At 41.5% G+C, this 288358-nt stretch overlaps 5 protein-coding genes across 7 annotated transcripts in view; 3 read left to right on the forward strand and 2 right to left on the reverse strand.

Annotated features, from left to right (window-relative positions):
- Nucleotides 1-5716: 5716 nt before the first annotated feature.
- On the reverse strand, nucleotides 5717-54795 carry emc2 (ER membrane protein complex subunit 2). The gene is made up of 11 exons (XM_015949391.3): nucleotides 54671-54795; nucleotides 53876-53989; nucleotides 45397-45461; nucleotides 44309-44394; nucleotides 30886-30943; nucleotides 25128-25213; nucleotides 24849-24908; nucleotides 21614-21695; nucleotides 19578-19688; nucleotides 17852-17956; nucleotides 5717-5926 (listed from the first exon to the last, which is right to left on the reverse strand). Exons 1-11 carry the CDS (start codon nucleotides 54744-54746, stop codon nucleotides 5840-5842), a joined length of 930 nt encoding a protein of 309 aa, XP_015804877.1. The 5' UTR covers nucleotides 54747-54795; the 3' UTR covers nucleotides 5717-5839.
- Nucleotides 54796-62216: 7421 nt separating this feature from the next.
- On the forward strand, nucleotides 62217-120448 carry eif3ea (eukaryotic translation initiation factor 3, subunit E, a). Its single transcript, XM_015949392.3, has 13 exons — nucleotides 62217-62349; nucleotides 63212-63329; nucleotides 63574-63691; nucleotides 67174-67216; nucleotides 68131-68235; nucleotides 80876-81001; nucleotides 81306-81430; nucleotides 90622-90748; nucleotides 103820-103921; nucleotides 112232-112341; nucleotides 118094-118196; nucleotides 118540-118674; nucleotides 120298-120448. Exons 1-13 carry the CDS (start codon nucleotides 62260-62262, stop codon nucleotides 120331-120333), a joined length of 1338 nt encoding a protein of 445 aa, XP_015804878.1. The 5' UTR covers nucleotides 62217-62259; the 3' UTR covers nucleotides 120334-120448.
- A 9527-nt stretch (nucleotides 120449-129975) lies between these two features.
- rspo2 (R-spondin 2) lies at nucleotides 129976-209547 on the forward strand. Of its 2 annotated transcripts, none has more exons than XM_015949394.3 (5): nucleotides 129976-130927; nucleotides 173665-173853; nucleotides 184382-184525; nucleotides 184709-184897; nucleotides 208060-209547. In XM_015949394.3, exons 1-5 carry the CDS (start codon nucleotides 130828-130830, stop codon nucleotides 208173-208175), a joined length of 738 nt encoding a protein of 245 aa, XP_015804880.1. In that variant the 5' UTR covers nucleotides 129976-130827; the 3' UTR covers nucleotides 208176-209547. The 2 variants fall into 2 exon arrangements, with proteins under 2 accessions (XP_015804880.1, XP_054593275.1); XM_054737300.2 differs by lacking the exon at nucleotides 208060-209547 and adding an exon at nucleotides 185600-186635 and having other exon boundaries at nucleotides 184709-184905.
- A 30359-nt stretch (nucleotides 209548-239906) lies between these two features.
- LOC107378919 (uncharacterized) lies at nucleotides 239907-244676 on the reverse strand. Its single transcript, XM_015949396.3, has 11 exons — nucleotides 244496-244676; nucleotides 244335-244406; nucleotides 244085-244180; nucleotides 243629-243711; nucleotides 242636-242892; nucleotides 242258-242298; nucleotides 241788-241838; nucleotides 241730-241735; nucleotides 240356-240478; nucleotides 240190-240267; nucleotides 239907-240051 (listed from the first exon to the last, which is right to left on the reverse strand). Exons 1-11 carry the CDS (start codon nucleotides 244580-244582, stop codon nucleotides 239935-239937), a joined length of 1011 nt encoding a protein of 336 aa, XP_015804882.2. The 5' UTR covers nucleotides 244583-244676; the 3' UTR covers nucleotides 239907-239934.
- A 32640-nt stretch (nucleotides 244677-277316) lies between these two features.
- The window catches only part of LOC107378920 (plectin), a 150948-nt gene continuing 139906 nt past the window's right edge, over nucleotides 277317-288358 (forward strand). For both annotated transcript variants that reach the window (XM_054740606.2, XM_054740626.2), the window contains exons 1-2: nucleotides 277317-277455; nucleotides 286961-287156. In XM_054740606.2, the coding sequence (XP_054596581.2) occupies nucleotides 286967-287156 (190 nt within the window). In that variant the 5' untranslated portion in view covers nucleotides 277317-277455; nucleotides 286961-286966. The remainder of the gene's footprint in view (nucleotides 277456-286960; nucleotides 287157-288358) is intronic.

Consider the following 288358-nt stretch of genomic DNA (forward strand, 5'->3'; position numbering starts at 1 on the left):
ATTCTTCTTAAGGATTTTCCACTATAGAGTAGAATTCATGGTTCCATCCAATGACAGCAAGTGGTCCCATGCCCTGAAGCAGCTTCAGACCATCACGCTACCACCACCATGTCTGACTGTTGTATGAAGTTGTTTTTCTGAATTTGGGTGTACGCTTTACACTAGCTGGAATGAGACTTTCAAGAAAGTATCAACTTTTGTCTCATCAGTGGTTGAAGATGTTTTTTGCACCACATGTGCAACCTTTTATGTTCGAAAGCAATCTTTTTTCCAACCAAAGTTTATGAAACCTACAGGCCCTACAAGAATTTGACTGTGAAATAATCACAAAATGGTCTAATGACTCAATCAAGTTGGAAGGAAGGTAACATTGAAACAGATTTCATTCTCAGCTGGCTGGGGAGTTGTCAAGTTTTCTCCTTTCAATAAAAAAAAAAAGAAAGACGGACATAATTACGGTTTACAATCTGTGAGTTAGTAAGGTTGCTGAATCTGCAGTGTTTTTGTAATTTGAAACCAGCAGGCAAAAAGCTCCAGAGCTGTTTAAAGAACCAAAGCCAGTAAACCAGAGTGACCCAGAAATTACTTTTTCATTTCTAAGAAGCCACAGCAACTCAATATCACAGTGTAATATACGTGTGAAGTGAACGAGTCAATTTTGGCAATTTACTTCCTTTAATCAGACGTTCAGAACTATAACAGCAAGCTATCAGCAAGATGGCAAACAACCACTTTTTCTGCAATGCCAGAGATAAACTAAGTGTAATAAGTGCCCCTACCGTAAAACACACAAGAGTGCTAGCTAACACCAGATATGAGAATGTATTAACTTAATGACTTCATGTGTATGACTCGTCTTTGCTTGTCATCTAGATCCTTCTGGTGCTGATCCGTAACAGCCCTGAAACCCACAAAATGAAAGTGAGAGTGATATTTTGGATTAAAAAACCACAGGATGCCATTCTTACAAAATGCACCTTTAAAGAAGGCACACAACTGTTGTTTGAACAATTTGCTGTAGTCATGTCTTGTGAGTTGTTTTCTGTGGGTAGAAGTTTGTCAGAGGAATGGGGGGAATTGGAAAACTACGGGATGGCAGTCTTGCTCATTAATATTCAGGATATGCAAGAATCTCGCCTCTGATTGGCCAACAGCAACACAACTGTTCTGATGCTCTGGTTTCTGCTTCTGTCTTGAGAAAAAAAATGCAACAGATGTTTTATCTTCACAAATAACACAAGCCTGAATGTGTTCCGCCATTTTTGGGGGTTGCTAATGCTCAGCGTTGTACCTGAACCAGTTAATTGAACGATCGTTTGTGAACTGAACTTGTTCGTATTTTTTCCTGATGAACGTTAAATTGAGCATGTTCATTTTGATGTTACTAAAGGGGTTTATGAATGGCGCTCTCTCGCCATTTGAGAGCTTGAGATTTCCACGGAGCTAAAGCTGTAGTCAAAAATATCTCGTTAGCTAATAGTATTATAAAGAGTAGACCCTACAAAAAAGACCGCCTTAGGCAGTAATGGTTGATGTACACGCTTCAATGTCTATGTTGTTGAGAACTGACCGTAGTTGTTACGAGGAGCTGCTATATTGAACTTCAGATTCAGATTGAAGAACATTCTCTTTCTTTCGGGGGTGTTCCAGCTGAGTTTTCTTACTAGAAAGTTGGGATTTCCGAGTACAAATGGAATGCACCATTAATATGGGAGAACACGAAATCTGGAAACACTAGTTACATATTTGCACTGGTGATTTATTTGTTTGCTTTGTTTTTATGTTCATTTGGGGCTGATTGTAGTACTTTATGAACCAAGTTCTATAACTTTCATTTTTATTTTTGCAAACAAGTCAGAAAATTAATTCCCGTAATTTGAAAAGTGTTCAAAGATAATTCATGTTTAAATGTTTGAACTTAGATTATTGCACGTTGAAGTGCCTCCTTCGTTTCCTGCCTCAGCCTGGTTCTTCCCTCAGATCAGCTCCTCGTTTACAATTCAAGCAGCAAGTTTTTGCTCCTGTTCTTGAGAATATATTGTAGCTGGGTATGAGTGTGGACTGAATGAGTAACAACATTTGGAAAATGCCAGAATTCTGAGGGAAACAGCTCGTCGCAACATAGTGAAAAAAGAACTATGAACACATTAAAAGAATTTAATTATGAACTATGAGCTGAATTATTTCATTTTAAAATGTACCAACTAAACTTTGAACTAGTTGACTTCTAAGACAAACTTAAGACCAACACTGCTTATGCTAATGTTAGCTTCTTCTAGCCGAGACGTGCTCTGCTCTCTCCTGGCAGCTCAGCCTTCTGTGGGCGCAAGCCACGGTGGGTGAGTACATGAATGTAAATTTCAGTGTGACATAGAGGAAGACTGGCGTTTTAGGACCTGAGTGTTTGACTGTCTGTTTTCTTTCTGTATCTAATGTAGAAATGGAGGTTGAAGAACATTTTCACAGTCAGCATCCATATGCAACTCAGAGTGGCCGATCGTATTTTATAAATACCAAACATTACTCGTTTTCTCAGTGAACGTCAACTTTAATGTTGTCATCACAGCAGCATCAGAACTTTCATAACCCATAAAACAATGAATGCACTTCACACCGACTGCAGGTGAAGTGCAAGTGATCCTTCGTGTAACTATTTACCATTCTATCATTTGACAGTAGAATATATCTCTGGTTTGCAGCAACAGGGATTGCTCTCTGATTTGTGGTGTGAAAGCTGAATTGACCACGGGATGAGACAGCATCTATGATGACTCATTTGCTTCTTTCTGCTCAGTAGCAGAATGCTGGAGTTGATCCCTGTTGGGTAGCTTCAGGGGAGTTTATGTCTCATGTTGTACTAAATCAACTGGAAAATGGAGGGAATATTACTTTACATTTAGAGTCAATGCTTTTGAAGGAAAATAGCTGTCACTGCAGAATGTTGTTCCACACAGCTCAGGGTTGCTACTGAAAAATGAAAGCTGTTTTAAGCTCAGCTCACATGTATCATTACAATTTGTGAAGCTTTATCTGCGTGGAGGTGTCTTACGAGGCATGATGTTCCAAACTGTATAGATTATACCTTATTCCTCATGATTAACGGACAGAAAATTACAAGATTTATATCTTTTCAATATCAGGAACTTAAGTTGCTACATGAGGGGAAATATAAGGAACAATGTGATAAATTTCATAATCATTCCAGCAGTTTTTATGAACATCCAAAGAAGTAAAACTTTTTTTAGTTTTTTTTTTAAGTTGGCACAGACAGTTTGCAACTGGCTCCATCTGTACTACCCAGCAGCACTGAGGTTGTTCAATGAGTCGATAAGTGATGGAAAGATTTTGTTTCATAAAATTTTCACTGATTAAAACTTCAAAAGATTTAAACTGTCATCATAAATATTGGCCAACTTTGAACTTTGAATCACATTACAATCAGTAGCCTGTTCGATTATTAAGATGAATTAATCTAAAGTAGCTCGGGGGTTTGTTCACAAGTGAGGAACAGATGGAAAGCGAGATTGACAGATGGATTGGTGCTGCGTTTGCAGTGATACTTGTGTTGTACCGATCTGTCGTGATGAAGAGAGAGCTGAGCCAGAAGGCTAAGTTTTCAATCTACGTTCCTACCCTTGCCTATGATCACCAGCTTTGGGTAGTGACTGAAAGAACGAGATCTCAGCCACTTGAGTTTTCACCCGCAGGGTGGCTGGGCTCTCATTTAGAGATAGGGTGAGGACCTCAGTCACCCGGGAGGGGTCGGAGTAGACCCGCTGCTGCTCCACATCGAGAGGAGCCAGTTGAGGTGGCTCGGGCATCTACATAGGATGCCTCCATGGTGAGGTTTTCGGGGCACGCCCAACTGGGAAGAGACCTAAAGGAAGACCCAGGACATGTGGGTTCTCTTGGCTGGCCAGAGAACACCTTAGAATTTCCCTGGAGGAGCTGGTCCAAGTGGCTGGGGAGAGGGAAGTCTGGGCCTCCCTGCTTAGGCTGCTGCCCCCGTGACCCGACTCCGGACAAGCGGCCGAAAATAGATGGGATGACTCTAAATAGTTTTGCTTTCAGTTTACCTACGTATAAATGGTAAACAGAAGAGACCAAAGATCAAATGCCTTGTTTTTAATTTGCTGACCATGTGGGCTAATTAAACGTGTTAAAGCTGGATTGTATTATTCACTTTTTAAAAAATAAATCACCATCCCCTCCTACTTTTGGATGATCAAATGCAGCTCTGCTCCAAAGTAAGATCATAATCACCTCAGAGGTAATCCCGTACTAACCTAGCCAAGGACAAGTAAACCCCCTCCAGGAGTTAATCTTCCTGGGAATCCAGGATTATAGGCAGCACTAAGAGTGAATCCTCTACATGATAAGATGAGCCATCAGCTTAGAGGATTCTTCTCCTGCTTTACTCCTCGTTTTGTGCTGGCATGTCTGTTAAGTTTCAGACTAAGAACATCCTCCTCTTTACTAATGAGACAAAGGTTTAGGGGATTGTCAGGAGTGAGAGGTCACGTTATAGAACACTTTAAAATCCCGTGGAAAGCCAAGATAGTTTATAATTAACTTAAAAGGATGTTTTAATTCTCAGCTAATTGAAAGAATAAACTGTCTGGAAAATAAGAGCATGGGTTACAATATGATGTCTGCAGCCCACTTCCAGCTGCAGGTTTCACTCTGCTGAATAAAAGCAAACGGTTTCCTGTCCTTAGAGTTCTTCTGCCAAACTACAGATGGCACTGTTGCTTCAGTATGACTGGCACATGGCGGCCATCAGGACCCCATCAGCCTGACTGACAAGCTTCATTCCTCTTTCACAAGTTCAAACACTGTAACAAGTGCAGCGATGTAAGCAGGCAGAACATCTAAGAATTTGAAATCAAACACTAACTAGCTTTTATTACAACCTGCAGATTTCAGAAAGCATTTACATACTCTGGAAAACTGTTTTGTAATTAGTGAAGCACAGACCTGAACCTGCCAATCTAAAAGTTGTTTAATTATTTTTGTATTAAAAATACTTTCTTTTTCTCTTTAACTTACACGATTCAATGCAACTATAAAAAACTATTGCCATAACTTCATAAACAATGGACAGGTGATGCTGCATGAGTGAGGAACATCAGAGAACCAGCTGTTTGGAAGAATTAGGTTTCCTCTTTTCCTTCATCTGTCATCAATTTTTTTTCCTGTTTATAAATAGAAAAGTTGCCGGTTTTAATTAAAATCAGTATTCTAATGACAACCTGAAAGACCAAGCCTGTTAGGATATAAACTGACTGCAGCACAGCTAACTGTGGTAAACAAACATAGAATTGTTCATTTATAACTAAAGGAAAGTTGCATTTAAAGATTAGTTTTATTAGTGTTGGTTTATAGATCTATTTGAGCTCTTATGTCAAAAATAACAAGTTGGTGATTTTCCAAAAATGTTTATTAGATGAATTTACAGATGCCATGAAAACAAAAACCGTCAGTGCAGACAGACAGCAGCTCCATAATGTCTTAATAAATATAGCATGTACTGTACATCTTGTTCCATTTCCTGGTCACATGGTCTCAGCGTTAATGTGGAACCTGGGATGGAGTGGATAGCATCACTTAGTCAGTGACTGGATCACAGCTAGTTGGAACTAAGAGCTTATTTGGGTCTCTGTTCTGTCTAAAGGTTAACAAATGTCTCAGATTTTATATGTTAAGATCAAATAATTAGTTACAACAAGGGGATAAATGATTTGCCAAGTTCTGGTCAAACTGAATGGGTGTTTGAGGTGCTAGTTTGCTCCGATGTAACGGGGGGGGGGGGGGGGGGGGGGGGACAGTAAAAGGACATCTAAGACATGGTGATCTGCATGGAGTCCAGCATCTCCTCCACCGCCTTCATGGAACATTTATTCTCCTTTGTCCCCCGACCAGCCAGCTGTCAGAGGAGGAAGGTGAAAAAGAGAACGGAGAGGAAAAAAAGACATCTCATTAGATCTTTTAGGCAGCCAAAGTTAAAGAACCCAACACACACAGAGGCAGAAATCGCCTCTTTCACGCAGAGCTATGATTCACTGACTGAGGAAAAACATCCTCATCCCCGTTTGAAATCCGGAAGGCTAGAAGCTAAAATATTCAGTGGTCATTAAAGTTGGCAAATGGGTCATAGAAAGTAAAAAAATGCTCTAGTTAAAGACATTTTACTCATGTGTTGTGTAAGGACCCTTTTTTGGAGACAAGATTTCAACATAATCCACTTCCATGGCCTCTAGTCGACACGTATATAGCACCCCACCCTGACGTCTGCACTATTTTCAGACATGTTCACAGGAAGCGCCGTTCATCATGATCCACAGATGTGTGGAAAATAACTCATGCATGAAAATACAGACACAATTTTTCTACCCAATTTGATTCTGCAGCGAGCCGGGCATCCCCTCAAAATCACAAAAAGGAAAAGATGACTTCCTTAACTTTGGGCATGAAGCCACAAATATAACTAATGATTGGTCCAAAATAAACCTTCTCCACACGTCAGATATCTAATTTCCTAAGAAATTCTAAAGCAAGGCTGGAACGTTGTGTTCATTGTAAAAATGCTCCATTGAATCACTTAATGGTGGAGATGAATTTAAAGCTAACTAAAGCTCCCTGTTTGTTTTCATGGTGATTTTAAAATTTTCAGCTTACAGCAACAAACTGACCAGATATTTAGGAATGTCCTTGGGCCTAATCTGTGCTCTTTGATGGACTGAAGATTATAGTTAATCAGTATGGGGGTTTGGCCTCATCTCCTGTATACATACTTCATGTCTCATGATGCTTCAAATCTTTTAAGGTTATGCACTTTTAGATGGTCAAGACACCAAATATTTTGCTAATGAGTTTTGAGGAAGGCTCTTCCTTAATTGTAAATCTGGTTTTGTCAACTTCCAGAGGTCTATTTCACACCAAATAATCTCACTGCGTGTGTTTTATCCCCAAACGACGAATAATTTGTGTCATATCTGACACAGGTACTGGTACAACTTGGCTGTTTGGTTCTGTTATCGCTCATCTCCACTCAGTAATACTGATGGGTTGGTACCCTATTTTTGTCGTTTTTCAGTGTAAAAGTGGCCTACACAACTGAACCGAACAGAGCCATTACTGGTCCTCCTTCAGCTGTAGGTCCATAGGATAATGGAACTGTACAATTAGGGCCAAGTCTCTGGCATTACATGACACTCTCTATTGATTGGGGGACAGAAAAACATCACCGCTTGCCAGAGTGCCGTTGTTGCACCTCACCTCACTGTACACGAACGTGTGAAAGATAAGAAAGAAGATGTCAGCAAGCAAAAACCAAGTACGAGCTGCTGTCGGGACTCCATTGTTGATAAGGTTTACTGCGTTGCATTTGCTGCCTCACAAGTATGATGCCATGATACAACTTTAGGTTTAAATCTGCCTAACCAGTGAATGTTCAATAGGTGTTGGAAACTTGACTACAAAGAACCATGAACTCTTTAAGACCTGCCATTGAACAAGTTCGCCAGAACTTATATTTACATTTTTACATGCTGTGGTGCCATTTTTTGGAGTATTTCAACCTGCTATACATCAATACAACCCTTACATTCTAAATGTTAATAATATAAATGTAAAATCTTCATAGCAGATAAATATTTTACTAAAAAATGCAATTATCCATTGTTACGGAAATGTTATGTCTATTATTTCTTGATCATTGATTCAATCAAGTGAATGTAATATGTATTACTCTATGCCTCTTTGCATGCTCACTTATTCAGACACATCCACACACACACACACACACACACACACACACACACACACACACACACACACACACACACACACACACACACACACACACACACAATCTCTCTCTCTCTCCCTCTCCCATTTCTTTCTTATCTTTCTGTTTGAATAAAGTCTGTGACCAGATGTTCGGGGCATTTTGCCTCGTGCATATGCCACAGTTATAACTGGTTGACTTGCTGCCTCATTGTCTCCTTTTCTCTTCGACTACAGGAAATGGGTTATTGATAAACATATTGATAAAATCCCTAACGTCCATGCAAAAATAAAAAATCTTTTTTGTTTCTACACATTTTTTCATTATAGACAAATGCCACACCTTTATCCCTCAAAATTGTCAATGAAAAAAAGTTGCACACAATCCTTTCAAACAACAACATATTTATTTCAAGTGCTTCCATATATTAGTTTCTGAGCTACACTCATTTATTTAAACTGTAACAAAAACGAAAACATAAATAATAATAATCTACAGGAGTTCAATATAATATTGTTGAATATTTGTATTTAATTTTTTAATAGAATAAAGGTTTCCTTTTCTCTCACTAACAATAATAAAAATAATAAAGAATATTGCATGTAGGGTTGTCACGGTAACCGGTATAGCGGTAAACCCCGGTAAAAAAGTTGACAATAAAAATAACCGTCCAGTTTTTAAAAAACTAAATTATCTCGGTGGGTTTACCGTGGCCGCGGTTTAGGCGCGGTGACCCTTACCAGCCACCGTCGCTTCTGCTGAAGTTCCCACGCACACGCACTTTATAGTTTGCAGCAAAAACTTTGAAGCTGAAATAATGGCCGAAGGAGGAGACGGCAGCGCCCAGGACATCCATCAGCCCTCAAAGAAGACTAAATTGGAAGTATGGGCATACGGTATTTTGGATTTCTGAAAAACGCTGAGGGACAGTTAATAGAAAACTGCTATCCCGTTTGCAGAACGTGCAGGAAACAAGTGTCTGCAAAAGGCCGCAACACTTCGAATCTAATGGCACATCTGCGTGACCATCACCCACGTCTCTACAGCCAGTGCAAGGTAAGTTAACATTAGCATTTTAGCTCAAATGCATGACGTGAGGACTTTTGGTTGAGGGAGAACGCAACGAGTCACTATATACTGCAGCCGCAGCACCCTCTGCCAGCATTTAAACCGTGTCACGGACACCCTGTTGCTGGATGAAGCATCTTATTTGTTGATGATGAAGAGAAATATACAATTAGTTCCTTGTCATTGATTTGTTTACTTATTCAATGCCATTTATACTTGAACATTTGGATTTGATTACATAGTGTAGTAGTTATTTTAGTAATTTGTTTAAAGTGGCCATTTATTTTAAATACATATTTTTTAAGGTTGACTTGTACAGTGCTCAAGTCAAGTGTGGACTGGAGTTTTAGATTTTCATTTTGATAATGAAGAAAACAAGTGGTGTTTCTTTGATTTGTTTACATATTGTTTATGTTTTGAATGTTTGGATTTGTATAATTTAAACCTGCACTGACTACTGTAACATGTTCCAGAAAAATAAGCTATTTGTTCCTTTACTTGTGAAAAGTTGCACTTTTGCTAAGGCTTTGTGTTATTTTAGGTTTAATAAACACTGTTAAACATTTTCAAAACTATTTCAGTTTGTGTAGAACAGGACTATCAATGCTTTCTGAACATATGCAACACCGTTTAAAAAATACCGCGATAATACCGAAAACCATGATAATTTTGGTCACAATAACCGTGAGGTTAAATTTTCATACCGTGACAATTGCACGAATATATTTGTGAGGAAACAGAAACTGAAACCTAAACATCACCCGGCGCTGTAATGGCCTCAACCACTTCGAGGAGGGAGGATGTATCGTTTAGTCATCAAAACGTTCGTAGTGGTGAGTAATGTGTGTAGGATGTGTTTATCTAAACGTATTATTGCGAAAAAGCACATGAAAGACTGGGACTACAAAGAACTACAATTTGTGGGAAAATGGCATCAAAGCATGTGATTGGGTGAGTGATAATCATGTGACAGTTTACGTTGACAATGTGATGACATTTATTCTAGCGTGTGAAGCTGTGTGAGCTGCAGATCAGAACAAAACAGCGTCTGTGTCTGAATGAAAACGCTTTTCTTATTTGCACATTTTGGTTGTTTTTTGCTAACTCAGCGGAAATACCAAGCCCCCACAATGCGGCTCAAAAATTGAAGCAATCCTGGAAGTACCAAAAATTTCAGTTCCACCCTCATCCACTAGGAGCTGGTGTCAGAAGCGAGCAAATCCTCATTGACTCCCATGTTAAAAATACCAATTTCACAGCAGAAATAAACATGTTTACAGCCTGGTACCAAAACATGTTTTTGGTTTAAATTATCTAGTTTATACTCACGACAACTCTGAGGGCGGTGAATTTTTTTTCTCACTCTTCTGTTTAAGTGTATTAAAAGCCTAAAATTCTGTATAATTAATGAGCATCCGACCCACGTGACCACAGAGCTAGCTCCGTGGAAAGGCCTCAGTAGAGCCTCGGTCTGGCTTGGAAACTGCTCTGGGATTTTGAGTCTCTGTGTGTGTGTATTCTTTTTTGGATATTTTTTGTGCAATTGTTGGACAAAATGACTTGCTGTGGCATTAATTGCACTAATAGAGCGTCCAAGGAGTCTCCACTTCATTTTTTCGGTAAGTAAAATTATATTTATGTATTTTAGGTCACTGCCGAGCTGAGCTTAGATTTTAACATGTACTGTTTAACCATGAAATTTAAATGTAATAGGGTAAAACCCAGTGCATTTAACATAATGCTGCACTTTAGAAAACGGGTTGAAATATAACATGATGGTGGAGCTGGGTTCTGACTATCGGCTTGTGGAGCTCTCTGGAGACCGATGTTTTCCACCCTTATCCCCTCCCCGCAGCTCGGCGCATCTCTGTCTGATCGCGGCTTCTGTCTGCTGCGCGGGCTGCCGGCTTGTGGAGCTCTGGGATGGAAACCTTTCCACCCGGTTCTCCCTAGCGGCAGCTCTGCGCATCTCAGATCGCAGCGGCGCTTGTCTGCTGTGCGGCTGCCGGCTTGTGGAGGTCTCGGAGACCTCTGTGTTCCACCTGGTTTTACCCAGTGGTCAGCCCGGCGTATCTCTGACTCAGAAGCTCTAGTGTTGTGCAGTTAACTCCGGTTTTAGCTAGGTTGCTACCTCCGTTAGCTTAGCTCCCACCTCCGCATTAGCTTTGGGTTAGCTTGTAGCTAGTTCGACTGGGTATCGTCAGTTGATCCCAGCCTTACAGCCCGACCCTCAGCTCCACCTCTCTTCCCTTTTGTGGAATTGTCTGGGCTTGACGGAACCTGACACGGTCAAAATGGCGGTGGTGGCCACCTCCCATTTGGCCTCAAAAATGTGTTATTGGAGCCTATGGAAACCCACTGTCCAATATTTATATGTCGATGGGAAATACGCAGCGCTCTGGGACATGTTCAGTGTGTGAGATTTAAGTGCAACTTCTCTGGTTTACTATGCAAAAAAACAAAAAAAATTGTTCTATCTTGTACAGTTTCAGTTCTACAAGCATTTGAACATGGCGCTCCCGCCGGTCTTATAGGGTTAAACAGCAAACAGACATATGCCGTTCTCCTCAGTGGAAATGAGACACCAGAGAGCCAAACAGGTACCATACATCAGCCTGGAAATACTAGAAGACCACTGGCTGGTGAATGGATGTGAACAAGATTAGTCCTTTCCTCCAATGACTTAATCAGTCAAATGTACAGATATTGAACTCAAATTTTGTTTAAATAGCAAAGTTGTTCACAACACATACTGTTGAGTGTTAGCAAATGAGATCTTGGAATATCGCACAAGATCCTTTGTAAAGTTATTAAGATTTCAAATCACTTTTCAACCTGTGTACTTGAAAATATCTGATATCTTACATAGACCCCCATAAAAAGTATCTCATCAGCAGCACTACTTTTTATGATTAAAGTCAATTTGCTTGTTCTGTCAAATAAGCCTTTTAAGTAAAAAGACTCATTTCTGAAAATTATTCCTTTTTACTCAATAATCCACTTAGTTGGTCAAATGACTTGTTTGATAACTCAACATTTAAAGTTCATGACTTGGACTTGACTAGAGACTTACCCTAAGCATTGAGTGGAAAACCCGACAAGGAGAGAACGAAAGCTGTAATCAAGTTCGACGAAGACTCATTGTGAAAACAATGAGTTGGTCGTTTCTCTGATTGAATGGGAAAATAGGGCCTGTGTTTCCATTGAATAAATATTTTTATTGAAGGTTTTGCATGTTAAGACATTATGAAAGCCAGTGGGCACAGAGGACTACCCTTTCGACACTGTTCTTTTCATAAAATCACAGGCAATTTCTCCACATTCTGTTAGTGGAGTAACAGCAAAACAGACTGTACCCATTCCATTCTTCAGTAAAACAGGGGTGCTTTTATTAATCCGACACATTTACTCATTCTACCTTTGGACCCGCTCAGGCGTCTACAAACAGGAACTTACTGCAACCTTAACCTAGCCTAAACTGTCTTTCCATGGCTAAAGTTTTTCCTCTCTTTTTTGCCAAACTCCATCTTAGAGGGCTGTTGGCTATGGTATACAACTGGCAACATAATTTTAAGGGTGACTCATACTTCCACAGATTTATTGTGTGTATGTAAGATGGTTTAGCTGTAATGATCAGGGCATTTAATTGCTTTGCTGCCTAATGCGCCATTAGCCTGGGCCTCGTAGTCAATTATCTGCTCAGCCTGAGGTGAGACCACCACATTAACTCCTGCCCTACTCTACAATGGCAGGAGCAGACCAGACAGCTCCACATCTATTTAAAGCATCTGATAATAGAGTCATGAGGCAGTGGGAGCCTGTGCTCCGTGACAGAGGAACTAATCAGAGAATTTGTTTGGAGGGTTGGGGCACAAGGGCGAGCCATGTAGTGTAGCACTAAAGCCCCCCTGCACCTGTGAACCACACATATCAAAGTCTTTTACACATCAGCTATCCACACCAAGGTAATTATGTTGTTAAAAATGAGCCTCAGTCAGTCATGACCTCTAGCTGAAGTCTGCTGCCACTTATGCTCACCTGGCCAGTTTTTCTAAACACTGAGGTATGACAATCACCAGGTACTGAAGTCTAATAAAACTGGACGAGTGACACAAGCAACACTTTAAAGGGGCCATCAATCAGCCAGCACCAACCCACAGCAGCCTGCAGCTCCCTGTAAAGATCTCTGAAGTCATTTAACCAGAGGTGGGACTGAAGAGATAAAGACGGCAACCTCACACCTAATCACTTACCTCGTCCCACATGGACACAGAAAGAGCCAAATCCAAATTTACAACCCCACCGTCGTGGGGTAACTTAAACAAAACTTGAGATAAAAGAGCAGTAGAGAGACAGAAAGGAGCTCAGTTATCAGGCTCATTAAAACACTACAAAATCTAGTCAACAAAAAATGTGTCAGACTAAATCTGATAGTAAAAACAACTTTTATATAACAATGATCAGATTTGAAAGTAAAAAAAGATAAATGCACGAGTGTACCATGGTATATAAAAAACAATGACATTACTTAGACTATTGTTTTTTCAAAACTATGCTATGATGTTTATCCTTACTGTGGATCAAAAGGTTACAAACTTTACATTTGTGAATGAATCTTGTACTTCTACTGTTCCTGCAGCTATGTTGTTTTCTCAGTTGCACCACCTGCTGTTTAGGAGTGGTACTGCAGAAAGTACAGTGTATTTCAGTATAAAAAGTTCTATATGGATGCTGTATTGAGTGACGCATGATGGCTGCACATGCCTGATATCTGTTTAAAAAATATGATCTGCAAATTCTGACCAACACCTTTTAGAGCGGATCAAACCAGTTGGCTGTTGCTGCTACTGGAGCCCATAGAGACGCTGAACGGAGTGTCGCCCCTCCCTCCCTTCTCTCACACTGCCGGCACGCACCGGCAAAAATGTAAACAAACACGTCTATTGAACTTTTCCCTGTGACAATTGATGTAAAGTTTTCATCCTACAAAGAAAAACACGGCGCAGAGGAAACTCATTATTTAATATGAGTTATAAAGAAGAGACTCTGGGCGTTGTGAAGTGAGTTTGTAAGGCTCGCTGCAGAAATAAAAACACGGAGCATCAACAGTCAAACACAACACTTGTCTGTATGAACGGGACACTCACAGCTGTGCAAATAACCTGTGAAATAATTAAAGACATCGTGTTAGATCAGCAGCCTGTGATGACACCTGCTTCTGCTCACTATAGGAGCTGCTTCAGATATTATTAAATAAATAAATGTAAGAATAATATACTGAAAATTAATTGAACCAAACTCTTTAAAACACTGAACCGAATATGATTTTAGCGTACCGTTACACCCCTAATATTCAGATAAAAATGACCTAAACTTGATCCTTAAGTCGGCCAAATCTATCAGCGTGTCAGGTTTTGTCCTTGTAACTAAAGTGCAGTGGTAGTCACAAGCTGAGGAGGAAGTTGGAACTTGATGAGCTTAAGGTGAAAAGGTTGGGCAGGCTGTAGGTTTTGTGTTGGAGCTGTTTGACACAATATGTAAGAGCAACTGGAACTAGGGCTGCAACTAACGACTATTTTAATAGTCTACTAGTCACAGACTATTGAACCGATTAGTCGACTAATCAGGTAATTATGAATTTTTTCTTAAATTTAGCATGAGATTGCATTAATTATGTGAAAAATGATAATAAACACAAAAAAGATGGGTACTTCAATGGAAAATGCATGTTTTATTGAACTTTGCAGCTGATAGGCCAATTCATACTAAAAGTAAATAAAAGTGCCCTGTCTAACACCAATTAGGCACAGAGCTCAGTCAGTATAGACATAAATGCATATATAAAATAAAAATACTTCAGTCAGGCACAGTCGGGCATAACATCAAATCTCTCTTTTTTTTAAAGCAAAAATACGTTAAAAAAATGTACAGTGTACATCCAAAACTAAACGTATTGGCATTTGTGTTATTTAAATCTTACCGAGGTGAGTCAGACTCTGTTTCATTCAACTGTCCAACGTGCTTTCTCTTTAAGTGTTCATGCATCACTGAGGTGCTGCCGTGATACGCAAGGACCGTTTTGCTAATAATGCTGGTAATCTTTTTATTCGCCGAATCCAGGCTAGAATGCTGCCAAATTTTTGATGTTTTGGTACACTTAGCTGCTGTGTTGGACGCCGCCATTTCTGTTAGTTGGCGCTCAGCAGAGAAGCTATTGCGCATGTGCGACTCTCAGCAGAGATTGTCATGAAGTGAAATGCCTCACTCGAACGGAAAAAAACATGTCTGGCGACAACGTTGATAATGAAATTCATTGTGGACTATTTTTATTGTCGATATTTGTCGACAACGTCGACGAATCGTCGCAGCCCTAATTGGAACCACAGCTAACTGGACCTCACTTTGTTTCATATACATCACTGGCCAAACAGTGTGATGCATCATTAAACTAAAAGGTAATAAATATTTTAGAAACACTTAAAATGTCATTAATTATGTGCAGTAATTGGGCTAAATCACAAGTATTAGTTTGCAGAAGGTAATGTTGTATGAAGTGGTTTAATTTATGTGCTTGGTTTTGCAAAACCAATGGACCAATCTGCAAAACAAGCTAGTTTTAAACATGTTTTCATTACTGTTAACAATGTTCTAACATAGTGCAGCTATAGATATTTTGTGGAGATTAACAAAGCGGTTCTCTTGAATTTGTCTAAAAACACAACGTAGTCTAAAACCAACTATTGGGCCATCCAGTTGTCTCACCAAACCGCCACACTTCCACATTTACCTGGATCCTCCACTCATCACATGCTTGCGCATTTGGCAACAGCGCAAAACTGGTGTGAGAGATTGTCCTCTCAATAAGGAGAAACAGCCGGCTGCTACCACTTTACCTTTAGAACAAACTACCAGAGTCCCAAAAAGAAAAACACTAGGGCTGCAACTATTGAATATTTTAGTATTTGAGTATTCTATCGAATCCTCCATCGATTGATCGAGTATTCTATATGATGACATTTCAAGTGAAACGAGATTATGGTCTGCTGCTAAAAATATGAAAATAAAAAAGCACATTTATAACAGGCTCAATAATATATATATAAAATTGGTGTTGTCTAGTTCTCTTTCCCAGTTGATATTTATAGTTAATAAATATTTTATGGAACAATATTTGACTTACATTTCATTCACAATTTAGGTTTGTATTGACCTCATCCTAGTCAAAATAACATATCTAAATATATTCACATATAATCAGTATAATTTAGTTATTTCATTAACATGTTCAGTTGTAAGCTACTAGAATTTAATTTCTAGTCGTAACAGTGTACTTGTGGTTTATTTATTTGATTATGTACGGGTTGGCAACATAATTTAGTCTAAATTGTATTGAAATATAAAAGCGTTAGTCAATTATATGCTACAACGGCTTGCCACAGTCTTCTGCGGCGGATGGAGAAGACTTGTAGCAACAACCAAATGGTAGCTGCAGCGGCTCTGCCCCACACTGCTTGATCCCAAACTTTGGACCGTTTCTGCCTTTTACAATGGTTTCTGTCTTTGCTGGTTTCTCTGTTTTCCTCCACAGCACCTAGATTACCACATGGTGCTCCAGTAAAACGTTTTCAGACTGTGGAGCGCACATTTAACAAAGCTTTGAATCAGTAAAAAATTTATCAAGGAATTTAATGAATGAAATCATTCAATGATTCGTTTCAGCCCTACAAAACACCTTTTGAAGTAACAGACAACAAGACATTTGGACCTTGAATTAGGGGAAGGATGATATATTGGGCCGATATTTACCGGTTTTATACATCGGCATTGCCCGATATTTGTACTTAATAGAGCCAATTTAAAGTCAGGCACATCCTCGAGCAGCCCTGTGCTTTTGCAGAATTTCATTCAAATGTATTTTTACGTTCACTAATAACATTTGCATAATAAAAACTGGAAATTAACTTTATTTAGGTGTCCGACTTTAACACTGAGCAGTGCACAAAGTTAAGATTTAACTGTTAAATTCAGAATTTCAAAATGGATTCAGTTTCAGAAACTTTGTCCATCAACCGATGTAATTCATTTTATTTTAGCATGAAAATAATATGTAAAATGTCTAGATGTTAGCCATGGAAATCTGCCCATAAAAAATTGCAGTACATATCGGCCATGGGCTGATCATGTCTCCTACATATCTGCATCAGCAATAGAAAAGCCAACATTGGTCGACGGTCGACCTCTACCTAGAATACAGCAATTGGTGTTAGCACTTTCTTTCACTGTGGCAATGTGTGTTCCGGTATCAGAGGGGCGTGGCCTAAGAAACAATAGCAGACGGGAGGGATGAGAATTCTGTGACTGTGTTTGTGTTTAAAAGCTAGCTTGTTTTGCACAGTTGCCAAAAACAGAAAAAGAAACAAGATAAAAGCTCTAACAATTTTACCAGGGACTTCATAAATTCTTTAGAAATCAACCCATAGTTAAAAAAAATACTGAGTAAGAACACAATCAGCTATAATTTAGTGTGGTTACTCCCTGAAAATCAATTTGTGGCTTTTTGAGCAGCTCATCTTTGAATGTAATTTGTATGATAAACTATTTGCAGACACTGCGGCCTTAAGTCAACACATTAACAGCAAATATGTGCACGCACGCACACGCACACACACACACACACACACACACACACAAAGACAGTAAGTTTGTTATTACAACATTACTGGTCAGAGGCCGCCTTCAGGACTGCGGTGCATTCTGGGGTCATTTGGCAGCAAATACTCCACATTTTATGTAAATGAGGTGGTTTTCAGAATGTCTGAATGTTGTTTGCAAATACCTCATGAAAGTTAAAACAACAGTGGTTTCTGAGTGTCTGGGGACTGAAGAGTGATGTGGGAAAAAGTACAAAATATGACTTTCAGCAGAAGATAGAGCCACTAAAAGGAGACAAATGAGAAGCTATCGTGTTTAGGAAGAGATCTACTTGTGACTCACCTTGTAGGCTCGATTTATTTGATTAGCAGCCCAAGCAGCATACTTGATATTGTCCTTCTTCACCTTGGCACTAACTTTAGGACTGGCAGCTATGTGACTTGCAGACTGCAGGAAAAATATAAAACAGAAGGAAGAAGCAAAGGAGAGAACAGGAGAAGTGTTCTTATTTCAAAAGTTTGTGAAACAGCAATAAAAACATAATTGAGATGAATGTGCAACCACTCTAACCAGCTACCACTCCACTAGTCATTGTGGAGAGAAAAAGCTGACCTTGGCCTAATGACACTGGGGAAATCATTTATAGGGAGGAAAAAGTGAGTATTTTAATGCCTCATACGTAAATTGTCACTTAACAGGGCCTAATTTCTCCAACACCATTGATTCGTGGTGATGAAAGGGCCTATGTTAGAAAAAAGCCAGACGAGCAGTGAGAGAAGTTCCTTGTGAATCACGGTCTGTGCCTGCCCTGACAGCTCCCTTCTGAACCACAAATCCCATGTTTTTCCCATGTTCCTGCCATCATCCCCACACAGCAAACCCCAGAGGGCTTACACTGCCTGCACTTCAAAGCTCTCCCAACCAGTGTGTTGAAACTTTAATTATATAACAATCAACCTTTATTTTTGGGGGGGTGACTGTTTGGCTTCTGTATTTTTTTAGTAAGCATTTATTTACATGTATGTTTTACCTCGAGAGAAACCTTGGTTTAGACGATGTCAACTTTGACAGGCTATTCCTGAATAACGGTAAGCTCTGTTATAGAGGGGAATCCCCACGCGTGTGTTGTCGGTAAGGAACCCACAAACCAGCTGTGGTCAGTACTACCAAATCCACCGTCACACTGACTCAGAAGCTTTCAGATGGTGAAAGTTTTCTGCCCTTTCACTGAACTTCCTGCACCTGTCAAGATTTGAAACACAGCAAAAAGGTGCAATCAAGACAGATCTGAGTTTAATCAACATTAAACTCCTGCTTCAGGTATTCATTAAGGACCCTGTCAAAAGGCCTGCTGCTCTGTATCCAGTCCAGCTTGAGGGCTAACAGAGGCAAATGTTTTGGATCTGCCGCTGCCCTGCACTTCCTGCACGTGCTGCTTCCACCTCTGTGAGGTTTCAGAGGATATGGGCTCCTTGATGTTTGGACTACCTGAAACATCCCAGGGCTGAGCAGAAGAAAAACACTAGAGCTCTCTGTGAGAGTTCTGCTTTCCTTCTCCACCTTAAAACCCTGCAAAGGTTTGTTTGTGTTTTCATGTCAGTTTTCCTTTATGTATATTCTTCTGGCACCAGCAGACAACATCCTGTTTAAACAGAGATGCAGATGAAAGGGAATTTTGGCCAAGACCACAATCAAACCAGCTCTTGATTGGATAATTTGGCAATGACAAAATACCTGCTGAGGCTGGAGGGATCCGTCTCGTTTTTTTCTTTGTTTCCATTTTATTCATCTAAGTCAAAACACAAAACTGACCAAAGCAAGACTACTGCTAAAGTCAACCTTTTCCAATGCTGGGGTTCGCTGTCTGAGTCAGCAGTGAGCTGACCTTTCTGACAGCCCTTCTTCTTCCCCCCACCAACACAGAGTCTTACTTAACTCACACTGTGGCCAACCTCAACCTTGACAAACCACAGGTTACAAAAATGGCCCTGCTGTTCTTGTTTTTTTTTTTTTTCCTTTTCTCTCTTTCTCCCTCTCTCCCCTCTTCCTTTAACAAAGTAGTACTCACCATATATAGACCAAACAACGCCCTCATGTTTCGGTTGTTCAGCCTCAGCGCCTGAGAAAAATACTTCCTGGACAGCTCCAGGTTTTCCAGCCCCCCCTGTGTGTACTTCACCTGTGTGAGGAGGCATCAAACAAGGCTTTGGTAAAGGGCAACTCAGGTCACAACATCTGAATGAGCAGTATGTGAGCAGCCAGTGTAAACAGGTCTCCTTTCAAGGGCATAGACAATTTTCCCAGCCATAGGTGTTTTTAGACCATTTTAGTGGTGCTGAATCACCTCTAAAATTTCAGAATTGAAAGGTGTGGTTGACTGAAAAAACATTTTTAAATGATTATTTCTGATTATAATCGGTCACTCAGTTTTTCACGCAGGCTGAACATGAAAAAAGTCCCACACTCTGCTTTAGCTTCTGATAGAAAATAGATGGTGAAATGCTAGGATTAGAAAATCCTCACACTGTGATGTCACACTGTGAATTTGCATGCATGGCCTCGCCCATCTTGGCTCACGCCTGCCCACAGGAAGGCTTTTTTTATTTCTTTGCAGCGAGGAGAGAAAGAAGTGTGTTGGTGACTTTGCAACATAGCCGAACGCATTCTGTTTACAAATCAGAAGCAAGATGTGTGCAAATAATTTATAATAATGAGAAATCCTGCTGTTTTCAGCCCACCTCTACACCAGCAAACTCCTGCATCTCAGAACCAAAACATCATAGCTTTTTTTTTTTACTCAAAAGGCATTGATTTGCACTAGAGAACACTGCAAATATATTGACTAAATGAGTAAACCACGAATGAATTTTTTTTTCACTATGTGCGTTTTTAAAAACACACTAGTAAAATATAAAAAGTAGCTTGGCTGAAATGTAAAATTTTAACAAAAAGAAAAGCAGCAAACTTCCCCCGCCTCAAAAGTGGTTTGATCCTACTGTCATCAGCCAAAGCGCGCACCGTTCTGTGACTCTTAAAAAACAGTAAAAACTCTGAAAAACGCTGGCAGCAAAGGGCTTTTCTGATCAGGAACGGCTGGCAGTGAATGAGTTAAAGTTGTCGATTAGGAAAAAAATTAAAATTAAAAACAAAACACCATTTTGTTATTTTTAAGTTTTAAAAACAACAAGAAAAAAAACTAACTATTACATTAAGAGTTGGACTATTTTTTCAATGGGAAGTTAATGCTGGTGGAAAATTAAAAAAATAAACAAATAAATCTAAAAGTACTACTGGTACTTTTAGTGGCAAATCCAATCACTTTTTCACTCCCTGAGCATCTTTAATCTGCTTCTATTATGAAACTACAACGACCTGGACAAATCAAACCTGGACTAGCTCATTTCCCACTAATGGCAGAGTCCTTAAAACATAGTTTGTGATTTGTGAAATAATTTTAAAAAAAAGGATGTATTTGCCTTTTCTTTGATGGTGCATGGCAAACTCCCTCGTTTACTGATTTCCATAGACATATACGTCCACAATGAGCCACGTGCCCCTGTGAAGTTTGGCAGGGCAGAAGGGTGGTGACAACATTGTTTATTGCACTGATTGGTCCTAGTACTGTCCAACTGTGTGCAGGAAGTTTGAAAAACAGTAGATTAAATCACCTTTCTTTCCCATTCTGACATTCAGTTTGGAGTTCAGGAGATTGTCTTGACCAGGACCACAACCCTAAATGCATTGAAGCAACTGCCATGTGATTGGTTGATTAGATAAATGCAATAAGGAGAAGTTGAAACGGTGTTCCTAAAAATCCTTTAGGTGAGTGTATGGGATGGCCTGCCAGATAAGTGGGCAGGTATAGCGGGTAGTGACCGGCTGAGGCAGGCGGCAGTGACCAAATCCAAAATGTACAACAGGTTGTTGAAAGATTTTACTTGAGAACAGGCTTATCGTCAACCAAATCTACCACCGCTCCCTCTAACTGCCACTGTATGGATAGCTATTGTTCATTTAGCTTTATTGAGGTGAACTGTTCAATATATTGTGATATTATCTGAGACCATATCACCCAGCCCTACTGCTTGACACAGAAGTACCTACCTCAGCGTACTGTTCACAGTACAAATGATTGTGAGGGTTGGTCATCATCAGCTCCTCCAGACAAAATGCAGCTTTTCCATAGCTGCAACAATAAGGCAAACACAAAGTTTATTGATACAGCTCTGGAGGAGACATTCTTTAGCTCACAGGGCTCTTTCAACACAACATCTATGCCTAATACATTTACAGACATTAATCTGAACTGGACCTACAGTTTGTTTATAGGTGACTGACAATAGAGGTAGCAGGAATGTTCAAAGATCCAGCAGATGACATGGTTTATTTACAGGCTAAGTGCCGACAGCTGTGAAAGGTAAAGCCTGTCTACTGTGGTGATTTGCCCTCCTCCGAGGACACAGAGGATCAATCTTGTACGTCTGTATGTTTTTCTTGCCTTTAATGTGTAGTTAACTACCTTCCTGAGGTCAGCACTACGAAAAGAGCTGGCATACTGTACCCATATTCAGATGAGATCACTTCTCAGAAGCACACTGCTGAGCTGCTGACCTCACACTAATCTGCAGTGATTTCCACTTCTAATAGTTTTCCTTTTACCAAAAGCAGCTATGATATAGTATATTATTAAGCAGAAAGCCATAAATGTCTCTACAGCTAACAAAATACAGGCAGCCCCCCCCCCCCCCCCCCCTCTCTCTCTCTCTCTCTCACACACACACAAAATAAGATTTTGCTTTTTGTTTTCCTGGAATTTGAAAAATTCTGGGATGTTATTTTTCTTTGGAGAGAAACATAACCCAAATGCTGAACATGCATGAAGCTGTCCATTGTAACTAGCAGAATAGCACAGCCGACAGAGGAAGATTGGAACACAGAAAGAAATAAACAGTGGGTAAGGAGTTGAGTAGAGGGGGAGATCAGAGAGGGGTTGTGAGGGTTTTGGCGGGGGGGGCTTCTTACAATTACCACTTCCTTTCCATAAAGACTTTCAGATGTGCTCGTGCAGCAGCCTGCTGGCCTGCTACATAGCTTGCTCCATCAGCCATCAAGCAGAATCTTGTGCCACATCCAGAATTGTACCTCCTGTGCTCCTTAACACCCCCAACACCACCAGGCCACTCCCAAGAATGGCTCCAGAGCTAACTCTCCACCAGACCGCTCTAGCAAGGCTGTAGCTAATAGTGTGTGAGCCAGAGGGAATTGCATTTGTTTCTTTTGGATGTTAGTAAAACCATCAGCGGTGGCTTTTTAACATTTCATTACCACACTCTGACAATGCAGAAAACAAAAATTGATTTAGATTTGAAAAATATATTTGAAAATGTTATTACGGTTTAACATTCAATTTTGGACAACTGTTTAAAGAATTTGGATCAAATTCAGAGTAGCAGATTCAAGCTATACTTGCAAACACACATAGGGTTTAAGTGGTGTAAACTCAGAGGATATCAGTTACATTCTTAACGTGTTGATGCTGACACTACAACTCTAACAGCAGCTGATATTAGCTCTCAGGGTGCAACACGGCGAGTTTATTTCTCTAATTCACCAACAACCTGTGTTTTCTCTGACTGGAGAAGGGCAGGAGGAACACCACCTTCTCCTGGGAATTTCACAGCAAGTGTTCCCCATCTCCATCACTCTGGAAACAAGTGTGATAATGCCTAGCTGTCCAGAGGAGGCGGAGGTGGGGAAACAGAGCTTGTAACCCAAAATAAAGGAAAGAATGAAAAGAAATTGACACGCCTGTAGATAAGGGCTGTGGGAGTGAATGGTGTGATATTAGAAGTGTTGGGATTAGCTGCCAGATAATGGTCTCACCCTTGGATTTCCTCTGGCTACTACAGCCTCCCAGACAATGGCGCAAAATATCCAATAAGTAGCCTTCTAACTGTGCAACACATTCCTGATGATGCTGCCTCTCTACCAGAGCAACCACACAGACGGTCGCGTCCATATACACACATTAATCTATACAAAACAGAGTCAAACTTGATCCAGAGCTACATTGATTTCTGAACTGTGGTCATAAAAAGTAAAATAAACAAATGTTTGTTTGTTGTTGCTGCAATGCTACATCTATTTTACCCCGGCTTTCCACGGGAGCCGTCAGCAGCACGTTACTGCAGCAGCACGTCATAGCTGCTGATAGGAACCACTGTGATCAACAGAACCTTTTCCACTCGAGCCGTCGGCAGCGCGAGTCGGCCGTGTCTCAGGAGCAGCATGTCGCAGCCTTTACGCGCCGGTTCTATTTTCTACGCGCGACGCCTCTGAAACGGGTCAAGTTCGACATTTTTGGGGAAGGAAAGACAGGAAATCGGACGGGGAAATGGAGAGAAGCTACCGAGATTTTCAGAATAAAGAACGTACTGCCTTCCGGTTGCTTTACTTTTAAAAAAGGTTAATAACTGTGCGTCCCAGTGAGAAGTTATCACCTAGCTAGCGGTCTCCTTTGTTTTTCAGGTCCGTATTGGCGATTATAAAACGGACAGAACATAAAACACAAACCATGTTGCAATTTTCTCCTGCTTGTTGTTGTGTTTACTGACGAAGTCACTCGTGTGACTTCGTGCTCGGTCGGTGACAGCTGCTCCCCTGCTGCTTCGCGTCTCGTGGGAAGGGCCGAGCAGCAACTTACGCGAGCAAGACGTGCTGCTGCAGTAACGTGCTGCTGACGGCTCCCGTGGAAACCCGGAGTAACTGTCTTTGACAACTAAAACATTAGAACAGTACAATAAAGAGGGGTCTAATCCTGGATTTCCACCACGTGTTAAAAAAATAAACATATATATATACATACATACATATATATATATATATATACATACATATATATATATATATATATATATACATACGTATATATATATATATATATATAAGCATTTTAAACTGATCTCAGCAAGTTCCCTCCTGCCTGCAAATGTATTCCACGCACCTGATCCTGAGGTCATAGAATCACAGGCGAATTGCAAGATCATGTGAGTGCCACAATGCTATGCTCCAGGGTCCGATACGCGCCGGTATTACACACCCGGTGCAAACCAATTCATCGACTATAATAGCCACTATTAGCTGTGTATTATGCTTTGCTCTGCTTACGAATCAAGTGGAAAAACCAGATTAGGCACAAAACGTTATTAAACTACGTGACAAGCATGAACCTTTTATCATTTTTTGCACTTTCCACTATAAGAAATTGAAAATTTGTCCTTGAATACACAAGTTCAAAATGAAAACACACTTCCAACAAAAACAATAAAAATATCTTTACTCATGTTCATTGATGTACAGCTCTGATAACTCATGCCACGCCTCTTGGTCCCCAACAAACCTGAAAGCAGACATGGACATCGTGTTCTTTTTCAAACCATAAAGTTAAAGTATTTGTTACAAAAATATTGAAATCAAGCCAACTTTTTTAACAATGAAAACAATAAAGGCCTGGATTTGTAAGCTCTATTGAAAGAACTCCTTTTTAATTAAATTAAAAGCCAGAGGAAATGAAAAGGAAGGGGTTGCTGATCCTCTCCACCTCTAGTACAACACTTACTGCTCCAGATACTCGTTGAGCTCCCTTATGGCTTCTCCGTTCTTTCCCTGGGCTTTCAGTATTGAAATCTTGCGTTTCCTTGCTGCCTGTAGACAAGAGAATAAACCGGATTAGAACCTCAACTCCTTAAGTGTTTGTGTGAGGGGGAAAAAAGCTTGGGCAAGTTCAAGTTGTGTCTCTTCGGTGCACCACGATCCATCCTTGGCCTTTGCTGTTTGACTAAATAATTACTTAAAAGAGAAGCCAAAACTGTCATGTAACCATGGAAACATATAACACAATAGAAGATACCTTCAATAAGCTTCCAACATAATTAATGTGGTTCTCAAATAAAATAAGTCAGCAATGGCATAATAGAAGGATAATTTAAGGCCATGTGTAGCAGGAGATGGGCACACATCATGGGTCAAAGTTTGGTAGCTGGAATGAGCTCAGTGGCTGAGATAAAAGTGGTGACTCATCCCCCTTACCAAGTGGGGAAAATGGCACACTCCCCCAAACCCCAACGCCTGTCTTCCTGTCGGCATAGCACACATCCAGTGCTGCACAAGCCCGATTTAAATCAGCTGCAAATGACTTTCCTTTCCGTTCCTTCGTTTTGAAGCTGAACTGACCTAAAGGTGGATTAGAATCTCATCAATCTGAATTAGACAGCATTACTTCTGCTGCTCTGACTTTTCCAAATATTTGACTCCCCTTTACCCGACTCCTCCTCCGTCTTCTTTTGAAAGTAAGTGAAAAGCTTAACAGGAGGCTGCTGCTCCATTAGGGGTGCACTGCCCCGCCACACGATTTTATTTATGAACTGCCACTTGATTGAGTGGGACTTCCTCTCCAATAGTCATAACCAAAGCAATTAAGAACTGTGTTTGAGTCATGTCCAGGGGACTGTAAATTAGGGCCTTCTCTGACAATGCCATCACAAGGAATCCACTTAACCATCGAGATGGAATCTAGTCCTGCTGAGAGGCTACATCCTCAACTGACAAGCACTATGTAGCCTCAAGGAGATAAAAAGCCCACAGATAGCAAAACAAAGTCTTCATAAAACAAAAAATAGACACTGAAATGACCAGGCTTTTACCTACACCACATTTTGATTCCAAACACTTTGTGCTCAACTGCTGCTGAATATCCTTCAAAGGCTTTTAGCGTAAATGGAGTCAAAAGGGAAATCAAATGAGAACTTGTCCTGACTAAGAATTACAAATATGCCTAATATCATTTTTACCAGACGTTCACTTCTGTTGACTGACAGTTTTCACCTTGCATGCTCAGATATGAATTTGTCTGGCCATCATTATCATTGATATATTCTGTACATCGGGGGTGTCCAAAGGTGGCTCACAGGCTATTTGCAGGCCTCCCCTGCAGCTCAAAGATAAGAAAAGGTTTGGCCTGTCAACATTGCATAGGAATTTATGCAGATAGCCTTCTAAAAAAAAATGTGAAGAATATTATTGATGCGAGTTTACCAAATAATGAAGATAAATTCAAATATTTTTCTAATGGAAAAGGTTGAGTACAACATTAAGTATTTGTTTATACTAATCATGTCTTTCTCATTCATCTAATCTTATTGTAAACAGCCCCCTTATTAAAAAGCAGACTTGTGTTTAACGCCCATGAAACCTGACTAAACACATCGAGCACTACCAGAAACGGAGGGACCCGTATTTTATTCTTGTTGCTGATGATTTACTAACATTTCTCTTCAAGATCAAAAGTCTAGAAAACAACTAACCAATCAAATCCAGATCATTTGAAGCTTTTCTTTTATTTCAACAAACAATTTTTTTTTATCTTTTGTATAAACAAAAATGAACAGACCCACTTCCACAAATTAACAATTTGCTCTTTTCAGTAAGGTACTTCATGTTTAATGAGACCTGAAATGCTTCATTTAGGTTTGACCAAGTTATCAGTGGATCTACTAAGTTTTAAAAGTTTGTTGCATTCTTGTATTGAAATATTGTGGGTGCAGAGCAGTCTAAAACAAAAAGTAAAAGATAAAAAATAAATAAATTTAAACACAGACAAGACTTTTGCCAGCACATTGATGTGGGTATTGGAACACAGCAAGCAATGGAAGGGCTAAGAGACTGAACCATTTTTTTGAAAAGCACCATGGCAAAAAAACAGAAAGACTTGAGCAATTTTTGTTGATTCAACGATTTTGGTTAATGTGTACCACATCTATTCCACAGTCTGTAATTACAACAGCTCACTTTCCAATCTCTGCTTCACATGCTGAGATGCCTTGCAAGTCCTGCTCCTAGTTGCCAATTTTCCGCCATTTCTCAGGCCCATCTCCAGCCCAATCTCCTGCTATGTGGAGAGCATGTAGGATAGAAACCATCCTTACCCCAAGACAGGTGGCCTAAATGATGTCATCATATCTTTGCACCACACTCCACTAATACCCTTTTTAAGGAGAATAATTGTGGGAAAAAGTCACAAAGTTACATCCCAGGTACGGGAAACATTTGTGTGTTTTGTTCCCTTCCACATCCTAGGTTTGATTGACAGTTCAAGCTAAAAAAGAAAAGAAAAAAAAAAGGTTGCAGTCATCAATATGCAGAGACCAGGAAATGGGTCGTTCCCTTTCCAAGGTGTTCCCTGCGGATCTGTGCCATGTCCGGGAGGTGCCATGGGATTCACACCATTTACTACTCCCTTTGTCAAAACAGTGGATAAAACTTGCCATGTATTGTAAAGCAAAGATATTAAACAAAAAGTGATTACTTTTTTTTTATTATTATGAATTAGCTATGCATAAAATAAGTTAAAAAATTATGTCATTTCAATCAGCACAAATTAAAGCCAAGAAGAGCTGAAGGCTGGCTGCAGTTATCCCATTCTTAACTAATTAAATATTCTATAGAGCAACCCACTGATAGAGTACTTGGGATAAATATGTAATATGGTTGTTGTTCCATACCTTTAAGTATGGGAGCTCCCAACTTGTACTTAAGATAACTATGAATAAACATTTCCACATTTGACATGTTTCCATTTTGTAGCGCTTTCAGCAGGATGATTCAGGACCCTGATTCTAGTTGAAGGTTCATCGTGGTGCCAGACAGTAGTAACTTTCCCAGTGAAACAAGGTGATTGCTGAGAACTCGTGTTTAAAGTGACAGTACATATTTTTTCTGGCGAGTAGATACCTAAATTGTTGCATGCACAAAATAAGCGGAATTAGAAAATAGCGTTTTTAGCCCCATTGACTTGCATTCATTTTTTCATTCTTCCGGGGACCCATGGTGTGGAAGTAGATGAGCGTGACTTACGTTCCCTATATGAACATCCATGCCCTCACATGACATGGTAATTTCAGTAATTCCATTCAAAAAGTGAAAATTGTGTATTAGATTAATTCATTACACACAGAATGATATATTTCAAATGTTTTTTTTCTTTTAATTTTGATAATTATAACTGACAACTGATGAAAATCCAAAATTCTCAGAACATTAAAATAGTTCTGCAGGCTACACTGTCATGGGAAGACTGCTGACTTGACAGTGGTCCAAAAGACAACCACTGACACCTTGTACAAAGAGGGCAAGGCACAAAAGGTCACTGCTAAAGAGCCTGTCTGTTCACAGAGCTCTGTGTCCAAGCACATTAAGAGAGGCAAAGGGAAGGACAAAATGTGGTAGAAAAAAAGTGTACAAACAATAGGGATAATTGCACCCTGGAGGGGATTGTGAAAAAAAAAACATTCAAAAATGTGGAGAAGATTCACAAAGAGTGGACTGCAGCTGAAGTCAGTGCTTCAAGAACCACCACACACAGATGTATGCAAGACATGAGTTTCAGATGTTGCATTCTTGTGTCAAGCCACTCTTGAACAACAGACATCATCATAAGCATCTCACCTGGGCTAAAGACAAAAAGGACTGGACTACTGTCGAGTGGTCCATAGTGATGTTCTCTGATGAAAGTAAATTTAGCATTTCCTTTGGAAATCAAGGTCCCAGAGTCTGGAGGAAGAGAGGAGAGGCACAGAATCTACATTGCTTGAGGTCCAGGGAAAATTTTAGTGATGGTTTGGGGTCTCATGCCATCTGCTGGTGTTGGTCCATTGTAGTGGTGTGATGGATGAACAATGTCATGGTTTGGATCATACCAGGGTTTTTTAGTCATGCATTGGGTCGTTTTCAGATCAGCAGAAAGAAAAAGAAAAAGAAAAAAAAAAAACAAATAGCTTTGCTCTATCTTTTTATTTTGTAGAACACTCAATTTGCAACTTGCTATAAAAGCAGGAGTTACCGAGAGGCCCTATTGCTGATTAAATCTTAAAATGGCTTGCTTATTTGGACACACTCTCTTCATGTTCAGCTTTTACTCGTCTCCTGCTTAAATTAATGATGCGCTGTTTATTTTTCTTTTGTCCTCTTTTACAGCTTTGCCCCCAACAATATTTACAGGTCCCACCACGTTGATGTTATGTCCAAGGCATGTTTCACACACTACATCCTCCCTCCTTTCACAGTGATTGGAGGTATGTGTGCAGCGCCGCGCCGCACTGTCAGACTGGAGGCGCGTGTTAATTTTTGCCGTTTGTATCATTATTGTATTTTACACGAACACCGTTGTTCGCGTGTGTGCCGAACCGTAAAGAGAGATTCATACGGATCACGGATCTATGATCCGTTGCACTCCTAGTTCATTGTGTTTTCTGAGGTCCAACGACAATGCAGCCATTTACCAGGAAATTTTAGGGCACTTCATGCTTCCTGCTGCTGACCAACTTTATAGATGCAGATTTCCTTTTCCAACAGGACTTGGCACCTGCACACAGTGCCAAAGCTACCAGGACCTGGTTTAAGGACCATAGTATGGTATTGTTCTTGATTAGCCAGCAAACTCACCTGATCATTACCCCATGGAAAATCTATGTAGTATTGTAAAGAAGAAGATGCAACACGCAGACCCAACAATTCAGAAAAGCTGAAGGCCATGATCAGAGCAACGTGGGCTCTCATAACACTTGAGCAGTGCCAGAGACAGATCCAGACTCCATGCTACGCCGCTTTTAATTGATATTCTAAAATTCTGAGATACAAAATTTGGGATTTTTATTAGTTGTAAGTTACATTCATTAAAATAAAATAAATAAATTGAAACATATCAGTCTGTGTAATGAATTAATCTAATATACAAATTTTACTTTTTAAATGGAATTACTGAAATAATAACCTTTTGACCTTCGCCTGTGTTAGTTTCTCAGCGAATGAAAACTTTATAAGTCAGTGATATGGGATTGTAACATCAAGTCTCTTCACAGTGATTAACAGTGGGATTAGAGAAGATGACAGCAAAAAGTACAGAGACACCAAAATTATTTCACAACTGTTTGTGTTACCGAGTTTCACTACAAAACAAATGCACCTGCACTCAATGAAAGACAAAAGAGGAGGTGGAATGGGAGCGAGTCTGAAAGGTCTGATAAATCATCATCTTCAAAGACTAGACCCTTACAAACGTCTTACTACCCCCCAAACATATCGAACACTAACTAAGTTCATGAATCACCCCAACCACCCAGCTCTCAAGCTTCAACAGTTTTATGCTGTGTGGCTGATCAGTGTTGCAGCAGAGGGCAGAAAGGCCAAGGGACTTTAACTTCAATAACTCAGACTGCTAACACCAAAGTGCCCTGTCAGATTTAGAGCTGGTCAAAAACCTGAGATCACTAAGTGAGGTAGCATGTGATGCTAAGCAGGACTTTTCCCTTTCTTGTTCTTACCGTATTGGTGGGATCATCTTCAAGAATAGCATCGTAGTGCTTGTTAGCCTCGTCGTACCTTCGCGGAGACAAAGGGAAACAAACTGAAATTAGCTTTTCATCCATTCACAGTACAAGCATGACTAAAATGAGCTAGTGGGAAAATCAAAGAGAATTTAAACTAATTAAGATAGTGTACACATGGTGTCAGGTTTCTGATTAAAGTGAGACTCCACAGAAACCAACAGTCATTCAAAGGAAGAAATAAACACTCTTGAGTTTGTTTTACTTGTCACACAACTGACATTGTAAATGACTTAAATCACCTCACAAATGTATCATGAAGCCAATATAAACTAAACTGTTTTCAATATTCTTTTTATTTCATTATATCTGATTTAACTTCAAACAAATAAAACAGCTAGTTTACGTCCGTCAGGATTTGCAAATAAGTTATTTACTTTGGTTGGTTCTGACTTTTAGACAGCCCACATGACTAAAGGAGACAAATTATGAGCTGCTTATATCATATAATACAGTAAAGCAATCTGGAACCATGCCCCTCACTTGTCAGGTCAAATCAGGCGCAGAAGTATAATTTGTGAACCTCTTTTTTATTTTATTTTTTTCTGGCAAGCCTACTGAAATGCTGAAGTATAAGCAGTTATGGACACAACTTTGTGATCAGAAACAATCCCGCCCACAGCCTGCAACTGACAGAAGCAACTCTGGTTCCCATTAGCAACGAGGAGCCAAATTTCCAGCACTGATGCTTCTCTCACATACACTTTATTACTCAGCCACACTTTGGGAGATTTTAAATGGCACCAGGCAACCACTTTCAAACCACTTTGATTAGCTTTATTTATTTAAGTGTGCATGTGTGTTTGATGTTTGATCATTCAGGATTTCAAGTTCAGGGAGGCTAAGTCTCCTCCCCTTCCGGTCGGCTCATTCGTCCCCAGAACTATTAAAGAATGAATGCAAGTCAGTGACGTTTTTGACGGGCATCTTAGTTATAGTCTGCGTCTCAATGACACAAAAGCATTTTAGTCTTAATCAGTTTTAGTTGACTCAGTCTCAAAAGTGTTTAGACAAAAAAGGTTTTTTTAGTTTTACAAAAAAAGAAAGAAAAATGTACCAGTCTTAAACTAATGAATTTATAGGGTAAACACATTCTCTGAGCTACTGGAGTGAGTTTCATTCCAACATAATTAATTTTGGGGCTAAAGGAGCTGCCCCAGATTTTGTTCAGTAAACCAATAATCCACAAAGTGGTATAATTTTTTTTTATTTATAATCACTTTACTAACATGTATTGATGCAGATCAATGGCATCATTCAGTAGATTTTCTTTCATTAACAGAATGGACTAGTAGGGAGCATCCTGAGAATTCTACACAATATTTAAATAGAAATAAAAAAAGGACTTGTTTAATTTATTATTTGAGTTATCCAACCTCCAACTCTGTGTATACTATGTGTATTTGGGAAAGTCCACTTATTCAGTTCAATTCAATCCTCTCTGCCTGTTTTTAGATCTCGTTTAAAAACCTACTTTTATGACTTGGCTTTTAGACAGTGATTCATGTTATCATATTATGGTTTTATAATTTTTATTGTTGTGTTTTATCTTTTTATTGTTTTTATTTTTGTTTTAATTGATCCTGCCTGTTCAGCACTTTGGTCAGCTCTCACGCTGTGTCTTAAATTGTGCTATAGAAATAAGGTTGGTATGGTATTTATATAGCACCAAATCACGGCAAGAGTCGTCTCAGGGCCCTTCACAAAGTTAACATTCCAATACAGGTCAGTTCATTAAGCCAATCAGTAAAAAGTTTCCTATGTAAGGAACCCAGCAAATTTCATCAAGTCACTGACTAGTGTCAGTGACTTTACAGCAATCCTCATACTGAGCATTTAGCGACAGTGGAGTGGAAAACTCCCTTTTAACAGCAAGAAACCTCAAGAGGATCCTGGCTCAGTATAAGCAGCCATCCACCATGACTCACTGGTGATCGAGAAGACACACACACACACACACACACACACACACACACACACACACACACACACACACACACACACACACACCAAGTAGTATTCTATGGCTACATTGTTATTTCTTAGTAAATATTCAATTTAGTAAGAGATCAACTTTATTGTCTTTATCTTAGTTAATCTAATTAATTCAACAGATGAACTAGTAGTAGCACATTCCATGTCAAAGAAAGTAAAATATTATCAGGAGAGAGAGAATATTAAGTTATGTTATGTGTGTACTTACTTAAATGCAGTAATGTTTTTCCATAAACCTGCAGTGTTGTGAGTTTTCATTCAATTCAAATACTTTATTAATCTCAGAGGGAAATTAAGAGTTTCAGTACACACGATTCTGAGATCAGACATACATACACAGACACATGACAAGAATTGGTGACTGTGGTCATTCACAACCCGAGTCGCGCTACCTTAATAGATCAAGAGGGTTTATATGAGGATAGAGTCAGGGGGAGGGAAAAAAATGCACTTCAGAGTTACCCTCCACAGAGAGGGTAGCTTTGCTATGCAAAAAACACCTCAGACAGATATGCACAGAGACTTCAGGCATTACACAACATAAGTGTCCACTAGGTGGGGAGGTAGGGTTGGGACTCACTTCAATGCGTGAAGCCACATGGAGCAGCTCTCATCACCTCCATTTGGACAGGGGAGGGAGATAATGGGTTAGAGGGCACAGTGACTCCTAGATTTAGTTCCACGGCCTTCACCGGTCACAGTCCCGCCAAGGCTGGGATAGAGAGAAAGAGTTTCCATAGCAACGACAGCATTTCACATTTCTTCTGAGGGGGGAGTCTTCACTTCAGCCTCACAGGTTCCAAGGGCACCAGATAAAATCGGATAAAAGTTGTTTTGGGGACAGACACAGATAATTTCCTCTCTGCCGTAGGGTTCTGTTGGTCTACAACCCCTCTAGATCCAATGATGGAGTAAATAATCTATCTCAATCTGTGCTGATCTGTCCACTCGCTCCTTGATGGTATCCACCTTCTGTGCCAGAGCCTGAATCTCAGCCAAAGTTCCAAGCTTACAACTCATCTCGACAATTATGAGTTTGTGCGTTCACAGCCAGTGTTGGGCAAGTTACTTCAAAACTATAATGCATTATTTATTACTTGTTACCCTCATTTTAAAGTAATTCATTACATTACAATATTACTGATTTTAAAATGTAAGGCATTACACTACTTTTGCATTACGTTAAGTTACTTTCACTAAAACAACTTCAATATGAATCTGGTCATGTGACGCTCAGTGAGCTCATGACATATATGTGGAAAGTGATGTGGTGTCTGAGCTAGGATTGCTGTTAAAAACAGTCAGATATAATAACAGTGCTGTAAAATGATTGTTTATTAAATAAAAGCAACAACAATCTGTACTCTCAGCACGCTGCCATCTTATATTAACTGAGCAGAGTGAGGTGGTGGGAGCTCCAAGCCTATATTTGCCTTGGTCCCCAAACGCCTTGATACGGCCCTGGATGTGGAACTGACTTCTGTGGTGATCTGATTCTATCACATGTATAAATATTAAATGCTTATATATTATTGCTTTTCACTGGTAAAAATGTGTATTGGGGATAAATCTACCTACTTTTTTCTTGATTTTATTTGAACAATTTGCTGCCCTTTCTCTCTCTAACCTTCCTGCATGCTGCATGTTTTCTCCGTCTTCAAGAAAAAAACTGTTTCCTAGACTTCCTACTTTCTAACGATCAGCCAAAGGGATCTTCACATGCGCGGCGCTCCAGCAGTAATGAGTTGAAATCACCGGGGCACAGATTATGAACTCAGCTGAGGCAAAGCACGTCAGAAAAGCACAAAATACCAGAGAATATGCGCTGACATGAACTATCGCAAGTGAATTATTTTGTTTTAGTGGAGCGATTTTGTGAATGTTGCAGCGGCCGCGTGCAGGACGCAGCTGGAGTAGTTGAGCCGTTACCGCTGCGTCCTCTCTGCCCGCAAAGCTGAGTCCATAAATGACGTAATATATGCAGATACTGGATCTTTCTTCGGGTTTACCGCAATTTGAATTTTTAAGGAACACCTTGATTCTGGGTTTAAAAATGCATTGTAATTACCGCGTTACTGACAATGGTACTGAGTAAATATTACCATTTTCTTTCCCTGTAATGCCTTACATTACCACATTACAGCAAAAAGCAATGCATTACAGTAATTAATTACTTTTGTACCGCATTACTCCCAACACTGTTCACAGCACGATGCATTACATCCCTGAGCTCCGGGATTGAGCCAATATTTCTTGAAAGCTCGTTAATTTTCCGGTAAGCCAGGTAACCGCTCAGGCCAAACAGCAGGGATCCCAACACCAAAACGAAGAATATCCAAATATCTTCAGAATTCTCTACAGACAGTTGAGAGAGGCATATCAGGTTCCACTTTTTCCCAGGAATCCATGATATACCCAGCTGGCTCTGTCCCTCTCATTATTGAAAAAATGTTGTCACTCGCGTTGAGAGACCAACTGACCAGATCCATTTTTAATAATTTCCAGTTTCCAGAAAAAATGCAGAAAGCGTTGTGCACAGACACGACAAAGAGCCTTGGGATGAGGAGGGAGGGAGACGAGAAAAAAGCGTCTGTACTCTCCAAGAGCCGTAAGAAGAAGAAACACATGAGCCCACATAATTAATACACCTTACAAGGAGAGTCCCTTTATTAACGTTTCTTAGTGCATTATTAAAGGGGCATTATGGAAGTTTGACAGCCAAAACATGTATAGAAATAATAAATTTCTTCTTCATACATTCTCCTGCAATGCCCTGGTCCTGTAAAATGAGCCCTGGCATTTTTACTGTGATTGCCTATTTTTCTGTAAAATCACAGAAAAAGAGAGCTGCTCGGGTCGAGCAATCAATCAATCAATCAATCAAAGCTTTATTTATAAAGCGCCTTCCGCAACCCTGTCAGGAAGCCCAAAGCGCTGAACATGGTACAGTTGTAAGTAATTATACTGAATAAATCAACAATAAAAGAAATTCAAATTACAAAATACAAATTACAAAATACAAAATGGAAATAACGAGATAGATGAAACATTCCGGTAAAATACAAATGTGTGAAACACAATTGGATTGAGTGGATGGATTGAGTGTACCAATGAAAACTGTGGAATGGATTCAACATAATAGAGGGCCATAATCAAACATGTTCTGGAAACGCCAAGCGGAGGAGGTGTGTTTTTAGGTGATTCTTAAAGACTGGCAGAGAAGGGGACAGCCTAACTGAGGGTGGCAACTGGTTCCAGAGTAACGGTGCTAGGACTGAGAAAGCCCGGTCCCCACGGGTACGACACCTAGACCGAGGGACAGCGAGCAGGCCTTGGTCAGAGGAGCGCAGAGCGCGTGATGGGGAATGTCTGTTCAGGAGTGTGGCCAGTAGGGCTGCAACAAACGATTATTTGGATAATCGATTAACCGGATGGGGTCTCGACACGATTAATCGATTAATCGGATTACATGGGGAAATTTTTAAAAACTGCTAGGGAAACGTTATTTCTCTCCTTCCTTCACTTTATTTAACACAACATTATTAGAAAACAGTTCAATAGCAGAAAAACAACATGCCATCACCTAAATTGTCTTATAAAGTGTATAGACAGAGACCCTAAGCTACATCTATCTGTGACCTAAAATGCTTGGTCCAAGTTAAACAGCTTAAGGGCAATTCTCATCTGTTTTGTTTGATCTCATCTGTTAATATTTATTTTAAATGTAATTAAACATAGGCTGTGAATTAATCAAAATTGATCAATATTTCCAAAACTGACTGAAAAAATACCAAATAAAACAAAAGTAAATGAATGCCATCCTCCTTGCGATGATGCCCTGGGCAACTGCCATAAAGTCACATCAAGAAATGCTGCTGATCATTCCAATGATCCCAAATAGACTCACATTAGGCCACATGAAAGCAACTGAACCCAAAAATATATTAACCAGTATATAACTGCACTCTCACACAACACGCCTGCAGCAACAGTTAGGACTCCTCCCTCCCTTTTAAAAGTGTTTTTGCTTCTGAGGACATTGTGGTTGTAAAACCACATGCTAGTAGTCTGGCCCCGGTGTGATCAACCAGTTTCTGCGGGAATGTGACGGCGGAACCAGGGCCAGATTAACACTTTGTTGTACCCTGGGCAACAATATTCAAGGGCTCCATCATCACGACCCAAGGATCACCATAATGTGGTCACATACAGAATATTTTACTGTAATATGCAGTAAATATACTCAATACTTGAATGCCTGACAACACGTAACCCGCCCAGAGTAACCTTTGACCCACCTCGTGTGGACTGACCAATGAGGAGAGGGTCTTAACTTGAGGCCCTCTCTTCATTGGTCAGTCTGCATGAGACTGACTCTCAACTGACATTCAGTCGTAGGCAGCGAAGCTTCTCTGTGCAGTGCAAAAGTCCGGGTGGACAGTTTGTTTAATGTAGGGTGACCATATTTCCATTTCCAAACAAGAGGACAGGGGATCTGTGCCTATGACGTCACACTATGGCAATGCCACACAAACCATGTTGGGACCCATTTTTTGTAAGAACTAAATTAATATCAGATTCTGCCAATTAAAGGGCTCTAAAACAATTCATATGTAAATATTTTGCATATTTAATGCAAAATCTAATTTTTCTGCTTTAGTGCTGCAACAAGGTTTTATTAATAATAAATTATTATACCTTTTGTTTTACTACAGCATCGGTAAGCTTCCTGTGCACAGATGATTAAGGATGCTTGTTTCAGCTGTGAGATTAGACGATAGGATCAATGAAAAAATAAGTTGTCACACACTCCATGGAAACTTTCAGAGAATCCACAAATAGTGGCTTTCAAATGGTTTTGTTACTTTTTGCAAGTTTTTAAAAGAAGCAGATGAGACAGCATGTCTGATAATTTAGTTTTTCATCTGATAATATTAGAACATGTCAGTAATGTCTGAGGGGCTTTTATAAACACCGTATAACTAACACTCCTGGAGAGGGTATGAATTACACAGAGGCTTCTGGGGAGCCCAGTTATGGGGGGGGGCGGGGGGGGGGGGGGGGGGGGGCATTTTGCCTTGGCCCCCAAAATGTCTTGAAACGGCCCTGGGTGTGTGACTGAGTTTTGAAGGTGATCTGAATTGTATCAGATGTATAAATATGACATGTGTATAACTTATTGTTTTTTACTGGTAAAAACGTGTCGTGGAGATAAATCTACCTACATTTTACTTTTCAACACTTTGTTTTGTTTTCTTGTTTTTATTGAACTATTTTCCTGTCCTGTCTGTCTCTCATCTTCCTGCATCTCCTCATAATTCTCCAGAAAATCTGTTGCCTGGATTCTTACCTTTTCACCTCATCAGTTACTTTTGAGCAGATCAAAGGGATCTCCTGACCGAAAAGCGCAGAGCGCGTTTTCGATGCTGCGTGAGGTGACATCACCACAGCACAGGTGATGAGCTCCGCAGTAGCGAGCTTCAGGCACAAATAAGACAGAAAATAGAGAACATGTGCGGACATGAACGATCGTGTGCTAATTATAGTTTTTTGGTTGCGCCACTTTGAGAATGGACCGTGCGCTGGAAGCAGCTGCCTGGATCGCTGCGCGACAATGCGGAACCGGTTCGCAGCAGCGCAAGTCTGCCGTCTCTCCCTCACGCTGATCTGCGGCTCTCCCTCGCGCTGATCTGACTTGCTCTGGTCTGCGCGCAACGGCGGGCGGGAAGGGGGGGGGCGCTTTTGGAAGAGTTGTGCGACACAACGAATCGATGACGCAATTCGTTGCCAACGCTTTTAGTAATCGATTTTCATCGAATTTATCGATTCGTTGTTGCAGCCCTAGTGGCCAGATAGGGGGGAGCACCACCCTGGAAGAAATGATAAACAAAGACGAGTATTTTGAATTGTGAGCGATAGGAAATCGGAAGCCAGTGCAGGGAGGCCAGAACTGGACTGATGTGGTCCCGTTTCCTGGTCCCAGTCAGGAACCTGGCAGCACTGTTCTGCACAACCTGTAGGCGACGCAGTGTTGACTGACACAACCCTGCATAGAGAGAGTTGCAGTAGTCAAGCCGAGAAATTACAAAGGCATGCAGTACCCGCTCCAGGTGGGCTCTCGACAGCATATGCTTGATTTTAGCAAGGCGTCTCAGGTGAAAGAAACTGGACCGGATCACAGAATTGATGTGAGCATCAAATTTAAGTCCTACATCAAGTTTCACCCCCAAACTGGTAACAACTGGTTTTGAGTATGGAGAAAGAGGGCCAAGATCAGCATAACGATCCACATTCCTGCTGTTGGGGTGAAAAACAATGAGCTCTGTCTTTCCCTCATTCAGATGTAGATAGTTTGACATTAGCCAAGACTTCACCTCATTAACACAGGAGACAAAGGACTGAATAGAGTGACCTTTCTCCTGACACAATGGAGAGTAAATCTGGCAATCGTCAGCATACAGATGGAATGATAGGCCATGTTTACGAAAGATTGACCCCAGAGGTAGCAGATAAATGGCAAACAAAAGTGGACCAAGGATCGACCCCTGCGGGACCCCCCACCGGAGCCCCTTCCAAGAAGAAAAAACATCACCCAGTTTAACACAGAATGTCCTGTTTTGGAGATACGATCTAAACCAGTCCAGAGCTGACCCTTTGATCCCAACCCATCGTTCCAAGCGATCAAGTAGAATCGCGTGGTCAACTGTGTCGAAGGCTGCTGTCAGGTCCAATAACAGAAGCAGCACAGATGTTCCGTGATCTAGTGATAGATAGATGTCATTTAGGACCCTCAGTAGAGCAGACTCTGTGCTATGGCCAGACCTGAACCCTGATTGGAAAACCTCAAACAGATCAGAATCAGCTAAATGTGAGACCAGCTGCTGATAAACGACTTTTTCGAGCAGGCTGCTTCGTGCACGTTCACGCTCAGGCATAGCCCTCCGAACCGTTCTTAAGTGGTACAGATACAAGTGACGTCATTGGCATGTTAGCTCGCCTAGTAAGACGTCGGACTTTCATGCAGGAGACCCGGGTTCGATTCTGGATGTGAACAAAGTTTAATTAAGATTTTCTTTATTACATTAATGGTATATTTTTTTACAGTAAGATGCCCACATTTTTATTTGAGACTCGCTGAACGGCACTGAATTCACAGATAAAAAAGATGTGGGTTCAACTTTCATTTTGGAACAATTTTTCAAGCAAGGGAAGGGAATGATCTGAGCATGCAGGAGGACTGACCCATCTTAAACCTTTGTCAGCTGTGCTGAAGAGAAATGTACAGAACCAAATTATTTAATTAATTAGCTGCGCGTTCTCCTGTCCTCTGTCCTCCGGGCCACACACACACACGGAGCTGACCGTCTCAGCTGTTATTTTCGTTAAGGAGTGTGCACGTACAGCATGTGCGCCTCGTGCACGAGCCTACTATTGAAGCTGCCGTTACGCTTTTGGCCTGAGGGGGCAATCGCGAGCATAACAATTCAAAACTCCGTAAAGTCCCTTTAAGCATTAACAAAACCATTAAACAGTGTTAACAACTGCTTTTATGCATTATATAACCTTACTAAACATATTGCTTAATGCATTATTGAGCAGTTTAGATAAAGTGGAACATTAGCTACATGCTCACCCAAAGCTAACATAGTTTTTCCAGGCGGTTTTAGCAAGAAAAACACGGTGGAGCAATGACTTTGGAGTCGTTTTACTATGTTAGCATGTAGCTAATGTCCCCCTGACTTACGCCCATGGAGAATGAGCTGATCTAGAAGGCCAGGACTCCCGGTCGCAGCAGTCTGGCTCTGCTTGTAATTTAACGGTCCCAGTCCATATTAGATCTCCACAGGCGACCAGCATGACTACAGTCTCATACGGTAGCTGGGCGGCCATACGAGCGGGCTACCCCGTGGTCCCTGGAGCCCTTCTTAGCTTCTTGGGTTAGCCATGTTAGCTAGTAGCTATATTGGTTACAGTTGTTCCAACCATGTTCCAAATGTAACAGCCCCAACCTGAGCTCCACCTCTTTTCCCATTTTGGATTGTCTGGGTGTGACACAGTCAAAAAATCTGTGGTGGGAACCTCCCATTTTTGGCTTCAACTTGTCCCCCAGCAGAGCAATGGGCAGGTTATGTCCATATTTTTAAATGTCGATGGGTGAAACGCATTTGTAGCCCAACATGTCTTTTCAAACAAAACTTAAAATAACTTTTGCAGCCTTTTGAAAATGAGCACTTTCATGGCATCAAAATATGTCTTTAAAATTAACGGACATCATATGTGAAATCCATGGCACATAACAAACGGGATTAGGAAATACCTTTCATAGCCCCATTGACTTGCCTTCATTTTTTCTTATTTTCGGGGACCCATGATCCGGAAGTAGATGGGTGTGACTTAGGGTCGCTATTACTCATTAATATTCATGATATGTGAACATTTTACTGCTGATTGGCTACTAGCAACATGACTTCCGCTGCCTCTGTTCACTCTTCTTTCTTGAGTAAAAACCAAACCTTGATTTATTTTTATCTTCACAAATGATAGAGGCCTGAACATGTTCCACCTAGTAGCGCAATTGCTAATTGCAATGGTTAGCTTCTACTTAAAGAGCAAGTCACCCCCTACCAGAGTCTAACTCCACTCCCACTTCATGTTTGAAAAATGCAACAAATGCTGTTGCCTGGCAGACCGAGAAGGCGGAGCTGCTAACAAATACACACACACACAGGCTCACGACAGCATTGTGACATCATAATGTACCAGTTTACATCATAGCATACCTCTTAACCAATAGCGGTGGCAGATTTAAATTAAAATACAGTGCAGAGTTTTTACCTGACAACGGCACAACACTGCCAGTTTTAGGCAGAATATTTAAAATTTAACTAAGATGCCCTGAAGTGCCAAATTATTGACTACATGTGTCTGCAGCACAATTAGACACTCGTTTATTTAGTTTATCAGCAAAAAAAAGTTAATTTGGGGGTGACTTGCTCTTTAAGAGACATGCTCAGCACTCTTCTCGCTGAAAATTCAATACAGCCTTCTCCAGTTGATATGAGTAAGCCCATGAATGCAAATTTTACTGTGAGACGGAGTGTGTTTGGGAAAATGTTTGAGCTATGCCTGCCAAACTGGCCGATGTGGAAGTGTCTCAGGCAGAATGTCCTCAAGTGCCGCATATTTGTATCTATTAACTCATTCACTGCCAATGACGACTAAAGTCGTCATTTGCATTTTTTTACTGTTTGAGCATCGGAACGAGCCCCCGCGCTGAGAGAACAAACATCTCAGCCCTGAAGCCGATCTTCATCCGCATACGTCACAGATCACATGATCAGGAAGCAACACATCCATGTGTTTGGAGATCCTTTTGGGCCGTTCCTGTAAAAAAAGTGAGGCGCGAACCGGAAAAGCGTCTGTCGATCACAATTCGACAACGGATTATGAAAGAACGGATAACGCTCGAAACACGCGGCTTCTTCCTGATGTAAGAGGTGGGTCTCCTCTTTGTTTTGGTTGTTTTGGCATCAACATCATGCTAGCGCGCAACGTTCTGTGACTCTTAAAAAAACAGTAAAAATGGTGAGAAACGCTGGCAGCGAAGGCCGTTAGTGATCAGGAAACGGCTGGCAGTGAATGAGTTAAACAGTGGGGATTGTAGTGACCTCTTAAATTTACATAGTTTACATATTTTTATTGCAACAAAAATTTGTTGTTGCAATGGTTTAAAAAAATGCAAAACATTTTCTGTGGTTGAGGTTTAGACAGTCATTCTGCTCAGAAATAATTCATAAAACAACAGAATTAATCAGAAAATCATTAGGGATCATTATATAATAATGAATTATTATGTAACGCTAGAAAACATTCAAATATATTTTAAAATATTGTAATGATCCATAAGGGATTATTCTGAGTGCTGTTACTGTTCTTTTTAGAGACGTGTTGGTTGTGTGATTACATGGTTAGATTGTAAAAGTTGACATAGCTGTAGGGTGTGAGATGCTTTATTATACCAGTGGTTGGACTACTTGCTAAATCACTGCTGACCAGAGCGTCCTGTATGGTGATTTAGCTGTGCACAAACATTACAATAATCAGAAATGATCTTACTTCGTGTTTGTACTACAACGTCCAGCTTCGGGGGCTCAGATAAATAAGAATGTGCTGCAGAGAGCCACAGAGATTGGAGACGATCTCTTATGGATCATTCAAAAAATGTCTTTTTCACAGACTCCATGCAAATTGTCATCTGCCAGTCTGCAGTTTGTGGTTTCAGGGATTTTTATTTTTGCAAGTTATTATGTCTGACCATTTTATCTAATTATTTTAAACATGTTAACCACACAGTCATGTAAAAAATTCCATATGAATCTATCCCTAACGTCAAGGCTTAAAGGTCCAAGAGCAGAGACTTAAGGTTGGTTTATGCTTGACGCGTCCGCGAGGTCCACACGGAAAAGTTGCGTCATTTTAACAACCACGCCCCTCCACCGCGTCTCCGCACGGCTCAAGATTTCCGCAACGCGCACCTCGGAAAACTTCTAACCACGCAGACGGACGGACGCGGAAAAACATGGCGGACCGGCAAGAACTAGTACGGCAGAGGTTCGTAAATACAGACATTTGTATGATTCAGCTCTCAAAGATCGCCGTGATCAATGTGTTGTTAATAATTCTTGGAGAGAAATAGCTCGCACTGTCGGAAAAGATGAGAACGCTGTTAAAAATGCTGAAATGCCGTGTTGTAAACAGTCATTTCTACTTCTACCATGGTGTAGGGTTGGATTCTTGCCGTAGATCTCCATGCTGCCATGTTCAGTTTGGGAGAATATTGGCTCACCGCAGAGACGAGCCGCACAAACCATAAACGCTGCGAGTTGTGAAGCGCGTTCCATCCGCGAGCCGCATCACCGCGCGGAAAGTGAATGCGTCAAGCATAAACCAAGCTTTAAACCAGGACAGCAAACCATGAAAACAAGGAACAAAGAGACAGTAGAACAAATGTGGTGAAGAGCAACAGAATAAGGGAAGAACCAAGAAGGAGAAACCAAGAAAGACAGAATAACGTTGGCATCTAACCCCTTCCTCCTCGGGAAATCCTGACACAAGCTAAAGAGCTGCAGGACTTCTCTGCACCAAACCTTTACGTTCTCATTTCCTTTTTTTCTCCAAAACAAATGATGGACGATCCAATATAAACACACCACACGCCACACACACATTACATTTTAACACACCCAGGTCATTGAGATACTCAGAATGTATTAACACTTTCTCTTTCCCTAACCCTAAACACCACACAGACCTGTCTCGGTGCTTTTTTTAACCTTCCTTTTACTTTGGAGCATTCAGTGCTTACCTTTCCAAAGCTTCCAGCCTCATGCCCGTTAATCGCTTCACTCTGTGGCTATCTGGAAACTGCTTCCTCAGTTCCTGTAGACAGGTCTGTTAGGATGTGGGAAGAGGAGGAACACCAGTTATAGACTGACTTATGATTTTAGGAAAACATTCAGACTTTATGTTGAACTCAAGTTACAGTACAGATATCTGAGATGTTACAATACAAAAAAGACAACTTGTTCATTGTTTACTAAGAGAAAAACAAAAACATCGATACAAAAAGTTAAGAGGCCTGCTCTACCATCTTACAGAAATCTGTGGTTCTTCTGTTACCCGTTTAGAAAATAGTGCTTGCTACTTTGACCTTGAAATTTTAATTGCAAACAACTGGACTTGTCTCGTTCTTGTCATCATGTCCTGGACGATCAAGAATCTACACCAATGTATTGCTGCTATATAAGAGGATTAAAGAGTTTCACATTTGTCTTGCTCTTCTACATACACAAATCAGAAATGTCTAAAATCATTTACCATGCAGAAAAAAGGTTAAAAACTGTTAAAATCATTCAGCTTTATTTTCATATTACATGGAAAAGTCATCAGTGTGACTTGCATCATTTTTGCAACTGATTATTTCTTAAGTGAGGCAACAGGAGGGACAGAGCTGCCAACAGACAAGTAGTTCTAATGACTTTTGCCTCATCTGTACTGGTGAGTAATTTATTCTGCCAAAAGAATTGCACTCATTCTGATGGGTGACAAACCACTCATTTTAACATGATCTTTATCTTTTGTCAGTGCAGACTATTCGGGTCTTTAGGGTAAGAGGTATTTCTAAAGTCAAAAACACCCCATAAACATTTTATGAAGGAAAGGGAGAAAATGCTTAACTAGCCTAATGATGGCCAAGCTTAGCAAATAGTTGAGGCACGCTTCTCGACTCATTAACATCCAACTCTGTGAAAATTATTTTTCCAAACTACAGACAGAGCAATAATACTTGACCAAATAAAAATCACATTTTTAAACGTGGCAGCGCTGGTGCTGCAGAGCAAAGGATTAACTTTTGGAAGATTTTGGGTGTGAGAAAGTGTGGCTAAAACGTACCAGAGCCAAGTCATCCCGACTGCAGTCCAGTGCAGCGATCATCACCTGCTCATAAATAATCCAGACTGGGCAGAGGAGACACACACAAAGAAGACACTGTTAAACGCCCTTTTCCTTCTGATGTAAGATCAGAAGTAGAAATATAATAAATGTAACACCTGACAGACACGACAGTGGCCTTTGCTAATGTTTCCATTTAACAAACAATGCTACATTAACTACAGTCAAAAGCTGAAGGTAATGTTAACAACATATATTTGTATAAAAGGTACTACAAAGTTTCACACTAGTCAAAGGCCACTGTGATGTGAATTAGCTCAGTGTAACATTTTATACTAGTTTAAGTTACATAATATATAAGATATATGCACATCATTATATTTAGATTTTATCTAAAAAAATAAAGATGATATCTTATAGTGTCAAAGAGAACAAAGTAGGTTTATAGGCCTATTTTACATCAAAACTAAATGTTATTAATGTAGATATAGGACAGCAGTAGCTAAAGTGGTATAGTGGGTTGTCTAGTAATCTGAAGGTTGTAAGTTCAATCCTGGCTCCCACCAGAGAATGCTGCTACTGTGTCCTTGGGCAAGACACTTAACGCCCCTTGCCTACTGGTGGACATAGGGACCGGTGGTGCCAGTGTTCGGCAGGCCTTGCCTCTGTCAGTGCACTCCAGGGCAGCTGTGGCTACATTGTAGCTCGTCGCCACCAGCGTGTGATTATGTGAATGAGTGGGTGAATGACTGATGGTGTTGTGAAGCGCCTTGAGGAGTTGTAGAACCCTAAGAAGGTGCTATATAAATACAGGACATTTACCATATGTCAAACTGGTACAAATTTACTGTAATCCATAAGAATGAGAAAGTTGTTTGAATCTGAAAATAAACATTTATTTGAGTGACTGTTAAGAATTGTATAGTTCAATATTAAAAATGTAACACTTTTCGCAAATAGTATTCAGTTCAGTTTATTTATAGTAGAGTTTGCAGAAATTAATAATATAAATTCCTCTATACATAATATTAGTTGTGGAGTACCACAAGGATCGGTCTTTGGACCAATACTCTTTATTTTATACGTTAATGATATTGCTTTGGTTTCAAAATTATTCAAGTGCATACTATTTGCAGATGACACTACCTTATTTTATTCAGGAGAAACTATAAAAAAATGTTTTAAATGTAGTTGAAAATGAATTTACAAAAAATAAAATATGGTTTGATATCAATAGGCTTTCTTTAAATATCGATAAAATAAAGTTTATAGTTTTTTGTAGAAGTAAAATAAGTGCTGATGCATCAATAAATGTTGAAGGAATTGAGATAGAAAGAGTAAAAGAAGTTAAGTTTTTAGGTGTTATTATTGACAAAAACTTATCGTGGAAGTCTCACATAAATTATATTAAAATTAAAATATCTTGAGCTATTTCATTACTAAATAAAACGAAGGAATTGTTGAACATAAAAGCTTAGCATATTCTGTATAACTCGTTAATTCTTCCATATCTGACATATTGTATCAAAGTATGGGGAAGTACCTGCAAAACATATACGCATTCCATTTTTCTTTTACAGAAAAAAGCAGTGAGAGTTATTAGTGGAAGTGGATACAGGGATCATACTGATCCAATGTTTTCACAACTAGATCTAATGAAATTTGGCAAACTAGTAGAATATAATTTATTAAAACTTATGTACAAAGCACATAAATGAATTCTACTGATAAATATTCAAAAGAAATTTGTAAAAAGAGAAAGTAATTATAATCTAAAAGGAACTGATATTTTTTAAAAACCAAGATTCCGAACAGCGATAATGGAAAGATGTATCTCAGTTGAAGGTGTCCATTTATGGAATAGACTCAACAGTTAAAAAAAAAAACAATCTAAATCATTTTCTGTATTTTAAAAAAATGTGAAACGTATCATGATGAAGTAAAAAGACCTTAAGTAGGCTGATTGACTTGTTTTGTGTTGGGGGTGGGGGTTAGATGAACGAAATTCTTTGAGTTGAACAGCTAATGTCTTGATGTGAAAAGGGGGCAGATATTATAAGTTTTTGCTTCTTTCTGCTCCTTTTCATTTATGATTATTTGTGAATATGAATTGTTTTAATGTAACTTTTATTTGATTGATTGAATGAAATAAACTAAACGAAAAGAAACGAGTTCATCTGATATATCGTCCAGCCGATATATCGGGTCGATGTATTCAATTTTTTCAATATCGGCCGAAATTATTTGTTTTTTAATCAGGCACCTGTGTGGCCAACTGCCACCACTACTAGACTGAAGAAAGGACCCGAAGGACCCCCACACACAGGGTTTTTTTATGTTTTGAGTTTGTTTTAGATTTGAAATTAAGATTTATCGACTTATTTAAATGCACACACAAGAGATTTATTGACTTATTTAAATGCACACAGTGAGTGTTCAGTTGTCTTACACAATCAATGTGCTTCTAAAACATATATATATATATATATATATATTGGCCTTAATAATCAGCTTTAGATATCGGCTATCGGCAACAAAATTCTTTAAAAATTGGTATCGGCATCAGCCTTAATAAAATCCTCACAGGTCGGCCTCTAATTTATACAGTGTAGCACCAAATCACAACAAGAATAATTTCAAGGCACTTCAAAAATTAAACATTCCAATTGAACCTATTTATCAGTCCACTGAGTTCTGTTCATTATGTCAATTAGTTAAACGTTTCCTATATAAAAAAACCAGCAGAATGCATCGAGTCTCTGACTTGTTGTGTCAGAGACTTTACAGTAACCTCCATACCAAGCAAGCATGTAGCAACAGTGAATAGGAAAACTGCCCTTTACTGAAGACCCAGGTACCAAACACACCACTCGTCACTGATATATTGACATTCTGATATAAGAAATATCAATGTTTCCCCCAGCGCTTAACAAGCCAGGCGTGCCACCAGTCCTTGCTTGGCCGCCTGCCAGGCCAAGCGTTCAACCCCCCACCTCCCTCCCCGCGAAAGTCACGAAACGAAACTTGCGCCCCTCATCCACTGTCACAGACGAGGTACAGTAGGAAAGCGAACACTCCCAACAACATTATTATTTAAATGTATTTAATTTAATTAAGTCTGACAATTTCAGCAATGTTAGATCCTTTCATGGCAAAACATGCAGAGTACCGCTGACAGACAAGCATAACACCCCCTCCAGCATAATTAACCCTGCAGCTGGCAATAAACAATGAAATGTTTACTCTTTCAGTCAGTTGTAACATTATAATGCACTGATTAATAGCCTGACTACAGAAGCCAGTTAATGCAATCAGAATGACATATTAGACTTTTGATAAGCACAATAAACATGTTCACTCAAAAGAACAAGTCGTGTTAATGAAACAGAACTGTAAAATCCAGCTCCACCCAAAAACTGTCAAACTTGTGCCAAAGCAAACTATTTCAGAGTTTTTCTTGACTTTAATAATTCCAACTCTTGTTCTGACAATTACCATCTCATTTCACAGCCAATTTAACAGCTTGTTTCAGTAAAAGCATGGCGTGTTGACTGTTTACGCACCTCTTCAAGCATGCATAATGAAGTCATGCTTGCACAGGCATGCATGTGTACAGTCACTGAATCTCAGTAACTTCTAAACAAAAGGAAGTTGTTCACTGTACAAAATAACTGTAGAACAGTTTTCTCATCAATAAATGCAGCCTGTTGATATTCTGCAAGCTGCACACTCAGGCAAAAAAAAAACATTCTTATCAGGCTAATACATTATATTCTCATTCACTTGAATCTGCAGTCCCAACTAACGCTTAACTTTAAACACAGTAGTCTGTGTGACATGAAGAATGAAAGACATTTGGTTAAATAAATAACAACAATAGCATTGGTGATACTTCCAGTAAGAAAAGGTCGAGAAGGAGAAAAGTATTACTGGTCACCAGTGGCGGCTCGTCCACAGTGGGCGCTACGGCACCGCCCCTCCAGTCTCACAGGAAGAGGTGATACACAAAATATTTACAAATAAATTAATACAAAATTTTGAAAATTCAACTAAACAATCTATACATCGGCTGCGCAGTGGTTAGAGCTGTTGCCTTGCAGCAAGGAGGTCCTGGGTTCGCTCCCCAGCCTGGGATCTTTCTGCATGGAGTTTGCATGTTCTCCCTGTGCATGCGTGGGTTCTCTCCGGGTCCTCCGGCTTCCTCCCACAGTCCAAAAACATGACTGTTAGGTTAATTGGTCTGCCTAAATTGTCCTTAGGGTGTGTGTGTGTGTGTGTGTGTGTGTGTGTGTGTGTGTGTGTGTGTGTGTGTGTGTGTGTGTGTGTGTGTGTGTGTGTGTGTGTGTGTGTGTGTGTGTGTGTGTGTCCCTGTGTGTCTCTGTGTTGCCCTGCGATGGACTGGCTCTCTGTCCAGGGTGTACCTTGCCTGATTGCCCATTGACTGCTGGAGATAGGCACCAGCCCCCCCTCCGCGACCCTACGTGGACAAAGCGGGTTCATAAAATGGATGGATCTATACATCATACAGACTATAAGTGATGTGCATAATCTGTATTTAAGTGTAGTTTAAAAATGTTATTTACACTTTTACCATGACCGAATTGTCTTGTGACGTATTTCCCGTTCCTTTTGGGCGCAGGTATCTTTAGCATACACCTATAATAACTGGCACGTTCTATAACAGCTTTATTGTTAGATATCGACATCAGCTGAATTTTCATATTTCATATACATTACTCATGGGCACCTTTGTTTACTAACTTAAGAAAGGCACCAAAGACTTCTTTGCCCTGCCCACATGCTCGGAGGCATCCACTTTCCCGAGAAGGCTATAAGAACTTCCAGATCGGGGTCAGAATGGTTGAGGCTGGCTCACATCGGTCCAGGCTCATACGGGCGGTTTTTGTTCACGTTTCACAATGACTACTCAAAAATGCGGAAAATCCCAGAGCATGTGGGTGGAGCTTAGACGAGCAGAAAGGTCTGTGATGTCTTCCTTAACTCATTCACTGCCATTGACGACTAAAGTCGTCATTTGCATGTTTTTACTGTGTGGGCATCTGAACGAGCCCCCGCACCATGAGAACAAACATCTCAGCTCTAAAGCCGAACTTCATCCGCATACGCCACACGTCACGTGATCAGGAAGCAGAAAATCCATGTGCCAAGAGATCGTTTTGGGTCGCTGCTGTAAAAAAAGTGAGGAAAACCGGAAAAGCTTCTGCCGATCACAATTCAACAATGGATTTTGAAAGAACGGATAAAGCTCGAAACGCGAGGATTCTTCCTGATGTAAGAGGTGAGTCTCTGCTTTGTTTTGGTTGTTTTGGCGTTTACATCATTCTAGCGCACAACGTTCTGTGACTCTTAAAAAAAATGGTAAAAACGGTGAGAAACACTGGTAGAGAAGGGCTTTACCGATAAGGAAACGGCTGGCAGCGAATAAGTTAATAAGAAAAAAAAAGGCGGGAATGAGCCATGTTGTTTTTGGAGACTCTGAACCACATTATTTTATTGATTAGCTCCCTGTCCTCTCACTAATACTGCTGTGTGTGTCCTCATAACACTCTGTCCTCCGTTGCTGCAGCTGTGGTGCTCATGGCCATTCCTTCCTGCTCCCCCCTCTCTTTTCCCACTGAGCAGCAATCTGCTGCCACGCTGGAGCAGGCGCTCCATGCTGCAGACAGAAAGATGTTTACTCCACAGCAACCAAAATTATATTGAATCGTGCATGCGGGAAGCTCACACTGGCTAATTCTAAATGCCAATCGGAGGTGGTAAATGTGAATTTAGGCCCGCCAATCAGTCTGTTGTGTCACCTAAGGTGCTTTTATAAGACACACCTAGCCAGCAAATTGGCGTAATATTACAGCAGTGGTATGTTTATGTTTATTTATTTGGCAGACGCTTTTATCCAAAGTGACTTACAATTTATAACAAATAGGGCATGTTGTGATCTGTGGGGGAAACCGGAGTACCCAGAGGAAACCCACGCATGAATGGGGAGAACACGCAGAAAGGCCGCAGCCGAGTTTTGAACCTGCGACCTTCGTGCTGCGACACAACAGTGCTAACCACTGCGCCACCATGCACTGCCATCAGGCGCATGGTATGTCTATAAACGCGCCATGCCGGCATGGCATAGCGCGAATTTTGCGGCATTTGTTCCGGCTCGCTTGGAAGTAGTATTGCCGCATGAGCCCCTCGCCTGTGACGGCTAAACGCGTCAGCCCCGCTAATCCCTTTGGAGCGACTGGGAACACCCCCCGCAAAAGAGGGTGGTCGCGTTGGTGACATATACTGCGCGCCGAGTGCCGGCCGGAAGGGATAAAAACACAGATAAATATGGTCTCTCACTAGTATCTTTCAACCATCTACAACATGGCAAACTGGACAGATGCGGAGACCATGGAGCACTTGGCCATGCGAGAGGACGAACAGATTAGTCGCGTTTTTATGGGGACGGTGAGAGACAGCCAGCTGTTTGACAGAGTGGTGAAAACACTGGCTAATCGGGGCGTCAAGCGAGACAAAGAGCAGGTAACATCTAAGCTTAAGGTCCTGAAAAACAAATTCCATCAGTCTGACGTGTCTTCCGCTAAGACTGCGCTGAATGCGCGACCCTGTACATCACATACGGGGGGGCCGCCCAGCGACCTCCTTTTATCCCGTCTTGGTTTGAGAGGTGCCTGATGGCAGTATATTCTAGCTTCCGCTTTGCTAATATAAATGCCAAAATCTTCCCCAGGGTGCCGCGGCAAATCCCGTTTTGCAAACGCTACGGTCCTTTAAAAACAACTCGATTCCAGTCGGACCGCCAAGGAAGATGTCTGGCAAAAGTCACCTCAGAACAGAAAATGCACATATTGCCCAGATGTGAAACCAAAAAAGCTATCCAGCCCGTACCGTACCAAACCAGATATGGAAGCCGCATTTGTGAACAAAACCTGGCCACGCAGGAGGGGGAAGACGCTACCGAGATGAGACTGGGCGAGGACAGATGTGAAGGTGCCATAAATAATCCCTAGGTGTGAGTGAGTGTGTGACTGGTTTAGGGCTGAAACGATTCCTCGAATACCTCGAATAATTCGAGTACAAAAAATCCTCGAGTCAAATTCTCTGCCTCGAGGATTCGTTTAATTCATATTAATTCATGGCTTTGCAATCGCCCGGGGTCATGTTTCACCCGGACCGAAATAACACATGCACATGCCCACTGGGCTGAATGCACACGCGAGTAGCGAACGTAACTTAACTTTCTCTTAAGCCATGGCGGACAACGTAGACCCCGGTGGAGTTCTAAAAAGACACAAAATGTCAAAGGTGTGGGACCATTTTTCACGTCGTATGGTGGAAAACGTAGTCCAGTATAAATACTGTAAAATGGATTTAGCCTAGCACAACACCACATCCTCCGTGCTGCAGCACCTGTAAATGTCACTTCTGCAAGCGGACTCAGAGCCTCTACAAGATAATGCTTTTTAGCCTGTATTTCTATATATTCTGCAGATGCTGTGCGACTTTTTCGTTTGTAGCACTCAGTTTTAGCTCACACCATACATCTGGTAGCAACACGTCAAACTTAAAATGTGCTAAAAAATTGTTTTACACAACACGTCGGACTTTTTATTGTGTTATTGATGTCCGTTGTCCCTCGGGGTTTCTGCAGGAGGACACAGGTATTTATGAGTGGCGGAGGAAAACGAAAGAAAGTAAATAAATGTTTTGCGATCAGTATAATTTGACAAAACCACAGCAAACATGCTTTCTCGACAATCCTTGTTATTGTGTGAGAAAAAAAGTGTAGAAATTAAAACGGACGTGTGTTAATAGGGAAACAGCCGGCGAGCTGTTTGCGCATGCGCCGTGAGCGGTTCTGGTTCTGTTTGGGCCGCAGCCGCTCGCAGCGCTACTTCAACAGTTATCCTCTGGCTTGCAGGTTAGCAGATTCTCGCACGAGGGGAAAATCGGCTCAGGTTGTTTACTTATTTTTTGCACAGGCATTTGTTTACTGTGAAGTAAAGTTGAAGTGCTGAAGTTTTGAAAACTAATTTTGAATAAAACTTGAAGAATAACTGGCAATTGCTTGCTCATTTTAAGAGGTCTTTCATAATTATAACATGCTATTTGATATAATGGTTTACAAACACAAAAGGGTAATTTATTAGAGTACTCGATTAATCGAAAAAAAGATTCGATAAGAGTACTCGATTACAAAAATATTCGATAGCTGCAGCCCTAGACTGGTTGTCTCTCTGTAGTCCTGTCATGGACTGGAGATCTGTCCAGGGTGTTCCACTTGGTGACAGCTAGATCTCAGCTTCCCATAACCCTACTGAGGAATAAGTAACTCAGATAATTAGTATGTGTGAATAAGTGAGTTACTAATTAAAAACTGTTTACTTTTCCGAAATTTCTCAGTTTTGAAAAAAAATGAGGCAAAATTATGTCAACCGGCGAATAAAATACAAATGCCTACCATCATCTCCCAGTTTAGATGCATGGTCACTGATGAGCTCTTCTCCAACATCCACTATCTGTTCACTGTTCCTGCTGTTGTCTTCTCTCCATTTACGTAACTTGTCTCTCATCTCTGTGAAAAAAGCATCCAATCATAAGAAAGTTTTGGCAGCATCACAGTTCAGCATTTAAGCCTTTTATTCCTTAGTTCACATACATAATCTACTGTTTTTCTAAACACGCTCAGGTTTATTAGACAGCTAATAAAACTCATGCTAGCTGTAACCTTACTTCCGTGGAAAATAGCGTATCCGAAGTTAGTTTTGTCGGCTTTTGTTTCACAATAAAATAGTTAGATGCTCATTACACGACCTTAGAGCTTAGAAAACAAATAAGACCTGTAGTAAAAACTAATGTTATCCCCGTCCAAAGCTGTTTTTTGTCGCAGCATTATTGGCTAATTTCGTAACCCGTACCCGTTTACAATGTACTAGTAGTTATTACATCCCGTTCTTAATCAATTACTTGATAATTTACACTTTATTAACCGCTGTACTGTAACTCGTTATCAACTGGGTCGAGGAGAAGAATAACGCTGGTATTAACTACTGTCTGTCGCAAAAATGACAGGTTAGCTCACCAAGCTAACTAGCATTGGCTAAGTGCTACAAAGGCAGCCTTCTCATTTGAGCGTACTTCAACGGTGAGACAACGGAGACATTAACCCTAACCCTTACACGAAGAATCACTGAATGTCTGAAAAAAAATATCAAAACGTGCCACAGTCATGCACGAGAAGGATTGACCTTCTTACCTTCCCATCCCACATCGTACAATTCTGATACAGACGCCATGTTTTCCAGAGGACAGTGTGAGCATGCGTACGTCATACCTGTTGGATGAATGAGAGATGACCCGACTACTATTATGATATAAAGAACACAGGATTAAAAAGAAATTTAAATGTAGCAAAACCCTATTATTATTATTATTATTATTATTATTATTATTGTTATTATTATTCGTAATGGATTAAGTAGGTGATGAATTTGCAAAAACAAAAGTAAGAAATCCATCTACATTTGTTCCAACATCTTAGAAAGCAGCAGATGATGACGGTGGTGACGATAATGATGATGATGATGATGATGATGATGATGATGATGATGATGATAAAAAAATCACATGATCAAACATTATTAATAGCAGGTATTGAATGAGCATGAAATGTGTATTGGTAATATTTTCATAGTCATTAAGACTGAATACCCTTGATAATTATTCATTTTCTATTGACAGTACATTTTCTGCAGTATTTGCATTCAGAATTATTATAATTCACATATTTGGCCATATCACATAAATAATAAAAGTAATGTTACACATATTCTTGCCAAAACTCACCACAAATATGATTCCAATATACTGCAAACTTGAATTATGTAATTCAGGAAAAAGCACCAAATGGCCAGCAGAGCACTATTGATCTTGTGCTCCATTTTCATTGTTTTGATTTTTCATCAAAGTACTAAAAAGCACGGTCCGCTGACCCTAGAATTTTTTTTTTTCACAAAATATAAAATGCGCTTATTAAGCATATAGACCAGTTTATCCTGATTTCCCCCAGGACGCTGTGTGACTTGCTTACACATTTCTCCTATACCACATCACACACTTGTTGATGCAGCCACAGCATAAACTTGCTTACTAAGGACATCAGAGATGTAATGTCATACCCACTGCAGCTCATTGCACATAGCATACCACATGTTACATGCTTTGTTGATTTTCTCTTGTGAAAGGGCAACAAGGACAAGGAACAGCAGTATGCTAGAACAGTTTGATTTAATCAGGACTAGACAAGTGCACGCTCACAGGAGAAAGCTAAAATGTCATAATCTCTTTCTGGAATATAAACAGTAACAATGTGTACAGTTTAAGTTATGCTCGCTCTGGCAATGTGGGTCCTTGTAATTTTCAAGTCTGCACATGGCAGTCAGTAGATGTGTGGTTGAGTTTTTGCTGGAACACCAAATACCAAAGAAACCACATTAAAACAATCACACACTGTCCTCTGGGGTATAGGGCTTCCCTTGGCTGCCAAGGTGCCTGTGAGGGACTGGGCCTTAATAGTGACCTGCAATAAACACCATGAGGCGGGTGTGTCTCTTGGGATTTCCGGACATGAGGGTGAAAGCCCTCTGCAAACACAATGTTCATAACTTTGAGATGCAGCTGGATGTTGTGGTGGAGAAAGAAATACCTCCTGACATAGGCGCTTGTTTAACTTGGAGCAGTTCTCTCGCACAGAAACGTCACAATGTGGCAGATCAATTGCAGCCATCTGAAAACCCAAATTGTGCTACTTAACCGGTGCTTACGGAGGTTTCCACTCTGTGGAAACCCCTACATATGGCACACAGAGCGAGCATATACATATTTTCCTTTTCAGTCTCCGTGTGTAAAAAAAGAAATATTCCAGAAGATACACTTCACACACGTTATATTTTGATTTCGAACAAAAGCAGAGTTCAGCCTCTTAAGGGAACATTTATGGACACATGGAGGTGCTCTCTGCGGTTTTACATTGGTTCCTGTTCAAGACTTCTAATTCATTAACGTTCTATAGAAAGGTACAGAAAATAATGACGGAGAAAATTAGTTGTGATGTTTGGACTCAGCCCTCTATGCATTGTGTTTACTTTAAAATCTGATTAAATGTCCAAGCAAGTTGCTTTCCCCTAACCACAAAGAGCTCCGTACTTCAGCATGCTCTGCCTGTGATGGACTCCCTTTATTGCACCTTTGACCCCGCCTGTATCCTGATGGAGAGACCCTGAACTGGAAAATATGGCACATCACAGTTACGCTTCCTAACTCTCTTGTTCTTTATTCTCATGGTTCCAGTGCCAAGAACAATATTCAGCTCCATGTAGAGGTAGCACCCTGCTGGTAACTGGCAGTCCGCTACAAGCTAAAAGCTTGAAATGCTCCCCTGACACCTTCTGTTGTAGGCTGATTGCTAATGTGGACCTGAGTGATACCACATGTACTTTGTTATGTTTTACTGGAGTGACTTTAAGAACAGATTGTTTCTCGTTGTTTGATTTGAACATGTATTTAGCATTGGCAAAAAATTGCTTACAACAAAATAAAGCACATACTGAAAGCTCTGATGCCTCCATTAATGTAATTCACCGAAAGCAGCGAGAGTTCCTTCAGTCAGATTGTATGATAAAAAGAAAAAGAAGTCATATATTTAGATTTGAGCCTAACTTATTTAACCATTATGTGGTCTCATTAAAGAAAAGGGGTCGATTTCTGAGAGAGGATCTGGCAGAGACACCGTAATTTTGATAACTCAGAGTTAACCATCAAACTTTTTTCTTGATTGTATCCAAGAATCACATAATTTCCATCCTGATTTGAGGCAGCTGGTGGAGTTCTTTCATTCCAGCGGCACATTTTTGTTTTAGTGCAACTTAGAGTATACTGTAATTACCCTCAACAAGCTGCTTGGGGGGGGGGGGGGTTGACTTGGGGTTTGACATACATGGAAAGCACTGCTATTGTTAACGGTCTTACTTTTGCTCCATGATTTCGAGAAAGGACTTATTCAGAGGACGCCACTTAGCTATACAGAACCACTGGATAGCAATTATTGGAGATATTCAAAATCAGCAGGAGGAGCATGCCATTCCCCATGAGCCTGCTGCACATTACGGAGTAATCACATTTCTCCGTTTTTTTCATATTTTCAAGAGTTACAGAGTCGGGTTGATGCTGTGCGTGACAAGACGGGCAAGCATAAGAGCAAAGGTTGGTCAGGAAAGGCCAGGTGGGTCAAATATTGATTGACTTCTCTGTGTGCTTCCTGTAATATTGCAAATCTGCGTGAGTTCAAGTCACTTCTTGTTTGTGTGGAAGACATGTGCTGCACACATGTTTCGTCATGGGTGCACAGTAGAAATTTGCATTGCTTTCAGTGCCATAGGCCTGGTCGATAACCTCCAGCCCACTGCCATTGAGTGTGACAGTGTTGGAGTCAGCACTGGGCTCAGAGTCTGGAGTGTGGGCTGATGATTTATAACCTGATATACACTCAGTGTGAGTTGATGCTTATGTAAAAAGTTTACAGAGGAATCATTGAAATTCACATGAGGTGCTAGAATTCAGAGTCAGAGAATGAGATGCTTGGCTTTGTTGCACCCAGTGCCCAGTCGTTTGTCTCAGATCTTACACATTTAATCAGTTGACAGTTATTAGCACGAGGCCAGTGGAGGGTGTCTTTGGTAGTGTCTTCTCCTCATCTCTTTGGATTCATTTGTTGACCAAGAAATATTTCAGGGAACTAGAAAGTTGAGGTTTTTCATGGAATGTTTGGCCCTAATAACCTTTCAGTTCATCCCCATTAAGGCTGAGGAGTAATTTCTGTTCGGCAAACATGAAGAATGATGGACAAATGTTGTGCATGAAGAAATGCACAGCATCCGAGTTCTGAACCTTGCTGTCATGTGTGGTCCGAGTCATCACTGCCTGCAACTGCATCATCTTACCAAATCACACACATGTTTTGATTTAGATAATCTATGATTGTGGATAGCTGTTTATATTTACGTCAGCTTTATTGAATTTGGTTTAAGACTCTACGTGCCTTTAGCCCAAACCTCTTTAACCATCTTAGCTAGTGAGCAAATGATATGTTAGCCTTCTTGACCGAGACACCTTTTCAAGGAAAGAAATTTGAAAGCATTGGCATAACATTGCAATTATCAGACTGATGTTTATCAAAACACAACAGTTAAAAGACATTGATTCCACTCTTGAATCAAATTAGGGGGCGGGGTCCAAAGAAGGGGCAAGAGGTCGAGGCAAGGCACTTGGCAACAATGGACTTCCAAATTAAACTGTAGGGAGCTGCCCATCTACTTCCGGACCATGGGTCCCTGGAAGAACGAAAAAAAAAAAAAAAGAATGGTAGTAAGAGGGGCCAAACATGCTATTTTCTAATCCTGTTTTCTAATCCTGTTTGTTTTGTGCCATGGATTTTACAAATGATGTCCGTGAATTTTAAAGAAGCTTTTTTGATACCAAGAACACGCTTATTTTTGAACTGTGGGGAACAATATTTTAGGTTTTGTGTGAAAATAAGTCCAGGACTACAGATGCCCTTCACAAAAGTGACGTCATTGAACCAGACACAGAGAAAACAGAGGGGTATGGCTGTAAGTTTAGTGAACTTCAAATCCTTCCCACAGGAGGAACGAACCACCATACTGTAAATGTTGCCATTTGGTAAGTAGCAGCTATGCTAGGGGAGAGGAGATTACATAAAACTGAGAAGGTTGGTGTCAAAACATGAACTTGAAATGGTTCTCCATGCCTTTATCTCCTCCTGTCTAGATTACTGTAACACACTTTTCACATGTTTTAACAAAAAAGCCCTTGACCGCCTTCAGTTGGTCCAGAACTCTGCAGCGAGGCTCCTAACTGGAGCAAACAGAAGAGCACACATCACTCCTATTCTAATGTCTCTGCACTGGTTACCCGTTAACTTCAGAGTTCATTTTAGAATCCTGACTGTAACTTTCAGGGCTCTACGTGGTCAATCTCCTCCCTGTATTACTGAACTGTTAAAGCCCTCAGGTCTACACACCAGAACCTTCTAGAAGTTCCAAAGACCAAATATAAAAGTCGAGGTGATCGCTCCATCCGGACTGTTGCACCCCGACTTTGGCATGATCTTCCTTTATCCTTACGCAGCACTGACAGTCTGGACACTTTTAAAAACCAGCTAAATCTTTTATTTTCTTATTTTTAACTCAAAATTGTAATAATCTTTTTATGAAATTTTATAATTTATGACTTTCATTTTTCTGATGTTAATCTATTTCTGTTTTGACATCATTATGATTTTATAGCTTTGATTTATTTTGTTTTGATGTATGTGAAGCACTTTGTGATTCTATGTCCGTGATAAGTGCTATATAAATAAAATGTACTTACTTACTAACAATGCTAACTGTGAATTAGAAGCAAATGTTGGCTCTAAAAAATCTAAAGCTACTTTTTAAATGACCAAACACTGAATATTACAGTCAAATGTGTACTGTGTGACTCGTCTTCACTCGTTAACAATCTTCCGGGGCTGAGTCATTGCTGGAAACAGCCATGAAACTCATGGAGCTGGAGTGAGGAAGTGACTCATATTGTTTGGAAAATGGGCTGCAGTACCCACATTTGACCACAGGATATCATTCTTACATAATGCACCTTTAAGCTTAAGCAAATTTTACTGAAATATGGTAAAGTGCCTGCATTTAACCCTCCATGGTGCTGTACAAAACATCAGTCATTCACCCATTCATATGCTAAATGTGCTAAGTTGCACTGTAGCCACAGCTGCCCTGGGGCACACTGGTGGAGGCGAGGCTGCTGAACACTGGTGCCTTTGGCTGCTATGACTACCACCAGCTGGCAAGTTGGGTGAGGTGTCTTGCCCAAAGACAAAACAACTGCAACTGACTGAGTGAAGTGTGAACCTGCCACTGTCGCCCTTTGACACAAAAGTGAGTGTGGGTGTGTTTGGGGGTGGAGCTTGGGGGAAAAGGCCCAACATAATGTATATTATTTTATACCTAAAAAGTGTAAAGAATATTTTTATATTTCAAGGTGGAAAAATTTCTGTCTTTGTTTATTTAGTGATTATTTACTTTGAAAAGGGACAGATTGCTAAATCTGAATGAAAAATTATTAGATCGTTTTAAACCACATATTTAAAAATATACAATGGCAAAGATAATTCAGAAAACTTAGATGTACCTAAGTAGTGATTCCCTTTCCATCCATCCATCTATCCATTTTCTGAACCCACTTGTCCACGTAGGGTAGCGGGGGGGGCTGGTGCCTATTTCCAGTGGTCAATGGGCAATCAGGCGGGGTACACCCTGGACAGAGAGCCAGTCCATTATAGGGCAACACAGAGACACACAGGACAAACAATTATGCACACACACACACACACACACACACACACACACACACACACACACACACACACACACACACACACACACACACACACACACACACACACACACACACACACACACACACACCTAAGGACAATTTAGACAGACCAATTAACCCAACAGTCATGTTTTTGGACTGTGGGAGGAAGCCGGAGTACCTGGAGAGAACCCACGCATGCACAGGGAGAACATGCAACCTCAGTGCAGAAAGATCCCCCGCCGGGAAGCGAACCCAGGACCTTCTCGCTGCAATTCCCTTTCCATTTTTTTCAAAATTTAACACAGGACTGGAGCTGAACAGATGCTGCTTCTATAAAAAACACCCCGTAAAACAGTAACAGGACACAATGAGTGGTGTCATTTTATGACTAATTTCTACCTGCCATCAGTCAGTGGAGAGTGATGAAGGTTGAAGGGAGAGAAGCCAGAGCCAACAAGGGAAGAATTGTGTGAGGACACAAGACAGTGCAGTGTGGTTGTCAAGAAAACAATGTAGCAGTGAAAAGTGTTGGAGATGAGCCATTTGGTGGTTAAAATTAGCTGTTTTCAGCAGGATATGGTCAACACATAGGCATCTTTGTGTGCCAGTAACTGTTATTAAAGAGGACAAAGAGGGATGGTCATTTTAACCTTTTGCAAAAGTCACATGATTGAAAATGACTGGTTGTTTTCATTATAATACTGCAGGCCTGTGAGCGAGGAGTCGTGATGACGAATAATGTCAATATTTGCCCTTAAAGGGTTTCAGCTTCATGAAAAAGTTTTAGTAGACGTATCGGTGGTGCCTGGAAGAAAGTATGTTTTTCTTTCCAACAAACTTTATATACATCTGGAAAAGGTTAATGTTTTACCACATCAACACTGACCAAATCATGGGAATGCAAGTGTTACAGCCATGCATCATTTGGACAAATCTGTGAAGTAAAAAAAATAAATAAATCAACAAGCATTTTCAATCAGCTACACTGTACAGGAAATGTAACAAATATTACCAAAAGAATAAAAAAGGGGGAGTGAGACGCATATTCAATGTATTAATGTCTAGACTTATTGAAATACTTTGTAATGGACAGCACATGAAACTTGCATGCCCACACGCGTACACAAATCAATGTTATTAGCATTTCACTCTCATTAATTTGTTCACTTTAAATTTTACCAGTGACACATTTTCTAAGCTCATGTTGCATTCTGTAGAAGCAGGCACTGATATGTATATAAACATATTATTATTACTGTATACATTCTATGGAAGCAGCAGGTTCGTCTTTTTCTTCTTTTTTTTTTAAAGGATGCTGAGCTTGTCTCTGATTGGTCAGTATGCTTGTACGTAACTGCATCATTCAGCCACTTCCTCTTTCCCGTAGCAAACATGGCGGAGTACGACCTCACCACTAAGATTGCTCACTTTTTAGACCGTCATCTCGTTTTTCCACTTCTGGAGTTCCTGTCCGTCAAAGGGGTACGAAATATTTCAGCTTAAAACATTTCTTCACAAGCTGTTGGTATTTTTACGAAACAATATTTGCTTTTTAAACAGATTTATACGCTGAAGCACGTCGAGTCTGGCCACATTGTCTGTCCGTGTTCGAATGCTACACATTTTTAACCGGAAATAGAAACAGCTGAGTTAAAAATAAAAGCAGAGAGATGAGCATTTTTACTAACCCCTTGGAGAATATACAGTGCTGTTCAATGTTTCAATGCTTGAAGTAGTTTCTATATACATTGGTATATAAATGTTAACGCTTATTTAAAAAAATCCACGTGCGAATTCTTTAGTTTACTTTATTTTTGTTGTCAATACCGGAAGTTGTAGTTTCTTTTTGTAGCATTATAGCAAGCTAGATTTTACCAAGCTAACAGAAATGCGCGTTTCTCAACATAGACATTTGTTGTAATTGGTTATTTTTCGGTGGTTTTTCAAAACATAAACACAAATAGTCAACGATAAAGCACACCGAGAATAGTAACTTTTATCAACACACGTTTTCTAAATTTAAATATTTAAAGTGATCACATGTCGATAGTTCATTTTAATAGTTTGTTGGGAGTGTAGTTTGGAACATTTTAGCTTTCTGTTAAAAAGGTTCATCAAATTAGATGATTACTTTAATGCTGCTTTCTTCAGTGGTTCAATGTGATGAATTAGTGTCAACTTTAAAGAACGGTGCTCATATGAACATACAAGTTTAAGAAAAGGAGCAACAAAGGCTTTTTAAAAAAAGTATATTTTCTAGGAAATAACTTGCATTTTGTAACAATCGAATATAAGTTTATTTGCTTCATATTAAAGTCCTATTGTGTGATGATGTGTGTTTCAGATCTACAACGAGGATGAACTGCTTCATGGAAAACTGGACCTCCTCAGTGACACAAACATGGTGGACTTTGCCATGGATGTGTACAGAAACCTTTACCCTGAGAAGGAAATCCCTCATAGTAAGTGTTGATGCTTTTTGGACACACACTGCACATCCCCTTTTCTCCAGAGGTAGAGAACCCATCAGTATATTTTGTATATTTTTATTGATGTCATAAAGAGCTACTTGCTGGTCTTTCACTCCATTTGGAATTGATTAAGCAGTCAACTTATTTTACAATGTTTCCGGTATGAGAGGCTAGATCGTGTGCATGCTGGTTTATGATGCTGCTGTAGCTAAAATCTTCCTTCATCCTCTATCAGCGCTGAAGGAGAAGAGGACAGAGGTTGTAGCCCAGCTGAAGCAGCTTCAGTCTGAGACAGAACCGATAGTGAAGATGTTTGAGGATCCTGAGACAACCAGGCAGATGCAGTCCACCAGGTAAAGCCTCCTTTTTTTTTAGCTCATAAGCTACATCGTTTCCCTTTTATTTTAAACCTTTTTTTACATCGGACCTTAATTTTTGTGATTCCTAATTATTTTTCATCATCTTATTTAGCATCATTATTGCCATCATGTTTCTCCCTGTTCCTTAGATAAAACATAATGACAGCACGCTTTAATTATAATATGTAGCTTTTGCTTCATGGAGCTTCATGTATTGATTGAAGCATTCGATATATCTGCTGATGAAATTTGTTGGACTCACAAAAAGACTAAAAAACTCTGTTAAAGTTATGTTTTCTTTGGTTCAGGTAGCTGGATTAGATTCATTATTCATTTTAGTTCTTTCTCCGAGGATTTTCAGTTAATCAATTTTTTTTCCATTTCTGTGTTTCTGTCTGTTTAAAGGGAGAAAAAGTTTAAACCAAGTTGATATTTGGTCAAAATAGCCTTTTTTAGTTATTTCTTGCTGTCAGTCTTCAGTTAAAAAAAATGTACATTGTCTTTGACTAGCTGACAGCGTTGTTTCTTCATAAGGTGGTATTTTAAATACATAAAGAATGTCATCTTTGCTCCGTGAAGAGCTGTCTCCAAAGCCAATGGACATTATTGCAATTTGTTCTGCTATTATTGGCAACATTTTGTGGAACATGATTTTCTGTCGACTGGCACTCTGTCCTGGGTGTACCCCGCCTTTTTGCTCGTTGACTACTGGAGATATAGCCTGGCCTGCCAGACTCCTCCTCTGTTTAATTCTGCACAGAGAAAGGGTCTGGGAACTCTCCTATTCAAATAACCCCACCCCCTGAGAATTCTAACCGAGCCAATCAGCGCTGAGTAGCGTACGTCACACACCATAACGCTGAGTTTGTCATAAACATGGCGACTGAAGCGGAGTTCACTGCGGCTCTTTCCTCTGTTCTAAATGACTTGGACACGTCTTTAAAACCACAACAAGTAGAAGTGCTAAAAGCCTTTTAGGGCTGTTGCGGTAACCGCAAAAATGAAATATCGCAATATGAAGAAGCCCACCGCGCTGCATCATGGGCCACCGCGATTACTGAACTTGGTTCAACTCAATGATGCATGTTGAGAAGGATGGCTGCACTGGTATCAAAACGAAACGTTACTTCGCTCCTTTGGGAGCACTTTTGTTTTCAGTACGTCAGCTGCTGCGCAGCCAGAGTCCTTGGCCGACACAGAGCTGCCACCAGCGGCAAAAAAATAATAATAAACGCTCTTGAGACCTGCTGAAGTCCCGGACAAGCACTGCTTCTGCAACCGTCCCGAAGAGAGTTTGAGCCGAGGAGCTCACTCGCTACCTGCAGGAGGAATGCATCCACCCAAAGAAACCCCCCTGACATGGTGGAGCAACAACCGGGAGAGATTCCCTTTGCTCGCCAGTCGCACGCAAGTACGTGTGCGTTAGTGCAACGAGCGCACCATCCGAGAGGGTTTTCAGTGTTGCTGGAAATGTTGCCACCCCTCTCAGATCCTCTCTCAAACCGTATATGGTTAACATGCTGGTTTTGCTTGTGGGTAACAAGGACGTGGCCGAGCTATAAATCACCGTCATTCGTGTGTGTGAAAGTGAAATGATAGTGCCCCGCGCCCGGTACATGTAATTTTTTATGCTTGATTTTAAACAACTAAACACAATGGGGACTTGTTTTCTCATTTGTTAGATGCTGCAGCCAAATTTGCATTTAAAAGTTTAACCTTCTGAATTTTGTTGTTTTTAAGTTCAGTCGGACTCCGACTGTCGGAGAAACAAACGTTACTGCGATCTGTGTTGTTACTGCCCTTTGATCTGCATTCAGTAAAGTGTTATTAAAGAAGGCACGGCAATTTTTAACCTTTTTTAAATATGTAAACATTATGTTTAGATAGTACTGCAATAAAAAAAAGGGCTGCAATAATATCGCACACCGCAATATTAAGCCACCCTGAATCACCGCAGGGGGAATTCCTCAACCGCGACAGCCCTAAAGCCTTTCTTCTAAAGAAAGATGTTAGCGCTGTCGCCGGATGCCATTTTTGACTACAGCTGAAAAACTACAGCGTCGCGGATGTCACACACGGTGACGCTCCGTTTCTCATAAACGACGAAGACAGCGACGGAGGTCGCTGCGGCTCTTTCCTCTGTTCTAAATGACTTGAATGTCTTTAAAACAACAACAAGTAGAATTGCTAAAAGCCTTTCTTCTAAAAAAATAAAAAAATGTTTGCGCCATTGCCAGACGCCTTTTTTGACTACAGTGTTGCGTGGTATGGTCGGCATTTCTGTCTTTTTTCTGATTGGTTATTTTTGAGCTGCCTAGTCCCGCCCCTCATTTGCCTCTCTGCCTGTGAGTTACCAGACGCTTTCTCTATGCAGAATTAAACAGGAGGACGAGTCTGGCAGGCCAGTCTACTGGCGATAGGCACCAGCCCCCCCACGACCCTGCATGGGTAAACGGGTTTAGATAACGGATGGATGGTTTTGTCACTTTTTTGCTATAATTTAGACCAAAAGGTCGACTAGTTCTTGTGAATTTTTTTTTGTTGCTTGTTTTAAATCTGAAAACTCAGATTTACTGCAAATCTTAATGCATTTTTTACCTGTTTTGATCCTAAGATATTATTGATGTTACCTGGTCATCTTTTTGCGCAACAGGCTTCATAATGACCACTACTTATGGCTTTTTGAGTTAACATGTTTGATGTTTCAGTTACATTTTCATTGTTATCTCCCCTGTAAATCTCCTGTAAATCCAAAGTTAATCTTGTAGATTTGTTGTGTCATTGTTGCTGGGGTCGTGGATTTGTGCTGAGAGATGCATGTGCAGCTGTTGTTTGCTTTGATCAATTTTTAGTATCAGCTGCACAGTACACAGCAGGTCGACATTCCACACTCCAGGGGAAAGCAAGAAGGAGCTTATAGAAACCACCCAGCTTTAGCTTCTAAGCAGAGACCATCTAGCTTGAAGCAGTGAAGAATGCCTGAGCCTTAGTGAAATTCATTTAACACACCACACATACGTGCCAGCGAACGCATACTCACTCATTCCCTTTATAAAACCAAATTTACCCTAGAAAGACGCATAGTTTCAATGTGGTGTCCACATAAATAGAGTTTTGGTCACAGGCTAAGTAGTAAAATGCATTTGGGATACAAAAGTTTCAAAGAGCCAGTGCATTCCTCTATTTTGACAAACCCATAGAGACACAGAGGCTGTGCTGAGAAATCAGTCTTCACTTTATTCACCAGATCTTAGTTTGACATGGATTTATAGCCAAACCAAATCTAATAAACGCCCATCACACTGTTTTTAAAGTGAATCATTTTCATTATTGGAAGGCTTTTGCTGTAGACCATAGGTGGAAAAGTACACCTGAATGAGCTTCTAAATTTTGTACTGTCAGCCAAATGGACACTCAAGTTACATCAAGTTGAACAGCTTCTAACTACAGCAACTGTCTTTCTCTTCTTTTTTCAGAGATGGACGGATGCTTTTTGACTATTTGGCAGAAAAGCACAACGTAAGTTGGCCTGATTTGCTGACATCTCTCTTCTTCGCCGCGTTTCCCATGGCTCTTGTGTGAACCCACAGTTGTTTCAGGGGCAAAGTGGGAGGGGCAGGCCGAGTAGGGAAAAGCAGAGCTACTTCCCAAAACCCTTAACTCATTTTCAGGGTTTGTATGGCTTGCACAAATTCTGTGGACATTTACATTCTGTGGTGAATTGTTAAGAATAAACGGAATAGCTCGGGACTCGTGGATTGGGCCACAAGAATGCCAGAGGTTCTAAATTTAACATGATGCTTGGCTTCCTACTATTCCCTACTTTGGTTCCATCCCACTCCAATATCCTGCTGACCTGCTATCCTCAGCGTACCTCCACCCAGTCCAGACATTGGGGCCCTTGACCTGCTGCAGGAAATAGGTTTATATAAATGGTTTAAACTGTTTGGTATGGATAAAACTGGACATCAACAAGCAACATTAGGAAAAGGATGAGAAGTAGGCCCAAAAAATAAAATTACATTTCCCAAAACATTTAATTTTATCACTGCTTTGCAGCTTTGTTAATAAAGTTATTTTCTTTCTGTTCAGAGAAAAATACCTCAAATAAGTAGCACCCTGGCATTAATACGTTTATATTCCTTGAGCAATACTGTGCTGTCTCAGTAGAACATTGAGTTATTGATCCCAAAAATGCAATAAAAAATTCAACTTGGATCACTTTAAATATTTCCTCAGTGTTTCTGAGATTTTTCTGATTAATAAAACATTCACCCTTCAACACCAGTTTCCTCAGGCCCCACAGCTGCAGACAGTTACAGGGCAAGCACAGTGTTTAAACTGAACATCTGTTTGAGTTGTTGTTTACTTGGTCGAACAACGATTCATATGTACACTGATATTAAAACTGTCGTGTTGTGTTTCTTCTGAAGTTCCGTCAGGAGTACTTGGATACTCTGTACCGATATGCCAAGTTCCAGTATGAGTGTGGGAATTACTCTGGTGCTGCTGAGTACCTCTACTTCTTCCGTGTCCTGGTAAGCTTTTATCTCATGTGACAGACATTTAACATAATCATAATTGAGTAAAATCCACTAGTTCATACTTGCTGCACCCTCCACTTATAATTTCCACCTGCAGTATAATATTTACAGGGACACATTATAAATAAAGGTTTAATTGAAAGAGGCTGTATTTGAATTATACAAGATATGGTAAAAACAAATATTAATGTGGATCCAGAATGTATTGAATCAAAAATGTTAAACTGTAAATGCTGGTCAGAAAAAGCTCAGACTGGTAAGTTAACAATGCCTGGATCACCAGTGTTCAGTTTGATTGACTATAGCTTTAACTAAACTCCATTAGAGTGTATTGGGATGATGTAGTCAGGTTTTACTGGTTTATTCATATGTTTTTGAAAATTGTGTGTGAACTTGTTTCCATGTTTTTGTTTTCCGCCATTGAATGTCTGCCATATCTCTGGGAACATCAAATTATCTTTCATTTTGTTTATTTAATCTTCATTCACCTTCTTCTGAAATGACACAGCGGTTTATGAGGGAAATGGGATGAAATAAGTGGGAGTTCTTGTTTTTCTCGAAGGAAAAATCAATCACTGTCTAAACTTTAAAGCAGGTTGTGTAGTAAAAACTTTACAAATCATCACTATATATTTCTGAATCTGCTCTCCCACGCAGCCTGAAATGTACAGGGAAAGGCTAGTTTTCTGATTCAGCCACAGACTGGGTTTAAAAATGTCTCGACTTAGACTTAGTTAAGAGGTAGTGGTGATGAGCTGCAGCTCTAGACAAAACAAAAAATAAATAGCCAATTTTATGTCAAAGCAGTCAAGAAATTTATGATTTTAACTCTAGGAATAGAAAATTAAGCAATTTAACTCAATGATGTTTTTATAAAGTCACTGATATTCGAAAGTAAAACAAATTTGTAGTAATACATTTTTTATTCTGGACTCTTGTCATGGGTGAAAGGGTTTTTATGCAGCTTATTTAAAATATTTGTGCTTCTCAATTGTTTGTTCCTCAGTATAAATAATTACGGATGTTTTGATTGATTGGATGTCCATCATTATCTTCTGATTTCTGTGAAAATTATTTGATCAGCAAATTCTGATCAATGCTTTTCAGAGCTGATCTTACCAGCTGATCACCTCTCGCTCATACTTTTCAGCCAATAGAGACCCTGTGTGCAGCGTAGTGTTCCCCATCACCCTACCATTGCACTGCGCTGTCCTGCGGCAGCGAAAACTTATACAGAGGTGCCTGCCAAACTTTTGTGTCGTCTGTGAATCCTGCAACGAAAAAAATCAGCGTGACAGAAACTTGTCAAAACACCAGAGATTTAATACAAGTTTTAAAAGACAAACTCTTAGCAGAGTGAGGTGAGATTTTAAGCCCCGTAGCATAAAAAGACACCCGCTGCAGCAACAGTCACTCGCAGCTACACTCAGCAACATGCGTCTCTATGAGCAAAACACACGACCACGAGCAACCTGTCTCAATGGTGGAAGACACCAGAGTCCACTCACTGCTCTCTCACTAGGAGCCTAGCTATGCAAATTCAATAAACAATATTATCAAATCTTACAACACACAACGTTTAGACTTTTATTTGACACTGTGCACTATTTAGCCTGTTGAGGGCTGTAAAGTTTTAAATCTGACAAAGATTGTGTTACAGCTACATTTAAGTGTTTTCATTTGCCCTCTGGATTGAATTTTTGATGCTTTGTGCTGCAGCAGCATGATGTAGATTCTCACCCCGGTTTCACACTGCAAGCATCAGCGGAACGGAACGGCAGCGAAGCAGCACCGCTTCAAATAGAATGCAATTATAGTCTATGGACTGTTTCAAACCAGCCGCGATGCGGCAATTTCCAGGCTTGTCCCAGAAGCAGCATGCCGCGCCGCACCACTAAAGATAGGATCGAGTTCTATTTTTTTCGCGAGCCGCTTCTGGGACGCATCAATTTCCGCAATTCACATAGTGCGAGACAGGAAACCACACGGTTTCATTGTAAAATCCCCGGTTATTTTCAAAATAAAATGCAACGTTGCTATGTTATATATAACTTATGTCAGTACATGTGACCGAACGGCTTTGTTTACCACCAGTTTCTTTCGAGAAGTGCAACGGTGTGATTCCTCGCGGGGGGTTGTGATCTTTCGATGAGGAAGGTGTCAGAAGTCTCGAGGGATTTTAGAATCTCGCGGGTACAGCGAGGCGCAGCGAGGAAGCCGTGCCGCGGCCAAGACTCTCCCGGTGTGAAAAGGACCGCTTTGAAGTTCGCAAATGAGCCGCTCCACTGCTGTTCCGTTCCGCTGATGCCTGCAGTGTGAAACCAGCGTCAGTCATCCTAGACATGATCATCTTGAGAGTTTTGATTGAAAACTGGACTTGTCTGAATATATTGAATACATTTTGCCTTTCATCCAAGAGGCTCCTCGGTCCTAAAACATAGGTGGGGAGTAGGAGGATTAGAAGTTAAAAAGACGGAAAGAAACCCAGTAGATGTGCTGCAAGTGTTTTTGCTGTCTCATTTGAAAATGTAAGTAAAAACATGTTATGTGTAAATAAAGTTAATGAGATCAGGTAACCAGTAGCAATAATCAAAACTACATTAAAATAATGTATTGTCAATCCATGTAATCGCATCGGTTAGGGCTGAACAATAATTCAATAAAGATATATACAGCATGACAGAAACGACAAACGAATAGATAGAACAAAAATAGATAAATATAAACATCAATAAAAGTTTTCTTTCTTTTTTCTGTTTTAGTCTATGGGGTAGTGTTGGCGAGTGTAAACATTGGGTCGCCGAGCAGCTAATTAGGGGATGTGTTGACGCGCCCTCAGAGCATTCCAGTCCAGGTTTCGATAAAAGCGACTTTATTGGTTGTTCGAAAATATTTCCTTCAATCAGCATTCACAAGCATCACACAACCAGAAAAACGAACAGATCCACAAAGTAGAGCTAATAATTCATGCAAAAATTATTTGAGTGGTCAGCAAAGGTTGACTTCCCATATCACCTGTTCATTATAGCAGCCTTCCCACACAGGTGCGCAACAGGTAAATAACAATCGATAGACACCACGTGACCCGAGCCTACTCCTATCCACAACAGGTAGTTTAATACTAGAGCCAATACTTACTCCCAACTAATCAAAAACACAGACGCTCCATCACCAAGGCCTATCCTCTCAAACCAAAACAGACAGCAAGACGTTGAAGCAAGAAGCGGTGGAGGAAATTGTCCCGTACAAAGGTTACAGTAGTTTACCAGCACAGCAGTTTTTTTTTGTTTTTACAAGTCTGACCCAAAAACACTATGGTCAAAAGTTTGCAGAGAATTGATTATAATCAAGTTTGGTAACTCAAGCAACTTGATTTATCATAAAGTAATTACATAAACTCTCCAGGGTTGCATTTAAAATATTTATGTTTACATTTTTTAAATAAATATCTATAATTATTGATATCAATATGGTTATTGATTATTTTTAATCTATGCTTTTTGTACATCATTCAGCCCTAGTATCAGCTGATACTAAAACCTGATGGGAGTATTGCCATCAAAAAGTGTTGATAATATTCTTTAGTATCTTTATCAAGTTGGAATTTAATATACTGTGAAAGATTTGGTAAGGATATGATGGTGGCTGTAGTCAGTGGGTTGCTAGTTCAAACCCAGGCTTCCTTGTCGGCTGGTGGTGATCTGAGGGATTGATGTCAGAGTGCCCCACGGCAGCTGTGGCTACCTAGCAGGTTATCACCATCAGTGTGACCAAGTTGGTGAATGATTGTACTGTAAGCCGTGACTTAGAAAAGCACTATACTAATGCCGTCCTTTTACCAGATACCTTATATCCAATTATTTAAACTCCTACAAAATTATTTGGTTCAACGTTTATTTTCGGACCCATGTTGGTTCTTTGTGAGATTGTTTTAATTTCTTAAAAGCAAATGTTTGAATGGGAGAGTAGAATCAGATTTGAATAAATTGAATGTAAAAAGCTCTTGTTCTTGCTGGTTCTATTCCTGCCACATCCTCTGTTTTAAGAGACTGCTGTTGCAGGACTTGAGTGAGATGTTTTATTGGGCCAAGTGATCAGTGGCAGGCTGCGTAATCTGTCTGTAGTCTTCTCGTGGGGCGGGCTCCACTAGACAGCTTATTGATTTTTGAACTGTGGCCAGAGAGTCCCCAGTCACGACTTCTAAGCCTCTGTGCTTAGTTATGCAAGGCATTTCTTGCTTACCATGAAGCGAGAGCAGAGGTGTGTGTTGGTAATCAAGACACATTGCTACTGAATTTTGTTATTAGTAATCACACTCAAACTTCCCTTTTCCTGAATCTGAAATAATTTAGTTTGATCGAGTGTTTAGGAAGTGTTGTAAAATTAGGGAAATACACAGCTAAGAAAAATAAAGGGAACCCAAAAATAAGACATCCTTAATCTCAATGAATTATATTTTGTTCTTTACATAGCTGAATGTGCTGACAACAAAATCACAAAAAAAAATATCAATGGAGATCAAGTATCAACCCATGGAGGTTCGGATTTGTGATGATGTCCCAGATGTGCCCAACTAGATTCTGGTCTGGGAAACGGGCAGGCCAGTCCATATAATCAATGCCATTGTCTTGCAAGAACTGCTGACACTCACATGAGCTCTAGCATTGCCTTGCATTAGAACCCAATGCCAACCGCACCAGCATATGATCTCACAAGGTGTCTGAAGATCTCATCTCGGTACCTAATGGCAGTGAGGATACCTCTGACGAGCACATGGACTGTATGGCCCTCAATAAATGCCACTCCACACCATTACTGACCCACTGCCAAACCAGTCTTGCTGGAGGATGTTGCAGATAGTAGAACGTTCTTCACGGCATCTCCAGACTCTGTCACGTCTGTCACATGTGCTCAGTGAAAACCTGCTTTCATCTATGAAGAGCACAGGGCTCCAGTGGCGAATTTGCCAATCTTGGTGTTCTCTACCAAATGCCAAATGCCCTGCATGGTGTTGGGATATAAACACAAGCCCCACCCGTGAATGTCAGGCCCTCATCGTTTCTGACCATTTGAGCAGACATACAGGTCCTTCTAAAAACTTAGCATATTGTGATGAAGTTCATTATTGTCTGTAATGTACTAATAAACATTAGACTTTCATATACGGTATATTAGATTCAATACACACAACTGAAGTAAGACCTTGGGGGACCAGCGGAAGCAGTGGACTGAGTCTGGAGTAGAAACATCCAGAGCCACCGTGTACAGGCGTGCGCTGGAAATGGGCTACAGGTGCCGCATTCCCCAGGTCAATCCACTTTTGAACCAGAAACAGCGGCAGAAGTGCCTGACCTGGGCTAGAGAGAAGCAGCACTGGACTGTTGCTCAGTGGTCCAAAATACTTTTTTCGGATGAAAGCAAATTTTGCATGTCATTCGGAAATAAAGGTGCCAGAGTCTGGAGGAAGACTGGGCAGAGGGAAATGCCAAAATGCCTGAAGTCCAGTGTCAAGTACCCACAGTCAGTGATGGTCTGGGATGCCCTTTCAGCTGCTGGTGTTGGTCCACTGTGTTTTATCAAGGGCAGGGTCAAAGCAGCTAGCTATCAGGAGATTTTGGATCACTTCATGCTTCCGTCTGCTGAAAAGCTTTATGGAGATGAAGATTTAATTTTTCACCACGACCTGGCACCCGCTCACAGTGCCAAAACCACTGGTAAATGGTTTACTGACCATGGTATTACTGTGCTCAATTGGCCTGCCAACTCTCCTGACCTGAACCCCATAGAGAATCTGTGGTATATTGTGAAGAAAAAGTTGAGAGACGCAAGACCCAACACTCTGGATGAGCTTAAGGTCGCTGTCGAAGCATCCTGGGCCTCCATAACACCTCAGCAGTGCCACAGGCTGATTGCCTCCATGCCACGTCGCATTGAAGCAGTAATTTCTGCAAAAGGATTCCCAACCAAGTATTGAGTGCATAACTGAACATAATTATTTGAAAGTTGACTCTTTTTGTATTAAAACACTTTTCTTTTATTGGTCGGATGGAATATGCTAAGTTTTTGAGATAGGAATTTTGGGTTTTCATGAGCTGTATGCCAAATTCATCAATATTAGAAACAATAAAAGGCTTGAACTACTTAAGTTATGTGTAATGAATCTAATATAAATGAAAGTCTAATGTTTATCAGTACATTACAGACAATAATGAACTTTATCACAACCTGCTAATTTTTTGAGAAGGACCTGTATACACATTTGTGGTCCGCTGGAGGTCATTTTGCAGGGCTCTGACAATGCTTCTGCTATTCTTTCTTGCACAAAGGCAGAGTAGTGGTCGTGTTGCTGGGTTGATGCCCTCTTATGGCCTCCTCCATGTCACCTGATGTACTGGCCTGTTCTCTGGTAGCGCCTTTATGCTCTGGACACAATGCTGACAGACACAGCAAACCTTTCTACAGCTCACATTGATGTTCCATCCCAGTTGAATGGCAGTACCTGAACCACTTGTGTGGGTTGTAGACTCCCATCTCATGCTATTACAAGAGTGAAAGCACTGCCAGCATTCAAAGTGACCAAAACATCTTCCAGAAATGATAGAAACTGAGAGGTGGTCTGTAGTCACCACCTGCAGAACCACTCCTTTATTGGAGATGATTTGCTATTTGTCTATATAATTTCCACTTGTTGTCTATTCCATTTGCACATCAAAATGATGAATTGATTTTTAATCAGTGTCGCTTCCTAAGTGGATAGTTTGGTTTCACAGACTTAGAGTTACGTTGGCTTGTTTAAGTTGTCCCTTTATCTTTTTGAGCAGTGTATAAAAGTTTAGTGTATTATTATTTTTTTATGATTGTGTACACTCCTCCTTCCTATATGTGAAAAGACGTGTTTCCTGGCTACTTGCATTTGTGGCTCTTCCTCTTTGGACTCTCAGATGAATGATGGATCAGCTAAAGGAACTTGGTGCAGCATGACAGCATTGCAGTCTCTCAATAAGCTGAGGGCTTCTAAGGGAGCCTCTCACTCTTTCAGGAGAACCGGGTTCCCCTTAGCTCCCCCATAATTCGAACCCTGTATCCGAGTCCAGATCAGGACTTGACTTAACGTCAGATTCCGATCAAGTCTGAAACCACATGATCAGGACCGATTTTTGATCATGTGATTGGATCTGGACATCTGTAGAAAAAAATATTTCTGTTATGTCTTAAGACAACAGTTGTTTTTGGCTTTCCATCTTATTTTAAAAAAAAGCTTAAGTTTCTCTAATTGAGTTCAGTTGTTCAAAGTCCAGCATAGACTTTTATTTTACCCCGACAGATCATTAGATCGATAGATATCATTAGATATCAATGAAGTGATTGACTTGTTTAATACATTTGCAGTGGTCTCTAGCAGAATTGTCTGTCGGTCTTGAGAGGTTGCTTCAATATCTCCGACCTAAAAGTTGCCCACGTAACAGATGAGCTTCAGATGACAGGTCTTGGAGTCTTATTGCTTGATATTTGGGCGTCTCACGCCGGATTGGATAACAGCAACATGACTCTATCACTGACTTGCAATGTGGATGTTTTATCTCCACCAGTGTTGGGAACGTTACTTTAAAAAAGTAATTAGTTATAGTTACTGATTACTTTGTCAAAAAAGTAACTCAGTTACTAACTGAGTTACAAGATCATAAAAGTAACTAATTACCAACAAAAGTAACTACTTAGTTACTTTTTTCATTAAAGCATGCAGGAATTACTACAATAGTAAAATATAAATGACTAATGACTGAACATATAAACCTGAATAATTTAAACAAATAAACACTTAACAGGAGGAACTACTTATAGGAACATTACACTAATCTAGACTATTAAAAGGTCACTGTGTGATATTTAACAAGACCCCAATCAGCTAAAATTTAAAATTGCAAATAGAAACACCTGTAAAGGTTCCCGAGCCTTTAAATGGTCTCTCAGTCTAGTTAAATTACAGAAATAAATGTAATTTTGCACAGCATTCTAATTTTTCCAGCTTCACATAATTGTGTGTTTTTAGCAGCATTTCTGTTGCTGGTAATCTAGTAACGGTTAAATAAATAAATAAATATCCTTTAAAATGACACTAGAAGAGGCACAAATCTGATGGAGGACTTACATTTACTAACTTGGGTCAGACCCAATCACAGAAGAGCTGAAGCTGGGTGGTAAACACACACAGGTAGTTCTAATAACACCTGAGCTCCATGACGTTTGAGACTGATGCATCAGTGTTACAGCGGGACTAAAGACATGATCAGGAACAGGTTACAGCTGGATGATCTAGGAAGGCAGAAGATCAGGACGTCTGAGTGGTGAACAGGTGAGCGGACCTTCGGAATGTCCCGCTGTCATGCTAAGGGCACGGCTGCAGATCCACACCTGCAGCAGCGAATCTGCGGGGGGTCTGCAGCCGTAGATATTCATCACGTCTTCCTCATTCTTCACGGGCCGTGATGCTCTTGGATGAAAACATCTACCTCTTTAGCTCCTGATCAGCTGATGACAGCTTCAACACACCGCGCTGCTTAACGCACGCATTTTCTTATCAGTAACAGGAACGACATTTTGATAAAAGAAGACGTAATTAATTAGTTTGCTCGTTACAGAAAGACATATTTTTTATTAACACGGTTATTTTAAACTGAGTTATTCCCGTTGTGTCTACAGAATGCAGTGACTGAGACCGTGAAGGTCTCCGCCCACCCGGCCTATCATCATCGTGTTTGTAAGTGCGTTACCGACACCTCTCTCGCCCTGGCTGCAGCTGAAGTGTGGCGGTCAGAAAGCCTAACGCTGCTGCTCAACGTTCGACAAGCACATAGTAACGCACAACGTTCCGTCCCCAGTAAAGGTAACGGCATTGCAACGGCGGGAAAAGTAATTAGATTATTCCGTTACCTATAAAAGAACGCCGTTAGAAACGCCGTTATACTTAAACGGCGTTACTCCCAACACTGATCTCCACAAATACAAGCCAGGCAGAGCATCTGCCATGTGTTGAAATTGCTAACGCTAACGGTTAGCTAAGGGCCGTGATATACTTGCTGTTTAACCTTGCGTTGGCGCAGGCAGCAGGCTGTATCTCTGTTGACATACTTACTGCTACATGGCACTACATTGCATGTGGCACTGGAGTGTTCCCACACAAGAGAACTCAGACCTGAGAGTCAGGTTTGTGGGAACAACCAAAGCAAACATGGCGTCAATAAAGCAAAACCATAAACCTCTAAACCAGAGACTGAGTCACCATGGTGTGTATGTCTCACTAATTTTGTCAACTCCACCTACTGGTTACTCGTTTATTGCAGCATTCGGACACGTCACCTTAATTGTGTGTGTGTGTGTGTGTGTGTGGGGGGGGGGGGGGGGGGGACATGCAGAGCTTCAAATTGATATGTAAGTAATGCATAGCTTCAAATTGATATGTAAGTAATGCATAGCAGCCATTTTACACACACGTTTGCGTCGTTAAACAGCAAGTATAGGTGGTTGCGTGGTGGCGCAATTGTTAGCACTGTTGCCTTGCAGCCAGAAGGTTGCAGGTTCGAAACTCAGCTGCTGTCTTTCTGCGTGGAGTTGCATGTTCGCCTCATGCATTATTTCCTCCGGGTACTCCGATTTCCCCTACAGATCACAACATGCCCTATAGGTTAAAAATTGCACGTCGCTTTGGATAAAAGTGTCAAATAAATAAACATAAGTATATCACGGCCCTTAAACCAGCCGAAAGGTCAGCTGCTGTTAAAACAACACCCTTCCTCCTCATGAGTCGATCAGTGAGTCTATGAATGCTAATTCAGTGTGATGTAGATATGTGAGGATTTTCAAATCCTAGAGTTTCACTGTCTATTTTCTGTGAGAAGCCAATGCAGGAGTTAGGTGTTGGAGACTATTTTCATGTTCAGGCTGCATGAAAAACTCAGAATATACGATTGCAATAATAAATATTATATTTATAGTGCTCAGTCCACCTCACCTTTAAGTTCAAGCCAGATTGGAGCATGTAACTAGATATTTGTTGCCTACACTTGACAATGCAAGAGGCTTTCTAGAAGAGGAGAAAATGTGGAAATGGATTTCATTAGTTGGAGTCTGTGTACAAATCCCCCCAATCCTACCCCTCTTTTAGGTGCATTTGTGGACCTCCCATTCTCACAAGCCCCTTGTCTCTCTTCCTCCCTCCCTGGGTATGGGAGAGGTGAGGCTCCATAGTCATTTAATGTGGGAAACCCAGTCAATTAAATGAAGGAAGCCAGCCTTGCAAAATCCATGCCCCAGGTCTTGTTACAGTGTGGCCTTACCCGAAAAGAGCAACTTATTCATATCATCACTAAATGCAGGGATTGAATGTTAAGAATAAAGATTGAGTATCCCAGCTGAAGCCCAGCACAGTAAATTTATTGTTGCTGGTCAGTCAGCGAAAATGTGCCTGTGTCACAAACCAGTGGAAACTTAAGGTAACTGCTGGAAAAACCCAGGTATTGAAACTTTTCTAGCGTGGCTGCTGGTGAAAGCATGACTCTGTGTGTGTGTGTGCGTGTGCGTGTGTGTGTGTGTGTGCGCGCGCGCGTGCGTGCGTGTGTAAAGCTGCCGTAAGGACCTGGTGGTCAGCCAAATGTAGCAGGCAGGGACTTCCAAGAGAGAAAAGAAAACGGGAAAAAAAACAAAACACTTTTTACCGATGAGACACTGACCTTTACACCGCAGCGTGACCATTTTCTCCTATTGGAGTTACATACTGTCCTTTTTGTGACTGTTCTTACAGCTCACTTTAAATAAGATGAAAAATATCTATACAATCATGTCATGGAATCTGAGGTCATTCTGTGGCCTGTCCTTGCCATGTAAAAAACAAACAACAAAAATAAACGATATGTCTGAATAATTATACCAATTAGTGTGGCTGAAGCCGAAACCCACTTTTTTTTTTTTTTTTTGAGTTTTCTTCATTCGTACATTTGTCATGGTTCACGGTCTACTTTTCAGCTGCTGTACGATGGTGAACGGGGGTGTGTGGTGGTCAGCTCTAGGTTTCTCTGGACGCTCAGCAGACACCCACCCCGACTTCCTGCTTGACTCATGTCACTGCGTCTGGTGTTTGGTGTTATTGTGAACCACTGTGGTGCAGAGTTTCCTATGAACCCTATGGGTGTAGGCCAGTGTCCACTGCAGAGTGATTGCACTGCTCAGGATCAGAGACATTCTCAACCTGTGTTTCATTACCTGAGTTGTCTTTTGTTTGTTTTAGGCTGTTCCGGAAATCAGAAACAGTAGCCTGCAACATGTTTGGGAGTTTGTTTTGTCCTCTCAAAGACCTGCCCTGTCAGCATCAGTGCATATTTCAGTCTCATTATCTTGTGTTAATGATGGGATTTCTTAGATGTACTGAATGTGGTGATAAAATTCATCTAAATTATTTTGACACCAAAATGTTGAAGCAAATAAAGAAAAAAGCAAATCAGTTGAAGAAACTTGGTTGAAATCTGGGCTGGTGGTTCTTGTTTGACTTTTCTAATCACTATACTGATTGTTTTTTTCCAGATGTGATTATAACTGTTTAGAATAATTGAGAATAGATTGAATCCATAAAACAAATAAAAACCTACGGAGAAATGTTCTAACAAGAGCTAAACTTGAGATTGTTTAATTTGTTATATCGGTTTACCCGTTGCATCAGTCTAAAGCCTGCATTACATCTGGATGTGTCTTTTTGTGATTTACAAGGGAGTTTCTAAAATGTCCCAAAGAGTTGAGTTGCAGAATTCTGCTGTCCCTCTGCTTGAGTTTTGATAATATTAAAAATAGTTAACATATTTTTTTTTCTCTAATTAGTTGTAAAGTTGTTGTGCACATCTTGGAACGTTTCTCTTTTCTATTTCTCAAACTGATTTCTCATGAGTCTGAGAAATCAGACATTGCTTTGCGAGGGGTTGTGACCAAATTCAGTAGAAAGTTGGGGTAAGTCAAAATATGACTAAAGCTGCTTTCATAATGTCTGCAAATCAGCGTAATACTGCCGGCACGGTGGTCATTTAATGTGTCCTCCATTTTTTCCTTTTTCTTTCAGGGTGCTCATTTTTTTTTCTATTTTTCTAGCAATATACGTATACTACCTGTTACCTGAAATAAGAGGCTACTGCTGCACAAACTTTAGCTATTAGTGCTTCTGACTGCTACTGTGCTGTTAGCATGGATTTATCTCAGCCACATAAATTGGTCGGGTTAGGGTTCAGCTCGGATCAACACTTACTATCATTGGCTTTTCACCTGTTTTTTATACGAAAGGTTTTTATCAACCTGTTCTCATATGTCTATAAAGGAAACGTTATTTCAGAATATAAATTGCTATTGTTTTATCTGCCAGCTTTATCTGGGCTATGACGATCTCTACAGTCGACTCATCCAATTCTCTTTTGTTCTGTTTAAAAATGAGAAATCTTGATGCCAAATACCCAAGTTTCACTTATGAATGACAGTTCATTGTATGAATGTCGGCATTTTTGAATAATGTTTTTCAGGATGTTCAGTTTATGGAGATTAACACGTGCATGTTTAGGGGATTCAACAGGCTGTAACGTGCACCATATCATCTGTCCCAAAGGTCCCATCTACAGATAGAAATGCCCTGAACTCCCTGTGGGGCAAACTGGCCTCTGAGATCCTGATGCAGAACTGGGATGCTGCCATGGAGGACCTCACCCGCCTGAGAGAGACTATTGATAACAACGTAAATGCCCTACTTCTCAGAATTTGATACCACATTTAGATTCCCTTACATAGACTCCCATATTGACATTTCACTTGCAGTACAGCTCTGCTGTGGCATTTTATTTCTTACCACATGCACTCATCTGACTATTTAAGAACTTGGATCTAAGTCTGAGGTGTTGTTGATATTTGATTGCCATTTAGAGGACAAGCACACAAGATTTCAGTTTTATTTTGTACATTACTGAAAAAAGCTTTTAATGTGTAACTTTTTCATGTTTTTCCTCTTTTTTTTGTTTGGCTGGATAACTGGTCCTGTGTAGTCTGTGAGCTCCCCTCTCCAGTCTCTCCAGCAGCGGACGTGGCTCATTCACTGGTCTCTCTTTGTCTTCTTCAACCATCCTAAAGGCAGAGACAACATTATTGAGCTTTTTCTGTATCAGCCACAGTAAGTACAATTTTTTTAAAATATAGATTTTCTTACTACCTAAAAACCAAGTGTGAATTTAGATCCTGAAACGAAAAACTACTGTGTATGCCTGGAAGTACCTCTAAAGCTAAAATACGTTTACAGCTTAACAATAACTACTTTTGTTTGTTTGGTGATTCACCATGCGTCAAAAGTGACACATGGTCATTTTGTATAACTTTGGTTTATTCTACTTAAATAATGTAATCAAATATTCAGGTACTTTTATTTGTACATTTTTAGAGGCTGATAGTTCTTTATTTACTTGTGTTTGACTTGGATTTATAAAACTGGGCTGTATCAGAATAATGGTTCCTAAAGTTGATTTAGAGTAAACTTTTTGCGGTCACGAAACGCACCTCCCCTCGGCTATCTTTCCTGATCTGCCGGAACCAGAAGCTTGTGATGCAGAACGAAACAAGACAGGGCTAAACACCAGTTGCCTTTTTCTACATCCAAACATCTTGTTGTCCATGTCTTCAAATGGTGTTTTTCTTTTTGGAACTGATAGTTTGTCCTAAAGTTGAAGTGGTAGCAGCCAGCTGTTTCTCCTTCTCTGATATTTAGAGCGACAAAACTTTCACACCAGTGTTCTGTTGCTAAATAGATCAGTCGGTAATGAATGGAGGACCCAGGGAAGTGCAGTGGTTTGGCAAGATTAGGGTTGGGCGATACTTCCTAAAAATAAAATCTCCATATACAGGGGTGGACATTAACTTCAAAACCAACCGGCCAGCCGGGCCGGTAACTCTGAATATTTACCGGCCCCACCAAGAATCTACCGGCCCCGCTGGTCAGCTGCCAAAACGAGTCAAAATAACAACTGAACTGTTTTAAATGTAATAAACCTTTATTTTGTACACATTCACAAACATAATAACGTATTCAAGTTTGAATTTGTTTGTTCCCTCAACAAAACACGATTTTGTCGTCGCATACTTCCGGCATACAACGCAGTACATCACCAACTCCGCTTTGCTGTACTCGAGCCATCGGCTGTGTTCGAGATGAGCCAGTTCTGCGCAGGTTAGACCAGCGGTGATCGGCGAGCAGTGCATGCGGTTAGATTTGTGTCCGAATTGACGCCGACTTGCTCTGACGTCATGCATACGTAGGCAACGATAACCTCGTGAGATCAAGGCGGCCGCAGATTTTGGAGCAAGGTGCTGCAGTTGCTCTCCCTCGGCTGCAAAACCTAGATGATGACGGGAAACACCTGGCTCTCACCTGATCTAAGATCTGATTGGTTCATATTCTGATCCAAACATCCGGTGGTAGAACATGAAATGTTAGTTGTTCACATGTATTCTGTAAATCATGTTATGTTGATGATGACAACTATATAGGCCATAAAGAGAAATGTGTTTTGTTTTCTTTTGTCACGTTTCCTATGAGCACACTGAAGCTACAGCTGCTCACCTTTACTTATTATTACAGTCATGTCTTCATATACATTATGATATCCACAAGCACGTGAGGATGTGTTTCAGCTGGTAACAGGCACCAGAATTAAAATTGAAAATTGAACAAGTGTGAATGCTAACGTGATATCTTCAGCCACCGTCACCCCCGAGCTACACATGCAGGAAAATCCAAGAGAGTCAACTGGCAGAAACAACTGGTTCACACCATAGTCTCTCTCTCTCTCTCCTCTCCCTCTCTCTCCTCTCTCCCTCTCTCTCCCTCTCTCTCTCCCTCTCTCTCCTCTCCCTCTCTCTCCTCTCTCCCTCTCTCCCTCTCTCTCTCTCTCCTCTCCCTCTCTCTCCCTCTCTCTCCCTCTCTCTCTCTCTCTCTCTCTCTCTCTCCTCTCCCTCTCCCTCTCTCTCCTCTCACTCACTCACTCACTCACTCACTCACACGTAGAGGAAAAGAGCTGAGGAAATTGAGGACACCAGGTAGTTAAAAGAAAATCCACAGCGGAGCCGAGGCGCGCCTCGAATGGGGCGCATCTGATCTGAACTGAGGAGCGGCGAGCAGCGGCCGGACTTCGTGAGCGATTCGCTTCGGGCGCTTCCGCGGCCGGTGTGTCCTCGGCGAAACGCCGTCTTTCAGCCACTCCCCCTGCTGCTTCCGTCTGCTCTCGTCTGTGTTCCAGGCGAGGCGCTACTCAACTCGAACACGGCCATTCTCTGCGCCTCCCGTCTTCTTTAAACTGCCAAGAATCATTCCACCTACGCACACGCTTCTCTGCTTCATACCGTTTCGAACTGTCTCACTTCTCCTCACCAGTTTTAAAGCGTTTTGCCGGAGATTTCATCAAGAAATCCCATCCCTGGTGGCGCGATCTTCCTGCGTGCTTTTGTGTTTCTAGCGTGGTTCCACTTCGTCTTTAATAGTGAACTTATAGTTCACGTGACTATAAATAATCGTGCAGTACGTGCACGAATCGTACAAGTGCAGTAGGTGGCTAGAGGCGCGCAGGTTCACGCGCGCGAAACGAAAACGGCAGCTTCCTACAGGGCGGGGCCATGATGTAGGCGAAAGCCGGTGTGTAAATGACAAATAAAGCTTAGGCGCCACCCGGGCGGTAAGTCGTCAAGTATTTACCGCCCGACGAGAAAATTTAGCGCCATTGGCGCTCGGGCGCTTTAACGGTCCACCCCTGATATATATTTTTTTTTACGATTTTTTTCCAATTCTCTCTCCCCTCAATTATTATGAATAGCAATAAATACAAATGGAAGGCACCTTAAAGCCAATTTTGTTTTTTATTTAATCACAAGCAAGACAAATGTAACCCTCATTTCTGCGTTGAATAATGAATAACTGAACACAGGACGTGTGGCGCTTGTCTGTTAGTGGCAGCTTGTAACATTCTTCTGTATTTTTTAGCTCACTAACGTTGCTCAGTTAGTTTTTACTTGTTTCTCTTTTATCTCTTATCTTAGTGCTTTTACTTGTTTTATGGTTAGTTAACTTTTAATGTAATTATGCCTTGCTTTTAGGTGTGTTATATGTTTTTAGCTTTATATTTTACTCCTATGCTGTCTTTGTTGTTGTGTTTGAGTCTTTTGCTCTCCTGTACAGCACTTTGGTTTGCTGCCATGCTATTTTTAAATGTGCTTTATGAATAAACTGGTATGGTGTGGTAATAAAAGTGCCACACTCCACGTCCGTCGCACTAAACCCAAGCCAGTTCCAAACAACGGATGATTTAATTCCTTTCTTAGGAACAAACTTCCCACTCTCACCGGTGGCCATGGTGTGCGTGCTGTGACACTGTCGCAGTTATGTGAAACTAATGCTGCGGAAGCTCTGAAGGGCCTGTTACATAAAAATTTGATTTATGAAAATAAATACATAAATAAATAAAATGACCCGCACTTGTATAGCACCTCTCAGAGTAAGGACTCCAAAGCGCTTTACACTACAGTGTATCATCATCCATTCACACACTGATGGTGATGAGCTACGATGTAGCGACAGCTGCCCTGGGGCGCACTGACAGAGGCGAGGCTGCCGAGCACAGGCACCACCGGTCCCTCCGACCACCACCAGCAGGCATGGTGGGTTAAGTGTCTTGCCCAAGGACACAACAGCAGAATTCTCTGTCCAGAGCCGGGATCGAACCTGCAACCTTCCGATTACTGGACAACCCGCTCAACCTGTTGAGCTACTGCTGCCCTTTTTACATTTATTTTTTTCATCGCCCACAACAAAAAATTTAAATGAATTCATTCAATTTATCGCCCAGGCCTAGGCAAGACCAACAAGATGGTCCAGTGGTTGCTTTTGGTTGAAACATGTTATAGGAAGCCTAAGTCACTTCCACACCATGGGTCCACGGAAGAATGAAAACATGAATGCAAGTCAACAGGGCTAAAAACGCTATTTTCTAATCGCTTTGCCTTACGCCCTGGATCACACATATGTTGTACTGCAATTTAAAAGTAGTGATGGGTGTTTTAACCATGCCAGTCACTAGGGATGGGTACCGAATTCGGTACTTTTTATGGTACCGACCGAATTCCATAGTACCGACCGAGCACCAATTCACGTCGTTTCAAGCGGTGCCTCGTTTCGGTACCCGTCCTTCATAACGAGAACTTGCCAAGACAGCTGCGCATGCGCAAGAGCGTTATGTCGTCGCTCGCTGCGAGCCAGTTGTAAACAGAGCAGCATGGGTAGAAAGAACGCACGCTAACGCTTGGGTCCACTTCACTAAATGTGATGGGTAACTGGGTGATGATGAAACCAGCGACAGACAACGATCTAAGTGAGACATCCTCGTCTTAATCTGCTCCGGTAGGTAAATAAAATGTTTAAGATAACGTTACCTTGATATGTTAGCTTCCGTTTCGCTAATGGTGCGTTCGCGTTCTCCTCGGAACTCCGAATTTCCGACTAGGACATGAACGCGCTCTAAAGTTTGGCTTCACTTTACTAAATGCGACGGGTGATTGGGTGAAGATGAAACCAGCAACAACGATCTAAGTGTGAGGCATCATCGTTTTAATCTGCTCCAGCAGTTAAATAAACTGTTAAAGATAACGTTAGCTTGATATGTTAGCTTCCATTGCCACCGTTGTTATCAACTAATGGTGCGTTCGCTTTCTCCTCGGAAATTCTAACTTCCCAGTAGGAAAAATCAAATGAAAAAAGACGGCAAAAGGAATGAAGATACACAGTAAATTTAGTTCACAGTAAAGATGCTTGCTTCAGTTTAATTATCAGCTTATAAATCTACAAGGACGATGTTAAAATACAAACAGTTGAATGTTATTTATCGTGATATTTATCAAATATTGTTATATATTGAGAAAAATATATATTTAATTATAAAAGAGAATTAAAATGATAAACACTCAAAAGTATCGAAAATTGGTACCATTAAGTACCGGTATCGATTCGTAGGTACCGGGAATTAGCACCGGATCGATTCAAATGTCAACGGTACCCATCCCTAACTGCTACTTACCAAATGACCAGATTTATGGTGGTTCTTTCCTCCTGTGGGAAGTTTGCTGAACTTACAGCCATTTTCCCTCAGTTTTCTCCGTGTCAAGTTCAATGACGTCACTTTCGTGAAGCACATTTGTAGTCCTGGACTTATTTTCAAACAAAAACTAAAATAACGTTTCCCCCTGACCAAAAATAAGCTCATTTTTGGTATCAAAATGTGTCTTAAAAATTCACGGACTGTTATCATATGTGAAATCCATGGCACATAACAAGCGGAATTAGAAAACTGCGTTTTTAGCCCCATTGGCTGCATTCATTTTTTCGTTCTTCCGGTGACCCATGATGCGGAAGTGACTTAGGCTCCCTATAGGCAGAGGTTTTCGGACCAAAGCGAGATAACCACTTTTTTTAGAATGTTATGAGGTATGAAACAAGTTTTTTAAGCTAATTTGTTTTCAAAATTACCTATTGGAGCTTTAATAACAAAAGTTTTGGGTGGTGGGATATTTCGCGAAACCTGCTGGTATTTTAAAAGTTGTTTTGAGAAGTGTGTGTTCTCGTGAGGACTCTCCAAGTTGAGGAACAGGTCAAGTTGAGGAACAGGTCATGTGTGTTGCAGATCGGAAATTTTATTCACAGTTAAAATTTGCACAGCACCTATTTTGATGTCTTTGCTCCCACCCTCTGTTCTGATTGCAGACTTGTAGGATTGTACAGATGATTGGGCTCTACTAACAGTTTGACGGGTGGAGACCACAACAGAGAGCACTCAAATATCTGTTTCTCCGATTTTTACTTTATTTTAAATTTTATTGTTGATGATTAAGGAAGCCTTCCCAATAATTAGTCAAGAAAGGCTCACCCAGTCATCTGTTTGGAGAAACTGAGGTAGTTTTGTGTGCTTTGCATTTTTGCTGTGTAAAAACCTCATGTTTTTCCCACTGAGACATGGCTTGGTCCTTGTTTCCCATCTTTTGACCAGCACTTTCTTTGGCTGAAGTCAGTGACCAGTGGCTGAGTTCAGCTTCTCATTTGACCTCTTTTACCCCTGCTGTCAGCAGATGTTCTTACAAAGCTTACTTAAAGTCCCATTAGTTGTCACACACACTGATGTGTGTGCGAAATTTGTTCTCCGCATTTGACCCATCCCTTGGGGGAGCGGTGAGCTGCAGACACAGCCGCGCTCGGGAACCATTTGGTGGTTTAACCCCCCAATCCAACCCCTTAATGCTGAGTGTCAAGCAGGGACATTATGTGCTATTGACATATTATTGACTAGGGCTGAATAATTGTTGAAAGTAATCTGATTGATACATTTTTTCTTCAATATTGCAATTGTGATTTAATTCACAATTATTTTCTCAAGAGGCTTTTCTCATATTTTTAACTAACGGAAGCAAAAAAAAAATCTATGTCACTTGTGCAGAATACAAACAAGTTTATGTACCTACATATTTATCTACATATATCAACAAGTTTGTCTACACATACATAAACACTCACAAGTAAAGACAAAACTTTTTATTTGAAGGTGCAATGCTTTGCAGCCAGGAGGACATCCCTTGAAGGAGCATAGGTATTAGCATCAAATGTGAAAATGTATTTGAAGGAAAGAAGTGTGTCCCATTTATTAAAGTCTTTTGTGTTTAGAGTTTTTGACGTCTTGTCCATGCAGAGCTTCTGTAGTTCAGTTACATCCATAGCTGCTTGCCAAAACTCAGAGCATAAGTAGAAGTCGATGTTTTATGTAGCACCTCTCAAGAAAAAAACCACGAGGCGCTTCACAACAACAAAAACAAAAAACTTAAAGTATAAAAAGATTTAAAAAATTATTAAAAATATGTTTAAATGGAGCAGAAAAATGTAAGGAAAGGTAGAGAGGGAAATCAGTGGATCCCGGGAAAAGCGGAATAAGTACAGAATAAGGAGAGGGTGGTGATGAAGGTCACGCAAAAGTCAGCCTGAACAGGTGAGTTTTCTGCTGCTTTTTAAAGGAGACCACCTAGTCCACTGATCTCAGGCTCAAGGGGAGAGAGTTCCAGAGTCTGGGGGCCACAGCAGGAAATAATCTGTCACCTTTGGTCTTTAGAGCGAGCTGCTGGGGGTGTAGGGACTGAAAAGATCACCAATGTATGATGATGCTTGTCCATGTAAGGCCCTAAAGACCAGAACCAGGATCTTTGAAGTGAAATGAACCCTGAAGTGAACCCTGGCAGCCAGTGAAGCTGAAGGAGAAGTGGGGTGATGTGGGTGTGTTTGGAGGAATTTTTCAGAAGCTGAGCACAGGCATTCTGAACCACCTGTAGACGGTTCAGGGAGGTTTTGCTCAGACAAATGAAAAGAGAGTTACAGTAGTCTTAAGCGTGAGGAGATGAAGGTGTGGATAATGATCTCAAGTTCAGAGTAGGACAGAATGGGACTCAGCTTTGCAATGTTCCTGAGATGGAAGAAGGAAGAACGAACAAGAGAACTGACATGTGAATCCACACACCAATATTTTGGACAGAGGGTTTGGTGTAAGAAGAAAGCTGACCATTCCTTTGAATGAGCTCACGATGTGCTGAAGAGGAAGCAATTAGAGGAGGAATAGTAGGGGCCCTAGCACAGAACCTTGTGGGACACCATGGGTGAGGGAGGTGGTGGAGGACCTAAACTTGGAGACGGCGACAGAGAAGGAGCACTCAGAAAGATAAGAGGAGAACCACTCCAGAGCAGATCCTGACCCAGTCTCTCAGCCTCTCCACTAGCAGGTGATGGTCAACAGTGCCAATAAGGCTTTAGTCAGGTCCAGAAGCAGGAGTTAAAGTCTCTTACGGTTTTCTAGCTTTATTAAAATATCTGTCTGTACTTGTTTGATTCACGGCAGTTTTTACTTTTTATTACTCCAAAGGTAATTATTTTGCATGTTCCTAATTCGTAATTTGTAAGAATGTAATCGGCGATATTAGCATTTGCATCCCTATGGGTTTTCCATGTATATTAGTATTGTGCTAACCACTCGGTCGGTGCCTGTCAAGTTGCAGCCTTTGTCACATCACAATTTAATTGCATATGCAATTAATCGTTCCGCCCTTTTATTGACTCCAGGATTAATTATGCTTTATTAAGTAAAATAACACAGGTACAGAGTGACAAAAATCCAAACAGTACTACACTGAGTAACGCTGGTGTTTTAAAGGGTTTGTTTTTCAGAAAAACGTACCTGCCTTTCTGGTTTTCTTCAATTTTAGATCAGTGTTAGACCCCCTGAACAGAGGAAATTCGAACTTCTACTTGATTTGTTGTTTGCATGCTTCAGCTGCAACTTTACTAAAACTTAACGGCACCGTTTGTAACCTCAAAACTAAAAAAATAAAAAAATAAGCACTTGTCCCTGAAGTGAACGCCTGGAGAAATACATAACAGAGTGACTTGTACAAGAATTCATGTTATTGGAGCCCTCAGGCGAGTGAGTAGGTATAAGTTAATCAAGACCCCAGCATGAAGCTTTGCGGTCACTCACAGGAGTCAAACAACTACAAAGAGAAGGAGGGGAGCAGGCTGACGACAGGCTTTACCAAGCAACCCACTGCTGTTTTTAGACTCAACATCACAACTGCCACAGGTTCCCTGTCCCTTTAATTGATTCATCTAATTAAACCGTTGTCAGCACTGTTTCTCTGAGCACCATGTGTTTCTCTGGCCGTTGCTATGGGAGACCTGAAGGGCCCCACTCAACTTCCTCCTTCCTGATTTGATGTGGTCAGTGAAGGATGGAGTTCAAAGATCGATGTTTAGAGACCAGCTTTGGCGGTAAAGGTAATGCCGAGGTATGACTGTCACGAGGAAAGTGGTGGGTTTAAACTGAGTGTTTCATGTTTTTACAAGAGACTTAAGAGTAGGTGTGGGGTTGGAATCAGCGAGGAGCAACATTGTGAACCTTGTGTTGAGCCTTTAGCAAGTTGACCTGTGGTTGGAGCATCAGTCCCTCGTGGATTGGGTTTCAGCTACTGGGCAGATCCCTGCTCACTGATCTATATCTTCTTGCCAGGGTTTCCTCTTCCTCCCCCCTTTTGCAGGACTCTAATGAAAGGAACGGCTTAAAGCTGGAGCCCGTGTACAGAAATGAAGGTCCTGTTAGGACATTCATCTGTTTAGCTGCAAAGGCTTTTTCTTAACTCAAAATGCCAGGGGCCTGAGAGAGATGTTATATTGTGTGTCTTTCTAAAGATCATGTCTTTGCTTACATTGCATCAGTAAGTGATTACTTTTTTCCTCCCTGTTTCCAGATACCTCAATGCTATCCAGACCATGTGCCCCCACATCTTGCGTTACCTAACCACGGCAGTCATCACAAACAAAGATGTCCGTAAGCGTCGGCAGGTTTTAAAGGATCTGGTGAAAGTCATACAGCAGGTAAAAGACTTGTTTTTCTCGCAGCAGAGTTTATAAAGAACATTGGTTTATTAGGCTTTGAAGGATGAGTAAGTGACCAGGACTTCCTATTAAGCACAGCGGGTGTTTATTAGAGTTTTGGCTCGGTTGAAGGAGCCTTGTAACCATTACATCTGATGAATTGCAATGAACTGGCTGACTGTTCTATGCCCATATCATTTTCAGAGCTGACAGTTGCTACTACTTCATAGATCTGAGCCTCGTTTTGGTGGGTTCTAGGTAATTACTAAAAGATGTGCACACTGCTCTCTTCTTGGTGACCTCTGGTCAGGTTGACACCCATCCTATTACTATGATTTAAAAATGTCTAAAGATCTGACCAAGTTTTCACTCAAGCTCCTCTAAATATTTAGCAGGCGTGTGCCCAGCACATCACTCCTACACAACCAAAGCTGTGTGCGTGATGTTTCTGAAGATTTACATGTTTTTTGTTGGCATTGTTAAATTTTCATGCTGAATTTTTCTTCGTTAAACTGTTGACACACTTTGTTCTATTTAAACCTAAACAAATTAAGCTATTGATTTTATTTAAAGGAGTTGAAGCGTTAATACAAAGTAGGGCTGGACGATATGCCCTAAAATCAGTATCACGATATATTAAGGATTTCACATCGATAACGATACATGGACGATGACTACAAGTATGTGCAGAAACAAAAGTTGTCCACTAGATGAGGTTGTCACATGTATTACCTTGAGTCACATTTTTTCGTGACTCAAAGTGGTACAGCTTCTGAATGTTGAATGTTGCCAACCGTCACACATTTTCATTTTTTTTAATCATCAAATTTATTGACATGGGAAAATAATCTAGATAAGAGTCAGAAATTTCAATAACGATGAATTTTCGATTTATTGCCCAGCCCTAATACAAAGACATGCTTAGAATTTGCCTTTGTAAATGCAGGTGAGATGGAAAGACCAAAATATTTTTGTTTTGTAAACCTTATGCATCAAAAATTCTGGAGGTGAGACAGTTTCTTATACCAGAGCAGAGACAGACAATAAGTATGTGCAACTGGGTCTGGGTACCTTTGCTTTTTTTATATCAGTGCTTTAAATTATAATGATAAATGACCCGCACTTGTAAAGCGCCTCTCAGAGTAAGGACTCCAAAGCGATTTACACTACAGTGTATCATTCATCCATTCACACACACATTCATACACAGATGGTGATGGGCTACGATGTAGCCACAGCTGCCCTGGGGCTCACTGACAGAGGCTTTAACGATACCGGTACTTGAACAGTAGTTGTTTTTATAGTTATTTTTAAAGTAATTTTAAAGGAAAATTGTTTAAATGTTTTTGGATTTTTCAACCTAAGCAAAAACTTTTAAATGATGAACTATAATTTACCAAAAGCAAGACACAAACTGAAATATTAAATAATTTATAGAAATTAAAAACTTTATTTACATTTTTTGTGCAAAACAAAAGTAAACCATATAAAGAAAAAGTACAAACTATTATCTATTGTTTCAGTCAAGAAATATGAAGCATCTACATTTACAAAACTGAATTAAAAATGTTTAAATCCCAAATAAAGCGCACTTTTTGATCGGGTTAGCTCATTTTTGGTGTAGAAAGTGTGTGCTTTGGCTCACAAATTGATACCGTTAAACCTTTTGGTTGGCACTAAAGACGTACCAGGTTTGGGTAGATAGTAGGGATTTGTGTATTGATGAAATTTTGACCATACGATACGTATCACGAGGAGACGATACTATGTATCACGATATATTGCAGTGCATTCAGTCAGAGGTTTTTAGTGATTTTTTAGACTGAATTCATTGTAGGAATATTCAATAAACAGTCCAAACTGATACTTAACATTCTTAACATGAGGTATCTGAACCTTCAGTGGTGGAAACAAAACCCATTGCACACTGCTGCGAACTAACGGTCTGCGTTGAAATTGCACCAAATGAAAAGAAAAATGCACACATATTTGTATGTAAATTCTTCCAATAATTAGATGCACTGGTTTTGAATATCAATATAAAATTGCAGGAAAAATATCATGATATATTGTAGGGCTGCACAATATTAAGAAGACCTACAATATGCGATAACAGTGATTAATATTGCGATGACGATATTACTTGCGATAAATAACTTAACTCAGGAACAAAAATAATCAAACACAAAAAATGACAAAAAAATCATAAAAATTAGAAAAGCAAATGATGCGAGGAAAGGGGAAAAAGAAAATGAACAAGAAAAGGCAATCAGTGGATCCCGGGAAAAGCAGAATCAGCGAAAAGAGCAGAACAAAGCTAACTCAGGTGTTTGCTAACCATCATAATTAAGTGCCGTCCGCCTTGGGGTCGGCCATCTAACCTATGAGAACCCACCCAATTGGCCAAATGGGTGAAGACCTCTATTTGATTTGTTAAAAAAAACACCATGCTTCCATTTGATTGACAGAATACATTATGTTTAGCAGACATTTAAGCTGTCCATTCATTGCGATTTTTATCTGTTCTTTGCGATATGCATATTGCGCATGCTGATATTGAGATAACGATATATTTGCTATATATAGGGTTGTCACGGTAACCGGTGTAGCGGTAAACCCCGGTAAAAAAGTTGACAATAATAATAACCATCTTGTTTTTAAAAAAACTATATTGACTGATGAGCATGCGTTGACGACCGATCACCGGATACACGGCAGCGTTCGAAGCTGATGGCAGCTCGTTAGCAAACATCCACAAACAATTAAGACACATTTTTGCCAAATTTATCTACTGATAATGCAAAAAATAATCTGGTAAGTATAACTCACTCAATCTGGAGGTAAGTGAAGAAAATTTAGAAAGTTTACTAAGTTATATTGACGAAGTTTTTGAGTTATTCGTTATGGGTCCGAAGAAATCAGCAGCTGAGCCTGAAACACCTGGGACCAAGAGGAGCCGTCCTCAGGACTCGCCTGAGGCCTCATCTCTTCGTAAGCACATATTAGAATTATTAGATTCTATAGATAAACGGCTTCTGGGATTTGAGGGACGACTTCATCTGCTAGAAGTTCTACACCAGGAGTTTCAGAACCTCCGAAAATCTTTGAGTTCAGCCAAGAGCAGGTTGAGCGGCTCGCTGCTGAGAACGCGTCTCTGCGGGAGTCCGTTTCTTCCCTGGAAGAGGGAATGACGCGGATCACCCAGGACAACAAGACTCTGAAGGAGACTGTTTGGGACCTTCAGGCCCATAGCATGAGGGATAATTTGATGTTCGCAGGCCTGCCGGAGGAGACGGGAGGAGCGAAGTGCGAGCAAACAATCAAGAACTTTCTCCAGACCCAAATGAAGATACCAGAAGAAACGGTAAAAAACATCAACTTTCACTGGGTACATCGCCTTGGAGCTAAAAGAGTGGACGGCAGAAGACCTCGTCCCACTGTGGCTAAATTTGAACATTTTAAGCAGAAGGATCTTGTTAAAAGTCACTGAAGAGAGCTCAAAGGAAAAGACTTCGTCGTAAATGACCAGTTCCCTAAGGAAATCCTGGATCGGCGCCGAGTCCTCTTGCCACTGCGCAAAAAGTTTATCCAGGATGGGAAAAGGGCTGTCATCTTGGTGGATAAGCTTTATGTGGCTTTATGTGTAGAGGTGGGAAAAATGATCGATTCTAAGATGCATCGCGATTCAGCCGTGCATGATTCCGCATCGATGCAGCAACGTGACATCATGAGATTCTCTCCCTATGTCCATGTCAGGGGTCGGCAACCCGCGGCTCTGGAGCTGCATGCGGCTCTTCCATCCATCTGATGCGGCTCTCTGTGCTTGTAAAATAATGAATGGATATTTAAATAAAATGCTTTATATTTTACTGAATTAATTTTACATCTATATGCCAATTCTAAATGTAAAGATTGTCTGCGTAAACCTGAACAGTTCCAACCCAGTCTTACTGTGAGACCAGGTTGACGGGTCACGCTTGTGCATAATCATAGGCGCATTCTGAGCTGACAAGGATGTGAGATTCTGGGATTCTCCTCAGACAGGCTCATGGATGTGTCGCCACATTGGAGACAGGAACAAGCGCTATTCAGCCAAAGTTTCATAATCAGGGAACATTTTCTAAGTTACAAGTCTCGCTTCAGTCCGAGGAATCTTCCTGCATGCGCTCTGGTTCTGCGACGTGCTCCAAGCCCCACTCCACATCTTCAGCTCGCCGTGCGCCGTACGTACGCGCTGACAGCGAGCTGCGCTGAGCTCAGTGTCCAGCTCAGATGTTCAGATGGGAATCACTCCTTGAGTACATCTGTGCGAAACGAATAAAGTGTCAGTTCGTCTGCTTGCATCGGGGTAGTTCTTTCTATTCTTTCTCCATCAAAATAAACGGTCAAATACAGGAACTATCCGGTCAACACAAGCCCTGCTTTTAACTGTTCTGTTTTCTTGTGAAAATAGATATAATTTAATTTGATTAACACCAGAGCCAGGCGCACTGCACCGTTGTCTCCGTCATTGTAAATAAGGGAAAAACAAAATGATGGGATGCTTTTCTGACCTTCCCCACCTACAAAGTTTAATTACAACAATCAAACATGACAGAGCCTGGATTTGTATTCTGAACAGTCTAAACATGTTTTAAAAAGAAACGTATGACAAAAGTGGCATCTGCTCAGTAAAACAACCAACAGGGTGAAAAATATCAAAATATTGTAGGCAGAGACAGGCTACAACTTCTGGATCAACTTTATATAAATCATTTTGTTGATTATCGTCTTATGAAAGATAACTTTGACGTACACGAGCGACCGGTACTGGCTGCTGTCACCTGTTGGGTTGTGAGCAGCGCTCTGCTGTCTGAGGGTAGGCCCCGCCACAACGCCGCGGCTGCTGTGGCTCCCAGTGTTTTCTTTACTGTGGGAAACGGGTAATAATGGCTCTTTGATGGGAACAGGTTGCCGACCCCTGGTCTATGTTTATGCGAGGACAATAAAGTTTTGAGGTTTTACAATTACTTCTGGGGGCAGAGTTGCAATGACATACGCACTGCGTTGCCCTAGCGCCAATTTAAAACAGAAAACGCGGACAGTGATACAGGGCCAACATTACCAGTAATCAAAGATGTACCCGTTACATTTAAATCAGATGTCTGGGCTAATTTCGGTTTTGGGACCCTGGATGTGAAAGAATCACTTAACACAGTATTTGTTTACTATTTTTAAGTTCAGTAATATTGTATCTTAAAGCTGCTCTACCGAAAACATTATTTCTTATATTATTTAAGTAATTATAGGCAGCACACTTTAAAAATTATTGCTCACTATAGTGAATAGATGAATGTTCTGTTTTCCAGGGATTTCGAAATCAAAAAGAAATTGAAAACTATTCTACTGCTTTTATTAAGTAATGAAAATTTTTGTGTGAAGAATCATGATGCATTTCAGACTCAAATTGAATCGTTAGGCAGATAATCGGGATCGAATCGTGAGGCAGGTAGAGATGCACACCACTAGTGGACAATAAGCTTTACAAGGAGCGAGGAGTGACTGACTGGATGTATTAGCCCAACATCAGGTCAGACATTTATTATTCTTATCAGGATTCACTGGGTTTGATCACGTCAGGATTAAACAGCTGCTAAATCCGTATTCTAGATGATGAGATCACCTGTTCATCACCACTTCACACCCCTATCACCTCTTCTTTTTTAGTTCTTTCTTCTTTTTTAACCTGTATCTGTATTTTCCTTTCCTCTTTACCTGCTTCTGTACCTTTACACCTGTATGGCACAACCACACAACTTTCCAACACTGCATCAGACTCAGCACACACGTACACACACACACACACACACACACACACACACACGCACGCACGCACGCACGCACGCACGCACGCACGCACGCACGCACGCACGCACACAAACACACACACACACACAAATATATATATTAAATCCACAGCACAATATCATAATTTATGCATCAAATAATACAACCACAAACACTGTTGGATCTTTATTATTATTATTTACTTTTCTGTTATTTATTAACATACTATTTTATACATTTAGTTACTTATTCCATCTTATTCACATGAAGGCGTCATATTTTAGCTACTCACTCACACATCTATGGGTGCACTAAGGTTTGTCTCATGGAACGTACATGGAGCTGGCTCCATAGAGAAAAGAATAAAGATTTTTGATCAGCTAAAGAGAGTGCAAGCAGACGTAATATTATTACAAGAGACTCATAGATCTGCCACATCCGCAGATGAACTTAAAACACCTGAGTTTCCCAGCATGTTCTCTGCCCGCTATAACTCTAGGCAAAGAGGTGTAGCTATTTTAATACATAAAAACATCAATTTTACAGTATTGGACACAGTCTCTGATCCAGAGGGTAGATTTATAATGTTAAAAATATCTGTACAGAACCAAAGCTTATGTATTGTCAGCATATACTGTCCAAATATTGATGACCCTTCATTCTTTCATAATTTTTTCTCTGTACTCTCCGAACACTTGGACTATCCACTTATACTTGGAGGCGATTTTAATTTTTGGATGAACTCTTTAACAGACAGGCCCAGTACAACTGGGACTCAGTGCAATTGGTAATCCACTAACATAGTTAAACAGTACATGAGTGATTATGGGCTTTGTGATGCATGGCGATCTCTTCATCCTAACCGTAGAGAGTATACTTTTTTCTCACACGTCCATCACTCTCATTCACGTTTGGATTATTTTCTAGTCAGCAGCTCATTGTTGGCTGACATTTCAGACACTGAGATACACCCCATAGCTGTCGGCGACCATGCTCCGGTTTCATTAACTCTGGTAAACAAGAAGACAGTCCCACCAAACAAAAACTGGAGGTTTAATACATCACTGCTTAAAGACGAAGGTTTTATTGATTTTTTTTAAAAGGAGTGGGCTTTATATTTAGAACATAATGACCTGCCTGGAACATCAGCATCTATTCTCTGGGAGGCAGGAAAGGCAGTGATGAGAGGTAAAATAATCTCTTTCACATCACATAAGAAAAAAACAGAAAGCAAACGTATTCAGGAGTTAGAAGAAATCATTAAGTCTTTAGAGGTATCCACAGAAGAAGAGTTACTGAGCAAATTACGTAAAGCTAAATTAGAACTTCTTGGAATTATTGATAAAAAGACACAATTTTTAGCACAAAGACTACGAATACAAACCTTTGAACATAGTAATAAATCAGGTAAATTTTTAGCTAGCCAGTTAAAAATTAATAAAGAGAAAACTAAGATGTCTGCTGTTAAAGACTCAACCGGGAATAAAGTTTATGACCCTGAAAGAATAAACAACATTTTTAGAGACTTTTACCAAACTTTGTACTCACCACAGATAAACCCATCAGATAATGAGATCAATGAGTTCCTTGACAGGATAACATTTCCTAAATTATCAGACAGCCAAGCTACAGTCCTGGACTCGCCACTAACATCAGCGGAGCTCCAGGAAGCCTTTAAATCCATGACTAATAGGAAAGCTCCAGGTCCAGACGGGTTTCCAGCAGAGTTCTACAAAGAATTCTGGATCATTCTGGCTCCAACATTTTTCAGAATGGTGAGGGAAATTGAAGAGAGCAGCAGATTACAGCCAAACATGAATTCAGCCAATATTAGTCTCTTGTTAAAACCAGGCAAAGACCCTACATTTCCTACCAGCTATCGCCCAATTTCTCTTATTAATGTTGATCTCAAAATAATTCGTAAAGCCCTGGCAAAAAGATTAGAGAAGGTAAACCCCTCATAATACACCCTGACCAAACTGGTTTCATTAAGGGTAGACGGTCATCCACAAACTTGTGTAGATTACTTAATTTGATAGATTTCTCTTACAGTAGTAACATAGAAACTAGTATATTATCTCTAGATGCAGAAAAGGCTTTTGATAGAGTTAACTGGAAGTTCTTATTTGCAACTTTACATAAATTTGGTTTTGGGAACTTCTTCATAAACTGGCTACAAACATTATACAGTTCACCAACAGCACGTGTCAGGACAAACGACCAAATATCAGCTAGCTTCTGTCTTCAGAGGGGGACCAGGCAGGGATGCCCACTCTCCCCCTCAATGTTTGCTATTTTTATTGAACCACTAGCGGCAGCAATTAGGCAAACAACAGATATCATAGGGATAGAGTGTAAGAAAATAAAACATAAGATCAGTCTTTATGCAGATGATGTTTTACTCTTACTCCAGAATTCTCAATCCTCTCTCTCCCATTCAATACTGCCTGACATTTTGCAAAATAACCTAATGATGAACCTTCCGGACTGGAAAAATAAAGGAATCCTATACCTGGAACACATATGTGAAGGATTGGACTTCATCCCATTTAATCGAATAGTCTCCCAATTTGAAATGGATAAGAATAGCTTTTTAGAATATCACCAAATTAAATCTGTAGTCAAACAAAAATTTAATCTCAATAAAATAGAATTACAAACACCACCAAGGGTATTTGACTTCTATAATCTCAAATCCCCAAACTACTGTCTAAAGTATATAAGACACTGTCCAAAATAGACGATAAAATTGCAATCCCTATTGAAAAATGGGAGGTGGATCTATCAGTTAGCTTTGACCAGAACTTCTGGTCCCAAACTTGTTTAAAAACTTTTAAAATGATCAGACACCCCAATTTACAATTAATTCAGTACAAAATCCTACACAGAGTACACTATACAGGTCATCGGATGTTCAAGATGGGGTTTGTATCATCTGACACATGTACACACTGCACAAACAACATTCCTGACAATTACATTTATGCACTGTGGCCCTGTCCAGGGATTTTGAGGTAGAGTATGTGAGGATCTGTCAAAATGTCTGAAATGTCATATCCCAACTTCTCCCTCTCTTTGTTTACTGGGAAACCTGGACGATGTCCCGATTGAAACATCTTTGGTTCACGTGGTTCTGACTGCCATATGCATCGCTAAGAAAACTATCCTCTTCAATTGGAAAAACAGAGAAACTCTCTGCATGAACCAGTATAGAAATCTTTTGTTAGATCATATTACACTTGATTTAGCCTCGGCTTCCACTTCAAATAAATCTCTCTGGATTCCTTTGATCGGTTCCATCACATAGCGATGATGGGGACCATTGATATTGTCCTGTGGGATGGTGTGTGTGTGTGTGTGTGTGTGTGTGTGTGGGGGGGGGGGGTCTGAGTTTGGAGTATCCGGATGTTCCCTGGAGGTGGGTTCACTGGGGGGTGTATGGGACTGGGGGGCCGTTGCCCCCCTCTGGAGGTGCTTGGGTTGCCTCGGGGGGTGGACTACTGGTGGTTGTGAGGGGGGCCCCTTGGAGGTCTTGGCAGCGGCTATGGGTCACTGCCTGGCAGCTGCATTGCCCCTGGGCGGGTTTGGGTGGGGGCCTGGGGGCTCGGGGTGGCCGGCCCCGTGTGGGGATCTGGGCGGGGCCTTGGGGGTCGGGTCATGACATGTATGCTGCTGGGAAGAAGGCAGGCACATGCAGCAGTGCCTGGCCCGCGTTCAGGGGCCTCGGGTAGACCATGGCTCCTCTGCTGTCCCATCACAGGGGAGGGTGAGGTCCAGGAGGGGGAGGACCCAACCTTACCTGGATGTCCTATGTCTTATACATTCTGGAAGTTGTGCAAATGCAGGGATGGGCATAGATATTCTGCTGGGGTGGGGCTGGGTTGGTGCCCTCGGGCTCCGTGAGGCTCTGCAATGCTGCTGCTTTAGGCCCTGGCAGGATGGGCTGGGGCCTCCATGCCATGGGTGGCAATTTGACAACAGAGGTGCCTATTGGGGCCAGTGGGGGTGCTGGCTCCCTGGAGGGCTAAGCCCAACCAGCCATTCCTCCCCATCCCCGCATATTTTTCTCCTCCTGCTCCCTCACATCATCACACAAACACGCGCATAGGACCTTGGGGGGGTGGACAAGTCAGGGAGTGCGGGTATGGACCCCATTTCCACATGCCTCTGGCAACCTGCCCCCCAATTTTATTTGCACCTTATACACTTCCACCGAAGACATTCCACGCAAACACACACTTAGGGCCTTGGGAGTGAGCACATTCAACGGCGCTTGGCAGGGGGATTTCTCAGCCTCCTCCCGAGTGCCTGTGCCCACTTCCAATTTTAAACTGCACTTAGACACCGAGGGCTGTGGGTGCAAGTGGGGTGGTGCGGTGGCATCAGCTGGCATAGGCCAGACAATGCCCGCACTGCCCGCTCACCACAGCCATGGAATACACCTCATCAACACACAACACTATATAGGAGCAGGCGGAGGGAGACTAGGGGTCTTAGCACACCTCTGTTGTTGCTTGGCTTCCTGGGGCTGGAGGCTAGGAGGGAGATCTGGCCATCTGGTTAGGGTCTGGGGTGGTGGGTTGCTGTGCCCAGCGTTGGGCGGGGGAACCTGCTCATCAGCACCCCAGCAGAAAGGGTCAAACTCTGGTAACCGGCGATGGTTGTACCCAATGTGCAGCAGTACCGGGACCAGAGTATGTGTATCGGGAGCATGAGTGGGTGTCTGGCATGCATTTTTGTAAGTAGTTGGTTGTATGTGCATGTGTGAGCATGAGGGAGGGAGTGTGTGACTGTGTGACTGTGTTTGTGTATGACTGTATATGTCAGGTGGGGCCTTTGACTCCTCTCTTCTCCTGGGACTTCTTTTTATGATATAGATATTCGTCTCCCCTCCCCCTGCCACACCTGGTGTGGGGTGTGGTGCCTTGGTCTGCCGGAGTGTTCGTGGCTCCCGGGTCAGGGGGTTTAAGATCTTTGGCGTCTGCCTGATCAATCCCGGTGGCTGCTTGGTGGGGTCTGGGTCCCTGGGCTCTGCTGGGTCCCCGGTGGGGGTGGTCGCCCCTGGGTCCCGGGTCGCTGGGTCCCGGGCTCGGCCGGCTAGGGGGTGGGAGGCTGCGGGCGGGCCTGTAGGCGTGCCGCTGATATGTCCCGGGCTTCTGCCGGCTGCTGGTTGTGGCCCCCCGGGGCGATCCTCTGTGCCTCTCGAGGGGGGCGGGGGGCTTTCTGGTTGCAGTCTCCTTGGGGTTCCTGTGTTCTGGGGCAGCTCCTGGATCTCTAGGACTTGGAGCTCCCCCTGTCTCCTACATATCTTTGGGGGGCGGATCTGTGGTCCCTCACACTCTATTGGACGCTCCTATAGAGTAACCTTACATAAACAAGCGCGTGTACACACACAGGTGCTCACATGGTGCTCTCAAAAGTATGGGTTTGGGCACGTTCAACACATGTCTTAAGGCTATGTTGGGCACTTAATGCACTATGATTTATTATCGTGTGAGGTAAACAATGTTGATTTTATATTTCATCATCAGGATGACGCAGTGATAGCTTGCTCCTGATGTATTGTTGTGTGTCCCATTTTTTTTCTATTCTTTCTCTTTCTGCAGGTCTAGAAGCAGACTCTAGTTAATCATTGTTTATTTTTATGAACCCCCCACCCCCTTCTCCCCACCTTTTGTCTTTTCTTTTCTCTTTCACCTCTGACTCCGTGTCTGGTCGGAATTACAAAGCATTCAAAAACAATAACAATAAAGTTTTAAGTATCGGGCGTGACATTAAAAGCAGACGCTTTGATGCTCCACCTGATAGTAAATCTGTAAGGCTTCTTACTAGCATTCAGACATCAATTCTGTTTGCTTCACAGCCAGACAGGACACGATAAAAAAAAAAAAAAAAAAAAAATATTATCTTGGTGGGTTACCGTGGCTGTGGTGTAGGCGCGGTGACCTTTACCAGCCACCGTATCATCTGTGAAGTTGCCGGCGGCACATGCGCGCTTTGTTGTTTACGACCAAAACTTTCTTGAAGCTAAAGCTGAAATAATGGCCAAAGGAGGAGACGGCAGTACTCAGGACATTTTTTCATCCCTCAAAGAAGACAAAGGGGGAAGTACGGGCATCTTTTGGATATTTGAAGAATGCCGAGGGACAGTTGATAGAAGACGGCTATCCTGTTTGCAGCACGTGCAGAAAAAGTGTCTGTGAAAGGCAGCAACGCTTCAAATCTCATGACACATCTGCGTGACCATCACCCACAACTCTACAGTCAATACAAGGCAAGCAAACGTTAGCGTTTTAGCTAAAATGCGTGATCCGAGGATTTGGGTTGAGGGAGAATGCAACGAGTCGATATATAAAGCAGCAGCAGCGCCGCTACCTGCATATAAACCGTGTCGCGGACACCCCCATGTTGAAATGACGCCATGCATTATGGGGCTCCCAGCGGCAGATAGGAGTTGGTCTCTCTCCGAGAATATTTATAAATTTATGACATTTTCCCAAATCTGCAAAGCTCACTGGAAGGACACAACCCGAGGACAATATTTTCCTGATATAGGGTTTATTACTCAAGTAAGGGTAAAAAAGTATCTGATTAGAAGGCTACTTGAGTACTGAGTATCATCTGATCTAAAAAAATTTAAATGACATCAAACAAACAAAAAATAAGAAGTTATGGGCAAATATTGGTATTTTAAAGACTAAAGGGAAAAATGTTAACAAATAAACAACATAATTACAAAATAACACATTTTAGGCAAAATTTAGACACAAACTGAGGACAATATTTCCTGACATACAGGGTTTATTTAATTGTGTGAAAATGTAGCACGTTTAAAAAAAATACCTCGGTAATACCAAAAACCGTGGTAATTTTGGTCACAATAACCGTGAGGTTAAATTTTCACACCGTGACAACCCTAGCGATATATTGTGCAGCCCTAATATATTGCCATATCGATATTTTTGATACACTGCTTTTATCGATATAATATGGCTGGGGGGGATCACGATATATTGCAATATCAGAATTTTTTTACATCCCTAGTACTTAGCTGCTCATCAGCATAGTTTAAAAAAAAAACCACACACTTTCATCCAGAGTTGGACCAGCAAAAAGGACACCTGACCTCTGAATGTGATCAAAAACAGATCCCACATAACAACTGCAGCAAATGCTAACGACACATCTCTAGAATCATATTTTGCACTAGAAGACTGAACAATTGATTTTTTTTTTCTCCCTCAGGAATCTTACACCTACAAAGATCCGATTACAGAGTTTGTGGAGTGCCTGTATGTGAACTTTGACTTTGACAGTGCCCAGAAGAAACTCAGGGAGTGTGAGTCGGTGAGTAACCACTTTGTTAGTTTCACCAGTCTGATTCATTTCATGTTTTTGTGCACACCATGAGAAAACGTTGATCCTTGGTAGATGATAAGTGTGTTCTCTGAGGACATCTGATTTCAGGGTCATGTTCTGAACTTTCACACAAGACACTGAAGTAAACATGGTTTGTAGTCATGTGATCTGTCTGACCCTCGGCCAGCATTAAGGGCATATTCAGTATTAAACATTGAGAGTCAGCATTGTATCACACTGTCAAGTATAGAAAAGTCTTTGGATGCTGGATGACTCAGGCTTCAGTCAGATTTTACTATGCTCTGTAATTGACCCATCAGCCTGGCAGTTAACAGTAAAAGCTTTATAAGCAAAAGGCTCTGCAGAGGCGTGCAGACACTTGTTTCAAGGGGAGAGCCGTCATTACACCTCAGTTTAGAGATTAAATGGTATTAGGATCCCTGAAAATAGATCGTGAGTGGAATAAAAGTTTTTGTTGTTTAACTACTGTGAATAGTTTTATAACTGACTAGAAGTTTTTAGTATTTGATAAAATATATTAGCCATATTACAGCTATTTTAAATGGGGATTCTTCAGAAACCATTAGACCAAATAACAGTATTAGTTGTTTATCATTAAACTACAATTGCCTCCACTAAAATGCTAATTAAGTCTGAAATTGCAAGTTTACCATTAACTTATGGCAATGTGTGTGATAAATATGAGTTATTTCTACATTTTTAATTAATTTTTATCTAGACTTCACTAGCCTGGCAAGCCAGACTAAATAAATATATTATTTAGTATTATTATGTATATTATTGAATAAGGCGAAAACACATTCTTTTTTTCTTAAATACATCTATCTGCTCCTGATTCTAATAAAGGAAGTCCTAAAAGTCCAAAATTGATGTAAAAGTTGTTTCAAAGGAGCTGTCACCATCTTGTTCCGCTTTTTTGCATCATCCCGCCCAGCAGACGAATTGAGGGCCCAGATTAGCTTTCAAAGCAGATAGAGCACTGTGATTGGTTCACAAAGCGGATTGAGTGCTGTGATTGGCCTACAATTGTGGACCACCAGGCTGTTGCTAAGGGCTGCAGAGGTTCCATTAGAGCGTTCACTTTGCAAAGCAAGAGTTTGGTCTAGTTCACTAGACTAGGACTTCACCTCAAACTGTTTTGTTTGCCATTCAGTTTGAAACAATTTGGACGCCAAGTTAACCCAAGTGCTTTTTATATAAACATATTTGTCACTTTTATAAGAGCACATCCAGTTCAGTGTTTTCTTTATAGTTAGAGACAAGTACTTTCAGTTGGGTTAAAGCTAAAGATAACTGATCCTCCAGGCTGTGCAGGTTCTCGTCTGTTCTTTTTTCATTCTACCAGCTTTTAGAATCATTGTCAGATGTCTAAGAATAAAAAGTATACGCCTACCTATAGAGAGGCCCACAGATTGTACATAAAAGGGCTCTTTGTGCCCCTTTCAGGATATGTTCAGGCTTTGTGGTCTAAATCCCAGATGATAATAATTAGGGTACTTAGCTGTTCAAGGTTTATCAAACTTAGATAAGCATTGTTGTAGCTGAAATATTTGTTGCCTGATAGCGCCAAGCAGTTTCTGATTTATTCAACCAGAACTCTGGGCAGATAGCAGCTTTTCAAGCTTATTCAAACAAAGAGCAAGTAGTTTGTTGGATACTTTGAAAACAGAGATCTGGGATGTGAAATGGCTTTAACTGGAGACTTGGAATGCAGTTAAAGCTGAGAAATGCAACCATATTACCTTTGGGACTATAGCTGGGTCACAGACAGTTGTAGTAGATGAAGCCTACTGATGGGTCATTTGCTCAAGTCTCAGCGAGTTCAAGAAGAACTTATTTTTACTGTAAAAGGAAAATTACCTGCATTTATATTGTGCCTTCTGGAGTTCTAGAAGCTCTCAAGGTGCTTTACAACACAACAATCATTTACCTGCTGGCACTTGCAGTGCCTTGAAAAAGTATCCATACTCCTTACAACCACAAACTTAAATATTATTAGTTGAGATTATCTGTGATAGACCAACAGAAAGTGGATGATATTGGTTTTTTTTTTTGCCGATGTTGATATGTGCCAGACTACTACTAGCCTCAGTTTTTTCACCTCACTGCTGATTGGCTGCCAAGACCTTGGGTTGAACCAGTGCACCAATAGGAAGGGGCAGCTACACAGATCAGTTTTACAGCACAGCCAGTGCTACTTTTTTAAATATATACAATCTTTTGAAACCTTTGAAGTGCAAAATATCTCGTGCTGACCATTACTAATATACTCTAACAAAATGTTATTATCCTAAGTATTTTTCCTTACACCAACATTGATCTTGCTAACAGATGTAGCCTAGCAGACAATACCTTCATAGCTGGTGTTGTTTGGTTCAAACCAGCTCAGTGTTAACATGTGCCCAAAAGTGCCAGATGCACATGAAATATACATGTGAAACAGCGTGTGAAACTGAGTTTTTTCACATGTTTACATATCATTTTTGTGTTGTTTACTGGTTCAATTTATGGGAATTTCTCATTTGTGAAGTATGTAAATGGCCTTCTTAGGGTTCTACAACCCCCAAGGTGCTTCACAACACAATCAGTCATCAACCCATTCACACACATGATGGTAATGATGAGCTACAATGTAACCACAAAAGAAGCGAGCATGCCGAACACTGCCACCAGTGGTTCGCTGAAAGTAATTGAGGACCACTGTAAACCAATGTTAGAATTTTTTAAATGAAAATAAAAAATGTGTTGTGGAATTAATGTCTAATTGATTTGGTTCTTGAGGTGGCTCTGTATGCTTTCTTCTTAGTTAGAGCTATTGAAAAAGATGCCCCAGGTACCGGTTCATATGATCATTGTAAGGCAGGGGTGTCAAAGTCAAATTCACACGGGGCCGAAAAGAAAATCTAGGAGGAAGTCGCGGGCCAAACTTTATATTTTTTGAAAAAGAGATGGCAAATTTGCACATTTTCTTTATCAACATATATGCAATTTTTAACCTTTTAATTTGGAAAAAAAAACTTATTTTTGCATTAAAGGAGACATAACATGAAAAACCCACTTTTTTATCCATTAACACAGTGTGTTTCACATTTTAAGTGTCTAAGTGAGCAAAAAGGCTTATATTATTCACTGGAGTTGCTATTTAGATATTTAATAATTAAGTTTTGGGCATATTTGTCCACCCGTTCAGTTTTTACATTATCCATTACGTCAGTAATTAATTTAGTCAGGATAACTACCAAATATGGTAATGGCCCTCGGCTAAACACAGAGCCAATCCGCCATTTTTTCTTCTCGCTAAGATTTTTTGTAGTCCTATTGGAAAAATGCAGAATGTCTGGTTATTTTAGCCACACACAGCTCAAAACTGTTCCTCGTTTTAAGGAAGGGTGGTGTGGCAGGAACTGATGACACTACTGCTAAAAAAACACAGAAGAAAAAGTAGTGTGTTTGTGTTTGTGTGTGTGTGTGTGTGCGCGAGCGCGTGCGCGTGGTTCGTTCGTTCCTGTCTCCAGGCTAGTAAGTACTGAGGGCTTCATCTATCTAAAAGGAGTCATTTGCATCTGAATGTGGCAGCACCGGGACACAGCAGCAGAGCGGTAAGCTTCATATCACTCTAAAATGTCGACAAACTTTACTTTAGATTTACGGGCATTAGCAGCACTAAAGCGTTAGCATCCGGCTTGCTATCGCTAGCACAGTATGCTAGTAAAGTTAGCACCCAGATCAATGTGGATTTGGCTGATTTTCGTGGAATAAAACGTGATTTCTGATCAACGCCTTCTTTTACACCAGATGATAACCTCCCACTGATTGTAGCAGCAGAGAGCCTGTGTGTTATTCTACGTGAGTGTGATGTAATCTTAGCATCCAGTAAATAAAGTCCCATATCAGCTAAAATGCAGCGTGACAAAGTCATTAAAGTGCGTCAACACAGTGGATTTAATAGTTTTAAAGAACAATCTCTGAGTGGAGTGAGGTTAGTTTTTTGTCTCACTGCAGATATAAAAACTAACTTTATCAGTCATACGCAGCAAAGCTCACCGTCTGTATGAGCGTGAGCGTCGGAAAGCTGATAAAATCGGCTGTAAAACAAAAGTAAAAATGCTCCTTTGCTTTTTAGAGTCAACATCCAGAAGACTGGAGCCGTGTTTCACTGACAGGCTGTCAGACTAAAGCCCTGATGAGCTCAGCTGGGACAAACTGGTCTGATGTTTAGGTAAGTGAAGATCTGCTTCTCCGAGATGCTAGTAAAAAATAATTTAGCCAGCTTGCTAATGTTACTTTTCTTCTCTTCTAAGGAACACAGAACGTTCAGATGTTGGCGTTTCACGTCACCTACTGAGGAAGGAGACCCACCAGTAAAGAGATGGTAGCTGGACCAGACCAAAGTGAGTGATGACACACCTCAGCCACCCTCATCATTAAGAACACCTCACCCCCTGAATCACTCCGTCTGATGACAGCAGAGTGATTTATTTGATGTTTTACTTGTTTAGTCTGTTTAGAAATTATTGAATTACATTATTTTCTGTAATCGACCATCTGATCTGGATGTGTGCAGAATAACTTTCCCCAAATTCAGCAGCAGCTGGCCTGTAAAAACAGCTGCAGCATGTAGTAAGTCTGTCTGCACTGCTCTCTAATGAGCTTCCTTTCATAAGGAATCATTTGTATAATTTTAGTGTCACTATTTTATTACATTTGTAGGAAAATATGAAGTCACTGCAGCAAAGTGAACTTGTGAACAAACACAAACGTGACTATAAACATGAAAGCTAAAGAAACAACTTTCCTAAAGCTGCTTGTAAACAAAATATGTCATTAACGTTATCGTCTATCATTGCAGAATATGGCGATGACATCATGGAACTGGTCTTTGGAAAAGTTTTCCCTGAACCAACTCCGTTTCTAGATGAGGTAGAGAAGATCTGCATCTCACCAACACTCTGGTCTCAGAGACAACGGAGGTCTCCCACTGTTGTCCAGGACCAGTTTGAAGCCCACATACTGCCCCTCCCTCATCATCAGGAAACATCAATCCGTATCCTGAGGACAACAGAAGACGGCAGGAGGACAGGAACTCTGAGACCTAGACACCACCAGCACCGAGACACAAAGCACCTGTGTGCACAACGCCTGTTTAACTACTAAAGCCTGTTTATTATATTGTTCTACTTATTTGCTGTGAGGTTAATACTTAGAAAATTTGTATATTAATGTAAACAATTAAAAAAATCACTGATTGTATGTTTTCTTTTAGATGTAATGGTCCAAACTCAGCCTTGTAGACATTTATTGCATCCTGTAGGTAAATACACAGAACAGGCTCAGATCCAGGATGACCCAGCATGCTCTTCTTCCATTCTGGCTGTTAGGGATTGTATCAATAACTCAATGCCTACTGATGTTTTCACCTAACGGTATTTATTTAGAATGCAGGTAAGATTTAACTATATTTGTTAGCAAAGCAGACTGATCTTGGGAATTTCACTGCAGCACTGATGTCCACCTCTCTGTACACATTAGAGAGAATTACCACTTTTCAGCTAAACACATTTAATAAAGATATAGGCTACGCATTGCAGACAATAAAAACAAAGTTGTAAGCATTAGAATTATAATGATCACATTAAAGAACATTTGGAGGAATGTTCTTTATTTTTGACTCGAATCTCAAATCTTTAAATTAAAATGTAACTGCTTTTTATCCATTTTCAGCCATTAAGACACCCAATATAAAATAAGACTACTTATAAAATTATTTATAATCATATGTATGTATATATATATAGATAGAGATCTTAATAAAATGTATTCTTTTAATGGTGTTTTAATGAGCTGTATCATTTTTTAAAACATTTTTTATAGAAATAAATAAGCAAGCAGCATTCCTTGTGTGTGTGTGTGCGCGCGCGCGCACGTGCCTGCTAGCTGATCCCTCCGTCGGCAGTGACGGGTGTGTGTGTGTGTGACTACAGAAAAATGCATGAGAGAGTTAGCAGCCTTGAAACAGCTTGATGAACTACCCTCCCCACATGTTTTAAAAATGCTAATATGCTATGCTAAATCTGCTATGCTAAATAATGATTTCTCTATAGAACTACAAAGTCCGACTGGGGGAGGAGAGTACAGGTCTGCACTATGGAGGGGGGCGGAGTTTACAGCTCCTCCTCCAGTTTAAAGAGACAGTACCCAAAAACGGCTCGTTCTCAAGACTCTCCTCAGAACAGGGGTAGATGAGGGTCTGTAGAGCAACAATAATGAGGAAATCAGACCAAAGAACTGCAGTTCCACTGTATTTAGACCCCAACTGAAGGATTTAGATGTAAAAAGGAATAACTTAAAAGCATGTTATGTCTCCTTTAACACTGAATGTAGAATAACCAAATTACACACGAGCAAGTCAATTTTAAATAAAACTCAGTGGTATTCATTACTTGTGATATATTCAGCATTTTTAAAATCTATTCAGGATTTGTGTTTTCTTGTTGTTTATTCATTTTTATTATTTTTTATTCTCCTTTTTTTTTCTCCTGTAATAAGTGTCATCGCTGCGTCTAGCTTTCCCCACTGAGGAACAATAAAGGGATTTTCTATTCTATTCATCTATCTGCAGCCTTTCCAGTTCCTGTTTTACTGTAGGTTAAATCTTTTCTCACGGGCCAACAACAAAATAATCGGCAAAGCGGGTCAGTTTTAATATATTTTTGATATTTATCTCGTGGGCCACATAAAAATGCTCCGCCTGCTAGGGGTTGTATGAACTAGTCCACTAGTCGACTTCACGGCTCTGTAGTGACTTTTTATGCCTGTCATCAACTAGTCGCTGTCACGTGATAATGACTGACAAGATGCAGTCCTCGGAAGACAGCGGGTGATGAGCCCCTGCGCGTCTGGATCGAGGCGGAGGCGACGCGCTATGCGGTACTGACACCGGCGGTAAAACGGACATTTAACCAAACTGTGACCTTTTCCCTCTTGCAATTTAACCTTCCCCTCACCCCCATCCTAATCTTAACCAGTTTGTGCATGCAAAGCTCTGATCATTGACGTGCGCTCCAGACATTGCGTCCTGAGCACCGCCAAATCAGGTGTCACCACCTCAAAAACAAATTAAACACGCGATCGTTCATGTCGGCTCATTTCCTTTCATGTTTTCTGTCTGTTATTTGTGCCTGATGCATTTCGCTGCTGCGGAGCGATGCGCATCACCTGTTGTCCTCCGGTGACGCGCCCCCAAGATTCCACTATCTCCGCTCCGCTCCGCTCCGGCATGAACTCCGCAGCAAAAACGGTCCCGTTGTAGTCGGCCGGCGAGCAGCGGCACTCCGCTGTTTTTGCGGTCGGTAGATCTTTTAGAACTGCAGTTCAAAGGTAACTCATAAGGTAAATATATATGAACGCAGGTAGCAGTTTTTCTTTAGGATTGAGAGGAGATGCAGGAAGATAATAAACAGGCAGGACAGAAAAATAGTCAAATAAAAACATGTTCGCTTTTGTACCTGGTGGTTGCAACAAACAGACACCACTGAAGGTAATTAGAAGTGAGGAACAGAAAATCATTATTTTAATGTTTAGAGCAGCAGGAACTCCGAGAGGCTGCAGGCGCATCAGTGAGTTTGCGGCTGCTGCGCAGGGGGAGAGGGGAGAGGACTGAAGTAGGATGCAGAAACTACCGTTGTTAAAAGAGATGTGTTAACTTAGAAAATGTGGGCGCAATTTTAATTGTCAAAAACTCCAGCGAACCTACCGACCGACCTCCCGACCCCCCCCCCCCCCCCGCGTCCGGCGTATGACGTCATCAACGACTAGTCGAAGTCGACTCGACTTTCATTACTTGACTGTCGACTTTAGAAAAAATAAAGTCGTGCAGGCCCTACCACCCGCGGGCCTTGTGTCTGATGCGTGGTATAAGGTATTGGCAAGTCAAGATGGGGATTTAGGATTGTTGCTCTTCAAGGAAGTCTTTTAGCCTTACTTTGTGTAACAAAAAGCCATCAATCTGATCTGTCCAACCTCTGTTTCTCTTTATTTAGCCAAAAAAAAAAAATGTTGGAATTTATCATTACTTGTCTTTTTTTCTGTTTAAAGAACATAAACTCACAGAGGTTTAAGAATTAAAGTTGGCTAACAGTTCATCTCATTTCAATTTTAAACCGTTTTCCTAAAGGCTTTTTGCTAATCCCACACACACACAGAAACCAGTGTTTATATCTAGATTGTGCTTTTTTTTCATTGTACTATGTTTTTTTGTTGTTTTTGTGTGTGTTATAGGTTCTTGTAAATGACTTCTTCCTGGTTGCCTGCCTGGAGGACTTCATTGAAAATGCCCGGCTCTTCATCTTTGAGACTTTCTGCAGAATTCATCAGTGCATCAGTATCAGGTTAGCCACTTTAGCTAACCTAAAGGAAACTACTGTTTCAATTTGGCACGTTCATTAAGGATTAATGACTGTATGACATAAATAAATGTTGCTACTCATAGATATTGTAAGTCAGTGTTTCCCAACCCTGATCCTCAAGGCACACTGTCCTGCATGTTTTTCATGTTGCCTTTTTAAACACCAGTGTTTCCCTGCTGCCACACACCTGACTTAAATGAATGAGTGATTAACAGACATCTACAGCACTTGATGTCCTCTTGAGAAGGCAGTGTGCTGAAGCAGAGACATGGAAAACATGCGGGGCAGTGTGCCCTAAGGACCGGCGTTGGCAAACACTGTAGTAAGTGATCAGCAAATTGGTACCCAAGAAATTCAGTTTTGTGATTAGTAGTATTTTCCTCAGTGATAATTGTTTATTTCCCAGTCCGTTCAACGCCCCACACATCTCTGGGATTAAACATTATGTGATTTAACTGCTTCCAGGTCTCCTCAGGTTGCTCTGCTTACATGACTTTAAAGAACACCTGTCCGAGGCCAATTTATTAGACCGTTTTCTTCCAGGAAGGGGTCATGGTTTAGGTAGCTTTAGACGTTCCCAGCTGCGTCAATGAACAGAGACATTCCAGCTCGTATTTGTTAAATAATTGAAGGTCAGAAGGGTTCCTGAGGTCCTAAACGAGTACATGTTTCAAAATTCTGTTTAGTTACAGTAAAATACAGTTGACCTTGGATGCTTCCCCCAAACCAAGAAATGTATTAAATGCTAATTACAGCATTAGTGGAGAGAAAACTAAAAAAGATTCTGTTAATTGTCTGCAATTAAGAGAGATTATAGGATTTGGCTGCTTCTGTACAACAGTTCTACAGAGTATCAGAGAGAAAGACCACAATCACCCATCTGAATCTTGAGTAGTTCTCTAAAAACTCTTATGTCAGTTTCATATTTCTCTTACCTTTCATGATTGTTCAAATCACAGCTGTTTTTGGAATTTGGTACTCTGATCTTCAGGCATGCGGTGAATGTTAAACATTTCAAAGGAAGGTATGCATTTAAAATATTTTCTGCAAACACACGGGAACAAGGGAATTAATCACTTCTGTTGACGCAGATATGTTTGCATTGACTGCTATAAGGAGCTGTGGAGGTCTGTAGTCAAGGTTGAAGCATGGAACATGATCAGGGCCTGTCTAAATCTCCAGTTGCAGATTGTCTGGAATTGATTAGGAGTCCTGGTTCTTTTTGGCAGACTTGCTGCAATTGGATCCATTTTCTTGTTAAAGACCTCAAAGGTTAGTGGTAACACTGAAAGAAGGAAGTTGAACGGTGATTTTGTTTGTGTCCTGAGCTCTGTGTTTGTTGAGGTTTCTGATGCAGGAACACAAATTAGGAGCAGTTTTAGGGATTTCCGTGTTTATTTTGGTGGGTGTTGTGACGATGGACAGAGCATGTCCATTTTTGACAAGACGCCCAAAATTCCAAGTGATTAGTTTTCTTTCCAGAAGCGTGTTGCTGCACCCAAGCTTGGGTTAAAATGAATGTGATGGCTGTTTTTAATGAGGACGTTTTTACAGCTGTTGGCCATGATGGGTTCACAGATACTCAGCTCTCTTTTTGCCCACAGCGGGAAACAAAAATGTGGACCAGAAGTTGGCCTAATTCAGTAGTTTTATGCAATAAAGACTTGTGTAAAACTGTGTGATTCACCCTATTCTTGTTGTCACCTACACACATCTTTGTGTCTAGACTTTCCAGTGTTGGGTGTATGTTTCTAATTTAACTTTGCTGGCTTTATTTCTGTAGTTCATAAATGCTTCAGTGGTAAGGATCTGTTTTGACTTCAAGTGCTTACTTGTCCTTTGAGATTTTGTGTAAATGCTTGAAATGTAGTTATTTGGGCTGTGCTTTCTCTCCTTCGTTAGATCGTATTGGTACACAACAGCTCACTGGTAGTTGGAAAGAGTGTATTTGGATGTATCACTGAAGATCTTTCCACTTCACAATTGAGTCATTAAAAAGACCACACCATCATTTTGGGTTTTCTTAAAGAAAAAAAAAACATAAAGGTTTTGTTCCAAACTGAAAGTGAGGCTGCTCCAAATGGCCTGTAGCCTTCCAAACACCATCATGTGTTGCTGTTTAACAGTGCATTCATTTTAGACCAACTATGTTAGGAAGGAGTGAGGGGTACTTTGTCAAAGAACCCCCCCATTCTTCTCTCTCTCCTAACCGAGTTAGACCCTAATCCTGACCCCTCGCTTCAAGTGTGAGGCTGGGATTGAACCTCACAGGAGTCCCTTAGCCTCAAGTTGAAAGCTCAGGAGCTGAACAGAATAAGGGGTCGAAATGAAAGTGATCCTTGTACCCCAGGGAACAGGATCATGGTTGTGAAAACTAAAACCAGTCATGGAGGCCTTCTGCTTGGCTCAAGGGCCAAAAGATGTCAGTAGTGTAGGTTGTTCAAGTACCACCGAATCCCTGCTTCCTCCTTCATCTTCTGCATTATTTCAAAATGTTTCTCCTCTTTTCTTTGTTTTTCTTTCACTGTCTTAATAATGCTGTTGGTGAGCTCTCACTGAGAAAATGAAGTAAATTCACTATGAGCTAATATGCAAAGGTGCTTCCTGGGAGGAAAACATTGCCAGACTTTGTTTTGTCAATCAGATTAGAGGAATTTGATTGATACAGGCCAAGCCCCTAAGCCTTTTGGGGGCACTTCACCATCCTGTATAATGCTGTGCAAAGCATGTTGACAAGGGTTAGGGGTTTCCTTAAGTCCCCAGCGAGGAAACCAAACCACGTTCTGTTTGATCCCCACATCTGACCTGGACTTGACTGACATGTGCCCCCAAGTTTCTTGAATTATCTAGAAAAACACCCAGAATTCCCCTGTGCAGCAATCACTTGATCACTGGAGCAAAATTGAAACAATAACAACTTTAATCTAAACTTTGCATGATTGCTGGACAAATAAAATAGTAGACTAGATTTCAGTAGTAATACTGGAGTATTATACGTATACTACTGAGACACTTTGGATTTATACTCCTCTTGTGCTATCAGGATTCTGCACTGGTTCTGCAGAATTTAAATCATATTATTCAAATGTATAAATTGCAAAAATTGATGTCATTGTTCATTAGAAATTATTACATCCAATATAGATGGCCTAAAACATTGTGATATCAAAAATATGTAATATTAGTGAAATGGTAAAATTCAAAGCTCTGTTGGCTTGGTACAAGCAGACCTGTCAGAAGGAGCTGCAACGATTCAGAACTGCATTGCTGTCATTATAGCAACCTGCAGACTTGATGGTGTTAAACGTTTTCTTTGGCCATCACTGACACGTGGTATCCATCACAGCCTACACATGCATCATTAGGCAGCCGATGCTTTTGTGAACCTGTCACATCCTCAATGATCCATAGGAGCAATTTTGTTGTCATGCACCATTTTGCTTAGGTTTGATGATCAGAGGTGTAATCAGCTGTCCAGAAGACCTTGAGTCAGTGTTAGGCTTGTTGGTGTGATTGGCAGATTCATCTGTCTCCTTTTCCAACCTCCAGGCTGCTCTGATGGACATGAATCTGTTTACAGATGTTTGTCTAACTCACTATCTACCTTCTCCATCATTTCACTGTTGTGGATAGATGTACACTGGCACTTGGAGACCAAACCTCACTTTCCTCACTATGTTGAGGTAATGCTTCTTGTTTGTTGTTTATGCGTTTGATGTCCTATCCAGATAATGACATAATTTCACTCTCACTTCTCATGTGGTTTTGCTGCCATTGGACCAACATCCATGGGTTAGAAAGTGGCAGTTCTTCTCTTTTTTTTTTCTTTTGAGCCTTGAACTAAGGCAGTCATACTGTAAATCCCAAATAAGATTACTTCCCACAAAAAAAACGTTAGACTGTTAGAGTGACAGTTGCATTCTGTAATAGTGGTGGGATCTCTTTGCAGAGCCTTGGCATGAGAAGTGTTGTGGTCTGGGAAGATTCTAGCTTTCACTGAATGAGTCTCATAAAGTGTGATTAATGGACCAGGAAGTGAGAATTAGAGCAGTAAATTGTTTTTATATTGGCCTTAATAACCCCTATTACTTAGTGAAAAGCCAAACAGATTGTACCTGACAGTTTTTACCTACATTTTGTACACTACAGTTTTTTACAAGCTTATCTTGTAAGATGAAGTTGCTGTAGTAATTCTGAGCTGTGCACAAAGTGGTTGAGGATATTTATTGGGCTGTTTTTATGAAACGTGGAAGGTGTGGAGGGTGATGGGGGTCAGACAAGAGGATGGGGGCAGGAAACGTTGGGGGAAGGGGGTATAGATGGGGTATCAAGGGGGTCTAGTTATTTTGAAAGCCACAAGGGAGGCCAGCCGCAGTGGGGAAAGCTTTGGATTAAAGAGGGCCAGCAGCCCTTTACCTCCGCTCCCTCTGCTGTGACACATCTACGTCTAGCTGTATCAAAGAGGAAGCCAGTGCCCAACCTGGCTTTCATTTGACAGGCAGCCACACGCTGGAACCGTGAGTCATGACAAGCCCTAGCAGCCAGATGGAGTGTTTGACATGAACACAAGATTCAAAAAGTAAGAAGTAACCACTTAGGCTCACAACATGAGGCAGTCCCCTCACCATTAATTGAGTAATTTAAGTAAGTCTGTAAATCAGGGTCCTATTAGTGAAGGACCATTAGACGTATTCTGTGGGGTTGCTTTGTGTTTCATACTTTCTGCCTGAAGCATAACATGTGGGCCATTTCTAAATAGTTCCAAATAAAAATTGTAACTATTAATTGGTTCTCAATATTTAACGTCCATCCTAATGGATGGTTGCATATTTCTTGCATGATTCAGCACAGCTACATTCAACTGAAGTTGATGGTTGCAGAGACTTGATCTTACCCTGGGATTTGTCACAATAACAGATCAAATCTGTGATTTTCCCAAGGACTTGTGCAGCTCACAGACATATTTTTTTAGCAGATAAACAAATACTCTTAGAGTTTTACTTTCAGGCCTTATGACAAGCCTTCTTCTTTGGACTTTACTAGACTGTGTGACTGTACTTTAAGCTAAATGCTTAACTTCCTACATTAGCAGTAACAACCTGCTGTTTTGTAGAGTTTATATTTAACATATCTAAATAATAGTTTAGCTAAATCCTATTCTGAATCAGATCCGAAAATCAACTAATTAAATATTATTAAATATTCATAAAGCTAGGATTTCAAGGAGGGAAATGATGAAACTTCATTTTGAAATGCCAACTAAACACAGCCTAACAAACACATGACTTGTGTAAAGAATGACTTGTGACTGACTAATTGAAAATGTTCAAAGCTACTGATGCCCCACCCTCCACCCCAAAACTGAAATAATCCTTCTTGACTAATCGCCCCTAACACCATTTTATTTTTAAGCCGTATCAAAGAAAATCATACAAATGTTTTGACTTGATGGGATCCACCAGAGCATCCAGCTTGTTTCTCTGCTATGGAATGACTTCTTCATTCCTGAGCTTCACTTTCACACCAGTTTGGTTGTCATACTTTTATAAGCCAACATTTAGAGCTTTGATCATTCATTCACGGATGGGGCAGAACCATCCACTAAATACATTTGTAATCATTCAAGCTTATTTTAAATATTCTTCCTCTGTTAAAAATCTTTATGTCCACAGAAGCTTTGATCAATCACCTTGACAGGTTTGTTGTACCCTTATCTCCTCCGTTTCATCAACAGCATGCTGGCAGACAAGCTGAACATGACACCTGAGGATGCTGAGAGATGGATCGTCAACCTAATCCGCAACGCCAGGCTGGATGCCAAGATAGACTCTAAACTGGTGAGACTTTGGCTTAAAAGCACAGTAGCCCGCCAACCTTACTTTAGTACTTCAGAAATGAAATTTGAAAGACATAATTTCTGAAACGTCTTCACATTCTCTTTATGAGGCTCTACAGTAAACGTGTGTTTTCACCTACACGCTATAAAAGTTGTCTCGAATCAGTGAATCGGAGCCATTCTTCCAAAATGAAATGGAATGATCTAAAAGTGCCTACAAGGGAAATAAATGAGTCATGAAACTTTAGTTCTGGTACTTGTAGAAATGTGTGTCTGCAAAAGCTAATTTGATTGGCTCATTTGAATTTTTCTGAGTGCCTTATTTAATTTGGACCTTATTTCAGGGCCATGTTGTCATGGGGAACAATGCCATATCGCCTTACCAGCAGGTGATTGAGAAAACCAAGAGTCTCTCTTTCCGCAGCCAAATGTTGGCCATGAACATTGAGAAAAAGCAGGTCTCCAGTACCAGAAATGAGGTGAGTAATACATGAAATGTACTTTGAAAGTGCACACGAACTCTCCGTACCACCCTGTTGCTGTAGGGCATCTCTAGCTCCCATCAACTGGCCCGATTGAAGGTCAACATGAACTTAGGGCAGTTCAAAGCATCTCAAATGATCAGCTCAGAGAAACACGGCTAAGGAATGCTGAACAACCATCAACAAAATCTCTCTTTACACAGAATAGGCCAGTAAGAGCCAGTTTAATAGAGCTAATGCTTTCATCCTACCGTTGCTCTTCAAAGGCCTAATGACAAGGTAGATTCCAAACAACCATAAAACAAGGCCTGAGCTCAGTGACTCAGCTCAGCATAATAAATAAGCTGGACGGTCACAACTAACATCACTCAAAGCCTGGAGTTCCCTGCACTTAAGACCTGCTGGATATGTCTGGCCTGGGGTCCAGTCATCCCCTTTAAGTCTGTTTATAGTGTGTTATATGTTGATAACCGTTTCACAGAATGTCAGGATAATGCACAACCCCTCTTGTACTATGGACTTATTGTATATTAAAACCATTTAAGTGATGGGATCATTCACCTGATGGCACCAGAACCACAATTGTTACAACAGAAAGTTGAAGGTTTTCTGTTTAACTGAACAGGGTATCTGCAGGTCCTTAAAAAGTCTTAAATTTGCTTTTCCAAATTTAAGGCCTTAAAATTCCTTAACCCTTACCCAACGTTTAAATTTTCTAACGTTAAAGTCATTAGAGCACAAAAAAATGCTCTAATGTGAGGTAAGGGTTAAAAATGACAAATAATCCTTAAATAGTTTCGAAAGGTCTTAAATTACCAAAGACCCAATACATGATTCTTTTATTTCTATAAAATTTTCGTGAATTTCTAGTTAGTTCAGCATTTTTTGTGTATGATATTGGCGTAAGCGGAACCGTACACATTCGGTTGGTTGTGAAAGGGGGCTATTTTTAGATGAGCACGCTGGTGGGAGTTTGCGCCATGGGGAAGTGCAACATTAATGGTAACTGGATGGCTAATCCCACATTCACGACATGGTTAGCACCGGTTCCAGGCAATAGCTGGAAATTATAGCTTAAATTTAATTTTAAAAATAGCTTAAATTTGGTCAAAGTGGCCTTAAAAAAGGTCTTAAAAAGTCTTAAATTTGGCTCCCTTAAGCCTGCAGATACCCTGCTGAAGCTTTTGAGTATCTGTTGAAGTGCACAATAATCCTTATTGTTTGAGTATCTGCAGGAGAGCTGCCACAACTTTGTCCAGTAAAAAAAAAAAAAAAAACGAAGGACCCTCATTAAAAAGTTTTAGTAATTAGACAAAAGAGACTGCAAACAACTTGCAGAGCACCCCTACCTCCTGCTGTCCTCAAGGCTACAAATCACTTACATATAGAAAACATTTACTGCCTACCATCTGGGCTGGCTGCTTTGGGTCCCTGTCAGCCACCATGCTCTCACCAGCAGAACACACACAGTTCCCGACAAAGAAAACGTCACCATCTAACTGCTTGCACATGTATGTTTCTTTTTCAGATTTCCCACAATCAACAAGAAAATGTTTGTTCTGATCTGTCCTACTTATCGGCAACTAGTCTAATTTTTTTTCTTCTCTCCTGTTTTTGCAGACACCGAGCTGGGCCGGTCAGGATGCTGGATTTTAGCTGCACAATGAAGATGGGTCATTCTTTATTCCATACTTGTCTGTCAAAGAGCTCAGTGCTGTTTTACACATGGTTCAAGTCATCACCAGTTCAATAAAAGTGACCAAGAAAACCATTTTCACCCATGACTGTCTTATTTCTGGACATTACCAACAGCGGTTGAGGTCTGAGTGGTCAGACTTTTTGTATCAGTAATACTTGATGAAGTTTTAATGTGCACATTGAGTCACTGAGTGGGACTGTTAAGACTGCTGCGTGTGATGCGGCTCGTGAGTGCACAGTAATGATGAATGGCTGTTTAGTCTGTTGGTTTTATGGTGTTTTAGTGGTTCGCTTCACCGTGGCAGGCAGCCCTGCTGAGTTGGACGTCAGGTGGAGGGGGCAAACAGAGGTGATGCACAGTTACCCATGGTCACACTCTCTGCCAGTCATCCTGTCCAATCTGAGGACTCCAGGGAGCCATAAAGAACCATTAGCTGGACGGACACAATCTTTTTAATGTTTCGTCCCATCTCTGCACCCCCCCCCCCCCTGCTTTTAACCATCTCATAACTCAGTTCTTTGACTTTACCTCCCTACTTCTCTATTGCACTTGCTCACAAACAGGTTGTTATTCTTTAACGTGCCTATAATCTTTGTTTTTACATGTACTTTATCAACTAAACAAGGATTTTATGTAAACTACACCTGCTCTGTGAAGTTTAGGTCTCAGAGTGTTTGGCATCGCCTGTGTGCTTCACCCACAGTCTCCCCAGAAGCAGTCAAAACTTTGCTCTCTCTGAAGGAAAAGCACGACAGACCAGTAATTGGTGCTTTCCTCCCTTATATTCTTTTCCACTGCGTCACAGACCTGCTGGGTTGATAAACATGAGTGCACTGTGGACAATAAAAAAGTGAAAAATAATACACCTTTTTGGTAACTTTTCCAAGTTAAGAGCACATCTCTATTCAGTAGAATTTTAAAATAGACGTGACACATCACCTGAGGGAAAAAAACAACCTTTTTTAAACTGGAACTAGAAATTACTGAAGGGTTAACTCTGCTGCTTTTTTTTTTTTTTATTATTTTTAAATCAGAATCTAAATGTGTCCATTAGGGTTTCCATAATTAGATAATTCTTAAAACTAATAATCACTCACTCAGACTCAACTTTTGCTTAAAGTGACTATATATTTTCCCTGGCGATAGGGGGCAGTATATACCAGTACTTATATACTGTGCTAGATCAGATAGCCCCTATGAGAACTAGACGCTCAAAAGTTCGGTCGGATCCTTGGATCAATGCAACTACCAGATCTGTCAGGCGAGAGTGCAGAAGAGCCGAGCGTAGATGGAAAAAGGATATGCTCCAGATTTCCTACCAAATAATGATAGATACCTGGGCTCGTTACCAGAAAGTAGTTAGAGATGCCCGTAATAAATTATTTTCAAATATTTTTACTGCATCCTTTGGCAACCAGTGTATCCTGTATCAGACCCTCAATGCTGTTCTTTCAGCCAGTGACCACCTCTCTCTTACTACCTCGGATGCTCAATGCACTCAATTTTTGAAAATTTTTCTTGGAAAAATTGTTAGCATCCGGGCTCAGATTTGTTCTCCCTGTGTCACTAGTTTTCCTGAACCCATTCTGCATCTGTCTCTTGATAACTTTGACTTACTTTCTTTGTCCTCTCTTGAGAACCTCCTGTCTGTCTTGAAGCCGTCAGGTTCTCCGGTTGACCCTGTCCCTCCACACCTCCTTAAAGAGACATATTCTGTCACTGGCCCTCTTATGCTGAGCATTATTAACAACATTAACAACAGCTTATCCACTGGTGTTGTACCCCGTGCTTTTAAACATGCAGTAGTTCAACCCGTTCTGAAGAAGCCTGGCCTTGACACCTCTGTTATGAGTAATTTTCGCCCAATCTCCAAGCTTCCATTTCTATCAAAACTACTAGAGCGTGCTGTTTTTAACCAAATTATTTATTTTCTTGATGATCATGGTTTAATGGATTCCTTTCAGTCAGGCTTCTGATCTCTCCATAGCACTAAGTCAGCTCATCTTCGTGTTTTTAATGACATTTTATTAACCCCTGACTCTGGTTCTAAGGTATTGCTGGTTTTGTTGGATCTATCGGCTGCTTTCGACACGGTTGATCACGCTATTCTGCTGACTCGGCTGAACCAGCTGGCCGGCGCCTTAGATTGGTTTAGGTCCTACTTCTGTGACTGCAGCTTTAATGTTATGACGGGTAGTGCTGCTTCCCCCTCTGTAGCTTTGACTTGTGGTGTTCCTCAGGGCTCTATTCTTGGACCCCTTTTATTTAATTTATATATTTTGCCCCTGGGTGACATTTTTTAAAAACACCACATTGACTACCATTTATATGCAGACAATTGCCAATTAAATGACTCCTTACAGCCCCTTGTTGAATGCTTCAATGATGTGAAGAGCTGGCTGTCAGAAAACTTTCTTTTGCTGAACGACGCCAAGACAGAGGCCATCATTTTCAGCCCTAAGACTTCTCAAAGTCCCCAACTGACCCTTCCTTTTATCACAAGTGGGTTGAAAGCCCGTGTCACAGACTTAGGGATTGTGATGGATGCTAAACTAAAAATGGACATTCATGTCAACCAGGTAGTTAAGACCTGTTTTTACCACCTGAGGCGTCTCTCTAAAGTTAAGCCCATTTTAAAAAGGCGTCATCTCCATTCAGTTGTCCATGCATTTATTACTTCCCGTCTTGACTATTCTAATTCAGTGCTCTTTGGTATCTCCTCCTCCACTCTCGCTCGACTTCAGCTTGTGCAGAACGCAGCAGCTCGTTTCTTGACTGGCAGCAGGCAGCGAGAACTCATCACACCGGTTTTAGCAAATCTCCATTGGCTCCCCATCCATCTCCGGATAGAGTTTAAGATCCTGGTTTTTGTATTTAAATCCCTCAACTAGCACCTGGCTACTTGTCTGAGCTCATTCACCCTTATGTCCCTACAAGATCCCTCCGATCAGCTGACCAGCACCTCCTACATGTCCCTAGCTCTCGCTGTAAATCCCGCGGGGAGCGCGTCTTTTCGGTTTGTGCACCGAAGCTCTGAAACCACTTGCCCCTCCTGATCACTCTCCCTCTCTTTCCCTTTTTAAGTCTCGTTTAAAAACTCACTTTTATTCGTTGGCTTTTAATTCAGTCTAACTTATTCTCTTTCTCCTTTTCTTTTCGAGTTGGATTACTCGATTTTAATGGTTTTAGTTTTTATTTTTGATTGTTTTTATTTTGTGTTTTTGTGCAGCACTTTGGTCGGCTCTCATGCCGTGTTTAAATGTGCTATACAAATAAACTTGGTATGGTATGGTATACCTAATCTTTCCAAATGAGAGATATATTCGTGTTTGAGTAAGAACCTACCAGTCTATGGCCATTATGGTAAAAAACTAGACCCAATCCCAATACCCACACTGTGCCCTACGGTCTTCAGCGAAGTGCACTTGGAGGAAGTGTGCAATAAGACTTGGTCCACTTCGGGAGTGCACACGTGTGCAAATAAAAGCCGAATTGAGTCAGTGAGCATTGCGTCCTCGACAGCAACGCATGCCGGTCACAGTTTGTGCTACTTAAAAAAATCTTTATTAACAACTTTCAAACAATTTGTTGACAAATTTTTACATTCATTGCTGTTCACGTAGTCTTAGTCAAAAACTCATAGCATTAATAAATACCATTAATCATCTTAAAATTAGCTTCTTTAATTTGAATATACATACTTTCATTAAAGGCACTTGAGCCATTGTTCTGCCTTCTCAAAATCTCATGCAGCAATGGATTGTGAGTAACACCCATCGCCAAAGTCCCCATCAATGCGATCTTCGGCAACGTGTGGATCAAGAGTGCAAAGGGGCGTGGTCAACTTCCGCACTTGAGGATTGGGTCACACTTGCACCCCTGGACTGGACTACACATTTGAGGGGCGTAACAGTGGAAGTCGAGTTTTGGGCTCCCACGTATTTTTGACTTTTATGGTTATATGTTACAAAGCCGCTGATATTTTTGAACAACTGGGCATCATTTAATTCATTCTCAACAACATTTTGATTGATATTTCCAGAGATTAACTGCAAAAACTACACATTGTCTCTTTAACCTGTGTCCAACAAACCTGCTGTTGAAAAATACTCAGTTTTCTTCAGTTAATTCGAGTTAATAGAGTTGGACGGCAGTCTGGTGATTTAAAAATAATCAGTAAAATTATAATTTTACCAAAATACACGATATTACACATTTTGTAGCTTCAAAAAACACATTCGAACCTCCAGCAAGCAAATAAAACCATTGAAACAAATCACAACATTGAATGCTGCCATAGCAGTCATTTCAGTCCCATTGATTCACGGCCATGTGAGGAAAAACAAAAGTGGCTGCTGGATTTTTTTTCCATGGCAGAGGAAAAAACTGGGACATTCTCCAGCCAAGAGAGGAAAACAATCCCAACTGGTAGACATGTCATTATCCAAGTCAGCCATGATGATGGGAAGACTTCACAAGAACACAGTCGGCTACCACAAGGTGCAAACCAGACATGGACTTCAAGAACAAAATGGAAAGGTTAGACATTTCAAAAGCAAGGCTGTTCTGGAATTATTTATACAACAGATAAAACCTTTGTTTATGTGATCAGGTTTTCCCTGTGATAACAAATAAAAATGGCAACCAAAAGTGTGCCAATTAAACCAATGGTGGCTCCACATTGGATGAACAAACCAGTGCAATCAGGGCCTGAAAAGTTCTCCCAAGGAAAGAAACCGATTCGTTGGTGATTTTCATACTAGTTTCTGATTTCATCGTCTCCACATGAGTCATGACTGAAAATCTGAAATTTCCCTTTGATTTCTGGTTTAAGGTCATTTGGTAAATAACCTTTGAGTCACTGAAATAATATTCTTCTGTTTTAGAAACTAAAACCTAAAGTCTTCCTCCTGTTGGATGTGAAAACCTTCAAATTAAACTTGAGAATCTGTTCTTTTGGGTCGTGTTATTGATCCAGCTTCAATTTATTTTGGCTAAAACGTAATGCCACAAGTTGTTCCGGCGGCCAAATATTTCTAGACCAAAAGCTGAACTCTGGTTGAGAAAAGATTTTAGGGTTCACTTTGCAACTTTAAATCCTGCAGGCTGAGTGGTGGGATGAAGAACTAAACAATCACTTACAAGCCTTCTGATTAAAGGGACTGAAGTCATCTTTAGTACGAATTATAAATGATTGTCCTACCTGTTAAGTCTTCCTTTGCAACTGATGAGCTAACTGTTGGAACACAGCCTAGACCAAAGTGTATTGCTGCTGCTTTAACACTGCTCTAAGAATTTCACCACAGTGTATGCAATGTTTATTAACTTTTACAAAATCAGTTTTGCATTAAATTCATCTACATGAATGTTATTTTTATCTACCATCAGAAGTTAAAATTAGCACTTCAGAACAGTCCAGGCATCAAGTTTAGAAAGGGTTTCCTAATATGTCTCCGAAAATGACTGTTCATTGTACATTTTGTTCCAATAAAGGTTTATAAAAGGTGAACGAATCATTGTAAAATATTGGAGTTGGGTTTAAAAACGGCAGCAATCCGCTTTGGAAGTGGATTCATTCAACGATGTGTTTCCTTTCAGCTTGTTGATTCAGTCAGAATCGACTCAACTCTTAAGTGTGACCTCTGTTGTCTGCAGCCTCGGTTTGAAGGAAGTTAGTTTCCTCCAGGATTGATGAGCTAATAGCTAGTATTACTGTTGCTCCAGTCCCATGCATTTCACAGCATTTCATGCAAAAATTGTATCATATATTTACATTGCCATCAGTATTTTGTCACGACCTGGTTGTTTCTGCTGAAACATTAAATTCCTGCTCGACTTGACCTAATTATAATAATGGATCAGATTTTAAAACATTATTCATTCACTCACACCTAAAACTACTGTACGATGGCCAACGCCTCCCTGGATCAGTCTGACAGAAGTGAGGCTGCCATTTTGGCCACCACCAGCAATGGCAAGTAGCCCAAGGACACACCAGCAGAATTCCCTGTTGGGATCGACCAGGTAACCCTCCAAATACTGGACTACCTGCTCTTATTCCTGGGCTACTGCTGCTCATGCACTGGTAGTCCTATCCATCCATCCATTTTCATCCGCTTATCCGGAGTCTGGTCGTGGGGGCAGTAGCCTAAGGCGAGAGGCCCAGACTTCCCACTCCCCAGCCACTTGGGCCAGCTCCTCCAGGGGAATCCCAAGGCGTTCCCTGGCCAGGTGAGAGACATAGTCCCTCCACTGTGTCCTGGGTCTACCTTTAGGTCTCCTCCCGGTTGGACGTGCCTGGAAAACCTCACCAGGGGTCCAGGAGGCATCCTGACCAGATGCCCGAGCCACCTCAACTGGCTCCTCTCGATGTGGAGGAGCAGCGGGTCTTCTCCAAGCCCCTCCCGAAAGACCGAGCTTCTCACTCTATCTCCAAGGGAGAGCCCAGCCACTCTTCGGAGAAAACCCATTTTGGCCGCTTGTATCCACAATCTCGTTCTTTCGGTCACTACCCAAAGTTCGTGACCATAGGTGAGGGTAGGAACGTAGACTGACCGGTAAATTGAGAGCTTCATCTTCTGACTCAGCTCTCTCTTCACCACAACAGACCGGTACAATGCCCGCATCACTGCAGATGCAGCACCAATCTGCCTATCGATCTCACGCTCCAGTTATCCCACACTCATGAACAAGACCCTGAGATACTTAAACTCCTCCACTTGGGGCAGGATCTCATCCCTGACCCAGAGAAGGCATTTTACCCTTTTCCAGATCAAAACCATGGTCTCAGATTTAGAGGAGCTGATTCTCATCCCAGCTGCTTCACACTCGGCTGCGAACCGCTCCAGCGAAAGCTGAAGATCATGTTCTGATGAAGCCAACAGGACCACATCATCTGCAAAAAGCAGAGACCTGATCCTCAGGCCACCAAAACGGATGCCCTCTGCACCTTGGCTGTGCCTAGAAATCCTGTCCATAAAGGTTATGAACAGAATCGGTGACAAAGGGCAGCCTTGGCAGAGTCCAACCCTCACTGGGAACGAGCCCGACTTACTGCCGGCAATGCGGACCAAGCTCTGACACCGGTCATACAGGGACCTAACAGCCCGTATCAGAGGGCCTGGTACCCCATACTCCCGGAGTATCCCCCACAGGGCCCACTGAGAGACGCGGTCAATCACCTTCTCCGAATCCACAAAACACATGTAGACTGGTTGGGCAAATTCCCATGCACCCTCCAGGATCCCCCTAAGGGCATAGAGCTGATCCAGTGTTCCACGGCAGGACGAAAACCACATTGCTCCTCCTGCATCTGAGGTTCAACAATCCAACGGACCCTCCTCTCCAGAACCCCTGAATAGACCTTATCAGGAAGGCTCAGGAGTGTGATCCCCCTGTAGTTGGATCACACCCTGCGGCCCCCTTTTTAAATAAGGGGACCACCACCCTGGTCTGCCAGTCCAGTGGGACTGCCCCCGATGTTCACGCAATATTGCAGAGCCGTGTCAGCCAACACAGCCCCACAACATCCAGAGCCTTAAGGAACTCCGGGCAGATCTCATCCACCCCTGGAGTCTTGCCACAGAGGAGCTTTTTAACAACCTCAGTGACCTCAGCACCAGAGATCTGAGAGGCCAACCCAAAGTCGCCATTGGAAGACGTGTCGGTGGGATTGAGGAGAAATTCGAAGTATTCTGCTCACCGATCCACAACGTCCTGAGTAGAGGTCAGCAGCACACCGTCCCCACTATAGATAGCGTTGGTAGCGCATTTTGGAAGTTCTGTCGGAGGTGGGAATTGAAGCTCCTTCTGACAAGAGACTCTGTCAGGCGTTTCTGGTAGTACTACTTTAGCACTAAACAACTGCAGAATTTGAACTAACCTGATTGTAGCTGTAGAGATTCAGACAGAAACATCACATGATCTACTGTGAAGGTGGGACCGCTTACAGGACTCACCTTTAGCTTCCCAGTTCTGTCTGACAGGGACTTGTTAGGGACTGAGGTTGTCAGGAAGCCATGGGGGTAAAACAACAATCACTGATAAATTTGACTCAAACACACTGAATGTTTATTTGGATTGAATCTGAAAATTATGGTTAAATTGATTCCAAAAGAAAAGTCTGATCTTTATCAACAGATGAAAGTCAGTTTCTAACTGTACCTTGTAAGAAGGTTGTTTCGTGTGTTTGTTTCTTTATTGTCATGTTAGGATATCTCTGGATCTTTCACCTTTTTGACATTCTGACTGTAGCGGCTTTCACTCCCTTTAGGCTTGGTTTTATTTATTTATTTCCTCCAGTCAAGAGAACTGTGAGAACTCCCGCCATGAGGACCATCCTGAAGAGCAGACTGCACAGCAGCTCTCCTCATTGCTGTTATGGCACTGAGGGCTCTGAGCCAAACCATCCAAATGCTGACGTCACCTCCACTTCTGTGCTGCAACAAGCAGGGAGAAGTGTGTGTGTGTGTGTGTGTGTGGGGGGGGGGGGGGGGGGGGGAATTGGTTTCCTAGCCCCTTTTTGTCTGTGATACATCATGAAAATAAAGGTGCCAGAGGCCCAAATGAACACATTCACCTTAAACGTGCACTCTCCCATGTTGTTCCAGAGGGGAATCCAAACCGGTCTGCGGCTAACAGCCTTCCTGACCACAGCGTCTGTCACTGCTCTCTGCTGAGATAAATAAACAGAGCCAGGACAAAGGTCACCAAAGGTTTCAGCAGAAAGACTTTTTAAGACTTGGTTACTCTCCTCTGAGTCTAAGTGTTTTATTAGTTTGTTTCTCTGCTGTTGAAACTTAAACCAGCATGAGAATAAAACTTTCATCCCCAGAAATAAAGAAGTGATTTGGACATTCAGGAAGCTGTCGCATCTTTGTACGGTTAGCTTTGTTAAGAAATGTTTTCTCCATCTCACTCACAGAATCTTTGTGATGGCGTTGATTTAAAGTGAAGAAAAAAAGATTTCCTCAAATAAATAACAGATTAAGTGCCACACCTAGTGGCTGAAGAGAGTAGAGCAACCCCCTGCTTGTTTTTCCAGGTGCCGGAAAGACGTTCCTATGACTACCTGGATCCCCTGACTCATTTAATTTTTCATCAGACACACACATTTCATCTCTGATCTGTATTTTTACACACACACTCCTCACCCCTCCCACTGCTTCTATGATAAATGTAAAGGAGTTTTCATTGATTTGCGTTTGTATGTATTTGTGTGTGTGTGTGTGTGTGTGTGTGTGTGTGTGTGTGTGGTGGAGGGTGAATACACGCTGGACTTGGTTTAAAAAGGAGATGGGAAGTTTGGGACGGAGTGTAATTAGATTTATTTATTTGAAACTTGGACTGACACTTGATTTATGACAATCTCCGTTTGAATACGAAAATAACTTGTTGGTATAACCTAAAATCACCACAGGCATGGACTGAAATTCCATATGCTCACACAAAAACGAGGAGGGCAAAAATAAATAAATAACATTAAAAAGCGCGATTTTTCTCCCCTCTTTATGATGATCCAACTGCTTTAGAGCTCACTAGGACCCGGAGGCGATCTCGAACCGGGCTAAGGGCGCTCTGGGTGGGTTTGGGTTGTGGGAGTAGGGAAAAGGGTGGAGGATGAGCGGAGTCACGTCCTCAACATCTTCATGAAGAGCAAACACAAACTTCTACATCCCCGCACGTGACAGCGGCGCGCAGCTATATGAGGGAAAAGGCAGCAAGCATCAGGACCAGTCAGCCTCAGCAGCGCGCATTACGCACGTGCCTTCACCGACTCTCCTCTTTGAAGCAAGCGACACGTGCGGGTTTATTTCTGCTGGACGCACCGGTAAAGTAGCTCCGAGCTTTAAAACAGAGCCAGGACAAAAGGAAAACCCTCCCTCTCTCCCAGCCACCTCTACCACTTCTTTTTTTCTCTCCTCCTTGTCGGACCTCCGCTCTCCTCTCACCACACAAGTTCCTCACACACTGAGAGGGATGCTGCACGCTCCAGAGTCGCACTTGCACTCAGAAGGAACCTAGAAAAGAAACGGATCGGATTTAAATCTCTCTGAAGGTGAAGAGCATCAGGTCGTCTCCCGGAGCGGTTGCCTTTACGCACGGTTTTTCGTTCATGTTTTGGAGGAAATAGGGGGAGTTTGATCGCTGTCCCAACACATTAACACACAGACTTCCATCCTCACGAGCTGTTGATCTCGTTACTCGTTTATCACACCTTTGTTTTTCACTCTAAAAGCGGACCCTTCTTATTGACAGGAGGACCGGCGCGCTCTTTTAAAATGATTCCAGCGGGCGACGTGATGCCATGTCGCATCTCGTCTGTTTGACATCTGAGGATCAGATAAAGCAGCTGGAGGAGGACATTATCACCCAGTAACCCACCCAGAAACCAGCTTTTTGTTCGTTTCTTTTTCTTTTTGTTGGAGTCCAAACATCAGCCCGCCGCCCAGATGCAGTTTCGACTCTTCTCCTTTGCTCTGATCGTTTTGAACTGTTTGGAGTACAGCAACTGTCAGGCGCCGTCCCACCGCTGGAGGAGAAACAAAAGAGGTAACATGAGGTTAAACACTTTCAGCTTTTAGACCAGCGTCCAGAGAGTAACACTCACATGCTGTTTATGTCAGTGAGACGGCACCATCCTCATGCGTCCTACAACCAAAGTCTGAGAGCCGCAGGTGAGAGCCGCAGAGCCAGAAGGCTCTCCAGAAATCCAAACACAATCCAGATCTAAGCCACAACAATTTGTCAGCATGCTGTGCAGTAGTTTAACGTTTTAAAACAAATGTTTGACACATTATTTAACGATTTCGGTGTGCGCAAAACCAAGTAGGTGTCCAAAAATGGCCAACTAACCCCGTCTGTCTCTGTTAAGAACACGTGTTTTAATGAACGCAGCCTTTACGCAAACGTAAATCTAAAAATTATTTTTATGCTGTAAGGATTAGGGATAATTTTGTGCGTAAATATCACCAACCCAGAAGCCTTGCAAATGGCGCATCTCCACTCCAGCTCCCTAAGCTGGTTTTAATTGATCTTCACTCTGAACAGTTGGTCGGAAACTACAATAACAATTGCTCAGCGGAGGCGCAGAAGTCGGGACGGGGGATCAGCCTCTTTGTAAATAGGAATGGACCAGGAGACAGTTGGATTAGAAGCGTGGCCCCCGCGGAGCTCTCCTCACACCTGACTCGTCACGTCAGCTGGACCGAGACAGGAGTTGTTGTGTTATTTATTTTGGGTTTATTTTTATTATTTTATTGAAAATGGAGGAAAAACTGCAGGAGGGTAAAGAAATCACAGGTTTAATCAGATGCGCTGCGTGCCAGGGGGAACCTCCACACTCTTCGAGCCCTCCGCTGCCCATCTGCAAATAATCAGGCGATCACTGCGGGGTACTGGCACACACACGTTCTCCAGCTCCTCTGCGTGGTTCCTTCTCGATGCGCTGTGTGATCCCACATGTCACGGTCTGATCCGTTTTCTCAAAGAGGAGACTTTTAAAACAGAGCATGGTCAAGGAGACGCAACAGATGCGTGTGTGTGTGTGTGTGTGTGTGTGTGTGTGTGTGTGTGTGTGTGTGTGTGTGTGTGTGTGTGTGTGTGTGTGTGTGTGTGACGGCTGGATGAGATCAGGAGGTTAACTTGCAGAGTTGACCTCAACAGCTTTTGACTGAGGCGTCAGGTTCCGCTGAAGACAATCGGCAGTTTTCAGCTTCCCTCCTTTATTTATCATGATTATTTAAAAAGCAAATGTAAGAAACAATGTGTGTGTGTGTGTGTGTGTGTGTGTGTGTGTGTGTGTGTGTGTGTGTGTGTGTGTGTGTGTGTGTGTGTGCGAGTGCGAGAGAGAGAGAGAGAGAGAGAGAGAGAGCCTGTGTGGCATGCTGAGAGAAGCCACTTGGACATGTCTAAAACACATGTAGCGAAACACATCCTGCATAATATAACAAACACCATGTTCCATTGGCATGAACAAGGATGTTTCGTCATTAGATATGCTGCGTTACCATGTGAGGCGTTGAGGATGGCGATATGAGAGTAATTAGAGAGATGCTGGGGGGTGAAGCAGTCAGTCAGCTTTTATGACTTCAGTGGAGATTGGGATCTTTGTGTGGTTTCTGGGCTGATCTTGTCTTGCTAGCACACAGCATGGCATGACCCAACAACCCATTTGGCTGTGGTAACATTGGTGCTTTTAAAATGCAAAACAGATGACGAAATGTATTAAATTTACACCTCCTTACCTCTTTTTCCTGCCCACTAGAAACAGGAAAATGATGCCAATGAGCCCTGCTATGATATCATAGCAAGACACAAGGGTATTACTTTTCATTTTTATTCTCTGGCTAATGATGCCACCTGCTGACTACATAAAATCAGGCTGAGCAGCAGCACTGCCTGGAGGAACGCAGCCACACAGTGGGGCCCTGAGATGTTTAAACAGGTAATGAATAGGTAATACCAGTCAGGAGTGGTGAAAAGCTGCCATGTGACGCTGTTAACCCTTCCTTCATCTGACAAGAAATCACAAATTTGAATTCTCAGCACACCCTGGCATGTTTCAGATCACATTCAGCTGTACAATCTGTTACTCAGCTGCATTTCCAGATGTTTCTGAAGTGATCTGATGGAACCAGAATACCAGGCTGGAGGAAGTGAGCTCAGAAATGTATGGCATCTCATACAAAGAACTAAGTGGTCTCTTTCAGCAGCGTATGACAGAAATCGTACTTATCTTCGACTACTTATGTGTTTATGATTTTAATTCTGTGGCACAAGAAAAGCTGGCTGTGTGCTTTTGAACTGCAATGTTATAGAATTTTCTGCTAAGCTACTCAGACACAGAGGTCTTTTTTTTATTCTAAGCCCTGGAAATTAGGCCTGGGTGTGCTGAAAGCTCACACCAAGTCCCAGGTTTGTGGGTGTAAGTGTTAATGTTGGAACGCAGTCCTTCAGCGCAATATTATACATCGATTAAGTGCCTGAGGGGGACGCGAGGGAGCTCTCCAACAGGCTGCTCCAAAACAGCCTCGCCATTCTTGCCTCTGGAAAAATTGAAACAGCTCGTCTCTTAACAAGGCCTTCTCACATGATGCCACTTTAATCCAGGTGATTCTAACTGAAGCTTCTCCTTTATGCATCCACAAAGCTGGCATAATTTCTTATTTTACATAATCAGATCACCAGTTTGGGACTACATGGCATGAATGTTGAAAGACATCTAATCCTTTTTATTTTCATCACTACTCCGAGGGCTATGATGGTTGAAGTGGAGGGTTTTAGGGGTAAGAAGAAGACATATTTAAGTAGATCAACTGGAAATGCTGAATGTGAACATCATCATCACCTGAGTGGGATTACAGCAAGCCGAGTCTTGACCCGATCCTGGGCTCTGGCATAAAAACAGAACTCTGTATCTTCTTTCCCAGACTCCTTAAGTGTGTGTGTGTGTGTGTGTGTGTGTGTGTGTGTGTGTGTGTGTGTGTGTGTGTGTGTGTGTGTGTGTGTGTGTGTGTGTGTGTGTGTGTTAAAGAGAGGGGGAGAGAGAGAGAGAGAGAGAGAGAGAGAGAGAGAGGAGGGGACAACACAGGGACAGGTGGGTGATGTAGATGATGACGATGTCTAAGCCCGCTTCTCCTTCACCTTGCCCCACCTTCTCAACCAATCAGATAAAGCGTCTGCCACAGGGAGCTTCATTGCCATTAAGGATGATGAATTACTTATGTACTGATAAATCACATTAGTCAATGGAAAGACTTGCTCCATGTCTGAGCTGACCCTGGATTGGAGTCCTGCTCTCAAACACAGCGGTATCAAATGAAGGCAGAGAAACGGTTCTCCAGCTCACCTTCGTCACGCCACACTGATGAAAACTCCTGGACGGGGAAAAAATGGGAACTTTAATCTTCAGAGAGGCAAAAATAAATTTCTTGAAGACAATATTGTGAAAAATTACATACTTGATATATTTCTTCTCATACGTTTTCCCAGAATTAGAAATACAATATGGTGTCATCAACATATATAATAACTATCCAAACATAATCCCAAAGTTAAAGTTGAGATGAAACAGTGGTGATTGCAGTTTTAAGCTCCGCCCCTTTCACGTAAATGAATGGACCATTGTCCAGACATAAAAATAAAACTTCCCCCGATAAACCTTTCCAGGTGCTGACTGTCGAAGTTCCTGTGTTACTTACTTTCATTAGTTTTCTGATGTTTAAATAACACCTATGATTGTGTTCAGGTGGGTAGGCGGGGCTTGCAGCCCCACATCCGTGTAAATGGAAACTTTTGTCTGACTGACAAAACTACAGTCTGAGACAAGTGGTTTAAATCTCACACTTCTCGTTTTCTATCCCACAGTTAAAGGACCTGGTGTTCCCAGACATCCCTTACTGACCTTCAAACAAGAGTAGGATAAAAACTACAACGATTGCCCTAATTTTAACCGTTTTATCAGAATCAGAATCAGAATAGGTTTATTGCCATTGTCAGTGAACAAACAATTCACAAACTAGGAACTTGCTTTGGTACTAATGTGCTACATATAACATGAATAATAAGATTAAAAATAGAATAAAATAGAATAAAATATAATAAAAAAACTAGAATAAAACTTTCAGCGATAAAAAATGGCAGGTAATGGTAACATGGCCGATAACGTGACGTTGTGTTGAGTACAGAAGACGAGCATGGTTGTGTACAGAAGATCACAAGCACTCCTAAATTCAGCCTGCTTTATGGTGTTTCATGTGGGCTACAGCGATTATGTCCTGATGGCTGCTGTTCCTTAATTCGTTTATCAAAGGGACATGGCAAAAAACAAATTGTAAGAAAGTAAAAAAGTCCAAAAAGAAAATGTAATCTTCTCTAGAAAATATTTGATATAAGGTAAAAATGCCTAAATGTGATTTAAATTTTCTTGTTTTGAGTAAAAAAAGTCTGCCAATGGGGTAAGCAAACGTTGCTTGGCTATTATTCTTAAAACTAGCAAACAATTTTCACATTTTATTTATTTGCTAAGTTTACGATATCTAGCCAGTCAACTCTTGCTTACCCCACCCACAGATTATGTATTTTTTTTTTACTCAAAACAGGAGATTTTGGATCATGTTTAAGACTATTTACCTTATCTAATGCCATTTTTCTAGAGAACATTATATATTCGTTCTGGACTAAAAATAAGATAAAATGTGTAACAATTAGTTTTTTTTAACTTTCTTAAAAATCACATTTTGCAGTGATATCCTCTTTTACATAATCAGAGAATCCTTTTTGGAAAACTGAAGATTGAAACAGATGCTTTTTACTTAAATTCATTCATTTCCCACAGTTATGAAATAAAACAAAGTTATTGTATCAAAAATGTACTTTATATTTCTTCACTGTCATCGGAAATTCCCAAACAGGCAGTGTCCCTTAGTTTGTGAATGATTGTTGCAACCCTCACCTTTTCCCACTGCCTCTCTCCATTACACACTCCCCTGCAGCAACAACCCCGTAACACGTTTCCTTATAAAGTTGCTAAATATGACCAGCCAATTTGGTCTGATTCTCTCAAGTTTATTGGGTCATAAAGATTCTAATGTTGGTAATAGGTTTTTTTAAGCGTTACACATAAATCAGGAGCACAAAAGGTGTTTTTTTGTTGTTGTTTTTTTAAGTGAGTCATACAAGGGTTTCACAGGTAGGACAGCTGCCCAGAGCTGGAAATGGAGCCCCTCAGGCGTACAAGGAAATGCACTTCCAGGCTGGTTTCCTCTCATGTTACTAAAACACAGCTCCAAAAGAACCCAGCAAAGAGGTAATGGTGTGAACACAATAGGCATCCATTGTTTTTCCCTTTTTTTCTCTCTCTCAGTTAAACCAGAGATGGGACTTGTTAAAATAAGCCATTTCCACTTTACTGATTACAAAAAGGAGCAACTAAATGGAATTTAAATAGGGAGACATGTAAAAAAAAATGCAACTTTTCTAACTTTTTAGGAGTTAGTTGCAAAAATGATACCACTGGCTGTGCAGGAAGCAGAAGCCGAACCTGGCAGTCAGTTAGCTTGTTTTAACATAAACACAGAAGAAGTAGCACACATCCAAAAGCAACAAATACTGGCTTACAGCTCACCAATTATCTTAAAAAGAGTTATTTGTTGAACATACAAAATGTTCTTTTTTCACTCTCACCGGGGGTGTTTCTGGTTAGTTTTCTTAAATGCTCTTTTGTTTAGGTGGGACTGTGTTATGAGGAGTCACTAGTGAGCTGTGGTAGAGGGTGGCCAGTGCAGTCTCAGTTTGGAGAATCAGGGAGGAATTCCTGTGTGAAACTAGTGAGCTAGCTACAAGGAGGAAAAGAAACATTTCTATCATCTAAAACAACTAAAAGGTTTTTGAGTTGTTCAGTATTTCATCAAACACGCCATGCCTACCTAACTCCGAGTATGTAGCACAGTCACATCGTGTTGTTGAGTCTACTGGGAGCTCATCTCATTTCTATAACCAAGAAAAAAACCTAAAGATGGATCATATATTTCTGTTGTTCTGTGAGGATCCTGCTATCCCGGCACAGTTTTTGTACGGAAGGGGAGGGGCTTAAGACTAGTACTAGAACCAACTATGAGCCTCGGACTCTCTGCGGGATTGAGGACGGGATGACACGGGTCATCATTGGCCAGCGTGGACCGGTATGGGTCTGAAACTTCAGGAGAGCATTTCCATCGCAGTTTGGACACTCATGTTGGCAGGCGGGTTAAACATACCTTCATGCACGATTTCATGAACACGTTGTGAAACTATTCATTATTTTTGTGCTGCAATGAACCGTCTGCAGAGCTAAAGATAAAAAAGAAATGCTACCAGCTGGCTTCACACGTGACTTGTGGTCAGACTCAGATATTATGGTCTGTGACTATAAATAGCATCCAGAGCGTCGTAGCGCCTCCATGCATGTATCCCATTTCCACTCCTGCTGTCTTTGTTCGTAACTATTCTTTATTGGGCTTTAATTCCTTCAGCCTGGCGAAACACCGCTCCGAGATCTGCTTAAATCCTTCGGCTCCCATCCCATTTTCTCACATGTACGACTAATGAAAATATAAACAACAGAACTCTGAGGTTTGTTTTGCTTGTTGCAGTAGTGACGTATTTATGTTTCGCAATCACTGGACTGTGTTGTTGCTCCGCCCTGACCTTACCGCTCCACAAAGATTTGGACCTAAAACAGAACAGGGCCATTGTTGAGGGTCTGACCTCATGAGGAAATTACTATGCAGTGATTTTCTCCAAAATGACTGTGCTTAAATTGCTCTGAAAAGCAAATAATCACATCAGCGCCAAGAAACTTCATTTCCCATGATGCTTTGCACACGGAAGCATTGTGATGACGTCACCGCCTAGTACCAGAAACACGTTCTGCGCATGTGCGGGAAGCCGTGGACTTTTCCCGCGACTTCAAAGACTATAAATCATGAATGAGACAAAGAAACCTCGTTCTTTTGCCCAGGATACCTGGCGGTAAGGACACGCTTATCGACGCTCCGACAACTTGAGCACGCGGAAGCTCTAAGTGCCAAGTTGAGCCACGGAACTGCTGGAAACTAAACTGCAAGCCCATCAGATCTGCTCGTTTCTGCTCCCCTCCAGCTGATGTTTGAGGACACAGAACTGCGGAGGGAAACAACAACTCCATCCAGCTCTCAGAAACGCTGTAAGTTATAACTCAGCACAGAAAGAAACTTTGCTGTCTCTGTCCAGCCCGTGGAGAAACACTCGTGAACGCCAAACAACGGAGAAAGCATCAAACCGACGGATGACGCCGGAAACTGCGGAGAAAAACGGAGAACCGTCAAGTCATAACAGCGGGGGACGCCTTGCTGCTTTGGTGATCAGGAAACTCATTTTTTTTCTCTCCTTTTCTTCTCCCGTTTCCTCTATAGTCTCAAATAAGCAATAAACCGCGTCTATTGCTTAAAAAGTAGCTTCGTGTTTTCCTCTTTCGTCCCAAACACGTCCGTCGGGTCATTTTGAAAGAATAAACTGCTTATTGATCATTGTTTGGTATCTTAAAATGGTTTCTGTCATGGCCAGGCTGAAACTAAAAGATATTAATTTGTGATTAATCTTTTGTGTTGTTTCATGATCTTTTTAAATGTTTTGAGTGATTTAAGGTTAAGTTACTACTGATTCTAAGTGCTTTGGAAGTTAAAGTGCAAGTTGCCACCCACACTTTAGCCAGACAAAGGGGTCAGCCATCTTGTATTCAAGACTCCATTTTGAATCCATACACACGCACACACACACACACATACACACTACTCCTTTGTGAGAACAAAGGACCCCATTCATACATCCTCCATCACATGCAAACACATCCATCTTCAATCATATCACACGGTTATTATTCATCTATTCCACTGTTTATTCATTTGACAAATTGTTAATTAAACGTTATAAAATTCAGATTTTCGTCTCCAGTAGCTTTGTTGTGTCAAAGAGAAGTCTCTGCTCCAAGGATTCTACGAACTTCAAGAAAGACTGATAAGAGTTTTGGATTCAATTTTTCCCCGGAAAAAGGGGAATGGTGCCCCGTATATCTAAGAATATCTTAATTAATTAATAAATCAGTAAATATTTACATATTTACAGAATTTATTGAAGAATCCAAAAGTAAGTTAACGCTTGCGAATTGTTCGCTCCTAATAACCCCAACATTTTATTGGTGCCCCGTGTGAGGCTTGGATACACAGAGATTTCTATCCGGCACAAACAAACAAATAAATCCAAAGAGCTTGAATTAAAAATAATCCGTTGTTCAGCCTTGAACCAGCAACAGAGTGGTGCTGATTTCGCTGAGCAGGAAGCTGCATCGAACTCTCACCAGTAACTCAGTGCTTCTTTAAAGGTGCAACGTGTAAATTAATTCTGGTTGACCTTTTAGGTTAAAAATTCAGTTTTCCTTAAAGGTGCAACGTGTAATTAATTCTGGCTAACCTTTTAGGTTAAAATTCAGTTCCTCATTAAAGGTGCAGCGTGTAAGTAATTCTGACTAACCCTTTTAGGCTAAAATTAACTGCTAATTTAGCGACTTTAACTCACAGTGGCTATTGTAACTAACTGAAACCTTCACTCAAAGACTGATAACACCTTGTTTGCTAATATTCTGAAGGAATAACTAGCATATTTAACACTGCAAGTGTTGTAAGACGTTGCTACGGCAACGCACCAGCTTTTGCTAAAATACTGAAAGGAATAGTATTTTAAGCATCAGTCACGGCATTCCGTGCAATCTTAAAACGCTAAAACCTGTGCGCACAAAGGTTAATTTAGTGTTTTTCTGCTACAAAGCTAGCAGTTGCTGCCCAAAAGGTGCAGCTTGAGCTATCTGCAGAAGCTCTACTAGGCTATTTTTGGTTCGGTTGTTAAAATGGAGGGACAGAGTAGTGAACTGACCAACTCCCAGCAACCAGGTGGCGCTGCGGCCCACGACTATGAACCTGGCCTACTTTCTGGACAAATATTGTCCAAACTGGTCGCGGTTGCTCGAGAACCCGACTACCCTTCTAGGGATTTCACTGAAGAACAGCGTAGCGTCGAGCTAGAAGCTGTAATCGATCAAATAGAAAACCCGGATGGTACAAAACCAATCCAGGTTCACTTAGCTAAGTTAGCCCTGATCCTCTATCAGAGAGGACTCCAACGTGGTCAGAAGATCATGAACCTCCAGAGTATGCTAGCTGAAAAACAGCGAAATGGAAGGCTGATCGAGGAAGACGACACCCGCACCGATTCTGGGGAAGATGGGGAGGAGACCCCGCCCCCCTCTGCTGATGACAACAGACAGTGGGAAGGGGGGAAACACCAGGACTCTCTGGACGGACGCACGCCGCAGGGGAGAGATGAAGCTCATCTGTTCCAACCTTCGGCCCCGTTCCCTACACACACTATAGGGCATTCAGGACCACCTAGGGGCCGAGAGCAGTTCACCCTCGAATCCCAGGTTGGACCCTCATCTTCACGGCCTTCTCAATCAGTGAGAAGTCGACCAGCTGAGCGGCACCTCTATTTAGACCGCTCCCCCAGTCCACGAAGGGTGCAAGGTGCCGATTGGGGTTATGCACCCCAAGCTGCAACTCAACCATCCACCCATCCTAGCTACTCCGGTATTCGGCATGCCGATAACCAGCTGCATGACCAAGCATCATACGCCAGTCCGTACCCGGACAGAGCGTATTACGCAGAAGCCCCAGTTGAAAGACGCAGGCTGCACTACGCAGACGTGCCCCGGGAGGAGGACCTCCCAAGACACCCACGTGACGTGCCAGCAGCCCGCCACAACATGCCGAACCCCGATTTGGGCCCCAGGAGTCAACATTGGGAGCCCAGAGCACACCAGCGATATCCAGCGCCTTCTGAGACAGACCGTGGGTCAGAGTCAGAGGATGACGCGCCGTACCGTGAGTCAGGGCTCCGTGTACGTCAAATTGAATCGCTAGCTAAAGACATAGAACGCTTTGATCCTAACACCAATGAATCCAACGTCGACGATTATCTCAGGGAGATAGAACGTTGTCTGCTTGATCTTCCAGCACCCTCTTCAAGGGAAAAGCTCAAGCTAATTTGGAAAACCACATCTAGAATGGTGCACGGTTTCATGGAAACTCTACCACCTGACATTCGTGATCGGTACTCCTCGCTCTGCCGAGCGTTGAGAGATGAATACGCCACGTATGCAGACTCTGCGTCAGCTACAATGGGGGCCTTCTCCATCAAACACGGGAGGAACGAACCCCCCAGAGAGTATTATCGCAGACTCAAAAGTGCTTATTTCCAAGGTCGAAACGGCCCTGGGCTCGAGGAAGACCCTGCCTTCAGATCCCTGTTCATTCACAACCTGCACGAGTGTGTTCGCTCCGAAGTCTCAATGTATTGTCGGATGAAAAAACTGACAACTCAGGAGATTAGGAGATACGCTCAACAGGCTTGGGAAGCCGGCGGAAAGCCCCAAAAGCCTGACGCACATCACCGCGTTATGCACCTAGCTCCCGACGCCGAGCCGCGTTTGGAGCTCGAAGGCACAGAAGCTCCACCCACTAAGCCAAAATCTGCTAAACCTAGACCTGTTAAACCGCGAGAGCAGTCCCAATCTCCTCAACAGGGGAAGGGGGGTGCTGATTGGCTGCCTAGGTCTGGACAATCAGACAGGAAGTGGCCCAACCAAAACCAACGGCAGGCAGGTCGGAACAGTGGAAGGTTTAAGGAGCGCCGCCCACAGGTAAGTCCCGAACGCAAGTCTGCAGGTGAGTACTTGACCAAAGCCGACCTCCAGGAGATGTTTCAGCAGTTCCTAGCTAAACAGAAGGAACAGCTGAGATCTGCAGATGAGACCCCTGCACCAAAGTCTGCTTCTAAGAAGCCAGACCCAGAGCCAACGTCCGCATGACTAGGCGTGGCTCAACCTCCCAGCGTGGCCAGGACCTACCTGATCAGCTGGGGGAACACTACTGGTAGATCACAGGAGTCTCCTGAAATCTACCCCCCAGAGAAACCTGATACTAAATTTCTGAAGTTCCTTGGTGACTTAACAAACCATGATCATGCTCGCCGTTTGTACTGTAGCACCAACGTAGGTGGATGCATACAGGTTGATGCTCTGCTGGATACCGGCTCAGAAATCACCCTGATGTGCTCCACACTGTTCCATCGCGTGTCTGACACCATGCGGTCGCTCGGGAAACCAGTCCAGGTAGAACCCTGTGACCTGAAAATCACCAGCTACACCCAGACCCGGGAGTGTATCACTCACCGGGCGTGGCTGGATATCACCTTCCAAGACATGACTCTGGTTCACCCGTTTTATGTCTGCCAGCTAGACACTGAACCACTTCTCATTGGTCAGGACCTGCTTGAACGTCTAGCTCCCCTCATCGACTGCCAGAAGGGTCAACTGTGGGCCCAGGTGGACACACCTAAGCCCTGGAACCCAGATAGCAGCCGACCATCCTCCATTCTTGAAGTCAGCATAAGTGAGCCGCAAAACCCTTGTTCCAAGGTCATGCCCCTTCCTACGGCTCCCACAGACGATGTCCGCCTGCAAAGGCACGAAACCGCTCCTGGAACTCCTCTCTGCACACATTCATCTTTTCTCTGCTCGCTGAAGAACGTCAGCCTGCAGCCATATGCACCACACATAGTTGGTGGTCTTACCATCAACTGCACCCACATCTCAGATGCTCGCCTTGCTCTTTGGTCTGAAAAGTCAGCCATCAGCCAGCAGACGTTTGAACACCTGCGTCAGAAGGACCCCCTTCTGGTCAGTGTGACACGTAGCCATCGGCTCTTGTCACCTACTTGGCCGCAGAGGCTCCTGAAAGCGCCAGAGGTCTGCTCTCTGACTATCCAACTTGGAGCAAGACAGGTCACACATACATTCTGCATCATACCACAGCTTGATCCACCTGCACTCATTGGAGCAGATCTGCTGGTTCGACTCGGGGCCCAGCTGGACACTTGCAATCAAGTCCTTTGGGCCCGGGCCACACCATCCTCTGAGCCCCGCTCAGAAGGCCCTGAACACTTGCTGTCCGGTCAGACCATTCCACAGGCCTGCCGTGCAGTGGTTGAAGCCAGCACGGTTCTGCCCCCATTGGTCAAGGGAGTGCCTGTTCGTCTGACTCTGATGAAGCATCAGAAGCTGCCAGGCACACAGGCCTTCTTCCAGCCATCACCGCACTTCTTGGAGCTCAACTTAGCCGTCTGTGGCACGCCACTCTTGGAGCTGAACAATCGTTCTGCCTACTTGTTGGTCGAAAATCCGACCCGGAGTCCTATCCACATGCCGGCAGGAAAGCCCTTGGGCATGCTGATAGATAGCTCATTCCATGACTTCGAACTGTCAGTCCTCGTGATCGGACAACTTCCGTTGTTCTTGAACGACAGACAGGTTGGTGTAGACACATTCAGTACTTTCCCTTCACAAATGATTACCATCAAGCGGCATGAAGCCCTTCCTGAGGAACCCATTTGCAGTGCAACCTTAGATACTGACGGTGGTCAGTGTCTAACGGTTTTTGCAATAAAGACTCAACCCTCTGAGTCACCGGCTGAAAGCCCGGAACACCAGAGACCCTCCTCCTCTGAACCTTATGACGGCTTCGAGGCCGAAGTCAGCCAGCAGCTTGACAAAGCGGATGCGCTGGAGTCAGAGGAGCAGAGAGCAGAGCTTAGAAGCCTGTTCTATGAGTTTCAGTCCGTCTTATCCAGGGACTCCCTGGACTGTGGACTCACAAACCTGCACACGGTTCGCATTCCAACGAACCCGAATGCCCCTCCTACTTTTGTACGTCAGTACAAGATTCCCCTCGCTGCTTATGAGTCGATCCAAGAGATCCTCGATCAGCTGAAGGAGAAAAACATCATCAGAGAGTGTAACTCCACTTACAACTCTCCCATCTGGCCGGTTCTGAAACCGACTGGGAAATGGCGTCTCACCATAGACTATCGTGCACTGAACAAACAAGTACCTCTCTCCAGGTGGCCTATGATCCATTTAGATCAGGAGCTAGCCAGAGTCAGAGATGCTCGTTTCTTCTCTACGGTTGACGTAGCCAACGGCTTCTGGACCATGAAGGTTGAGCCGGCGGACCAGTATAAACTGGCTTTCTCCTTTGGAAATCGCCAATATACTTGGATTCGCTGCCCCTTTGGCTACTCTAACTCACCTGCCGAGTTCAACATCTTCCTCCACAAAGCCATGTCAGATGCTGCTTCCAGAGGGAACCTCATATATGTCGATGACATCTTGATGAGGAGTCGAACCTTCGAGGAGCACCTGGCCGAACTCCGTCACGTGCTGCAACAGCTCGCTGACGCCGGAGCTAAATTGGCGATTCTCAAGGGACAGTGGTGTCGAACCAAAGTGGAGTATGTTGGACTGCTGGTTGGCCCTAATGGAGTCGAGCCCCAAGCGGGACGCATTAGAGCCATTCAGGACATCAAAGCCCCAGCTAATCTGACTGAACTCAGGAGCTTCCTCGGAGTCTGCAACTACTCCAGGCAGTTCATTGAGGAGTACGCTGAAACAGCGAGGCCCCTCACTGAGCTGCTTCGGAACGACACACCTTTCGTGTGGGACAGACCCCAAGAACTCTCCTTCCAGTTCCTAAAACAGAAGTTGGCGTCCGCACCCTGTCTGGCTTACCCAGACAAGGATAAAGAGTTCTACATAGAGGCGACTTTCTCCTCTCACTGCCTGAGCGCTGCTTTGAAGCAGAAACACGACCAGGACATGAGAGTTGTGGCATACGCCAGCAAGCCTCTGAGCAAGGTGGAACTCCAGTTCTCAGACTGCGAGAGAGCTCTCCTCTCTACAGTCTGGGCTGTCGAACACTTTCGTAGTTACATCGGTGGACAGAAAGTGATCATTGAAACGTGTCATCAGCCTGTCACCTTCCTAAACAGCCAGCGTCTGCGCGAAGGAAGAGTGTCAAACAGCCGCATTGCGACGTGGATGATGGTGCTCCAAGGATACAACATTGAGGTCAAGTATGGTCAGAACACCAAGCTAGCGCTAGGACAAGGGCTAGCAGGCTGCCAGCACTGTGACTCTGACTCCGTCATGGGCCCCCTGGACACACCTGCCGCAGTCTACCCAACCGCATCCAATCATCGCTACTTTGATGAGAATGTTTGCCAAGGGCTTCCGAAAGTTTACACTGACGGATGCGCCTACCTTCACGAAGGCCAGCTCCGTGCCGGGGTTGGAGTCGTTTGGGTGGACTGTGACACTAAGCAACCAAATCACTACCGGTTGGGCCAAAAGTCTAGTCAGTACGCCGAAATTGCTGCAGTGTTGATAACCCTCCAGCAGGCGGCAGCCTTGGACATCACTCAAATCGTCCTTTGCTCTGATTCAAACTACGCTAGACACAGCTTCATCTCTCACTTCCCCATGTGGAAGGAGAACCACATGAAAAACGCCAGGAACAGAGACGTGAAACACTCGGAGTTATTCCTAGCGTGTGATCTGCTCACCACTGAGAAAGGCATAATGGTCTACTGGAAAAAGGTCAAAGGTCACTCCAGGACCCTAGGTCCAGAGAAAGATGGTAATGACGAAGCTGACCGCCTTGCTAAGCTCGGTGCTGACCAGGGAACCTGCTGGGAATTCAAAGACGAGTGGCTTCCACCCAAGGCCGTTCACAAGGTCTGCGCGATTACTCGTCGCCATGCTAAACAGGCAGACGAACCTCGGACCGTTGAGGTACCAGTGTTTCTAGGCAGACAACCACAGGATGCAGACCTAGTCACCATGCAGGAACAAGATCCTGACCTGAAGCTCATCCGCGAGCTTCTCCAAAAGGGCCCGATGTCTAAACAACCATCACCACCTATTGGTGCAAGCCAAGATTTGGTAAACCTGCATCGTCAACTCACGCACCTGAAACTACAAAACGATTTGTTAGTTTACATGCGTGACGATCACAGCCCGCCGCGCTGGGTTGTTCCACTCGACCACAGAGGAGTGATGCTTGCCTACGCCCACGACACTCCGGTTGGAGGTCACCGCGGAGCAAAAGCTACCCTCGCGTCACTGACAGAAGTAGCATATTGGCCGTCGATGTCCAAGGACGTACACAGCTATGTCCAAGGCTGCCTCGTCTGTGCCCAGTTTCAACCCTCCCAGCCGCTTGCTAGAGCACCACTGCAACGCAGGGGAATAACCTTCCCTTGGTCCCACCTGCAGATCGACTGGGTTGGACCGGTTCCCAAATCGGCAAGAGGAAACAAATATATGCTAACTGTAACTTGCAGTTTCACAAAGTGGGTTGAGTGCCTTCCAGCGCCAAACGATACAGCCGTCACAACCGCTGTACTGCTGATTAACCACGTTTTCAGTCGATGGGGACTTCCACTCTGCATTGACTCTGACCGGGGAACTCATTTCACATCCAGTGTAATGACGTCCCTGTTTGAACTTCTGGGAGTGGAAGTGAGATTCCACCTCCCCTATCACCCACAGTCATCCGGACAGGTCGAACGGATGAACCGCACGGTCGTCTCTATGCTCAAAAAGTACGTCTGCTCCACTGGGAAGGACTGGGACGTCAAGCTCCCTCTGGTCCTGATGGCCATACGGTCCACTCCACAGCGATCCACGGGGGTTACGCCCTTTGAGATGATGACCGGCAGACTGATGACTCTACCACTGCACCTCCTGTATCACCCAGAGGATGTCAGTGTTGCCACTGCCTATACCGCTCATCAGTATGTGGCAGACTTGAAAACACACCTCAGAGCTACGTTCGCGCACGCTCAGAAGAAACTGGAGACCAACGTAGAAGGCGCTAAAGCCTACTACGACCAAAAGACAACCAGCCGCGAATACGAGGTGGGTGACAAAGTATTCTACTTTCGGTTCGCCCAACCGGCACGCAAAGCTAAGAAGTTCCTGCCCTGCTGGTCAGGACCATTTGAGATCGTGGCAAAACTCTCTCCAGTTGCATACAGGTTACGCATCACCAAAGCGAGACAGGAGCCTGTCTACAAATGGGTGCATGCAAACCAAATCAAACCCTACGTCAAACCGTCCCCGCGGGTACAGAGACCAGACTCCCCGCAGGAGGTAGACGTAGTCTCGACATAGTTCTATGCATGGAAATGGAAACGGGGGGAAAGTGCACGTTTAACCCACTAACATGTACTAACCGACAAAGAACCAAGCCCCCCCGCCGTCATTTTCACTAACCAAGAGAAACTCCTTCCTAGACCGCTAACAGGATGTACCTACTAAAACCTTACAGAGTACTCTGGTACCTACACTAGGCTCTGATTAATGGATCTCTACGTGCAATCAAGACTTTGTCTGAAACCATACATCAGGATATTGTGTACACATGAGTGGTGAGAGATTTGATGCAGGACCTGCTCAGGGAAGTAAGTTCCACGCTGGACAGCTTGGTTGAAAGTCGTATTTCCCCGTACTTGGTACCACTGGACCTGCTCAAAGATAGCTTGACAGCTGCTACCCCTCTACTGTGCACCTTTCACAAATCCACCTAGCGTACAGTCTAGGTAGTGCAATTCCCATTCACGTTGATGCAGAAAATTAGAACTCGGTTTCCTGTTACATGTTCCCATAATTGTGACACCTCACATCTATAGGTTTAAGTCGATGCTGAACATTGGTATTTGAAAGGACGGTAGGCATTTCCACTTTGAACTAGAAACCTGACACTCCATCACCTCAACCTCGAACAGCATGACTCAGAGATTGAGATCATGGACGCTTTCCAGGGTTATAACTTTACCATCGATTTAGAAATTGACCAACAATTACTGATTGAAGGAACCAAACTTGTTAAGTTCACACAAACCCCGCGTGAACTTACTTTGACGCCCATGAATAGATACCCAAGACGCTACATTGACACAGATTATACCACCTTAATCTGCACATTGGTCGCCCTGGGGATGGGATGGCTCATCACGGCCGTGATAGCTTATTCCGCCTACAGGCGTGTTAAGAAACTCCAAGATAAGATGCACTTGCTCACCTACGGTGTGCCTCGTGACCGCGTTCGGGGAGAATCCAAGCGTGAATGTACCACACCTGTCTAAAGGGGGTGAGCAACGTTTTTTTTATTATTTTGTAACCCTAAGAGTAGTTCTCATTTTAGTCTACCTCACATATTTATCTGAGTGTTGCAGTATGTCACATTCTTTATAAGCTACACACTGAATGTATGACCTAAGAATGTATTTTATGAGACCTCAAGGTTGCTATGAATTTTCTTGGATGTTATATGTTTTTTTTTTTTTTTGGGTTTTCTGTATTTTTGTTTCTTACTTGGTCACATATTAACTAGTGGTTATGTGCCGGCCCAGCTCAGTCTGTCAATGACTCTGTCTGACACACCAGCACATTGTAGTACCTCTTAGTTTTATGGTCCTTGTTTTAGCCCAAAGACTGTCCTGATCCGCCCTTTGGACCAAAAAGGGGGGAATCTTGGGACCACATAGGTCAATGCGCGTTTGCGAACTATGGACCTCGTACATCACCGCGTGCTCCATAAACTGAACTGTATGGCCGGCGGTGAGATGCCTTTGTGTCCCCTCGTGGAGTTAACCGCCCACCGACATTCCTCCTTCTACACTACTACCTCTCGCATGGACGACATCATCATTGCGTACCACCTGCGTGAGTGGCTTCTTCTCGTTATGCGCGTTGGGGACTATCCCGTTTCCTATCCTCTTTGTGCCTGACCAGGATCAAAGACCAAAGGCGCCAGGATCCAAGACAAAGACCAAAGACAAAGGCGTCCAAGGAGACCAACGTCCTAAGGGACAAACCCACCTGTGCTTCCGACAATCAAGTCGACCTACGTTCATGAGGAACAAACCCATCTGTGCTTCCGACGATCGAGCTTTGGGCGCGATCCCCGAAACCAAAAGGGGGAATGTTGAGGGTCTGACCTCATGAGGAAATTACTATGCAGTGATTTTCTCCAAAATGACTGTGCTTAAATTGCTCTGAAAAGCAAATAATCACATCAGCGCCAAGAAACTTCATTTCCCATGATGCTTTGCACACGGAAGCATTGTGATGACGTCACCGCCTAGTACCAGAAACACGTTCTGCGCATGTGCGGGAAGCCGTGGACTTTTCCCGCGACTTCAAAGACTATAAATCATGAATGAGACAAAGAAACCTCGTTCTTTTGCCCAGGATACCTGGCGGTAAGGACACGCTTATCGACGCTCCGACAACTTGAGCACGCGGAAGCTCTAAGTGCCAAGTTGAGCCACGGAACTGCTGGAAACTAAACTGCAAGCCCATCAGATCTGCTCGTTTCTGCTCCCCTCCAGCTGATGTTTGAGGACACAGAACTGCGGAGGGAAACAACAACTCCATCCAGCTCTCAGAAACGCTGTAAGTTATAACTCAGCACAGAAAGAAACTTTGCTGTCTCTGTCCAGCCCGTGGAGAAACACTCGTGAACGCCAAACAACGGAGAAAGCATCAAACCGACGGATGACGCCGGAAACTGCGGAGAAAAACGGAGAACCGTCAAGTCATAACAGCGGGGGACGCCTTGCTGCTTTGGTGATCAGGAAACTCATTTTTTTTCTCTCCTTTTCTTCTCCCGTTTCCTCTATAGTCTCAAATAAGCAATAAACCGCGTCTATTGCTTAAAAAGTAGCTTCGTGTTTTCCTCTTTCGTCCCAAACACGTCCGTCGGGTCATTTTGAAAGAATAAACTGCTTATTGATCATTGTTTGGTATCTTAAAATGGTTTCTGTCATGGCCAGGCTGAAACTAAAAGATATTAATTTGTGATTAATCTTTTGTGTTGTTTCATGATCTTTTTAAATGTTTTGAGTGATTTAAGGTTAAGTTACTACTGATTCTAAGTGCTTTGGAAGTTAAAGTGCAAGTTGCCACCCACACTTTAGCCAGACAAAGGGGTCAGCCATCTTGTATTCAAGACTCCATTTTGAATCCATACACACGCACACACACACACACATACACACTACTCCTTTGTGAGAACAAAGGACCCCATTCATACATCCTCCATCACATGCAAACACATCCATCTTCAATCATATCACACGGTTATTATTCATCTATTCCACTGTTTATTCATTTGACAAATTGTTAATTAAACGTTATAAAATTCAGATTTTCGTCTCCAGTAGCTTTGTTGTGTCAAAGAGAAGTCTCTGCTCCAAGGATTCTACGAACTTCAAGAAAGACTGATAAGAGTTTTGGATTCAATTTTTCCCCGGAAAAAGGGGAATGGTGCCCCGTATATCTAAGAATATCTTAATTAATTAATAAATCAGTAAATATTTACATATTTACAGAATTTATTGAAGAATCCAAAAGTAAGTTAACGCTTGCGAATTGTTCGCTCCTAATAACCCCAACACCATGAAAGCGCTGGTAGTGGCTTGGTCCAGTGTGTGGACCGGTTTCACAATCAGGACGGAATAGTTAGCGAGCCAAACGAAGATACAGGTGGACATTGTGGCCTCAAATTCCAGGCGCAGGTCAGAGTTTCCTCTTAGGAATTATCAAAACACATCAGAACCTGGCATGTGCGCATAGTCAGTGACATACAACAACCTGCAGTCTGAAACTTTGTGCTTCTGCAGTCAGGTTCATGTTCTTGATGAAAATTATGGGGAAAGTTACCATGTAAAGCCACTCATTCACTTTACACACCTGTCCAAAGGTTTCATTCACCACATCTCTATTCAAAGCTAATCTTAGTTCAGAGCTAGACTGAAATTGTTTAGTTGTCATAAACTGTTATGTAACACCAGCTGTGGGGAAAAACTCAATAACTCATCAAACATCAGTCTTCATTAGAGCCATGTGTGTGTGTGTGTGTGTGTGTGTGTGTGTGTGTGTGTGTGTGTGTGTGTGTGGTTGTACCGTGCGTATCACTCAGACTGCAGGCAAACTGAAAAAAAGCTGAAGGCAGTGATGAAGCTCCATAGAAATGAAGCTTTGGAAACTTCAGCTTCATAATTACTTTGATGAAGTCTTACTATCGGGGTTTTGTTCTGACTAACTTATCAGCATTAGGTAAAGATGAGAAACTTGTGTCAACATCTTTGTGTTTCTGTCTCTTTCCTTTCCTAGATGACTAAATAACGTTTGATTTGATCGTTTGTCCTTTGTGAAATGCGGTGAGAAACATTCTACACGTTAACTAAAGAGCTATTTGTGGGTTATGATTGGAACAGCTGTAGGTTTTTTCACTATTTAGTGTTACCAAGGCTAGCTTTCTTAGAACTTCATGAGTTGGACCAACCATAACTTCATGAGCGTTCCTGTTGAGATGAAGTTAAAGTGCTGCGGAAAAGATTGTAGGGCATAGTTAAAAAAAATACATTTTTTTCATGGATTACAAATAACCTCTAGTACATATCATCTCCTTTACCCATGCCCCCGTGAACAAGAACCTAATGTCTAATGTTTCCAGAAAAGGCCATGCTCTGCATCTGCTTTTGCCTGCCATGTCAGTGTTCCTGTGTGTGTTGACTTGTACCTACTTTGCATCGATCTGCAAAGCCTTGAAATCTAAAACTCAAAGAGGCCCCTTGAAATAATACAGTAATGCTTGCAGAAACCAACACACCCAAACACACATGCATGCACACACACTCTGGTCTGGTGCTAAAGGTTTTCAACCGTACTGCTTAAAGTGGCTCTAACAACAGAGAGGAAGGGCACTGGAGATCTCCATCTCTGTGCACCCCCTAACACTTGACAGATGGACAAGACTCCTTCTTACCCCCCCCCCCCCCCCCTCAATTTTTATGAGACCTCTAATCATGCTTTCATGCCACATCAAGATGAAGGAAGCTGGTCAGATGCAATAAAGCCTCTTCCTGCAGAGCTCACCTATAATTTCATGGTCCAAGTAAGAACATTGAGATGTAGAGGTGCTGCAGCCTTCACCATCGCCAGAAGAATTGGTGAGGAACTACAACCATTGGAACTGTGAAAACATAAGATGTAAAAAAAAGAAAAGGTGGGCAGCTTTGCATTTCCTGTTTTTTTCTGCTAGTAATAAGTATTTTGACCAAACTGACAGAGAAATTAGCAGACAGTTTGGGACCAGATCACTGAATGGCGCTGCATGTTCGTCACGTTTTTGTTTCCTTCATTTGGACGTAGCGTTGTGCCGAGGCTGGTCTGCGTTTCTGTATAAGACGTCTCTGGCCTCGTGGTATGAAGGCCTCACGGCTTCCTGCGGAGTGCAGAAGCACCCGGTGTGTTTTTAATCAGCAACAAGGCTGGGAGTCATTATTGGGCCTTGATGCTTAGCTCATTGTCTCTCTGACTCCCTCTGTGAGGGGAAGGGATGCTAGAGATTGAGGGAGGGGTGGGGGGGGGGGGGGGGGCACAGCATGGGCAAAATGGCATGTAAATTTCTGTGGTCAAAGTAAAGATGAGTTAAACGAAACGAAGGAAGAATACAGAGTTGTGTTTCTTTGCTTTTTATGAGCAAATCAACTAGGTCGTGGGTAAATCTTGTAACACAAGGGGTATTTTTTTCTTGATGAATAAAACTCACTGACATTTCTTAGAAATAACAGATTACATATGTCTGTTTCTGAACAAAGCCTAACGTATGCCCTACCTTGTTGTTAAGTCCAGAAAACAGCATGTTTGTTTGTAGAAAGTAAAATTCAGATAAAGATGTTTGCATTTTTCTTTCACTTGAGCCAGCATCTCACTGAGCTGCAAACAAAGGTGACAAAATGAGAACGGTATCGTGAGGGAGTTTCCAAAATGTCCCGAAATTTTAATAAAGGCCCCTAATTACATTGTTTGAGTTGCAAGGCCTTGCATTCACGTTCTTTGAAATTTTAACATTTTCTGCAGCAAATTTCCTCTCTAAACAGTCACGTTGCTGCAGACATAATCTCAAACTCTTCTCAATCTGGTTTCTGAGCCAGAACGCTTGAGAAACGCGAGACAGCATTGGGAGGAGGAAGAGACCAAAATACAAGTAAAATGAGGGTAAATTGTTAACAAATGTGGACAAAAGTGCTATACGCACCAATTCAGTGTGATTCCGACTAAAAAAGTTTTCTTTTTTTTAGTTGTGCGTGTCTCCTAACTAGTCCCCAACATTTGTAGTTCACTGAGACTCCAGCTGTACTTCCTGTGCTCCTGATGAAACCTCTGAGCTTTACTTCATCACTTCCTGTTCTGTGTGTTTACTGAAAAACAGGCTTTTTCCACCGGGGGGCATCATGATGAGTTATACTGTAACACCATGTAATGTAATGTTGTAATTAAAAGTGTATATTTATATACTGTAATTAAATAATTTAATTACCTGATCTTGTATATTTATACAATCTAAATAATCAATCAGAAGTGGTCATTTTTATCATCAGGGAGTTTACTTCAACACTTTGTATTGACTGAGAGACAAGAAAGAGAGAAAGTTGGGATCGTTTAAGAATCTTTAATTTCTATAATTATAAATTCTTACAATCTACCAGGACTATCTCAATGATGGATGCATATGGATGTAGATGGTTCGGTTTGGTGTATGTGTGTGTTTTGTTCAGAATCTCTAGGATGAGTAGCGAATCTGGTTGTTTTGACTAGGCTACCACGAGGCTTCAGAAGCTGATGACATGAGCCGCCATTTGCCGTATTTACGTACCCAGGAAGAGCCTCCTGTGTTAGATCAGGAATTGCCAGGTCTCGGACCTTCAGCGATACTGGAGCTGGTTGAAACCGCGGTCACAGCACACAACGCCCGTCTGAAGGGTCGACTCAGGTAGCATCGGCAGGCGTCAACAAGTTTACTCTTATGGACCGTCGTCTCGTTGACTGAGGTGAACGACGGAAATCTCAAGCTTGACAGATTTCAGCTCAAAGTAGGAAGTCCAGCTGGCCAGTCTGAACTTCTTAATGATGACGATGGAAATCCTTAGGAACTCGGATGTCCTGGAGCTGAGTTTAATACGTAACTGCTGAAAGTCGAACGTAATGTGGAACTGACTTAAAATGGCGTTGCCTTCTTTTTATATCAGAAAATCACAAATGCACTTTTTCATGGCAATGTGAGGAAATTTTGCTATGACAGTGCGACACTCTGAGCTCCTATTCTACCTTTGATGAGCTTGCCTCTATTACCTTGATTGCAAATGTCAGGTATGATTGGTTGATGTGACACTCCTTCAAGGTTTTATTTGCAGTGCTCAGCTCTGGTGATATGCAGCTCCAGATCGATGTGCAGCAAAGATTAGCCAAATGCGAAAATATGATGAAGACATGCACTAATTTGTTAAGAAAGAAGTTGGGTTAGCTCATTTCTGCACAAATGGTTGCAATTGCAAAATTGTTCCAATCTTGAAAATCCTTTGAATTAAAGTTTTCAGGTATTAGTTTGACTACTTTAAGTGATGTGTCCGTTGTGCAGTTTAAATGCAGAAAAGAACCTGACCTGCTAAAATGTTTGAAAAGGTAGATGTAGGTTAGGGTTTAGCATGAGGGACAGATGCTTAGCCCTGCTGCCTCGCAGAAATAATCTCTTAGGTTAGTTTCTGCATGTTCTCCCCATCCATATGTGGGTTTTCTATGGGCACTCCAGTTTCCTTCCACAGACCAAAAACAAGCTTGTGGGGCTCATTGGAGACTCTAAATTGGTGGTGGTGGTGTGTGCATGTGTGTGTGTGTGTGTGTGTGTGTGTGTGTGTGTGTGTGTGTGTGAGTGTGACAACATTTATACAATGCTTTAGTAATTTCAGTGACCGCTCAAATCCATATATACTATGTCACATTTACCCGTTCACACACACACACACACACACACATAGACCATTTGACACTTTGCTCAACAGCACTTTAAAGCGGAGTGAAACATGTGAAAATGTGCTATAGAAACAAACATGACCTTGACCACTAGCGTGACCCTGCATAGGAGCTAACGGGTGCAGAATATAAATGGAAGTTTTTCTGAGCTTTTAGTTAATTCCTTAAAATACAGTGATGTTGAATTCTAAATAATCTGTAATATGGTAAAATTATCTGTATTTACATAGAAGACATGGCACCGTCTAGAGTCCTAACCCCCTCCCCCAGTTACTCTACATCACTAGACATTCATCCACTATTGATGGTGAGCTACGATGCAGTGATAGCCGTCCTGAGAGGAGGAGGGGCTGCCGTAAACATGAGGCCCTCTGACCACCACCATCTGGCAGGACGGTAAAGTGTCTTGCCCAAGAACACAACAAACCTGCAACCCTCTGGTTACGGGGCAGATAATCAACTCCTCGCCCCCCATCGCCTCAGCATATTGGAACCAACAGTGAGCATGGATCACTCACTCATTTTCAGAACCGCTTTTCCTCACTAGGGTCACAGGGGGCTGGTGCCTATCTTCAGCAGTCATTGGGCAAGAGGCAGGAGACACCCTGGACATGTCTCCAGTCATCACAGGACTGAATCATGATCGTAGATCTGCTTGGAGCGTCTGCCTGGTCTCAGTGGTCTGACATGCGACTGAAAAAGTCCCTGTGTGAGCACACGTACTAAACACTCACTTGCTCCATTGGTATCGAAAAGAGAATCAAACCTGGGATACATCTAACAGCTATTTTAGACTTTTTTGGTGTCATTTGTCACTGATCTCATTTACAGCACTGAAACAAGACTTTGGCAAAGACAAATGAAAACCATGAAAACATAAAGACACAGAACTCCATTAACATTTCTCAAATTCCTCCACGCTTTCTTTTCTCCTCGGGTTACACACTTGTGTTTCAACTTGGCGGACTTCGCCTTAAGTGGATATTACTTGATTTGAACTGGGGCCAGGGCTCAGGAGCAGCGACCTTAGCTGTGTAAACAGCTGTCACCAGCAGGACTCATAACTAATAGGTATCTGTGGACCCGGGTCATGTGTAGTGTACATGTTTACTAGCTAATGGCCTCAGAGATGGCACTGCTTCGGTGCTGTAGTGAAAACTAGTAAAGACTAATTGACACGATGAGGCTGGTTAGTGTCAGCACAATGCACGAGTGCATGTTTAAGCAGATAGAGATATCAATATCTATAAAGAGACATAGAAACTTCATTTTTCAGTCTAGACAAGAAGAGACTCTTCCTATTGTTACTGCTGCATCTCGAACTTTAGCTCTGATGTAACAGCGTGTAATGGGACCTGACTCATCTGTAGCAGTGAATGATGCAGCATGTCAGCACAAGATAGTTATGAAACCATGCATCTTGCTTTGTTGTGTCCATTTCAGTGTTACTGAGTTTGGTTGCAATTCTCGATGAGCTGATGATCAACATTATCCTGTTGGAATTCTTTTTCATGTTTTTGGAAAGCAAATGAGCTTAAAATGTTTTTTTTCATGCTTCTTAACAACGTTCTAATAATGGTAATTTATAGTATAGCTATAAATATGTTGTGGAGATTAAAGCAAAAATAAATATAGAGCGGTTCTCTCACATTTGCCTCATTTGTTGGGTTTGAATCCTGAGCTGGTTTCTAAAGACAGACCATGGATATCAGGGTAATACTGCCGCCACAGTGTGTCCTTTGAACAAAATTGTGCCACCAAGCTTGATTATAATATTACTGCGACGCCGGACTTTTGAATGAAGATCACGCCTTTGCGCAGCTGAGGGTGATGAGATGAGCATATTCCAAATGTGAGCCTCTAATCTGGATGTCCCAGGGATTAAAAGACCTTAGACAAGCTTTGGTCATTTGTCTTTGGGCCTGGTTTTCAGTTATCACTGAAACACGGTCATATTTAGCAGCTGTAGCTCAGGAGGTGGAGCAGGTTGTCCAGTGATCGGAAGGTTGTAGGTTCAATCACGACTCCCGACAGAGTATGCTGCTGTTGTGTCCTTGGGCAAGACACTTAAGCCTAATTTATACTCTCCGTCGGCTCCACCAGGGAGAGACACGCACGCACAGACGGAGACAATTTGCCTTCATACTTCTCCATCTCCTGGGGGTGTTATAAAGCAATTCCCCGCCAGGACAACATAGGGCGTAGCGCTGTTCTGTGGTATCCTATCATGTATCTGGTCCAAGATAGTGTGTTTATATTGTGTTTTTCTGAGACTTTTTAACACAGACAAAATCGTCCCTCATTCTCCTCCACCTCTTCATGCACTCGCCACCTCTAAACCCACGTTTCCCGTCATTTCCATCCACTAATAAAATGATTGCTGCGTATCTTTTCACTCCTCCAGTCACGGAGGAATAAAACATTAATATTGTTAGAGTTTTTCCACGAGGTATTCTTCAAGCTTCCCTATGTCTGGAACATACACGCACTGGGTAACTCTCTGTCCATTCCTTCACCTCCTCCATCATCAGAGGCCAATAACAACGTTGTCGTAAAGCCGCAAGGGTTCGTTCACTGCCAGGATGTCCCATTTCATTATGGTACTGCCTCCACTCCTCCTGAGCCTCTTCCTTTGGTATAAGCACTTGGAAAAGCATCTGGTTGGGGTCGGTCCCTGTCGGTGACCTTCCGACCATGCCATCTTCAATCTTCAGATCCTCCCACTCCCTTAACAGCTGTTTCATAAATGGTGATGCATCCCGAACTTCCGGTTGGGACAACTGACGTTCCTTCTGCTGGCGTACTTGAGCAAGGTCGGGATCAAGGGCCTGACGTTCCATCCAGCTCTCCCCTGGTCCCTCCTGGCCTGGGCCCCTCGAGCCACTTCCTGGTCCTGCAACCGGGAGAGAGCATCAGTGTTCTTGTTTTGTACTCCTGGGCGATATTTAATGGTATATTTGAAATTCGCCAACTGGGCTGCCCATCGTTGTTCCACGGCTCCAAGCCATGCAGTTTCAAGGAGCACCAAAGGGTTATTATCGGTGAAAACTGTAAATTCAGCACCATACAGATAGTCCTTAAACTTTTCAGTCACAGCCCATGTAAGGACCAATAGTTCAAACTTAAAGGGACTATAATTTTGATTGTTCCTCTCTGCTGGATGAGACTACGACTGGCATAAGCAATCACCCATTCTTTGCCTCCTTGGACTTGGGCCAAGACTGCCCCCAGACTAGATAAACTGGGATCAGTGTACAACCTGAAAGGTTGTGAAAAATCTGCATATGCCAGAACAGGTGCTTTGACTAAGGCCTCTTTCACCTTGTCGAACGCGCATTGACATTCTGGGGACCAGATGACAGGATTAGTTCTCTTATCATGACTGGTACCGTGGGTTAATGCATACAGGGGTGCTGTCAGTTTAGAGAAGGCTGGGATAAAATGCAGGTAGTACCCCGTGAAGCCCAAAAAGGACTTCACCTGTTTTACTGTCTGAGGTATGAGTCAATCTTTCACGGCTGCCATCTTTGCTGGATCTGTGACCACTCCTTCTTCGCTAATCACATGTCCAAGATAGGTAAGCCTTTCGTTGGAAGAAGTGGCACTTGTTGGGCTGCTACTTCAATCCATGTTGGTGATTATGAGCTGCACAGCTGCGCGGAAGTTCATTGTCCCATGCTCAAAAAACAAAAGAAATCCATGCAAGTAAACAAGCAAACATCTAAAAAAAACATGCAATTAGTAACCACAGCAAAAACTGACTTCTGCACAATAAAGGGGCACTGCATAAAATGCCCAGCTTTGACACAAATACAGGCCATTTACCATATTTAGAGACAGATGTCCAACCAAACATTGTGTCGTATTCTCATGAAAAGTTTAATGTCAATCCATTGCAGTTTCTATTTATTTATTTGTGTTTTTTTCAGGTTAGAGCTCTGTTGCAACATACTTGTTTTAAAACTAGATCCATTTCCCACTGCCTCCTGCAGTGAGCTTCACTTTTGACCCCGGAGATCACCTCTGATCTTCCTTTTGGCTCCAGAGGGTTGGCTATTGGAGTGGGTGAGAGGGGGGTGTGGTGTGAAGTTGTACTTAGCAACATCGTCAACGAGGCACCAAACATCCACGTGTTAGAATGGTGGTCTGTGGTGAACAATGTTTTTGTTTTCCAGTACCCTTCAGTTTTTTTCTTTTGCTTGTATTTTCATTTGCTTCTCTTCATTCCACTCAGAGAATTTAAAGTTTGCTTTAGTGGGATCACTTGTTTCCTGCTGGCTGCCAGTACTGATGTTTAATCAGAACAATCCAGCCAGTTTTCGGGAGTCAGAATATTAAAAAAAACACACGAAAAACAGCAGGTTGCAGTGATGACTAGCAGTGTGACATTTAGAACACACAAAAGTACATTTTATTGCATGTTTCAATAATTTATTCATTTTAGTAGTATACTATACGGACAAAACTCTTCTTAAAATTTTCATTTTAAGTCAGTTAATTTGTTTGCCTATTTTAGAAAGCAATATTTTACAATAAAGGTAATCTCATGGCACTTAATCAAAAATAAAACAAATAAAACATTGAAATGTTATTACGCACAGCCAGTTAAATGCAGTTCACATCCACATCCAGCCACATTTACCAGCATGTAAATATTTAAATTCAAGGCAATTGCTTTAAATCCAAACCCTTAATTAGTGCATCTATAATCAATTCACACATAATATAATTTATTGCTGTCTGACTCAAGAAGAGGATTGGGATTGGAGCAGACGGAAATGCAGAGAAATGCAAGCAACTGCCAAAAAATGACATTCAAGGTTGAGAAATACACCAAGATTCAATTTTTTTAATCGCATTACTTATTAATTCTGCCTGTTTTAACCCAAATAAGCAACTTGGGGAAAGTAGCACCGGCTCTTTGTTTGGGCTGACCCAATGCTAACAAACAATTAGCATTATTATGTGCATGACCTTTCATGGAACAGATTACACAACAAACGAAGTGGGAAAAAAACCATAAACTCAATTACCACAAACTTTATTCATAATTTAATTACTTCCTTTGTAATTTACTGAGAAAATAATTAATGAATCTAAACAATTTAGGAAATAATAATGTTCTAAAATGAAATTATGCCGCTGAAATTCAATGAAAAAAAGAAACAACAAATACATGTTATTTTTTCCTATATTCATAGTTGAGTTTAACTGCTAGTTTTAACTTTTAGCAGTGAATCATTTTCTCTATCAAAGCTGATTTTTTTTCACTCATGGCTGTTGTTAATGATAACAAAAGTGTTGTTTACATTTTAATCTCAAACACTTTCTTTGTGTTGAGATGTTTCCCCTACACCAGTGTTTTTCCATCTGGATCTGAAGGTAGGAAAAATCCCCACCCAAGTGTTTAGTTTTTCATAAGGGCGAGCTGGAAGTGGAGATGAGTTTAGTCAAGGTGAGGACAAATGTCGAAACGGAGGTGAGCACGAGTCAGTGTGGAAGCGCCGGAGGAACACTACCTGGGGTGAAAATATTCTGAGCATGACAACCAACCTGACTGTTTCACATCAATGATGCCGAGAAGTCGTTTTCAGGGGCGTGCACGGAGCGCATGAGCAAGTGAATTACTTGAGGCGCTGCACTTTAGGTGTGGAAATTAAGTGTGAGATTTATGTGTGATTAATGACCAACATGTGGCCTAATAGGAACCACTCCACCTTTCCCTGCAACTGGCTTTTCCTTTCTCTCCTCCTTGGAGAGTAGAAACACATTTCTCCCACAGCTTGAGCGAATTTGAGGCATTGAAAATATTAAAATTTCACATTCTTGAAAAAGCATTTCTTGCTTTGCTCAGATTTAACTTAGATTTTCTTAAAGTAAACACCCATCTCCTTTCAGACATGCTCAGACTAAATCATAGGAAGATCATTTGATAGCCTGATGCCAGACTGGAATACTTAGACAGCGTTAACCATCTCCAAACTCCACTGAACTTTGCAAACACCTTCAGGATAGTTGAACTAATCATTACCAAATGTGGCATGCATCACCTCTGGACTCTCAGGAATACCATTTATAGAATGATTTATAACTCTTCATAGAGTTTTGCAGCTAAAAGCTGATAGCTTTTGGCAAAACAATTTGCAAACAGCTATGATTTATCAATGTCTGTCTTTGAAAAATGCCACAAATGTCCTTGTTCCAGTCTTTTTCCATTTTTGTCTTCATTCCATTATTTTATTAGCTTACCCTGTAAGCCCCCTTTTTTTTAACCAATCCACTTTAGCTGGTCCGTTAGCATCAGCATGAAGCATGCTGCTAAAAACTGGTCTGAATTAATGAGATATTTAATAAGAACATTGAGCTTTTTTTTCTCTGAAAGAATAAATGAAGATGAATCAGAAATGTTGGCTAAAAAACCTGAACCACATGTCTTCTTGTGCCTGTAGATTGTAATAAAGTCCATCATTGTGACTCACAGCGTAACTCCTGTGGTGCTTTCCCTCTAAACTGCATTAAAGTACATTTTACACTTGCTCTGAGCCGCGCTAATGCAATGGAATTATTGCACTCAACAGTACAACAATAGACAACAATGCATATTTTCGTTTTACAATTTTCAGAATCTAGAAGCGATAGAAGCAAAACGTTGTTCTGCAAAATAAAACAGAACTGTTAAGTTTAAAATGTTTTATGTGTCATTGTGTCTCCAGATGGTTTTGTTCAATACATTTATTTTCACCATCTGAAACTGTTGTAAGTGATGGTGTAAACACATTTTAACTTCAAAAATAAAATGGGCTCTTACACAGGGTATCCTGATGGAAGATCTTTTACATTGTGAAATCTTTTTGGGATGAATAATTTCCCTTTTTGTCACAGAAACAACAGTTAAACTCAGTAATTGGCTTAAACTGACTCACTGAGTAGAAATTTCCTTTTGTCTTCAAATTTCAGCTGAAGTGTAAAGATTGTGGGGCTGCACAGTGGTGCTGTGGTTAGCGCTGTTGCCTTGCAGCAAGAAGGTCCTGGGTTTAAATCCCGGCCTGGGGGTCTTTCTGCATGGAGTTTGCATGTTCTCCCTGTGCATGTGTGTGTTCTCACCAGGCACTCCAGCATCCTCCCACAGTTCAAAAACATGACTGTCAGGTTGTCTAAATTGTCCTTAGGTGTGAGTGTGTGTTTATGGTTGTTTGTCCTGTGTGTCTCTGTATTGCCCTGCAATGGACTGGCAATCTGTCCAGAGCGTACCCCACCTGCATGCCCGCAGACTGATGGATAGACACCAGCCCACCATGCATGGATGAGCGGGTACGAATAATGGACGGGTGGATATAAAGATCAGAGGGAACCTAGCATCAAAGCAAATAAAGGTGCCTGTGTTTTGCTCATGTTTGGCTATTCCATGGCTTTCATGGATCAATGTCTGGAAAAATCCTTCAGATCTGCAGAAGTAGTGTTTTTATTTATTTATTTATTTTATATAGAATAATCACAAACAATTTACAGATGGTGTGGTCCTGTTGGCTTCATCAGAACGTGATCTCCAGCTCTCACTGGAGCAGTTTGCAGCCGAGTGTGAAGCAGCTGGGATGAGATTCAGCTCCTCTAAACCCGAGAACATGGTTTTGAATCAGTAAAGGGTAGAATGCCTGCTCCAGGTCAGGAATGAGGTCATGCCTCAAGTGGAGGAATATCTCGGGGTCTTGTTTACAAGTAAGAGAAAGATGGAGCATGAGATCGACAGGCGGATTGGTTGTGGTGAAGAGAGAGCTGAGTCGGAAGGTAGAGCTCTTGATTTACCAATTTATCTACATTCCTACCCTCACCTATGGCCATGAGCTTTGGGTAGTGACCAAAAGAATGAAATTGCGGATACAAGCAGCCAAAATGAGTTTTCTCCACAGGGTGTCTGGGCTCTCCCTTCGAGATAGGGTGAGAAGCTCTGTCATCCAAGAGGGGCTCAGAGTAGATCTGCTGCTCCTCCACATTGAGAGGAGCCAGTTAATGTGGCCCGGGCATCTAGTTAGGCTGCAGATTTCTCTCAGAGTCTGAATGGAAGTTAGACTCAGAGAGAAAGAGAGCTGTGCTTTACAAGGTTAGTTATCTTTTTCTCACAGGAAGTCATCTGTAGCTCTGATGAGTATGTTTATATAGTTTTTCTTAAGCCGGGCGTACACTGTGCGACTTTTTCACTCGTAGCACTCAGCTTCAGCTCAAACTGTACGACTTCCTCGCAGGGCAGATCTCACGAGTCATGTGCTCACACTGTACGACCCAGTTCTCGGATGCGACCTGACTGCTCACACTGTACATCTGGTAGCAACACGTCGGACCAAAAAATATGCTAAAAATAGCAGTTTTTACTCAACACGTCAGACTTTTATGTCTTGTTTTGCCTGCTGTCCTTCGGGAGTGCTGCAGGAGGACACACAGGGGGTTATGGGGGTTGGATGAGTAAAACGAAATAAAGAAAGTAAATCTGTGTTTTGTGATCAGTTTAATTTGACATGAACATGACAAACACGCTTTCTTGACAATCTTTGTGAGTAAAAAAAGTGTAGAAATAAAAACGAACAATGTGTGTTATTAGGGAAATAGCGGGGAGCGGCGTTGATGCAGGATTGCGCATGCACCGTGAGCGGTTCTGATACTTTTTGGGTCGCAGCTGCTCGCGGCGCCGCTTCAACAGTGAGATACCCTCACGAGGGATGAGCAAAATATCAAACACGCCAGAAGTTTGTGCGAGCTCACGATTGCTGATCGGTAGCTGGTCACGTGGTGTTAATCGCCTCTCGTAACCCCGTGTATATTACATGACGCTCGGCGCAAAACTCGCCCCGATCTTGTGGATTCTCGCACGAGTGGAAAATCGGCTCAAAAAAGTGAAAAAGTCGCACAGTGTATGCCCGGCTTTGGGGAGAAGTGTGTAAACTACTTTTGAGACTCTTATTTTGATTAATACAGTCGGACAGGATGTGGTGTAGAGTGCTTTCATTGTGACGGCTGGAAGTGTGTGGGTTGGTTTTGGGGAACTTGACTGCTGTAATGTGAAGTGACAGTGGTGTTAATAAAAGAGCGAGTTCAGGGCCATCATCCTGTCGTCATGTGCAGCTTTCATACTGCTAACGTCTTCCTCTCAGGACCCTCGGTTACACTCACTCGCTTTCGGCCCCTTGCGTCACATCGCATTGCAAACAGGAGTCTTGCATACGACTGGAACATTTTCCTTCGAGCTTTGGCGCTGCTAACAACGGGTGTAGTTTGTCCTGACTTGAGTTTCCTGTGATATCATGCACAGCCAATCACCCTGTCCTTATGCATTATGAAGGTAGGACTGAAGGAGATAATGCCATTTAACCCCTTCTGCACCGTAGGGTCATTACCTATCTCATCAGACATTGAATGGCTTGTTGTTTTTTAGCGGAGGTGGTCAAATTATTGGTGGGGACTATTTGGACATCACTGGATATCGGTGGAGACATGTCACCTCTGTCCATGCCAAATCTTCTGCCTTTCCTGTTGATTTCATAAGATCAAATGAGTCTTGATTCTCACCAAATAAAATGGTTTATTCCATTGTGCAACTTTAGTGTCTTAATTTTCCGTTTCATGTGACCGTTATGAACCACAATCATAATGGTGGATGTGTTAAACGTCAGCCCTTTAACGTGTTGGGCCTCCTGTATCACCAGGTAAACACGTTTTAACAGTTCGGCTCACCTGATCCATATGGCAGCAAGTGTTTTAGCTCAGTCTCATGCAGAAAAATCATTAGGACTGTTATAAATTATGAACACGTGCTCAAACTGTGATTTGTTAAAATTAAACGGATTGAAAAAAATGTTGATCCCAAACCTATTTGGGAGTCTGGTCCAACATCAGCTCACAAGTCTTTACATCATCTGCTTTTTCTCTCAGTTTGGAGCTAATTGACATGCCCAGCTCCATAAGGAGCTGAGAAAGTTGGTGATTTAAAGTCATTTTCCAGTTTTAAACGAACAATGCTGGGAGGTTAGACCCACTAGAGAACTCTGGCTGGGAGTGCTTACACAGTTACAGCTACAGAGCGTAAGCCTGGGTAGTTCGGTGGTTTGAGGAGATCCAGAAAGTGGCTGTTTTGCCACAGCACCGCTGTCCTGCATCTGCCCTTTTGCTTTCCCAAGCCTTTTCTTTTTTCTTGTCTACTTTAGTGGAACAGCAGTGAGCTTACACCATAAATTAAGGGGAACAAGTGACGCAGACAATAAACAATATTTGTCCCAGTGCCACGAGGAAAGCGTATAATTCTGTTGGTGAATGTAACGCTTTCCACATGAGAGCCAATCTCATCCTTGCCTGTCGCTGCTCTAGAAAGGCTCCTCCCATCTGCCTATTTACTCTATGGCATGTGTACTAAATGTGCAGCATGAGGAAAAAGGCTGTTTTGTTTTGGCACTATGCCGTCCTACTGGGTGTACTGTAACAGCTCTTTTTCCAACAATGGACAACACTCTTCGTGATAGTTGCATTCAGTCTGTATTATTAAATTTACATTCCAGGAATACTTTGAGAAATTAGAAAAAAACAAAAAACAAACAAACAAACAAAAAGAATAGGAGCAGTTGTGCTATAATATGAACTCCGATTTCTGTTTGCTGCATTTGAAATTAACTGTAATGTTATGATATTTACATAAATCTTCTTCTTTAGTCCATCTTTGGAGCTAAAGAGGACTTCTATTGATTGTGATGCATCTCTTTGATTAATTCATCTAAGTTAGAAATGAGCAGGTTTAAAATGTTTTGTTTTTTTTTCTTCAGTGAATTGCTGTAGTAAAGTTATCAAACACAGGCCTCTCTCCACACAAAACAGGTCAAAGTAAAAAGGGCAGTCATGGCAAACAGACTCACTGTAACACCCAAGTACCCTGAAAAAAGAATTAAAAACCACAAATCTGAGTGAAACGTTTAGGGCAGAATACCCCAGTGATTTTTATCAATGAACAACAGAATCTTTCTGTAAATTCTGTCAACACACGATCAACTAAACGCATACATGTGACCGCTTTCAGGCAGACACATCAGAAACAGAGGACAAGACAAGCTAGCAGGAGCGGCGTCTGCTAACTCTAAAGTGAAGCTTAATTAACACAGATGATGCTAACTCCTGCTAGCTCCTGCAAGCATGATGCTTCTCCATTAGAAGTGAGGCACACATTTATTTATTGCATTTATTTTTATTTTTATTTTTTAGAAGAAACTAAAAAGCTTTGTATGTCTGTGGCTGAGTGATGCATGCAAACAGCAGTTGGAATTGGGAGGGGGGTTAGCGTTATCACAAGTCCACCTGTCAGGTTTCTGTGAACTAACCCTAACCACACAGAAGGTTAGAAAAGGGCTGATGGGTTATGTTTTTAGATCAAATCCAACATTTAAACAGGATGAGGCATGCTGTGAAGAAGGCAGGCAACCAGTACATCTGATTATTACATAATAATTAAACACACAAAACAAGGGAACGCTTTAAAACCATAAATTGTAATTTTTAGGTGAAAGCAGATACGGTCTGGTTTGTTCTTTTTCTCATTCCCAAGATTAAAAAAAAAACAAAATTTAAAACCCTAAAGTGATTTTCATAGGCAACATCCCTGAAGGGCTTTTTCAAGGTTGGCCTACTAAAGACCCACATCAGTAAAAAGCTTCCTTTGCCTAATGTTGATTTCTTGGGTCTAAAAGAAGCTCAGTTATGTGCAGTTTACCTTGTTGGGGTTTTGGGTTGCAGAGAGTTGGAATGGATCATTGTGAATGATCTTGTGGGTAAGAGTAGGTGAGTAGAAGGCAGGAAGTGAGATGTTGGTGGTATGGGTGTGTTAGTAGAGCGCGTTGGCAGTCCAAGTGCAGTCTGTCACACTTGTTTTCCACTCATAAAAACCATACCTGAGACACAGTTCAGGCTTCTGCTTGATCTTACTGCATCTGTAATCGTTCTTGAGATGTGTGTTTAGTGGAAACCACCCAGCAAGCCTTCTGCTGTCAAAAGGAAGCTGCCATGGGATCTAATGTGCCATCATTCTTCATGCACTGACCGCGATACAGGAATAATAATAAAAAAACACCCCCTCACCTCAAGAGTTCGTTAACACATGGCAAAGCCTTGCTTAATTTTTTAAAATGTTTCATTTCAAATGGAAACCCAAAGCTTGAAAGTAAACCCTGAACCAAATATAAATGATCTTGGATTTGAAAACTGGACTGCTTTTCCTAACGAAGCAAACAAATCTTTTTAGGAAGATTTTAGTGAAAGATGAACCAATAATTAAATTGTTTTTAGCATACAGTTTTTGATAAAAGATTATTTCTTTGTGATGAATAAACTAACTATATGGCATGTTATAATTGCACAAAATGTATATTTACCTTTTGTTAGACTGTGCAAACTGGCCTGTGTGTTAGAAAATAAAATGTGCATTTCTCACTCTGGTTGAAATCTTTACAGTCTAGCTTCTAAAGTATCACTGAGAGCTGAAGAAGTCGATGTGAGAGGGCTTTTTCTGTCTGGTCCTTTACATCAGCTGCAGATTTGCACCAACACTCTGCTTTAAGGCTAGGGGTGTGCCGATTCACCATTGAACCAATGCATCGTGATGCGACATGTGACAATTCAAAATCGATGTGTAAATGTTAATTAACATTTATAAATAAATTACGCATGCCCACCTGAATACTTTACAGGCATGGACCAGCAGAAAAAAACAAAACAACAATGGTGGCAGCTTGTTTCTAAGCTTCAGCCACTGATCTTTAAGTCAGGATTAAAGGAAAATGTTGTGTAAAACTACAATAAAATACAACAGCAACACTACCAACATGTGACAGCACCTTACACGTTTCCATCCCGAGTTAGATGAAGAGAAGAAGCTGTGGTTGTTCCTCCTAACCAGCCAACAATCAAGGAAGTAATAATAAAACTTTCCTGTAACTCCAGCCTTTTTCAGAAAACTATGGTGCTTCTTTGCTGCAAAGCTGAGGCAGCATCAGGGAGCCTTTGGTCATTTATAAGTGGTCAGTCTGTGGCGGTAATGTGGCACGATCACGGCCCAGATTATGCATAGGTGGTATAAAGTGGGTGTGGGGGCTTTCTCCATGCCATTGTGTACTTCTCTTTAACTTAAACGTAACTTGTTTTTTATGCAGATTAAAGCCACATTCAAGTTTTTTTACATGAACTACTCTAAAAGATGCCTGTCCTTCACAATCCATGTGAACTGTCCGGTGATCAGTGCTTCAGAGTCCAGAATCTCTGCATCACTCCAGTTCGCCGTCTCAGCTTTTTCTGTTCACAAAAGCAAAACTGACTGACTTTACTTACATTTTTATTATTCACGATTTTCCTGTAGATTTCATTCAAAAGTATGTAGAGAATGCATTCAGTTCTACATGAATAAGATAAGGCAACTTAAATTGTAGTGTGCTGAATTAATTTGAAATAATGAAAAGGCTTTGACATGAGAAAAAAACTAAACAGTGAGAAAAAAAAAGCATCAGAAACTGTGGTTACCGTGGTCGTCGTCGTCGTCTTCCTCCGCTTATCCGGGTCCAGGTTGCAGGAGCAGCATCCCAACTAGGGAGCTCCAGACCGTCCTCTCCCCGGCCTTCTCCACCAGCTCCTCCGGCAGGACCCCAAGGCGTTCCCAGACCAGATTGGAGATGTAACCTCTCCAACGTGTCCTGGGTCGATCCGGGGGCCTCCTGCCAGCAGGACATGCCCGAAACACCTCCCCGGGGAGGCGTCCAGGAGGCATCCTGACCAGATGCCCAAACCACCTCAACTGGCTCTTTTCGATCTGGAGGAGCAGCGGTTCTACTCCGAGTCCCTCCCGAATGTCCGAGCTCCTCACCCTATCTCTAAGGCTGAGCCCGGCCACCCTACGGAGGAAACTCATTTCGGCCGCTTGTGTCCGCGATCTCATTCTTTCGGTCATTACCCAAAGCTCATGACCATAGGTGAGGATTTGGACGTAGATCAACCGGTAAATCGAGAGCCTGGCTTTCTGGCTCAGCTCCCTCTTCACCACGACAAATCGGCTCAGTGTCCGCATCACTGCAGATGCTGAACCAATCCGCCTGTCGATCTCCTGATCCCTCCTACCCTCACTCGTGAACAAGACCCCGAGATACTTAAACTCCTCCACTTGAGGTAGGACCTCTCCCCCGACCCGGAGTTGGCAAGCCACCCTTTTCCGGTCGAGAACCATGGTCTCAGATTTGGAGGTGCTGATCCTCATCCCAGCCGCTTCACACTTGGCCGCAAACCTACCCAGCAAGAGTTGAAGGTCAGAGCTGGATGAAGCTAGGAGTACCACATCATCCGCAAAAAGCAGAGACGAGATTTTCCTGCCACCAAACTCGACACACTCCACACCACGGCTGCGCCTAGAAATTCTGTCAATAAAGGTAATGAACAGAATCGGTGACAAAGGGCAGCCCTGGCGGAGTCCAACCCTCACCAGGAACAGGTCCGACCTACTTCCGGCTATGCGGACCAAACTCACGCTCCTCTGGTAAAGGGACTGAATGGCCCTTAACAGAAAGCCACCCACCCCATACTCCTGGAGCGTCCCCCACAGGGTGCCCCTGGGGACATGGTCATAAGCCTTCTCCAAATCCACAAAACACATGTGGATTGGTTGGGCAAACTCCCATGCCCCCTCCATCACCCTTGCAAGGGTATAGAGCTGGTCCACAGTTCCACGGCCAGGACGAAAACCACATTGTTCCTCCTCAATCTGAGATTCAACTATTGACCGGACCCTCCTCTCCAGTACCTTGGAGTAGACCTTTCCAGGGAGGCTGACGAGTGTGATCCCCCTATAGTTGGAACACACCCTCAGGTCACCCTTCTTAAAGATGGGGACCACCACCCTGGTCTGCCAGTCCACAGGAACTGCCCCCGATGACTACACAATGTTGCAGAGACGTGTCAGCCATGACAGCCCTACAACATCCATAGCCTTGAGATACCCAGGATGAACGTCATCCGCCCCCGGGGCTCCGCCGCTGTGTAGTTGTTTGACTACCTCAGCAACTTCTGCCCCCGAGATTGGACAGTCCATCCCCAGGTCTCCTGGCTCTGGTTCCTCCTCAGAATGCGCATAGGTGGGATTGAGGAGCTCCTCAAAGTATTCCTTCCACCGTCCGACTATAGCCCCAGTTGACGTCAGCAGCTCCCCATCCCCACTGTAAACAGTGTGAGTGAGTTGCTGCCTTCCTCTCCTGAGGCGCCGGACAGTTTGCCAGAACCTCTTTGGAGCCGATCGATAGTCTTTCTCCATGGCCTCACCAAACTCCTCCCACGCCCGAGATTTTGCCTCGGCAACTGCCACTGCTGCACCCCGCTTGGCTATCCGGTACCTGTCTGCTGCCTCCGGAGACCCACAGACCAGCCACGCCCTGTAGGCCTCCTACAGTTACCATGGTTACCGTGCTACTCATGATAATCGTTAAATATTCAAATCAAAGGACCCTGCATTTAAATCAAATTGTGAGACACCTAAGATGGCACACCCCTACTTACGACACCAAAAACTGGCATTTAGTAGGTCTTTATTAAGGATGTCCAATATTATAGGACTAACATTAATATCGGACAATATCGGCATAAACATTTAATATCAGAAAATAATAATATCTGTTTTCAGTCTTATAATAACACAACATTTAAATACCCGACATATATTATATATTAAACTATTCAGATACTTCTCCCCTTCTCAAAATATAACAGATCTGAGTTAAAGTTTTTGAGATATTTTAGTTTATTTGGCACAACTTGTGAAGCAGAAATTTGCCGGTGTGTAGTGAACGTACGCTGTCCTACATGTAGCTAGACAGCTAACAAACACAAGAAGCTTCAAGGCTTGCTTTTCTTAACCAAATATCGATATAATTTTTTTTCACTGTAACTGTAATATAGAGAAAAAAATACATTACTAATAAACATTTGTTAGTGTCACACTGGGGGAGAAAAAGATTCAGCTGCTGTTGGACACCAAAAAATAGTAGTTGTCATTTTGAACAAAACATTTTAAAATGTAGGCATGCATGATAGCAGATATGTGATGTTAGTAACTTAAAATGTTTTTAGGTTTTTATGAGATGGGGACCCTGCTTATGTATCGTTTTTTATCAAAGTCGGAAAATAAGAGTCAGCAATTTTGGTATAATGGATATCGGTTAAAAAAACAATATTGGGCATTCGTAGTCTTTTTATTAAAATATTAGAGTGGGCATCCTCTGGGACATTTGTTAGGACCCTGGCTTTTGCAAATACAAACTTACGACTTAGTTCTTTCAGAAGTGACAACTGTGGATTTGTTTTGTTTCATGTACACACTGTGTGGATGATACTGTAAATGACATCAGTTATCATGTGCAAGCGGCATCATGCTAAATGATGCACAGTGCTCTTCTTGCTTTAAAAGTATGCATTTAAAAGCTGGTACCCTTAATCTCACAATGACCACTTTCTGTGCATCTTTTCTACATGTCTGGTTTGAGAGCGGTTGCCAAAATGCATGACATGATTTGCAAGCAGAAGAAAAACCACCATAGAAGGCTGCTGGGCATGTGTCAAAGTATGGTTTCAATTCATATGCATTGGGTTTGTGTTGACACAATATGCAAAACAAAGACCACATTTACAACTCTGAATGCAATCCACAGCACACTAAACATATACCATTATGCTTTTGTTCAATTGGGTTAAGATGCTGCAGCAAAACAGACTTTGATGGTTCTTTCTTTGGTTCTTCTCTTCTTACACGAAAAAATCTGAGTCATAGAAGTGATTGTTTCTTTTTTAAGGAATGTCTCAAACCTGCTGGCAGTCGACAGATTGATGTAAAGTGCGCTAGACGTTATGCCGGTGGTGTGGGATGTGAGTTGGACAGCGCTGCTCCAGACACCATGAATTGTGGCCTCTTTCCTGACATACCTGTGGCCTGAACCTCCAAACCTTTCCACAGACATACACAAAAGCTAATCTACCAAGATCAGCACTAAGAGTTTCTCTCCACTGTGTACAGCCATTTTTTTCCTCCTCTTTTTTCCCCCTAGCTGTACGGTAATTCCAGGATGTGGGATATGCATAGCTCAGACGGTGTGTGGTTATGTTCTCTGCAATCAGCGAGCTCTGCAGGATTAGCAACCAGCAAAACTAATTTTTGACAACAAAGATTTAGCAGAATCTTCAAACCAAAGTTATGAAGATTATTTTCATAGATTGACTAGCCAGTGATCTTTAGACCACATGTTCCTATTGTATTTTATGTCTTTCTTGTTAGGATAGTTATACTGTTAGCATTTGGAGGAATGAACCGACTGAAAAGGGGCTGGAAAAAGATGTTTTTCAGGCTCACAGTTCTAAGCTTTCACCAGGTTGGCCTCTGTATCAGTGTTGTATCAGAATCTGGCGAGGGCTGCAGTAAAAATGCCCAAGTTAACGTGATTGTCACGTGTTGTAAACATATTTAGACTATCTGTTATATAGAGATGAATGCTTTTGCATTGAGGCAAGTATTGGGGTTTGGTCTGATGGTGCAGTTTGGTTTTACAGCACGGAAAATTTAACAACGAAATATGAGACGTACACATATAACAGTTGTGGTGTTACCTGATGGGAACCTTTATTGCAGCCGCAGCATGGATAAAGCAGCAGCTGTGCACACTTAATCAAACCAGTTGAGTCCAAATACGTTGAATGGAACTGGGAGACAACCTAAATTGTCACAATTTAAAATTAGAAATAATATTTTCTTAGACACTGGACTGACAATTGAATATGAGAACCACATTTCCATTTTGAGAACCATTAGAGCCTAAATGAGTTAGATTTCAAGGGTTCTGTGTGTTCCTGAGGAACGGCGACTGCAGATGAACCATCACTAGTTCGTGATAAATAGAATTGGAGAGCGCATCCCAGCGGTGCTGTGATTTATGGAGTGCTGCTGTAAACCTCATCCCTAAAGACCATCAAAGACACGTTCTGATTAGCACTGATCTTCCTCCCATTCATTGTGGCTTTAGTTGAATGGCTGCAGTTTGGGTGAGCCAGCATACTTAGAAGACTTTCTCTCAGCACTTAAACAAAAGACATAAAAAGATGAGTCTGAGAATGATACTGACTGATTTTCACCTGATTATGAGCTGATGCTTGCAAAGGACTCATGAGTGTTCACTTTAGTCTGGATGCATCGATTCAGAGAAACTTAATATGTGAATCGGCGGCCAGTAACGCAAGCACGCCTCGCTCTGGCTCTCAGGCTTTGTCCAGCTCAGTGTTTTATTAAACGTTGTGGTAGGTCGCTCAGTATGAGCCCTGCTGTTATCCAGTCCCTGCTTGGGATATCTTAAACTTGGCTCAGATCAACCCGAGTGTCTCCCGTTTGGATTTGCCTCAGGACATTTTCCTGTAAATGGGATGCTGAAGAGTTTAGAGTGAGAGTCACTTAATGTGGAATGGACCGTCTTTTACTGGCTGCTTTGTCTTCCTCAGACAAATAAAGCCATGGCCAGAGCCACGGCGGTTTTGAGGGCTTTCATCAGCTGTCTCAACACAATCGCTCAGCAGGCCAGCTCTGACCAGAATTAATGCAATGCTCACATTCATAACCAATCATCATTCATCATATTGAGAGGGGAACCGAAGTTTGCATGAATGACAAATCGTTGACTTGGATGTGTTCACTCCGTGTTAGAGATAATCTTACTGATGTATCTGTTGTGGTTTAGTTTGTAGATTTTGGGCCGCTGATCAGCCCTCCTTGACTCCGCTGGTGACCCTGACTCTTCAAGTGAAGTCAGGATCCACAACAAACCAGTCACTGCTGCCTCCTGGTTTCTAATCATCATGATAATTTGATACCACCTCCTTTAATCATTTTTCTCCCTTTGTCTTGCAGCGAGTTATGGAGCGTACCCCATCTGTAAAGGCTGCTCAGTGTGCTCCAGGGACAACGGCTGCGTAAACTGCCAGCCCAGACTCTTCCTGTTTCTGCGGAGAGAGAGGATGAGGCAGTACGGGGAGTGTCTTCACGACTGTCCAGCCGGATACTTTGGCATTCGCAGCCCAGAAATCAGCATGTGCTCCAGTAAGGTCCTCACTCAACCTCCATCACACGTTCCTCCCTGCCACATACAAAGGGCTCCAACTCCCTGTTTTCCCACAGCTCATGATTTAGTGTCAATTATCCAGAGGAGACACACATTCCTCGCAATTTGAACAGCTTGTCTCTTCACTCAGGTTGATGTTCATAGTGAGGCCTTTTCTTAGCAGCGTCTCTCCTGGGAGTTAACGGTGATCTCCGGCTATAGGTTGAACCTTCTGTTTCTAATTTTTCCTCAACGCTCCCACTTCACCTACATTACAACATATCCTGGAGCTATCAGAGTGTCTCAAGGCGTAAAATCTACATGCAAGAGCAGCCAGTTTCCTATTATGAGCACCATTGTTGATTCTTAAATAGTTTCACTATTTTCTAAACACAAGAGACCAAACACAAAGTGAGTTTTGGTCCTATGTGTGGCCATATTAAAAAGCATGAACTGATTTCACACATAAACATTTCCGGGTCAGACGGGAAGTCTTCCTTGATCAAATGTGATTTTGTCCTTGAAGTCAAACTAAGACAATTCAAGAGGTTTAATAGCTCAAATTTATGATGGGAGTGCACCTTCTTCCTTTTGAACCAACCAGAGCGCTCATAACACACCACACATGGTAGGAACGTCTGATAAAATTATTTTTACAGCAGTTATAATGAATGAATGATAACACACACTTGTATAGCGCCTCTCAGAGTAAGGACTCCAAAGCGCTTTACACTACAGTGTAGCATTCATCCATTCACACACACATTCACACACTGATGGTGATGAGCTACAATGTAGCCACAGCTGCCCTGGGTCACACTGACAGAGGCGAGGTTGCCGAGCACAGACGCCACTGGTCCCTCCGACCACTACCAGCAGGCAAGGTGGGTTAAGTGTCTTGCCCAAGGACACAACAGCAGATTTCTCTGTCCGGAGCCGGGATCGAACCTGCAATCTTCCGATTACTGGACAACCTGCTCAACCTGTTGAGCTACTGCTGCCCCATCGGGCTTGTCCTTAAGACTGTTGGAAGGACAGCATCTTGATTATCTTGCCGTGTTAACCCAGCCTTACATAAGCCACTTTTGAGCCTGTTGAGATCTGAAGTATTCTGCCCAGCTAAAAATGAGGAAACCCACATTCAAACTTGATTCTCTGTGTAATTTTACCTTTAATCTCTGGAAATATCCATCCAAACATTTTTGAAAATGAATAAAATGACATCCAGTTGTTGAAAAATATTTGCAGCTTTGTAACATATAACCATAAAAAGAACATAGGACGTGGGTCTAGTGTCTTTGGCGGATGCCATATTAGACGCCATGTTTTTTTCTGGCCGGCTCAGGGTCCTGTACCTGTTGATGACGTTACACTAGATAATTGGCTGGATGTACGACTTATAGAAATTATATCTTAACACGTTCGAAAACATTTAGGCAGCAAGAACCATGAAGTTAATAACAAAACTGCGAAACTCTTTTTAAAACATGTGCAAAAGAAAAGAATTGAAAAAGAGATGGAATACATTTTGGCCAAGTGGTACAGAGAGCCTAGGCCTATTTTCGCAACACGGGTCCTCGGAAGAACAAAAACATGAATGCAAGTCAACGGGGCTAAAAACGCTATTTTCCAATCCACTTTGCCCTACACCCTGGGTCACACACATGTTGTACTGCATTTTAGATGAAAACTATTGATGGGTGTTTCGACCGCGCCAGTCACATACTTTGAGATTTATTAGCTTGTAAAAGTTTGTAATTAGCATGACTACAAACTAGTAATCGGCACGTCGCACATCGGCACGTCACCACATAATCTCCTCTCCCCAAAGTAGCTGCTACTTACCACCTGACCAGATTTATGGTGGTTCTTTCCTCCAGTGGGAAGTTTGCTGAACTTACAGCCCATTTTCCCCCAGTTTTCTCCGTGTCTGGTTCAATGACGTCACTTTTGTGAAGCGTATGTGTAGTCCTGGACTTATTTTCACACAAAACCTAAAATAGTGTTCCCCTGACTGAAAATAAACGCGTTCTTGGTATCAAAATGTGTCTTTAAAATTCGTGGACATCATATGTGAAATTCATGGCACAAAACAAACAGAATTAGAAAATAGTGTTTTTAGCCCCGTTGACTTGCATTCATTTTTTCGATCTTCCGGGGACCCGTGATGCAGAAGCAGGTGGGCATGACTTAGACTCCCTATTGCCGTAGTATAATGAAGTCATCACCAGGCGCAGGACCCCGAGCAGATCCAGAAACTACAGCGCTAGAAAACTACAATCAGCATTGCATTCTCTCATGGAATTCACTGAAGGACCATCAAAGTCTGGAGTCACAGATGCCTTCTGCTGCGCAGGTCACAACATTTGCCGTAGTGTTTTTTTTAAACTAGCAACAATCATGGTGATATGGTGTACTAACTAAACTACCCTGAAATGTATGTAGTGCCCCCTAGCAGCAGGTACTTTCACTCTAACTAAACATGAATTCAGCAGCCACTTGTAGAATATTTACAGGTAAAACAAAAGTAATTTCATTTGATTCGGCTCAATTTACTTTTCCAGAGCCTAAGACACATTAAAGATTTAACAGTCATCAATAATTAAGATTTTTGTTGCTGTGTATTTTATTAACTGTAGGGTTTTTGTCTCCTTCTTAACAGAAACCACACTGTTGAATTAAATCACTCTGAGATTCTGGTTAAGTTTTAATGAAAAATCCAAACAAATAAGTCAAAATGTTCTCAGTAATTTATGTTAGATACTCAAATCCAATTAATGCAATGGATCTGCCTTCCCCTCGAGTAGCACCGCTATCAATAACCTTGTGTTGACATTAAATGTGCTCTGAGAGATGGCAAAAGCCTTTATAGGTTTACACAAAGCCCGAGGTGTTGGCGGAGCGTTTCGCATGAAAACAGAGAAACTTGAAGCCCTTCGGTTCCTGAGCCAAACTCTTGACTGACGCTTTAAAATGAAACCCCAGTGGACGGTGTCTGGACCTTAAGGCTGAATCATTTGAACAAGGAGAAAATATAGAAGGAGAATAAAACCTAGAATCTGCTCAAACAATCACTGCCAACTAAGATTCAAATACATCCTCTTGTTTAAATGTATTGTGACATCAAAAAGAAAAAGAAAAACCCACCGGCCTGATCTTTAATGCTACCTGATCAGCTTGTGATGTTCCATCAGTCTTGGGGCAGATTATTATTGGGATTCTGTTTCAAGTCTTATTTCTAAACGTGTTCTGATATGAATCCAAAACTTCAGCATTTGAACTTTTATTTTTCAGACAGGCTCAAAGGAAATTATTCTCAGTCACTGACAAACTTCACGGTGTGGAAGACACAAGTCTAGAACGTTGGGAGTCTATCTTGTGTTACGTCACCTTTTCATTTCCTTTAACCTTTCAAACCAGTTGGGAACCGATTATACAAACAGTTTGCACAAGAGAATAAGGTCCAATTTTACTCGAATCAGGATCTGAGCTGCTCAACAGTCCCCAGTCATTGTCTGCTTTTTATTTTCCTGACATGCCACAGATCCCAAATAGGAGACAGATCAGAATAATCAATGACATGCATTCTCATCTATGAAGTCAAGCTGTTTTAAGCTCACAACATACGGTCTGCCTTTCATCCCTGCAGAGGAAAAGGAGAATTAATCTAATATTCACCTTTGAATCTGTGGTTTTCCACATATCTATGAACCTATTCATCAGGTTTAACGGGGACACATGTACCTTTTTAATGGTACTAATGACACGTTATCAACAGGTTTCAGGAACAGGTGACTCTTGTGGGGTATGTGATGCAATTGCAAAAATATTTTAACATTAGGGCAAATATTCTTGTCTCACTTGAGTCAAAAAGTGTCCTAATTAGATCTGAGTCTGTTTCTGGTTTGGACACTAACCACTGTTTAAGCTGTTTGATTTGTTTTCCCTACTCAAGGAAACACTGAATATTGTTGAATATGTTTAATTCCAGGTGACAACACAACGATGCACTAAAACCACAAAGACACTCGGCGCCCTCGTAAACACTTATGTCATTCAGTCTCCTAAATAACCCAAACCCAAAGCAAACTTTTAAATAAATGGAATATGTGTATTATTTGATATCTTTGAATAATACATTTTTCACAAGTGAAATTCTCATTGTTGGTGGTAAACAAAAAAAAAACTAAATCTAATTAGTTAATTTTGTGACTCAGCAGCACCTAAATGATAAAGGTTTTCAACAAAAGTAACAACTGTATCGTTTTGGCTGAAAGCATCACAAGTTGTTTGCAGAATTTTAGCGTTGGTCGGTTTTAAGTAAGTCTCATTTGTCGAACTGCTTTCATCAGCTGATTAACAAAATGTGCTTTCTGTGGTCTCATGCTCACGCACCAATGCAGGTCACCAAATCTCCCCTCATTAGAAGCATGATTCCAGACTTCACTGACATTTTATGCCGTTTTCACAACTGAGCTAATCTGAAGAGAAGGACAACTCATTCCTTGGTAACAATAAATAAAAATGAATTAATAATAATTAAAACAATAATAATAATGTTGAAGACAACACCTTTATGTACACGAAGCATCAGATTTCTTCTTAGACCCACGCTGATGTTATGGCTCTTGCATATGCTGCTCTCTAATCCAGTTTTCCCTTTGGCTCTCATCCTCAACGGCACTCTTTGTATCATTTTTATAAATTTGCTGGTGTGCAATCCTCCAAAAACTGTATTTTTTAATGTAGAAGTTCCATGTTTTGAGCTAGAAAACTGGAGTGTCTAAGAGGCAGTGAACAGATGACAGTGAGGGTTTCTCCACTGCGGTGGGGAGAGCTGCTGTGTGCTTTTGGTTTCCACAGGGGCCTGGAGCTTGGTGTCACGGTTCTGTTGTCATGAGCTTTTTAAACACAGCCTCTGAAATCACTTAAGGAGCAGCTGCTTGTTATTAGGCCAGACTTTGTCCGTATGATCTTATCTCATTCGAGATTTTTTTTCTTTTTGAGGACTGCCCGGATAAAAGAAAACAAGAGCTAGACCAGAAAAAGCCTCTCACACTCACTGACTGAAACCTCAGTTGTTCAGCTGGGACTGCGAAGGGTCCGCAGGCATGTGAATCATAGAGGAACACGTTCACTTTTTACTAAAATAATACAACAGCTTTGATGATGAGAGTCAGCAAAAGTCAATATCAAATATGTTGTTTTTAATTTAAGGCAAAGGTTCAAACTCTAAATTCAATTTCTTTACCAAGATTGTTGGGAATAATCTGAGTTGAACTCTGGTCCCACCTAGCCAGGGTTTACCAAAGACTCCGCAGACCTGCTGGTGAAGGTTCTCAGTCATCCAGGCCATGGTGATCCAAAAGGGTTCAGATGAAGGCAACTTGACTTCTTTGGCTTCTTGAAGACATTTCACTTCTCATCCGAGGAGCTTTGTCAATTCTGACTGGAATATGGGAGCGTCAAGTTTATAAGCTGTAGCTGTTCATTGTTGTTTAACAAGCAGAAACTCCTTCTGAATACCCCTCCTCTCTACCCCCTGATGAGTCGTTAGCCTTTATTGTGAAGGAGTCGTTGTGTTGATTAAATGCAGGAAGGTGTAGCCTAGACTGAAACTGCTTTGGAATGAGATTCAAAGCTGCATTATAGGTACTGGAAAGGTAAACTTTGTCATGTTCAAAAGTCTGTCCCTTGTCCTTCAGGTGTAAGTGGACTGCAAGGTCTTGACCTAAGGAGGTGACTCTGCAGTGTAAAGAGCTTTGGAGTCCTCTGACTCAGAAATGTGCTATACAAGTGCAGCTCATTTATCATGTAGACTCTGGAAATGTGTAAGAGGCTAGTTCAGTGAGTGACAGCGCTGCTTCACATTCACCATTCTGTTCTGGGAGGATAGTTTATTTGCAAAGATGCCAACATTTATTTCAATTCAGAATATTCGTATAGCACCAAATCATGACAAGAGTCGTCTCAAGGCTATTGAGTTCAGTTTATTATGCCAATTGGTTTAAAGTTTCCTGTATAACCCAGCAGGAAGACACCTCCAACAGAACTATTTATATGAATTATCTCATTATGTTCAAATTTGCTGTGAAGTTATTGGATAATCTTGTTTTCTTGAAATAAAAATAACTGAGTATTAGACATGGAAAAAATACAAAAACAAATAGAGCAAAGAACAACATGAGATCAGTTTTTCATGATGTAACATAAATCAGACATGTTTTTCAAAGATGCTTGAGAAGCATTACAGGTTTGAAGGTGGCTCATTAGCCGTGCTATTTATAAATCTTTCTTTGTGAACATATATGTAGGAGTCTGCTCATGTGATAGCTAATGGATGACTTGCTTTAAATCAATTATTCATCAGCAGCACAGATCCATACCTGTGTCCTTTTGGTGCCACCCTAGGACTCTGCAGCAGTACAGTTTTCTCTACAGCCAAACCGTTTATCTACAGCCACATCGTGAGAGTGGAGTGCAGTCTTGCAATTGCCCAGCTATTCATAATAGTTTAGTCCTTGCACACATTCCTAAGCCAAAGCATGTGTTGTCATTCTGTATTCCAGCTAACTCTTTGGCTGAAAGAATTACAAGCTGAAAGGCAGCAATAAGCGCTGGCTTGAACATGAAGACAAACTTGTTGAGAGGGTCAGTGTGAGAGAAAGGTTGCATTTGAAATTTCCTCCCTTGGGCTGGATCCCCCGCTCCACATATGGATTCTTCATTTCTACCCAGGACTTCCTTGTTACTTGCTGCATAATGAAAAGCTTATTCGAGTTTGTTCAGCTACTGTTTTGATTACTAATTATTTCCAGAACGCAGTCCATTCAGTTAACCATGCCTTAAAATACCTTTAGTATTGTAAAAAAAAAAAAAAGTCTATTAACAAATTATTTCACGCAAAGCTAGCCTTTTACGATGGGACTGTATTGGTTTGGATGTGGATGTGAGCTTTGCATCAGGAGCTTAAACCAAAGCGACAGCACGGGTGTGAAAATTAAGTAACACAAAGTAAGTTTAGCAAGATTCAGTTGGCTCTCCTGGCAGCTCTCTCTCCCATTCAAACCCCTACTTCTCTCTGTAAATCTGAACTGGAGGGTATTTCCATTGCACGACTTAACCCACAAAAAGTCCAATTGCTTTTGGCCTTTGAGCTTCACCAAGGGACATCTAATCATCACAGCTTTTCTCACTACAGACAGTACAATGGATCCATCAAGCCAAGTCTTTCTGCCTGGCAGAAACAGGCTCAGAGTTTAACTGAGAAAATACCTACCACTGTGGTGTGGGTGGAAGGACTGTCCATGCTTGACCACCCATGTAAGGGTGAGCTGTGTGGGTATGGAACTGAAGCAGAGCTGAGTATATCAGTAACTGTTTCCTCCAGTAAAGATGAATGACCGCGGACACATCTGTCATCCCTGATCCCTCTTGGGAAGGTGTTGATTGACAGGACCACCACCTCTGTTTCACCTATCTTTATGTTAGTGAGCAGAGGAGCACCCGTGTGGAAAAAACACCATAGACAAGGTTTGGATGAACATGGCAGCTCTAAGCTTTATCGTGAACTTGTTCCGTTCACCGTCCTGTGACATGGCTGGGTGGCAGCGAGCTAGCCCCAGTGTCGGCCAAAGCTGGGGTCTAGAGAGCAGGTCAGGGCTGTTCAGCAGAGGTTGGAGGAGAAAGATGGAAAAACAGGGATGGTTTTCCACTCTTCAATCTGCCAGGTGTTCAACAACAAGGATGCCGCTGCTGTACCGCGTTAAGGATGGTAAGCACTGTCATTAAACTGATGAGGAAGAGCCCGACAGCCCGCCTCCACTTCTCTGTGGAACTTGGGAGGTTCATCGACCTGCACTGAGCAATCTGGAACTTTTTCCTAACAGCGAAGTCAATAAATGTAGTGTTTACACATTGTGCTGTCAGCCATGTGAAAAAAGGCATTTGCCTGAGGCTGACATGAGGCTTTGAGTGTCCGTGATAAAATCAGCGGGTTCCCCATCCAGACCACAGCTGAGGGACCAGCTTCTGCCAAGCATGTGCTATTAGATCACAAGTGACACTTGATGACTCATCTCTTAACTTCACATTTGCTTTACGTTCAAGCCACATTAAAGATAAAAACGTGCAACAGCAGTATGTGGCAGTGGTGAAACCAGTAGAACTGATGGCAGAAGTTCAAACGGAGTACACTCAGCTGTTTTGACAACATATTTTGCAGTTCCCTTCAGAAGACATGAGCTTCTTCTGCTGCGCTCATAATATAATAACTCAGGACCATAGCCAGGCTGAGAGATAATGATGATAATACATTTATGCCTCTGGAACTCCAGACCTTCACTGGGATCCGATGACTTCATTATTCCTCATTAGTCTCCCTGTGGTACCTAAATGAAGACTTTAAAGGTGGTCTTGAGGTTAATCCCACTCGGGTAATGAACCTGCTCCCTCGGATCTGTTTTTGGCTCAACTGATTTCTAGTGTCCCAGATAGCTTTTTGGCTGGACAGGGAGGGGGGGTTCAGTGTCTGTCATGGTGATCCCTACCCACCTCATTCAGATGACCTCTGACCCTGTAGCATTCCCTGCTGCTGTCCATGGAGCCACACTCATGAGTCAGCTACCACTTCCTCAGAGAGGAACACTGATGCATAAGTCAATGCCTGAAACCAAGTGTGATGTTTAAATCAAAAATCTTGCGGCGCGCTACTTCTACAGCTGCACTGGTGATATGTACTGTCCATAACAAAGAATTGCACATTGAGCCCTGAACTAACTAGAGTGCTGCCAGATGTTCCTGGTCTTCTTCTTACTCTTTGTAATTGTTTTGTTTGTGAACTGAAAGCCTGTCAGGTGATGACAGGCCTAGGAAATGCGAGTTTTAAAAGAACACTTTGTGCTTTTCACTCAGCTTTGTGATTTTCTGGCTTGCACCTCGTGTTGCTCTTGTCTACAATCCACTCCGGACAATATTGATTGTGTTTTCTCCAGACAGACAGGAAGTTCAGTCAAGACAGAAATAAAAAAGGGGCACGGCCATTAAATAATCAGTGTGAACACACATCTGGACAATGAAACAAAATTGAATGTACGGAGGGTCAGTTCTGTCAGAAGATCAAAGCAACACTTAGAGGATGTTAGGAGACACGAGGCTGCTGAAGAGATCAGTGATTTATCATTTCTTTAGCTGCATGTTTCGGCTTTACTGCAGATCGCCTCTATCTCTAACCATATCTTGGTGGTATGTGTGTTTGTGCTTACGTGTACAAGTGTGTTCATGGTTTGTTTAGACTGGTCGGGAAAGCGTGAGACCAGAGTGAGTGGGCAGAGGCCATACTTTAGGGTTCAAAGTGAAGCGGGGAGGGACCCCCTCGTTTTGCAGGAATGTCGAGGAGGAGGCCTGATGGTTAGCTGGAGATGGTGTAATTAAGGGGTGTGATTGTGAGAACCTTCCCTTCCCCAGGCCCTGCAAGGGTCACAGATAAAAGAGCAGCCCTCAGCCTTTGTCGCTCTTACATGTGGAAAATCACAGTCACTCGTCATCGTTCTCAGAGGAATACACACGTTAACGCACGGGTGTGTGTCCATGCAAGGTGCTGTTGGGCGAGATGACACCCTACCTGGGCAAGCCCCCCGATAGTGGAGGGAGTCAGTGGCTACAGGTTGAAGCTTTCAGTTTTTGAGCAACAGAGCCACATTGGATTTCTGAAAAGCAACATAAATTATCCCACTTTGGAGGCTCCTTCTAATCATGCGGGTCTGTGTGTCGCCCCGTTGGTGTGGTTGTTGTAATTTGGCTCTGCTCGACATGCTATTTGCAGAGAGCTTGATGACACATTACTGTGCCTTTCTTTGCAAGCACGCCGCTGAGTGACATGCACAGCAGCAGGGTGTGGTGTGAGACGATAAGTGCGATGTTGTGTTTGCTGAGTAAACTATTCTGTATTTATTTGGCAAGATGTTGGTGTCTCCATCCTGCCCTCCAGTTGCAAACCCACCTTCTGCGTTCAACTGAAGCCAAAGTTTGAAGGGCCACGAGACGTTATTTTCAGTTTAATAAACTCCCTATTTTCCAAAAAACTTTTGGTTGTGGAAAAAGATGCAGTTTGGAGAAGCACAACGTGATAAGATGGCATTCTGTGAAATATTCTTCCTTTTGCGGCAATCCATAGTTAAAAACATGTGAGCTTGTGTGTCTCCACTGCCATTTTTGGACGATCCTGCTGAAATAGGTCAGCATCACTTAATTCTTCATCATCTCTGCTGTCATTTTATTTTATTTTTTTGAATTATCTGTTAAAACAAGAAGAAAAGAAAAAGTATCAGGCAAAACAAGTCCTTTGAAGCAGACCCGGAAGAATGATTTGCTGGTAATCGTCTGATTTATTTATTTCTTATTTTTTGGAGGGAGGAACACCATAATCCCTTCGACAACCCCCATTCCCAAACTCGTTAGCTCTCGATCAACTCCAGATGAGACTTTCTGAGACCCCAATGCTTTTCTTCTTTCTGCTTCTTCCTCTAGGGTGTAGGATAGAGAACTGCGAGTCCTGTTTTGACAAAGACTTCTGCACCAAGTGCAAGTCAGGTTTCTACCTGCACAAAGGGCGCTGCTTTGATAAGTGTCCTGAGGGCTTTGCCCCACTGGAAGACATCATGGAGTGTGGAGGTAGGTGAAACTAAACACAATGTTTAAAGTGAAGTGGCATTTTATCACTTCTCTGTTGGCCTGCTTATTTTGGACTTGAAACAGGCAGTTCAACTGGGACCACAGGTTATTGCATCCCAGCATGAAAGCTTAAGAGTTTTCCATGGTTTCATTGCACATCGCTGTCCATGTGTCTCCATGCAGAAGGCTGTGAGGTGGGTCAGTGGAGCGAATGGGGAGCCTGCACCAGAAGAAACAAAACCTGTGGCTTTAAGTGGGGTCTGGAGACCCGAACGCGGCACATCGTAAAGAAACCTCCCAAGGACACAATACCCTGTCCCACCATCGCTGAGTCCAGATTTTGCAAAATGGCCATGAGACATTGTAGGAAAGGTAAGGATGTTTCAGAGCTCTATGTTAAGGTGTGTTTTGAAGAATCTGTCAGACTTTTAATATTTCATTTGACATTCACTCCAGAGTGATGCATATTAAAGAAAACTGTGCACTTAACCCAACAGAGTAGAGCTCCACCTGTGCCGCGTGACCCTTTTGCTCCTCGCACAGGCTTTGTTCTTTCACCATCTGTCATTGAGGTTCACGGTGGTGCTGCTTTGCATGAATTATTTTTATTTTCTGAATCAGCCTTGTTCCTGAGATACCTTCTCCACCTGTCCCTTCCTACAAGTACGAACTGCAGGTTTCCTCAATGGCCGTCTCTGCTTTCTCCTGTCAGCCTGAGAGAGTTCTGCAGTGCACAGAGCACTTGTGTCAGGCCCTTAAACGAAAAGTCGATAGAATTTCTCTGCGCACAATTACAGCAAAAAGGATATGTTGTTTTCAAAGCGTAAACCATTTCTCTCACATGGTCCAAAGACACCATTTGGGGCAAGATCCCCAGTTAGCAGTGCTTTTAAAATAAATATAGTTTCCCTTAATGTACTTTAATGTCTCTCCTAAACGTTGGATTAGGATAGGCCAAGTGTAAATATTTAATTCACCAAATAAGGAAGCAATTACAGTGGCAGATATCAGTCAGTCAGTCAAAAAAAGAAGAAGAAGAAGAAGAAGAAGAAGAAGAAGAAGAAGAAGAAGAAGAAGAAGAAGAAGAAGAAGAAGAAGAAGAAGAAGAAGAAGAAGAAGAAGAAGAAGAAGAAGAAGGAAAAAAAGACATTGTGTAACAGAAAGAGGAACCTCAAAAGTTTTTCTCCATTTTTGGCTTGGGGAGCTGAATGGGAGGGTCACTTGGTGAAGTGGTGAGAGAGTAAATAAACTTGAAATAGACCCTGATAGTTTCTCATGTTTCAGCACAACCAGGGCCGTCACTGCTGACTGGGTTGGAAACTGTGATTCCATGGCACATTTAGTACTTAATGCCCCGTCCTGCCTGTCAGGGAATTTCTCTCCAACCAACACGCTTCTGCATGATTTTATCATTGCTGTTTAATCTGCTTCTAGAAACTTCAAGATTCTCTCATGGAAAGAGCAGTCATCATACAAATGCACTGATAAAAAGCGTTACGTTTTACTGGAGCATCAAACTTCTCTGGTGATGTTACCATCATAAATCTCTCAGTACAGTTCCTTACAGTGACTGAGTTACATCTCTGGTGGCTGCAAACTGTGTTTAAAGAATCACGGTATACACACCTTTGGACTCTCTGGGCCTGTGAACTGTGGTGGCCTGTTTCATAAAGGCACATTTCATACTTTGGCATGTGTTGTTAATCCTCCACCACTAGTGATAAATCCCCCGCTTGGCAAAATCAGTGAAACGCAACACTTTACAGTTCAAATAATTATTAGGAAAGATGTGAGCCACTGAAGTCAAAATGGAGGAGAAACCGATAGACGCAGGAGCCTCACGTGTGAATCTGAGGACTTCCTCTGTAAAATATTCACTCACACTGTTAGTGATAATAAAATTTAATAAATGCTCGCTGGGACATAAGACACATGTCCCAGAAAATCAAAAGCACTTAAACAAAGCTTGTTTACTGAGAAAATGTTTTTACTTGCTATTTTTTAAAGTACATCGTCGGAGTTTCACTTGCAGGCTGAACATGTCTTCTACCCCTGTTTTCTGCATTAGCCAATGAAATAGAAGGGAAACACTCTGGTCAGAAAGAGCCACACAGATCCATGTCACACGGTGATTTAGGGGAAGGCTGCAACACATTCTCACACCCAAGGCGTCAAAATATGACGCGTGTGACCAAGCGTCAATATATGACGATTCGGGACGCCCCAGCGCATCAGCAGATGACGATCAGGGACACGTCGGGTCACGTGGCTCCGCTGGCGTCACTGTTTGACGCGCGCGGTCACACGGACATTATTCGACTATTTAATCTTTCCCTCACCCCAATCCTAACCTTAAGGTCCATAAACTGTGACCTTTAGGTGAGGATTGGGGTGAGGGGAAGGTTAAGTAGTTCACAAGTAGTTCTAAGGTTTGTCTCACCACCGGCGTCAGATACCGACGCTCTGGGACGCTGCGTCAGCTGTTTGTCCCTGATCGTTGTATCCTGACGCGCTGGGGTGTCCCGAAACATCATATTTTGACGCCTTGGGTGTGAGAATGTGTTGGGAAGGCTGTGGTTGATTTAGCGTCCAGGAGAGAGGAGAGTGTGTCTCGACTAGTAGAAGCTAACCATTAGCATTAACTACGCCACAACATGGCAGAACTTCTTTGTGAAGATTAAACATCAATATTGCAAAGCAAATGGAGTCAGTTGTGGAGCTGGGTTGTTGTTAGCCAATCAGACGTGAGATGTCAGAATATCAGGAAATGGGTTGGGGTTAGTAATAATGAGTACAACTCTAAATCCTGCTGCTTTCTGCGCCCCACTCCTCTGGCTAACAGGCGCAAACGCTTTGTTCCCACAGAGGTCGACCCACACAGCATCCATTTATACTAGAGACCACTGCAATTGTGTTGAAATTTGATCTTTAAAGTACTTTCAAAATGAATACTGCATCTGTCAGTGTGCCCCAGGCCAGCTGTGGCTACATTGCAGCTCATCACCACCAGGGTGTGAATGTGTGAATGAATGTGTGAATGACTGTGCTGTAAAGTGCCTTGGGGGTTTCTAGAAATCTGGTGTTATATCCAATACAGGCCATTAAATGGAAAAAGTCTAATTTAAAAAAATACTAAATGCAATGCATTAGTTTTATATCCAGAAATAAATAAAAAATCTACTGTAATAATTGTTTGGAATTAATTTATTTAATTGAGTCGTTTTAACTTCTACACCATTTTATTATCTGGGTGCTAATCAGACAATGTTTAGTGTTAAAGCTATTTATTTAGCACTCAGGCTTGCATTACTCTTTAACAGCTGGATGACACACTGGCATATTCCACTTCCAGCTATACAAATAAATTCCAAATAGTATTTAGATGTTTGATAAATTATTAAGTAAAATATTCTATTTAGCTCATTACATTTCTATAAAACATTGTTTGCTAATCACTTCCATTCAGAAGGCTGTTTGTGTACTTAGTATTTAGATTGTGCTCTTGAGAGGGCCACTATGAACATGTTAGAAACAATAAAGAGATGTTATTAATAGCTGCTCCAGCTACGCCAGCATTGATAGGCTGGCTGCATCCTTTTTCTCGTGAGCAAAGGGGAAGAGAGGTGAGGAGAATGAGAGCCTGGTAGCTCACACCTGCTCTTCAAGGAATCCTCTGTGGAGATTTTCCAGAAACCCCTGTCATCAGATTCACTGGCTCGCAAAAAGATTTGTGACAAGTTTGAGTTTTCTTCCTTGTCCACCCACCTGCCGTTCCTTTTTTCCTTGTTTTCACTCACACCTGCAACAATCGTTGTTTTCCTTCTCCCATATCAGTGATCTTAGATGATATGCAGAACCTCTAAGTGTCAAATTCTGTTGTAATTCCTGATTTGGGAATTAGGAAGGTGTATTGTAAAAAGTCCATTTGAAAGACACAATTTCATCTCAGTCAGTTTATACAAGTCAACTTTACCAATCTTGGGCAGCTTTATTCACCACTGGCAGAAGCAACAATATTTGTGGACCTGCATGTGAGGTTTAGAATTAGAAAATATTGCTGTTTGAACGTTAAAGACGACATTAGTTTAAAGATCTTGTTCAAGAAGAAATGTGTGATGCTTGTTCTTTTTGAAATTCGATCAGTCACTTTGAGTTTAACATGCTGAAAGTCAAACGTTTCCTCAAGCCTCATTGTCTGCGTTAGACACAGACAGAAAACAAAATGGGTATTGGCGGACTCCCCCACCTTGCCTTGTGACCTCAAGAAGGAGAGGACAGAGCACATCTCAGCTAGCAGGAGCTATCCAGTAGCAACTCAAAAACATGCCGGAACATGTTCCAGCTTGTGATATTTGTGGACATAAAACATCAATGTTGCATTTTCCATCAAGTAAATGTGTTTTACAGTATTCTGAGTTTTTAACAAAGGCAGCGGAAGAGTCACGCTTCTGTTAGCCAGTCAGAGGTGAGATGTTTACATGTCATAATGATCCTGTGGTTTTCTGCTCCCACTCCTCTGACAAACTTAGATGTGCGCAGTAATTAATTCACCCATCTCCTAATAAAACAGTTAGACTCACATTAATAGTCCTCAAATACACAACAAGCTTCATGAAGCTGCAAATCCATTCCGTTGTTTTCTTTGAGCTACAAACGGTGATAAACTATAGCTTCTATATTAGGGGTGTCAAGTTGCACAGATGGGTACTAATTCACTGATATATACACGACGTGACTATATTGGTAGAGCAGCTTACAGCTTCATACCAATAAAATATGTCCCATTTAACAAGTTGATACAAAGTCTGTAAATTCAGGTATCCAATTTGTTAGCAAAGTGTTACCACATGTGTGGGTGATGAATGCATTTTTGTTTAACTGTCATACTTGTCATAGTAGAGTCTGGTTTATGAATTATTTTCTGAGGTATTGTTTTTTTAAAGGCATGGGACACTTGTTAAATCGATACATTTGCATTGGTCTCTAAAAGTATGGACATCTCACTTCTGACTGGATACCAGAAACACGACTCCACCATTGATTCCATTTGCTATACTACGTTGATGTTTTATCTCCACAAATAACACAATCCTGAAGGTGTTCTGATGTATGGTGGAATTGCTAACGCTAACAATTAGCATTAGTAACTCCATTCTCTGCCGTTTTCTGGAAGCTAAACTAACAACAGAACTTCCCTGTCGCGAGTCAAGATGGGTGACTCCATGAATGTTAAGTGACAGTGAGACGTAGATATGTCAGGCTTTTCTAATCCTAGAGTATCACAGTCTATTTTCTATCAGAAGCTAATGCCGGAGATAGGTGTAGGAGACTATTTTCATGTTCAGCCTGCACAATAAACTCAGAGCAACTTATTATAATCAGAAATAATCATTAAAACATGTTTTTCAGTGTTACACAAAAACTGTCTCAGATTAGCCTCCTAGACTCTTTCCTTTGCTTGGTCCCGTTGTTTTACCTTGAATCTGAACGTGATCACGAACAAGGACTGGATCATGTTGAGCTGTATCTGTTTTAGCTCCTCAGTCACAGATCTAAGAATCATAACCCTGTTGTGTAGGATAATCCTGGATATTTGTGAAATAATGTTAGCTTCCAGTGATGGTTAGCTTCCAGTAATGGTGCATTCAATGACAAAAAAAATGGAGGGAATTTCCATTGTCTGGCTTGGTAAACCTGGAAGAATGAGAATAAGTCAAACTTTGTAAATGGAATGTGAAGATCTGGGAGGGTACCAGCAAAATAATTCGCTCAAATACACGAAGGTGGAAAAACCAAGCAAATGTTGTGTTTTATTTTTATTGCAAACATCCAAATGTGTTACAGAGAATACATGCTTCATGAAACAGTGAAAAAAGTTCCACCTTAGTAAATTTTGGAACTGAAAACCAAAACACTGAAGACTTGGTTTTCCAGAACAGATAAGTTAAATTCCTTTTCAAAATCCTTCTATGACTGTTCTTCTGAACCTGAGCCATTTTGCTGACCTCTCGGGAACAGACGGAGACGAGGAATGAAAAGTAGAAGGATACAAGCGAAGAAACATCTAGTCATTATGCTGGTGATCAGATCGCTTGTGTGCCTGAGCTTCAGAGAACTGTGGAAGTATTGATCCCTCGTGTGTGTAACCAGAGAAACTCCTGCTGCTGTAGGGCTCGGCCGAAGCCAAGACGCTCATCCCATCAGTCATCTGACTGTAAGGATCCAGCCAGTGCTGATTCTCTTTGTCATAATTTCTCTGAACCATTGGTGTTTACACTGTAACAGCGATAACTACTTCTGCTCAAGCTGCCTGTTCCAATCCCACTGCCATCAATTAGAAACTTTAGGAGTTTCGTTACGCTTTCTGCGCCAGGGCTGTAAAATTCAGTAAAACCCATTTAGACTGAGTGAACCTCTTCATCACTCCTCTGTAGTATGACATCTAAAGACCTATGAGGACTGCGTCTGTAGTTAAGGCCATTTGACATGGAGAGGTGGGAGGTTTGCTTACATTACTGCACAAACACCTACAGTCTGGTGCAGGGGGCCATAATCAACACAGATCAGATGCAGGGAGGGTTTGGTTCGCTGGGAGGGATGTATGCCAGGTTCTGTCTGAAGCCAGTCTGGGTCTGTGGTGAATCCAGAGTTCTTTGGACCATCTGCCTCTGTCTGCTCTTGTGAAACGGTGCTCAGAAAACAGCCCTGGCCTCAAAGTAGGTCTGGAGGAAACTGGGCTGTTTTTTTCAACAGCGCCTGTCTTTGGCAGGCCATGCACCGTTGATGCTCACGCATGTGTTTGACCATGTGGTACACAATTCTTCTGTTTACTCTGTCTGTTCCAAGGGGCTTTAAGCTCTGACAAAAGATGCCACTCACCTCTGAGTGATTTAATCACTCACGTAGCATGGATCACTTCTGAGGGTGGCCTGTGCTTGGCTTGGAAATCCGACACCCACATTTCTGCATTTCCTTTCATCGTCAGGCCTTAAAAAAATAAAATAAAAGTGACACTTTCAACATGAGTCTAACTGAACGGACATGTTCTTGTGTCAGCAAAACAGCTGAGACAAAGTACTTTTCCCTGGACATCGCTTCCATCTCTCAAACCAAAACAAATATGGACGCTGTCATTTTGAACTTTCTGTTCTCTTCATTTTACACCTCAACAGTGCTTTACATGAGCTCTGGACTTTTGAGCAGTCGAGCCAGTGCTTCTGTCGCCGTGGAATGGCAGGTGGTGATTAACAGTGATCTCTGGCCTGGCTAATATCACAGGCAATCCGGATCAGTTCTTCCCACCAGCGGGAGTGGAGTGGGAAGTGTTTTCCCAGGACAGAGGGAGAGCACTAATTGGCAGCCAACCTGTCACAGTGATTATTTGCGCCCCTCACTGCAACCTATTGTAATGGATGGAGCCATGGCTTAATCTTCACTTAATAAGGCTGCTCTGTAGGGGCTGACACAGTAGCTGGTAGAAAGGCCTCTGGAGCACACTGCCTCCTTTGGAGAGCACCGATGGCTTCATTTCAGGCACAAGGTCTTGGTTGGTGCCTGACTGGGCAACGTTCACCTGCTAACACCACCCACCATGCCAGCTTGCATCATTCATTAAACCAATGAAGTCCTGCCCAACGTGGTCGTAAAGATAATCACCGCTGCTGCCACACGCGATAATTAATCCTGATACAGAGTTTTAAAATATCCCCTCATCTATGTTTAATAACCATCTAAAGTTGATTTTACAGCCTCGTGTTTTTATGCTAATGATCTTAAACCGAGACTTTTTATGTAGTCTGCAGAAGTCTTAACTTGCAGGAGAAATTTTTTACCCCTATTTTCTGAGATGTCTCTGACCCTTTAACATTCCTTATTTTGGCAAGGAGTGGAAGGGAGTTTATGATGCTGGGAGCCAGGGGAAACAGGGGTGGGGTCTCTGATTAACGTTCTCGCTAAGTGCCCCTGCTCTCTGACCAAAATAAATATGACTGCTGTCATTTTGTCAGCAACTGTCTTTAGAGAGCAATATCTGAAACACCCCCGTGATCCTGTTGGCCTTTATATGAAGAATCCATCGTCATACCACAGGCATGAGCCGTAAACATGTGGAGGCCTTTCAAAGACCAATGGGGGGTGGAGGGAGGTGGAAAGGGAGGGGTTAGCCATGCTCACCAGGGCTCCATACTCCACATTATTGTCATCTGGTGTGTTCCAAGCAGGGAGAATCAGGAGGGGTGAGAGAGACGGGCTTTTTCTCATCGCTCAGTAGTGAAACCACCGTTTGTAGACTTGTGTATACAGTTTAGATATGACCATGTGTTGGCCCTAAAAATGAAAAGCTCTCACATATTACTACGGTCCCTAAATGAGCTGCTGGTTTTCCTAGAAAACATTCAGATATTGAGTCTGTTTGACCACGACAAGATGTTTTTTGAAGTTCACAAATATGTTTATCTAGCTGAAGAATCGTGTCTCTACGTGGGACTTTGCCAACAACATTGAAAACGTTCCTGGTCTTCTTTTATTGTGTGATAACGACTCGTACCAGCTGCTATTAAAAAAAACAAAAACACGCTAAGTGGCAGCAAAATGAAACAGGACAGAATGGAGAGGAGGTGCTGTCCCGGAGAAGAATGTGTCAGTTTTGCTTTGCTCCACAAACAGGAGCTCTTTCCCCAGCTGGGGGCGGGTTTTGGCTCTGACACGGTCTGCATCGTAAAGTAAAAACTTCAATGGAATCTCCGTTTAAATGGAGTTGTTGCACAATGGGATTTTTAGTCTTTATAGTGATAGTGTCACGGTTTGTTGTTAAAATGAGGTGTCGTTAAAACAGCTCGGAGTGCACGTCCATTTACCTCTTTATACAATACTGAATGGATAGGTTTAACCCAAAATAATTGTGTATTTTTTTATTGCAACGAAGGAAGGCTTTCAACAACCAGCTTCAAAATGAAAGTGTAAACTGGTATTAAAGTCTAGGCCATTACTGTGGACGTTGGGAGTGCGTTGACATTCTAAGTTTATTTCTCCCAAAACCTTTTAAGCTGAAAATTAGCAAAAAAAAATTGAGAAACTGATCAAGAAATATCCAAAAATGGCACAAGTATCACGTCTTCTGGTCTCCTGGTGAGTCCTAACTCCTCAAGAGCCCTAGCCTTGTACCGAACATTCCCACCGCACATTCAAATAACCAGAGATAGTTGGGGAGGAGTCACTGCACCTCCTCCTTCTGCCTGCCAGACCTCCAGTCCATAGCTGCTTCCATCTCTCCTGTGGGGCCACAGATTCTTTTATATCCACATCTCCAGCACGCCAGACAGATGAGGATGCACATGCATGCAGACATCCACCAAACCGGGGAGTGAGAAACATGTAATAGACACCGACAAATAGTTAAACAGGCCTCACAAGCAGACAAAGTTACCACATTATCTACTCTCTTTTCTCCCCAGCACTGTTTCCACTCTCTTTTCCTGTCTCGTACTCAAATGAAACACTCTTGCTTGTGTATCACATATCGCCGCACTTGGCTGGGAGAACAATGCGTGTGCCGCGGCGGAGGATGAGTTTGCGAGGCGAGTACACTTCGATGCGGCTTTTTGGGCACCTCAGTCCTCCCTCTTCAGTGGTCTTTCTAGTATGGGATAGAAAAAAAAAGGCGTGGAGTCAAACAGGGCAGGCTGAAAACATCTGGTGAGCAGTTGCTCTGGTGCAGCCATCACAAACTCCTCTTTCCACCTCCTCTTCTTCCTTTTCTCTATCTCTGATGGAAGTCTTTACAGAGATATTGCTGCTTTTAAAGCTGTGGAACACTGAAAAACTATTTTGTAAATATAATTTCTGATTATAATCAGTCACTCAGAGTTATTTTTTGCAGGCTGAACATGAAAATAGTCTCCTACACCAATCTCCTGCTTTAGCTTCTGATAAACGGTGGATCTCTAGAAGTTAAAAAATCTGACAGATCTACGTCACACTCAGTGCGTTTACATGCAGCCAGTAACCCTTTAAAAACCTGAATATTCACAATAACCCGGTTCCGCAGGTCCGTGTAAACACCGCCAAAAACCCAGATATGCTCATAACCGGGTTTTTAAAAACCCGGTTACTACACCTGGGGTAACCCTTTTCTAACCCGAATGTTTGGTCGTGTAAACGCATATCGGGATATCCCCATCAAAGTGTGTGTTCTGCGCATGCTCTGTTTGCAAGTAATCTTGGTCTTTTGAGTAGCGAGACATCTTGTATACGCCAGAACACCGGAAGTAAACAACAAGTTGGGAGCAAAATGGCGAGTCGCGGCACAGCACCACACTTTTGGAGTGATGAAGAAACTAAAGCACAAACAAACGCGGTCGCTATCTCTTCCAAACTGGGAAACATGTTGTTGTTTTCACAGATACCGGAACAAGAAGAACTGGAAATGACGCATATTGCGTCTGGACGTAGTCCATACGTCTTGACGCTACCCCAACGTCCGCATTTAAATCGGGTTATGCAAGTTAGGGGTAACTCTTTCTATTTATGCTTGTAAACGGGTTATTCTGATCAACTCAGAAACCCGAATACCAACCTTAACCCGATCACAACCCGGATATTGGCTGCATGTAAACGTAGTTACTGTCACTTAACATTCATAGACTCATCTAGCTTGACTCGTGGCGGGGGATGCTGTTGTTGGTTTAGCGTCCATAAAACTGCAGAGAAAGTCCCCACCAGCAGAAGCTAACTGTTAGCATTAGCAACTCCACCACACAGCAGAACTCCCCCAGGCTTGTGTTATTTGTGGAAATAAAACATCAGTGATGCAGAGCAAACTGAGTCACTGGTAGAGTTGCGTTTCTGTTATCCAATCAGGAAATAAGTCTCCAAATTCTGCTGCCTGATGCTCTCCTCTGATCTGGCAATCTGCTAGGTCCTGAAACTGGTGCACCAGAGCTTTTTTTCACCAGAGTACAACTTACAAGGCATTCATCCCTACTAGAGACCACTGCTCATGTATTGATTAAATGAGTGTCCCACACCTTTAATTACAGCTGGTCATCAGAGTGAAGCTGATGACCAGCTGCACGACTGTGGACCCAATTAACAGACTTGCAGACATAACAAAGATGCAAGTACAGGCCTGCTGGTCTGGTTGTGCTTCTGAGTGTGCTTTTTTGTTGTGATCTTTTGAATAAAAGCACCCTCTTTACAGAGGTAAGTAAAGGCTGGAAACAGCCTACCTGGCAAGCACTGAAGAGCGCACATTATTATGTCGCATGTCAGCAAATAAACGAGTTACCTTCACACAGTAATAGCATGAAAAATAATATTATGGCAATTTTTAATTCCCATGTTCTGTATATATCATCTAGAATGAGCTCAGAGTGAAGACACCATTAAACTGGTTACTTCATCATTTTAATATGTATTTCCAAATTGTGACTGCTTCGGCATTCCAGAAATTCCTCATAAATTGTCTGTTTAAAACACAGCATGCAAGGCATCTCCAAGGAAAATCTCAGGACATGATTGACTGGTTAGTGTCCTGAAACTCAAGACGTTTCAGATGCCGTATCGTACCCCTTCAAGCATAAATGGGACTTCCCGCTGAGTAGCAAGGCTCAGGAGCATGATCCTGACGGGCCTTGAGATCGTTTTTTTAGATTAGTGGTGGAAAGGTTAAGTGTCCCTTTGATATGATTTCCCTCTCGTATGAGACATGCTCCATCCCTCTGGAGTACACAAAGCTCTCTTCAGAGAGGTGAGACCTTTAAATGGCCATTGAAATTGCACTGTAATCATACACAGCTAAAAACAACAAGAAAATGTCTGCCATATGCCTCAAAGCCCACTGTTTGTGTTCTGGTGATTTGAAGGGGGTATTATTGACAAGAGTATGACTTGTCCCTTGATAGAGGAGCTGTTGACTCTTGCTGCGCCTGTCTGTGATCATGTCCGTCAGATCCGCTCAGCTGTCTGTCTGCCTGATGTTTGACAAGCGTTTGATGCAGCGCAGGCTTTAAAGAGGATCAAGCCCTCCCCGAATCGGCTTTACCTCTGTCCCTTTGCAACAGGATCTCTGCAAACACACCAAATATACCTCCCACCCTCTTCCTTCCACTGTCAGCTAATAAACTATTTTCATCAAAAAATAGGCAGTCGATTGGATCACCACGGGAGTCTAAACAAAGCTACCTTACTGAGTTAATAAAACAATCTAAGAAAACAAACGGGCCAGGCAACCTTGATTCCCTCATGACAGGACATTGCACAGGGATTGCAGTGTGATCCCAATGGCCCCTGTCTCTGTTTTTGCATCTGAGCTCATTGGAATTAGGCTGGCTTCTCACTAGTTAGGACCCATGGTCCTGTTTTGGGACAGTTGGACTCCGTGTCCACAAGAGATTTCCTCCTGAATTTCCCGGGGGGAACTGGGCATGAAAGGACATTTGGAGAAATTAGATGCAAAGAGCGAGTCATGTTGGACAATTTCCTCCTTCATACTCTGTTGTTGCCCTGCAAACTCACAGAGACCAGGTGGATTCAGACTCCAACTCAGACAGGAATTAGACAACAGAAAAGGGCTCAGACCGACGTATGAGATGGCTGAAATAGAGGTGATTTTGTTGAGAACGCATTGTTCTCTTTTCTTTGTGTCTGATAACTTTATTTACTGTTGTTCTGACTATCAAGCTGTCTAATCTTGCCAAGCCCATAAGCAAAAAGTGATTCGTTAACCGGAACTTGGCTGATCGCATTTATCGTCTTGGCCTTTGACGAGCTAGATGTGTCGTTCTTTTGATCAGAAAGTAGAGTTGATGTTTTAACAATTCAGTTTCCAAAAGGGATCTTAAAATATTTCTTCTCGTAATACTAAACTGACAACAGTGTAAAGGTTTTGTTTATATGAATCTCCATGAGAATATTGAGATTAGTTTCTCTATGATGACGTGAACCCATAGGTTGCACTGTGACTAGCTGTGAGTGTATCTGTTTGACAAGTGTCTATCTGTTTCTCTAAACTAAGGTTAATCTAGAGCTTTCTACACGTAAAATAGTAATTAATCATCAGTTTTCTACAGAAACCTTACATCAGAATATTTTAAGTGTCCTCAAAGGGCATCATGTGGGCCATTTACATGTACATAGAGCAACTGATGATAGTGGTGTTACATTGATTCATATAAAATGCTAAGTCCGCAGCAGTAAGCACAGAAGAACTGGGGGCAATAAGGCACTCAATGTTTTGCAAAAAAAATCCCACAGTCTATGAAGGGATTGGATGTCAGCCTGCCATCATTCCGATTAGACCACAACAACTCTATTTATGGATCCTACAAAAGTAGCCATAATGCCGCATTAATGCCGTGAGAAGTGATTCAATAACTTTGTCATGCAACTGCTCATGGTCAAGTAGGAACACGGGAGTTCACTGAGCCAGGTAAATCCCCTATAGAGGGTGAGTGCCCCCCCAAACAAACAATGCACCCAGCAGATCATGACTTGAGACAAATATTTGTTTAATGACATGGTGAAGAACGTACTTCCACGGTAGAATATGCATTTTCTGTCCTGAACCATTGCCATGAAGGTGGTTGTAAATGTGCAGGTTAATCTTCAAGAGGGGCTGGATTTTGCACAGAGCAGGAGACTGGCAAGCTCTTCCTTAGGGAACATGCTCCTGCACTCGGTTAACAGAGAACACCGGGCCTGAATGGTTGTGAAGAGTAGATTGTCTTAATGTTTGACTTAGTTAAAATGAGGTTCGTAGGGTTAGTTTTTATTAGCTTGCACTTCTTACTGGTTTAGCAAATACAATGAACTTGATAAAGCCACAGGAATTAGCTGTAGTGTAAAGAAATGGAAGCCTAAATAAAGGACAAAACACACAAGTTTAGAAGTAAGTTGTTGCCAAAAATTGAAGAATGCAAATTTATTTTCCTCAAAATGAGAAACGTAATCACCTAAATGCAATACACTGAGAGGGATGACTATCCTGGTCCTGCAAGACGTTTCCTGCTTTATATCACAGCATGTGGTAATTATAGGACAGATCAAAGGCTTTATAGAGATCTCATCTTGCTATGGGAGACATGGAAATTAAAGTGGAGTGTTATGGTTGTTATTATCCTGGAGTAAAGACAAACAGAGTCACATCTGTAGTAACTTACCAGCGTGGATGAAGAATTTGCTACTGGATATCACAGCACGTTTCCTGATCTGTGGTCACATGTCAAACTACTCCCTGCAGCGCCTGGTGCCCCATCGATGCACGACCAACACAGTAACTACCAGAACCACGCTAGCAGCTAGTCTAAGTGTAATATTTGTCTCATCAGAAATGAAACACAACATTTAACCATTCATTAAAGTCAAGTAAAGCTAATTATCCCTCATTTACCCGAGTGCTCGTGGGGCAGGAGAGTCTCTGTATACTTAGGCCCAGATGTGTTGATGAGTCAGTTGGGAGATAGCAGACCGCAGAGGGGGCTGCTCTCTTCTCTTTGAGCCTTGCGGTTTCAGAGGAGCATCAGTCTATGCTGATGTGTTCGCTGCCTGGCTGCTGATGTTACCCTCATGACACAATGAGCCATTGGGGGGGGGGGGGGGGTGTCCGTGTATACGGCAGGCCTCCATTTGCTGGAAAAGTCAATAATGATTACGGCTTAATTCAAAGCTGACAAATGTGAAGCAAGTATAATTCTTTAGTAACTACGTTAAATTCTGAGTTTTTATATTGAGTGAGTCACCTAAACTGTTGCAAAAACAACTGGGCTCCATCCACATTACGTCTTCTTGCTGCGGGGGGCGCCAGTGTGTGTACGCACTTTAAAGCTAAACTAAAAGTCTTCCAAGAGGAAGTGGGGAAATCGTAGCAGTTGGCAGGATGTCACAAACCAGAAACCATATTACGTCATGTGATCTAAGCCTGCAGACCTGATGTCTTCTTTCTGTGTGTCTGGTACCAAATATTTAGGAATAATAATCAAGCTGCTCTTCTACTTCAGATAAAGAAAACTCGCCACCGTTGCTGTGTTGAGTTGTCTTCAGCCAAGACATATGCTCCTTGCACATTAGCGTTGTCCCTTTCGTTTGGTATAAACACCTTTCAAGATCAACTTCACTGAAAAATGTGTTTAAATGATTATTTTTGATAATAATCGGTCGCTCTGAGTTTTTCATACAGGCTGAACATGAAAATAGTCTCCTAAACCTGTCTCCTGCATTAGCTTCTGATAGAAAATAGACGATGAAACTTTAGGATTAGTAAAGCCTGACAGATCTATGTCACACTGTTAATGTTCGGCCTCATCCATCTTGACTCACGAAGGGGAAGACTGTTGTTGGTTTAGCATCCAGGAAACATCAGAGAATGTCTCAGCTAGTAGAAGCTAACCATTAGCATTAGCAACTCCACCACATGGCAGAACTCCTTCAGGCTTGTGTTATTTGTGGAGATAAAACATAAAAGTTGCAGAGCAAATGGAGTCAGTGGCAGATTAATTTCTGCCTGGTTCTCTGGATCTGTCCCAGGCTGCTCCTCCTCATGGTTCTGGCAGTTAAGGTGCTCAGAAACGTCTTGAAAGTCTGATAATTCCAGCCTGGATCCCTGCATTTTTTTTGAGGCGGCTTGTCCTCCTGGTTCTTCCTAGAGTCATACAACACAAGTGGCCTACACTGCCCCACAACATGCCTGGTCATAAGCTCCAGGAAATTTGTTGAGAACCAGAGTGGGGGGCAGGAAAACCTCAGAGGGCAAACTTTTGGCAGACACCCGTCAAATTGATCTGGTTCTTCAACGTTGTCCCCCTACTAACCAGATGACTATCACTGGCTTCTTCTTCCAACACTTCCACCCCAACGCAGCTGTTTCTGTTACTTGGCTTGAACACTGCTGTAAATAATAATAAAAACAAGGTAAACAAGTTGGTAAATAATAAGAAATATGTTTGAATGTCACTAGAGCGCACATTTTGCTGACTGCAGAGCCTCTATGGGCCGCATAGTGCACTTTCTGCAGCACCCTCTGCAAACACCACAACGTAGCTTTAATGTAGAAAATCATAAGTTTTAATTGTTTATTTTGGGGGAAAAGAAAACAAATTCCAAAATTTTCACTGCGATAGTTATTTTGTACTAAAATGCATTAGTTCACCTTTGAATTCTTTAGAAACTGGTCTACTCCAACAGCTTCAGAATAGATTACCTCTAATTCTAAACAATAACTGTCATTGTGACGTCCACCTGAACTGCTATTCCTCAGTGTCACCACAGGGAGAGGGAGTCTCTCTCAAGTGGTCATTGGGCAAGAGGTGGGGGACACCCTGGTCACGTCTCAAACCTGTTATTCACTAAAATTCCAGAACACATCAAGCTCAGCTGTTCAGATCAGGCCAGACAGGAAATCAAACCTGAGAGCAGTGTAAAACATCCTGAAATAAAAAAACATGTGCAGATGTCTACCACTTAATAGTAAAAATAAATGAACAAATATATTTTTAACTGGGACACCTCTTGGCCTAGGTATTAAGAAATAAAAATATATGAAAGACCTGTTGGATACATGCTGCCATCTTTCTCCTTTTGGTCTCTGTCTTGGCAGTCAGGTGGGGGAGGGGCCTGTCAGGGAGTTTGAGATGGTCAAAAGGGTTGTCAAGTGGCAGCTTTTCACTGTTTCACGCTGTTTGTCAGCTCTCTGGGGGCTCCCTTGTGGCCTGGGGGCCCCAAGCAATTGCCTGCCTTGCCTATTGGCGTGTGGCACCTCTGTTGTACAACGTCTCAGTCAGTTATGACGGCTATAAAAAGCCAACTTTATTGTTTGATCTGGCGATTGCTGACAGCATTCACAAAAAGAGTTTCCAAAATGATGATGATTCATGATGGATCTCAATCATCACAAACCAGAGCCTTGTTGTCATGTTTGTATTTTAAGCATGTTAAAATGTACATTAAAAACAATCTGTCAAACTAGTCAGACTCGTTGCTTGCATCTGGAAAGCATCTCAAACGCTTCTCGGTTTCTTCTCATTTCTGTTTCAGATTAGCAAAAAAACGTGAGACCACTTTGGGAGGGGCTGGTGACCAATTTGAGAAGAAATTTGACATAATTAGGACATTTTTGAGACTAAATTGCAACAAAAACAGTAAAATGACTGCAATTATATCCTATACCCCATGTGCTATTCACACATTATGAGATTCTAATTTAAAATGTGCAGATTTTCTCACAATCTAGTATTTCCTACCAATAATCACAGACCCAGTGAGAGGTGACTTTAACAGATTATAGAGATGATTATTACGGATGTTCAACTTTCTCAGGCATCCGTGAGCCAAGCTGTATTGTTTCAGTCCTTAGGTGAATCTGCAGCCGATGGACTGGCTTTATCCCGATATGAAGAGTTTCAGCTGGTAGTTGAGTGTGTTAAATCGTTCCTGCCCAGCAGCATGGTGACAGTAAACACAAGGAGAAAAATGAACAGACTAAAAGAGTGAATGAAAAAAGTGTCATCCATGGTAACCTTGTTAGGGCTAAGTGACGCTGTACAGAAGGCCTCTTGTCAGATGGTTGGCAAGATGAGGTTCTTGTAGTAATTGTCCTGCATCCATTGCCAATGCATCTGTCACACTGGTTTCCTTTCAAAAACTATAGACTTTTAATCTGTTGAGATTGATGCATCTTTGGAAATTTATGTCCTTTTTCATGATGATCCATCTCCTTCTCTGTCAAATTCCACACCATTCCCCAGCTAGCAAACTAATAGTCATTATTACAGGGCTTGGCTTACCTCGAGCCCACGCCTTAACAAACTGTGGGTCACTTGAGGTCATATTAGTCTGTTCTACCTATAAATCAAGTGCAAACTGTGTTCAGCAGCATTATAGGGCAGTGTCAGCGTCCGTAACCTTTTCCCAGACAGAGGAGTTGTCAGCGTGAGCAAAGAGAGCATTGGCTGGCTGCAGATCCTTCCCCCTTCACAGCATTATAAATGTATGTGTGAGGAGGCCCTTAATGGCTGCTAATCCAATTTCTGCCACTGAAATCAAATCTCACTGGCGCCAGTAGGTTTCTCCTCCCCTCACAAATAATGGCTTCTGCTTTGGTCTGTTTATGAAAAAGACAAGAGGCCAAATAGTTCCAGCCTCACCTTCTGTCAGTGCACAGGAATCTCTTCACGAGTTGTCGGGATGTTTTTGTGTGTGTTGTTGTTGCTGCTCTGCCTCCCATGTCTCCTTCATGTCCTTAGAAAGTTATTAATTGACCGTCTCTGTGGAGTGGAGGGATGGAGTAACAGGAGAGCGAGGGCGCGTTTTCAGCAGCATATACGATCCCATTTACCGTATGTCTTAATGCCTTCTCGAGGTCAGCCATCGATTTCTCTCAAACCACAAAGCAATGGAGATAAGATTAGGCCTTCGATTACTGCGCCACCACCCGAGCGTTAGTGGATGAAGGCCCTCGGTCTGGTCCAGAGGTTTGCTCGTTTTCTTTTCTTTCAGGGTCATGCCCTCTGTGATAATGCAGTGATTTAAACATATCCTCAACAGCTGCATGAATACCAGCCAGAAAAAACGTCACCAACCTCATTGGTGACAAAGTAAAAATAAGCCCCACCCCCAGGGACTCCAACACTTACACATAGTCTTGAACATGGTCCCTTTTTCCAAAGCAAAGATATTAGTTTTGACACAGATGGAGGGAGCTTTGGCTTCGTTCCCCCTTGGATATAGATTTGACTGATTATCTTTCAGTGCATCAGTTGGCGTTCCTCAAGGAGATATAATTCCAGAGTTGAAGCCCAATAGTATGATACATCTTACATGCTTAACTCTGAGCTGGATCTTCAGCGAGCACACGTCTCAATTTTTGCCGAGAGCATCAAATAGGATCGCAAGGACACCATGAGGAAAACAGAGCAGCGATGAAAAAGGAAAGAGGAAGCAGCCGAGTGGCTTTGTGAGAATGTTGCGGAACGTCCATCACAGTCTGTGCAGACTAGTTCCATTCTTCCTTTTTATGAAAACATGAGGTTTGCAAATGTAAAGATTGGGAATGACAGTAAGTATTTCTCAAGATCTCATGGGTGATACCGGAGCTCGTAATGACTGACGTGAAGGACACACATCTCCATCTCATATCCCCCCTTCCCACACACACACACACACACACACTAGAAGGGAGCCCGTTACGACGGCGGGAAGCAACCATCCCACCACTGGAACTGCCTCTTATTCAGAAATACAAAACATTTTGATTCCCTCTCTAGTTTTTTTTGTATGTTTGATTTTTTTTTCATTTCAAAGTCAGACCAACGTCAAGCAGAAGGACGAAGACCACATCTATGAAGGACAACCAAACATTTGTAAAACTGTGGTCTACTGTAGTGATAGGAAATGCAGGCAGAACGGAAAGAACCTATAAAGAGGGCTTGTGATTTACTTACAAAAGCCACAATCCTTTGATTCCATCGCTGCAGTGCCAGTTGCAACACAAAACAAAGATGGAAAGGGATCTGGACCCCGTTGAACCTTCCAAGATGAAATTATCTCTACATGTTTGAGATTTATGAATTTGTTCTTGGTTCTGAAAGCAATTAGGGGAAATTAAACCGTTTCCCCCGTGAACTCTGGTAATCAGCTTAAGTGATTACATCGGTTGTAAATATGAGATGATGAAAGCTCAGTGTCAGGAGCATTTAGTGCCCAGAGGAGAGGCCAAAGAGGAGTTCACAGGGTAGATAGATACGATGGATCCTCGGGTGCAGGACGGGGTGTACACGGGGATTGGGTGCCCTCTAGCTGTCACTGTTGAGACTGGGACATGAAAAATGAGCCTAAATCACTGCTGAGGGGCTTTTTATGAAGTGGCATCAATTAGTTTGAGACCTTTGACCCAAGGCTTGATCTATATCAGTGATGCTTTAAATAAATGTAAAGAAATCTGTCTCTGCTGGAAATATTGTGTTAACATATTTGGAGTAGGCAGAACAATTTTTAATACGAAGTCGATGCAGGAGGAAGAATAAACCTGAACTGACCAGAGAGTCAACATCTAATAATATGGGTAAATAACAATAAAGAGATTAAAAAATACATCTTTCTTTACAAATAATTATCTAAGTGAATAAACTCTGACTATGAATAAAGTTTCAAACTCTGTGTGATAAAATGAGACATGAATCAGGAGACGGGTTGAACCCTGGACTCATCACTCACACTATACCCTACATATAACCCACATCAGTGTTTTTGCATGTCATTGACTATCTGAATGCAGCAGATCCCCTGTTATATATATATATATATATATATATATATATATATATATATTTATATATACAGTATATATATATTTTTTTCATTTGCTGTTTATTTAACCAGGAGGAAAATCCCATTGAGAATAAAACTTTCTTTTTCAAGGGAGACCTGGTCAAGATGAGCAGCAAAAAGCATCACAGAGTTAAAACATGTAAAAACAACCATTAATACAGCTAAAAGTTAGAAGCTTCTAAATGAAGCAGTTACATGTCGTGGAGTTTTAGGTGTCACATAGCAGGAAGGCCCAAATACTCATCTGGATCTGGATTTACACACGTTACACCTATTTGACAACTGTTCAAGAAAACAGCTGGTTTCAGATTCATGAGTGCAAATAATTAAAAGTGAGTCTTGTTACATTATACCAGTTCAAACGTGGCTCCTTTAACATTTGTAACTTTTTTTATATTCAGTTTGACCATTTAAAGTCTGAAATCTGTTAATAATGTTTTAAATTGAGCTATGTACACCAATATAACAACTATAGTGAAATAATTCCATCAGAGGACAGAAGATGTGTGTGTGTGTGTGTGTGTGTGTGTGTGTGTGTGTGTGTGTTTGTGTGTGTGTTTGATGCAGAAACCCTGTGAAGAAAGTACTAATCCTGATACATTTAGCTGGTTTAAGACAAAAACAAAAGATTAAAGCAAACCTGACAAAAGTCTACAAGTGGTTCAATGTGGTTTCAAGTCACATTTTTCTAATCATTTCAGACAGAAGAAGGAATGAGCCGCTTTTAGGTGCACATTTCAAATCAGGAGTGTTCTCCATGAGGAGATAGTGGTGAAGGTTTTGCCATCCTCTGGTTAAACCTTCTGGACACCTATTATAGCACAAGTTCACCTTTACGGATCCATTTTTATGTCATTTTATAGTAAAAGACGAGCAGAAAGCTCCTGCTCAACAAAAACACGTCTAATAGTTTTTTAACGATTAGAATTAAACATGGCGACTCGTTTGCTTACCACAGCTTCAGCTAATAGCAGCACACAAATTAGTTTGAAAGGCTTTTTCTTAAACATCCTCCAGCCCGTCCAGGATAACTTCACCCTCACATGTTTAATTTTTAAACGACTGCTGTAAATGCCGGTTTTATCACTTTAAATGGCCGACATGCGTCAAAGAAACAGCCCACGAGTGCTTTGCCCGCTACAGAGGGCGTTTTAATGCGTACTTTATTGCCATCAAATATAATTCCTGTTGAGCCGAATGCACTCAAAGCGATGTTTATCGTGCACCTAGCAACACTGTTCTGAATGAAAATTACATCTTTACTGAGCTATTAGGAAAACCAACCTACAGGCCAAATGCCTTCCAGGGGAATGCCTTCATTTGCTTTAATAAACAGTAATGTACAGTAATTCATGCTGGAGAATCTAAAGTGGAATCAGCAGGGCGAGTTAATAAAGTCCTCCTGCAACGAAAAAGACGTGAGAGTTTGATGGAAGAGATGTGAAAGATGTTTGTCAAACGGTTTTGACCACAAACGTTATGTTTTTGCCCCGGTTCAGATTGGTAACTCACAAAGAACAAGATTAGATTAATTACAGGAAATAGCTCGGAGACCCAATTAGCAAAGTAATATCGGACTTTCGCATGTGTGTCTGCTCGAAGGGTGAATATTTTCAAATCCACCTCACAGGGCAGTCCTCAGAATGGGACACGTCTTCTAGAGGTGGATCAGGGGCCATATGAGAAGGCAATTAGACATAAGGCCACATTTCTCACACCGTTACTTATTCTGTGTGAAGCAAAACCTCCAGCTTGAACAAGTGTTGTGATGAAAGCCCAAAATGTTGTTTTCAGCACTTTCCTGTGTTTCCCCTTCAGCGAACCATGGCGTGGTTGTTTCTTTGTGCTCCAGATCAGAACCAAGATAGCGTCTCATCATCCAAGCCTTACTCCACTTTTCCCCCCCATTAGATTTTCTTTTCCCTCAAATTCCCTCACCCTCACCCCTCTCGCTCACATTCATCTCACACACACACACCTCGTTATCTTATTTGTGGCCTTGGCAGCCAGATCATTGCCTTGTGGTTTGGTAGCCGAAGTTTTCGCTGTCGCAGAGAGCCATGGATGCTGAGCCTCCACCGCACAAGCTTCCATGGGGGCAGGAAGTCACCTCCCAGCATGCTGTGCCCATTCCAGGGAAAACCTGGGATGGATTAACCTTGGGCAGGGGGCCCTTCCGACTTAAAGAGAAAGTTATGCAACACCCCACACTTTTCTTTCCTTTCTTTTCCCGTGTCAGGGAAATTTGGGGGCTGAACAGACATTTCTTTAAAGTAACGTTTATTTGTGAGCGTTGCCGCCAAAACACAAAACTTGTTTTAGTTGTTTTCCTGCTCCAACATACCCAAACCGAGAATACAAGCAGTCGGACTCAGTCTTAGAGAAGAGGGTGAGGATCTTAGATGTCAGGGTGAGACTCGGAGTAGAATCATTCCACATCAAGAGGACCAAGCTGAGGTGGTTCATTTGGTCCGATTGACGCCTGGACGCCCCCTAGGGGAGGCGTTTTGATCTCTTCCTACTGGTAAGAGGCCCCCAGGTCGACCCAGGACATGCTGGAGGGATTATATCTCCACTCTGGTTAGGGAACACTTTGGGGTCCTGCTAGTGGAGCTGGTGGAGGTCTCTGGGTAGAGGGCAGCGTGGGTCTCTCTGCTGGGACTGCCACCCCTGTGACCCAAACCCAGATAACCCGGAACAGCATACCGGATTCAGCTGTTAAATGACCTGTTCAGCTTATCGTCAGGTTCTGCAGGAGCTAGTTCCTCACACTGATTCAAATCATGTGTCTAAGCAGCAAAACAATTAGAACATGAAGGATAGTGACACCTAAGGACCAGTATTTATCACCACTGCCAAGCTTCTGCGATTAAGCACCAGTTTCAGAATGCAAGTTGAAACCGTCTTTCACTGAAAAGTAGGAAAGCTGATCATTTATAACTTCATCACAAGTGGCGACATGATTATAGAGGAAAATCAGTCGAGTCCAGGTTCTTTGGACAGAAGTGAAACAGGTTAAAGCTGTGGGAAGAATGCATGTAGGGATGAGAGCAACAGTTCCTGGAAAGTAACTTACTAATGAAAACTTCAGGGTTCTGATTCCATAGCTGAGTAACAAAACAGACCGTGTTACATAGAAGAGCAGAACAACTTCGACACAGGAACTATATGACTCACACAGCTATGATTTGTAATGTAATCTTTCTCTTTTCATTCAGGTGGTTCAGGGAAGCATCGATCCAAAGAGCCAAAGAAGAAGAACAAGGAGAGGCTGCGGTTACGGGCCCAGAACCAGCACAGCGACCACTTGGCCTCTGCACGCTCCAGCCAGTAATGACTCAAACTACCCAGTGAAGAAAAAATAAACAACAAATGCAAAGCTGCTAGCTGCTGCTGCACCAATAATCTGACTGATGACTGTCACAAACCCCACTACCATCACCATCACCCCTCCTGCCTCCCTGGCCTCCCCCACCATCCTTCTCTCTGCTCACCGGGACACAGCCAGGCCTCATTTATCCGTCCCTCGATGAAATATGTGCCGCATTCAGCGAGATACCAACACCTGCCTCCCACAGCTTCCACAGCCAGGTGACTCTGCTCCCCCAAGTCCAGCCCTTCGCCTCATGGACCTTTACAGTTAACTGAACTCATTTTTCCGTCATTAACACCATTAACCATACAGGGTGATAGAAGACAGAGGGGCATTCAGAGGTAACGCGGAGGCGGGAGAGTCAGGACCAAGACAGAAGAAAGGTGAGGAAGTCTGGGAAGCTGAACAACCCAGGAAAGGGTGAGAACATGCTCAAGGATAAGGAAGTAGAGAAGGCTCAGATGAAGCAAAACAGTGCCGATGGACAAGAAAATGGCAACTTAAACTAAAGAGACTGTTTTTCTGTTTATATATTTATGTCACAGCTACCCTCACCTTCCCTCCAAGTGGAGACGGAGCGTTCCCATGTGTGGCCTTTATGTTCTGTACATTTTCAGAGTAATATTAAAGAGATTAACATGCATAGTTGCAAAGTATTTTATTCTCAGCACAAACTGTTTACGTTCAGACCGCTTAATGCTGTAACTGTATAGTGTCGATTTACGAGAAAAGAAGTTTAGTTGTTCAACTAGCATGAAAACAGACTTGTGTACATAGTTGATCTAATTATAAAAGCCTATTACTGTATTTTCAGTACTGAGTCGTTCACCGTTCTAAATGTTTTAGAAATCAAAATTATTGTTTTAATACAAGCTACGGATTAAAAAAAAACAATAATAAACTTAGCCACCTCATAGCTATTTCATTCATATGGTATATATTTGATTTATTTATTAAATCTGTTTTGTACTTTTTTGTTCAGTGACAATTTTTTGGCCTCATACTGTTATTGTTATGCTGAGATTTTCTCTGTCTTCCTTATAACAGTTTGTATCTGTACCATGCAGATAAAGGTTATGTCTGTCATACAATTGTTGTAGCCTGTTGCATTCATTTGACCTCATCTACTGATTTTGATGCTTTAAAGAGGAAAAAAAGATAATGAACTATGCTTTTGGTGCATTCTTGTTTTCTAATTAGGCTCCAGCAATTGTATGGTCATAGGACTGCATATGTGTGCATTGTGTTTTATTAAATCTGCATTTCATGTGACTGTATGATAACGCCTTCCTTTATTGTCTGTGGCTTGAATATATGTGGCTAAACTCTGAAACTGTTGCATCCTTGTCTCACTTCTCACTACAACTGTGTGATTTACAAAAAATGAAAGGAAATATTTGGGAAATCCATTATGTTGCACTATGACACATCCTCAGCTTCCAGCCAAAGGATCAGACACGCTCTATTGGCCCCAACAGCATGGCGATACTGTTAACGGTTTATAATTCACTGTGACGTATCCTGGTGGATGCTGCTACATCAGCGAGTGCCGTTTGTGGCTCGTCCATCATCGGCATCCAACTGTAATGCCTAACTTGTGCTTGGGTGTGGTATTTGTCTTTCATCAAAAAACACCTACTTGATCACCCGCTCACTGAAAGAACACTTCATCATTTTTATGAGATTCATAACATCAAATACAGGCTCTCCATATGCTAAATCTGAAGTAAGTGCTTAAATGCAAGTCATGACTAATTTCATCCACAATCCAAGCTGTGTGATCGTTATTCCAAAAGAGAAAAAATTAAAATGAAATCAGCCAGACAGTTTGTGGATGCACAGTAGCAGATGAATGACTGTGTCCCGTATTGGCCTCGGGGCGGGAGACCACAGTCTTTATGCTCTGGTTAAAGCCTGAAACGATATTTCCACCGAGTGGAAATATTCCCCCATGTCCACTTTGATGACTAATATGCAGAACTTAAAGTGCCTGAACATTTCTCACAGGTAATACGGCGTTTTATTTTTCTGGAGACTGTTTACTTGTAGAGTTAGACAGTAGGGAGCTGTTTGAACAGACACAGTTTGGCCATTTTTCACAAAAATGTCATGATTTTACAGGTATTTAAAAACTTAATAGTTTATGGTAGTACAAATGAAAATGTGAGTGAATGCAACTTTAAAGTGACAGTGTGTATTTTCCCTGACGATAGGGGGCAGTACATTCCTAAATTATTGCAAGTAAGCGGTATTTTTGTGTTTTAGTAAGACCTTAGCTATGGATGCCCATTAGGGTCAAAAATCCCTGGGAGCACAAAGTCCAGGAAAATGACAAGCTCATCAGACCCCCTTTCATCACTGGCAACGAGTGAAGAGATAAATGTGTAAAACAACGTTTGTGGATGGTGAACGTTTTGTATTGTTTTCTTACAAATCAGTAAATATGTTTTGTCCTCACGGGCTCCCGTAGAAGGCATCGCCCAGAGACGTAAACCCACTCCCATGTATTTTAGACACAGTTTAGCTTCCGATAGACGGTGAAACTCTAGGATTTGTAAAGCCTGACAGATCTACGTCACACTGTCACTTAACATTCATGGGCTCACCCATCTAGACTCATGATGGGGAAGGCTGTTGACCATTGTTGGTTTAGCATCCAGGAAACAGCTAGTAGAAGTTAAGCGTAAGCATCAGCAACTCCACCACAAAGCAGAACTCCTCAAAGCTTGTGTTATTTGTCGAGATAAAACATCAAAGTTGCAAATGGAGTCAATGGTAGAGCTGTGCTGCCATTAGCCAATCACAGGTGAGATGTCAACCAAGATGACAACCACACAGAGGGCTGTGTGGTTTTCAGAGACTGAAACATCTAATCTCAAAACTGTTCTTGCAAAAACATGTTTTGTTCTGCGTTGCATCAACTTTAGTTTTGCATCACACTGTTCTTAACTGAATTCTAGACGTCTTTGCAGCCCAAACTGCAGGAATATGAGAGAGTATTCCTGCTTCACTAACTACAGTTGTGTTCATCCTGGCCCTCAAGGGTCACCATCCTGCAAACTTTAGGTGCTTCTCTGCTTCAACAGTCTGAATTTTAATAGTTAAACTTGCTTTTGCAAGCTTGATGACATGTTGAGTCAGGTGTGTTGAAACAGTCTCTTTAGTGGACTCAATATATCTTAATTCAACATGCAATCTTTGAACTTCTGGTTTCACAGAGAAAGTTTATAGAATTAGTTTTATATGTGTGGAATTATCACTAGTTCAACCTATCCACAGTGCAGTCTTGGAGGGTTTAGAGGGTTTTTGTGATCCATTTGATTTGTGTCATGGGCTCCATGTTAATCCAGTAAAATATATGTGAGCTTTACTGTCCTTTTAACAGTTGCTCTCCCCTTTGCATGATTGGAAAACAGTTTCTGGGTAAAGAGGCTTAAAAAAACTCCCTTGAAATCTATGACTTTAGTGGTCTCCCATGGGACAAGGCATCAGCCTGCCTGTGTCAACGGTGTTTAAAGAGAACTGAAGCCATGGATGTTATTGTTTAGAATACACCAAAGCAAATTCCATGTGTTTTAGTGACATAAAAGTCCACTTCAAGAAGATTGTGTCAGTTACTGATTAAAACCGAAATACAGAAGTGTGAAAAAGGAAGATTCAGATGAATTCTACAGAAACTGGAGCTGAAGGCTGGTTCAAAAGAGGCAGAAAAAGCAGCCTTTAATTTTTCTCAATTTTGCAAAAGATTCCGATAAACGTAGAAAAGTCCAGCAGAATGATCAGATGAATTAAATATTTGACCAACATCATCAGTACCCTGATGGGGTCTTCTTCCAGAAGAGCATGTCAGAAAACCTTCTCTGTGTGGTGTCCAGGGATGTGCAGCTGCTATTTGTCATGATTGATATGTGGGTGAGGACCCAAATGAAGGTGAGATGGCCACAGAACAGGCAGGATGGCTGATAAACAGAACCTACTTTATTTACTGGGGCAGGAAGGAACAGACATGAGGACACACAATGAGGATCTGACAACTGACTTGAACAGAGAGCTTAGATATACAGGGGTAATCAGGAACAGGTAGACACAATAATCAGCAGGTGAAACTACCTAAAACTGACAGCTCCCCTTCTGTCCATTCTGCAGATGTAACTCATTCCAGTCAGCTGTTGTTTTGGTCATTACCCACACCTCATGACCAAGGGATCAACCAGTAAGTCAAGATCTCATGATCTCAGGCTGGCTCAGCACCCACCTCACTGCAGACACTTCTGCCTGTCGATCTCCATCTTTCCTACATGTATAAGCCCAGAGAACAACCTGAAGTTGGCAATTCACCAACTTTTAACCCATAAATATTGAAAAAAATAGTTTGTAAAAAGTTTCATAATCATTGTTGCTATTTTACAATTCAAAAGAGTTATTTTTAGAACTGGCTAGCAGCTCATCTGTCAAATCAGAAATGAGCCTAATCATCCCACATGGAGGCTGTTTAATAAACCATTTACAACCAGCAATGCATCAGTCCTAATCTTTCCATAATCAGTGGTGCGGATTTCCAAAACAAGGAAATCTTGTTTGACATTTATGTTTGATGTCATGTATGATGTTGTTCCTCTCTACTGCCAGGACCAAAGGCATATAAACACATCGCTGCACTTCTGGAACGATCCTGGGAGTAAATAAGCCATTAGATCACATGTTTTAATATAATCTACATAGATTTGAAATAGCATCGCTGCAATAGTCTTTTATTTTGAAAATTGCTGGAGGTTTTACACTGAAACAGTGCGCAATTTCCTGTCTAGCCCTATGATAACTGCAGAAATTGACGTGTTCCAGAAGCAGCTCGCAGCAAAAATAGAACCAGTGCTGCACTTCTGGGACGCGCCTGAAGATTTTGCGTGTTGCGGCTGTTTTGAATCACCCCAAAGGCTAAAATGGATTATATTTGAAGCATTGGTGTTCTGCTGCCTATCCGCTTTCCCTTTACTGCACACGTAACTGCGATAAGTTTATTACTCCCAGTTTATGTTCCTATGGTTGTAAATAAGTTAATAATAAAAATCAATCTAACTCTTTCCTAAAAACTATGATTTATTTCCAGATTCCTATAGTTCTGGCTTCCTTTTTAGCATTTTCCTTTTTCTCTGTACGACTTTAATAAATTATACACTAGTGAATGTTTAAGTGATAAAGTGTGTCTAAACAGCAAGTGAAGCAAAGCAAATCAGATTTTTTTTCAATGAAAGAAACTAGGCGCAAATGCAACACGTTGTTTTTTAAGACATCTGCTACTGGTTAGGAGTTAATGAACGATTCACAGATGTCATCTTCTGGCCCAGACTATCACTGCTCCAGACAGGGGGATTAACGATAAAGCCTGTCGGAGAGGAACTGCACCGAAGCAGGATTTATTAAGCACACGACCACCACTGAAGTGCACGCTGCAGCAACTACAAGAGGGGGGGAATAAATGGCATTCAAACATTTCCTCAAACATTAACATAAAAACAAACATATTTCCTCTGACGTTTCCCCGTTTCTTTGCAAACATCTTTTCTTATGATCAACTGTGAGAAACAAGAACACCGATGGCATTCTCGATGTTGTTACCATTCATCCACAAATCAGAGGGAGCAGTCCTCCCTGTTCAAACCACTTCTGTAAACTGTGTATACGCCTGGCTCTGAGTGTGTTTTAATGTTTGTGCTGAATGTGGTTAGGAGGCTGAGACTGAAGCTCCCTTTTAATCTGACAGAGAGCATTTTCATTACTCCTGTTGGGTCCTATTATTAAAGGCGGTTTCAAAGGCACAACAAGTGAAACCACAAACAGGAAATGACCCAGTGGGCTTCAAACTGGATAGATCAGTGATACCAACCTAGGGCAGGCTTGTGTATAATTGGACGTATTGCTTGCTGTATGTATCTTACAAGAGGGTGTATAATCACACACTGCATGCAAACAAACGGTAGAGAGACACGTGACACAATCTAAATGGAAGCTCTGACATTGGTGGAGCCAAAAAAAAAAAAGGTGTTATTAGTGTTTTATTGAGCTACTGCCTTACTATACTATCAATAATGAGGCTGGAGTCAATAATCTTCACTTGGTCAGCCATCTGGCCCAACTGGCCCTGGGAGTTGCAAGTTTTTAATGTTTCAATCAAGTTTTCCATTTATTGGACATCCTCGTGTGGACAACTCAGAGATGGCGGCATTAATAAGTGACTTTTACTGCTGAAGTCCAACTTGCAACTTTCAGTGCAGGATTTGACTTCGTTGAGTTGCTAGGAAACAAGTCAATCACTCAAATAAACATGCCCATCAATAAAAGTTAATTGTCTGTGACTGTCATTTGCTTAGCTGTGGAAATGTTAGCAAAAGGGAAATTGTAAAAATATTCTGAGCTGACCATTAAGTGTAATGTGTACCCCCTCAACATCTGCCACACCTGCAGGACAGGAAATGTGTTTCCTTTAGTTTCAAATCCGAGGTGAGAAATTAGGGGATTAGTTGGGAAATTGTTATGACTCAGTCTAATTCGCTGGGGCTTCGTTGTAGCAGGTGCAGAGGCGTGACATTAAATTTTTAATTCACCATCCATTACAAGTAACAGAGCTATATCTATACTGATCTGTTGTGCTGTCTCCTAAGGGTGCAGTAGGAACTTTCTGTTGCTTATTTAACCCCATGTTCCTCTGGAGTTCCTGCCTTTTCCTTCCACTTATGGACCCAAACCCAACACAAGACTATTGTCCCTGTTTTCTTAGAAGGAACATTTGCAGGTTAGCTCCATCCTTCCATTCAGGATGTGACACGCAACAGCTTTATGGCTTGAACCGAGTCTTGCTGTGCACCTTAAACACATTACAGAATGGGGAAATATTTCCTCTTACTGCAGCTTTGAGAGCCATATGCACAACCATTATATTGGGTTTGGGAGCCAGCTGCTATGGACAAATCCACAAGGAATCCTGTTTCCTTCTCCTGAATCTCTGGCAGCCCAGCTCCATTCATTCAATTTTTATATGTGCCCACTGCCTAGTAGCTGAGCAACTACCGGTTTCTAGGGAGAATTAATCAAAAACAGGTCTTATTAAAGTACATTAAAACCAGTTGAGTTGGTATGAAGGGCTCTGTAAAGGCCCAGAAAGATTGTATGTGAGCCATAGTTGACACTTGTGGCTTCTGCGAGTCAGGATATTGTTGCTGTATAGTGGCGAGGTATTGCTTCCAGGGTGGCCTTTTCACCTGAGCCACATGTTGCATTCTGGGTAAGCAGAATTTAAGCGGGTATGAGTACAGTAGGGGGTAAAGGAGTTTCATTGTCCAGGCATGCTGATCCCACTACACCAAGCTTTCACTTAGAGCTGGATTATGCAGAAGCATGTCTCACAAGAAACCATTCCCTCTGCTTGGAGGGTCTATGGATATTCATTCATACATGCACACTTGTACAAACAGTCATTACCCTTGTAATGAGGAGTTGGGGCGATTGCCCCATGGGGAGTAGGTGGGAGTAGGATGTCAGCACAACACAGACATTATCATCCTGGACAGAGTTTATTGTGTCCGCATGGCTGGCAGCATTTTGCTGTGGTGGAGCCTCTGGTTCACACTTACTTTCTGCTGTTGCTAGTTTATGTAATTAAATATAGAAAGTGATGCATAATCTGTTGGTTAAAACAACACAGTTGAAAACAACTTCATTCACTTAGAGTGTTTCTGAAGTGATTGTGTATTCAGATTGTTTACCGTATTAATATAATACTCAGATTTTAGATTTTTAAAGCACATTTATTTTAAATAATTGAGTTTTTGACATGCACCAATGTTATGAGGTCACCAAATAATGTCAGAAATGCCAAAGAACTCAGTCTTTGTTTTGTGATCTCAATGACAGATCTTTGGAGGCTTTACAAGTTGGTGATGGAGCCAGAACTTACTGTTCCCCACCAGTTCTGCTGTGCAAACTTAGCCTGTTTCGCAATAGTTAAATGAATCTGTGGCTGGTATGTTTTACTTTGTAATTAAATGATAAACTCAGTGACTGGCAGATGGGAAATGCATTTGAAGATTTGGAACAACAATCTGGATTTTTTTTCCTCTTTGGAATTGTGTATGTCAGTTTTACCTTGTACTGTGATAAAATGGTGAAAATACACTGCTCATTGTTTATCCAACAACATCTTTAGCCAATGCTAGAAAAAAGCAACGAAACCTCAGATATGCCCAGAATTGCTTCAAGTTTTGAGGGTATGTCGAAGTCATCACATCTTTGCAGATCAGGTGCACATTAAAAAAACAATGCCCACCACATTTATAAGTATTTGTTGAACTGCAATACATTTCTGGTATTTTAGTCGTAAACCAAGCCCCCACAATGCGGGCCTGAAATTGAGTCCAATGCGGAAGTGAAATAAATTGCAGTTCCACCCTCATCCAGTGGGGGCTGGTGTCAGAAGCGAGCAAATCCTCATTGACTCCCATGTTAAAAATACCAATTTCACAGCAGAAATAAACATGTTTACAGCCTGGTACCAAAACGTGTTTTTGGTTTAATTGATCTAGTTTGCACTCATGACAACTCTGGGGGTGGGGGGGGGGGGGGGGGGGGGGGGTGAATTTTTTGTCACTCTTCTTTTTAAGTGTATTAAATGCCTACAATTCTGTATAATTAATGAGCATCAGACCCTCGTGACCACAGAGCTAGCTCCGGGGAAAGGCCTCAGTAGCTTCAGGGTGTGTCCGAATCCTCGGGAAGGATGCTTGTAAGAGTGCATTTTGAGGTCGATGATGTCACAGTGCAGCGACAAGTACTGTCCGACTTCCAAGAATACTCATTCTCATACTCATGGAGGGCTGGAGCAGACCTGTGGCTGGATGTTTCTGGTCAGAGGAACTTCATACAGGACGGTCTGCAGAGAGAGCTTTGGGATGCTTCCTCTCACTGTCCACTCCATCGTCCACCTACAGGGACTGCTGGGCGGCTCAGACGATGGCTGTTACATCTCTAAGATGTATTCAGAAATATGAAATGAGGAGATGGTTTATGGATCCACTAGTATAACAATTGTGACTCTTCAACAAATAAAACCACAGTGTTGTTTTTAATAGAGGTTCTACATAAATGACTTGCCTGTTAACAGCTGTGGTGGTCTGCTGGTACTTTCTCCAGGACAGAGCACTGCTGAGCTCCTCCACACACATCATCCTCAGGCTCATCCTCCAGGGCCACAACTTCACCAGCACAGAGGCAGATGTGCAGCATAGTGCATGCTGACCTGTAATAGATTAAAAAAGAGTTTTTTTTATTGAAAAATGTAAAACAAAACATATAACCTGCAGAACATTGGTTCTGTTCAGTTTAAAGAAAAGCAGCAGGGAATAGTTAAATAAAAAATACGGAGAATTTACATTTTTAAGACAAATCTAATCATTATTAGGCTTAAGTTGAATAAACAAATGCACATTGAAAACACTTCAATGCTATTTTATTAAAAAACCTGTTTTTTAAAACGTTTTACCCTCATTTGATGCAAAACAAGTTCTAAGGTCCAATTTACATTAGAAAACATCCTACTGCATTCAACATTTATAATGCATTTGGTTTATATTAATTACCTACATATTAATACTTTGTAGTAATGTGTTGTGTACGTTTAACAAGTTCATTCTGCAGCTTAAAACATACATGAAACCATCTAAATTTAACATGTAATGGGCTCGACACACGGGAGGCGACATCGCCTTTCCTCCATTCATTTTCAATGAGACATGCGCGACAAAGCGATAATCGTGGGTCTCTCTCCTACTAAGCGAAACGCGAAAAACGTGCATGTGAAATTTTGAGCTCGTGCATGGACGACCAAGGGACCCGATCCCAAAAAGTTGAAACATTTTCAACTTTTCATCGCTGTCGCTCGGACGAGGACCAATCAACGGAGGTTTCATTCACTGACCAATGAGCGGACATAATGCTCCGTACATCTCTGAGCAAACATGGAGGAGAAGTTGATTATTATTATGTTTTATAAAGTAAAATCAGAAGTAAGATTTCACATAACTCTAGCAGCGCCTTGTGAAACATCGTATCTACCACTTTATTAACCCTGAACCGCTTAAATAACCTTAATTCCCTCCAGCCTGACACAGCCAAACAAAACAACGGAAGTTTGAATTTCGCAATGGAACAGAACGCGTAGACGGATTTGCCGCTGCCGCAGGTTGCCTCCCGTGTGTCAGGTAATAAAAGCGACAGCGACGAATTTCGCTGATCGCGGTTGTTTGTCGCCTCCCGTGTGTCGAGCCCATTAGTCCTGAAAGCTTCTAGAATAAACAAAGTTACTTTACCTGAAAACGTTTGTGAACAAACACTGCTGATGGACATGAAGCTGCTGATGGTGGTAAAGCTGCTGTAGCTCCTTAATATTCCTGCTCGATTTTCGAGGTTTCAGTTCCTCTGCCCCGCCATCACCTGCTGCAGCCCGTGGTGCGCTGCTGCGGGCCGGCTCCGACCCAGGAATGAGCTCCCCTGTCCCGCTGGGAGGGTTTCAAACACCGGCATCCTCTACCGGAGACCGTGGCGCGCTGCTGCGCCGCATTGTTTATTCTGCTATTGTTACTGGTACTTGTCTTGCAATGTGAGAGGCTTGGTCTCAGATTTTGTAAAAAATTTAATTAAATTTCCCCCCAAAATGCGACTTATAGTCCAGTGTTTCTTCTTCATTATACATTTTATGGCTGGTGCGACTTATACTCCGGAGTGGCTTATAGTCCGGAAAATACGCTATGTTAAAAATATTGAAAACTTGCTCAAAGCAAAATATATTTTCATTAAGGAAATAACTTATAAACTTACTGATTTAATACTTTTTTTATTCACAGAAAGTTAGTTTTCATGAAAAAGCGCCGCAAACCTCCACACAAACTCCGTGTGAGCTTCAAGCCGCTGGTGTTCCACAGAGTTAGCTCCGGTTGGAGCTAGGTAGCTACCTCCATTAGCTTAGCTCCCACCTCCGCGTTAGCTTTGGGTTAGCTTCAGGTTAGCTTGTAGCTAGTTCGACCGGGTGTCGTCAGTTGATCCCAGCCTTACAGCCCCACCCTCAGCTCCACCTCTCTTCCCTTTTGTGGAATTGCCTGGGCTTGACGGAACCTGTGACACAGTCAAAATGGCGGTGGTGGCCACCTCCCATTTTTCCTCAAAAATGTGTTATTAGAGCCTATGGAAACTCATTGTCCATATATATATATATATATATATATATATATATATATATATATATATATATATATATATATATATATAATTAAATTGCACCAATGATGTTAGAGTCTCACCGCTGCACAACGGTGCTCCAGCACATCCCCAAAATTCTCATTGGGGTTAAGGTCTGGAAAATGATGTCTCATGCTTCCTGAACCACCCTTTCACTATTTGAGCCCGATGAGTTAAAAACTTTAATTTTATGTGCTTTGGGCACAATGACACTTTGATCTGACTCTGTAACATAACTTTAGTTATTCTTTGTATATTCTCAGCTTTTACAAGCTGGGACGTAATTTTGGGGGGGGACGGGTGGGACATGTCCCCCCCACTTTTTCAAAAGGCAGTTTTGGTCCCCTGCACTTTTTTCCGTCCAAAAACAATGTTATGCTCCATTAAATGGATTTGGTTGAGCACTAGGACCGAAACGGAAACCGGTTTACTATTAGACCCGCCCAAAAGCTAATCTATTGGCTCTGCTGATACTTGCTAACGTATTATTGGCTGTTGCTGCTGTCACTCAAGTTGTAAACAGTCAGAACGTGCTCACGTTGTTTTGCTAGTTTGGAGCCGCTAGGGAACACCGGTACTGAGTCACATCGTCAACTAGACGCTGTGTAATATCAGAGCTCAGCTCAGCTTCCACTACATAACATTTGAATAAGTGTTCATTTGTGAGTCTTTGGTAGTTAGACACAGCCAGGAGGCAGCATGTCAAGAAAACGAAAAGTGGATATAAGAGACTTCTTTCAAAGTCAAAACGTAAGTTGGACATGTGACACCCCTGCATTAAGCTCAGACTCACCTCCTCCTTCACAAACATACTCAAAACTAACTTTTACAAACTCATCTCCTCCACATAACTGACTCCTCAGACACAATTTATTCATATTATTATAATAATTATTTTTTTTATTACTATTATCATCATAATTATTATTACTAGTAGTAGTAGAAGTGTAACGATATTGTCTACATTATCTAGACCAAAATAACCACTAATATAATGTTAATATATCATAATAATGCAAGTACACCCTTTAAAATGCAACAAATAAACCTTCATTTAACATTGAAATGTCCAGAACCAGAACTTCTAAATGAATAAAAATAACAAACAAAAATTGAATAAAAAAGGAATCTCACTCCCTGTTAGAAAATGTTGCACCAAAAACAATAAAAAAGACCCAAAACAATAAATACAATGGCCTATCCATTGTCAACAGCCAAAACTGCACTTCAATAATGATAATAAATAAAAATAATAATAGAGTTGTACATTTTTTAACTTTGATATATATATATATATATATATATATGTATATATATATAGGATGGAAAAATTATTGAGACGGGCACGTGACGTGTCAAGGGGTCTTTACATAACACCCCCCACCCCAAATCCGCACAAGCCTGCTGTGTCCCCCCCACTTCTGAAATCAAAATTTCGTCCCTGTTTACAAGCCTTTGATTTTGAGACAAAACCAGTTGGTCTCAGCTGGGTTTCCATCAAAGGTCGTTATCCCTTTATTGTGCTCACAGTCAGACTTTTCCAGTTTTAGCTACCAGTGTCATCATCAGACAGTATATTCATCCTGCTGTAAACTTCGGAGAAACAGCTTGAAACATGTTGATTAACTAATTTGATGTTTTTCCTTACATTTTACTTTGATGCATGTCAGTCAATGGGGCAGTCCACCATACAATGTCAAAAAAGACACAAATACATCCTTTTTCTAAAAAAAGGACTTAAGTACCTCGATCTGCTCGTGACTCAGAGAGAAGCACAAGTAGCCCAAATGAATACTTTTTAAAATCCTTTGGGATTTTTTTTATCTCATTGTGGATCTTTCTCGCTATTGTAGCTAAATAAAACCTCAGCTCAAAAGTGTCAACTAATCAGATAATTAACATCCTGTAAACTCCCGAGCTTACCACACTGGAGACTTTTAGTTTGTTCTTTAAAACACTAGCTTGAAGATTTATGGAGCTCCAGGACTGCAGTTCACTGATGAACAGCCCCCTAATTGCTGCCTGCCTGCCTGCTCTGCATCTTCTACGTGTGTGTGTGGGTATGAGTCTGGAAAACAAACCACGTGGCTTGTGTGTATGTGTGTGTGAGAGAGAGAAAAGAAGCTGAGCAGAACCCTCTGCTTTTATTTATTATCTCCTTGTGTGGTTTGGCAGCAGCGTTGCTAGTAAGGGGGTGTGCAACGGGCATCCGTCTGGACGTGAGGCGAGCCTGGCACGCCGCTCAGCCCCCTGCAAGGCTGCATGAGGGTGGGATTGAAGCAGGAACCCACCAGGCTCCAGACAGCCAGTCTTTTGCATGTGCAGCTGCAAACAAACGTGTGTTTCTGCATGCATGTGCACTGCTGTGAGTATGGGGATAATTAAATTGAAACCACACAAACTTAAACAGAAACCACAGGTTGGCCATTGTTTTCCCTGTCACTGGAAATGGGTTGACCTTTCTGTATGCACTCTTGCCATTCATCACTGGATCACATAGGGTGCCAGAAACTGTGTGTTCTCTAATCATTTTTGAACAAATTTAACACCAAGCCATTTATTTGACCTCAGCGGTTTTTAGAACTGTGAGAAGAGATCAAGCCAAGCTGCAAGTAACAAAATAACATCCACATCGCGGTGGCTGGACGCCATACCTCCCTGTATTCAACTTGATAAAAAGTGAACCGCCACAGAGCTGAGCCTGATTTTCACTTGGAAAACAAAACTCCCATGGAAAATAATATTTTTCTGGAATTTTTTGTTTATTGGAAGCAAACAGAGGATTTGTGTTTAACCAAACAGAAACCGAGTTTAAGTGTCAGACTGCAGTGGAGCTTTAACCAGAGTATTGACCAGAGTTCCTTCCTGGTCAATAAATGCAATAATATTCTTCAAATGAAGTTTAAACATTTAATTGTATGTTTAATTGTATCACACTCTGTTACCAAATATTTCTCTGATAGTAAAATGTAGGAGGATTTTAAAATCAGTGCTGGCCACTTAAATGTTGAAAAAAAGTATGTATTTGCTTCATTAGTCACAGATGAACGAGCATTCAAAAGGGGAGAAGGACCCTTTTCCCCTGGCAGTTTAGGTCATTGGTGGTAAAAACCTCTGGAGTGTCCTCCAGGGGTCCAGTGAGAGCTGGAGATCACATTCTGATGAAGCCAACAGGACCACATCATCTGAAAAAAGCAGATACTTAATCCTTGAGCCACCAAAACAGATCCCCTCACCACCATGGCTATTTTTCCAATTTATGAGGATAGTTTTCTTAGTGATGCATATGGCAGTCAGAACAGCGTGAACCAGAAGTGCTTCAATCGAGACATCGTCCAGGTTTCCCAGCAAACAACGAGAGGGGGAAGTTAGGATATGACATTTCAGACACTTTGACAGGTCCTCACATACTCTGCCCCAAAAGTCCTGGACAGGTGGACAGGACCACAGTGCGTGGATGTAATTGTCAGGAATGTTGTTTGCCGTACGGAAGTCTTGGTCCATGATCTCACCGAGCTCCTCCCATGCCTGGGTTTTTGGCTCTGTCACCACCCGGGCGGCATTCCACTTGGCCTGCCGGTACTCATCAGCTCAAAAAGACCTGATAGGACTCTTTTTTCAATTTGATCGCATCCCTAATCGTTGGTGTCCACCAGCGGGTTTGGGGGTTGTCACCATGATGGGCACCAACGACCCTTCTGCCGCAGCTCTGGTCGGCCACCTCCCCTGCCTCCCCCGGAACATTTTGGAAGTTCTGTCAGATATGGGAATTGAAACTGCTTCTGACAGGAGACTTCGCCAGACATTCCCAGCAGACCCTCGCAATGTTTGGGCCTGCCAGGTCTGACCGGCATCCTCCCCCACCATCAAAGGCAACTCACCAGCAGGTAGTGGTCAGTAGAGAGCTCCACCTCTTTCTTCACCTGTGTGTCCAAGACATGCAGCCGCAGATCAGATGAGATGACAACAAAGTCAGTCATCGAGCTGTGGTCTAAGATATCCTGGTGCAAAGAGCACAGCACGAACACCAGCAATTTGACCGAAGGCCGGCAAAAAGCTCCTGAATTGTTTTAAGTGGTTTCAGTAACCAAATTTGACCACAGAATGTCATTTTTACCTCATTTCTACATAATGCACCTTTAATTATTTTAATGTAATTAAAGCTTGATTGAGACAGCTGCAACTCAATGTAATAATCAAGTCAGATTCTTCTGAATTCTCAAGTCTGATGGTTATATGTGAAGTAGTCACAGGTTTTTATCTTGCGACTCACCAAACTGAAACGCCCACTGACCAAATCTGAAATGGTTCCTACTGTTATCAAAGAAATGAATAGGGACATGAAATACAAGTTATCAGGTTTGAAATGTGGGTCACAGCTTTGTCCACAGAAACAAAAAGGGAACGTGATCTTGGTCGGATAGCACTCAGGAGACGATGATGTTTGGATCCTGACAATCTGGATGACTGTTTTCAGCTCCTTGGAGTTCTCCTGTTTGATGGCTCTGGCATTTATACTCACTTCAGAAGCTGTTGCGTCATCTTCGTCAAACTTTTTAATGTGTTTTGCTTGTTTGTTAAATCAATAATGAATCAAACAGCTTTTAATATGAGTTGGGTTTTCTTTTCCAACCATCTGTTTGTTTTCACATCAGATGTTTAAGATTTTGCTTCTTTTTTTTTGTTTGTTTTTTTGACAGAAGAGTGTTAGGAAATCTTAAAAATCCTGAAACTGCAACGTTCCAAACTGGTGAGGAAGTATTATCATCTTTGGCTCAGTTGCTGACGGTGATTGGTGTGCAAAGACAACATGTTTGTTTGCACTTTTTTAGCAAAGGTCTATGTAAATAATATTATCAGAAACATCACAGAATGTGCCAAAGCACATTTTTCATAGCAGTTCATGCAAATGCTATCTTGTAATCACTAGACTTAAATAAATATCATAGTTATTTTCATTTTACCAAACTTATCCAGATGGACTCCAGACAGCAAAAAAATAAAAAAAAAATAAAAAAAATAAATGCATCTCGTAATTTGTTGCAATATACATTTTTAAAGATGTTTAATTTCAAACTGAAGTTATTAAAATAATAGTTTAAACCAGATATTAACTGTTCAGATGATCTGAAGATTAAAACACAGAAATAAGTTTCCTAGTTCTGTGATACAGAAATTTCTACATCAGCAGTTGATGAATTTGTCTTCATATTCATTCTTTTATATGAAAAAAGGGACTTTTATCTGCAACAGACTAATTGAAAAAGCAGTGTCAACTCTCTGGAGGCAGGCATTGCAGATTTGCAACAGTTAAAGCCTACCTACCTGGTTACTCCGCATACGTAGTTCATGAGCATTTTTTTTTAACTCAGAAGTACCCCTGAAGCACTCAGTTGCTCTTCCTTTTATCAAAACTTATTTTGAGCCTGAAAGGCTAATAAAACGTATGATTGATTATATACCACACAAAATGAAAGAGAAAGCAGCTCATCAAAATAAACAGAAAAACACTTCTTTGGCTTTGCATTTAAGGAGAAGTACATCTTTTGGGAATTTAAAGGAGTCTGTGGATATTTAGGTTCCAGTTTAGATGACTCAGTTCATTTAAAAGCCAACATGACACATTTTTTGTCCCGAAACTTAAAAATTGATGATTTTGTGGCAGCATGGACTCCAGGATGTTCCTGTAAACTCTGTAGTCTCTCATCCGAGGGAATGAAGATCACGCTTCACTATGAGCTCATACGGTATCTGAGGGAGACAGAGGAACATTCATGTCCAGATCAGGAAATCAAGAAACAAAACCACCTCCATTAAAGACGAATCAGTACTAAACTGATAAAACCAAAATTACCCTCCATGTCTCCTCTATGACTTCTGGATCTACAACATCTGGACTGTCCGTCATCATATTCTCCATTACTGCTCCCTGTCAAACAGTTTTGCCCATTTAGCAGCAACATTTTAACATTGGGACAAATTTAAAAAAGTCCTTTCAGCGTGTAGATAAAGTTGTTACCTGGGCGACTGGAGCGGCAGAGCTCTCTTGCAGAGAGATAAATGTGATTATGGCGCCAACTGCAGCAACAAGGACAAACGTCTTCATCTCCGACGAGTTTAAACGACTGAAATGTTTAAATCAACTTGATGTTGATGATGGTCCTTGGTTCCTCTGAGCTCTAAAGTCTGGTGGTTAAATGTGGAGAGATAGCAGGTGTTCATACACCTTGATCTACCGTGTTACCTGGAATAAACCTGATACAGTCCCAGTGTTCAGACTGGGGCATTAAACCCCTGAGGAATAGGGACTTTGTTGTAACAATAACAATAACTCTCTCCAGCCCAGCCACATGACTAAACTAAACCTGGACGAGGTCTGAAAAACACAATTAAATAGCTGCTCCTGTTTTAGTCTTTTAGAGGTCACAAGTCTTACTGGGAATCATTTTAAGTTATAATGTTTAAAATTCACTGATTCTAATTTGACCTTAGCACAGACCTTCTTGGAAAAGTCAGATTCATTGTAATTTATTTTTAACACATTTTAACAAATGTTTCTTGTTAATTTTAAAATTAAGATTCAGAAAATTAAAACATCCACGTTTTTTATTGCTAGCATCAATTCTTACTGATGGGAGTTTGCTCACAGGCTAGCTGTAATAAACAGAATTAGCCTGAGATTTTAAACTGGATTTAGCCTAATCCGTTCAAGCTGCAGGAACATTTCAATGATTTCTTGTCACATTTTGGACTTTTTAAAGGTAAATTTTGCAACTTTTTCATATTTTAAAATCATTTTCTTAAACCAGTATGTGCTAAAATGACCATTTAAAGCATTAATGAAAGACCACCCAGCCCCTATCGCCCCGTGTGGCCAGAATATTCCACTTGCAACATCAGACTGGTGGGTCCCGTGTGGTGTCTGGGAATATTAAATGGTCTGATGTGTTTACATTTGGGTGCAGTGGCACCGTCATTCCTATAGAGGGCACAACAAGCCCCTGGAGGACTGTTCTAGGAGAGGAAATGCTTCCCTTGATTGTTATGTGCTTCTCTTGTTCTAATAAAGAAGCCATTTTGCTAAAGAGCCAACTAAATGTTGTTTTTCACCTCAGGAGCATTCCTAACATTTAAATCTGGACACTATAGATTTTTGGCAATGAGGATGGGAATTTCCTTTCGGTGAGAAGAGTTTCGTATGAAAAACTCAGTTGAGAAAAAAAAACATGGCGTCAGCAAGCTTTGGAAAAGGTGAAGACCTTAACTTTGATGAAAATGAAGAAAATTTTGAAGCCTATTTGGAAAGGCTAGAGCAGTTCTTTGTGGCAAATGGACTGAACTCTGACGAGGAGAAGGCTAAGGCAGTGTTTTTGACGGTGGTTGGCTCTGGTGGCCACTGCTAATGGACTTGTGTGCACCAGCAAAGCCGGCAGAGAAAAAACTAGAAGAGCTACTTGGGCTAATGCACACACACTTTGTACCCAAGACAAACTTCATTGCAGAAAGATACAAGTTTAACACAAGGAACCAGAAGGAACGTGAGTCAATAATCAATCAATCAATCAGTCAATCAATCAATCAATCAATCAATCAATCAATCAATCAAAGCTTTATTTATAAAACGCCTTCCGCGACCCTGTCGGGAAGCCCTTGGTGCTGAACACAGTACATGAGAAATGTGAAACACGATGAATACATCAATAATAAAAGCAATTCAAATAGTGTAAAAAAGGTAAAACATTAAAGTAGAAGACAAATGGGTAAAACCAGGGATAAAGAGACCAATGAAAGCAGGGAAATAAAATCAACATAAAAGAGGGCCAAACTCAAACACGTTCAGGGAACGCCAAGCGAAGGAGGTGGGTTTTTAGGCGACTCTTAAAGACTGGCAGAGATGGGGACAGCCTGGCTGAGGGTGGCAACTGGTTCCAGAGTGACGGGGCTAGAACTGAGAAAGCCCGGTCCCTTCGAGTACGACACTTAGAACGAGGGACAGCGAGCAGGCCTTGGTCAGAGGAGCACAGAGCGCATGATGAGGATTGTTTGTTCAGGACCCTTACGAAAAAGAAGTATACTTTAAGTATCTAATTTCAAGTATACTTAAGAGTACAGAATTTTATTTGCATACTTGTTCTTAAAGTTTACTTAGAAGTATATTCCTTGGGACTAAATTGGGCCACTAAAAGTATACTTGAAGTATACTACAAGTATACTTCAAAGTAATAATTTAAGTTTATTTGTAGTGTACTTCTGATATAATTGTGTATACTTTTCTCTTTGAAAGTATACTTTAAGTAACATCACAAGTGTACTTGGAGTGTACTTCTTATATAATTAAGTATACTTTTGTCCTTGAAAGTATACTTAAACTAACAATATAAGTTCACTTTTCATACAATTGAGTATACTTTTCTTCTTGAATGTATACTTAAAATATACTTTAAGTAACAATATAAGTTTACTTATAGAGTACTTCAGATATAATTGAGTATACTTTTCTCCTTGAAAGTATACTTATAAGTTTACTTGTAGTGTACTTCTGATATAATTGAGTATACTTTTCTCCTTGGAAGTATACTTAAAAGTAACAATATAAGTTTACTTGTAGTGTACTCCTGATATAATTGAGTATACTTTTCTCATTGAAAGTATACTTAAAAGTAACAGTATAAGTTTACTTCTAATAAAATTGAGTAAACTTTTGCCCTTGAAAGTATACTTAAAAATAAACTTTAAGTAACATTATAAGTTTACTTGTAGTGTACTTCTGAAATAATTGAGTATACTTTTCTCTTTGAATGTATACTTAAAATTATACTTAAAGTAATAATATATGTTTACTTGTAGTGTACTTCTTATATAATTGAGTATACTTACAGTTTTGAAAGTACACTTTACAGTAAACTTGACGTAATATTCTTTTAGTACATTTAAGTATCTCTATTTTTTCTATAAACACATACTGCAAGTAACAGTTAACATCTGCTATTTGCTTACAACCAATACATTTAGTTTCCACTATTTACTGATACTTCGTCTTTATGCAGATAAAAAAAAAAGTAAATAAAATAGCTAAGTCATTTTGTTTAAATGTATTAAACAGAGAGAATTAGAACAGAACAAAAACAGACCTGTTTACCAGGATTAATCAAAGTTGAGAACGCAAACTGTTCTGAACATGTTTAAGGCGTTAATTCTGTCCATTTTGAAAGACTTTTTAAAAATGCCTTTAAAAAAATCAGTCCATTTTATGATCCACTTGCTTGGCTGTTGATGCCTTTTTGAAGATTTCATTGTTGCATTTCTTTTGTATTATTTTTCTTACATCTTGAACGCGCAGAGATGGAAACTTCAACTGAGCATGCCTTGTGAACACACAAAGCAAAACAATGAACACTTGAACTGTTAGGTGAACTCGTGACACCACAAAATCTTTACAGTTCAATACTGCTGTGAGTCATTTTGTGAACATCAGATTAAGCATGCTTTTAGAATGTGATCGACCACAACTGAGACATTTTTTATGATTATATTATAAATAATTAATAACAATATGCTCTAACTGTACACCTATGATAAAAAATTATTGATTTGCAAATATGCAGTGCAGGATGAGTAAGACCACTGGCAGGATCAGAAAAACTTTGGTCAAGGTATCTTGACCAGTGCTTTTCAAACTTTTGCCATTAAGTACCAACACAAAATATTTAAGTACCACCAGGCCTAAATGTTGCTAAAGCCAGATTTAGCTTGGTCTTTAACAGATGAAAAGTAGACTAAATTATGTGAAAACTGGTTGTAAACAAGAGACACTGACGTTGTACCTCTGCCAAATCCATATGAACGGGACTGATTGTCTTTAATAAACGTTCCCATTTTAAGAATGACAATGAAATTCCTGTTAGTTTTTTTTTCCTCCTATTTCAGTTGTTATAAAATATGTGCTTTTCTTTACCATTTAAGGATTGGATGTTGTTTAAAATAAACAGAAAATAGTTATGACACTATAGACTAACAGAAACATCAGGTTCACTTAGGCTATAATATTAAGCCACATGCCGACCTTTTGTCCAAAATTTAAGATCGAATAAATAATATTTGAACCGTCTTACAGTAGAAAGCAATCCAGCAAATGTGACAATATATAAAATGGGCTACAGTCAAAACAGTACAACTACAAATGGTTTTTATACCATGTCAAATTTGGACTTTTCAGGAGATATTGTCCAGTGCAAGCATTATCTACATGTAAACTTTAGTCCAAGTATATATATTAGTTTAATATGCAAGTAGAATAGTAGATTTATAAGTATACTTAAAATGTACTTGAAGTATATTTCTGATATGTACAATCTAAATGTTAGTAAACTTTACAAGTATATATTTAAGTATACTTATACATTACTTGGTGAAATATATTTCTGATAAAGTACAAGTATAGTCTAAGGTAAACTTTAATGTAAGCATGTATTAAAGTATACTTAGTAGTATTTTAAAAATGTACTCAGATAACTATACTTCTGATAAGTACATTGAAAGTAAACTTGAAGTATACTGTATTCATTTTTAGTATACTTCAAGTATACTTCAGTGTACTTCTTTTTGGTAAGGGGAGTGTGGCTAGATAGGGGGGAGCACCACTTTGGAAGAAATTGTAAACAAAGACGAGGAGTTTAAAGTGTGAATGATAACAGACCAGTGCAGGGGAGGCCAGAACCGGACTGATGTGTTCCCGTTTCCTGGTCCCAGTCAGAAAACTGGCTGCACTGTTCTGCACAACATGTAGGCAGCACAGTGAGTACATGGCTAGCCTGAGGAAACTAGCAGCCACATGAAATTTGGGACTTTCCTAGATGATGCTCTGAGACAGATTTGTTTGTGGGGTTAAAAGAGCTGAACTCTGTGACCGCTTGTTAAATGCAGCTCACACCAAAGACCTGACGTTAGCAGCAGCATGTGAGATGGGACTAGCTCACAAGCTAACAAAACAAAATTCCCAGCAGGGGTCCCAGAAGACCTTCAAAGCTAGTGCCATCTCAAAGACAAATGCAAATAAGAAGGAAGAGCACACTAAACCATGCTATAGATGTGCTGGCCATGGACAAGGCCCAGGCGAATGCAGATTTATAGACGTGGAATGTCGGGCATGTAAAAAAAAAAGGACACATTGCTAAGGCTTGCAGATCCAAACCCGAAGAGAACAAGGACAAGCAGACGAAATGGATGAAGCACCTATATTCCACAGCTGAGTGATGGGACAGTGACCAGGAAAACGGCAGAGAGATTCAAACTGGGAAGGACAACCCACCAGATGACCAGCCTACGAATGTCTGTTCTTCAGAGAAGGAAGCTTCCACTGTGCCTGCTGGACCACAGCCAACAGCCAAAAGATCCATGACTGAAACAAAACCAGGTTTTGTCACAGAGTGCCAGGCAGGTAACATCAGAGATGTTGAGCTGTTTTCAGTAGAAGCTGAAGGTGAGGACATTGACTCAGAAGATGATACAGACACAGTGAAACCTTACTATGTTTACCTAAGGGTGAATGATAAACGAATGAAAATGAAGGTAGATACAGGGGCAGCTGTGTCTGTGATCTCAGAAGCACTGTATAGGTATAGATTAAAGAAACTTAAGTCAATGCCTACAAATTGTGTGTCAAGAACAACAGCAAACAATCACTGAGACTGAGAGGGAGTATTTTGTTACTGCTAAATGGAATGGGGTCAGTCGTGTACTCCGACTACTGATAGTCGAGGGTAATGGTCGAGCTTGACTGGCTTTGAGTGTTTTATCAATTAAAATGACTCAAAATCAACACGAAATGTCATAATATACAAATAAATGGCATAGAGCTCGCCAATATGTAAAGAATGGGTCGTTTACGTCTTACTTATTAACCATAAAATGTGAGATTCCATAGAAATATGAAATATCAGTCTGATGGATATCTGACTATTTTAACCAGAAGATCTGAACTTTTTAGTGCAGGGATCAAGTGACACTTTGTATTAACTCCAAGCAAAGAGAGAGAGTCAGGTTTAAAATAGTTAAGAAATTTATTTCTAGACAATTTAAACAAGACTAACTTAAACACTCTGTGTACTGATGGAACTAAGGTGGAGTGAGAAGTGAAATGATGATAGTGTGTGTGTGGAATGTTATTCAGAACCAGCGGATCTGGAGAAGCATTTAGTTCTGAGTGGGAGTGAATGTTTCGCTCTAAACTTTAGTATGAGGTTTATAACACACGTGAAATGCCATCTGTCGGTCAACGTACCCCAAGGGAAGCCTCCGATCAGATCCAGAATGCCGAGGTCCTCGTGGACCCTCTTTGGTACCGAAGCCGGTAGAAAAGCAGCGGTGCTGACCAAGCTAGTCTTGGAATGCTTCCAGGTCACGACAGGTTATCATTGGCGTCTCCGAGACCCTGAAGGGGTCGTGAGGTTCAGCTTTTATTTTGAAGGAACCATTGCGGTCAGGTGTAACTTGCAACAGATTTTATCCAGCTTGTCTGAGGTTCTTTATAGCTGAAGAGAAAGTCCGGATGGCCTGTCCGAGACGTCTCTAGAACGCTTTAACTAAAGAAAAGGTGGCGTTATTGTTGTTGTTGGTGGGTTTATACAAACACCACAGATAACCACGCCTAGCCAGAAACGAAAGTTCTGATTGGGTCAGACAAAAGGAAATGTGTCGTGTGGCTTTGGCATTATGTGTCTTTAGTGTCTAGTGCAAATGTCCAGCTATAATAACTTGTAAAATACTACTGATCACAGGATTATAACATCAAGTAATAACATTGTCATTTCACAGACTGATTGAACATTGTGGCTCACATTATTATAGGTAATTAGCAAAGTTGTTGATTATGTATTCATCAAATAGTTCTTCTTCTTCGCTGTAACAGAGGTGAGGCAGTTCAGATGAGCCGAGTGCATGAAAGACCTTGGCCACTATCTCATGTAGATTAGCCTGTCAGAGACTTTATGTCTCTGCTCGAGCAGACACAGCAGATCATGACCTTAAGGTCAAAAACAGGACATTCATGACGCTACAGACTGGATCAAAACATTAAAACTGGACTGGTCATTTGTGAACAGAGTAGCACCTGAGAGTTTTGAAGAGCTTTGTAGCAGACATCTAGAAGTATTTCAGCCGAGTTTAGGAAAAGTGACAGGGATCAAAGCAAAACTACATGTTGTACCATCGTGCAATTCCAAAGTTTTGTAAACCACGTACAGTGCCTTATGCTCTCAGAGAGGCGGTGGAAGCTCAGCTAAAAAAAGTGGAAACTGATTGGGTGATCGCACCTATTAACTGCAGTGAATGGGCTGCACCCACTGTAAATATTCCAAAAGTTAACCATACAGTGAAGATTTGTGGGGACTAAATGTGTCTATCAATCCATGGCTTGAGGTAGATCAGCACCCCATACCAAAACCACAAGATTTCTTCACAAAGCTTGCAGGAGGTGAGATGTCCACTAAACTTGACTTGTCACAAGCATACCAGCAGGTAGAGCTAGATGATGGTTCTAAACAGTACTTAGCCATCAACACACATAAAGGGCTCTATCAACTAAAAAGACTGCCGCATGGTGTCGCCAGTGCACCTACCATATTCCAAAAGTTAATGGATCAAGTATTGCAAGGCATGGATAGTGTCATCTGTTGGACGATATCTTGATTACGGGGCAGGACACAGTGTCACACATGACAAATTTGGAAGAAGTTTTGAAAAGATTTAAAGTTCACAACCTCAGAGTGAACAAGGAGAAATGTGTTTTTTTCCAGCACAGCATGTCTTACTTAGGGCATGTTATTGACGCATCCCATTACAAGGGAAATGTGAAGCTATTGCAAATGCAGCCATTCCCACCACAACTGAACTCAAGTCATTCTTGTCCTTGTCAAGTTATTATGGCAAGTTCATTCCTAACCTTTCAACTCTGATTGCAACCATGACGGGTTTGCAACAACAAGATGTGAAATGGGAATGATCAACATTGTGTCAGAAGGCATATGAGGAAGCTAAAAAGCAGCTTCTCTCAAGCTGTGCCCTGGTGCATTACAACCCCGATCTACCTCTCATATTCACATGTGAGGCTTCATCTGTAGGAATAGGAGCGGTGATCTCTCATGAAATGCCTGACAGTAGTGAAAAACCAGTCGCTTTTGCTTCTTGCATGCTGACCAAAGCAGAAAATAACTTCACAGATTGAAAAGGAAGCTTTAGGGGTGATGAAGTTTCACGGGTACTTGTTTGGCCGAAGGTTTACACTGATTACAGATCACAAATCTTTACTGAAGATTTTGGGGCCCAAGACAAGTGTACCTCCCTTACCAGCAGCTAGAATGCAAAGATGGGCACTAATACTAGCTGCGTATACCTATGAGATTCAGCAAGCCTTAGCACTACATGGGAATGCAGATGCATTATCGAGACTGCCAATAACAGATAATAGTTTCCCGAAGCCAAACCCAGTTTTTAGAGTGTAGTATTTAGACAGTTTGCCAATAACTGCCAAAGACGTAGCACAGAAAACGGAGCGAGACCTTGCACTCTCTAAAGTAAAATAGTATGTGCTGTCCAGTTGGCCTAAGCATGTTCCAGATGAGGAGTTACAGCCATACATGAAAAGCAAGTTTGATGTAACATCTAGAACATGACTGTGTACATTGGGGGGTTCAGGGTTATTATCCCTGAAAAACTGCATGACAGGTTATTGTCAGAGCTACATGATGGCCATTGGGGAATGGTGAAAATGAAGTCGCTCTCCCGCTGTTTGTTTTGATGGCCTACTCTTGATGAGGATATTGAAAATGAGGCAAACCAGTGTGAAGTTTGTAAGCACCAGCGTAGCATGCCAGCCACAGCACCTGTACACACGTGGAAATGGGCTTCAGGTCCATGGGAGAGAATCCACCTTGATTTTGCTGAGGTAAAAATGCTAATGTTTCTGGTAGTGATGGATGCTTATGCACACCAGCCTGAAATAATACGCATGTAGATACATTCAGCAAGACCACTGAGGTTATGAGAAATTTGTTTGCAGCATATGGGTTGCCAAAAGAGTTAGTGACGGGAAATGGTCCGCAATTCACGTCTAATGAATTTGAGACGTTCCTTACCATGAATGCTGTTAAGTACATTAAAACTCCTGCTTATCATCTGGCATCAAACGGCTTGGCTGAAAGGTTAGTCCAAAATTTCAAAAAATCTTTAGCCAAAAGCAAAGTTGCAGGTGGCATGACAGTACAACATTGTATTACCAACTTTTTGTACAGCTACAGAAACATGCCACACACCACTACAAAGAAAACACCAGTCAAACTGTTTTTTTACATAGGCAAGTTCGCACAAGGCTTTCACTAGTAAAACCTGATGCAGCTCGAACAAGTAGTGTTACAACCCAGGCTGTTGTGAAGAAAAGGCTGAGATCCTTTTCTATGGGTCAGGCCGTATTGGTGAGAAACTTCAGGGGAGGAGGGAAGTGGTTGGATGGTGTGATAACTGATGTTTTGGGTCCTGTAACATATGTGGTGTATTTGAATGGGAAAAATGTAAAAAGACCTGTGAACCAGACGCTCGATGCAAAGAGAAAAAATGGACAGCCAGAACAGATGGCGAATGAAACTGAAGAACACTGGGATTACCACTATGATCCTGGAGATGATTTGGGACATACTGATACTACTCCTGTGAGTGAGCACTTTTCTGAGGAAAACCAGGGATCAGTTGATACTGACCAAGCTCTAGCAGCTACTGCAGATTCCAGCCTTTAGAGAGCGCCCTAAAAGAAATGTATGTCCTCCTGAGCGTTTGGACTTGTAAGGAGTTGGTGTTTTTTGAAACAACATATTGTTTAATGACTTTTAAAATTAAGCAAAAAGAGATGTTGTATCCAAGGATACATCGATTTTTTTATTTTGTTTCATGTCAAACTTTCATGTCAAAACGAGTATTTTTTTTCTGTTCTGCTGTCACAATGGTCATAAGTTCATAACATTGTAGTTGAGTTGATGTTAAAGATGATGACAAACAAAGATGAATAACAAGTTCACTCTTGAGCTACAGGGGAGGAGCTGTGGTGTCTGGGAATTTTAAATGCTCTGATGCGTTTACATTTGGGTGCAGTGGCACCGTCATTCCTATAGAGGGCACAAGAAGCCCCGGGAGGACTGTTCTAGGAGAGGAAATGCTCCTAATCTCGCTGTTTTGTGCTGCTCTTGTTCTAATAAAGAAGCCATTTTGCTAAAGACCCAACCAAATGTCGTTTTTCACCTTAGGAGTGTTCCTAACATTTAAATCTGGACACTACATCGCTCTGTTGGGACAAAACATGGAAATGACATAGCTGGTGCTGCAGTCTGGTTCCAGCATGTTTCTTGCATGTTTTAGATCATGATCACAGCTGATTAGTTTAATTTAGCGATGACTCACAACACAAAGGAAGACTGGGAGATGTTTCAGCTGTTAGATTAAGGTGTTAAAAACACAAACACACAGCGAAGAGATAAGTTTTGCTTTCAGATCTACAGAAACTTAAGCAAGCCCAAACTGCCTAGTTCAAGTTATCGGATCCTTTCAGCTGTAAATGAGCCGTTTTCCTTCTTTTATGTCTGATTTTGGAGCTTCCATCTTAGTTTAAATGTCTTATTTTACACAAATTAAACCCTTTTTGACAAACTTAGTAAAGTGTTAGAGTGATTTGTTTGAGTGCAAAATCACCACATTTCTGCAAAGAGTTTTTATTTGATTTCTTTATGTAGAAACACATTTCTAAAGCTTAAGTCCTGACAGAGAGCCGACTTTAGGAAAAACGTCCTGCTGTAGAAAACCAATGGTGGTGTTTCAGGAGGAGGAAACTCCCACGTCGTTTCAGGCGCAGCGGCATCTAACGCCTCCAGTGCAGCAGACACCACAATAAGCAGCACACTTCCGTCTGTTGTTAATCAGCTTCTGTTAGACAAACAAGACATAAGAACAGTTTGTTTCCAGCGTAACTTGTTCACTCATCTGACCCTCCACAGGTCCACAGACGTCTCCTCCTGAGCAGCAGCCTTTGTGTCAATGGTCACTGGAGTTTCCACATCATGCATGTGTTCATTAAATATTAAGACTTTCACCTAATTTTTAACAATTAGCTGTTCGATAATCACCTCAGTGATTGGGACAACTGAGCTCTCGTGCAGACAGATGGCATGACGGCCACTGCAACTGCAACACTGAAGCTCTTCATCTCTGGAGGCTTGGAGAGGCTGAAGTTTGGATCCTGATGATCTGGATTAAGTTGTTTTAGATGGCTGAGCATGCAGAAAGCTCTGGGGTCTACATTCACTTCACTAGCTGTTGCATCATCACAAAATGAACCTACAGCGTTGGGCTTGAGATGTTTTCTAGGAATTTGACTGGCAATTTTTCTTCTTTCCAAACAGTGGAGATTGTTGGACTTTTGAATGAACTTCTCCCTCTGCTCAATCATTAATTTTCCTGTTTTAGTGGAAACAGCCTTCATTTGTCACTTAAAGGTGCAGCTTAATGTATTATTCTTACTGATGAAGGAAAATGTGGGCTATGTTGAAGAATATAAATCATATCATTTACTGTCTTACCCAGTGGAGACAGCTTCCTGAAAGACCTCAGTAACAAAGTTGACATCCTACAGGATTGATGTGCTAACAGCTAGTCAGACTTAAGACAAGAGCATTACCCTGAAGTTCCACTGGACACTGAGCAATGTCTGCAAAGTGTCATATGCAGCTAATAGCCACCATTATAGTCAGTGGGTGTGTTTCCGCCAGGTGCAAAACAGCGCATCCCAGAAGTGTCATAGTGTTCAGCTCAATGTATGCTTCTGGTAAAACTCTTATGCGCTACACATCCAGAAGACGTCAAACTCAGCAATACAGAAGGGCCAGGCAGAAAATCAAACACAGGAGCGGTTTAAAGCCTCCAGCAACATTTGAAATAAAAGACAACCGCACATTTCATATTGCTTGATTTGAAACAACAAAAGTCTCTGTGCTGGAGGTAAAGAGCTCAAAAACTAAATCGCGGACCTTCTTGGATGCATTAACTTATTCCTCCTTCCTTGTTTTTAATGTGATCTGGTGAAATCCCGTGTGAGTTTGCAGTTCACCAGTGATTTTGTGATCTCATTAGACCAGAGACATGAATCAAAGATGCAGAATGTCTCAAACACTCCGGGAACAAAGAGATGAGCCCCTGAGGTTGTGGTGAAAATATTTCTATTACATTATAGATCCGGTCTTTATTCAGTTGTTGGTTTAAAGATTTTTAATTGAGTCCGATGAAAACAGATTCCAAATAAACACATTCATGCATTGATATACATGTAATATCCTCCATTCATTCTAATGACTGTAATATGCCTAACCCTACCCACTGTTCTATTCCCAACCCTAACCCTTACTAAAAATGTATTTTTCCTTTTAACCCTTTGATGCATAATGGTCACTACAGTGGAGAGGCACTCAAAATTGTTATTTATTTGTTTTTGCTATTAAGCACAGCTGTTGAAGACTTTATTGCATGTGAGCCCCTCCATTTGGACTTTAGTAAGCCAAGCCAACATATTTCATGCTCAGAATGCACGCTGCCCACTGAGGTGGACATGTAATAAATTATTTGTAAATTATAAAATTTTACAAAAAATATTTGTTGAAATTTGTTTCATCCACACCTAAAGATGAATGAAAAAAAAATGTTAAAAAAAATCATGGTTGAAGATTTCATAATTAATGCATCAAAGGGTTACTTTTGTAGACCAGCCAAATGTCCCCACATTACAGGTTAAATGTGAAAACCTATCCCCACAATGTGGTGCACACACACACACACACACACACACACACACACACACACACACACACACACACACACACACACACACACACACACACACACACACAGTAGCTTTCAACCACAACCTGATCAGCTGATTAATAGCAGACATTACTCACTAATGTAGATTTTTCCTTTGCTGTTCTTCTGCACATCAAGTGTACTGATGAAAGAGGGGAAATTCAGTCCTCTCATTCTGTTCTCATGTCTCAAAGGGAAAATTTCAGATGCATCTGAAGCGCAGATAGGCGAACTGAACTGGAACTTCTCAGAATACTGCTGCAGAGACTGAATTTAAGTGCAATCCAAGGAAGTTCTAAATTACAGACATACACTTCAGCCTTTTTTTTTCTTTTTTGTACTGCAAAAATCTGCACTGAACTAAAGGCTTATTAGCTTTTCCTCACTGAAAATATAGACATATATTAAAAAAATTATATATATATACATATATACTATATATATATATATATATATATATATATATATATATATATATATATATATATATATATATATACACACACACACATACATGCATAAATGGTAAATGGCCTCATAATTTCAAGCATTTAATTACACCTAAACAGGAAAGTTGCAAATAAATCACCCCCCTCAGAGGTGTCAAGACTGTAAACTAGATCTACTAAGCCTCAAATGTTTTTGCTCATATCTGGTGCCAGCCCTTAGATGAGGGTGGAACTACATTTTTTGGCACTTACATGTTGGGAGCAGTTCTGGGTGTCCGGGATTCCAGCTTGCTAAGAAGATACCTTCAGTTGAAGTTGGTTTGAAGGTGATGCCATCTATGATGGCATTAAACTGATTGAATGGAGACATTTCCCAGCATGCTTGTTTTTTTTTTGTAAATGTTGAAAAAATATTATTAATTTTAACAGGCTGCAAATGTAACATTATCATTACTGAAATGCGAAATGCAAATACTGACGAAAATTAAAGGATGACATTTATGAACTAGCTGCAGGGTGAGAAGGTTGAGGGAGGGTCGGCACGACTGAAATAGAAGGAGTTGGCTGATATAAACAACAGACAATTCCATGATGATGGTGTGAGAAAAAGATCATTTTTGAAATTATATTCTCAGAGAGAGTGTTCAGCCCTTTATCAAATAAATCTGATAGGTCCACTGACAAGAGACCTGGGCTGGCCCAAAATTGGAAAAGGACCTGGCAGGGTCCGGCCCTAAATTACTGTTGGCTCACCAGACAAAGGCCTGCCTTGCCTAATGGCCAGTTCAGCCCTGGTCTAATTTTTCAACTTAAGTTTCACATCTAGGTCTCATGACCTTCCAGAGAGAGGAGTCAGTCATTAGGAATGAAAGTCAAAGCAAAAGAGAGATTCTGGATGCATTGCTCAGTGAATTTTATTAAGGGTCAAAAGAAACACGATGACACACTGGAGTGTCTGAAGGTGTTTAACAAAGTCTTGGGATGATGCAAACAGAACAAATTTGATGCCAACATCTTAAAGGAATTACAACCAACATAGAAATATGGCAACAATTGTATTTTAGCAGGTAGAGAAGCATGATTTCTTTTGTTGTTAAAACTCAAAGATGTTGCTGCTCTTTTCCGAACCTGCAACACACGCCACAGGTCGTCATGTTGGGACAGCAGCTGCAGCAGAAACGGCAGCGGCGCTGCCTCTGGACCGAGCCGTATGACATCTGTCCAAAAGATCAGAAAACCGTTTCAACCTGATTCCACAGATTCAACAGCATCAAGACGGTTTGTAATGAAGTGTTTAGCTTCGTCACAAATTAAAAACTGCATTCATTTGAACTCATTCAGTGAACTAAACTGACCATCCTTGATCCTTCTGAGATCTCCTCATACACAGCAACTGGACCGCCATCCATAGTTTCCTCCACCTGCTTGTGTTCCTGTAACATTTTAACATTTAGATAAAATGAATTTTAAAACATTTTAAAATTTAGATATGAATATAGAGAAGAACAGAGGGGTTTTTACCTCTGTGGATGGAGCAGCAGAGCTCTCCTGCAGACACACAATTGTGAGCATGACGGCCACTGCTACTGAAACAATGAAGTTCTTCATTTCAGGATGGAAAAACAAATAGATCCAAACCAAGCAGGTTTACTATGAACTTGGTAATTGTTGTCAGCTGCTGTCTTCCCTCTTAGATGACTGAATGTGCAGCTTGAGCAGGTATTTATGCTCTTTGAGCTACACATTGCTTCATCAGGAGGCCTGAGTTAAAGCATGGAGGTATTTCCCACTTGTAGAAATAAAGATGGGTCAATCTGACATGAGGTAAAACTTTAATCATTGAATGTTTAGATAAAAAGGTCAAACAATGATTTATTTTGCTGGGATTTAAAATAAAGTATTTCCTTCACCAATTAACCCTTTAAATATAAATATAGAGGTGACTTTGTTTCCTTTTGAAAATGTATCAACACACACACACACACACACACACACACACACACACACACACACACACACACACACACACACACACACACACAAACACACACACACACACACACACACACACACACACACACACACACTCAGAATGTTAAGTGGTTAGCAGTAATGTGCCAGCCGATGGCCCTCTCCATGAGGCTACTACAGCTCAGCAGAACACAATTGCAGCTTGTTCTGACAAAGAAAAACACTTGGAGAGAAAATCAACCCTCTGGAGGCAGGCATTGCAGATTTGCAACGTTAAAACCTACCATACCTGGTTGCTCCACATATGTATTTCATGAGCATTTTTTAACTCAGAAGTACCCCTAAAGGACTTAGTTGTTAGTCCTTTTATTGAAACTCATTTTGAGCCTGAGAGGATTAACAGCAGAAATAGCAGAAAACAATGCAATTAGAGAGAGGTGGTAGAAGAAAGTAGTAGAGTATGAAAAGTGGTCAGTATGTTCTCCAGCAGTCTAAGCCTACAGCAGCACAACAGAGATAACTCTGGATAACCTAGTATTTAAGATGGAGGCATGTTGGAGGCAGGGCAAGGGAGAGCCGTCTCAACCTACTGTATTCACCACTGTACACTCCACGTCCCTCTACTTCCCCACTCGTCCAGATCTATGCTAACATCAGAATTTAACCATAGACCCTGTCAATTAAAAAAAGTTTTAAGCCTAGTTATAAAAGAAGACAAGGTGTCTCCCTCATGGACTAAAGCTGGGAGCTAGTTCTACTGGAGAGGAGCCTGATAACTAAAAGATCTGCTTCCCATTCTATTTTTATTCTAGATGAATATTCTAGATATTCCAGGAACCACCTCTAAACTTGAGGTCTGAGAGCAAAGTGCTCTGTTATGCCCAAGGTCACACTGTACGATTTTTGGTCGTCTTTGCCAAATACCTCGTCCTGAGCAGAATCGTGACAAAAAATGGTCAAAGTCAGGGTGATTTGTGTGTACCATGCTGTGAATGTACAGTGTGACCAGCTCTGCGACAGCTTTTTGAGCCGTCTCAGAAACAAATCAGCCTCAAAAAGTCTTCAAGCACTGCTTGAAAACCTACGACTCCTGTCTGCAATCGACCAATGAAAACACACCTTTGGGACGCCGCAGCAGCAAGACTGCCTCTCTGAGCTTCGATTTTAATATATGTTTAAAATGTGGATTATAAACTACATACCAGTTTATATTTCTGTCAATAGCCCAAGCTAAACAGGAGTTATACTAAAAATAATTAACCTACATTTGTAGACCGTCAGAAAAACTGTGAAAACCGTGATTCTGTGATCTGTGAGAGTGAGAGGAGATGAGCTCACAAGTATAAAAATTAAAACACAAAAACATGAAATTCCTTTGCTGTTGATGGAAATTTTACATATTCAGCCAATAAGGGTGGTTCAGTAACGTTTTGCTGCAGAGAGAGAGGATACTCTGCTCATGACAGCGGGTGTGATGAGCTCACAGAGCGGAGCTGTGGAGTAAACAGTGAGACAGAATTCACGGCAAAAGTTTAGATTTTGCAGCGATCTGTGATAGATTGTTACTTCTCTGTAGGTTAGTGGGTTCTTATTTATTACGGGGAATTTGAAGGATGAATGTCCAACAAACAGTTCAGCTGTTTATCTGGAAGACGGGAAAAGGAGACGTGCAGCTGGAGTCTGAGGCCAAAGCGAAGGTTTTTAAGACGATGCTTTATCTTTGAGGAAGATGAGCTGGGTCATGAGCTGATGCTAAAAAGAAGTAAGGAGTGTCAACGGAGGCACTTTATTTGATCTTTTCACATTTGTTTTGCTTAATGGTCTGCTGACATGTGCTTTCTGGAGGTGTGCTCATGACGTTGTGTGTCCTGCGGGAGTGAGGCGTCGTGCAGTCTGCCTCACGGAAGTCTTGTGCCGTGCAGCGCCACCTTTCTGGGATTCTCACAGTGTGACATAAAAAATCCTGTGCGACGGCCAAAAATCGTATCCAGGCTTTAGGAATATATGAAACAATAAGATCATGAATGTATGATGGAGCTTGGTTATTGATGGGTTTATTTTTGAGAAGGAGGATCTTAAAATCTAATCTGAATTTAACAGGCAGCAAATATGTTGTCTCTTTTCTCAAATTTAAAAAATGTCACATTCTAATTTTTTAAATCTTCAAATCATTCCGCATTTTCCAGATTTGTGAAAGTTGGGTGACTAAAGAGACAGAAAACCTCACTGTGTTCAAGGTTTATGCATTTTTGTTTCTTTGTTATTATTCTTTATGTTTTGCCCTATAACATCATTTCGTTTGTCTGTATTTGCTTGCTGCTGTGTATATATGGGGTTAAGTTTATCACCCTAAAGTTTATTAGATTTCACAGCTTTTGCTCACTCTGATCAGTTCCTTTGGGATTTTTTTTGTTCCAGCTCGACACCACATCATGTTTGTTTGTTTACTAATCTATCTTTTATTTACTGTCTATCTTTCCCCACAGCAGCTGTGACTCTACATCTCAGCAGGATGAAACAAATGTTTCATTCACTGTGGCCTTTTATGACCCTGACAGAATTGTTTTGGAAATTAACAATAAATGATGATGTGTATGGCATGCTATGTATCTAATTTAATTACCTGCTACTAAGAATTTTCTGAAATACACTGAATGTCTCTGTTTTAGTCAGTTTTCAATAAATAACAGATGCTTTGTTAGTTTTTACTGTTTTATGAAGGTAACAATTTTAAAGGAATCATATTTACAATGAAGGGTAAAATGTTAATGGCCTGTATTTAAAGTTCAAGTGCCATTAGTCACTACATACTGATAAAATTACATCCTTGCATTTGACCCATCCTCGTGGGGAGCGGTGAGCTGCAGCAGTGGCTGCGCTTTGGAACCGTTTGGTGGTTTAACCCCCTAATCCAACCCCTTAATGCTGAGTGTCACGCAAGGAGGCACTGGGTCCCATTTTTAAAGTCTGTGATAAGTCCTGATAAGATCACCTTCAATAGAAAAGTCAACAAAAAAACTCTTACATTCTATGTAAGACTGAACAGTCTAATGTCCTGTTTAGACATATTTGAATGCTAGTATTTGGATCACACTCAGACATTAGGACTCAGTAGAGGACCAGAGATGAAAATGGTACAATGACAGAAATGAGGGGCATTCAGCATTTAGTGATCATTGAGTTTAATTAAAACATCAAATTTAAATGATCTCAGGTGTGATGATACATGTGGAGTTTCTGCAGACAGTTGCTGTTGTAATAACTCCAGGATTTCTCTCAGAACGGGCAGCAAACACCACATCCAGACATGCCACAGCAGCCACAGCAGAAACGGCAGCCGCGAGCTTCACGCTGCTGTCTGATGGTGTACGGCATCTGGGTGAGACAGGTAGAGAACAGGCTCATTTACAGACTGGTAGGTCACTTTTACTTTTTTCTGAACATCGGGCTTCTTCACATGAAAAGGCACCCAGCTGTGTTAAAAATAAAAAGCTAAAGAAATATAACTCCATAGTGAAACTGAACCCACCTTCCATGATTCCTTTTGGAGATCTTGATCTGCAGCAAGTCCTTCACCCAGTAGCTCCACCTGCTCGTGGTCCTGTAAAACACATTTTCACCCATTCAGATGCAAAATTCTAACATTTAGACAGAATAAAAAAACTCTGGTGGTGGTGATGAAGCAGTTACCTCGGGGAGTGGGACTGCAGAGCTTTGCTGCAGACAGATGAATGTCAGCATGATGGCAGCGGTTACTGCAACGGTGAAGCTCTTCATCTTGAGGATAATCGAAATGTATGGAAATGTGTCTGTTTCTTTATCAGCCTCTTGTAGTTTTGAGTGTCGAGTCTGAAACAAACCCCACTATTTATACCCATCAGGGCTCTTGTTGCCCCTTTGTCCGGGAATGGGACGTCCATCACTGTTTGGACTTAGAACCATTTAGTGTTTTGTAACGTGAATCTTTATCTTACCACAGTGTGTCGAAACACTCCTCAAATAGTGTTCAATTAAATGTAATAGCTGAAATTAAAAGTAATATGTAGCCAAACCCTTCACTGAGTCAGAATTAATGCATTAATATTGATATTTAGAAAAAAAGGTTGTTTCTTTTAATTAAGCCAGTTTTTGATAAAACATAACTAATAAATGAAGTTTTGATAATATGCATTCAATTTCAATTTTAACAGAGTAGACATAATAAATTAAGGCTATAATAATGTCCTCAGTATCACTATCTTACATTTTAGCCCTAAAATAGAAAATGAATGGTTTTCATGTCAAAGCAACTTCATGTTTTTTGAGTGTTTGTATTAAAAACCAATTTCAGGAAACCTTACACTTCTTTGTCTAAATGTAACATTGTGGTTTTTTTTTTGTTTGTTATTTATTAGCAAGTTTTTAGTAAATAAAAGCTTTTTCAGTTCATTGGTTTTAGGATGTGGTCCTGCATATTGAAAAAAAAGTAGTTTTTCTGCTCCATGTAATCAAATATTCCTAAAAAGAAGATAATTAATTATGTTTTATTGAAAAAAAATGCCCCAACCTCAAGGAGATTTTCAGTATTTCTTCATAAATTAAATGTCACTTTTTGGCCCCATTCACATCTATTCGCTCTTGTTTTCCCCTCTCTTTCACAATAACATCATCCAGCTGGCAATTCTGGAAATACCCCCTTCACAGGGTCATGGCCGCAGCTGTATTTACACCTCGTCTTTCTATCACCTGTAAATATTCACTAAAACTGCTTATGTTTGACCATCTGTGAGCAGATCACATGTGATTTGCCACCTAATTTAGGCATACATTATTCCTATTGCTCACTGATAATCAATAAAATATCTAAAGCATTTTTCTACTAATAGCTTTTGTGATGTGCCTCAAAACAACATCATTCTGTAAATGTAAAATGATCTCACATCCTTACAGTATGTAGATGCATTTACCGATGCAAACAAGTCCATCTTTCATTTTCTAAAGGTTTCTGTAGCAAAAGCTTGAGTGTTTTGAACTCCTGAGGTACCACCATGCAAACCATGGTGTGTCCCTTCTTCCAGTATTTTTCTGAAAAAGTGCCTACTAACATAACCCAAGGCAAGCTGTAACTTTAAACAAAGGAAAGTCAGCTTCCCTTTATGTGTGAAGACATTTCACTTCTCATCTGAGCATCTTTCTTAATACTTGGGTTCCTCAAGAAGCAAGGAGAGCGTGAGAAAGAAATAAGCCCGAAGGGACATTGGTTGATCTAAATTCACTCCCAAACATACAGTGGCTCTCTGCACTAGAGTGGTCAACTCCCATCTAAATTATGCAGGCTTTCAAAGGAGACCTTAATCAGAATTAGGAATTTGCAGAACTACAATAGACCAAAAAATATCTGATTATTAAAGAGCTATACTGATTGCACAATGCTATTGTAGTGAAATAGTTGCATACCAATAAACTGCCAGCTTAGGACAGGAGGAAATAACACCCAGTCTTTGCTGTTTTAGTTGTTATTGTTCTATACTATTATGTGTGGAACATTACAGCAGAGGGGGCTTTAAGTAGAAAAAAACAGAACCTAAGTGATACGTTTGCAGCCCCTCTTGTCCTTAACACCCGTGACTAGGGATGGGTACCGAATTCGGTACTTTTTAAGGTACCGACCGAATTCCACAGTACCGACCGAGCACCGATTCACGTCATTTCAAACGGTGCCTCGTTTCGGTACCTGTCCATCATAACGAGAACTTGCCAAGAAAGCTGCGCATGCGCAAGAGCGTTATGTCGTCGGTCCCTGCGAGTGAGTTGTAAACAGAGCAGCATGGTAGAAAGAACGCATGCTAAAGCTTGGGTCCACTTCACTAAATGTGATGGGTAACTGGGTGATGATGAAACCAGCGACAACTATCTAAGTGAGACATCCTCATCTTAATCTGCTCCGGTAGGTAAATATAATTAGCTTGATATGTTAGCTTCCGTTTCGCTAATGGTGCATTCGCTTTCTCCTCGGAACTCCGAATTCCCGACTAGAAGAACATGAACACGTTCTAAAGTTTGGCTTCATTTTACTAAATGCGACGGGTGATTGGGTGAAGACGAAACCAGTGACAATGATTTAAGTGTGAGGCATCATCGTTTTAATCTGCTCCAGCAGCTAAATAAACTGTTTAAGATAACGTTAGCTTGATATGTTAGCTTCCATTGCTACCATTGTTATCACCTAATGGTGCGTTCGCTTTCTCCTCGGAAATTCTAACTTCCCAGTAGGAAAAATCAAATGAAAAAAGACGGCAAAAGGAATGAAGATACACAGTAAATTTAGTTCCCAGCAAAGATGTTTGCTTCAGTTTAATTATCAGCTTATAAAACTACAAGGACGATGTTAAAATACAAACAGTTGTATGCTATTTATCGTGATATTTATCAAATATTGTTATATATTGAGAAATATATATATTTTATTATAAAAGAGAATTAAAATAATAAACACTCAAAAGTATCGAAAATTGGTACCGTTAAGTTCCGGTATCGATTCATAGGTACCGGGAATTAGTACCGGATCGATTCAAATGTCAAAGGTACCCATCCCTACCCGTGACTGAGTTCTCAGGTGGAATAAGTTAAGTGGCGCAAGGATGCAGGATGCAGAAACATGGCTTATTGCTTTAGAAACATATTAATAGCCCAGCTTTGAGGTGTGCCTTTATTTCTCAACTGTTAAGACCTGGAGTGCCCTGTGAGAAAACATATTCTGCTTCCAGCACATTTCCTGCATGTTTTCAACCATAAACACAACTGATTGGTTTGATTTAGTGATGAACCACTTCTGTAGAAACAAATGAAGGCTGAGGAGACATTTCAACATTTAGACTAAGGTGTTAATAAGATGAATGCACAACAAGGAAATAAGTGTCTCCTTTGGTTTTACTAAATGGACACCAGGTGGTGCTAAAAGCAGCCTAAACTACCAATTGACATGGGCTATTTATAATATTTATAAGCAAGCCTGAGTTACACTTTCATTCTCTTCTGTCTCTAATGCGCTTTTGAATGGCAAAAATAAATGAATCTGAATCTGATTCATAGACTCTGGTGTTGGTGTCAGGTTTCCTGCTCATTGGCCTTGGAGGCTACCTGGCTTACCGGAAAATTAACGAGCTGTTGAGGAATACTGGCCTGATCCCGAAGCTCAGAGATGGTTTGCACCGCGCTGTGAATTCATAAACTCACATAATTGTCGAGATGAATCGTAAGCTTGGGATTTTGGCAGAGATTCATTCATTAGCACAAAAGATGGATGTCATCAAGGAGAGAGTGGACGAATCAGCACAGATTGGGATAGATTAATGTCCATTATTGGGATTTTGAGAGGTTGAGGACCAACAAACTGTAAGACAGAGAGGAAATTATCTCTGTCTGGCCCCCAAACAATTTCTAATCGGAATCTGGCGCCCTTGAGCCTGCAAGGCTCAAACGAAAACTCCCCCCTCAGAAGATATGTGTAATGTGCCGTCGCTATGGCAACTCAACTCTGTCTCCTTTCCCAGCCTGGGCGGGACTGCGGGAAGGCCGCTGAAACATTCCAGGGTCACTGCAACCCTCCAACCCTCAATGCTCCTCCCCCTATCCACACTGAGGTGATATGCGCTGTTTATCGTGGCTGCAGGAACTGAAGTGGGGATAGTCCCAACCCACCACCCCACCTAGTGTACACTTATGTTGTGTTGTCTCAAGTCTGCTGCATATCTGTCTGAGGTGTTTTCTTTGCAGAGCAAAGCAGCCCTCCTTGTGAAGGGTAACTCTGAAGTGCCTTTTTTTCCCTCCACCTGAACCAATCCTCATTTAACCCTCTTATTTCTATTAAGGTAGCGCGACTCAGGGTTGTGAATGACCACAGTCACCAATTCTTGTCATGTGTCTTGCCCGTGTATGTCTGATCTCTGAATTGTGTGTACTGAAACTCTAATTTCCCTCTGGGATTATTAAAGTATCATTGATTTGATTTTATTTGATTTTAAGACACTAACAGAGGCCAGTGCAGGCATGCAGCAGCTGCAGTAGAACAAGTAACACCTTTACCTTGTACACTTTTAAGTTGCATTTAATTCAATGTCTAACTCTGTTTCTCGCAGGTGTCTTGTTTCCTGCTTCCTTACCCGGTCATTGGTACCACAGTCATGAGGAAAGAGGCGTTTTGACACAATACTGGGCGCCCTGCCAAGGCATGTGTAAAACAGGAAGAAAACCCAATGCAGGAGCAATGTAATTAGTCCAATAAATGTTTTCACTTGGATGTATTAGAAACAAAGCGGGTCTCATTATGATGTGCATGGCTTTTACTGGGAGAGCTTGTGAGCGGATGAAGACCTTGGCACAAAGTCAAAGGGCACTGCCTCTCTGTGGCAATGAAATCACCTAACAGCAGCTCCTGTGCCAACAAATCACACACACACACACACACACACACACACACACACACACACACACACACACACACACACACACACACACACACACACACACACACACACACACACACACACACACACACATTGTTATGAATACATATTTGATATTGTGTTGTTATATAGGGTCTTTTATTCCTTTCTGTTAAGGAAAGCGCCGCAGTGCATGCTCTTGCGAGAGCATACTCATTTCATTTCCTTTTTTGCAATGCATCACGAATGCTAATAACTTGCAGTAAATCTGGAACATAGCACCGATGCTTACAAGCAACGGCCATAAAATGACCTCAGTGGTGTTTAAATAGAATTACAGAGCTTCAGAAGCTCTTTTAAGTCTTTCATATATTACAAAACATTTCAGAACCTGTATGATCTCAAGATGTACACACACAATCCTGATCCGCATGTTTTAATGGGCTGAGGCTCCTGGTCAGGGCCCTGGAAGCTCCAGCGATAGATGTGGCTTTCCGGAGGCTGTGAGGGGGCAGAAAAGGGGGTCAGGCACATTTGCCATTTTGTCAAATTGCTGCCACATGAAGGATATCTGCACTTTTGATGAAAATCGACTAATGAGGATATAGTAGATGACTGGAGCATTATGCAGTATAGAACACTGGGGGAAAAATACACTGATGACTCAAGGTAACGGGGTGGATTGATGAATAAATGATACAAGGTTGTTTCACTGTGGTAACAGTGTGGTTATTCCTACAAAGCATCAAATCAAAGAGCTTCCACTGGCTTCTAATTTGCTCGAGTCCTGCATTTGTTAATTAAGCCACAAAATCGTCATGCAGACTCGAGAGTTTCTCTACTGCTTCCTGGGAGGTGATATACTTAGCCGTCTCGTGTGGGCCTGCGGGGCGGTCGTTTTGAGGTGACAGAGGCCTGTCTGTTGCGGCACGCTCGGTAACAGCCTGTAACGCCTGTAAAAATGTTTGTGAAGTGAAAAACCAAGACGACTGAGGTTCCGTGCCAAAAGCGTCTCTTCAGTCATTCTTGGTGGCTAATGACAGAGCAGCACACGGCACTATGTGAAGATCCTGTGAAGTCACTCAGCTTCAGAGATTTAAACAAATTTATTTTCTGTTCTTCTTCAGCTCCGGGGTGTAAAAGTGTAAACACCAGCAAGGTTGTGAACCTATCTGTGATCCATCCATCTTCCATGCAGATTTCTATAAAATTAGCTAGACTGTAATTAGCATGGCATCTTAATTTCCCTGGAAAGTTAATGAATCCATATAACTTTCAAGGAAGGCTCGTAAAGACTTTGTCTCATATGGCTGTAATACATTATTGGAGGCACTTGCAATGGAAATGCTTGGTCTTCCAGCCACCCAGGAGTATTTAGTAAGCAAAATGGCCTTTTCAGCACTGCATCTAGTCCCTTTTTTTGGGGGGGGTGGATCTTGACGCCCACTACTTGTTCCAAGCAGGCGGTTGAAATGAGGCGCGCTGCATGGAAATTGCTCCTGTTTTATCCATGTCGCTTTACACCCCGCTTTTATAACGTAACGTGGCAAGCATTACATGGTGAGGGACTAATGATATATTTTCTCAGCTGGGACGTGGGAATTGCACCATGGACCTAAAACTGTGTTGAGTCTCAGTAAATTAACTTGCGCCGCAAAGTAAGCAGCTTGCCAGAGCTACATCGGCTCAGCCCCCCCACTACGAAACACGCTACACTGAGGAGAGCTGCAGGAGATAGTGAATTAAGAGAAACCGGAGTCATTAAAAAGCCAGACTTCACCAATTGACAGCTCGGAAATATCCTTTTTAATAAGTGGGAAAAGTGGATTTGGCCAGACATCTTCATTCTTCCCATGGAAACACATCTATCCTGGTGTTCGACAGCAACCTCAGTGACTTCGGGCTGAATGTAGAGCCCTGCAGACTTCAGAAGCCCAGAAGCAGTTTGGTCCTTTGGTTTTCCAAAAATGTCTGATTCTGTCAGGGACAGTCCTCTTTGAGGACTTTTTCTTGCACAAATGATGGATTTTCCTGGATGTGTAATCTGGTCATAGGGCAAACAAACAACAATCAGCTGCCAAAAACATCTTTCACTTTTATTTCTACTTTTACCGTCTGAATTCCCACAAAAGTCCATCTTTTGCAACAATATGTTGTTAATTTGATCTGTTTTTCCCAAAGTTAGGAACCACATAATCGGTATTAGAATTAGAAACTACAGTCTCCACTAGTTTAGTTAAATTTAACTGTTTAGGAGAGCCACATTAGCTTTTTTATGATTTTGATTATAATGGGGTCTTATTTAAAACACATGCATGGTGTAATATTCAGCAGCTGCACAGCTCTGCCTCTGGGGCACACTTTGTTCGGCTGGAAGCGCGGGGAAAAAGGGAAAAGGAAAACTTCCACATGCTAACATTTACAAAGTGATTTCTTTTAATTGCACTCCACTTTTTAATTTGCTCTGGACTAATGCTTTTAAAAGTGGTACTGGAGGTATTTTATTGAAGTCATGCCTTGTGCCGGACCAAGTTTTTCCTGATTGCCATAGCCTGGCAGCCTGGTTCTTTCCTACCTGACATCCTGTGTTATTCCTTGCATTTGCTATGTCAAACATGCCACACAGCATTTGTACTTGGAAGGGAGAAGGGAACACACTGGCTCAGTCAGCTTCCTCTCGGATCTGCTCTTCAAAGGATTACAATAAATTAGCGTTGCTTGCACTGGGTGAAGGGCAGAGTCGAACAGAATCATGTTTAAAAGTGGGCCTGAACTGAAATTGCAGATGGCCTGATAGATATATGTTGCGTTTTTGAAAGGAAAGAAAATAATGTAAAACTGATCCTAATCTAAGCAGCCAGAAGGCAACCAGCCTACTATTTTGTTAGCTACATCCAGTCATAAGAAAACATCTGTCAAACCAGTGAAAATACACCTCTGATGAACGGCTTGTGTGTTTTGGGCTCTGTCTCATCTCAAGTCCTGTGATACAGCAGAGAAGGACACGACTCATTAAAAGACTGATAAACCACAACCACATGACACTGGATCCAAGCATCCATGAATTTAATGTCCTAATACATCCTAAGACTTTTTTCTGCATGCAAGATAGAAAAAATACTCTCCCTGATGAGAAAAGCAACAGTGAATGTTCCCTTCTGAAATGTATGATTATGAGCTGTCTGTTGCTTTGGTTTTCTATCTGTACTGTCTGGCTCCGTGCTATACAGCAGCCACCGCCACGGGGTGCAGAGAGTCCGGAGAGCTGCTGTGAACCAGCCACACATCTGGACCGCACAGCTGCTCGATCCTGTTGCGCTCATGTTGACACAAAAACAAGAAACCAAAGGTGGTTTTCCAATGCAACCTGCAGAACAATCTAAACATGTTCAGCAATAAATACAAATTAGATTCTACACTGATTCTGAAGTCATAATTCCATTTTCACCAATTTAGGCAAAAAAGACAGAAAATAATTCAGTTCATTTTTCACAAAGTAAAATGAGTGAATTAACAATCTCCTACAATTTTTTAATATTTGCAATCAAACACAGTTTGTTTAAAGTATTCATTAAAAGGTTTTGGTGTCTGGATGACAACAAAATGCAATAATTTTATGTTACTGGTATTTTAAACTCTTTTCCAGTAAGTCACTGATTAGAAGAAGTGATGTCCAGGATTTCTCCATCTGTTGTTTACAAGTATTGCAACAGCTTTGCCTGCAAGAGTCTGTTACTTTTGTCTGAATACTTTGTTTCCATGTTAGATTTTCCCAGTTGAAGCTTTACTTCTACATATTACATCCATAAAATGTTTTAACCAGCTCAGTGTAGAGTGTTCACCCTGGGACTGGGAGATCAGGGTTCAAATCCCGGTCAGGTCATACCAAAGACTTTAATAATGGAGCCCAATGCCTCCCTGCTTGACACTCAGCTTTAAGCGGTTGGATTGGGGGGTTAAACCACCAAATAGTTCCCGAGCGCAGCTACAGCTGCAGCTTACCGCTCCCCATGGGGTTGGGTCAAATGTGGAGATGTAATCCCACCCGTGTTTGATGACTATGAGACTTTCACTTTAAAATGTGGAGCTGTTCAGTGTCATGATTTTCTTTTGCAGTATAAGTAAAAGGATTACAAACATTCTCAATCAAAACAGAAATGATCAAAGTCAATATGATGTGCAAGTAAATGTCAGATGATATAAAATAATAAATCTGACCCAGTAAGGCAATAATGTCTCTTTCATGTCTTTTCACCCCAAACTGATAAATGCAGGAAACAATTATTTTTCCCACATAAAGTCTTTTTCTTAAGAAAGTTTGTATCTCTATGATCTCAAACTGCTTCCTGAATGCTCAAATCCGGGAAATAGTCATCCACAATACTTTTAATGAGTTGGATATCTACTAACATGCCTAAATAACTCAAATAATTGGATTGAATTTGATTGTGTTTATTTGAAAGAAAATAATTCAGATGCAGTTTGGAGTAAGACAACATGCATGAAGAAGATGATGTGGACAAAATACTCATTTGCCTAATAATTCTGCACTCCCTGTATATACACATATATGTATATAAGAAATACAGGCTCACCAGAATGTGACCCTTTCTTAGACAATGAATTCATGACATAACATTTTGTTTCTGTGAAATTACGGATTTTTTTCATTGTACTTAAAATACAAAAGCAAAATTCAACAACAGAATTTTAACATTAAAATTTCATCTACAAAAATTCTACATCAAATGATGTGACCTCAAGGTGGCCCAAGCCAAAGCAATCGTCACTCGATTGAGTTGAGACCTCACATGATCAGAGAAGTGTAATTTCATTAGCTAAAAGCCACTCCACTTGACTGCTTTACAATTACTTTGTATTTATTCCATGGATTAAAGTTTTACTAGATTGAATTGAATTTATAGGCATTATAGGCAACTCATCCATGGGAAGCCCCCCCCCCCCCCCCCCCCCAGTTGCTCTAGCTCAGGTCTTTTTTAATTCATTTCAGTGGATGGGTCATATGCTTGAGCTATTAAATGTTAAGTGTTGTCTGAAAGCTCTATCGTATAGCAAAGTGTCTGTTCTACATCTAACCAGGACTCATCTAGTGGGTTATCTTGCAACCATCTTGGTATATATTGCAGCCTGTCGGCTAAGAAATAATAATAAAAGTTGGGTAAATCCAGTCCTCCTCTGTCTTTGGTCTTCTCAAGCGTTTTTAAGCTAATTCGTGGAGGTTTATCCTGCCAAAGGAATTTAGTAATTGAGGAGTCCAGAGATTTAAACCAGTCAGCTGGTGGTTTGTTTGGGATCATCGAGAATAAGTCATTTATTCTGGGTAAGACCATCATTTTAATTGTACCAACCCTCCCCATGAGTGATATCGGTAAGGATTTCCATCTTGCAAGATCATCTTCCACTTTCTTTAAAAGTGGGATGTAGTTTAGTTTGGTTAGATCTGCCAGCTTGGGAGAGACATTAATTCCCAGGTATGTGATATTCCCTGACTCCAATTGTGTATTAAGCAAATTGACAAATGAGAAATTAATTGGTAGAACTGTGGATTTTAACCAGTTTACAGAGTAATCTGAAACTCTTGAAAAAGAGTTTATCAGTTCTATTGAATGGGAGAGAGAGGATTGAGAATTCTGGAGTAAGAGTAAAACATCATCTGCATAAAGACTGATCTTGTGTTCTATTTTCTTACACTTTATCCCTATGATATCTGTTGTTTGCCTAATTGCTGCCGCTAGTGGTTCAATAAAAATAGCAAACATTGAGGGGGAGAGTGGGCATCCCTGCCTGGTCCCCCTCTGAAGACAGAAGCTAGCTGATATTTGGTCGTTTGTCCTGACACGTGCTGTTGGTGAACTGTATAATGTTTGTAGCCAGTTTATGAAGAAGTTCCCAAAACCAAATTTATGTAAAGTTGCAAATAAGAACATCCAGTTAACTCTATCAAAAGCCTTTTCTGCATCTAGAGATAATATACTAGTTTCTATGTTACTACTGTAAGAGAAATCTATCAAATTAAGTAATCTACACAAGTTTGTGGATGACTGTCTACCCTTAATGAAACCAGTTTGGTCAGGGTGTATTATGAAGGGGGTTACCTTCTTTAATCTTTTTGCCAGGGCTTTACAAATTATTTTGAGGTCAACATTAATAAGAGCAATTGGGCGATAGCTGGTTGGAAATGCTGGGTCTTTGCCTGGTTTTAACAAGAGACTAATATTGGCTGAATTCATGTTTGGCTGTAATCTGCCGGTCTCTTCGATTTCCCTCACCATTCTGAAAAATGTTGGAGCCAGAATGATCCAGAGTTCTTTGTAGAACTCTGCTGGAAACCCATCTGGACCTGGAGCTTTCCTATTAGTCATGGATTTAAGGGCTTCCTGGAGCTCCGCTGATGTTAGTAGTGAGTCCAGGACTGTAGCTTGGCTGTCTGATAATTTAGGAAGTGTTATCCTGTCAAGGAACTCATTGATCTCATTATCTGATGGGTTTATCTGTGGTGAGTACAAAGTTTGGTAAAAGCCTCTGAAGGTGTTGTTTATTCTTTCAGGGTCATAAACTTTATTCCCGGTTGAGTCTTTAACAGCAGATGTGGTAGTTTTCTCTTTATTAATTTTTAACTGGCTAGCTAAGAATTTACCTGATTTATTACTATGTTCAAAGTTTTCTATTCATAGTCTTTGTGCTAAAAATTGTGTCTTTTTATCAATAATTCCAAGAAGTTCTAATTTAGCTTTACGTAATTTGCTCAGTAACTCTTCTTCTGTGGATTCCTCTAAAGACTTAATGATTTCTTCTAACTCCTGAATACGTTTGCTTTCTGCTTTTTTTTCTTATGTGATGAGAAAGAGATTATTTTACCTCTCATCACTGCCTTTCCTGCCTCCCAGAGAATAGATGCTGATGTTCCAGGCAGGTCATTATGTTCTAAATATAAAGCCCACTGCTTTTAAAAAAAAATCAATAAAACCTTCGTCTTTAAGCAGTGATGTATTAAACCAGCAATTTTTGCTTGATGGGATTGTCTTCTTGTTTACCAGAGTTAAAGAAACCAGAGCATGGTCGCTGACAGCTATGGGGTGTATCTTGGTGTCTGAATTGTCAGCCAACAATGAGCTGCTGACTAGAAAATAATCCAAACGTGAATGAGAGTGATGGACGTGTGAGAAAAAAGTATACTCTCTACGGTTAGGATGAAAAGATCACCTTGCATTACAAAGCCCATAATCACTCATGTACTGTTTAACTATGTTAGTGGATTGCCAATTAAGCTGAGTCCCAGCTGTACTGAGCCTGTCTGTTAAAGTGTCCATCCAAAAATTAAAATCACCTCCAAGTATAAGTGGACAGTCCAAGTGTTCGGAGAGTACAGAGAAAAAATTATGAAAGAATGGAGGGTCATCAATATTTGGACAGTATATGCTGACGATAATAAGCTTTGGTTTTGTGTAGATACTTTTAACATTATAAATCTACCCTCTGGATCAAAGACTGTGTCCAATACTGTGAAATTGATGTTTTTGTGTATTAAAATAGCTACACCCATTTGCCTAGAGTTATAGCATGCAGAGAACATGGTGGGAAGCTCAGGTGTTTTAAGTTCATCTGCAGATGTGGCAGATCTATGAGTCTCTTGTAATAATATTACGTCTGCTTGCACTCTTTTTAACTGATCAAAAAAATTTTATCTCTTCTCTCTAGAGCCAGCTCCATGTACATTCCATGAGACAAACCTTAGTGTACCCATAGATGTGTGTGTGAGTAGCTATAATATGACGCCTTCATGTGTATGAGATAAAAAAGTAATTAAACGCATACATTAATCTTATAGTAAATAATAGAGAGTAAATAATAAGGGTATTATTAGAGTCATTATTATCATTTTCAACATTAAATAAAATAACAATAATAATAGCAAAAAATAAAAAACAATAATAATAATTTGTTTTAGTTTTTTTCCTACAACATTAACATAAAAATATTAATGCTGATAATGATAAAGTATCAATAAATCATAATAAAAACAAAAACAATAATAATAAAAATACTAATAACAATAACAAGACAAGCCCAACAGTGCAATGAAACGCCTTAGGCTACTTATCTGTGTGACTGCGTATGGAGTCTATATGTGTGCGAGTGTGTGTGCGTGTGTGTGTGTGTGTGTGTGTGTGTGTGTGTGTGTGTGTGTGTGTGTGTGTGTGTGTGTGTGTGTGTGGTGATGCGCACGCGCAAGTTGTGTACTGCAGTGTGGAAAGGGAGAAAAAAAATTGTGCCATGCAGATGTAAATACCCAGAAGCAGATAAAAAGGGAAATAAAGGAATTATAAAGGTTAAAAAGAGGAAAAAAGAAGAAAGAAAAGAAAAAGTGTTGTGGGTGTGAGGTGGTGAGGGAACAGGTGAACATTTCTAAATGGATCTAGCAGCTATAAATCCTGACATGTTCAAACCCAGTGAGTGCTGTTAATAATAATAAAGTTGTACCTGAAGTTTGTCTAATAAAGCCAGTCTGTTATTCCTCGTTCTTTGTAGATCTTACCGTCAACAGTTTATCCACGGAGAGCACAGCCCGCTTCCCATCCTGGATTAACTTCTTGCGCAGCGGGAAGAGAACTCGGCGGCGATCCAGAATTTCTTTAGGTAACTGGTCGTTTACGCTGTAGTCTTTACCTTTAAGCTCTCTCCCGCAGCTTTTACTAAGATCTTTCTGCTTAAAGTGCTCAAATTTAGCCACGATGGGACGAGGTCTTCTGCTGTCTGTTCTCCTGGCTCCTAGGCGATGTACCCGATGAAAGGTAATGTTTTTAACCGTTTCCTCAGGCATCTTCATGTGGGTGTGGAGAAAGTTCATGAAGGGTTTCTCGCAATCCTCCGCTTCTCCTCCGGTCTGCTCTGGAAGGCCTGTGAAGACCAGGTTATCTCTCATGCTGCGTGATTGGAGATCCAGAACCATCTCCTTTAGAGCTTTGTTTTCCTGGGAGATCCGATCTAATCCTGCAGTCAAGGAGGAAACCGATTCCCGCAGAGACGCATTCTCAGCCGCGAGCCGCTCCACCTGCTCCTGGCTAAACTCCAGAGATGTTCGGAGGTCCTGGAATTCCTTGTGAAGCACCTCTAGCAGGTGGAGTCGTCCCTCAAATCCCAGAAGCCGTTTATCTATGGACTGTAGTAAATCTAAGACATCCTTATGGGGAGATGAGGCCTCGGGCGAGTCCTGGGGACGGCTCCTCTTGGTCCCAGGTGTTTCCATCTCAGCTGCTGCTGCTTTCTTCGGTCCCATGACAAAAATCTCAAAAACCTCGTCAATTTATATTTGTAAATTTTCTAAATTTTCTCCACTTACCTCCAGGTTGAGTGTGTCATATTTACCAGATTTTTTTTTTTTTTGCGTTGTCAGTGAGTAAATTAGGCAAAAATCTGTCTTAATTGTTTGTGGAAGTTGATTAACAAGCTGCCATCTGCTTCAAAATGCCGCCGTGTGTCTGGTGATCAGGCCATCAGCGCATGCTCTCCAACGTATGTTTAAAACGGAGACATGCGTGACGCGTCTAACGTTCACACCTGCTCAACTATTATGGAAATTAAACTAACAAGATGAATAACAAGAAATTATTTTAGGCACAGACAACATCCCCCACACTTTTGAAAAGCTTGCAACGCGCCTGCTAATGACAATAGGTCAAAGCCATGTGATCGATGATAACTTTGACCAAACAGAATGACCTCAGTCTTATTGTCATTAAAGCACAAAAATGATGGAAAACTTATGGAATAATGATCATAATTTATCACAACTGCTTACCAGAAAGGTTTTCCACAGGGTTTAAGAACTTGATGGATAAGAAGGCTCATGGTCAGGTGGGATCAGGACTCTGCAGACAGTCAACATTTTACACATGAATATCATTAATGCTTGTTTGTACAGAAACACCTAAATGCATTTGTTTAGCATCCCAATGTTTCTGGAAAAATAGCACATTTTAATAAAAAATATTTTAAAGAACATTTAATAATCCAGGATTGTGAACTTTGGGAAACCAGGTACCAGATAAATGATAAATGACCCACACTTGTATAGCGCCTCTCAGAGTAAGGACTCCAAAGCACTTTACACTACAGTGTATCATTCATCCATTCATACACTCATTCACACACTGGTGGTGATGAGCTATGATGTAGCCACAGCTGCCCTGGGGCGCACTGACAGAGGCGAGGCTGCCAAGCACAGGCGCCACCGGTCCCTCCGACCACCACCAGCAGGCAAGGGGGGTTTAAGTGTCTTGCCCAAGGACACAACAGTAGAATTCTCTGTCCGGAGCCGGGATCGAACCTGCAACCTTCCGATTACTGGACAACCTGCTCAACCTGTTGAGCTACTGCTGCCCCCAAGATAGTCCTTCCTGTCATTAGGTATTACCAGAGGAGTGACCAAGTCACAATCCTGGGTATTACCATCAGTAATTCTGGCACGTGATCCGAAATGTTGTTTCAGAAGTTAAAAACACATCAGTTCTAAATGTCTTTAAGCTTGAAAACACAAAACACATTCAAACTGGTGTTGTAGAATCATAATAATGCATGAGTGGTAAACAGCAGATCAGAGCGGATGGTTCTGTTATAGATCTGTTGTTCAGGAGCAACCGGCTCACTTCATTAGGGGGTAACTGGAAAAGTGAGTGTTTATGATCCCAATGACCACCTTTGCTTTTAGAGCCAAAGTTAATCACAGCCACATCCTTCTTCTTTTCCCAAGATTCCAAAAGCCTGTGGCATAACCTAACTTCCAACACCCCCCCCCCACCCCACCAACACCCCGCTTACAAACAAACCACGCAGAACAAGACAAAAACAGGCAGGTAAACAAAGATCTTTGTGCCTGACTTTCTTATATTGTTTGACTGAATATGGTACAAGTTTATTTGCTCCAAAATGTGAACGGACTTTAATTTATAGAGCTGATCTTCAGAGACAGTTCACATAGTAAAATAACCTGTGGCACAAAACCTTTCACCATGATGATGATCATTATAGTTAATCACCATTCATTTCCAGTTTCACAACAGCCCACAAGATCAAACAGAAGAGTATTTTCAGCCTTTTCCTATGGCACAGTCTGGAACAACATTTTGGAGTAATTGAAACAATATGCAGCATATCAACACTCCCAGTTACTGAACCATCACCACAGTCTGCACTTATTGTGAAAATGAAATGAGCTTGTTTTCTCCTTTTGCAGCTCCCTCGGTTACGATACACCAGCAACACCATCTTGTGGGCGTACCAGGTAAACTCACTCCCCAGCAGCTGTAAATCAACGCGGGTCAGTCCCAGAACACTGGGACCAAACAATTTTTGAAACTGTCAAGAATAAATCAACCTTAGGGTCCAGGTTTTACCAGACCATTGGCTGTGATCCGATACTGGGATTGCATCAGCAGAACAGAAAACACTTGCTTGGGGAACAACATGAGCACATTTTTTGAAACCTCACTGAGACATTACCCACTAGAACTCGCCTCTGTTACACCCCACAATTGATTTGTGTTTATTATGTCTGAGACAGCGTTTCCTGGGTTTGACACATCTTCCTTTTCAGCTGTTTCTCTATTTAATGTTGCACATGACCACAGAGGAAGGGTCCTTAAACCAGCCTGTTGCTGCTGCTTCGGTCTTCCCTCTTTACCCACGCTGGCATTTTTCAACCTTTATTTTACCAGGTAAAATGTTTGAGAACATGTTCTCATTTACAAACATGACCTGGCCAAGAGGTCTTGGAAGGAAATGCAAAAATAAATAGATAGATAGATAGATAAATAAATAAATAAATAAATACAAAAAAACAGATAGGCACATAACAGATCAGACATAATAGGTTATCAACAGGCATTAGAAAAATTTTAATCTGGGTCTGGAAAAATCAGAGAACACATGCATGCGGGGAATCCTTACATCATACAGTGCACTGACTGTGTGTGTGTGAGTGTATGTAAATAAGTGTGATCTGGGTGATCAGCAAGAGCAGCAGTCAGTTATAATCTGGAGAGGTTTAGATCTAAGGGTTGTAATAGGTATCAAAGTTGCAAGTTTAAGGGTGTTTTGTTTAATTGGGGTGTTTTGTAAATTGTTCCAGTCATATGCTGCTGCAAAATGTAAGGATTTGCGGCCAAAGACTGTAGCGGTGCCCACGTCAGGGCAAGAACTGGAAATCAAAAGAGAAATGTGATCAACCACAGACACAATGTCAGTTGCCTTTTATTGCTATTAAAGAGAGACTAGGCAGTTTTGGCTTGTTTTTAGCACCCCCTAGTGTCCATTAGTAGAACCAAAAGCAAAACTTCTTGCTGCGGTTTTCTTTTTACCCCCTTACTTAGTCTAAAATTTGAAATGTCTCCCCAGCCTTCTTTCATGTCTACAGGAGTGGTTCATCACTAAATTAAACAAATAGTTGGTTTTCGTGATCTAAAACATGCAGGAAGCAGACTGCAGTGCCAGGAATGCAAGCTTAGATTTTTTCACTAATGACTTTCAGAGAAAACATGCATCTCTCTTAACTGAAAATAAGTCACTGTGTGTTGACTCAGAAGAAGCTGACAGCTGGGAGTAGGGCAAGAATTACAAGTTACATTTGGAAATTTAAGAAACAAACAAACAAAAAAACAACAGAAAAGACAAAAGGAGCAACGGCGTCCACTCTGTGGACAGACGACACCTATTTGGAAAAGGAAACAAACCTATAGATACCTTTATGTTATACACTAAAATATATGCTTCTATATCTCTATTTGGGAGACAAATAAAAAAGTATTTTGTTTAAGCTGCTATAGCTAATCTACAGAACAAGCTACGTTTTGACCACAAACACGGTCACAAAACACTCACCCCTCTCCTTGGGTATCTTCTCAGGGACACTTCTGCCGGAACCGGAAACCCACATTGGCAGAAGAGTCGTTTGTTGCCCGTGACTTCAAATGATGTTTTTCTTTGTGGAATTCTGGTAGTTTGTCCGGAAGTTGGAGTGGTGGCTGCTGATTGTTTCTCTTTCTCTGATATTACTGAGCAGAGGACCTCTCATACCAGTGGTGTTGTTTTGCTTAATGAGAGAGTGCGTAATGAGTGGAGGACCACAAGCGCTGCCCCAAAGGTGTTAGAGTCGACGGCGGATTGGAACGGACGACAACGGAGCCTGTTCTTCAACAGGTTTAACTCCAACCCCCTCACACATTTGCAACAGGCACCAACACTACCACCTCTACTCAGTCAATCTCCCCTTATTCCCTTAACTCTCTCCACACCTTCACCGCCTACTATCAAGCCCCCACAGCACCTCACCTTCCCTCGCTCCCCCCTCTCACATCGGACCAGGTGAGGAAAGAACTGGGGTGGCTTAAGAGCAAGAAAGCTGCAGGACAAAATGGCATCAGTCCCAGACTGCTCAAAGACTGTGCTGACCAGCTTTGGGAAGTTGTCACATGTTCAAACTGAACCTTCGTCTAGAACAGGTCCCCATCCTGTGGAAGACCTCCTGTGTGCTTCCAGTTCCCAAGACATCACAGTCCAGGGAACCAGACCACTACAGACCAGTCGCCTTGACTTCCCACCTGAAGACCATGGAGAGACTCGTCCTCACCCACATATGCTCCGTGGTGAGCAGTTTTTTTATTTGCTATAACAGCTTTGAATTCTTACAAATTGGCCTTTATGTTATTTGTTTTAAACATTTGAATCATGCACTCAGATAGTCAAAATAATTTCATTTAATTTTGTTTTCGTGCACAATTTCATTCTGTTAATTGTTCGTGATAGATTTTTTTGTGCTCCATTTTTGTTTTTACTGTAATATCTAACTTTGTTTAGCACTTGTGTAACAAAGGTATTAGCTAAAACCCAATTTTTGTATTGCTACACCTCCAAGGAGCTCCATGATTTCCTGAATCTGTTTGGACTTATTTAAGGCTGCTTGATTTTCCAGAAGTCCAAAGAAAACTCATAAAATGAACAACTTTGCAAGTACTAGTTAAAAAGATTAGCTTAAACTAACATTCATGATCAGTTTAAGTTTCAGTTCTCATTGCAGATAGGTGTATGTTTTGCTCAACAGCACAAACAATACATGTGTGAGAAAATACTAGAAACTATGCAGCTTAATGACTTGAATAATTGTCAGTGAGATCACTTGATTGTGCAGCAGTACAGTAGCTGGGTATCCAAGGCTCTCATCCAAACAGCTATTACCCATCTGGTTCTTCTTCTACATTTGTGGCTGTGGTTTAGAGAGTGAGGTGCACTGGCATGCGGTGTCTGGGTCCCGACCAGTAGTGCAGAGGTATGCACTGTAAGAGAGAGAAAGAGAATTTGTGTGTGTGTGTGTGTGTGTGTGTGTGTGTGTGTGTGTGCCCGCCCAGTGCTGCTTACTGCTTTATCCATGTGGTGTGGGTACGTGTGTGTGCAAGTGTGTTTGGTGGTTAATGATATAATCAAATTATATTTGAAATGGTTATTTCTGATATGCAATAATTCTGTGGAGCAAGCACATCTCAAGGATCTCTCCCTGGTTTTTGTCCATGAATAAACTCTCCCATGATACAGTCTGCTCCAAAGGTGACTCATTGTGGAAGAGCAATCAGTCTTTCCATTTGTTTTTCATGTAAATCCTATAGACTTAATCTAATGTTTACTGTTGTGTTCCAAAGTTCCATCACTGGGAATTACGTTGGTGTGATTGCTTGCTTAAAAAAATGTGCTTTCCATTTGACAAATTCATAAAAAAATAGCATATTTATAATGCTTGAAAAAAACTTGGGTTTAGTTGGTATTTCCGTTGACGAAGAGGATGCCTGGGGAATATTAGAGCTGGAGGGATAACTGAATCTTCATTGATGTGGAAATGTTATGTCTGAGGCTTTGTGCATAAGAAAGTTTCTCCCAATTGGTTTAAGATGACTGTTCTCACGAGGAATTGGTGAAATAATCCACAACTTGCCTGGAACTGTCCTTATTTTAAGTCTTCAGTTTTTTTAACTCGACTAGAGGGCAGTGTTGTACTGCTTTAGCAGAATTTGCTGCTGTATGTTTTGGAATACATAGGCCACTGGGAACACTGGCAGTGTCAAAAGCTGCAGATTGTTTTCATTCATGTACTTAATTTGTTCATAAAACTTGGATTTAAATCATATATTCTCTTATTTAAAAGTTTTTGAATGACCTACTAGATGTAGTTAAATCAGTTCAAGTAGTCAAGAATTTTTTAAAATTCAAATTCTGCCATTTGTTTTTGAAAGAAATGACAAAACTTTCCAAAATAACATGAAATCAATTTAAACATGACACAGTGAATGAGCAATAGAGGAACTAGATTCAAATTGGTTAAAAAAGAAAAAAAAAACAGAAGACAAGATAAGTCATTCATTCATTCATTAAAAATATTAAACCGCTTCAAACTAAGCAGGGTTCCAGAAGAAGAAGAAGAAGAAAATATCAGTTCTATAGCGCCTCTCAAGATAAAAATCACGAGGCGCTTCAGGGAGCTGGTGTTGTTTCCGAGTCACCAGGCAAGAAGAGAAGGACATCCTGGACAGGTCTCCAGTCCATCGCAGGGAAACAGAGACAAATAAGGGCAGTAACCAGTCACACACTCACACTTAAACACAACTTAGCACCACAAATGATCGAAAACATGCATTATTTTTATCTGTGGAAGGTAGTGGTGGAGGAAGTGTTTTTTACATGAGTAACAGTGCAGATGAAGGGGTAAAAAAGTAAAATTATCCAACAAAATTTGGACTTAAATAAAAGTAAGAAATTATGCATTTACTTAGAAGTAAAACGTAAATTCCAACTAACATTTAAATATGTGTTGTGTGTAGACGTGTGGAGGACAGGTATGTGAGGTGTGATTAAATGTGGCACTAGATCACAAAATAAGGAAAATCCTCTCCAGAAACTCCAGAGGTCCAGCCACTGACAAAATATAGGCTTGGAGGTTCAACTAAACAAATAAATACCAAACTGCTGACATGAACAAAAATTCCAATGAATAAATAAACAGAAAAAAGACAAGAAAGTGTGAACAATCGCAATAAAAATCTGATTTGATCCATTATAAATGTTACGCCTATTATTCTCATCATCCTGTTAATCAGGAAAATTTCAATAAATAAAACATATTTTTGTTGCTTTTGATTTGATTTCATAATAATAAATCAGGATACTTCGTACCTTTAGTTGTTCAGTATTCTGGGGTCAAACTTCTCTCACATTCAGGTCACAACTCTGCATAAAGATCTGATTTACAAACTGCAAGGCCACTGATCATGCTTGTCCTATCCGGTTCACGGCACACCTGGTGCAAATACTGCAGTAAGATTTGCACATCTGGCCATAAAATCAGAGTGAGACATTTGTCACTGACAAGATAATTGAGTCTCCCTGACACCCAGAGGTGAGCGTGAATGCTGACGTGTCTCCAGAGCAGGCAAACTGACCTCTGTGTAGTGGACAAATCTGAACAGAACCTCTTCACCCTGCTGTTTTTATGTCTTACTTCAATTTGGAAACTAAAGGATAAAGAGAAAGAGAAATGACCCTCATTGTGTCTACGGAGCAAATGCACCTTTTTAACACAACTTGAGATAGAGGTTACACTTATTGGGAGTCTTGCCAGTAGGTTTTGTTCACACACACTTCTCAAGAATGAAGAAATCTCTGGGCACGTGGGTGGGGCAAAAGATGTGCGGGAAAGTCCATGGTGTCTCCCTGAAACAATGGCAGTGCAGCTCAAGGCACGGCAGCGCTATTTCTGTGTGTGTGAGAATGGCTGTGTGAAATAAGAATGTATGTATAAATGTGTGTGTGTGTGTGTGTGTGTGTGTGTGTGTGTGTGTGTGTGTGTGTGTGTGTGTGTGTGTGTGTGTGTGTGGAGAACGTCTGTACAGGGAGTGCAGCATTATTAGGCAAATGAGTATTTTGTCCACATCATATCTATATGCAGATGATTGTCAAATTTATTTTTCACTGAAACCCCAAGACTCCACTAAACCTCTGTTCGATTGTCTTCACGAAGTCAAGCAATGGTTGGCTGACAACTTCCTACATCTTAACGACTCCAAAACAGAGGTAATCGTTTTTAGTCCAACTAGTGTTAGAGCAGCCCAGCAACCAGACCTCAACTATCTGTCACCTAATGTCACTTCTGTTGTTTCCAACCTTGGAATAAGAATAGATTCTGCTCTGAAGATGGATGCTCAGGTCAATAGCACGGTCAGGTCCTGCTTTTACCATATTAGACGTATTTCAAAATTAAAGTCCATCCTGAGTGTCCGTCTTCTACAATCTGTGATTCATGCATTTATCACTTCTCGGTTGGATTATTCAAACTCCTGTTTGTACGGTATCAGTGAGGCGGCTTTGTCTAGGCTTCAGCTTGTTCAGAATTCTGCAGCAAGGTTCTTGACTGGAGCTGAAAGAAGACACCACATCTCACCTATTCTTAAAACGCTTCACTGGTTGCCCGTTAAATTCAGGATCAATTATAAAATTTTACTTCTCACGTTCAAATCCTTAAACGGTCAAGCTCCTCCCTATCTGTGTGATCTCCTTCATTACTACCACCCTCCTCGAACTTTAGGTCTGAAGATCAACTCCTCTTAACTGTCCCTAAGGCACGTTTGAAGACTCGTGGGGAAAGGGCTTTTTCAGTCTGTGCCCCAAAGTTATGGAACTCATTACCACTGCAGGTTAGGCAAGCTTCCTCTATCGGCGTCTTTAAATCTCGTCTGAAGACCCTCTACTTCACTTACGCATTCGATCCCTAATTCCATAACTCCTTAGCTCATCCATTGTCCCTCCTAGACAATTCAATTTTAATTTTGTGTTTTTATATTCTGGTTTTATTTGCTTTTACTGTTAATAGTCTGTTGTTTTATTTCTTTGCTCCTTTTTACATTTTCCATTTACCTGACTATTTTAACTTGTGTTTTCTTGCTTGTTTTTTGTGCAGCGCTTTGTATGGTTGTAATGCCGTGTTGAAAGCGCTATAAATAAAGTGGTATGGTATGGTATGGTATCATCCTCTTCATGCATGCTGTCTTACTCCAAGCTGTGTAGGCTCGAAAGCCTACTACCAATTAAGCATATTAGGTGATGTGCATCTCTGTAATGAGAAGGGGTGTGGTCTAATGACATCAACACCTTATATCAGGTGTGCATAATTATTAGGCAACTTCCTTTCCTTTAGCAAAATGGGTCAAAAGAAGGACTTGACAGGCTCAGAAAAGTCAAAAATAGTGAGATATCTTGCAGAGGGATGCAGCAGTCTTAAAATTGCAAAGCTTCTGAAGCGTGATCATCGAATAATTAAGTGTTTCATTCAAAATAGTCAACAGGGTCGCAAGAAGCGTGTGGACAAACCAAGGCGCAAAATAACTGCCCATGAACTGAGAAAAGTCAAGCGTGCAGCTGCCAAGATGCCACTTGCCACCAGTGTGGCCATATTTCAGAGCTGCAACATCACTGGAGTGCCCAAAAGCACAAGGTGTGCAATACTCAGAGACATGGCCAAGGTGAGAAAGGCTGAAAGACGACCACCACTGAACAAGACACACAAGCTGAAACGTCAAGATTGATCATCAAATGTGAGATTTACAAGAAGGGAAAACAGTACATCTCTCTGAACAGTGTCTGGGAGGCTGTGGTTGCTGCTGCACGCAATGTTGATGGTGAACAGATCAAAACACTGACAGAATCCATGGGTGGCAGGCTTTTGAGTGTCCTTGCAAAGATAGGTGGCTATATTGGTCGCTGTTTTGTTTTTGAATGTCAAAAATGTATATTTGGGAATGTGGAGACGTTATATTGGTTTCACTGGTAAAAATAAATAATTGAAATGGGTATATATTTGTTTTTTGTTAAGTTGCCTAATAATTATGCACAGTAATAGTCACCTGCACACACAGATATCCCCCTGAAATAGCTAAAACTAAAGACAAACTAAAAACTACTTCCAAAAACATTCAGCTTTGATATTAATGAGTTTTTTGGGTTCATTCAGAACATGGTTGTTGTTCAAATATCAAATTATTCCTCAAAAACACAACTTGCCTAATAATTCTGCACTCCCTGTATACGTAAAGAGAACGTTGTGTGTGTCTAGAGAGAATACATGTGTGTGTATAGAGAATGTGTAAAGAGAATATATGTGTAGAATGTGTGTATGTATGAGAAGAATGGGTGTGAGAGGAACAGAATGAATTCTGGCTTACACGGCCCCATGTACTTTTCTTTGTGCTCACATTTATAAAATGCTTGTTGTTGAATACTTACCTAGAATGCTTTTAGCCTTCAAAATGTGTAAACCATCACAAGACTTCCATTGAAACTTCCTTTAGTGTAAATAATTCCTTTCATATCTGGCACACACACACTCAAACTGACTCCAAAAGTGTGTACCTCGTAGAACATTGTATAGAGCTCCGGGAGTTGACGTCACTTCTCCCGGCATGCAACAGTTCAAATCGAAATGGCGCCATATTGGCAGGCAGAAGCCGGCAGTTGGACTATTTGTTATTGTCAGAAAACTCAATCAAACGGGAAATATGGTAGATTCCTGTTGTGCCCCAGGATGCAGAACAGACGCAGACGACATAAGGAATGAGCCATCTACACGATTCCCCAAGATCCGGAGCGCCGCAAACGTTGGATCATTGTAATAAAACGCGCTAGTGACCGGGCGAAAATGAAACTGTGGGATCCCGAGAGTAAAGGTTTTCGCTTATGCAGCGACCGCTTCATATCAGGTACTTAAACCAACTTTTCCTCAACTGTGTGTGGTATTTATTTTAAATGCTTTTATTACGATTCTTAGTGGGCTTCCTAAACTTATTTTGGCGTGGCTTTTACTGTCTTATTACTCATAGCAGCAAGTAAACATCATGTAAAACGTTGCCTCGTGAGTTCTGCGTGCTGCCGTTTACGTGTTTTATGATCACAGCAATTAACCGGCTAAGCTGTATTTAATTTTTAAGCAATGGTTGATCAATTGTCAGATCACACATAAAAAAGCACTTTGGATTGCTATTATCTGTCTCACCGAGACTACTTACGTGTAAATCTGTTATTTGTCCGTCCATCCATCCATTTTCATCCGCGTATCCGGAGTCGGGTTGCGGGGGCAGTAGCGTGACTTCCCTCTCCCCAGCCGCCGGAGCCAGCTCCTCCGGGTAAATCCCAAGGGGTTCCCCGGTCAGGTCCGGTGTTGTGCCGGTAAGAAGCCCGCTCCGACAGCTTCTGGCGTCGGAGCGGGCAGTAGAGTCGAGAGTCCCAGACCTCTCCCCAGCTCCTCCGGCCGGGGGAATCCCAAGGGGTCCCCCCGGCCAGGTCCGGTGTTGTGCCGGTAAGAAGTCTGCTCCGACAGCTTCTGGCGTTTTAAAAAAGTATCCCAGGGGCACGGTAAGGGTCGGAGATGTTTAGTCTATTTAATTTCTGACTATATAAAACAATTTCTTCTGTTTTAAAGTGTGAAGTAAACTCCGACGAAGTAAAATCCAAGCGGATCCCGTTCACATTCTTGGTTAAGATCCGTGTTTGTTTACCTTTTTTGCATGCCAAAATGGCGTCCACTAACTGAGAGTCACGTGGGGTCCGGAGCTCTATTGAGGCGTGTTTTCAACAGAGCATTAAGAGGGATCGTCACATTTTGGAACAGAAGGCAAAAAAGTAAGAACTAAGCTGTCATTCAATTTTTCTTTTCAAGAAGTGTTCTCAGTGGCCTAGTGGAGATCGGGGCTCAATCCCGATCGGGTCAGGATCACCAACTGGAAAACCAACAGGACCAATTCAAAACTGTGGAATCTAATTTAAAAATCTCACGTGGAGTGATCACACGTGTGATGAAAAATTAAATGTGTTGAATGTTTTTTTTATACAAAATTAGTAAGTTTAATACTAAATAACTTCAATCGAACTTTTCAGTAAAACAAAGATTATTTAACTCGGTTTATAAAAATGTTATTTAAAAAACTCCAAAACAGCAAACGTGTATTACTATGTGAATGATGTGTTTTCAGACAGCATAAATTACATATTTGGCATCAAGACAAATATATCAAACTCATTAAATGTTGCTATTTCTAATAGTTTCTGCTACTTATGCTAATGTATCCATCCATCCATTTTCTTCCACTTATCCAGAGTCAGGTTGTGGGGGCAGCAGCAGCCTAAGCAGAGAGACCCAGACTTCCCTCTTCCCAGCTACTTGGGCCAACTATTGCAAGGAATCTCAAGGCGTTCCCTGACCAGGTGAGAGACATAGCCCCTCCAGCGTGTCCTGGGTATCTGTTCAGGCATCCTCCTGATTGGACGTGCTCAGAAAACCTCACCAGTGAAGCATCCAGGAGGCATCCTAACCAGATGCTGGAGCCACCCAAACTGGCTCCTCTCAAAGTGCAGGTGCAGCGGTTCTACTCTGAGCCCCTCCCCGATAGCCAAGCTTCTCACCCTATCTCTAAGGGAGAGCCCAGCGCTCCCACTGAGAAAACTTATTTGGGCCGCTTGTATCTGCGATACATGTGAAATGAATATTAGATCTCGTTCTTCCGGTCACTACCCAAAGCTTGTGGGAATGTAGATCATAGCTCGACCAGTAAATTGAGAGCTTTGCCTTCTGGCTCAGCTCTCTTTTTACCACAAACTCCCACAGATGCAGCACCAATCTGCATACCATGCTCCAGCTTTCCCTCACTCGTGAACAAGATACTGAAACTCCTCCGCTTGGGGCAGGACCTCATCCCCGACCCAGAGAAGGCATTGTACCCTTTTCTGATATGCTAATTTAATCTAATTTAATTGAAAATAAAAATACCAGAACTGTGATGTTAGTTTGTCTGTTTTCTCCACAGATATTAATTCCTATCAGCTACTAATTGAAATGAGTTGAAGCTCGGAGTTACTGCAGAGATAATCACACAGACCTCATCTGTAGGTTAAGGTTCTCAGTCATCCAGTTCATGGTAAAACAGACCTGATCAGTTTGATGGAACCAGACACTGGAGAAGAGTTTTTCCAAAAAGTTCTATTTTGGTTTCATCTGACCACATGGCATTCTTCCAATCCTCTTCTGGATCATCCAAATGCTCTATAGCAAACTTCAGATGGGCCTGCACATCTGAAGTTTAGCAGGGGGACATGTCTGGCACTGCAGGATTTGAGTCCCTGTTGGCAAAGTGTGTTACTGATGGTAGCCTTTGTAACTTTGGTCCCAGCTCTCACTATAGGTCCCCGATGTAGTTCTAGGATTTTTGCTCACCGATCTTGTGATCATTTTGACCCCACGGGGTGAAATGGAGCCCCTGAACAAGGGAGATTATCAGTGGTCTTGTATGTCTTCCACTTTCTAATGATTGCTCCTACAAGCTGCTTATGTATTGCAGATTCAGTCTTTCCAGCCTGGTGCAGGTCTATAATTTTGTTTCCTTTGACAGCTCTTTGGTCTTGGCCATAGTGGAGTTTGGAGTGTGACAGAGGCTGTGGACAGGTATCTTTTAAACTGATAGCAAGTTCCAATGGGTGCCATTAATACAGGTAATGAGGGGAGGAAAGAGGAGCCTCTTACAGGTTACAGGTCTGTGAGAGCCACAAATGTTACTTGTTTTTAGGAGGCAAAATATTTATTTTCCACCATAAATTGCTAAGAAATTATTTAAAAACCAGACAATGTGATTTTCTGCAATTATTTTTCATTTTTCTCTCATAACTGAGGTATACCTATGGTGAAAATTACTGGCATCTCTAAAATTTTTAAGTGGGAGAACTTGCACAATTGGTGTATGACTAAAAACCTTTTTGCCCCACTGCAACATTTAATATTGAACATATAATAGTTGCTTTTGTTTTAGCACATGTTATAGATTTTAACTCAAAAACAATATTCTTATATAATCAACATTTTTAACTTTGAGGAGCTTTTGATAATGGTTATTTTACATACAGTTAAATGCTAATGATTAGATTGATAAACACATGATTGAGTTTCCTGTTGGTAAATAAAGAGCTAAACCATGTGTTCTCAGTTTATGTCACAATGGCTTTTAATCTAATAAAAAACTGGAAAAGAAAAGACTCACAGAGTCGTCAGGATCTTCTTTAGTCACACAGAGCAGCAGATTAGCTCATTATACGTAAGCCCTGAAAGGCAACAGAAAAAAACAAACAAAAAAAAACAACAACAATGTTTTTCTCTCAGCCGAGAGAAGCAAATGGAAAAATGTTTTTTTCTTTTGTGAATTTTTTAAGAATGTATTTTTGCAATACATTTTCTGTCCGCTAGCCAGTGCTACAGTGAAGTCAATTCGGAAACTAAGAAATTTTCCATTTGACCATAAATCTGGCTCTAAAAGATGTTTTATATGATTTTAGATGAGAAATTAGTTGTTAAGTCGATGAATGAAGTCCCCCATCAAGAAATGAGCCTACTTTTTAATTCAGTGAGGTGGTTTGGAGTACAGTTTCATGTGATTGTGGGAGTCTGAGCTCCACCAGTCCACAGATCGCAACTGATGGTTTGGATGGGGCAATTTATTTTTCAGAATAAAATAACTAATCAAAAAAGTCTTTAAAACAGAATCTCCAGATCTAAAAATTGTCCTCCACTGCTCCCAGTGAGGTGGCAAATTCTCCACTCATGTTGTGGGATACAGGATCCTCGTGCAAACACGGCTGATCTCCTGTAGCTCTGTTCAGCCGCCAGGTTATCTTCTCAGTGCACTCCTCTCCCTGAAGCCTGGCATACACTGTTCATAGTTTTGATTGTTTTGAGCAGATTTTCCTCCAGTGAGATAATCTTTGAGGTCAGGGTGAGTTTTACATTGTGTAGTATTAACACCAAGATTAACGCCTCACGTCATGACCAGCCACCGATCAACTATCGTGTGATTGCACGAATATCAAACAGGTATGACTATCAAACACATTTGAAATTTTGCTTGTCAAGTAGAACTGCCCACACAGCGCATGCGTCAACATGGCTCACCAGTCATTTTCTCTTTATTTCACATTTTTCTCCACACAAAATGACAAGGATTGTCAAAGGTTTGTTTATGTAAATTTAAACTGATCCCAGAACATTGTTTTTTCCTTTCTTTCTTTCGTCTCTTTACTCCAATCCGCATAAATCCCTGGGTGTCCTCTATGGCAAGCCCAAAGAACAACAGACATCAATAACAATGCAATAGCCTCCGGGTCTTTTTTGTTTTTGGACTTGAAGGTCTGACAAGTTATTACCAGACGTACCACGCGGGCAGTCAGGTCGCAGCAGAGCTTTGGGTCACACAGTGTGAGAACATGACCCATGAGCTTTGCTCTGCGAGGAAGTCGTACCATTTGTGATGGAGCTGAATGCTACAAGTGAAGAAGTCACAGTGTACAACACGTCACGCCCACTCCACCTGGGACACCAACAGAAACACCAATACAGGAATACACCACAGCACTAACTATGGTGTGCGTAAAACGTATGACTGAACTCACCAAATTAGCGAACTTGTTGATGGTAGAGGGGAACTCCAGCCCATATGTTTCGTCGTTAAAGCTGTAGAGCCGGTGTTGTAGCAATGTAGTTATCCCCGGTGCAATTTGTTTCCCCTGTGTCGGGAGTGTGGGCCGGTGTTTTGTTGATATCTGTCCCCTCCCCCCAGGATGTGTTTCGCCTCCACCCAGCCAAAAGTTGGAACCATCCAGTCCAATAAAATGCGACCTCACCCTTTTACCCTAACAATAACCCTATAACAAACATTAAAGTTGTACCACACAGAGAAATTTCATAAATTGTAAATGTGCAAAACATACATTTTTGGTGGCTGAGTGGTTATGGTTAGAGTAGAGTCGGGTGAGGGTTATTTTTGTGAGACGGGAACTCAAACCAACATGACACCAGCGCCTGATGCAGGGGAGACAGACTACCAGGGTAGATTGCAACACCTGCCTGGTTGTAATCCGTTTTGGAACTGTTGTTAAATTATATTTAAAGAGTAAATAAATAAAACCATGTTTGACGCATCCATAAGAAAACTTTTTTAAATACATTTTGAAAAGATAGGCTACTCCATAAAAACGGTTCAATTTGAGGTAACCAAACTCTGACTACACACATTTAACACAAGCACACAGCTCCCCCTGGTGTCTGTTTCAGGCACAACTTTTATGTCTCAGCTAGTGGTTCAGGCTCAGGACCAAAGAGGTGACCACGAGAACTCAGGTGAGTTGAATCCATCCTTCACCTACCTGGATGCCAAAGCGGTGCTCGTTCAAACAGAAGACCGACTTCCAAACTTCAGGATGATTTTCATTACAACATATAAATGTTTAGAAGAAGAAGAAGAAGAAGAAGAAGAAGAAGAAGAAGAAGAAGAAGAAGAAGAAGAAGAAGAAGAAAAGATCATTTCTATAGCGCCTCTCAAGATAAAAATCATGATGCACTTCACCAGAACAAAAAAAAACGTAAAATATAAAAAAATTTTTAGAAAATGTTTAAAAATATATTTAAAATGAGCAAAAACTAGACAATTGTGATTAAAAATGTAAAGAAGGAGAGAGAATGTATAGGAAAGAGGGAAATCAGTGGATCCTTACAAACGTGGAACAGGTAGGGGGAGCAGAACAAGGATATAGGGTAATGAAGGTCACACCAAAACCAGTTTGAACAGGTGAGTTTTCAGCTTTTTTTAAAGGAGACCACTGAGTCCACTGATCTCAGGTTCAGGGGGAGAGAGTTCCAGAGTCTGGGGGCCACAGCAGCAAATTATCTGTCACCTTTGGTTTTTAGCCTGGTGCGCTGCACAACCAGTAGGCTTTGGTCAGCAGGACCAGAACAGAACAGTCTCCTGCATCACTGTGGGTCAGAAGGTCATTAAAGACCCTAAAAAGAGCTGTTTCAGTAGAATGAGCTCTACGAAAACCTGACTGTAAGTAATCATAGATGTTATGTTCATCAAGAGCAGCTGTGAGTTGTTTAGCCACAACCTTTTCCAAGATCTTGGAGATGAACGGAAGTTTAGAGATGGGTCTGAAGCTGCTATGGAGAGAGGCGTCAAGAAGTTTTTTAAGATGCAGGTGGATTACAGCATTCTTAAAGTAGGGACCTGACCAGAAACCAGAGAAGCATTAATTATCGAGAGCACGCTGGGACCAATGAACTGAAAAGCACTTTTAAACAAAGATGAGGGTAAGATGTCGAGGGGGCATGCAGAGGTCTTCATAGAGTTAGCTAGTTTGGTTAACTCAGGCAAAGAAACAGGAGCAAAGCTATCTAGGATGACGGGCCTGGTCGGAGTCAGGAGAGGCAGCGATAAGGCTGAAGGAGAGATGCTAGATCTAACCTTATTGACTTTGTCCTCAAAGAAAGACAGAAACTTCTCACAGTTTGCAACAGAGTGGATGGAGGCTGTAGGAGTGGCAGGAGAGACGATGCTGCTGATGGTGTTAAACAGCACCTTGGGGTTCCCTTTGCTCTGGGACACCAGGTTGGAAAAATAGGAAACCCTGGCATCTCTGACTGCAGAGTTAAAGGATGTCAGAAGATCCTTTAGGTGCAGTAGATGGACGTGGAGATGGGTTTTCTTCCACAAGCACTCAATTTTTCTACATTGGCGCTTTAGGCTGCAGAGGCTGTCATTAAACCAGGGAGTAGGGTTCACTGCAGGAACTGATCTGGTTCTGACAGGACAGATGTTGTCCAGAATGGAGAGGCAGTGCTCATTAAACTGAGAAGTTAAGGAATCTGGGTCATTCTCAGAAGAACAGGGTGGTCTACACTTTTTATACATCCTAGAGACAGTGACAAACCCGTAAAGCACTTGTAATACATTTTTTTAATTAACTCAAGATCATGTGGAATGACTCAGCATTTTCACTTTGCTCTAAAAATAACTTACGGAAATTAAATAGTGTATTCTGAAAAATAAAATCATTCTGAATGCAAAACATGTAGGTGTTAACCCTTCTATCTATCTATCTATCTATCTATCTATCTATCTATCTATCTATCTATCATCTATCATCTATCATCTATCTATCTATCTATCTATCTATCTATCTATCTATCTATCTATCTATCTATCTATCATCTATCTATCTATCTGTCTGTCTGTCTGTCTGTCTGTCTGTCTGTCTGTCTGTCTATCTATCTATCTATCTATCTATCTATCTATCTATCTATCATCTATCTATCTATCTGTCTGTCTGTCTGTCTGTCTGTCTGTCTGTCTATCTATCTATCTATCTATCTATCTATCTATCTATCTATCTATCTATCTATCTATCTGTCTATCTATCTATCTATCTATCTATCTATCTATCTATCTATCTATCTATCTATCTATCTATCTATCTATCTATCTATCTATCTATCTATCTATCTATCTACTTGCCAACAAATGACGTATTGCTACTGTTTGTTTGATCATTTACAAATGTCTGACTTTCACCTTAGTGAGCCAGGTGACATTTATTGCCATCAATCCAAACAGCATTGCTGCCAAAAGCCTGCAGTCTAAAGTCCGGATGTCTGCAGACATTAGCCGTGCCTGGGACAGGCAGGAGAACTAATCGAACAGTGAGTCATGCAGCTTTTCTCCGCAGCAGCAGACTCTGCTGGTGGAGAGGCGCACTGTTAATTACTTTGGATCGGTTGATAACCCCCACAACAGGACTAATTTGGATCGATCGTCCCGGAAAAAGACGCCAGCTTCCTTCTATTGTCTGTTTTCGCCTCCCGTCGCAGGTGCGGGGGTTATTTTGCCGACATTCGTGAGGGGGAAGGGGATGCTGGAGGAGACAGGTCGAATGCGTTAGGAACATCCCGGGACCCGGGTGATGTTTGCGGATTGTGCGCAGCGACTTGTCAGTTGAGCCTCCTCCAGCCTCGCTGCGTTCCTAAAAGGAGTGGTTACTTCATCTGACACCGGCGGACACATGCGACGCGCTGTCACACACACCCACTCACACACACACACACACACACACACACACACACACACACACACACACACACACACACACACACACACACACACACACACACACACACACACACACACACACACACACACACACCGGGGCCTTAGGAGACTATATTTTACTAGGTGGTATCCTGCAGGAGAGCAAAGCACCGGCATTCATGGCTGCTTGACGGGCTTTTACGCACCGATCTAGCCCTATAGAAAGGTAAGGATAAACTCATTCTGATTGGTCCGTTATTACGGTAGAGCTAATGGGGTTAGCAATAAGTAATAAAAATAACAGCATCTTTGCTGTGTCAGAGGTTGTTGCATGCGCATCCGGCCATCAGGACCTTTAAGCAGAATTATCTTAGATGCAAAATGCGTTGCTCTATTTTTAAACTACATATTACTTCAGTTCAATTCTGTATATTTATATCTGCATATTTATATTGGCCAAATCTCGAAGAGTAATCTCAGGCACTTCACAAAGTAGCCTAATAAAGTTCAATTCATTATGACAGTTAATAAAAGGTTCATATATAAGGAAACCCTGCAGTTTGCATCAAGTCACTGAGTTGTTATGTCAGTGTCATTACAGCAATCCCCATACTAAGCAAGCATGTAGTGACGGTGGAGAGGAAAACTCAGTTTTAACAAGAAGAAACCTCCAACAGAACCTGGCTCAGTATGAGCAGCCATCTGTGACTCCAGAAATGGCTTCCAGTGTGCATCAATAGGACCGTTCTGACTTTGATATCTGTTAAAAAGGATTACGTTTTCAGTTTGTAGTGGTGTTAAACCAGTAGTCTGAGAGGATACATTAGAGTCCCATTAATGAAGAGTTTTTCATGAGAGAGAGAGAGAGAGAGAGAGAGAGAGAGAGAGAGAGAGAGAGAGAGAGAGAGAGAGAGAGAGAGAGAGAGAGAGAGAGAGAGGAACCAGTTGAAGTGGCTCGGGCATCTAGTTAGGATGCCTCCTGGACGCCTCCCTGGAGAGGTGTTGGACACGTCCAATCGGGAGAAGAAAAGGAAGACCCATGGACCATCTTGCAGGACTCACTGGAGAGACTATGTCTCATGGCTTGCCAGGGAACACCTTAGGATTCTCCCAGCGGAGCTGGCCCAAGTGGCTGGGGAGAGGGAAGTCTTTCATGTTTGAAAATCCAGCTTGAGTTTATGATCATAACCTGTAAGTCAGCTGGACTGTCAGGGTGATAACTGCTCCGAGGAGCAAAGTCTTCCTGTAGCTCAGCTGTGACAACAAAAGCCACGCCGTAACGTTGCTATCAGCCGCACTGCCAGTGTTGGGTTGCAGATGCTCTCTCAGAGTATATCTCACACGCTGGGTGTGCCTTTGCTTAGTATCTGCCACATGAGTACTTTTTATGTATATTATTGCATTGCAAACATCCAATTCTAAACCAGACTTAAATTGCAGCCTGCCTCCTCAGATCTGTTGGTTTAGGCCAACAGACAGTTTTATGTGCTATGATATGAGAGGATAGGCTTTTTGGGACACACACACACACACACACACACACACGCACACACACATACACACACACACACACACACACACACACACACACACACACACACACACACACACACACACACACACACACACACACACCATAACAAGACATTAGTGTGTCAGTTCAGTCAGAAATAATTTGTTTTTCACACCTGAGGTCATTCATAGAGCTGTCTACAACTAGAAGGATAACAATTGTCCATACAGCTTCCGCATGACCTCACTTACATGAAAAGTGCCCTTAAAGGCAACGGTCTGAGCTTATTAGCAAGTCATCGAGCTATGATTTACTACTAGCAGCACAAAATAAGTTTACATCTTCAAACGTTTGTTTTTAAGTACTTATGTTCTAGTTTACTGGCGTGACGTTCGCAAATGAATCAAGTCTTTTCAACGACTCTTCAAAGTGAACAATGAGAGCCGAGTCCTTGTAGAGAACCGTTCATCTTGTCTTCCAGTAAACTCAAGTGAATGGCTCCCTTCAAAAGAGTCAAAAATCCCATCACTATTCTAGTTGTAATGTCCATAACAGTTTATTGTATTTTACTGTAGTTTCATCTTACAGTTTACAGAAAGGCAGCTTGTCACGTCTTGTGTGCACGAGCATGTGAAAGCCAGTATACCTGGTATTATAATAATCCAGCTCTCAAGAGAAATCTCAGCACATGACTGATATGTCGCAAAGCACATTTTGTGTTCAGGTCTGTATTTTTGCATTTATGCCCCTCTTACTGATATGTTTTGTGTTTTATCTTGCTCTTCAGTTCATTGGCAGGATAACTCACCTGAAGCACAAACTGGAAAAATGACCCTGGATGAGTTTTACTACATTTGTTTGTTTCAGTTATTTTTACACATTGGTGTCTGGATTAAAAGTTGGTAAATTAATAATTATCTTGACGCTTGGCTGGATAATTTAAATTTGTATAGTTTTTGAAGACCTGAAAAGTGACATGCATCTTATTCTTCTCTGTGATGCATTTTTCAATACCTCTCATGAATTGTACTTTTCAAAATACTTTTAATAATATTAAAACATTGTCAGTCCATCTGCATACTTTTAATTTAATTGGGCAAACACTTCTGCTAAATGTTAGACTTTAGTCACTAAATTCTGACCCCATTTTGTGACATTTCTGCTGTTGTCTTATAGAAAATAACACATTGTGTTGTTTTATCAATTTGTCTCATTGTGAACAAACTTATTTAAAAATACCACATTCCTCTTTATTTTTCATTTGGTCCAAGCCTTCAGTTAAAGAAGTTAAGTATAATTAATTGAATAGTCTTATAAATAAACTATTTTCTATAGAATATAACCTGTATAGGGTCCTTCTACTTGTTTAACTAAATGCTGGGAACATCTGGCTGAGTCTCCTGTCAGAAGGTTCTTCAATTCCCACCTTAAGCAAAATTTTAAAACATGTCCCGGTGGAGGCTGGGGACATCGAGTCTCAGTGGACCATGTTCAGTGCTTAAATTGTTGAGGGGGCTACCGGAGCTGCAGGAGGGGAAAGCAGTGAGCTACCAACAGTATTTATAGTGGAGACGGTGTGCTGCTGTCCTTGACTCATAATGTTGAGGTGGGCAGAGTACTTCCAAGACCTCCTCAATCCCACTGGGATGTCTTCCAGTGAGGACGCTGAGTCTGGGGACTTTGCATCGGGCTCTCCAATCTCTAGAGCCAAGGTCACCGATGTGGTCAAAAAGCTCCTCTGTGGCAAGGCCCCAGGTGTGGATGAGATCCAACCAGATTTCCTTACGGCTCTGGATGTAGCGGGGCTGTGTTGGCTGATGTGGCTCTGCAATATCGTGTGGACATCAGGGGCAGTTCAACTGGATTGGCAGACCGTGGTGGTGGTCCCCCAATTTAAACAAAAAAAATCTATAGGGGATCACTCACACTCCTGAGCCTCCCTGGTAAAATCTATTCAGGGGTACTAGAAAGGCGGGTCTGTTGAATAGTTAAAACCAGATTCAGGAGGAGCAATATGGTTTTCATCCTGGTCATGGAACACAGGACCAGCTCTATGCCATTAGGGGGATCGTGGAGGGTGCGTGGGAGTTTGCTCAACCAATCTACACATGTTCTGTGGTTTTGGAGAAGCCATTTGACCACTTCCCTACGGGGCCCCTATTAAGGGGTACTCCAGGAGTATTGGGTACCAGGCTCTCTAATACGGGCTGTTAGGTCCCTTTATGACCGATGTCAGAGCTTGGTTCGCATTGCCGGCAGAAAGTCAGGTATGTTTTCGGTAAGGGTCGGACTCTGCAAGGCTTCCCCTTTTCACAGATTTTGTTCATAACATTTATGGACAGGGTTTCTAGGCACAACCCAGATAGAGAGGGGGTCTGTTTTGGTGGCCTGAGGATCGGGTCTCTGCTTTTTGCAGATGATGTGGTCCTGTTGGCTTCATTAGACAGTGACATTCAGCTCTCACTGGGGCACTTCAAAGCCTAGTGTGAAGTAGCTGGATGAGAATCGGCTACTCTAAATCTGAGACCATGGTCTTGAGTCGGAAGAGGGTGGAATGCCTTAACAGGTCAGGGATGAGGTCCTGCCCGAAGTGAAGGAGTTTAGGTATCTCAGGCAGAGGTGGGAAGTAATGAAGTACAAATACTTTGTTACTGTACTTAAGTAGTTTTTTTAGGTATCTGTACTTTACTTGAGTATTTTTTTTCCCGATAACTTTTTACTGTTACTCCCTACATTTGAGCCCAAATATCTGTACTTTCTACTCCTTACATTTTCAAAATGGTCTCGTTACTTCAACATTTACCTCACGTACTGCACGTATTACACGTATGTCGGTAACTGTCGGAACAAAACAGAGGGAAAATCAACGGTGCGGTGAGAAGTCCGGTGGGAGCACGGTTTGAGACCCAGAACAACACAGACTAAAAACATGGATGACGACAGTGGCCTGAGGAATGCTGCAGGTTTGGAGGAGCGATGCATTCATCGTCCTTTGCCTTATTTAAAAGAACTCTTTAACGTTGTTGGCTCCAAGAGCGATTCGTGGCGAATGTGCTGTGTTTTGTGCCAGCCTAAAAACCACAAGCTTCTGGCGTTTAAGAATTCACCATCAAATCTGAAAAAACACATACAGGTAAGCACAATTTTATTTTTTTCAGCTACTGCTGAGCTTTTAGGGCCACAATGGAAACAAGTGTTTTACAGTTTTCTGTGTTACCCTGTAAATTGAATGTTTTTATGTCAAATTGTGTAACAGCACTTTCACGTTAGAGTCGGCTCGACCTCCACAGCCAGGTTGTTATCACATAGCCATCTCAGGGACACGGAAGTGAACAAGCACTTGGTTTCCACCATAAAAGTGGCACGGAGAAATCTACACATGAGCGCCAAACATTAGCAAACAAAACAAAAAAAAAACACTCATGAGCTTGATCAGTTGAGAGTAGTGGGATAAGACGTTAAAACATGGAGAACCTCGTAGTGATCAAACAACCGAGCCGATCCTAATGTGAAAGACCCATTTTATTCTACAATTACATTATCTATGCAAGTAAAAAAATCAATGAATAAATTGAGTTAATTTAACATGATTTGTAAGTGAGTTTATCACTTTGGTAATGCTGGAACTTCAGAGTGAGCAAACATCTGCAGGGGTTGGAGTAATTATCACACAATATAAATGTTTTGGTCACAGCTGACCCACTGCCCCACACTGAGAAATGTCTCATTAGGCTTAGAGTTCTGAACACACGTTTGTTTGGTGTGTGTGTGTGTCTGTGTGTGTGTGTGTGTGCGTGTGTGCGCGTGTGTGTGTGTGTGTGCGCGTTGTTGCATGTGTTTATGTGTGTGTATGTGTGTGTGTGTGTCTCATGGTCTAAATGTAACATGTGAGCTGAGCTCTGCAATTGTAGTCATTTGTCAATTACCCCTTTAGAAAACCAGTTGAAGCGCATTGGGATTTTTTCTTCGTCATCTTGTATTTTGTGGACCTAACTTTTTTGCTCTTCTCTTTGTGTAGAGGAAGCACGTAAATCACCTGGAAGGTATAATGAGCTAACATCACCCAGTCTGAAGCGGAAATTGAACACCGATGACGAAGGCCCAAACAAGCAACTAAAACAGAGCGTTTCACAAAAAGGCGTGGATGGTGCCATCCTTAACTTTGTTGTACAAGGTCTGCACCCACTCAGTGTTGTCGAACAGGAGGGTTTTAAAACTCTTGTGGATCACCTACAACCAGATGTGACTGTAATGTCTTGAGGCACCATAAAGAACAAAGTTGAGAAAGTAACACTGGAAATGAAGAACAATCTAAAGGCTGCTAGGAATGTGGTTGAGGACATTGCTACCACCCCAAACTGCTGGACTGCACACAGACGAAGTTCATGCAAACAGCCCAAAGGGCCGCACACATTTTCTGCACTTACTCGTGCACTAAAAGACATACATACAGAATATAACATCCATGATAAGATTGTTCGCACAACTACTGATAATGGCTCTAATTTTATTAAAGCTTTTCGAGTCTGTGGAGAGCTGGATGCAAAGAATGGAGAACCTTTTGAGGGGACAAGGCCAATTGAAACAGCAGAAAAAGAGAACAGCGAGGATGAAGGGAATAATGTGGATCTTGAGTTTGTTGAAGCTGGAGCCGTGTTGGATGAAGATGATGGCCTAGAATACCATCTGCCAAAGCATCATCGCTGTGCCTGCCACCTCCTGAACTTGGTGTCAACAGTTGATGTCTCAGAAGCAAATGCCTACACTACCTACAAGAAACTCTCTCGTTCAGCAGTTTCAAAGTGCTGGAGTCTGTGAAACAAAAGTGGTAGATCCACCGCAGCTGCGGAGATGATTGCCGAAAGATGCAAACTCCAGCTCTTGAGGCCAAATGAGATGAGGTGGAATTCTCTTTTCCTGGCTGTGGAGAGACTTGTCAGGATCATGATAGAACAAGGAGAAGGAGCCATTGCAGCTGTGTGCAGTGCACTAAAAATTCCAATGTAAGTGCCATACCACTTCACTTTTTTAGCTTAGTGACTGTAGCATATGTAATAATATAATATATATGGCAATATAATGTATTAATAAATATTGCAATTTGTGCATGTATATGAACATAAATGAGAGGGAATAAAAAAAGCTAGGAGGCAGGCTTCTGGTGCCGAGAGAGATGACTTGCATCCTTCTCACAGATCTTTTTTGCAGGCAGGGGGTCAGAAGGTGAAGGGAGGGTGTTGATAGTTGTTTGTTGAGGGTACAGGTAGACCTGTTGTGTCAGAATGACTACGTTTACATGCAGCCAATATCCGGGTTATGATCGGGCTAAGGTCGGTATTTGGGTTTCTGAGTTGATCAGAATAACCCGTTTACAAGCATAAATAGAAAGAGTTACCCCTAACTCGCATAACCCGGTTTAAATGCGGACGTTGGGGTAGCGTCAGGACGTATGGACTACGTCAAGATGCAATATGCGTCATTTCCGGTTCTTCTTGTTCCGGTATTTGTGAAAATAACAACATGTCAACAAAAGACATAATGTTCATACTTTTCACCAGACCGATGAAGACAGAGGTTTCCTCGTCACTCCAAAAGTGTGGTGCTGTGCCGCGACCTGCCATGTTGATCCCAACTTGTTGTTTACTTCCGGTGTTCTGGCGCATACAAGACGTCTCGCTACTCAAAAGACCAAGATTCCTTGCGAATAGAGCATGCGCAGAACACACGCTTTGATGGGGATATCCCGATATGGGTTTACACGACCAAACATTCAGGTTAGAAAAGGGTTACCCCAGGTGGAGTTACCGGGTTTTTAAAAACCCGGTTATGAGCATATCCAGGTTTTTGGCGGTGTTTACAAGGTTACATGATTTAACTCATGAATTATTATGGGATATATTACGAAACACAACAAAAGTAAAACATGATCAGGTCACTCTGACTTCCTGTGATTAGTTCACATTTAGATTATGAAATTCTGAATGTACCGTATTGACCCGAATGTAGGACGACACCCCCCACCCCCCCTCCATTTCTAAAAACCTGGTGCCCTTTGCTGTTGCAGTCGTAACGATCCCAGACAACTATCAGCACGTGTCAATGGTTACACCCCGAATATAAAACGACACCATATTCTTGCACTATTTTCAACGAAGAAAACCTCGTCCTATATTCGAGTCAATACGGTAAATCAGTTTTTTCATACTTTATTTGGTATACAACAAATTAGCTATGCTATTTTAATTGAGGTGATGAATTTGGTGATAAATTATAATCTTTATGATTTTGTCATTCATAGGTCTTGGTTTCATCAGAAGTCGTCTGAAGGAGCAACCCGTGGTGCAGCCAGGTGACACGTCCTTTTCTTCAGAGGAGGAGGACTTCTTTTTCACCATCAGGCAGGGCAACAACGCCAAGCAGCTGGAGTCCTACCTGGCCTGTCCATCAGATTCTATGGATATCTTGAAATGTTTTCCAGTAGTATGCAATTTATCATTGAAGCTGTACACACCTCTGCCTGCCTCAGCTGCTTGTGAGAGACTTTTCAGCACTGCAGGACTCATTTTCAGACCCAAAAGGGCACGTGTTGATACAAAGAACTTTGAAAACCAGCTTCTGATGAAGCTCAATAAAAAGTTTATTTAGTCTCAAACAGTCAATTCCTCTCAAAAGTAAATAACACTTGAAGATTTGAAGTGACCTTGATTCCATGATCACAATGTTTTAAGTCAAGTTGCCGAAAAAAGCTATTTCAGTTAAATTCTCCCATATGTGGTGATAGCAATAACATTAATAGCATCATATCTCCAGGAATTGTTGTTGTGTTGTTGAAATAAACTTCTCAATCCAAACCAGATGCTTTTTTCTGTTATTTAAGGTTAAATTTTTTTACTTTTGACTTTTCGCACTTAAGTACTTTTTAGAGCCTGTATTTTTTTTACTTTTACTTAAGTAAATAAATAAGCTCAGTACTTTCACTTTTACTAGAGTTGTTTTTTACACAGGTGTCTGTACTTCTACTTAAGTAAAAAACGTCAGTACTTTTGCCATCTCTGATCTCAGGGTCTTGTTTACGAGCGAGGGACAGATGGAGGGCAAGATCGACAGGTAGATTGGTGCTGCGTCTGCAGAGATGTGGGTGTCATACCAGTCTGTCGTGGTGAAGAGAGAGCTGAGCCGGAAGGCAAAGCTCTCAATTTACCGGCCGATCTACGTTCCAACCCTCAATATGGTCACGAACTTTGGGTAGTGACCGAAAGAACGAGATTGCGGATACAAGCGGCTAAAATGAGTTTTCTCCGCAGGGTGTTTGGCCTCTCCTTAGAGATAGCCAGAAGCTCTGTCATCTGGGAGGGACTCAGAGTAGATCCGCTGCTTCTCCACATAGAGAGGATCCAGTTTATGTGGCTTGGGCATCTAGTTAGTATGCCTCCTGAACACCTGGACAATAATGGATGGATGGAATAAATAAAACATTTTCCTCACCCTTATGAGTAACTATGTTATATAATTGTGATTTAAATACTGACCTAGATTTTTCAATTATATTTTTCTATAATAGTGCAGCCATATTTTGATTGGCAAGCTGCAACACATTGTTACCTAGATCGGGTTCATAACTTTTTTGTTAAATAAAATTTAAATAAAAACAAAACCTCTACACTGAAAATGATGCTTTGATGATTTAAAACATAAGAAAAACACCCAAACATGCATTTCATAATTGTTTAATAACAACGACTGGTCCTTATTAAATTGTTACCTTGCAGCTAGAAGGTCGCGGGTTTAAATCCTGACTTTGTGGAGTTTGATTGTTCTCCCATTGAATGCGTTCGGGTTGTCCGAGTACTCTGGTTTCCCCCATGGAACAAAAACGTACATGCTAGGTTCATTGGTGACTCTAAATTGTCCCTAAGGTGTGAGTGTCTATGCATCCCTGTGTTGGACTGGAGTCTGGTTGCCCAGCTGCTGGACATAGACACCGGCTCTCTATAAAGCTATTATAAAAACAAGTGAAAGTGAGTGGTCTATATTAAACATAAAAGCCTATATAAGGTGGATAGTGTGTGTTGTATTGACCTTGATACCTTCAGCACAGGTGTAAAGAATTAGATTAACGAGATTCTTAGCCAGCACACCATTAGTATATTGGTGCATTTCCTTCTGTAATGTTCAGTCTTTTTTATATTATACTCAAAATTTTAATATTTTCATTAAGTAGGTGATGGCAACTCGGAAGGACAGACACAGGGATCCAACCCCGCTGGAAGATGGCTATGAAGACAAATACAGTGCCCCCTGTTCAGGAGACACCCTGCCCTGGAACCTGTCCAAACACCAGAGGGTCAAACGGTCTAAATCAGCCTCAGGGGAGGTCCTGGATCCAGCGGAGAGAGCTGTAATTCGCATTGCAGGTAGGAACAATAATCATTTGTGTGTAAATAATTGACAAACTTGTTTTGAATTGAGATTCTTGTGTTTTAAAAGTAAGTACTTTGCAGCTAACAGTTTTGACTTTAGACGTACTGTAGCATGTTAGCTAACAACTAACTTAATAGTGGTGGATCTTTGTACTTTTGTAAATTTGTATTGAACAGTCTGCCTTTCGATTCACAATTACTGAGGAAAGAAACATTGGAGCTATTTATTCAGGAAAATGCTTCCAAAGAAGCAATTAGCTCAGTTAAAGAAAAGGAGACTTTTCCAGTTGTAATCATTAGGTTTTAGAGACAGTGTCTATATTTTATTTGTAGACCTCCAGGGTAATGCATAGTCAGCACAGAATAAAACTAAACAAATAAAAGTAAACAATTAAAATGCAAGTTTTGTCCCTAATTTTGGTGCGTTGACCTCTGTTTTGGTTTGACGCATTACACTCAAATTCCAGCACTTTGCTGTGACGTTTATGGTGGAAACTGGAATTTTTTAAAATTATTTTATATCAACCAGGTACAAAAGTTATTTATAGTAGTTTTATACTTTACAAAATAGTATAAATATCTAATGTTTACATCAAGTATTCATTTGGTAAAGTGTAAACTATTTATTTATGTCAAAATGGTTGTTCTATGATGTCTGTTAGACTTTGTGGGAGTGCTCCATTTGTTCTATTCTAGAACGTGGACTAGCATTGGTGTAACATTTTGACGTTACTGCTTTAACAAAAATTATGAAAGGGAAATGTAAGTTGTGTTTATTTTGCTTTTTTCTTGGCCGAGCAATGTTCTAGGAACATACTCAAATCATTAGAAGGAAACGGGGAAACATTATTTATTTAGACTGTGGGGCAGCAGCATCCTCACTGTGGTGGCTGGTGTGTTAGATCTATTCATAGAGAGATCCTCATATGTGATTCAAAGGAACAGCACATCGTGCATTTATTAAAAAGTAAAGTCAATGGCATATCTACGTATAACAAGGTATTTTACATTACCAACACATCAGTCATTTGATATGCAAATGAGTGATGAGTGCTATTGCTTATAATGTCTGTGTAACGGCAATCTCTTATCAGGATGATGTTGTCAGCCATAAATGGTTATTGATATGCAAAGAGACATTGATCCATTGCTGAGAGAATGAACCAATATTTAAACCTCCATTTAAAGACATGACT

This window comes from Nothobranchius furzeri, chromosome 5 (assembly GCF_043380555.1).
Source record: "Nothobranchius furzeri strain GRZ-AD chromosome 5, NfurGRZ-RIMD1, whole genome shotgun sequence".
Taxonomy (NCBI): domain Eukaryota; kingdom Metazoa; phylum Chordata; class Actinopteri; order Cyprinodontiformes; family Nothobranchiidae; genus Nothobranchius; species Nothobranchius furzeri.

Excerpts from the sequence above, each read along its gene's own strand:
- emc2 (XM_015949391.3), bottom strand. The coding sequence starts at position 54,746 with ATGACGTACGCATGCTCACACTGTCCTCTGGAAAACATGGCGTCTGTA. Across the intron at positions 53,990-54,670 it reads GTACGATGTGGGATGGGAAG|AGATGAGAGACAAGTTACGT; the intron begins GTAAGAAGGTCA and ends CTTTTTTCACAG. Across the intron at positions 44,395-45,396 it reads GTCGGGATGACTTGGCTCTG|ACCTGTCTACAGGAACTGAG; the intron begins GTACGTTTTAGC and ends ACATCCTAACAG.
- eif3ea (XM_015949392.3), top strand. The coding sequence starts at position 62,260 with ATGGCGGAGTACGACCTCACCACTAAGATTGCTCACTTTTTAGACCGT. Across the intron at positions 63,330-63,573 it reads TGAGAAGGAAATCCCTCATA|CGCTGAAGGAGAAGAGGACA; the intron begins GTAAGTGTTGAT and ends ATCCTCTATCAG. Across the intron at positions 112,342-118,093 it reads CATCAGTGCATCAGTATCAG|CATGCTGGCAGACAAGCTGA; the intron begins GTTAGCCACTTT and ends TTTCATCAACAG.
- rspo2 (XM_054737300.2), top strand. The coding sequence starts at position 130,828 with ATGCAGTTTCGACTCTTCTCCTTTGCTCTGATCGTTTTGAACTGTTTG. Across the intron at positions 130,928-173,664 it reads CTGGAGGAGAAACAAAAGAG|CGAGTTATGGAGCGTACCCC; the intron begins GTAACATGAGGT and ends TTTGTCTTGCAG. Across the intron at positions 184,526-184,708 it reads AGACATCATGGAGTGTGGAG|AAGGCTGTGAGGTGGGTCAG; the intron begins GTAGGTGAAACT and ends GTCTCCATGCAG.
- LOC107378919 (XM_015949396.3), bottom strand. The coding sequence starts at position 244,582 with ATGAAGAGCTTCACCGTTGCAGTAACCGCTGCCATCATGCTGACATTC. Across the intron at positions 242,893-243,628 it reads GATGGGTCAAATGCAAGGAT|ATTAGATTTTAAGATCCTCC; the intron begins GTAATTTTATCA and ends TGTTAAATTCAG. Across the intron at positions 242,299-242,635 it reads CACACCTCCAGAAAGCACAT|CTCCGCTCTGTGAGCTCATC; the intron begins GTCAGCAGACCA and ends TTTACTCCACAG.